Below are 288,358 nucleotides of genomic sequence, written 5' to 3'. Positions count from 1 at the left end.
TTCTATGCATTCCTCTGTCTTCCCTTGCAAACACATGCATTTTAACAATGTACCTGCTTGTGCTGTGAGTCTTGTGTATGGGAGAGAGGGGTCACTGGGGACATCTGTGGTTTAGATGTATTGCAGCAATTGCTAGAAACTGATTACAGCAATAATTAACAGATCTTTTTTTGACAGAATCATCCATCTTTGTTAATATAATATCTTAGGCTATTTGTATCTGTACATGGTTAAGCCACATGGTCATAAATTTTTTAAAACCTGGGCTCTTTAGGAAATATTTTTTCCTCTACCCTGTTATATTCTGTGGGTTTTCCTCTACCCTGTTATATTCTGTGGCTGATGCCTGTGAATTAAACTGACAAAAGACAAAAAAAAAAAAAAAAAAGCACTGGGTGAGACAGAGTAGAAGTATTTGCTAAGAACTTTTAGGTTCCTGTAGGAACAATATTTAGCCCAAACTCTAACTGGATCTCCACCTCAGTTCTTCACTTAAAAGTTAAGAAACATGGAACACATTTTATATACCAGTTCATGGTGCAGTCTTTGAATTAACTAAGTATAGCCTGCCTTCCATGGGAGTTTATGTGCCAAAATTGTCTGCTGTGTTTCTCTTTCATATATTGTTGCCCCTTTCTTTGTGGCAATCCCAGCCACTGCCCAGACTCAAGGGTACTCTCTTATATTCTCAGTTTATTATATATAGCACAACTGCTCCATCCCAGGCAGCTTGACTTGAGATTCTGGTAGTTGAAAGAAGGTATGTGGGGCCATAGGGAGATAGGACATGGCTTTATTTAATGGGTGGGCAATTGGCAAAGTGGAAAGTCCCAGTCAGTTTTGTATGTGATGTTGAAAAAAAAAAAAAACTGGCAGCATGCCAAGCATGACATAACAGGTTACATAAGAGTATGCAGATACCTTTGTTCCTCACTTGCAGAGAACATGTTACTCATTGCTTTCCAGACAGCCAGGTGAGACAGCATGATATAAAATTCCATTTTCCTTATATCCCACCACTTTGTTTCCTCATCATAGATACAATCTACATGACATATGTCTTCTTTGAACATTCCTTGGTAAGGGCGGTATTGGTCTATACCCCATAATCCACAACAACAATATAAAGCATAATAGCAAGTTACTAATATATGATCTGACCCCTCAATATAAGTAAGGCCCATCTCCATGGGGCATTCAAGGTAGCCACCATTCTTAAAGAGGGTCTCCTGATAAATAATATACTTGCTGAGTTTCAAGGGCTAGGATTTGCAGTGGCTGGCTTACATTGTAGTTTCATTGAGGGTCAGCCATGTTTCATGTTTGCAACCAAGTCCAGTTAAATATCATTGCTGGACCAATTCACCATGGCTGACCATTTGCAACACTCAGGGTCATTTCAATGCAGACCCAACATGAAGATTGATGGACAGTGGTGGTGTATGTGTGTGCCCAGTTGACCAGCACATTGGCCTACACACACCTTGGGATAAAAAGACAAGGCAGTTACAGGCACTAACAAAGGTAAATCCCAATTATCCAGGAGAATGCATGTCAGCTTTGAGTCTCAGGAAAGCACACTTACCACCTGCAGAGGCTTCCCTGGGCAATGATACCACACTCATACTGCTTGGGCCTATATCTCAGCAGGTTTTGTGTGTACCAGCATCAAGAAGCTCATAATTGGCTAAAAGGAAATGGCAAAAGTGCCTTTTAAGATTTGTGTCTCATCTGCAGAACTTGGCCAGTTAACACCTACCCTGAGGGGTGGGGGACATTCTTTGTTTACTCATGATGTCATGAGGAGATCATATTCCAAATCTCTCCCCCAAGGACCTAACCAAGCCACCTAATGCATATGGGGAGCATTTATTGTCTAGGGTCATGTCCAATCTACTCTTTGCCCCTGATTTAATTCAGTGTAGGTGGACAAGAGAACATTCTTTTACTGCCCAAACATGGGCTTAAGAACAATGTCCTTTATTATCACCAGGACCTATATTGTCCACTGTTGTAAAGCCTCCACAAGGCTGGCCCCCCTTTTTGGGGATGCTATTTTAGAGCTCACACATCTGTCTACAAATGTTGTGCCCATCCCTTCAAAGAAGGTGCATGGTCTGTAGTTTTAAGTCCTTGCTTAAGTAAGTAATTATAATAATTCTATCATGCCTGTAGCCTATGGATGATATGGGACATGCCACTTCCATTGAATCTGTAACTGAGTTGCCCATCACTGGATAACATTACCTGAAAATTGGGTACCTTCATCACTCTCTACTATGATGGGCCCACTGTGAAGGCCATTAACATTGTCAGGGCACAAATTGAAGTTAACTAATTCACTTGGCCACTGGGCCAGGCAAGCTATAGCCCTGTAGCCATATCAACTGCTATCAAGGTGAACATGGCCCTCTCCAACTTAAGCAAAAGGTAGATGGAGTCAACCTGCCATCTTGTCAAGGGAATAGAATCCATCCATGCATTACCTGGACACCCATGGCTCCAAGGCAGCAAGGGCGAGGACAGTCCTCAGTTCAAATCACACATACCTGGCAGGCTTCTACCAGGATGCTCCATGTTAAAGCAGTCCTCACGGTTTCACTACATCTTACATGGTTTTCACCTCTCCAAACTGTAGATTTCAGTACTGCCAAACCACCAGGTTGATGAGAGGTGATCATTCCAAACACTGCACCCTAGCCAAAGTATCTCTTTCATCACCTCCTGGGCTATTCAGAGAGTTATGGCCAGTAACATGTACTATGATAATATTTTTTTCATGGTCTATGTCCCAATGGTCTTTCCACATGACTTAATCTCACAGAAGCTGATGTCCTATCATCTAATTTCATGTGATAATCACAAGGTTAACCCCTTAAAGTCTGCCCAACTCTCTGGGCAGATAGGAGTGCTGGATCATGCAATGCCACCATCCATATGGCACACTACTCAGCTCATTGACTGCTCTGCCTCATCTCAGCATCATACCGCAAGATGTAAGTGGAGGGCTGTATGGCAATGATGATCCAATGGGCTGAGGGCCCTCTGCTGTAACTGTTGATACAGCAAGCACTGTCACCCAGCTGAGCCATTCCTTCCTTGAAGGGTGATGGCTCCATTAATTCACATATTTCAGCACTGTCTAGCACATTCACAGCTGCATATTGCACTGGACCTAGGATATGTAGATGAAACACTTCTTTGTTCCAAACATACCCCCAACTCTGCTAGGGTAGGCATCTGGGCTATACCCATTCTTAGGTTGATTGTGCAATACTGTACTCATCCTACCACAGGATATGTGGTGCTCACCAAGATGTCAATAACACATGTGATAGCCTCCAAAGCCACCAGAGCTGCATACACATCTGCAAGCTGTTTCTGTATCAGGGTAAAGCAAGCTTCTGCACCTTTCCACATTTGGAACCCAAATCCGATATGATATCTTAGCCATTAGGCTTTCTGCCATAGTCCCCATCTAAACCCTTCTTGGCTTACATGCACATATAATTCACAAGATTTTGAAGGAACAATAACGTGTAGCACATGAAATCTCCTGACCAATGCTGGCTTCCAGAACACCTGAGGTCCCTGGGACCCTCTGAACACCTCCGTGGTATCAATCGTTTTGAAACCTTTGCTTTAAGGAGAAGTGCTAACCTCTTCATTTTGGGGGAACTACACATAGTGCTAAATCTCACAGCCATAACAACAAATTGTCCAGGGGATCTCTGGGACTCTCTGTAAATTGTTTTCCCAAGTCCATCAACACCACTGGACAACAGATAGAACTTGGCTATCTTGGTTCGTGGGGCTCACCATGCTGGCTGTCCACCTGGAGCCAATGGCTGCAGTTATTTCATTTTCTAGCATTACCACTGTCTGGGTTTGCATGTGTTGATACCCTCCTCCTCCTCTTCTGACTCCATCATAACTAGGGAGTGGCGAAGGTTACTTTCAAGGTATGAAGATCCTCCTCCAAAGACCATACACTGGTTTCCAAGGCCTCTTTCTTATCTTGTAACTCCTTCATTTTTGTAGTCTCTTGTAAAGATGCATCAGTTTCTTCTCTCAGAGCTATAAGAACCACCCATCTCATGGACCTAGTGGCTGAACATGAACTGTGCTTTCCCAGGCTCTTTTCCATTTGGCTTAATATTCAACCCCATGGGGGGTACCATTAATATTTGTCTATTCCTGGGGAGGGGCACAGGGAACCAGGAGGTGTACATTTGACCAATATGGTACACTTGACCAGGCAAGCCTACTCTGTAGGCTTCTTTACCAACACAAGATTATATAGTAACTTGTAAACTGCCTCATGAAACTGATTTGACATCATTAGTGCTTATTAAACGTTTGTCATATTCTTATAGTCTAGCAACAAGGAATATATTACTGGACTATTAATGGATTAGGTAAGAGAAATTGCACATTATGTCATCCAGACTGATTTCTGGATCTGCTCAGAACTCTCTGTGACTGCAGAACAAGGACTTCCTTGGGAAGTCCATTGAGATAGAAGGGAATTAGATAAAACAGAACTGAACTAAAAACACAATAGTTCTCATGCTTTAACCCAAGTGTCCAAACAAATTAATGCTATCTTAATTAGCATGATTGCTGATAGGTTCTTTAAACTGTTGTTGTAAAATGTGAATGCAATGTGCCTCTGGAGCCTTGTCCCAAGGAATTTGTGGAAGATGTGGGGTAGTATAAGATTGTGAGAGACATGAAGGGATTTCCAAGGCAATGAAGGGATGGGGTGTTGGGCTAAACACTAATCAGTGTCTAGGAAAGCTTGCAGTGAGATAATAAGAACTCTAAATTATGTGACAACGAAGGAAATGGAGATGAAAACTAACCACTTCCCTCATCTCTGATGTCTAGGTGAATATCAAAGCAGAGTGACCCTGGTTGTAAAGTAAAATAATGTATTCATAAAATATCTGAAGGAATCTGTGTAGTAGGCCTGCAGCTTATCCCATTTAGTCCAACTGCTTATAGGTGCACTGTGGTACTCCACTGAATCCCTGCCAGCTGCCACCAAAGAGTGAGTGAAGACTAAAATGTGCAAAACTTCTTTGTTGAGACTGCAATTTTTTTCTTTGAGATCAGAAAACAGTATGCTTTATGGTATTTGCATTCTAGGGTTTAACAACAAATTTCTTAGAACCTGTCCTCATGATTATATGATAAGAGACTGCATATGGGATACAAAGAATAAACAGTATTTCTAAATTAAGATGTCAAAAATTCCTGGGGATATGGTATTTCAACTGACTTCCAAAAAATGGGAAATAATTGAGTACAGAATATGTTAAGTCAAAGATACACATTTATTACAGAATTCCCTTAGGATCTCTGGAAGGAAGGAAAAATGCAGAATTGAACAGAGGAGGAAACTGAACCATTCTTTAGGATTAATAACCACCTTACTGCAACCCTATGGGAAGACACCACATTAAAATTCTCTGTAATATTTGTCTCTTGTTGGGAAGACATGTCTGTCCTTTTATACCCTTTATTGGTTAGTCATTGGGTCTGGATTGTCTATAGAAGGGCATACTTTGAGTGGGGTTGATGATCTCTGTGTTTGAGGCAGATCCTGGATGCATCCAGCAACTGAGAAGCAAGACCTTCCTTGGAGGGGTCTAAGCAATTCATCTCCATGTCCATTTCACCTAGGTGGGCTGGATCAAGTGTGAAAGCCTCCAGAAACCTCAGTTTCCTTTTTTATAAGCTGGGGAAATAATACTTATCTCAATTTTTTTTAGAAAAACAACTCAATGAGAGCACAGTAGGAAATAATTTACTAGGTTAGTGCATCTTCCCTGTTCATGTTGCCTCTCCAAGTCTTTCCTTAAAATGCATCTTATTAATCTCACTTTCCTCTCAATAGCTATTATCCTTTCCCACTTCCTGGGTTATCCACTGGTCAAACTGAACTGGATGGCAGAGGAGATGGAACTTCTTAATGTAATCCTAATAGGTCAGTCTCATGAAGGAGGGAATAAAATGAACAAAGGTGGAAGTTCCAGGAGAGGGGAAAGAACAGTTGTCTGACACTTTTTCTAGATATACAGCATGTAAGAGCCATTATAACTTGAACTTGTGAAGAAATAATAGCATGACAATTAGCTCAGAAATGGATGGGAATCAATGATAAATTAAATATGGAGATGAATGCCAATTTTTAAATAAAAATAAATTAACATTTCAAGCCCTTCCTCTTGCCCTTTGTCTAACTTTCCCATTCACAGAGAACACAAGGTACTGACATTTTTTCCTGACTTGGAAATTCCTGTGGATAAATATGATAAACAAAGCCCATTTAAAAGCATTTAAATACTGGAAAGAATAAAAAAGAATCAAAATGATTTGTGCAAGTTGGTAACACATGACTTCTTACTGAAATGACAAAGACTACTTATTAGCTAGAACTGAAGGAGAGACCAGAGGAAAGTACATTAGGGAAGAGAATGGGATGACATCAGATCATGGTTAAGGTAAATATTTGTGTTTCTCTCTTGGAAAGTTTTATATAATGTTATATAAAAATTCATAGAGCTCATAACTTATTTGAATAGGTTGATTAGTTTTTTATCATCTAATTGGTTTACTTGATCTCCACTGGGCTCTTGGAGTCTATGTTCAGATGATGGGTTGCCACATTAGTAGGTGTTCTAGAATAGCATTGCTTTCTGCCACCTGTCAGGCTGTCAGGTTGCTTAGGAACCTCTCTTCTCCTTTACTTTCCCCTCATGCAGGTCTGGTTTGGGCTGAATTACATGGTAGGCTCAGGGTTTCAAGTGCCAAAAGAGAGGAAGCCATAATTTGCAAAAACAGTTTAACCCTGCTCAGTCATGTGTACTAAAGTTCTGTTGGACAAAACAAGTCATATGGCCAACCCAGGTTCTAGTGGTAATGACAATATTTCATGTCTAGAAGGGAGAATGTTGGTATTTTTAATAATGAAACAAATTGACCTGGTGATAAGGATACTGAATAAATAACAAACTATAATCAAACTTTATTGGTTTGTATACCTTACCATTAAAAATATTCCCCACTTCCAAACACTGCTTTAATTGAAACACAGAAATGAATTTGTCATATTTTCATCTGAAGTAAAATGATCACAAATGTTTTGTATTAAAAGAAATGGTCGCATAGATATTATAGAAGAATTGTGTCATATGAAATCCATGATTGTGTTTTTACACTGGTCCCAGGGATTCCCTAACCTTTTAGCTCCATAGCAACTCAGGTTTCTTATCTCATACTAATATCACCAAAAAACTGAAAAACATATCACCTCACAAATTTCTCATATCATTTTAAGACATTTAGTAGGTAATAAATAATAGTGCCTCTTACAGCTTTCAGGCAATAATAATGAAATGCTTTTCAAAGCCCAACACCAAAAGTCTGATGAAACTGGAACCAAATTCCACTAATAAAATCTGGGCTAGCTTCCATTTGGTTATTTGGCTATATGTGCCCTGTTGCAGATTATGAATTTGGCATTCCTGAGCATTCCCTCAATAGTATGTTGAAAAGTTAATCTACTCTTTCCATTTTCTATTTTACATAGTCTTAGAAGACAGAAAAAATTACATAGTTTTTTTTTTAACATTCTGGAAACTCCTTATAGGAGTGAGGTATTAATGAATCAAATCAATTAAAATGTGGTGTTGGAATTTGATTACTTGCATCTTTCTTACTTCTTCTCTGTCCTCTTTGTGAAAAAGAAATACTGTTTGTTTCTTAATTCCCTGAGCAATTGCCTGATTTGCCTTTGTGGTAGCTATGCCCTGCAGACAGATAGGATGACAGTAAGACTATGGTTTGATTTGCTAATAATGGTCCTTACTATTTTCTGAGGAATTAAAAACCTGTTGCACTTGCTCATGCAATATTTACAGACTGAATGAAGAACGTGGTTGTCATTTAATGTTAGAAAAATTGGGAGATTTTCAAAGTACACAATTCTTTCTAACTATGAAGCTGATATCTTGGGATCTCATTATTGAGCTTGTTATGTACAGTGACTTATAGTAATGAGCTTGTTTTCTCCAAACTCTTGGGATTCTGTCAAACTTGGAAGAGTACTACTGAAATATGTTTTCTTCCCATGCCCAAGGCAGACATTTAAAAGTTTCTAATATTTCATCCTGGTTCACATAGGAAAATAATCTCTAGGGTGAAGAGAAAAAGATAATTACAAACTGTTTATTGTCAAAGGCTAAAGTGAGTTAGATATTTTCTTCCATGATCTCTTTAGAGATACCACTCAGAACTACAATAAAGCACTGGTGTATCACCCTGATATTGTTATCATGTACAATCCCCAAACTTTTTCAGCACAATCAGTATCTTCATTTCACCACTTGGGAATGGAAAATAAGTGGAAGATTTAGTAGGAACATCTGAGAGAAACAGACCTGTACAATGGCATTTGTTTTAATATATTCCAGAAATAATGAGCACAGTGATATTTAAAGTGTTATTATTCTACTTATTAGGGACTTGAAAAGACAAGCTGCTGAAGAATACATATAACATAATTCCATTTACTTTTCAAAATACTTTTTATATCATGAAGGCATGAATTCATTAGTAATAAAATATGAAGATATTAAAGAGGAAACAAAACTCACAATAGTGATCATCTAGTGGATGAGGGGATTTCATTGGGTAGAAGTAAACATGACAATTTAACTCTGTTGATAAAATAACATTTTCTTTTCTTTTTAAAATTTTTTTTAAAGAGAGAGTGAGAGTGAGAGAGAGTTTGAGAGAGAATTTTTTAATATTTATTTTTAGTTTTCAGCAGACACAACATCTTTTTTTGTATGTGGTGGTGAAGATTGAACCCGGGCCGCAGGCATGCCAGGCGAGCACGCTACCACTTGAGCCACATCCCCAGCCACAATAACATTTTATTTCCTAAGCTGAGTAGCAGGGTGGTGATTCTTATTTTATTATGCTTAATAATAAATACTTGAATATTAAATATTTAATAATGTGTTTTTACAAAGAGAAAAATGGTGGCAAGATTGAAACTCAGAACCAATGTCACCAGCATCATACTGGGCTCGGGCCTGGGAACCAAGGTTTAAGGATTAGGCTATTGTAAAAACATATGAGGCATGGTGGAAATATTGGTCTTCCTTAATTCAGAGGTGTCCAAAGCCCTTAGCCAGCTCCACAAGACATTTTCATGTACAATCCAAAGAAAGCACAGTGCCAACAAGTTACATAAGGGGGCACAGGCTTACAAGTTAATGTTTATGCACTTGAGTATTCAGAGTTTTTCTGTCCTTGACTACACACTGACCATAATATGTCTGGTTCCCAGGCCTGGCTACCCATTAAAAACATAACATAAAACATAACACAGCCTGCCAGAAGTCTTGGCTAGAGAGGCTAATTATAGCCATTTTGGGTCTGCCCCAACAACCAGTACCAGTTCATTTCTGTAGAAGCTCAACTAGAGCCTCATTTGAACTTTTTTCTCCTATGATAGTTTGTCATAGATAAATTTTCAGAAGTTATATATGGATTAAATGAAAGTTAATAAGTCTTGGGCATAGATACCACAGAAACCTGAGTTACTGCCACATTAATAGGTCAATAACTGCAGACCAGGTGCCAGGAAATATAGTTGATTGACTCCCTAGTGAAGAAGTAGCATGCAGGGGGAGTAGTCATGATTTGAGTTATGCTGAATAAATAAAAAAAAATTCATGGTCATTTTTCAAAAACAAGTATTGTTTGTAAAGGTGAGCCACTGGAATGTGATATAAATCAATACATAAGCTTCTTAACTGAGAGATATCATTATCTCAGCGTGAATACCCCAGGGTACTTTTACTTCTTTTGATTTACTATTTTTTTGTGAAGAAATTCCAGGAGCTTCAATTTGACCATACCACAATAGCCACCACTATAAATGAGAGAACACATGTGGAAATTCTATAGCCAATGTACTTACTCTGCCTGTGTAGTGCAAATAGAAGAAAAAAAGAGAAATCTTACAGTTTGTATTCCTAACCCTATATTAACTAATAAATAAAAGCAGGTCATAATTATTTTACTGGAAAACCACATACACTTTTCTCATTAATGAGATCACAATGGTATTTTAGTTTTCATATTTTAGCATCAAATCTGAGTAGTATCTAAAGTCTCTGAAGTTCTGGGCATTTCTCTTTCCCAATGTCTAATCTTTAATGTAAGCAGCTTCAGGCCTCCCTGGGGAAAAAGGTGGAAGTAATTTTCCAACGTATCATAGAACTCATTGCTAGGTTAAAAAATACTCAATATTAATAAAATATCTTGGTTGGGAATTGAGAGAAAGAGGAACAAATGGGGAGAAAGAACAACAATGTACATAGTTTTCATGCAGGTCAGGATTCTGCTGGAAATGTTCTACTTTTATATGGCTATTAAACCCCAAATCAATTAGTTATCACCAATTTGTTAGCACTTTGTCAGTAAACATATGAACATAATTTTATCAATATGGCTGATTCTGGTAATCAGGCACATTTTATTTATTTATCTATTTCTTTCTTTATTTTAATTCTTTCAATTTATTTTTACATGATAGTAGAATGCACTTTGTCACATTGCACACAAATGGAACACATTCTCATTTTTCTGGCTTTCTATGGTATAGAGTCACACAGGTCATGTAATCATATATATATATATATTAATAATATATATATATTAATAATAATATATATATATATATATATTAATAATGTCTGTCTCATTCCACCATCCTTCTTACCCTCACACTCTCTCCTCTCCCCTCACTCCCTTCTGCCCAATCCAAAGTTCCTCTATTCTTCCCTGCCCACCCCCAATTATGGATCAGCCTCTGTTATCAGAGAAAACATTCAACCTTTGGTTTGGGGGGTTTGGTTTATTTCAATTAACATGATATTATCTAGCTCCATCCATGTACCTGCAAATGCCATGATTTCATTCTTCTTAATGGCTGAGTTTTATAATATATATATATATATATATATATATATATATATATATATAAAGAAAATGAGAAATATATATATATATATATATATATATATATTTATATTTCACATTCTTTATCCATTCATCTGTTGAAGGGCATGTATGTTGGTTTCATAGTTTAGCTATTGTGAGTTAAGCTGATATAAACATTGATGTGGCTGTGTTACTACAGTATGCTGGTATTAAATCCTTTGAGTATAAATCTTGGAGTGGGATAGCTGGGTCATGGTTGTACTTAAAGTTTTTTCCATACTGCTTTCAAGAGTGATGGCACCAATTTGAAGTCTCATCAGTAATGTTTGAATGTACTTAACCCCCTCCCACATCATCACTAACACTTATTATTGCTTGTATTATTTTTTTCTGGTTGTATACAAAGTATATTCACACCAATTCGTGTCTTTATACATGTACTTTGGATAATAAGTATCATCACATTCCACCATCATTTATAATCCCATGCCCGTTCCTTCCCCTCCAACCCCTCTGCCCTATCTAGAGTTTGTCTATTCCTCCCATGCTCTTGCTCCCTATTCCACTATGAATCAGCCTCCTTATATCAAAGAAAATATTTGTCATTCAGTTATTTGAGATTGGCTAACTTCACTTAGTATTATCCTCTCCAACTCCATCCATTTACCTGCAAATGCCATGATTTTATTCTCTTTTATTGCTGAGTAAAATTACATTGTGTATATATTCCACTTTTTTTTATCCATTCATCTATTGAAGGGCATCTAGGTTGGTTCTGAAGTTTAGCTATTGTGAATTGTATTGTTATAAACATTGTGTGGCTGAGTTACTGTAGTATGCTGTTTTTAAGTCCTTTGGATATAGACTGAGGACAGGGATAGCTGGAACAAATAGTGGTTCTATTCCCGATTTTCCAAGAAATCTCCATACTGCTTTCCATGTTGGCTGCACCAATTTGCAGTCCCACCAGCAATGTATGTGTGTACCTTTTCCCCCACATTCTCACCAACACTTATGTTGTTTGTCTTCATAATAGCTGCCATTCTGACTGGAGTGAGATGAAATCTTAGAGTGGTTTTTATTTGCATTTCTCTAATTGCTAGTGATGATGAACATTTTTTATGTATTTGTTGATTGACTGTTTATCATCTTCTGAGAAATGTCTGTTCAGGTCCTTGGTCCATTCGTTAATTGGGTTATTTTTTTGTGTGTGTGCTTAGCTTTTTGAATTGTTTATATACCTTAGTGATTAATGTTCTATCTGATGTGTGAGGGGTAAACATTTGCTCAAAAAATGTAGACTCTCCATTCACCTCACAGACTGTTTCATTTGCTGAGAAGAATCTTTTTAGTTTGATTCCATCCCATTTATTGATTCTTGATTTTAATTCTTGTGCCACAGGGGTCTTATTAAGGAAGTTAGGGCCTAATCCCACATGATGAAATTAGGGATTTATTTTATTAGACACAGCATCTTTGGTTGTATTCCTAAGACCTGGATCCATTTTGAATTAAGTTTTGTGCATGGTGAGAGATAGGGGTTTAATTTCATTTTGTTGCATATGGATTTCCAGTTTCCCCAGCACCATTTGCTGAAGAGGTTATCTTTTCTCTAGTAGTGCATGTTTTTGGTACTTTTGTCTAATATAAGATAATTTTAGTTTTGTAGGTTAGTCTCTGTGTCCTCTATTTTGTACCATTGGTTAACCAGTCTGTTTGGGTGCCAATAGCATGTTGATTTTGTTACTATTTCTCTTAATATAGTTTACAGTCTGGTATAGTGATGCCACCTGCTTCACTCTTCCTGATAAGGAATGTTTAACTATTTTGGTTCTCTTATTTTTTCCAGATAAATTTCATGATTACCTTTTCTATTTCTATGAGGAATGTCATTGGAATTTTGATTGGGGTTGCATTAAACCTGTATAGTGCTTTTGGAAGTATGGTCATTTTGATAAAATTAATTCTGCCTATCCAATAGCTAGGTAGATCTTTCCATCTTCTAAGGTATTCTTTCATTTCTTTCTTTAAGGATTTGTAATTTTCATTATATAGATCTTTCACCTCTTTTGTTGATTTGATTCCCAAGTATTTTTTTTTTGAGGCTATTGTAAATGGGGTAGTTTTCCTCATTTCCCTTTCTAAGGATTTATCACTGATATACAAAAAAGCCTTTGATTTATGGATGTTGATTTTGTATCCTGCTACTTTGATGAATTAATTTACTAGTTCTAGAAGTTTTCTGGTGGTACTTTTAGGGTCTTCTAGGTATAGAATCATATCATCAGCAAATAGTGCTAATTTGAGTTCTTTTCCTTTTCATATCCATTTAAATTCTTTTGTCTGTTTAATTGCTCTGGCCAGTGTTTCAAGAACTATGTTAAATAGAAGTGCTGAAAGAGGGCATCCCTGTTTAGTTCCCATTTTAAGAGAGAATGCCTTCATTTTTTTTCCCATTTAGAATGATATTTGCCTGGGACTTAGCATAGATAGCCTTTGTGATGTTGAGATATGTCCTTATTATCCTTATTTTTTCTAGTGTTTTGAACATAAAGGAGTGCTGTATTTTATCAGACGCTTTTTTGCATCTATTGAGATGATTATATGATTTTTATCTTTAAGTCTATTGATGTGATAAATTATATTTATTGATTTCCATATTTTGAACTAACCTTGCATCCCTGGAATAAATCCCACTTGATCATGGTGCATGATTTTTTTTTGATATGCAGATTTTCTGTACCTCACTTTGATGTTGGGCTTCCAGACCTGCTGGTGTCCCTCAATGTATGCTACTGCATCCTGCAACTGGGTCCTGCACAAGTCAGTGTGGGTGGATCTGGGCTCCTGGTTTGGCCTCGAGTTGAAGTATGCTGGCTGTCCTGCACCAGAGGCTTTTTTGGATGTCTGCCCCACCAGTGGAGGCATGGACTGGGCCTGCTGTGAGCCTGGGTCCCACATGGGCTGGTGTCTATTGCTTGTATTCTTGATAATTGCTATTTTGACTGGAGTGAGATTAAATCTTAGAGTAGTTTTGATTGGCATTTCTTTAATTGCTATGTTTATTGATTGATTGTATTTCTTCTTCTGTGAAGTGTCTGTGCAGTTCCTTGGCCCATTTACTGATTGGGTTATTTGTTTTGTTGTTGTTAAGTTTTTTGTGTTCTTTATATATCTATATCCTGGAGATTAGTGCTCTGAGGTGTTTCTGATAAAGATTTTCTCCCAAAGCATTTGTCAAAATACAACACCTCTTCATGTTCAAAACATTAGAATAACTAGGAATGCTACAAACAAATAAAAACAGTAAAAATTATCTATGCTAAGGTCAAAGCCAACATCAGTCTAAATGGTGAACAATTGAAAGCATTCCCTCTAAAACCTGGAATAAGACAGGAATGTCCTCTTTCACTACTTCTATTCAACATAGTCCTTGAAATTCTAGACACAACAATTAGACAAAAGAAATGAAAGAGATATGAATAGGAAAAGAACAGCTCAACTCTCACTACTTGCCAATTCTATATTTAGAGGATCTGAAAAATTTCACCAGAAAACTTGTAGAATTAATAAATGTTTGCAGCATAGTAGCAGTGCATAAAATCAATAACCATAAATCAAATGCATTTCTCTATATCAGTGATTAATCCATTCAAAGAGAAATTAGGATATCTCTCCCATTCACAACAGTCTCAAAAAAAAAGATGCATGAGAATAAATATAACAAAAGAGGTGAAAACCCCTCTACAATGGAAATTATAAAACACCAAAGAGAGAAATTGAAGACCTTTTAAGACAGAAAGATCTTCCATGCTCTTGGATAGGCAGAATTAATACTGTCAAAATGGCCATACTACCAAAAGTGTTATACATATTTAATGCATTTTTTAGTAAAATCCCAATGATATTCTTCATAGAACCAGAAAATTCTTCATAGAACCATGAAATTCATTTGGAAAAACTTGGAAAAGTAGAGACCAAGAATAGCCAAAACACTCTTTAGCAAGAAGAGAGAAGCAGAAGGAATCACAACATCAGACCTCAAACTATACTATAGACCTATAGTAACAAAATGACATCATATTGTCACTAAAACAGACACATAGGCTGATGTCACAGAATAGAAGATTTTTTTCTTTTTTTTTTTTTAAGAAAAAGACTTCATCATAGACAGAGCCCAGCCTATTCCCCTACCTAGGCATGAAATCAAGGCAGAAATCCTGCATTTCTGAGGAACATAGCCTCTGGTTGTGCTTAACAAGGGATTCAGTGAACTGTAAAAATAAAGATAGACAACTAAATGAATTTAGAAAAACAATAACCCAATAAAGCATGAATAATTACTGAAAATTTACCAAATTTTGGGAGCAGACACCCAACTTATAATGATCAAATGAATTCAAGTACGACAAACTAAGAAGTCTTACTTCAAAAACATTACAATGATATGATCAAATTTAACTATGAAGATGACACATGATTCATCTCAGTATTACTATTTCCCTAAATCTTTGGATTATTTCTCATATAGTATTCTAGAAAGTTTTGACATTTCTGCTTTACTTTTTGCAGACTGCAATGGAGTACAGGTTCAGTCAACCAAACAAGCAAATCATTATTATCTGTGCACGTGCCCTGAGAAAATTTACAGAGTATGAAATGTCTTATTTGGAACATAATATTTTAGATATTCATGCCAGAATTTGCACTCATTTCCCAGAAGTATGCCAGGGTGTAAGTCTAGATATTATCAAGAAGCAAAAGAGGTTCTGTTTCCAAATTTTAAGGAGAATCAGCATCTTCTCAGGTGAACTAACATGTTCTTTAGCCAAAGAAAACTAGTTTCCTTTAGTAGGGAATGAAGAGGTTTTTTAACAAGCAAATATTTGTCAATCCCATGATGAAAATTCCCCCAAACTAGGTTAGATCAGTAAACAATTTTAGATCCCTATTGTTATGACTTTGTTCACCTAGACCAATTTCCATTACCAGAACCAGAGTCAGGATGGGTTTGATCAGAAAAATAAAAACCACTCTCTATAATCCATGTGTGAAAGTCTTAATATATGAACAAAAGTCTTGAACTTGTTGAAAAATTTGGGATAACAAAGGTTAGGAAAGTTGCCACTGAAGTCAGGAAATACTTTAGCCAAAAGCTTCAAAGCATGTGATTTATAATAACTTGTTGGGAAGCTGCTACATTTCAAAGAGGATCTCAGGAATATTCTCAAACTATTTTAGTTGCAACAAGACAAATAAATTATTTTCAGGAGTTGGTGACAATCCTCTCTGATTTTTTTAAATGTACATCCTCAGCTCTCTTAATCAGCATAGACTACTGTAACAAAATACCATTCATTGGATGGCATAAACCACAGACATATCTCAATTCTGGAGATTGGGAAGTCTAAAGTTAAGGTGCTGGTAGATTTAGTTCCTAAGGAAGACTGTCTCTCTAGCTTGCATATACTCACCTTGTCACCAAGTCCTCACATAGAAGTAGTAGTTTATATTTTTTATTGTTTTTAAAAATTTGTTCTTTGTATTAATATATGACTGTAGAATGTATTGTGACATAGTAGGCATACATAGAGTATAACTCATTCAAATTTGGATCCCATTCTTGTGGTTGTACATGATGTGGAGATTCACTGGTTATGTACTCATAAATGAACATAGAAAATGTATGTTTGATTCATTCTATTCTCTTTCCTATTCCTATGCCCTATCCTTTCCTTCATTTGCCTTGGTATAATCCACTGAACTTCTCTTCCTTCTTGTACTTTTATTGTGTGCCAGACCATGTATATGAAAATTGGTTTAGCTAATCTGAAGTGAACCATTTCAAGGGTCCTGATATTTAGAATTTTGAAAAACAAAAAATGTACCATTGATTGATTTTGTGTCTTATCATTACTAATAATTTTAATATAGATATATACAGAAATGTACACATGTATTGTGCATATAGCCTAAAGGAAGTATTTGATTGAGAGAAAGCATTTCTCAGATATTTTGTAAAATACCATATATAAGTTTTTTTCAAACTAATAAAAAGAACATTTTTGCAGCATGCATATTCCCTCAAATTGAAATCATTAACACCTAATACTTAAGGGATGCTTACAGTGTATGCTAACCAGTATTATGATATCTTATGTAAATTAAATATATTTAATCCTCATCCTAACCCTCTATTGTGTATTATAATTTCCCTATTTTGATAAGAAATCTGAGCTACCAGAAGGTTGAATAATTTTCCTAAATTGGCCCATTTGATAACTGGAACTACCAAGATTCATCCCAGAAAGTTTAGCTCCAAAGTCTATCCACTCAATTATCTTACATTATCCAAGTATAATAAGTTGGTTACTATAATAAAAAATATAGCTAAATTTGTTTTATTAGTCAGTGATGACAAATTCCATGTCTTCAAACATGTATCACTAATTTTATTGTAGTACTTATTGGTGATATGTAATTTTAATCCAAGAGAAGTATTACAACTCATTATCATAAACTACCTCATAAAAGTCCTAAGTGTTCATATTCCAGGATCACCTGCTTAAATAATGACTTCTGAGACAATAGAGAAATTGTCAAGGACATTGAACTATTATAACCACACCTCACGGTATCCAAGACAACTGAAGAAAAACATAAATATTATGATCCTGAATTTAACACTTAAGGATTTGGAAATCAATCACCTTCTTTTTCAAAGACAACTGTATCTGCTTAGAATAAACTTACCTTCTAAATCAGTACATGCTATAAACAAACAAAAAAATTATTTTAGAGTTAACATATGCTATAATTCTAGTGTTGGACATTTGCATTATTTGAGAAAAAGTTTTATTTATAGAAAAAAAGATTAGATACATTTTCTTATTTCCCTGTCTAATATCTTCTTTTTTAAAAAAAAAATTACATTGGTGACTAAAAATACATATATATCATGTATTAATGATATTTTAGATTATGTATACATTATGGAGTGGTTAAATATAGCTAACTATTAAAGGCATGACCTTACATAGTTATTTTTGTGGTGATAATATTTAAAATTCAGTCCTTTGCATTTTTCAAGAATATGGGATTTTAAGGGATGGGGGTGTAGCTCAGTGGTACAGCACTTGCCTAGCATGCATGAGACCCTGAGTTTAATGTCCATCATCCCTCCAAAAATGTCCTTTAACTCTACAACCTGTTGTCATTAGTTATAGTTACCATTCTGTACAATAGATCTCTTGAACCTATTCCTCCACGGTACTACAGGAAAAACATGTGAGATTGGCAACCCTGGAGAACAAATGCTTTTTTGTTTTCCAGGACCTTTTTCCATACTGTGGACTCTACATTGGTAGAGAAGTAGGACATTAAGGGAACTCTCTTTGGACTATAATGTCATTCTTTTTTTTTTTTTTCAGTGTGGCAGGGTGATACTGGGGAGTGAACTCAGGGGAATTCAACCAGCTGCATCTTCAGCCCTTTTTAAAATTTTATTTAAATAACAGGTCTCACTGAGCTGCTTAGTGTCTTGCTGTGGTTGAATCAGGATTTGAACTTCTGTTTCTCCTGCCAAAGCCTCCTGAGTCACTGGAATTCCAGGCGTACACCACTGTGCCCAATTTAATGTTAATTGTTAATAATCCTTAATAGCTCTTGGAAATAGTATGCCTGTGTTTGTAAAACAATTTTTGGAAAAAATGAAAGAAATTAGAACTATACAGACTGATAATTCTTCTTATTTATTCTTTTAGAAATCTGATAATTAATAAATTTTGTAAATCTCTGCAGAGAAAACTCCCTTTTTATCTATACTATGAAGGAAATACTAAATTTAATGTCTAAGAGGACATGAAATTATTTTATTCTTAAATTTACTTTAATTAGTTAAACATGATAGTAGAGTGCATTTTGACCATTGTACACAAATGGAGCACAAATTCTTCTCCCTGTGTCTGAACATGGTGAAGAGTCACACCAATAGTGTAATCATACATGTACATAGGGTAATAATGTCCTTCTCATTCCACTGTCCTTCCCATCCACACACTCCCTCTCCTTACCTCATTCCTCTCTGCCAAATCCAAAATTTTTTCATCCCTCCACCCCTTTGTGGATTAGCATCCACTTATCAGAGAAAAATTCAGTCTTTGCTTTTTTGGGATTTGGCTTATTTTACTTTGCATGATATTCTCCATCCCTATCCATTTACCTGCAAGTGCCATGATTTCATCTTCTTCAAGGCAGAGTAATATGTACAACATTTTCTTTATCCAATGATCTGTTAAAGAGCCTCTAGGTTGGTTTCATAGTTTATCTATTGTGAATTAAGCTGCTATAAACATTGTTGTTGCTCTGTCACTGTAGTATGCTAATTTTAAGTCTGTTTTTGTATAAACCTAGGAGTGGGATATTTGGGTTAAATGGTGGTTCTATTCCAAAATTTCTGGAATCTCCATACTGCTTTCTAGACTGGTTAAACCAATTTGCATTCCCTCTGGCAGTATCTTTTCCCTCACATCCCCACCAACACTTACTGTTGCTTATGCTCTTGATAATTGCCATTCTGATCGAAATGAGATGAAAACTTAGAGTGGTTTGATTTGCATTTCCCTAACTGCTAGAAATGATGAACATTTATCCATATTTTTGATGATTGATTGTATATCTTCTTCTGTGAAGTGACCCTTTGGTTCCTTAGTACATTTATTGATTGGGTTATTTTTTTTTTCCTGTGTGTGTGCTAAGTTTGTTGAGTTCTTTATATATCCTGGATATTAGTGCTCTATCTGACATGCATATGATATTTCCCCAATTCTGTAGGCTTTCTCTTCACATTATTAATTATATCCTTTGCTGTGAAGAAGCCTGTTAGTTTAAATCCATCCGATTTATTGAGTCTTGATTTTACTTCTTATGCTTTTGGAGTCTGTTTAAGGAAGTCAATCCCTAAGCCAACATAGTGGGGATTTGGTCCTACATTTTCTTCTATTAGGTGCAGGGTCTCTGTTCTAGTGCCTAAGTCTTTGATCTATTTTGAGTTGATTTTTGTGCAGGGTGGGAGATAGAGGTTTAATTTCATTTTGCTACATATGGATTTCCAATTTCCCCAGCACCATTTGTTAAATAGGTTATCTTTTTTTCCGAAGTGTGTTTTTGGTGCCTTTGTGTAGTATGAGATAACTGTATTTAGATGGGTTTGCCTTTGTTTCTTCTATTCTGTACCATTGAGCTACATGTCTATTTTGGTGCCAATACATGCCATTTTTGTTACTATTACTCTCTAGTATAGTTTAAGGTCTGGTATTGTAATGCTACCTGCTTTATTCTTCTTGTTAAATATTGATTTTGCTACTCTGGGTCTCTTATTTTTTCAAATGTATTTCATGATTGCTTTTTCTACTTCTGTGAAAAATTTCAATGGGATTTTAATAGGAATTGCATTAAATATGTATACTACTTTTGGTAGTATGGCCATTTTTACAATATTAATTCTGCCTGTGTAACAACATGGGAGATTTTTCCATCTTCTAAGGTCTTCTTTAATTTTTTTCTATAATCTTCTGTAGTTTTCATTGTAGAGGTCTTTCACCTCACCTCATTTGTTAGATTGATTCCCAAGTATATTTTTAAGATTATTGTGAATGGGATAGTTTTCCTAATGTCTCTTTCAGAGGACTCATCACTGATGTATATAAATGCATTTGATTTATGGGTATTAATTTTATATTTGGCTACTTTGCTGAACTCAATTATTAGCTCTAGGAGTTTTCTGGTAGAACTTTTTGGATATTATACATCAGCAAGTAGTGATAGTTTGATTTCTTCTTTTCCTATTTGTGTCCTTTAACTACTTTCATCTGTTTAAGTGCTCTGGCGAGAGTTTGAAGAACTATGATGAATAGAAGTGTTAAAAGAGGGTATCCGTGTCTTGGAATGCTTTCAATTTTTCCCCACTTAAAATGATTATGGCTTTAGGTTTAGCATGGATAACTTTTAAAATGTTGGGGTATGTTTCTACTATCCCTAGTTTCCCTAGTGTTTTGAACATAAAGAGATGCTATACTTTGTAAAATGCTTTTTATGCTTCGATTGAGAGGACCATGATTCTTGTTTCTAAGTACATTGATGTGATGAATTACATTTATTTCTGTATGTTGAAATAAACTTGCATTCCTATAATGGAACCTACTTGATCATGGTGCACTACCTTTTTAAGAGATTTGCCAGAATTTTACCGAGACTTTTTGCATCTATATTCTCATGGTTATTGGTCTGAAGCTTTTTTTTTTTATGTCTCTGTCTGGTTTTGTATCAGGTTAATTTTAGCCTCATAGAATAAATTTGGAAGGGTTTCCCCCTTTTCTGTCTCATGAAATACTTTGAAGAGTATTGGTGTTAATTTTTCTTTGATGGTTTTATAGAACTCAGCTTAAAATCTGGTCCTGGGATTTTTGTTTGTTGCTAGTCTTATGATGATGTTTTCTATTTTATTGCTTGAAATTAATCTGTTTAAATTATGTATGTTTTCTTGATTCAGTTTGGGTCATTCATATGTCTCTAGAAATTTGTTGATGCCTTTGAGATTTTCTATTTTATTGGAGTACACATTTTCAAAATAGTTTCTAATTATCTTCTGTATTTCAGTAGAGTCATGATATTTCCTTTTCATCATGACTTTATTAATTTTGGTTTTACCTCTCTTTCTGTTAGTTTAGCCAATTGTTTTTCAATTTTATTTATTTTTTCAAAGAACCAACTTTTCAATTTTTTCAAATTTTAAAATTGTTTCTTTTGTTTCAGTTTCATTGATTTCAGCTCTGATTTTAATTATTTCCTGTTTTCTTCTGCTTTTGGTGATTTTATGTTTTTTTCTAGGGCTTTGAGATATTATTCTAGGTTATTTATTTGTTGGCTTTTTTATTGTTTTAATAAATATGCTCAATGCAAGGAACTTTCCTCTTAGCACTGCCTTTACAGTGTCCCAAAATTTTTGATATGTTGTATAAGTGTTCTTATTTAATCTCTAAGTATTTTAAAATTTTCTCCCTGATTTCTACAGCTATCCATTTATCATTCAATAGATATAATTTAGTCTTTAGGTGTTGAAGTGTCTTATATTTTTATTTTATCATTGATTTCTAGTTTTGTTCTATTATGATGTGATAGAATGCAAGATAGTATCTCCACTTTTTTGTATGTGCTAAGAGTTGCTTTGTGGCACAACATATGATTTATTTTAGAGAAGGATCCATGTGCTGCTGAGAAGAAAGAGTATTTGTTCTATGACAGATAAAATATTTTATATGGTGTGTTACATCTAAATTATTGATTGCATTATTTAGTTTTATAGTTTTTTTATTTAGTTTTTGTTTGGATGATCTATCCAGTGGTAAGAGGTGTGTATTAAAGTAACCCAGTGTTATTGTGTTGTTGTCTACTTGGTTATTAAAATCCAGAATGGTTTGTTTGATATACATAGATGTTCCATTGTTTGGGGCATATATATATTTATGATTGTTATGTCTTGGTGATGTATGATTCTCTTAATAAATATGAAATGTTCTTATTTATCCCTTCTGTCTTTGGTTTGAAGTCCTCTTTATCTGATATGAGAATGGAATCCTCCATTTCTTTACACAGTCTATGTGAGTGATATGTTTTCTTCCAATCTTTCACCTTCAGTCTGTAGATATCTTTTCCTAGGATGTGAGTTCCTTAAAGACAGTATGTTGTTGAATCTTTTTATTTAATTCAATTGGACCATCCATGTCTTTCAATTACTAAGTTTAAACCATTAAAATTCAGGTTTATTTTTGAGATATGATTTGTATTTCTAGACATTTTAGTTTATTTTTATTTTGAACTTGACTTAGTTTCACCTTTGTTTGACTTTTACTTTAAGGTAGTTCCCCCCTTTGCTGATTTTCATTTAAAAAAAAAATTCCTCCTCATGGAATATTTTGTATTGTCCCTTATATGTAGGTCAACTTATGGGGACCCAAGAAGGCAATAAGCTATGTGGGTTGTATCACTCAACTCTATGTTTACATGTGGTTGGGCTCCATTGAGTGCCTTCTCCTGGCTATCATGTCCTATGACCACTTTACAGCTATTTGTAAGCCTTTGCATTATTTGGTAATCATGAACCCTTGTCTATGTTTCAAGATGATTTTCATGGTCTGGAGTATTAGTTTCACCATTCTGTAGTGTTATGTACATTTATCCTAAATTTGTCTAAGAGTGAAAACAATGTTTTGGATCATTTCTTGTGTGAGTTTCCAGCTATGGCCAAGATAGCTGTGTAGACACCACAGCAGTAGAAATGTCTGTGTTTGCTTTAGGCATTGACATAGTCCTCACACCCCTCACCTTTATCTTTATATCCTATGGCTGCATTGCTGAAGCTGTGCTAAAAATGAAATCTAAAGCTAGCCAACACAAAGCAATGAATACCTGTGGATCTCATCTCACTGTTGTGTCCATGTTCTATGGAGCTATTATTTACTTGTACCTGCAACCAGGTAACATTGCCTCCAAGGACCAAGGAAAGTTATTCACCCTCTTTTACACCATCATTAATCCATGTCTCAACCCCCTCATTTACACCTTAAAGAATAAGGACATAAAGGATGCACTGAAGAAGCTAATGAGCGTTCAACACGAATCTGTGAAAGTGAAGAGTTATTTGAAGAGATAGATATTAGAATAAATTAAGTAATAAAATGTGTTTACTAATTGTCTTTAATTTTTAACAAACATTTTATGAAACATAATGCTTCTTATTTGCCAAAATTTTGTTAATGTAAGCAATGTCAGAACAATACTATTTAGCTCTTGTGCCTTTAATCATGGGCATGTGTCTGGGAAAAAGGTCATTAATAATTTTTATTTTCACTTGACATAAAAGAAAAAGAGCAAATAAATAAATTTTCTTCTCAAGTCACATAGAAACAGTTTTGTTTATCTACTTTTGTATTTTAAATGCAATGTATAATCATCATAAAGATCTGTATACATGGTGTCATATAAATTTTTGGATTGCATGTTAAATAGTGAATTACAGCTACAAGCCAGTAATTATCATAAGCAGTATATGATAAAATTTTCTGTTTATTCAATGGAAGTTGATGAATATCTTCAGGAAATTATCTTTGTAATTTAATTCTTTTTTTCTGTATCATGACAGAGAAAAATAGAAGCTATTTATCAAAGTCTTTTTAAAGGTGACCATCCAGACTAATTCTTTTCTAATTCATTAGCAAAACTTTATTATATGATTATGCTAATGTTTTTAGAAAGAGAATCTTAATAGTTGAGGCCAGTTAGGCTTTCAATATACATCTCTGGAATAAGAGAATTAATGTGAATTTTCAGAAATGCAGTATTGCAAACGGCCCCCGCCCGTGTGGCTCAGCGAACGGCCTCTGAGGCGAGGCCCAGCAGGCGCCGCAAAGGTACTCTAACCAAGCCTTTATGAAAAAGCGAACCGGGAATTAAAACCAGAGATTGGGTCAGAACACAGACAAGCCAGTCCCACCCCTCCCTTTGAACACTCAGGCAAGGAGCCTGGGGCCCACCATAGCAGAGAGGTGACATCACCAGAGTTCAGCTGATGAGATTCCTTCCCATCGGAATCCACTTTAGCAAGTGTGTGACTCCCACCCCCACCAGATACAAACAACTGGAAAACTTCAAAAATCTCTCTGAGGGCGTGATTGTAAGGGCCAAGGGACTCCCGACCCCCAACTCCCCTTACTGCCAGTGATGTGGGCATGACTGTAGGGGCGTAGGGAAGCAGAGAAGGCTCCCCACCCCCAACTCTCCCAACTGCCAATGGAGAGGGCTTGATGGTATGGGCAGAGGGAAACAGAGGGCACTCCTGATCCCCAACTCCTCCTACCGCCAGCAGAGTGGTCGTGACTATAGGGGCCGAGGGAAGCAGAGGGGATTCTCTATCCCCAACTCCCCTTACCACCAGTGGCGACACCCAAGGTCTTAGCCACCAGTTTCCGAGGGCGTGCCCACTAAAGAGGTCGGGAAAATTTAAACTGTTGGCCCCCAGATCACAGCTCCACAGCACTAGGGCTTAGATAAATGACAGATAGAGTGCTCAGTCATTCGGGAAATAGGGTCCACGGTGGGACTGAAAGTGTAACCAGATCCTTGGGGTACCGCCTCCGGTGAGCAGGACCTGGCTGGCTGGCAGGAGGAAGGAGGGGAGGGGCCAGAGAATGGAAAGGGCTCTGGACTAACAAGATTGAGAGACTCCCAGGAGCTGCCTTACAGGGATTGCTGTTGACACATAGAGGGCAGAAGCTTGGCTCAGAGGGCACAGGTCCGCCTACCAGAAGAGAAGAAAATGGATCTCTAAGACCTAATTTTATTTTTTATTTTATTTTATTTTTTCCTCTCCCCTTTTCCTTCCTTCTTTCTTTCTTTCTTTCTTTCTTTCTTCCTTCCTTTCTTTCTTTCTTTCTTTCTTTCTTTCTTTCTTTCTTTCCCTTTTCAAGTTTTATTGTTGTTTCCATTCTCCTCTATTCTATCTCTCTCTCCTTCTTTCTTTTTAAGAGCACCTTCCTTCCCCTACCCCCCCCAACTTTCATCCCAAGCATTACATCTTCCATTATGTATAATTGTCTAAATGCGAATAGGTGAATGTTTTGAGGCTGTCTATAGGGCTCCTAAATACCTAGCTACTACCAACACCCTGATCCAATTGCCTGTTAGTGTCCCCCTTCAGTAGAGCAATCTTCTAAAGTAGCCAAGACATACTAACCCTTATACCATCATAGCACCTAACCTAAATATAAAGTCCTAAGTACAAACAACAAATCACTATATGCATACAGAATCAGGAAGCCTTTTATGAATTGAATGCTTTAAAGTACAATAAAGTCCAACATTTCTAGGCATAGTCTCCCACCACAAAGGAGAGACAACAGAGGTATACAAAACCAAAACAAATTTATAGGAGAAAGCAAAAACACAGCAGTCAAACAGATCTGAAAAGTAACGTGAACAACATGAAAAACAAGGGAAAAAAGGATTACAAACAATGCAGGACAACTTAAATTTACAGGAGGACCTAGAGGCATCAGAAAAATGGACATAGAAAGAACTCAAGGCATACCTAACTCAGATGGAACGGAATATTAGAGAAGACATGAGACAGCAAGTCCAAGCATTGAAAGTATATTTTGAAAACAAAATAATTTCACAGGTTTGTCCTACAAATAAAACTTGTTCAACTTCTTGGCTGAATTCAATCCACCTTAACTCATAAACTTAGCTGTGTCACCTTGAGCATGTTATTTACCATCTCTGAATCTTTAGTTCCTCATCTGACATTGATGCAAAACTTGCTTAGAAAATGTAAAGAGCAAATAAGAAAAAATGTAAAATACATAGGGGTGTTTTTCATGGGAGGTTAGTTAATTTTCTTCTCTTTTTCTACATTCACACATGTACACACTGGTAAGAAAAAAATGATTTCTATTCTGTAAATGAGAGAAATTAATTATCATAAAAATGAGAGAATATGCACTAATTTCATGTCTTCAACAGGGAAACATTTTCATATTTTTAGAAAAAATATAGTTTAAAATGGGTTATCCTATTTAAGCTGTCTTTATATGTCAATTAATTATATTTTTATTGCCAACATTAGTATTTAACTTTTCCTTTACTAAAGTTCCTACCACTCTTGTTGTTTTGGTGAGCCCTTCATAATATTTGTGACTTCTGTCTCTGGAAATCAAATGTACTAGATATTTACTGTCTTTCCACCATGGATGTCTGAGCACTAAGGATTAGGTAAGATTCAACTGTAAGATTAAAAATAAATAATGGAAATAATGAATACAAAGTAGATCATAATGATTATATGTTCTTAAACAAAATTTTCAAAAAATGGGAGAAGTGATTTAGATAACAGGCCAGCACAGCCTCTACATGATGGGACCAGGTCTCCTAAACAGACTCAGGGTCCAGGCCCATCCAAATAGATTCCTGAACAAGGCCAGCCTCCACAGAATCAGGAATGGAAACAACTGCTACAGAATCAGTTTCCAGATCTGTCCTAGTGCCAGGAAGAACCCAGTCAGCAAGACAGACTCCATAGTCCCAATATTATCTGGATCCAGGATCCAAAAAACTCAGTTTAGTTGACCTGGAAGTAGAATCACTCCAGTAGGCCCTGGGACAGACTTGTCCCCATGGACCAAGACTTGAGGTCCATTCCTGAGAATTAAGCTTTCAAGTTCATCCCAGAAACTGGCCAAATTTTTAGATTCATATTTATTGTCTATCTAGTAGACTCTGTTGACCCAGACCTTAGGTCATCCCCTGTGGAAACAGAATTTATACCTGCCCTCATAAACATGAGCTCTCAGCCCATTCCTACAACCCAGACAATGATTATACCCCAGAATAATCTCATACCAGACTAGCCCCAATGGACAAAATATCCACACACACTCAATAAGTCATAACTCTGCCTATAGGCTCAATTCCATAGACCTAGTTATCAGGCTCATGCACCAACCTATCCAGTTTTTAATATACTAATTGGGTATTTTTATGTTTTCTTTAAGAAGTTATCTAGATAGGTCAATTGACAGTATTTAAATCACATTATTTTTCTTGGTATTGAGTTGTAAATTCTTTATATATTCTAAATGTTAACCCTTTCTCATATGCATAGTTTTCAAATATTTTCTCCCTTTTTGTAGGCTGTATTTTCACAATGATAATTGTTTCCTTTGCTATTCAGAAATATTTTTGTTTTTATTTACTCCCATTTTCTATTTTTTGTTTTTGTTTCCTGTGCTTTTGCCATCTTGTCCAAAGAATAATTGCCCATATAAAAATTCTTAAGGATTTGTTTTCGTACTTTTAAAATTTAAGGTTATATGTTTATTTTACTTTTATTTAATTTTATTATTTTTTGGGAGGGTACCAGGGATTGAACTCAGGGGCACTTTAATACTGAGCCACCACATCCCCAGCCCTATTTTGTATCTTATTTAGAGACAGAGTCTCACTGAGTTGCTTATCACCTTGCTTTTGCTGAGGACGGCTTTGAACTTGCAATCCTTCTGCCTCTCAAGCCTCTGGGATTACAGGTGTATGCCACAGTGCTTGGCACTTTGTGTCATTTTAAATTGAGTGTTAAGGAAATGTATTATTTTAGTTGTAGCTCTGCCAATATGTATATCCAGAGGACTGTTGCCATTTATGTCTTCAATAATTTTTTTTCATGAAAGTCAGAATTACAATTTTTTTTTCTAACAGATCAAATTGGCTGGGTTTTCTTGGTTATCAAAAATGCTCATGTAGATTTGTGATTTTGAACTGATTAATATTCATGATATGTGGAAAAATATTATATGCTATCAATTGCTCAAAATGGAATTTTATGTATATACACACATGTATGTATACACTATGCTATCAATTGCACAAAATGGGATTTTATATATGTATACACATAACCTGGAAGGACATATCCAACTAAGCTGCCTGTGACTGGATGACAGTTGTTTTCTCATGCTGTTCTGTTTGCTGTATTACACTTATTAATTTAAAAAAATAAATAATAGTTAGTTTAAAAACCTGAAAAAAAAATTAACAGAACTGAAGGTGGAAATTGACAGTAACAAAAAATAGAAAGGGACTTTAATGATTTCCAATAATTGATGGAAACATACAGAGAGAATATTGATATAGACACAGTGGACTTCAACAATGATATAAGTAGGTATAACTGACATATACAGAACATTGCATCCATGGGAAACAGAATACACATTCTTTTAACTGTTAGAGAGCTTTTTTTTAAAAAAAATCAGGGGTGATGCCCTGGGTTTGATGCTCAGTACTACAGAAAAAAAAAAAAACCCTGAAGTTCATAGGAAATCTCAAAAACCACCAAATGGTCAAAGCAATCCTGAGAAAAGGAACAAAGGAACAAAGCAGGAAATATTACACTAACCTGGCTTCAAAATCTATTAGAAAGCTACAGTTATCAAAGTAGATATAGAGAATAGAATATATAGCCTAAAAGTAAGCCATACTTCTAAAACAAACTGATTTTTCAGAAAGGTGCTAAACATGCAAGGACAGCCTGTCATCCAGTACTGGAAAAAGATGGGTATCCATAGAGAAGAGAATGAAACTAAACCCTTATCTCTCATCATATGCATAAAGTAATCTATCACAATGAATGTCTGAAACTACTAGAAGAAAACATAGAGAAAAACTTTAGGATATTAGAACAGATAAGGATGTTCGGATAAGATCTCAAAAGCAGAATTGACAAAAGTAGAAATAAACAATGAGATTATAATAAACCAAATAGTTTCTGAATAATAAGAAAAAATAAGCAGAGTGAAGAAACAGCCTACAGAATTGGCCAGAATATTTGCCAAATATACATCTGAAAAGAGGTTAACATTCTAATATGTAAGAAACTCAAACAACTCCATGACAAATAATCCAATTAAAAATGGTCAATAATGTCTGAGTGTACCTTTTCCCCCACATCCTTGCCAACACTTATTGTTTGCCTTCATAATAGCTGCCATTCTGACTGGAGTGAGATGATATCTTAGCATGGTTTTGATTTTCATTTCTCTAATTGCTAGAGATGATGAACATTTTTTAATATATTTGTTGATTGACTATATATCCTCTTCTGATAAGTGTCTGTTCAGGTCCTTGGCCCATTTATTGATTGGGTTATTTGTTTTCTTGGTGCTTAGCTTTTTGGGTTCTTTATTTACCATAGAGTTTAGTGTTCTATCTGATGTGTGAGGGGTAAAAGTTTGCTCCCAGGATGTAGGCTCTCTATTCACCTCAGATTGTTTCTTTTGTTGAGAAGAAACTTTTCAGTTTGATTCCATCCCATTTATTGATTCTTGGTTTTAATTCTTGCTCTATAGGAGTCTTATTAAGGAAGTTGTGGCTTAATCTCACATGATGAAGATTATGACCTACTTTTTCTTCTATTAGATGCAGAGTCTCTCATTTAATACCTAGGTCCAGTATGGAGATTCCTTGAAAATCTGGGAATAAAACCAACATTTAACTTAGCTATCCTTCTCTTTGGTCTATACTCAAAAGACTTAAAAACAGCATACTACAGGGACACAGCCACATCAATGTTTATAGCAGCACAATTCACGACAGCTAAACTGTGGAACCAACCTATATGCCCTTCAGTGGATGAATGGATTAAAAAAATGTGGCATATATAAACAATGGAATTTTATGCAGCAATAAAAGATTACAAAATCATGACATTTGTAGGTAAATGGATGGGGTTGGAGAAGATAATGCAGAGTGAAGTTAACCAATCTCCAAAAAACCAAATGTCTAATATTTTCTCTGATATAAAGAGGCTGATTCATAGTGGGATATAGAGTGGGAGCATGGGAGGAATAGATGAATTCTAGATAGGACAGAGGGATGGGAGGGAAAGGGATAGGGTGGGGGATTAGCAAGGATGGTGGAATGTGATAGATATTGTCAACCAGTGCTGAGTAGCAGTTAAAGGTTTGTCAACAAGTGCCGAGTAGCAGTTACATAGGAGCAATAAGTTCTAGTGTACTTTGGCACAGTAGGCTGACTACAGAATGTGATAGACATTATTATCCAAAGTACATGCATGAAGACACAAATTGTTGTCAACATACTTTATATACAATCAGATATATAAAAAAATGTGCTGTATATGTGTAATAAGAATTGTAATGCATTCTGCTGTCCTTTTTAAAATCAATAAAATAAAGAAAAGTTTAAAAATATGCTCAATAAACCTAAATAGATATTTTTCTAAAGAAAATATATAAATGGCCAATATGATATGAAAAATACACAGTATCACTAATGATCAAGGAAATGAAATTAAAAAGCACAATGAGATATATACCTCATTATTGTTAGAATGGCTATTACCAAAATGACAAAAAGTAACAAGTTCCTGAGAGGATGTGGAGGAACTGGAACCCTCCCACTCTTTGGTGGAAATGTAATTTAGTACAGCCATTATAAAATATAAGATTTCTTTAAAAATTAAAGGCATAATCACAATATGATTCTGCAATCAAACTACTGAGTTTATATTCAAATGAATTGAAATCTGTATGCCTAAAAGACATCTGCACTCATATGATTACCACAGTGCTATTCATAATAGCCTAGAAATAGAATCAATCTAAGTGTCATCCACTGATGAATCAATAAAGAAATGTACATACACACAATGGAACACTATTCAGCCACAAGAAATGGATAAAATTTTGTCACTTCCAATAACATATATGGAACTTGAAGTCATTATATTAAATTAAATAAGAAAGACCAGAACAATTAGTAATGTATGATCTCACTGGCATGTGGATTCCCACATAAATTGAGAGAACAGTCATAACCAATGGCTAGAGAGTAAGCAGAAGTGAAAAACAAGAAGAGGTTTGTCAACAAGTGCTGAATAGCAGTTAAAGGTTTGTCAACAAGTGCTGAGTAGCAGTTAAAGGTTTGTCAACAAGTGCTAAGTAGCAGTTGCATAGGAGTAATAAGTTCTAGTGTATTTTGGCACAGTAGGCTGACTACAGGTGGTATATTGTGTATTTCATAAAAGATAACCTTACCACAGGAAATGAAAAAGGTTTAAAAAATTGACACATTTACTCTTATTTGGATATATAAAACACATACATGTATCAAAATATCACATGATGCCACATAAATGTGTACAATTTTTATGTATTAGTTTACAAAATAAAATAAAATGAAAAAATAGCTATTGGGAACATTTCCCTGCACTTGTTATCTGACAGGTCATGATCATAGAGTTCAGTGCATAATGTGTAAAATGGTTCATACTGGGAACTAAGGTTTATAAAACTCACTGTATTTTGTTTTTTAAAACAATTTTGGCACTTATTGACAAGTTCTTGTAAAGAAAGGAATAAAACATCATGCAAGGAAAATAAATATGTAAGATTTTTATCAAAACAGTAGAACTACCATAAGGTTCAGCAATCTTGCCATTGAGTTTATATCCATTGGAAATTAAATCAACATAATGATATTCATTACAGCATCATTGACCATAGACAAAATAAGAATCGACCTAAGATTCCATCTTTGGATTAATGGATCTAAAAAAATTGCATATATAATTACTTATAAAAAATAAAGAAATCCTGTCATTTATGAATGTTAATGGAATTGAAGGTCTTGGTATTAACTTGAACAAGCTATGCACAGATAGATAAATACATGTTAACACTTACATGTGGAATAAAACAATTGATTTTGTAAAAGTAGAGAGTATAATGGTGATTTCCAGAGGCTAGCTATTTGAGGATCATGGGTGGGAAGATGTTGGTAAAAGGATACTAAATCCTAGTTATTGAATGAATATATCCAAATGATATGTTGTTCAACTTGGTGAATTGTTAAAAATATACATTGTATTCTTGTAAAATGCTAAGATAGTGTATATAGCCTGTATTCTCTACAAAACCTCAACTGTGTTAAGTAGCTATCATATATTAGCTAAGTTTAGTCATAGTATAATGTGCATATTGTACATGGTAGATAGACATTCTCTGTCAATTTAAAAAATACATAAAATACAAGGAAAAAAACAGAAGTAAAACAGAATCCTGAAGCAGGAAATTATCTCAATCTGCTTGTAATGTCTCCAAGAGAAGAGATGACACACTCCAACTATGACATTAAGAGTAGCTTCACAAAGGAAGTATTTACACAGGTATGGGACAGACTGAGAAATACCTACAAGGGTATTCTAAGTGTGTATTTTATAAGCACTACCCTGTTAATAGAAAGAGTGGGGAGCAAACAAGTTTTGCTTGCAAAAAAGATTTGGTTGCAAACCAAAGCATGAAGTAGCAAAAAGAAGAGATAGTATTGGAAATCAGAGAGAGAATGTCTGAACATACATGGCCACCTCCAGCATCTGTGTCCTTTGTTTGAGAAACAAAGCCAGTCTCACAGGTTTATCTGAGAAGGAACTAAGATAATATACCCCCAACTAGATGTTCTTTCACTCTTGAATGCTCACATGGTGACTCCCATCAGTTAAACCTGACCAGAAGCCAGATACAAAAATCTTCTGGATGTAACCTTTAGGGTACCCACACAGTAGAAAGTACTAAATGAAATATATGGGAGAGCATTATTTAGGACTAACTTCCTGCACATGGACCCAGAAGACCAAACTAAGACAAAAATGGAATCATTTATGCTGAATACCACACAGTCAAACAGAACCTTTAAGAAAGTAGATAGATCAAAAAAAGAATTGTTCTTTCTAAAATGGGAGATTATGTCCTACTCAAGTCAGTGTAATAAGGAGGATCCCTCTGTTTATACAAGAATAAATAATAATGAAGGAAAAGGAGGAGAGGAGGAGGAGGAGGAGAGGAGGAGGAGGAGGAGAGGAGGAGGAGGAGGAGGAGGAGGAGGAGGAGGAGTAAAGGAAAAGAAACCTGAAGAATAAGGTGATATCTACCAATCAGCTTATGCTAGTGTTAATTCTTTGTTCCCTATCTTGCTAAATTCTGTTCTGCCATTGCTCAATGGGAGCTCACATTCTGCTTTGGAGAAAGGAAGCTGCCCATATTCGTAAATCATGAATAAAGTCAATTCAATATATGATAAAGTTGTTAGAACTTTATGTTTTGAAACTTTATATATATAGAAGGTCCAACATGGCGGCGGGCGCTGAGAGATCATGTCTCTGACCTCTTCAGCTGTGCGGGCATAGGGAGTAATAAACAGTCTAAATGCTGTTTGCTCAGGATCACTAGGCAATGCTGAGCTGACATGGATCTGGGGCGAACAGTCTGGGCCTCTCAGAACACACACTGAGCCCAGATCAGCTGAATTCAAGCTCCCATTCGCCTGCTTCCTGCAGACAAACAGCTGTGACTCAGCACTAATCCATCCCGCTGAAACAACTGGCCGGCCCTTCTGATCCTACGGAGGTAAATGCCAACCGAGCCTTCATAGGCAGTGGCCACAGGATTGAAACGGGGCTTGGGACAGACAGTCAGGACCCACCCATTGCATTGGTCACCCTGCAAAGGGAAATGAACTGTTGCCATTTGCAAGAGATAACACCATGGCAGAGAACTGACATCACCAGACTGCTGTGGAGGAGATAACTTCATTGAAACCAGCGGCTACAGGTGTGTAATCCCTTAGCCTTCCCTCTCCACACATCGGGAAACCTTAAGGGCCCCCTCCCAGCTCTCCCGTAAGGGCCCCTCCCAGCTCTCACGTGAGCGCCATAGCCAGACCTAGGGAATCAGCAGTGGTGAGGGACCCGAGGCACGGACCTCCCGGCTACCACTCCCACCAATGCTGACAACTGAGGTCTTTTGCACCAGCTACCAGGGGCGTGGCTACCGGAGGGCAAGTAAAATTTGCTGAGGATTCTCAGCCCCAAGCTCTACAAACTTAGGGTCTGAGGGAATGGCAAACAGGGAGAGTGCGCCCAGTCGTTCATGAAAACAGGGCTCCCGGGAGCAGCAGACCTGGTGTGTAGCCTGTATTGTGGTGAGTGTCACCGGTGAGAGGGGCCTCGCTAGAGGAAAAGTGGGGAAGTGACTAGACACAAGAGGAGGCCCTCAGCACTCAGGATTGTAGACTCACCCAGTCTGGGAGGAGGAGCTGCTGCACAGTGATTGGTTCCCATGTATTGACAGGAGAAGCTTGGCCTGGTGGGCACAACTCCACCTACTGGAAGAGAAGTTAATTAAACTCTAAGACTGCATTTATTAGTTTTTTTTTTCATTTTCATTTTTCTTTTTTGTTGTTTTTTAAATTTTTTAAATCTTTTTTTTGTTTTTTAAATTTTTTAAATCTTTTTTTAAATTTTTTTCTTCTAATTTTAATTTTTATTATTATTTAAAAAAAATTTTGTCTTTTTTTATTTCCTATTTTTTTCTTCTTTTGTCTTTTCATTTCTTTTCAATTTTCTTTTTCCCCCTTCCTTGAATTCTACCTGCTTACTCTCATTCTCGTTAGTGACTTCTTCCCTTCCCTTCTAATACCTTTCCTCCCAAGCATCAAATAAATTTAAAGAGTAAACAGTAACTCAGCAGTCAAACAGAACAAGAAGTAACATGAGCAACATGAAAAAGCAAGGAAGAAAAGGAGTACAAACAATGCAGGACAGCCTAAATATTCAGGAGGACCTAGAGTCATCAGAAAAATGGTCATATAAAGAACTCAAGGAACACCTTAGACAGATGGAATGGAACCTTAAAGAGGATATGAGACAGCAAATTCAAACTGTGAAAGAACACATTGAAAACGAATTACATAAACAGATAAAAGAAGAAGTTAAGCACCTTTATCAGGAGATAGAGATTATAAAAAAATCAAACAATAATTCTAGAAATGAAGGAAACAATAAACCAAATTAAAAACTCAAATGAGAGTATCACTAACAGAGTGGAGCAAGTAGAAGACAGAACGTCAGATAATGAAGACAAAATATATCATCTTGAAAAGAGTCTAGCCAACTCAGAAAGGCAGGTAAAAAATCAAGAGAAAAACATCCAAGAGATATGGGATAGCATAAAAAAAACAAACTTAAGCGTCAATGGGATAGAGGAAGATATAGAGATGCAAACCAAGGGAATGAGTAACCTGCTGAATGAAATAATTACAGAAAACTTTCCAGAAATAAAAAAGGAAATGGATATACAAATTGTAGATGCATACAGGACACCGAGCATACAATATCACAGTAGACCAATGCCAAGAAACATTGTTATGAAGATATCCAATATACAGAACAAAGAGAAAATATTAAAAGCTACAAGAGAAAGGAGGCAGATTACATTCAGGGGTAAACCAACAAGGTTAACAACGGATTTTTCATCACAGACGCTGAAAGCAAGAAGGTCCTGGAAATGTATTTCAAACACTGAAAGACAATGGATGCCAACCAAGAATTCTGTATCCAGCAAAATTAAGCTTCAGGTATGACAACAAAATACAAATCTTTGATGATAAAAAAAAGTTAAAAGAATTTTTAGCCAGAAAACCAGCATTGCAAAGCATCTTGAGCAAAACACTACACGAGGAAGAAATGAAAAACAATAACCAAAATCATCAGTGGGAAGTGCCTGGGTGAAGACAGAGGATGGGGGGAAAGATAATCATGGATTAAAATTTAAAAAAAGGATAAATAATCAAACATGGCTGGAAGTACAAACCATATATCAATAGTAACTCTAAACGTTAATGGCTTATACTCTCCAATAAAGCAACATAGGCTGGTAACATGGATTAAAAAAACAAATCCAACAATATGCTGCATCCAGGAGACACATCTGATTGGAAAAGACATACACAGGCTGAAGTTGAAAGGATAGGAAAAAATATACCACGCACACGGTCCTCGTAAGCAATCAGGGGTGGCAATCCTCCTATCGAATAAAATAGACTTCAAGACTAAATTAATCAAAAGGGATAAGGAAGGACATTATATACTGTTAAAAGGAACCATTCACCAACAAGACATAACAATTATCAATATTTATGCACCAAATAATGGTGCTGCAACATTCATAAAACAAATTCTCCTCAAGGTCAAGAATCAAATAGACCACAACACAATAATTATGGGTGACTTCAACACACCTCTCTCACCATTGGACAGATCCTCCAAACAAAAGTTGAATAAAGAAACTATAGAACTCAATACCACAATCAATAACCTAGACTTAACTGACATATATAGAATATATCAACAATCATCAAGTGGATATACTTTTTTCTCAGCAGCACATGGATCCTTCTCAAAAATAGACCATATATTATGCCATAGGGCAACACTCAGTAAATATAAAAGGGTGGAGATAATACCATGCATTTTATCTGATCATAATGGAATGAAACTGGAAATCAATGATAAAAGAAGGAAGGAAAAATCCTACATCACATGGAAAATCAACAATATGTTACTGAATGATCAATGGGTTACAGAAGACATAAAGGAGGAAATCAAAAAATTCTTAGAGATAAATGAAAATACAGACACAACATATCAGAATCTATGGGACACAATGAAAGCAGTTTTAAGAGGGAAATTCATCGCCTGGAGGTCATTCCTCAAAAAAAGAAAAACCCAACAAATAAATGAGCTCACACTTCATCTCAAAGCCCTAGAAAAGGAAGAGCAAAACAACAGCAAATGTAGCAGAAGGCAAGAAATAATTAAAATCAGAGCAGAAATCAATGAAATTGAAACAAAAGAAACTATTGAAAAAATTAACAAAACTAAAAGTTGGTTCTTCGAAAAAATAAATAAGATCAACAGACCTTTAGCCATGCTAACGAAGAGAAGAAGAGAGAGAACTCAAATTACAAACATACGGGATGAAAAAGGCAATATCACAACAGATGCTACAGATATACAGAAGACAATTAGAAATTATTTTGAAGACCTATATTAAAATAAAATAAAAGATAGTGAAGACATTGATAAATTTCTTAAGTCATATGATTTGCCCAGACTGAGTCAGGAGGATACAAACAAGTTGAACAGACCAATATCAATGGATGAAATTGAAGAAGCAATCAAAAGACTACCAACCAAGAAAATCCCAGGACCGGATGGGTATACAGTGGAGTTTTACAAAACCTTTAAAGAAGAATTAATACCAATACTTTTCAAGTTATTTCAGGAAATAGAAAAAGACGGAGCTCTTCCAAATTCATTCTATGAGGCCAACATCACCCTGATTCCTAAACCAGACAAAGACACTTCAAAGAAAGAAAACTACAGACCATTATCTCTAATGAACCTAGATGCAAAAATCCTCAATAAAAATCTGGCTAATCGGATACAAAAACATATCAAAAAAATTGTGCACCATGATCAAGTAGGATTCATCCCTGCCATGCAAGGCTGGTTCAATATATGGAAATCAATAAATGTTATTCACCACATCGATAGACTTAAAGATAAGAATCATATGATCATCTCGATAGATGCAGAAAAAGCATTCCACAAAGTACAGCATCCCTTTATGTTCAAAACATTAGAAAAACTAGGGATAACAGGAACTTACCTTGACATTGTAAAAGCTATCTATGCTAAGCCTCAGGCTAGCATCATTCTGAATGAAGAAAAATTGAAGACATTCCCTCTAAAATCTGGAACAAGACAGGGATGCCCTCTATCACCACTTCTATTCAATATAGTTCTCGAAACACTGGCCAGAACAATTAGATGAAAGAAATTAAAGGAATAAAAATAGGAAAAGAAGAACTTAAATTATCACTATTTGCAGATGACATTATTCTATACCTAGAAGACCCTAAAGGGTCTACAAAGAAACTACTAGAACTAATAAATGAATTCAGCAAAGTGGCAGGATATAAAATCGACATGCATAAATCAAAGGCATTTCTGTATATCAGCGACAAAACTTCTGAAACGGAAATGAGGAAAAACACTCCATTCACAATATCCTCAAAAAAAAAAAAAAAAAAAAACTTTGGAATCAACCTAACAAAAGAGGTGAAAGATTTATACAATGAAAACTACAGAACCCTAAAGAGAGAAGTAGATGAAGATCTTAGAAGATGGAAAAATATACCTTGTTCATGGATAGGAAGAACTAACATTATCAAAATGGCGATATTACCAAAAGTCCTCTATAGGTTTAATGCAATGCCAATCAAAATCCCAATGGCATTTCTTGTAGAAATAGATAAAGCAATCATGAAATTCATATGGAAAAATAAAAGACCCAGAATAGCAAAAGCAATTCTAAGCAGGAAGTGTGAATCAGGTGGTATAGCGATACCAGATTTCAAACTATATTACAGAGCAATAGTGACAAAAACAGCATGGTATTGGTACCAAAACAGGTGGGTGGACCAATGGTATAGAATAGAGGACACAGAGACTAATCCACAAAGTTACAACTATCTTATATTTGATAAAGGGGCTAAGAGCATGCAATGGAGGAAGGATAGCATCTTCAACAAATGGTGTAGGGAAAACTGGAAATCCATATGCAACAAAATGAAACTGAATCCCTTTCTCTCGCCATGCACAAAAGTTAACTCAAAATGGATCAAGGATCTTGATATCAAATCAGAGACTCTGCATCTGATAGAAGAAAAAGTTGGCGCTGATCTACATACTGTGGGGTCGGGCTCCAAATTCCTTAATAGGACACCCATAGCACAAGAGTTAATAACAAGAATCAACAAATGGGACTTACTTAAACTAAAAAGTTTTTTCTCAGCAAGAGAAACAATAAGAGAGGTAAATAGGGAGCCTACATCCTGGGAACAAATTTTTACTCCTCACACTTCAGATACAGCCCTAATATCCAGAGTATACAAAGAACTCAAAAAATTAGACAATAAGATAACAAATAACCCTATCAGCAAATGCGCTAAGGATCTGAACAGACACTTCTCAGAGGAGGACATACAATCAATCAACAAGTACATGAAAAAATGTTCACCATCTCTAGCAGTCAGAGAAATGCAAATCAAAACCACCCTAAGATACCATCTCACTACAGTAAGATTGGCAGCCACTATGAAGTCAAACAACAACAAGTGCTGACGAGGATGTGGAGAAAAGGGTACACTTGTACATTGCTGGTGGGACTGCAAATTGGTGCGTCCAATTTGGAAAGCAGTATGGAGATTCCTGGGAAAGCTGGGAATGGAACCACTATTTGACCCAGCTATTGCCCTTCTCGGACTATTCCCTGAAGACCTTAAAAGAGCATACTACAAGGATACTGCCACATCGATGTTCATCGCAGCACAATTCACAATAGCTAGGCTGTGGAACCAACCCAGATGCCCTTCAATAGATGAACGGATTAAAAAAATGTGGCATTCTTACACCATGGAGTATTACGCAGCACTAAAAAATGACAAAATCCTGGAATTTTCAGGGAAATGGATGGCACTAGAACAGACAATGCTTAGTGAAGCTAGCCAATCCCTAAAAAACAAATACCAAATGTCTTCTTTGATATAATGAGAGCAACTATGAACAGAGCAGGGAGGAAGAGCAAGAAGAAAAGATTAACATTAAACAGAGACATGAGACAAGAGGGAAAGGGAGAGAAAAGGGAAATTGTATGGAAATGAAGGGAGACCCTCATTGCTGTACAAAATTACATATAAGAGGTTATGAGTGGAATGGGAAAATAAACAAGGAGAGAAATGAATTACAGTAGATTGGGTAGAGAGAGAAGATATGAGGGAAGGGGAGGGGGGATAGTAGGGGATAGGAAAGGTATCAGAATACAACAGTTACTAATATGGCATTATATAAAACTGTGGATGTGTAACCGACGTGATTCTGTAATCTGCATTTGGGGTAAAAATTGGGAGTTCATAACCCACTTGAATCTAATGTATGAAATATGATATATCAAGAGCTTTGTAATGTTGTAAACAACCAATAAAAAAAGAAACTTTATATATATATATATATATATATATATATATATATATATGGATAAAAGATGAATCTAGGAAAAGGAATGTGGACTGAGAAATATTCATTGCATTTATAATGCATAAAACACACATCCATATAACATTAGTGGATACCTTTAGAGAAAGAAGATGAATTTCAAACCATTGGCTACAGTAGTCAAAGGAGAAGATTATTACTTGTCTATTCTATTCAATGTCTTTGATTTTGTTTTTCTAAATAATGTAGTTTCATATAATACATGTGATTTAAAAATATTAACTCTGTCTACATATGTGAAGAGATTTTTCTCTCTTCAGGCAATATAAATTTATTAAATCATAATTATATACTTTAATTAGAGAAACAAATATTGTGAAGTTTTTATTTAAATTTTTTTTGAATGCTTCTCATGGGAAAGATCACTTTTTTCTTGCCTTTCAAACTCATTTTGTGCTCCTTTACTATTACTACTAGAAATAATTAAATCTAGGTGAGCTATTGTAACAATTAGTGAGGTAAGATATTCAATGAATTTATTTTTTCATATAAATTCCCCTGAATCATTTATTCAAACTATCTCTACTCTAATTGTATTCTTGTTCTTTTTATTTATTTTTAATTTTATTCCATTTGAAATTGGCATTCAGTTTGTTGGGTAATTGAATAAGTTCATTGTAAACAAATCTAACATCCAAGAGTCTGACACTCAACCTTAGTTCAGTAGATAACTAATTGTACAAAAAAAATTTCTATAGAGATCTCTGTCCCCCAAATTTTTCTCTGATTACTCACCTGGGAGCAGGATAAATGAATGATCTACGTGAAAAGAATGCCCAAGAGTTTTCATGAATAGCATTTAATAGTATGCTCAGAAAGCACTCTGCATATTTCCTACTTTGCCTTCCTAATCTAGTCTTTTTTCCTGTGGCACCTGCAACAGAAAAATTAACTGCTTTGAAGCTAATAGTTAAATATGCATCTGTGAACTAAAGTTTCCTCTGTCCTCTCAAAATTTAAAAATTCAAGTATACTTCCTCACCTTTCCTTTATATTGAAGAATATCAGAAAACAGTAAGTAAAAGTTACTTATTTTCAGAGGAGGTTGGAATGTATGTACATCATAATAAACAACACACATACGAAAGGCAGAGTGTATTTCATTTCAGAAAGCCTTTTCTAACTTTTGGAAATACCTAGTTCAGTGGCTCTGCAAAAAACTAGTGTAGACTTGCAATTAATGTCTCTCCTAGACTCTCACTTAAAGCATTAAAAGCAAAGATATTTTTGACTTACATTAACTACAAGAATGAGGTATGAAGCTTTCAATTACATGACCATCTCATATCAATCAATTTTAATATATGTTCAAAATTTCATGGGTTGATTTCTCCATATTTTTCAATCGGAGTTTGTGTCAGTTGAAAATAACCTGCATTTCTTCTGGGTTATCTTCCACTCTGTATAAAGCTAAACAGTACTTGCAAGTATAAATTAAATAATATAGGATGAAAATGAAGTGAAAACAAGATATACTAGAAAGAAAATATGGAGTATATGTGAAGATAATGTCAATAAGAATACAGCATAAATAGATTTCCATATAGTGAAATAGGGATGGCAAATCACTGGAAGTAGAAGATCCAAAAGTCATAGAATCTAATAGTTAAAAGTAATGAAATATGAGAATGATTTGAAAAAGATGAGACTTCTATGGATATAATAAATGACCTTAAATATATTTTAGAGTGACTTGCATGGATTAGGCATACCTACTGTTCTGTCTCTAGGCAAATATACAGAAAAAAAGAACAGGGAGAGCACAATTAACAGTCAAAAACCATACTTACTAAAGAGAACAAAATCCAAATTAATACAAATTTAAAAACTGCAGCAAGCATACTGGAAGGGTGATTGTCATCACACTTAGGTATAATAAATTATAGAAAAATTTCTGGAGGACAAAATTAAAAATCCATCTTTAAAAAATTGAAGATTGGAGCATATTTCAAGAAAGCATTTTTTCACATAAAAAGGACTAAGGAAAATAATTGAAGAATGGTCTATCACAGTAAAAGATATTATGTGAATATAATAATGTTTTAAAAATAGAAAACATGTATCTTCTATTGCAATTATTTAATAATGTAGGTTCACTGTAATTTTTAGAAAGTTCAATATATCAATAGGATAATTCTGACTGGGATTATTTATTAACCTTTCCACATAATGGAATTTTTATGTGAATGTAAACTTAGGCCCAGAGATGTTCCTAAATTCTCTGTGCTTCTATAACATCTTGAGTAACAGAGCTAAATAAAGATTAGGGGTCACACTATTTCAGAAAACAATCTTGCAGTACAGATGTTCTGTTTTGTTTTGTATGAAATCTTCAAACTCCAAATTTATAGTCTTGATATGTCACTACCTCTTTTAAGGCATTGATTACATTTTGATCTTTACCTTTACCTTTCCAGTTATTAGGAGACTCTAAAATTAATGATTAACAATATCCTAAATTATAGATAATAATATTTCCTTTGTCATAAGGTCTAGGGTAGGGTGAGTACTATTAATTTAGTAGATGTAAAACCTTATTACAGTTTTGTCAAATGTGGTTCATTAAGAACTACATTGCTTGGATTTATTATTGTTTTGCCATTGTTGTTTCTTCTGGACTAGGACAGTATATAATCAAAAGGCAACATTCACATCTTAACTCTGAGTAGCTTTCTATGATTCCTTACAAGTGGCACTGCAGATGAAATAGAGAATTTGAAAACTGTGCTTTGTAACTCTGAGAATGGTACCTTGAAGTTGCTAATTTACTAGCAGAGTGATTCCAAATTTTATTGCTGGGCCACTGTCCTAACTTCCCCTCTGAATATTGCCCTTCTTACAGGATGCTGTGGTGAAGTGTGTTTTATAAATCCACAATATTAAACAAAATCTTCTTTACCTAATTCATCTCTCTCTCAACATGTGGTTTTACTCAGCTCATTAATTTTGTGGTTTTCAATATAACTTTCAGCCAAAAAAATAAAGAAATGTGTCCTGGAAACATAAAATTCCTTGTGTATTTTAAGAAGTCTCTGGGCCTGAATGAAGATATTAACTTTTCTCCTGACAGCAATTGATGTGGAATTCAAAAATATATTTGTATTTACCCATGATTAGTGGATCACTAGGACCTGTTCAAATTATCTTATTAAGAAAAAATGACAAAGTATCTTGATAAATGATAAATCCCTACAAGATAGACAGATTACCTAAAACACAATATGAAAGAACAAATATTGAGAATCTGAAGTAATAGTCATGCAAGGAAGAGGGTACAAACAAATTCATTTGTTTTGTGTGTGTATGTGTGTTTTTAATTTGTTATTTTTAGATATACATAACAGTACAGTGCCTTTCTCATATTTTACATACATGGAGTATAACTTATTCTAAGTAGGATCCAATTTTTATGGTTGTAATTATGTGATTTCACTGATGATGTATTTACATATGAACATAGGAAAGTTATACCTGATTCATCCTACTGTCTTTCTTATTCTCCTCCCCACTCCATTTCCTTCATTCCCCTTTGTCTAATCCACTGAATTTCTATTCTCCCCTTCTCCAATCTTTGTGTGTTAGTATCCATATATCAGAAAACACATTAGGCTGTTTTTTTTTTGTGTGTGGGTGGAGGTGGGGATTGGCTTATTTCACTCAGCATAGTATTCTTCAGATCCACCAATTTACCAGCAAAAGTCATAAGACATTCATTTTTAGGGCTGAGTAATATTAAATGGTGAATATATACTGCATTTTCTTTATCCATTCATCTGTTGAAGAGCACCAATTTTAGTTGCATAGCTTAGCTATTATAGATTGAGCTGCTATAAATATTGATGTGGCTGTATCACTGTAGTATGCTGATTTTAAGTCTTTTGGGTACATAATGAGGAGTGGTATAACTTGGTAAAATGCTCATCCATTCCAAGTTTTCTTAGGAATCTCCATACTGCTTTCCATAGTGGTTGCATAAATTTGCAGACCCAACAATGTAGGACTGTGTATTTTTCCCCCATATCCATGCCAACATTTTATTATTACACAAATTCTTGAGCATGGTGAAACTTATGTCATTGTACCTTCAAACACTCAATTTATACCTGAAGAAACTGATGTTGGAAGTGCTTGATTTCTTACTCAATTCCAAGTAATTAGTATAATTGATTAAATCCAAACACTTCTTACTCCCCATGGAGATGGTCTAACTATACCACCAACTTGTTGGAGGAGGATATGCTTATAATAATGATTCTCAGAGTTCTAAATTTCTTGTTAATTCTTCTACTATAACTATTTTGATATTCTACTCTTCCTAACATTTCTGAAATGTTGCAACCCTGCCTGTGAAAAGGATTCCTGCGATTCCAAGACTCCATGCTATAGCTGCTCTAGCAGAGACCTGGAGATAAAAACCAGTAAACAGTCTCCCTAGCTGATTTTTATGGCAGCCAAAGATTGAAAACCACTGACTGGTGGTTTTCCCAGCATAGTTGCCTCTATTTGCAATTGAATTTTCACTATAAGGAGATCATTACTGTATGCATTTATTATTCAAAGGAAGTAATTCAGATGCAGAATATTTAGCTATTTTTATGTGGTTGTCATGTTTACATTTTTAATTAAATGAAGTGTGAACATATTCTTGAAATTTCTACAGAAAAGTAGTTATCTTTACTTGGATGCTAATTCTCCTTCTCACCTCATTACCTGCTTCAACTCTGGCTATACACTTGTGAAATTTTTCTTTTCTTTTTTTTTTCCTGATAGAATATAGCTATAGAATAGCCTTATAATGAGATGACTTCAAACAATAAGTTCCTTTTAAATATGTTATATTTCCCAATTTTTGCTCTAGAAATGTCATATTTTTTTATTTTAAGTACCATTTCTTGTAGTATCATGAATAGAAATTTGGTCACCTTGCTACAGACCTTTGCCTTTTTTCCTCCAAGAGTTATTGCACACTATCCTCTATAATAGTATGGCCGATATGTAGTTATACTTTTTAACTAATTATAACTATTTCTAATTTTTTGCCACTTCCTTATTACAGGTGAGACAACTTTAAGAGAATGACAATAGTTAATGAAAGTCATCATGAAGAGTTCATCCTACTAGGCTTTGCAGACCTACCTTGGCTAGAGCTTCCTCTATTCATTATTCTTCTCATAACATATCCCCTGGCCTTGATGGGAAACATTGCTATCATTCTGGTTTCCAAATTAGATCCTCGTCTCCACAGCCCCATGTATTTCTTCCTCACCAACCTCTCCTTTCTAGACATGTGTTATACCACAAGCATTGTGCCTCAGATGCTATTTAATCTGGGAAGCTCTACGAAGACCATTAGCTATATTGGGTGTATAATTCAGCTTTATATCTTCCATATAATGGGGGGCACAGAATGTCTGCTCTTGGCTATTATGTCCTTTGACCGCTATGTGGCCATCTGCAGACCTCTGCACTACACCCTCATCATGAATCAACGCACTTGCATCTTGCTAGTATCCATTATGTGGATGACTGGAGTGATCTTTGCTTTCTCAGAAGCCACTCTTACATTACAATTGCCATTGTGTGGTGTCAATAAACTGGATCACTTGTTGTGTGAAATTCCAGTTCTGATAAAGACCGCCTGTGGTGAAAAGGAGGCTAATGAGCTTGCACTGTCTGTGGTGTGTATTTTTATATTAGCTGTTCCTCTATGTTTAATCCTTGCCTCCTATGCTAGTATTGGACGTGCTGTATTTAAGATTAAATCTTCTGAGGGAAGGAAGAAGGCCTTTGGTACATGTTCCTCTCATCTCATTGTAGTTTCCTTATTTTATGGTCCAGCCATTAGCATGTATCTTCAGCCTTCCTCCTCTATCACAAGGGAGCAGCCCAAGTTCATGGCTCTCTTCTATGCAGTAATGACACCAACACTAAACCCCTTCATCTATACCCTAAGGAATAAGGATGTAAAAGGGGCCTTAGGGAACCTAGTGAGGAACATTTGCAAATGCAAATAAAATTACTTGTAAAATGCAGTTTTTCTAATAACTCACTTAAAAATATTTTTAGTTGTAAACAGACACATTACCTTTATTTTATTTATTCATTTTTATGTGGTGCTAAGTATAAAATCCATTGCCTCACACAGAGTATGCAAGTGTCTACCACTGAGCCACAATCCCAACCCCCAAATAATTCATTTTTGACTAATAATATAATCTCATGCTATATGTTCTTTTTGTTAAATATATTTTGTTTCTGACACTTTTAGTCACATTGAGTATGAGTGATATCAGATTATTTGTACTAGTAGGGAAAGTTGATTTGTAAAAAATGCAGTAAATAGAATTTTTTGTTTGAATATTGAACTAGTAACTGTACTGAGTAGTAAAAGGAGAATTTTAAATTTTAATTGCAATATAAATCCATTAGTTCAAGCTCACCATCATAAATACACACCACATAAAACAACACCATTATGCTTCCTATCAGGGTTACCTATTAAACATTACATGACTCTTTTATTTTGACAAATTTCTGTAGGCAGAATGGCTGAAATTTATATTTAGGCTGAAACATTTTATGCTTTAAAAGAATCATTAGTTTATCAAGCTCAGCTCATGTAGATCTTATCAGTTCTTCAAAAATACATTGTAAATCTTGTTTACATATTAATATGCAATGTTTTACATGATTAATTAAACAACTTATCATTAAATGTTACAATGAATAGAATTATGAGAACAAATATTAGTAGGTGTTTTAATGTTCATTTTAAATATCATAAGCATGACTCTTTTGAATTAATGGGTAAATAAGTTAATAATAGGCCACTACCTGGAAATATTTCTATGCATAAATTGAAACAGCCAGAAATGTCTTTTGAACCAGAGAAAAAAATCAGTGTGAGAATGAAGTGTATATTTGGGAGGCTAGCAAATAGATTACATCAACAAATAATGCAAATATCTCTTTATTGATACAAATTTTGGATGCAAATGATGTTCAAAAATCTGTGACATCCTAAAAGTAAATCTTATTTATAAAACTTACACTTCTATCTTAAAATATTTTCATAATTATTTCTATTTTGTGAAAGCAAATTCATGATTTTTGTGGTTAAGTAGTGTTGAGTTCCTATGTTAAGAAGTCAATATGATGTTGCATAGTGAAGGCATATATACTTATACAAAAAACCCTCATTTGGACTTTTCAAATGTGTCTTCTAGTATAATCACGATCTAACAAAAATCACAAAAAAGGAAAATCACATGGTACAATGAACCACACAACCAGAATCAACTTCAACCAGATCTATTCTTTGAAAATAACAGAACATCTGGTACTAGACCAGGTCTTGAGATCTTTGGAGCTTGGCAACTATTTTAAGTAATATAAATATTGATTTCTGGGTACTTACTAAGGGATTGTCACCAAAAGTTTTTAAATTTCCATTAATTAATATTTATAAATATTTGCATATTCATGAGGTAGGCTGAGGATGAGATCCATTTTAAATATGGCAGAATTCATTTGTATTTATATGCAATCTATACATAGATGAAGGTAATCTTGAGAAATATTGTTTGTGCATTTTGATTATAATCCATCACATCAGATAAGTGTAGAATTTTCCACTTGTAGCATCACATTAGTATTAAAAAATTTCAGATTTCAGAGCTTTTTGGATTAAGTATGCTCAACCTGTAAGGATATTTTGAGCTTTGGGAGGAAAGACTTCAATTCTGAGTTAAAAGCATAACTATAAAGGTTGCCTATAATTGTTCATAGTGCTTTCTTATATTTTCCTGAGTCCTGATGCATTTGACGTGTATGCTATTTTCTTGGTCTGTAAAGATTATTCATTTTGGAAATGTAAATGTAATCCAGACTTGGTGAAGTATCAGAACTAAGAATTAACACAAAATTCTCACAAAATGTAAATGTAATCCAGACTTGGTGAAGTACCAGAACTAAGAATTAACACAAAATTATAACAGTGGTGGGAAAACCCACAGAAACATTTTATTTGTACTAGTGAACTTCACATTTCTAAGGTATGTATGTTCAGTATATTTCAAAATTTAGTTAACTTTTAAGAAGCTCTGAAGAAAAGGCATATCATTATATCAAAGTGAAATTGTATTCTATGTTCAATGGAAAGCATAAGCAATATTGAAAGTGCCTTTTTCAAGAAAGTTAATTAGAAACTTATCATTTCCCAAAGAAATCAGACTTATTCTGAAGAACAAATAGAAAACATTAAAGCATTTTAATTGTAATCATAAAAGACAGTTAAGTCTTTAAGAAATCAAAATGGTTTAACCATGGTTTTCTCTAAAGATATACTCATCTATGCTTTGCATACTAATGGCTAGACAAGAAGTGCATCCCCTTTTAAGAGGGATAATTAAAGTAGATGTAAATTAGAATTATGCTTTAACAAATGGCTTTAGGTCTTAATATAAATCCAATATCTTTTCAAACTGTCATATTTAGAATTCCCAAGCCTTAGAGGAGACACAGAGGCCACTGGTAAAAACAGGTAGACTGAAGAAGCATTATATATGGTGGGATTGGAAAATCTGTCAGATTTGCTTGAAGAAAAACAGTAGACTTAAATTTAGATAACTAATGTCCTAGTCTAATATGAGAAGTAAACACTTCAGTATTGTGATTAAAAGAAGTGTATTTTGAAAAAATGCTTAAATTTTTACCTGAGCAAAAGTATGTATATAACACGCATAAATACAAAATAACCTTCAATATGTACTGAGTATTCAAATAATCATTTAAGAATTTATTTCACAGAAAAATAACCTCTGAACATGTTTTTTTTTTATTAAAATTTACATCATGCAAATTGTTTCAAAAGCTTTCTGGATGTAGCCATTTTAACTATTGATCTCAAGATCTTATTATTGTCATATGAATTGAACTTTGGTTACTACATTCAGAGAATTAGGAGGCTGACCTAAATAATGACTGGTGCTTTCTGTTATTTTATACAGACAGAAACCAAGTTCAATATCTCATTAATATTCTTTCAACCATTAGATTGTATTGTATATGTAACACTAACACCACCCTCCCTTCCCATACAAATTGTAATATATAATAATTTCATTTTCTATACTTTTCTGCATTTTCTGCTTTGTTCATTCATTTATTTTTGAATTTATAAATGCTCCTTCTTATTACCTACATCTTAAGACCTTCTTTAAAATGAACTATTATAAGTGAGAAAATACATTCTGTAAAATATGGTTTTGTCTATTGCTAAATAAAAATGCCCAATACCAAAGGAAACATAAAAAAAATAAAATAACAAAGATCCTGCCTCAAAATTTTAAAAAATAAAGAAGACTGGGGATGTATCTCAGTAATAAAGTGCTCCTGGGTTCAATATCTAGTACTAAAAGCAAAACAAAACAAAAAAAAACAAACAAATATACAAAGACAAAAAAAAATAAAAAATTAAGTTCTTACCAATCATTAATTACCTGTGATGAAAATGAATTAAGTATGCAATTGAAAGAAATAGATGACTGACAGATAAGAAAACAAGCTACAACTAAATGCTGACTACAAAGATTCATTTAATCTTTAAAGACTTTAGAGACAGAAAGGGAAGGAATGGAAAAAGACTGTCCAAAGAGAATGGAAACCAAAGGAGAGCAGGATTAAAAAAACTTACACCAGTTACAATAAACTTTAAGTCAAAAACCATAAAATTGAATTAAAAATAATTATATAATGATGATGTCAACTTCACCAAGGATATAATAATTGTAAATTAGATAAAAGAAATATTAAAAATCCTGAAGAGAGAGAATACAATAAAAGTAAGGGACTTCTAAACTCCATTTCACCAATAGTCTGATTGTCCAAACAGAATTCTCTATAAGGAAACATTGTTGTTAAGTTACACTTAAGACCAAGCAGACCTAAGAGAAGGTCATAAAACACTATCTCAAAGCATTGGCATACACATTCTTCTTACGCACACAGAAGACATTCTCTAAGAAATATCATGTGTTAGCCCATAAAACTATTTCTAAATATTTTAAGGAGTTTGAAGTCATATCATGTAAACTTTTCTGAATAAAGTGGTATGAACTCAATAATGACAGGATAAATTTACAAATATTCCAAGTGCATGGAAATTAAGCAACATGCTGTTGTTTGAACAACCAATGAATCAAATACAAATAATACTAAAATATATATTGAGACCAAAAAAAAAAAAGATGAACATGCAACATTCCAAAGCTTGTGCCAAAGCAAATTAAGCTGAGACTGGAAATGAAATAAAAAATTAAAATTTTAGCTATTTTAAAAGATAGTCAAAAATCATTAGATAGATTAAGAAAAAGGTAAAACTTCAAATAAACATAATCATATGTAAAAGAGGAGATACCACAGCAATACAAAGGACAATAAGGTTACTATGCATAATTCATGCTTGTAATTAGATAATCTAGAAGAAATATATAATTTCTTAGAGCCTTACAACCTATCAAGACAGAACCATGAAGAAATAGAAAATCAGAACAAACCAATAAGAAGTAATGAGATAATAATCAATAACAACCCAAAGGACTTTAAATCACATACTACAGTGACACAGTCATATCATTGTATATAGCAGCTCAATTAGCAATAGCCAAGCTATGCAACCAACCTGGATGCCCTTTAACAAATGAATGAATTTTAAAAATGTGGTATATATGTACAATTGAATATTACTCAACTGTAATGAAATTATGAAATTTACCATTAAGTGGATGGAACTTGTCAATATCATGCTAAGTGAAATAAGTCAGTCTCAAAAAAGCAAAGGTTGAATATTCTCTCTGAGATATGGATGCTAACTCATTACAAGAAAGAGTAAGGAGGAGAAGTATAGAATTTTATTTGATTAGACAAAGGGGAATAAAGAAAATGGAGGGAGATTGAAATAAGAAAGTAGAATGAATCATACATAACTTTCCTATGTTCACATATGAATACATGACTAGGGTAACTGCACATTGTTTAACAACAAGAATGGGATCAAAATTTTAATGACTTGCACTCCATCTATATCTAATATATCAAAACACACCCTAATGTCATATAGATCTTAAAACAAAAAAATATTTTTTAAAGGCCTTATATGAAAAGCCTTCAATGAACCTCATACCCAATGGTGAAAAGTTGAAAGCTGGATGGGCATTCATTTTCACCACATTTTTTTTTCAACAGAGTACTGCAGTCTTAGTCATAATAATTATGTGAAGAAGTGAAATTGTCACTATTTGTTCCATTAAAAAAACTACTGGAACTAATTAGAGAATTTTATAAAGTTGTAAAATACAAAATCAACACCAAAAATCAATGTTTCTATGTACTAATAATGAACTATATGATAAAATCTCAAGAACAAAATCTCTTATAAAACTAGAAAATTTTAAATACCTCTGAATACTTTCAACCAATGAAGTGAAAGATCTGCCACTGAAAACTGCAAAACACTGATGAAAGTAGCTGAGAAAAACAAATAAGTGGAAAGATATGTTTATGGATTGGAAAAATTACTGTTGTTAAAAGGTTCAAAGAGAGCTACAGATTCACTGCAATTCCTTATCAAATTTCTAATGTTATTTTTCATGGAAATATTATAACAATTCTGAAATTCCCATAGAATTATTTTTAAAACTCCAATCTTACCAAAATGGTCATTACCAAAAAGAAACTGAAAACATTGTTCTGCTTGATTCAAAATATACTTTGAAGCTATAGTAATGAAAACATGGTGCTGATAAAAAAAAATGTACACATCAGCTTATGAGACAGAATAGAGAGTCCAAATATGAACTCACAGATATACATTGAATAGACTTTCAACAAAAATGCCAGGAATACACAAGGGGAAATATAGTATCATCAATAAATAGTATGGGAAAAACTGTATATCCACATACATAAGAATGGAATTGGTTTCTTATATAACCAACTCAAAATGGATTAAACACTTAATGTAATACCAAAAACTGTAAAACTACTAGAAAAAATAGGGGAATTCTAAACAATATTGGTCTGGGTATTTTTTCAAGATGTGACCTGAAATACATAAGCAACAAGATAGTGGAATAGGGAGGGGAAGCATGGGAGGAATAGACAAACTCTAGATAGGGAGAGGGGTTGGAGGAGAAGGGAAAGGGCACAGGTTATTAATGATGGTGGAATGTGATGGCCATTATTATCCAAAGTACAGGTATAAAGACATGAATTGGTGTGAATATACTGTGTATATAACCAGAGATATGAAAAATTGTGCTCTATATGTGTAATAAGAATTGTAATGCATTCTGCTGTCAAATAGAAATAAATAAATATATAAATAAATAAAAGGAATATTGCTGGGATAAAAAAGAGTCAAATTAGTGAAAACTGAAAAGTTTCTGCACAACCAAGAATAAACACAAAGACTCAATATATGGAATGAGAGAAAATATTTGCAAACCATCATCTGATAAAAGGCTAATAATCAGAGTAAATAAGGAACTCAATTGTAAGAAAATAAATGACTCCATTAAAAAAATAGGCAAAAGACATGAATACACTCTACTGAAAAGATGACCTTCAAATATCCAACAGGTATATGAAAAATTCCTTGACAATGTGAATTATCAGAAAAATGCAAATTTAAACAGCTCACTGTAGAACATAATTATCAAAAAGAACAATGAAATCAAGTGTCTGCAAGGATGTGGAGAAAATAACACTTGCACACTGTTGGTGGGAGCATAAGTCAGTTTATGCATTGGAAAAATCAATGTTAAAATACCTAAAGACAGCTACTGAGTCACTGCAATTCCTTATCAAATTTCTAATGTTATTTTCATTAAAATATATTAAACTATTCTGAAATTCTCATAGAATTATTAAGAAAGAAAACTAAAAGTCCAATATAACCAAGGTGGTTCAAAAGGAGCTACAGAGTTACCAAAAGAAACTGGAAACATTTCTCTACCTGATTAAAACTATACTTTGAACATATAGTAATAAAATCATGGTACTGATAAAAGAAAACAGTCACAACAGCACATGGGACAGAATGGAGAGTCCAAATATGAACCCACAGATATATGTTGAATTATGTTTCAACAAAAAAATGCCAAGAATACACAAAGGGATAGTATAGGCTTTTCAATAAATAGTATGGGAAAACTGGATGTTCATATAGAGGAGAATGGAATTGTGCTATTACCTCATTATTTTCTTTGAGATTTTATCTAGGCTAATGCTTAAACTAACTACAACTTATTTATTTTATTAAAACCTTAGGTAAGCACCTATCACATTTTAAGTTGCATATGTCCATTTATATTAAAAAACTAATCCTGTTGCAATTTCTAATGTTATTTTCATGAAATGACATTTCCACTTGTTCTGTCTCAGTGAATGAACACTAATTTCAACTTCAGTATGTTAATTTCTATTTTGAGTGATATATGACATATTTTCTTACCTACAGATCCAGGAGAGGTTTACTTCAGAATTACTCATTAAAGAAACCACTGAAGAATTGAAATGTTTTTCTCATATAAACGATCACTATTTTGCCCTGAGACCATTTAAAGAAAATTTTAAGGATGTAAGCTCATTTACTTTTGTACTTTCCTAATTAAACCCTCCAAATTCATTTTCATAGTTTATGCTGTGTGGCTCTAATGTTCACCTAGTTGTAGGAATTATGAAGCATTTTTGTGCCAGTTTTGTGCTACCATTACAATTGGGTCCTGGCTTTTTCTCTACTTCTTGTCTCTCTGGACACAATGACCAATTAAACCCAAGGAACTCTTGAATCTCTAAGGCCTAGAGGACAGCACTGTGTGCAAAATGGGTCCTTAAGAAATATTGGTTGGTTTTATTTAAAGGTACAGACACTTCTCATTAAGGTTGTTGATATCTGTAAAATGAGCATTGTGCTATGGAAGTCTACTAGGCATCTGGTGAGAGCCTAGGTCAGTTTAAAATGCCTCAGTGATTGAAGACAATATGTATAATTTACTTTCATTTTATCAAAGACTTTTTTGTGTTTTGGTACGCAGCCCAGGTTGTACCTAATTTCATTCTTGATTGAAAGGTCACATGGTTGAAACTTAAAAAGTCATTGAGCTTATCAACCCATTGTCAGGTGCAACCACATTCCAGATCTGGCACAAAGAAAGATGTAGACATCTCTCTGTTTAAAAAAAAGTGTGAGTAGTATCCGATACAGAAAATTATGAGTGGAAAGTGTCTCTCAATATCATTTCATTCATATATCGCAACAGATTAAATAATTAGAGTATCCGATTTGTGTTGGGAGCAGTGAATGAATTTTGGTCTTTGAATTGCCCAAAGATGGAGGCAATACCTCTCTTGGGAGTTTCTCAGTGCTAAAGCACTGATGAAGATTGTCCAGTTGCTATGGTGATGCCCTGTTCAAAGGGGAATCCTGTGCCAAACACAGGTTCCCTGGAGGAAGAGAATTATGGGCCCAAGCTTATAGTTCTAATTGGTCTACTTGTACTACTAACTTGGTTCTGTTTATCTTAAAGAAACTTTCTCACAATAAATCATTTTGATGTTTAAACCTGTATAATAAATATGCTGAGTTTGCCTGTGGTCAGTCTTCCTCCTTCAGGGGTTGACTGATCCACTGGGTCCCAGTTTTTCTCTACTTCTCTGTTTTCTTTTCTCAATCCCCTTGCCCGACAGTACAGGAATCTGAATAAATTGATGTGCAGGACTTGGCAGATTTATTTTCTAGAAACCAATCCTTTTTATATTTTTATTATTTTTGAATGAACCCTCGCTCATTATATCTCCATAGTTAGAAAGAGTCAGTGGGATGTCTAAATCTATATGCAAACTCAGGAAAGTCTAATCTATTATTTTTCAAATGAAGCTTTTTTGCTGTTATTTACTAGAAGTAATGTATATAGCTAATAAAGCCAATGTTCAAATGAAAATATTATAAATATTTAAAATTGTGAGGACTTACAAGTCCTATTTTTAGCTTTAAAATAATTATACTGTTTTAGAGTCATATATATTTCATTCTCATGTATCATTTCATCGCCAATTTATATTTCATATCACTCTGGAAAATATTTTTCATTCAGTGGTAAAGTTGCTAACAGCTTACCTTTTTTTCCCTATCATTTTACATAAAGCCTGTGAATGCCTTTGCTTTTGAGATGTGTCTCTTTCAAACAACATATTATTTTAATCCATTCTGCCAATCTATGTCTTTTAATGGGGGAGATGAAACTATTTACATTCAATGTTATTATGGATACATATTTGATATTTCTTGCACTTTTGGTCTGTTTGCTGTATTTTAGGTAGTCTTAATTTTCTTTTAATTAGTTGCTCTTCTATAGAACTATATCCATTCATGAGCTTTGTTGTTGTTGTTGTTTTTATTTCTACTCTATGTACTGTATCTGTTGTAGATCTGGCTTAGTTGTTATGATTATTATTTTTTTTAGTTTATCCTTACCATGTTAAGGTTTTATTTATCTTTTGATTATGAAAGATACCTGTGCTTGGCATAATCAATCTTGACTGGTAATTGTTTTCTTTCAAGACTGGAATATTTTATTCTGAGCCCTCATTGATTTCAGTGTCTGAGGACAGAAATTTGAAATGAGCCTTACAAGTTTACTTCTAAATATGATCAGACATTTTGCTCCTACTGCTTTTAGTCTTTTTTCCCTATTTTCTGTTGTAAGCATTTTGATCATAAACTGTCTTGGAAAGTTTTTTTTTTTAATCTTGTCTATTTGTGGTTCAATTTGCTTTCTCTGTGTGGATATCCATCTCATTTCTAATGTGAGGAAAATTTTCTGTATTATTTCACCATAAAAATTCTTAAATGATGTATTCTCTGTGTCCATGTTGGTTATTTTCCTTATTTATATATGACAGCGGAATGCACTACAATTCTTATTACACATATAGAGCACAATTTTTCATATCTCTGGTTGTACACATAGTATATTCACACCAATCCATGTCTTCATACCTGTACTTTAGATAATAATGATAATCACATTCCATCATCATTAATAACCCCATGCCCCCTCCTTTCCCCTCCAACACCTTTGCCCTATCTAGAGTTATTCTATTCCTCCCATGCTTCTGCTCCCTATCACACTATGAATCAATGTACTTATATCAAATTTACATGCAAATGCCATAATTTTATTCTCTTTTATTGCTGAATAATATTCCATTGTGATACATATGCCACATTTATTTTTTATCAATTCATCTATTGAAGGGCATCTAGGTTGGTTCCACAATTTAGCTATTGTGAATTGTGCTGCTATAAACATTGATGTCCCTGTAGTATGCTGTTTTTAAGTCCTTTGGATATAAACTGAGGAGAGGGATAGCTGGGACAAATGGTGATTTTATTCCCAATTTGCCAAGAAATCTCCATACTGCTTTCCATATTTGCTGCACCAATTTTCAGTCCCACCAGCAATGTATGACCTTTTTCCCCACATCCTCGACAACACTTATTGTTGTTTGTATGCATAATAGTTTCCATTCTAACTGGAGTGAGATGAAATCTTAGAGTGGTTTTGATTTGCATTTCTCTAATTGCTAGTGATGATGAACATTTTTTCATGTGTTTGTTGATTGATTACACATTATCTTCTAAGAAGTGTCTCTTCAGGTCCTTGGCCCATTTATTGATTGGGTTATTTGTTTTTTTTTTTTTTGGTGTCTAGCTTTTTGAGTTATTTATATACCCTAGTGATTAGTGCTCTATCTGATGTGTGAGGGGTAAAGATTGGCTCCCAAGATGTAGGCTCTCTATTCACTTCCCAGATGTTTCTTTTGCTGAGAGGAAACTTTTTATTTTGACTCCATCCCATTTGTTGATTCTTGATTTTAATTCTTATGCCACAGGAGTCTTATTAAGGAAGTTGGGGCCTAATCCCACATGATTAAGATTAGAACCTCCTTTTTCTTCTATTAGATGCAGGGTCTTTGGTTTTATTCCTAAGTCCTTGATCCATTTTGAGTTGCATTTTGTGCATGGTGAGAGATAGGAGTTTAATTTTATTTTGTTGCATATGGATTTCCAGATTTCCCAGAACCATTTGTTGAAGAGGTTATCTTCTCTCCAATGCATGTTCTTGGCACCTTTGTCTAATATAAAATAATTGTAGTTTTGTGGGTTAGTCTCTGTGTCCTCTATTCTGTACCATGGGTCTACCAGTCTGTTTTGTGCTAATACAATTCTGTTTTTGTTACTATTGCTCTGTAATATAGTTTAAGTTCTGGTATAGCAATGGCAGACTTCACTCTTCTTGCTAAAGATTGCTTTAGCTATTCTGGGTCTCTTATTTTTCCAGAAGAATTTCATGATTTCTTTTTCTATTTCTATGAGGAATGTCTTTGGAATTTTGATTGGAATTACATTAAATCTGTATAGTTCTTTTGGAAGTATGGTCATTTTGATAATATTAATTCTGCCCATCTAAGACCAAGGTAGATCTTTCCATCTTCTAAGATCTTCTTTGTTTTCTTTCTTTAGGGTTCTGGAATTTTCATCATATAGAATTTTCACCTCTTTTGTTAAGTTGATTCCCAATTATTTTATTAATTTTTTTGAGGTTACTGTAAATGGGGTAGTTTTTCTTGTTTCCCTTTCTGAGGATTTGTCACTGATATACAGAAACATCTTTGATTTATGGGTGTTGATGTTATATCCAGCTAATTTGCTGAATTCATTTACTACTTCTAGAAGTTTTCTGGTGGAACCTTTAAGGTCTTCCAGGTATAGAATCATATCATCAGCAAATGTTGAGAGCCACAGCCATAGCGGCCCCAGAAAACTTCCAGCTGATTGGCTCACTGTGGCCCCAGCAAACTTCCAGCTGCCAGCTGATTGGCTCCTCTGCAGAGCTGCTCATTGGGGGACTCTTTTTGTTCCGCCCATGTGACCCAGCCAATCGGCCTCAAGAGTAGGAGGAGTGGGGGTTGAGAGGCTCCCCTGAAGCTGGTGGTGGCAGTTGGGCTCTGAGGAAATTCCTGAAGAGCTCATGTGGTGCGGCATGTGTGTTCTAAAAATAAAGTTCGTTTCTGCTTGACAAGTGGCTCATGAATTGTGCCCAGCCAGACTGCGGCAAGCAAATAGTGCCAGTTTGAGTTCTTCTTTTCCTATGTGTATTCCTTTAATTTCTTTCATCTGTCTAATTGCTCTGGCCAGTGTTTCAAGAACTATGTTAAGTAGAAGTGATGAAAGAGGGCATCCCTGACTTGTTCCAATTTTAGAGGGAATGCCTTCAATTTTTCTCCATTTAGAATGATGTTGGCCTGGGGCTTAGCATAGATAGCTTTTATGATTGTTAGACCATGACGCAAGAAAAGATCATGACTCCAATTAAAATCAAATTAAAGCAAGCTTATTTTTTGGATCGGCTGGGCTGCCTTGCCAATCAAAATCGTGGGAGCCAAGGACAGTGGTGAGGCTTCCTTTCAGCCCAGTTTTATAGCCCAAAAAGTTACACAAAGGGGGGTTACAGATAACAACACTCTGAGGAGCATAACACAAGTTTACATTTTTGCTGGCCCTGGCATCAGAATTTATGGAGATCTTAGAGACTCGGGGAGGGTCGTTATCCTGCCAGTGAAGGCCAGAATTTATGAGGTTTAGGAAAGGGTGGTTATCTGGTCAGGGAAAACTGGACATGGGTGAGTTCAGGGCATGGGCAGGCATTCCAATCAGCTTTACAACATCAACTAATGGCCAGGCCATACAGACATCCCAATATTTTTACAGAAAAGAGAAATGAATCCTTTATAACTTGTGACAAGCTGGCTTCTGATCTAAAGAGAGAAATAGGCTAGGTATATCAATGATGTTGAAATATGTTCCTGTTATCCCTATTTTTTCTAGTGTTTTGAACATAAAGAGTTGCTATATTTTGTCAAATGCTTTTTCTGTATCTATTGAGATGATCATATGATTCTTATCTTTAAATCTATTGATGTGATGAATTACATTTATTGATTTCCATATGTTCAACTAACCTTGCATCCCTGGAATGAATCCCACTTGATCATGGTGCATGATCTTTTGATATGTTTTTGCATTCTATTTGCCAGAATTTTATTGAGAATTTTTACATCTATGTTCATCAGAGATATTGTTCTGAAATTTTCTTTCTTTGATGTGTCTTTGCCTGGTTTTGGAATCTGAGTGAAATTGGCTTCATAGAATGAGTTTGGAAGTGCTGCCTCTTTTTTCATTTACTGTTAAAAGTTGGAGAGTATTTTTATTAATTCTTCTTTAAAGGTCTTGTAGAACTCAGCTGTCTTGTAGAACTCAGCTTGTAGAACTCTGTCTGTTCCTGGGCTTTTCTTTGTTGGTAGACTTTTGATGGCATTTGCTATCTTGTCACTTGAAATTGATCTATTTAAATTGTGTATATCATCCTGATTCAATTTAGGCATATTATATGACTCTAGAAATTTATCAATGCCTTCAATACTTTTTTTATGTTGTACAAAGCTTATTTATTACATACATGACAATAGTGAAATGCATTACATTCATAATTATCCATTCACAGCACAATTTTTTGTAACTCTGTATATAGAGTGTGTTCATGCCAAATTATGCCATTATACATGAGCTCTCGTTTTTTTGCATTACAATTCTTAATACACCTTTATAACACAATATTTTCTATTTTATTGGAATACAGGTTTTAAAAATAATTTCTAATTATCTTCTGTATTTCTGTAGTGTCTGTTGTGATATTTCCTTTTTCATCACATATGTTAGTGATTTGTGTTTTCTCTCTCCTTCTCTTCATTAGCATGGCTAAAGGTCTGTCAATTTTATTTATTTTTTTCAAATAACCCAACTTTTAGTTTTGTCAATTTTTCAATTGTTTCTTTTGTTTCAATTTCATTGATTTCATCTCTGATTTTAATTATTTTCTCTCTTCTGCTTCTCTTGGTGTTGACTTGTTCTTCTTTTTCTATGGCTCTGAGATGTAGTATTAATCACTTATTTGTTGACTTTTTCTTCTTTTAAGAAATGAACTCCATGCAATGAACTTTCCTCTTAGAACTGCTTTCATAGTGTCCCAGAGATTTTGATATGTTTTATCTGTGTTCTCTAAAACCTTTTTAATCTTCTCCTTGATGTCTTCTGTAACCCATTGTTCATTTAGTAGCATATTATTTTGTCTTCAGGTGTTGGAGTGAATTTTATTTTTTTAATTTCTTATTAATTTCTCATTTCATTCTATTATAATCTGATAGAATGCAGGGCAGTATGTCTACTTTTTAATATTTGCTTTGTGGCATAGTATATGTTCTATTTTAGAGAATGATCCATGTGCTGCTGAGAAAAAAAGTATATTCTTGCATTGAAGTTTGGAATATTCTATATATGTCAGTTAAGTCTAAGTTATTGATTGTATTATTTAGTTCTATAGTTTCTTTGTTCAACTTTTGTTTGGAAGATCTATCTAGGGGTGAAAGAGGTGTGTTAAAGTCACCCTAAAATATTGTGTTGTGGTCTACTTGACTCTTGAACTTGAGAAGAGTTTGTTTGATGAACATAGATGCTCTGGTTTTTTTTGGGGGGGTGCATATATATTTATAATTGTTAAGTCTTGTTGGTGCATGGTTCCCTTGAGCAGTATGTAGTGTCCTTCTTTATCTTTTTTGATTGACTTTAGTTTGAAGTCTATTTTATTTGATATGAGAATGGAAACCCCTGCTTGTTTTCACAGTCCATGTGAATGGTATGATTTCCCCCAACCATTCACCTGCAGACTGTGAATGTCTTTTTCTATGAGAAGAGTCTCTTGGAGGCAGCATATTATTGGTTATTTTTTCTTTTAATCCAATCTGCTAGTCTATGTCTTTTGACAGTGAGTTTAAGCCATTAACATTCAGGGTTATTATTGAGACATAATTTGTATTCCCAGACATTTTTGATTATTTTTGGTATTTCCTGTGACTTGGTTTCTCCTCTGATTCAATTTTTCCTTTAGTATAATCCCTCCATCTGCTGATTTTCGTTATTGCTTTTGTTTCTTCTTCTTCTTCTTCTTCTTCTTCTTCTTCTTCTTCTTCTTCTTCTTTTTGCATATTTGGCTCAGGATGTTCTGTAGGGTAGGCTTTCTAATTGTAAATTCTTTTAACTTTTGATCTCATGGAGGGTTTTTATTTCATCATCAAATATAAAATTTAGTTTTGCTGGATATAAGATTCTTGGTTGGCATCCATTTTCTTTCAGAGCTTGGTATATGTTGTTCCATGATCTGCTGGCTTTGAAGTTCTGGGTTGAAAAATCTGCTGAGATACAAATTGATTTTCCCCTATATGTGATCTGATTCCTGTCTCTTGTAGATTTTGAGATTCTGTCCTTATTCTGTATGCTAGGCATTTTCATTATAGTGTGACTTGGTGTATATCTCTTGTAATTTTATACATTTAGTGTCCTGTAAGCCTCTTTAATTTGGTTCTCCACTTTGTGCTTCATGCTTGGGAAATTTTCTGATATTATATCATTGAAGTGATTGTGCATTTCTTTGGTTTGAAACTCTGTGACTTCCTCTATTCCAATAACTCTTAGATTTGGTCTTTTGATGCTGTCCCATAATTTTTGGATGTTCTGTTCAAGGTTTCTAACTTTCTTCACAATTTTCCAGATAATAAAGACAAAATGCTTTGTCTTTATTATCTAACAAATGCTTTGTCTTTATTATCTAACATTCTTTCTTCCAAGTGATCCAGTCTGTTGGTTATGCTTTTTATTGATTTTTTTATGTGATTTATTTTATCCTTCATTGCAAGGATTTCTGACTTTTTTTTTCAGAGTCTCTATATTTCTCTTAAAGCAATCTTTTGCTATCTGTATTTGTTCTCTTATCTCATTGCTGGAGTGATCAACTTTTGCTTTTATTTGATCATTTAAGTCATTCTTTAATTCACAGATTATTTTAATTATAAATCTTCTGAACTCCTTCTCTGACATTTCATCAACTTTGCTCTCAATGGTTTCTGTTATTATAACATCCTGGTTTGTGAGGGGCACTTTCCTCCCTTGTTTTTTCAAGTTGCCTATGTGTCTTCCTTTCTTTTAGTGTGGATCACAGATATTACAGTTTCTTCCATATATTCTCCTAGTACCTGTGCAGATTGTCTGTACCTCACCTTGATGTTGGGCTTCCAGACCCTGCTGGTGTCCCTTAATGTTATTGCATCCTGGATCTGGCTCCTACATATGTTGGAGTGGATAGATCTGGGCCACTGGGCTTGACCTCCTGTGGTAGTCTACTGGTCAGAATTGGTGGTCCTGTGCCAAAGGCTAGGCTCTGGTTGTGTCTGACTTTTTGAGGGAGGGGTGACCTGGGTCTACTGAGAGCCTGGATCCTGCATGGGCTGGTGTGGGTGGTCTGGGTTGGATTTAGGCTCCTGGTCAGAAGCAGCAGTGCCGCACCAGAGTCTAGGCTCTGTTGAGTGTCTTGGGAAAGGGGTAAACCAGGCCTTCTGTGTGCCTGGGACCTGCAGAGGCCAGTGTGGGTGGATCGTTCATGGTGTTTTCTATCTCAATGAGTCACAAACTTTGTTTTATGATGTTTTACAGAGTTTCTGAATATTCTGTTGAAGGTCTTTTTTTCATTGTTTCATATGCATTAAAGTTCATATTTGTGAAACCCATCAGTGCAGTGAGAATACACATACACAGAGAGTGGAAAAAGTAAAATATTTAATAAATACATAAGGAGGCAAATGGGGAAATGTTCTTAATGAAAAATATTGTTCAAAATGGCTGGAAACTGTTGGTGTACATTATTTATGTTATTGCAGCACTCTATACATATTGGCAGAGATCTGTATTTCTTAGATTAAGAGTGGGGGATTGTTAAATCTGTCTTTGCTTTTAATCACCAAGTGTCAACTATTGTGGCTCAGAATCAAAACTTGTTGTAGAAACTTTCAGCTTTCATCTCACATTATAGGGAAGAATAGACAAGTGAGTACTAACAAATGATATACAAGAGTAGGGCTGAAGCAAAGTTCTGTGTGGGGAATTCCAGCAGTTGGGGTTTAGTTTGGGCTGTCTTTTGCAATTTAGTCAGAAGACATTTGAGATTAAATCCACACCCCATGTTTCTGGGCAGATAACAATCTCTACTGGATGTTTAGGTATCAGAGACCTCCTGAAAATTTTAATCTTATGGTTGGAGATCTAGATCTCTGCAGGTTCACATATTACATAGCCATAAAAGTTAATTTCTTAGGACCAGAGCTAGACTACCTCTCTGACCAGTTTCTGGACTCTTTTCAGCTAGCATGGGTTTTCAAAAACAAAGAAAGAAAATTCAAGCCTCTCTCCCCCTGACATCCTCAGCCTATATCATCCTGGGCACAATTCTCTGCACCTATTGGAATTGTATTGGTCCAGGAATACTCTATGTCCCACAAAAGGAAGTGCTGATTTAGGTTGGCAAAGCCTTTATGAGCTCTCAAACTCTCCACTCATCAGCCAGAGATGCTGATCACTTTTCAATCATGCACTGGCCTTACCTTCTCTGGATCAGTTAAATTTAGCCTCCATATCTATTCCACAGTTTTCATCAAGACAATTTTGTTCACTCTTCTCTCCTTTCTTTCTGCCTACCCCTACCCTCTTCTGTGGACTAGTAGTTCTGAGGATGATGACACCAGCCAAGTTGATGTGTCTCTAATACATTGTTTCATTTTTGTTGTTGTTCAAAAGTTCTGAAGTTGTTCATCTCTGTGATTATTATAATATCTAATATTGCATATTGTTGAATTTCCTAAGTCACTTACTTTGCTGAGGACAATATTCCTGTTGAATCTTGAGCTGAACAGCAATTAGAGAGTGTAACCTTCCTCTAGTCTGCCATTTTTCATCATTTTCACCTTGTGTATTTTAACGAGTATTGGCCAAGTGTTTTGTAGAATTGTTCTTATCTGTGGTTTGTGTGACATTTCCTAAGGATTAGACTTGGGAATAAGGATGTGGTGATGAACAATAACAGATTCTAAACTATACTACAAATTAATACTAACAAAAATTGGCATAAAAATCAACATGTAGGCCAATGGTACAGAATATAAGACATAGAGACAAGCCAACATAAAAAATACAGTTATCTCATACTAGACAAAGGTGCCAAAAATATACTTTGAAGAAAGATAGCCTCTTCAACAAATGATGCTGGAAATATATAAATCCATATGCAGCAAAATGAAAATAAACTCTTATCTCTCACCCTGAAAAAATAAACTCAAAGTGGATCAAAGACCTAGGTTATAGACCAGAGACCCTGTGTCTATTGAAGAAAAGGCAGGCCCAAATCTTCATAATGTCAGCTTAGCGCATGACTTCCTTAAAAAGACTCCTGAAGTTCAAGAAAAAATAATCAAGAATGAATAAAAGGGTTGGATTAAGAAGCTTCTTTTCAGTAAAGGAAACAATCAATAATGTGAATTAAGAGCCTAGAGAATTGGAGTAAATCTTTACCAGATGCACATCAGACAGAGCATTAATCTCCAGGATATGTAAAGAGCTATATTTACTTATATAAAATTAATAAACCTGTATCTATATACATATATATTTTGTATGTATATATGTATGTGTATATATGTATATGTATATTTATATTTGTGTATAGTGAAACTATATATTCAAGTCAAATAATATATAAATTGCTTCATAGTCTTACAAATTTTTTGTGGTAAGAACATTTAAACTTATTCTCAGAGACTATCATGCTAAATAAAATAAGTCAGACTCAGAAAGCCAAAGGTCAAATGTTTTTTTTTTTTTTCAGATTTGTGGAAGTTTGTCTAAAATAAGGGAGAAAATAGTGAGAAAGAAAAGAAGAAAAGGGAAAAGGGGTCAAGATTCCATAAAAATAAAACACAGTTTGGTGGCTAAGATAAAGGAGACTGAGGGGGAGTAAAAAGGAACAGGAGAGGGGAAGGATAGCAGAATGAATCTGACTTAATTTTCCTAAGTACATATATGGGCATACCATTCACTAATCTTGTCACCCTGTTATAAACACATCTCAATAGTTCTTTTTATCTGAAACTCAATAGTTCTTTTTCCTGAACTTTGTATTTTTTGCTCAAAATTGCCACATTCCACATGTTTTCTAAATCTCCAGACCCTTTGGCAACTAGCTGTGTAGTCAACTGAGTTTTCATGAGTTCAACGTTTTAAAATACACATATAAATTAAACAGAACATATTTGTCATTGTGTGCATGACTATTTTACCCAGCATAATATTTTTCAGTGTGTCTGTGTTATTGAAAATATGCTATTTTCTTTATGTAATTATCTGTTAATAGACATGTTTTTTCCCCATACCTTGGCTATAACAATGCTGCAATGAAATTTGGTGTGCAAATATATTTTCAACATGGTGATTTCAGTATATATAAATGTGTGTGTATATATACACATATATATTATATATATGTGTGTGTGTGTGTGTATATATATATATATATATATATATATATATATAGAGAGAGAGAGAGAGAGAGAGAGAGAAAGAGAGATTGATAGATAAATCTTCAGAAATTGGATTATTGAATCATGTGGTAGATATTTTTAATTTTTTAGAAAATCCCAGAGTGTTTTCCATAATAACTAATAATTTGCCTTTTCTATAACTGCATACAAAATTTACTATTCTCCACATTCTTGCTAATACAAGTTACCTTTTATTATTCATAATAGATGCTCAAGCAGGTGTGAAGCATAAGGTGATGACTACTAGGAATCAACCTAGACTCTGCATACACTGAACACTGGGACCACATTGATAAACCTGGAGAATGGATCCAGCTAGTGCTGAGGCAGGGCTGGAGTCTAGTTCCTCTGGGGTTGGTCTGAAGCCTGAAGTCAGGGTCTGCCTGTGCTGAACTGGAGCAATTGAATTTGAAGATTATTCTGGATCTTGAGGTCAAAGGGATCGGCCTTGTCTTGAGATTTTCTTGAAACGGAGTGATGCACACCAATGATCCCTAGCTCACTACCTTTGATGCACACCAATGAAACTATCTCAATTCACTTCTCCATCTCCCATTCTTTAAACTTGACTTAAATATTGCCCAATATATACATATATCAAAACATTACCTATTACCTATCGATTTGTATAATGTTAATATTTTTTGTGGGCCTACTAAAAAAGTTAATTTTAAAAAGATAAAATTAAAGGAGAATTTAAATTATAAAAGATAAATATTAAAGGTTTTTTTTTAAAGTTTATTGTTTTGGTGACATTAAAAAAAATACAATCAGAGCTGGGGATGTGGCTAAAGCAGTAGCACACTCGAATGGCATGCACGGGGTGCTGGGTTAAATCCTCAGCACCACATAAAAATAAAATAAAGATGTTGTGTCCACTGAAAACTAAAAAATAAATATTAAAAAATTCTCTCTCTCTCTCTCTCTCTCTCTCTCTCTCTCTCTCTCTCTCTCTCTCAAAAATACAATCAAATACCATAGCACTATTCTATCTTAGTATGAATGATGTATTCATATAATACTTTTTTAATGTTATGTAACATGAATTTTAGAAGAATTTGTACTGGTAACTAAAAAGTTGGTCAAGAGTTGTTTGTTTGTTTGTTTCTTTGTTTACTTTTTAAAAAAAAAAACTTGTAATTGAACCCAGTAACTTTATCTTATTTATTTGTTTTTTGTGGTGCTGAGGATCAAACCCAGTGTCCCACACATGCTAGGCAAGACTCTACCATTGAGCACCACCACAATGTTGTTACTGCAGAAACCTCTAAGCCTTAGAATTCGCAATTCTCTTTTCCTAGAGGAACTCTCCACAGTAAATTAATAGTACCTAGGAAAAACACCTGCAAGTTTAAGGTTCTTTGTATATATAAAAATATGGTGTTCTAATAAATAGTGCTGGGGAAATTTGATGTTGACTGGAAAACAAAACTAAAACCCTTATCTTTCACCATACAATAATCTACAAAAGATGGATTAAGATTTAATTGTAAACACTGCAATTATGAATCTACTAGAAGAAAACATAGCATAACTACTTTAGGACATTGGAATGGGCAGGGATTTTTTGGATAAGATTGCAAAAACACAAAACAGAAGCAAAAATAGAAAATGAAAATCATTCAAAATAAAATGTTTCTGAAAAGTAAAGGAAAAAGTCAAGTGAAGAGCTAACCTACAGAATGGGAGAAAATATTTGTGAATTATACATCTGACAAGAGGTTAATATCCAGAATATGTTTAACACATACATACATACACACACACACATACACACACACACACTCACACACACACAAACACACACACATACAAATAGCCCTTAGAAATGGCATATTACAGAAGGTAATTTTCCTGGCCACTTGGTGGCATCAAGCCAAGGATCCAGATTTCTCAGCAATGTGAGAGGGGGAACGTTTTTGGGAATTAACTTTGAACATTCAAAACAGTTTGGGAAAACAGGGCCACTAGATAAAGAAATAAAGAAACATCAACACTACTGGAGCCACCAGTGGTGGTGGCATGGGCCATCTTTCCTGTGCTAAAATAGTGGTAGATACATCAATTAAATGAACTCCCAAATTTAAGATGTCTGAGGTGTGTATGAATACAGAAACATCAGAGACTAAAGACACTGAACGACTAATCCTCCGAGAGGTACCTTGCACAACATTATTGTGTGGTAGGATAGAAAATAAGAAACCAGCTCTCTCCAGGCTGCCAGGTGAATAGGAGGAAGAATCTATTTTGCAGCACAGGAGAATGACATCAGAGGCATCTGAATAATGGCAAATGTGTCTAACACCAAAATCAGATTTGACAAACTTACTACACACAGCAGAGTGTATATCTATGAAACCAGAAGAAAATCAAAAGTGGAGCCAAATTATAGTGGAAAACCAGTCAGGAAAACACACCTGGATTTCCTCTTCCAGAAAAACTGCTTGTAATATGACTCTTTGAAATCATCTGGGAAAGTCAGGCCAGGCAGAAAATGTAAAAAGGCAGGGAGGCATAGAGTGAGTTCAGAGACTAAACCCAAGAGTCCTGAGAACACATGTGCTTGAGGGGATCAAGAATTGGCCCCTCCATTGCACAAGTAAAACCCATGGGTTTTTCCTGGGGGACAGTCTCCTAGTGTGGCCAAGCAACTGCCTGACCCAGGAGGTGCCTTGATTTAAAATCTTCAAATCAATCCAAGGCAGAGGTTAGAGACTAACTAAACTCAAACCCTTCTCCCAGAAGTCCTGCATATGGCATCTCCTATCACTTCAGGAATGCCACCTGACACACTGAAGAATATTACTTAGAAATATAATGGAAACAATCCCTTAACCTTTTGCTTTATTTTAGTTTCTTTTTTTTCAACTCACTATTTAATAATAACCTGAATGGTTCATAGACACTTATACATTCTCATACCTGTCTTTGTTTGTTTTGTTTTTTGTTTATCATTCCTAGCATTTTTTGTGTACCATTATATTTAATTTTTATTACTTATACATGATAGTAGAATGCATTTTGACATATTACACATATATGGAGTGTAACTTCTTATTTATCTAGTTGTACATGATGTAGAATTATATTGGTCATGTAATCATATATGCACATAGGGTAGTAATAGTTGATTTCTTCTATTATTTTTTTCGTTCCCATTCCTACTCCCTTCCCTCCATTCCCCTTTGTCTAATCAAAAGGAAATTTTAAGACAGTTATTTCTCACTAATCAATAATTTGAGAACTACGATGTTTGATTAGAAAATATCATTTGTGTAATTATACCCTTTTACTCTTATTTTTATTTTTACTATTAATTTTTAATTTTAAACTATACACTTTTTTCTCTCACTTATCTGTGTCCCTTGATTCTCCTTCTCTCTTTTCCAGTGCTAACAGCTAACCTTTATTGGTCTCTGTTTTACTCATCCTTTATTTTCTATTTCTCTTTTTCTCTCCTCTCCCCAAACAACACATCCTACACTTCTTTTCTATCTCTGTTTACAACTTGAAATTATAAATCCATTTGTAAACTTATTTTCTTGACTGTGGGCAATAACTGATTGTATCATTACTGTTTATTGTGACAATTAGCCTATTAGATGCCAAAGCAGGAATTATTTGTTTTGATACTGCAAACATTTGCATTGGTTCTTGTTAATATCGGAGTCCCTCTAAACTATAAGGTACTAGAAACCTTCTGAGTCCCTATAACTTCACAGGATAGAAACTCTATTATCTCAAAATCATGCTGACAAATGAGCAGACACAAAACACATGAAATATCAAGGGAACAAATCACCTCAAAAAAAGCCAATATAATTTAACAACAGATTCCATCAATACCACAATGGAAGAAATGACCAAGGAGTTTTGAATATTCAGGGTTAAATTGATCTGTGAGGTTAAAAAATGATGTAAGACAGAAAATATAGGAAGCAAATGATTACTTCAAAAAAGAGAGAGATTCTGAAAAAAACAGAAATTCTTAAAAGTGAAGTAATTAATAAACAAAAATTTAAAACTCATTGGAAGCCATCACCAGCAGACTAGACCCATTGGAATACAGAGTTTCAGGCAATGAAGACAAAATATATACTCTAGAAAATGAAGCTGACCATGGAGAAAAGATGTTAAGACACCATGAACAAAACATTTAATAAATATGGGATAGCATGAAAAAAACAAACTTAAGATTAGTTGGGATAGATGAATAATTTGACATATAAGCCAAAGGAATGCATAATCTTTTCAATAAAATAATACATGAAATTCCAAATCTTAAGAAGAAAATTAAAAATCAAATAGAAGAGGCATACAATAACCAAATATTCAAAATTATAACAGTCCCACAAATAGGCATATTATTATGAAAATGCCCAACATAAAAAATAAGGACAGAATTTTAAAGGCAGACAGAGAAAGATAAAAATTATTTCTCAATAATAACTTTTAGAGATAAAACAATCTGGATCTCAGCTGATCTCTCAACTCAGACCTTCAAAATAAGAGGTATTGAAATGATATGTACCAAGCTCCTAATGAAAATGGATGCCAATCAAGAATACTATACCTTGAAAGAAATTAAGATTCAGATGAAATAAAACCCTTCCATAATAAACAAAAGTTAAAAGAATTCACAACTAGAAATACTTTACTACAAAACATTCTCAGCAACATGTTTCATGAAGAAAAATAAAAAGAAAAAAGAAAACCATCAAGGGCAGCAACAATGCTAAAGGGATAATCAAACAACAGAGAAAATAATTCAAATTTAAAACCAGCAGCAAGCCAAAATGATATGGAATAAAAATTATTTCTCAATAGTAACATTAAAAGTAAATGGTCTGAATTTATGAATCAAAATATATAGACTGGCAGATTGGATTAAAAACAACACCCAAAGATATGCTTTTTTCAAAAAGATGCACCTCTTAGGCAAAGACATTTATAGACTGAAGGTCAAAGGAAGGGGGAAAAAAAAAACACTTTTTTATTCCTGTGGATCTCTTAAGCAGAGGTTTTTATATCAGATAAAGTGAATTTCAAGTCAAGATTAATTAGAAGGGACAAAGAAGAATATTTTATACTGCTGAACAAGTTTTAACAAAAGCAGAATTTATACACCAATAAATCATAACAATCTTGAATATTTATGCCCCAAACAATGGACATCTACAAACAACAAACTGAATACACTTTCTTCTCAGTAGCACACAGATCCTTTTCTAAAATAGACCACATCTTAGGCCACAAATAACTCTTAGCAAACACAAATATTAGAGATAATAGCTTGTATTGTATTAGACCATAATGAAATGAAGTTAGAAATCAATGATAAATAAAAAAAATAGAATGTACTCAAACACCTGGAAACTAAATACACTACTGAATGACCAATGAATAGCAGAAGAAATCAAGTATAAAATAAAATATATTTAGAGATAAATGAGAATAATTACATTACTTGTCAAAATCTCTGGAATACTATAAAGATAGTTTTAAGAGGAAAGTTCATTGCATTGAGCTCATTCATTATAAGAACAGAAAATCATCAATTAAATAACTTAATATTAAATCTCAAAGTCCTAGAAAAAGAAGAACAAATCAACACCGAAAGCAGTAGAATACAAGAAATAGTTAAAATCAGAGGTAAAATTCAGAAAATTGAAAAAAAAAATCAAAAAATCAAAGGAAAAAAAGTTGGTTCTTTGAAAAAATAAATAAAATTGACAAAATCAATAAATGGGCAAAGGTACTAAACAGGCACTTCACAGAAAAAGAAACAAGAATGGTCAAAAATATATAGGAAAATAATGTTCTACATATCTAGCAATTAGAGAAATACAAATCAAAACTACACTGAAATTCCATCTCACCTCAGTCAGAATGGCAATTATCAAGAATATAAGTAACAATTAATGTTGGGGAGGATGTGAGGGGAAATGGCCACTTATATACTGGTAGTGGGACTGCAAATTGGTGCAACCACTCTGGAAAGCAATGCAGAGAATTCTTAGACATCTTGAAATGTAATCACCATTTGGCCTAGTTTTCTCATGCCTCACATATCCCCCAAAGACTTAAAATCAGCATACTACAGTGACACAGTCACATTGATGTTTCTAGCAGCTCAGTTTACAATAGCCAACCTATGGAACCAACCTATGTGCCATACAACAGATGAATGGATAAAAAAAATGGTATATATACACAATAGAATATTACTCAGCCATAGAGAAATTATGGCATTTGAATATAAATAGATGGAGTTGGGGAATATCACATTAAATGAAATAAGCCAGTCCCCCCCCAAATAAAGGCAGAATATTCTCTGCTAGGATCCACAGCAAAGTATTTATGATGCATGGCACCTTTGGTTAAGGTGACTGCCAGCTAGCCATTGAGATGATATGATTATGTTAAGATTTACATTCATATGGAAATTGGACTCCTGCTGTTCACCTCGGCCTGCTATGGGACTCATGTTATGGGACTCCTGGAGAGTTCCCATTGGTTGGGGAAGGATAGTAGGAGGGAATTTCCGGGGGAGGTCCGGGCCCTCGGTTCCGGTAGACGCCCCCACGTGTGTGGACCAGCTTGCTAGCCGGACGTGCATGGGTTATTGGCAGCTTTTTTAAAAATAAAGTTTTGTTCCTGCTTGAGTGGCTTGTGATTCTGTGCCCAGCCGGGTTGCGGCAATTCTCTCTCTCTCTCTCTCTCTGATATGTGGATGCTAACCCACAAAAAAGGAGGGAAAGACTTGAAGTTTTTTAGACTAGACAAAGTAGATTGAAGGGAAAGGATTGGGAACAGAAATAGAAATGATAGTAGAATAAATCTGACATAACTTTTCTATCCTTATCATTGTAACTCTACATCATATACACAGACATCAATTGGATCCTAATTGGAACAAATTATGCTTACTCTATGTATGCATAATATGTCAAAATACACCCTGTTTTCATCTATATGTAGAAAGAACAAGTAAAAAATATTTTAAAAATCCTCAAGCAACTCAGGGGAAAATAAAAAATTAAAATCTACTTTATAAATGGGTAATAGACATAAATAAATTTTTTTTCAAGAAAACATACAAATGACCAATATTATGAAAAGGAAAAAAAAATCTTCAAGGAAATGGAAATCAAATCCTAATGTTAAGCATCATCTCACTTCACTTTGATTGGTTATTATCAAAACACAAAAGACGAAAAATGCTTGAGAGAATGTGAAGGAAAAAAGGATCCTCCCATACTGTTTTTTTTTTTTTTTTTTTGAGGAGAGGAAATTAATAGAGTTATCATTGAAAATTTATATAGGTCTCCAAAATCTTAAAAATTGATATATATGATCTATCAATAAAAATACTTAATGTATATACAAAAGAAATAAATTCAGTATGTCTAAAACATATTTGCACTCCTATGTTTGATGCAGTTCTATTCATAATAGCCTAGAAATAGTAATAGTCTAAGTGTTCATCAACTGAGGAATCAATTAAGAATTGTCATACATATGCAAAATAGAATAATATAAAGCCACATGAAATGGATTAAATCTTGTCATTTGTTACAACATGACTGGAACTGGATGGAGATCAATATGCTAAGTAACACAATCTAGACACAGAAAAAGAAGTGTGAAGTATGAAATTCTACTCATGTAAAATCTCACATAAATTGATTAAGATCATGGGTATAGAAAGCTCTTAAAGAGTGTAAAAGGGAGGAAGAGAAATGAGGGGTTAGTCAATAAGTACTGAGTTGCTCTTTGATAAGGTTAATAAATTCTGGTGTTTCATTGCATAGTAGGAGATTATCATTAATTTTGCACTACATACTTCAAAAAAGCTAGTAGAAATTATTTCAATTGTTTTTATAATAAGAAAACTATAAGTGTTTAAGAAGATAGATATATTTACTCTTATTTGACCATATACTATATATATGTGTGTGTATATATCAAAATATCATGATACCACACAAATGTTTAAAATTCTATGTATTAATTTAAAAGTGAAATGAAATCAGAAAACAATGTGAATGGAAACATTTTTCAATAGTTTTAACCTGACAAGTCCTGATCATATATACTTTGTACTCCGAAGAGTACAAAGCTTACAATAATAAATACTGGAAAATAGTACATGTAAATTACTATATTTTGTTTGTTCAATCCAAAGTATGATTTCATGGACAAACCCTTATAACAAAAAGAATACAGTCTCATGCAGGGAAAATAAATACATAAATTTCCTATCTTAATCTAAGTGCCCATCTGTGGATGAGGGAAAGGCTTTATATATACAAATATAATACTATTCAACTATAAAAAGAAATAAATGTTGCCATTGATAACAACATGAATGAAATTGGAAGTCATGATATTAACACAATTTGCTAGGTACAGAAAGAGAAATACTCCATGATATTACACTCATACATGAAGAATAAAAATGGTTTTATAAAAGTAGAAAGTAAAAATGTGGCTACCAGAAGTTGGGATGTTGGGAACATGGATGGGTTAGGTACATGTTGGTGAACAATATTTCAAGTTATTGAAAGGATAATTCAAGACATCTATTGTATAACTTGGTCACTTTGTTCAAAATATATAGTAGCCTTGAAAAATTCTAGGACAGTGTATATAATATGTTCTCATCACAAAACATAATTGATATATAACCACATATTAATTAAGTAGACTTAGTTATGGTACTATTTGCATATATTTTGAACCATCATGTTGTACATGATAAATACAAGTTTACTCTATGAACCGAAAAAATAAAGAAATATGAGGAAAATACAAGCTGAAAATAAACAAACAAAAAAACAGTAAATAAACAATAAAACAGAAAATTATCTTAGATTGTTTGTAATGGTAAATGAATGCCCTCAATGTTCCCAACATAACACAGAGAGTGCACTTTATCTGGAGTATTAAGGGTAGTTTTGAAAAAAAAAAGCACTTATAAGGTTGTGGGGTGGATTGAGATAAACCAGAAAGATGTTCTGTATGAGTATTATATATGAAATACCCTGAAGCTAGCAACAGTGGTTTAAAAAAAAGGCCTTATTGTAGCAAAGGGAAGAAGTGGTATTTGCCATTGGAAAGAGTGTCTGAATGTACAAGGCCTTCTCCAAGAGCTGTGTCCTTTGATTGAGTAACAAAGTCACTGTCATTTGTTCTAGCTGAGTTGGAAGTAGGAGAAAATGGCCCAAACCAGCTATCCTCTCATTCTTTAATCCTAAGATGGGTTTCCTATCAGCTAAACTTGACAAGGAGCCACATATCATGGAATCCTTTTGATCCAGCCACTAGAGAAACAACACAGTAAAAGTATTAAACATGAAGAATGGAAGGCTATTGCTTAGGAGTGAGCACCTGTACTTGATCCCAAAAGCCCAGAACAAGCCAAAAGGCGTCACTCAGGTCAGATGTCATAGTTAAAATGGAAACTTTAAGTAACTAGATCCTCCAGAAGAACATTTATTCCTGAAAATGAGAAATTCCAGTTTACCCAAGTCAGTGTGATAAAGATGTTCCCTGTACTTTACACATTACAAAAAAAAGACAGAAAATAAATTTCAAGTAATCTGAAAAACAATTAAAATTTGAACACTATCTCCTCATCTTCATCTTCCAAAATTCTCTGTTTTGACATTGTTCAGCAGGAATTGTATCCTATTTTTAAAAATGGAAGCTACTAGGTATCATGAATTTTCAAAGTTGATATGTAAATAAATTTGTTGTAATTTTATCTTTTGACCAGAAATATATATTGAGATACAGAATGGATTTGGGGAAGGGATGAGAGTAGAGACTATCCTTCAGATATATAATGTGTAAATACATTGTCATTTAATACTAGTGGCTACCTATAGAGAAAGGAGAGCACTAATGGTCAGAGGAAAACTATTTCCATTTGTCTCTCTACTCAACCTACTTGTTTTTGTTTTCAGAAAAATGTAGCTAACATATGTAATTGAAAAATCTTAATGGTATCTCTGTGTGTAATGTACACAAAGTGGAGGGAGACAAAGAAACAGTACACAGAACTCAATTATAATTTCATATTTTTCTTATAAATAAATTCAATATTTTGAAGGTTGTTTTAAAATATCATTTCTATTTTTCTAATTGGAAAGGTCACTTTCTTCTTCTCTTCCAAAATTCTGCTTCATTATCAAAAATCTATGTGAGCTGTTTTAAGAATTTGTCAAATAAGAGAATTCAAGATATTCATAAGTAAATTCTCCAGAATCATTTATTCAAATTAACTATACTCTAATTATTTTCTATTTATTTATACTTTTTAATTGTATTATCTTTGAAATTATTGTCCAGCATCTTGGGAAATGGAGTGAGTTTATTTTAAACAAATCTAACATAGACTAACTCCCAAACCAGCCTGGAGGTAACCAAATATACATAAGAAGCATTCCATGGAGAGTTATATTTAATGGAACTTGCTCTGTTAAGTCATCTTGGAGAAAGATATATGAATGGACTATGCAGTAATAATGCCCAAGAAGTCTCAGGAATAGCATACAAATAGTACTCCCATAACACATATACTTGATATTTTCTACTATTGCCTTCCTAACCTAGGTTTTTTTTTTTTTCTCTTTGGTACCCCATATCACCTGATAAATTAAGTTCTGAATGGAATACTTAAATAATCATCTGCATATTATGGTTTATTTATTCTTTTCTGAATGCTTGAACAATTCAAGTGTATTCCCTCATAATTCCTTTTTATTGAATGATATTTACCCAGATAAGATAAGTAAAGTAATACACATGTTTTGAGGCCATGAATTTTAGGGAAGGTGGAATGTGTACTAGAAAGAAGATCATAGTGCCTAATACACATAAAGAGAGAGAGAGAGAGAGATTCATTTCAAAGAGCATTTTCAAAATTTAAAAAATGCTACTTTGCTGGCCCTAGGAACAATTAGACTTCTCTCTGTAATTAATATATTTCTGAGTCTCACAGATCATAATTAGAGTAATTTAAATTACAATAAACACTATATTCCACATATTAAATACTCAGATGAGGTATGAGGTCTTCTATCAATCATGTAAATTATGTAAATTCCAATAATATATATGCTGGAATTTGGTAGACTGACTTGATTATATGTTTCAACCAGATGCTATGGACTTGAATGTAATTACTTTTATTTTTTCTAATGATATGTTACTAAATATAAAGATAAAAGTACTATAATTATAATTAAAATACTACTTATGATGAAGTTATATATGTATAAATAAACTAGAAAAAATGTGAATAGAAATAAAAAGATATCAGAAAGAATATAGCTTGTCAACTTTTAACATGACTTTAAATATTCATGGATATAGTGTAATGTGTAGTAAAATAGGGATGGAAAGATTACTAGAAGTAGAGGTTCAAAAAAAGAGTTAAAAGTAATAAAATATGATGAGAATTATAGGGTAGACCTGAGAAATATAAGGATAGGATTATAAAGCTTATGATAGTACAAGAGTAGATCTATTGATCTCTGGGGAAGTAAAATGGCTTTAAGGGGATCAGTGCTCACAAACAAAACTACACTTGATGAGGTGAAAAATAACAAAGTCCCTGATAGTATAAATGTCTTAATGTTAATATATACATATACTAGAACTAAATAAGATCAATTTTGGAAGAATTAATGGAGGATCAAATCTACAATTACTCTTTAAAAAATGAATGGATGATTAAAGGTAGAAAATTATGAAATGTGAATATAATAATGTTAAAAGTATATTTAGTAAGTATCTTATATTGCAATTATTCAATAATGTTTTTAGATTGCAAATTTTAAATTCAATCCAATTTATGAATGCCATCCATTTTGTTATTAAATTTTCATTTGATTATTAATTATTAAATTAGTTCTTATTAAATAATTATGGCATAACACATATATAGCTAAAATAATGGATACATTATTTTAATTGGCAACATTAATATTTTAACTCTGAGTAGCTCTATTTGTCACCTGAGCAGGTGGCCTTCAAGATTTAATGAAATAGAGATTATTGAAAACATGCTTTGTAGCTCAAAGAATATAATCTGTTTATATGAAACCATTTGGCTGGTAGAATAACTTACAATTTTTCCAAAGGATGCAATGTTAATTTCACATCTGAGTATTCATCATTGTACAGATTGTAATTTTTATGTAGTATACATTATAAATAAGTGAAAGGTACATAAATTTAAAAAATAATTTTTTTCTGAAAATATTACTTCATTTATATCATTACTTTTTTATAAGACTTTTAACTAAAAGAGAAAAAATATGTCCTGAAAAATATAAAGTAACTTCAGGATTTTAATGTCTCTCCACCAGAATTGGGATATCTCCTGAAAGAAATTACCCAAAGTTAAAAAAAATGTATTTGTAATTATATGTCAAACATCTTATGATAAAAGAGTATAATAAAACAGGTGCAGTGGTGTATGTCTGTAATCACAGTTCCTCAGGAGGCTGAGGCAAGAGGATCATTAGTTTAACAACATTGATGTGCTAAGTAACTCAGTGAGACCCTATCTCTGAATAAAAATTAAGTCTGGTAGTCTTATTAAGGAAGTTGGGGCCTAATCCCACATGATGAAGATTAGGGCCTACTCTTTCTTCTATTAGATGGAGAGTCTCTGGTTTAATTCCTAGGTCCTTGATCCATTTTGAATTAGGTTTTGTGCATGGTGAGACATAGGGGTTTAATTTCATTTTGTTGCATATGGATTTCAAGTTTTCCCTGCATCATTTATTGAAGATGCTATGTTTTCTCCAGTGCATGTTTTTGGCACCTTTGTCTAATATAAGGTAGTTGTATTTTTGTGGGTTAATCTCTGTGTCTTATAGCACAAGAATTAAGACCAAGAATCAATACATGGGATGAAATGAAACTAAAAAGTTTCTTCTCAGCAAAAGAAACAATCTGTGAAGTGAACAGAGAGCCTATATCCTGGGAGCAAACTTTTACCCATCACACATCAGAGAGAGCACTAATCTCTAGGGTATATAAAGAACTAAAAAAGCTAAACACTGAAAAAACAAACAACCCAATCAACAAATATGCTAAGGACCTAAACAGACACTTCTTAGAAGCAGATATACCATCAATGAACAAATATATGAAAAAATGCTCATTACCTCTAGCAATTAGAGGAATGCAAATCAAAACTACTCTAAGATATCATCTCACTCCAGTTAGAATGGCAAATATTATGAAGACAAACAGCAATAAGTGTTGGCAAGGATGTGGGGAAAAAGGTTCACTCATACATTGCTGGTGGGACTGCAAATTGATGCAGACAATATGGAAAGCAGTATGGAGACTTCTTGGAAATCTGGTAGGGAACCACCATTTGACCCAGCTATCCCTCTCCTCAGACAATACCCAAAGCACTTAAAAACAGCATACTACAGGGACACAGCCCCTCCAAGTTTATAGAAGCACAATTCACAATAGCTAAACTGTGGAGCCAACTTAGATGACTTTTAGTGGATTAGTGGATAAAAAAAATGTGACATATATACACAATGGAATTTTACTCAGCAATAAAAAAGAATAAAATTATGGCATTTAAGGTAAATGGATGGCATTGGAGAAGATAATGTTAAATGAAGATAGCCAATCCCCAAAAAACAAATGCCGAATGTTTTCTCTGATATAAGGAGATTGACTCATAGTGGGGTAGGAAGTGAGAGCATGGGAGGAATAGATGAATTCTATATAGGGCAGTCAGGTGGAAGGGAAAGAAAGGGGGCAGGGGATTAGCAAAAATGGTGGAATGTGATAGACATCATTATCCAAAGTACATGTATGAAGGCACAAATTGGGTGTCAACATATTTTATATACAAACAGAGATATGAAAAATTGTGGTAAAAAATGTGTAATAAGAATTGTAATGCAAAAAATATAAAACAAATAAGGCTGGGGATGTGGCTCAGTGGTGGAGTGCACCTGAGTTCAATCCCCATTAGCCCCCTTTCCCCAAATAGAGTGTAATGAGATAATTTGACAAATAAAAATCCCTAAAAAGTGGATGAATTATCTAAAATTGAACAGGGAAGATTAAATGCCAAAAGCTTGAACTAATCTTTTTGCAAAGAAACATAAATGTATAAACAAATTCTAGGGTATGAAGAGACCTCAATCATTATAGCTTATCTCTTTCAATTTATAAAACCAGTGGGTCATTGCAAACTGTGTAAATGTGAGGAAATTGATGTTAAAAAGTCTTTATATCTCTTGATTAACTTCAAATACTTAAGATATACTTTTTTAAATCAAAACTTCTCTTTATAGAGAAGACTTGATGAGTTAACTGACTAGATGGAGCTGGGGGGTATTTATTTACTTATTTATTTATTTTAGGCTGCTGAGATTTTAACTCTGGATCTTGTGCAATCTAGGTAATTGTCCTACCATGGAGCTATACCCTCAAACCTAGACTAATTTATCTCGATGATACTCAAAATTTCAGATTTTCTCTTTCTTGGTGTTCTGTTATTGTAATGTGATCACTTTCATGATTCTTTTTTCTTTAACTCCCCCCACCTTTTTTATACTGAAGATTGAGTGCAGAGGCACTTTACCTCAGAGCTACTTATTTTTTATTTCAAGGCAAAGTCTAAGTAAATTGCTTAGGGCCATGCTAATTTGCTCAGGCTGGCCTCAAACATGTCATCCTCCTGATTCAGCCTCCTGATACACTGGAATTACAGGCATGACCCACCATGCCAGACTACCTTTATGATTCTTATTATTTCTATAATACCTTGAAGCAGTTTTTCTTAAAATGAGCCATCCAATTACTTAAACTCATCTCACATCTACTCTATCAAATCTACTCTATCACATAGGAAGCAAAGAAATTAATATTAACGTCTCAATTGATTTTTAAAGTTCAAACCCATTAATTTGGAGTTTCCAAATTAATAAATTTGGAGTTTCCAAAACACTGCTGCTTCTGTTTTTCAATTAATCCTCACAAAGGCAAAAGGAGATAGTTATTGTCCACCTTATTATACAGGAGAGAAAAATTCTTTCAGAATGGTACAGTAAATTGTTGTCAAATGCCTATAATTTTTAGTGTATAAATTTTCCTACATCACCTCTTGCTTTATGTTACTTCAACCCCAAATTACTGTATTGTATATTCTATGAGTGCAAGCAAATGTATTGTCACATTTTTGTCCCCATCTTGCTAACTCCCTTGGCACTTTCTTTTATAGGTGAAACACATTAAAGAAAATGGCACTAAGTAATGAAAGCCACCCTGAGGAGTTTGTTCTATTAGGATTTTCTGACCAATGTTGACTAGAACTTCCTCTGTTCATTATTCTTCTCTTAATGTATTCCATGGTCATGATTTGGAACATTGCCATTATTCTGGTGTTTAAGTTAAAGCTTCATCTCCAGAGCCCCATGTATTTCTTCCTCATCAACCTCTCCTTTTTGGACACGGTTTATACCCCAAGCATTGTACTTCAGATGCTGTTTAACCTGGGAAGCTCTAAGAAGAATCTCAGCTATATGAGGAAGTTCAAATTTATGTCTTCCGTGTAATGGGAGCAGGGCACAGAATGTCTTCTCTTGGCTATCATGTCCTTTGGCCACTATAATGGCCATTTGCAGACCTCTACACTACACCCTTATCATGAATCAGTCAATATGTGTTCTGTTAGTGTCCACTGTATGGCTGGGTGGAATAACTGCTGTCTCAGAAGCCACTGTTACACTATTATTACCACTGTGTGGCATCAATAAACTGGATCACTTGCTGTGTGTGATACCAGTTCTTATAAAGACTGGCTGTGATGAAAAGGGTGGATAATGAGCTCACATTGTCTGTGGTGTGCATTTTTGTGTTGCTATTCCTCTGTGCTTCATTCTTGCCTCCTATACTAGTATTGGACATGCTGTATTTAATATTAAATCTTCTGAAGGAAAAAAAAACCTCCTTTGGGACTTGTTCCTCTCATCTCCTTATAGTTTTATTATTTTATGGCCCATCCATTAGCATTTAACTTCAGCCCCTCCTCTTCCATTACAAGAAACTAGCCCAAGTGCATGGTTCTCTTCTATGGAGTGGTGACTCCTACAGTCAGCCCCTTTATCTAACCTTAAGGAATAAGGATATAAAAAGGGAATTAAGCAACCTAGTGAGGATAATTTTTATTTCTAAATAAAAATTTCAAAATATTTAGCAATTATAATTTTCAAGTTTATAAAAGTTTTTCTTATAAACTCATTCATGTCCTAATTCTTATGTTATAAGCTCTTCTTGCAAAATCTGTTGCATTTGTTATAACAATTATCATCACATTAGGCAAGAATTATACTTGGCTAATATGCACCAGAATGGTACTCTGTTCTTGGAAATACATTAAAGTAATTCTATTTGAGTTGGTACATAATGAAATAATAACTTTGTTAAGTTGCAAAAACTTAAAATAATATAAATTTTTATATATTTGCATTAGTTACATATACTCATAATAAAATAGCATGACAATATTTTATCTAAGAACATCTTATCAATGTCACTTGAGAAACATTTAATCACTCTGCAAGTAGTCCCAAATCTATGTAGACAGCCTTGCAACTCTGTGCATTCTGTGTAAAGCATTTTATATTTTCAAAGAATGATGTATCTTTTTTTCCACATTTTTAATTGTTGCATTATAGATAATGATGAAATTTGTTGTTCATATTTAAATGTACATAAAATAGAACAATATAGTTTGGCCCATATCATTTCTCACCCTTTCCCTCTCCCTGCCCTCCTTCCAGACTCCTAATCCGAAGGAGTCTGGAAGGAGGGCAGGGAGAGGGAAAGGGTGAGAAATGATACTAAATTTCTTTTTTTTCCTTCTCTATCTTCCATATATGAGAGAAAATAATATGGCCTTTGACTTTCTGAATTTGGCTTATTTTGTTCAACATAATGGTCTCTATTTCCATCCATTTTCCTGAAAATAACATAATTTCATTTTTATTTATGTCTGAATAAAACTCCACTGTGTATATATAACACATTTTCTTCATCCATTCATCTATTTAAGAATAACTAGCCTGGTAGCATAATTTGGCTATTGTGAATTGTGCTTCTATAAACATAGCTCTGCTTGTATCATTATAGTATGATAACTTTATTTCATTAGGATAAATATTGAGGGCTGTAACTTGGTCATATTGTCTTTCAATGTCTACTCTTTTGAGTAACTCCCACACTGATTTCCATAGTTGTACTAATTTATAATCCCACCAAGAGTGTAAAAGTGTTCCCTTTTCTTCACATCATGTTCATAGGAAGGTAATTTGAACTTACACAGAGACAGTACAGCAAATTAGTGTTTGAAATTGTTCCATGTTTCTCAACTTGTGAGTGGAATGCTTGATGCAGAGATTCTTCTTGTAGAGGCTACATTTGAGTTTGCCACTATACGAAACTGGGAGATATTGCAAATATTGCCACAGTGTCCCATACGGTGCCTTCCATGTTTACTAGGGTGCACCTTGAGGAATGTAATTGAAAGACACAGAGAAAATTGTATCCTGGGAATTCAGGAGTACTACTCACTTTTCATTTTTCATTCATGAGACCAGATGTCTTCAGGAATCCAAACAGTTAGGCAAGCTTACACTAACGGACTGAGTCTTTGAAGACCATATCTTTTTAGATATGGAGTGCATGATATGTAATCTGCCCTCTCCACCTAGGATGCTAAGTTATTCTACTCTATAATAGAATTCTCAGGAGGCACCTGAGATTCAGATGCCCCATTGAGATTGACATCTGAATGATCCTCAGGACCATTCTTGGAAATATATTAAGCTAATCTCTTCAGACTAGATACAACCTGACAAAGTTTCCAATGTTCAGATTCAACCTAGACTCCAGCCACCAGAACTTCCTATGTTCACCCTGGAAATACACCAATATAAACACACTGCAATCTGGATCACCATGGAAGTGCATCAGTTGGGAAAAAAAAACTGCAGTAGTTGATATATTTTTTTTTATTTTATCTTACCTTGAACTGGTGAAGAGGAAAGCTGAGAGCTATTTCAATCAGTTTCAGTTTTAGGCAACTCCAGCTGGAAGCTTGGTGAGCCACATAAATAAGAGAAAGGCCTTAAAAACATCCATTCCTTGCTCATTTAAGGGACAAATATCCCAAGAAGAAATGAAAAGGACATTCTGGCTTATATAATGTACATTCAGCCTTATTCATAATTTTGACTACTTGCACATACATTTGTTTCTTCTATTTTCATTTTATTATTCTTGTTATTTTTGTTTTTAAGGGATAGTGTTTTTCTTTTATTTTTTTAAAAATTTTATTTATTCTAATTAGTTATATATGGCAGCAAAATGTGATGCAATTTATATTACACAAATAGAGCACACTTTTTCATGTCTCTGGTTGGACATAAAGTAGAGTACACCATTCATGTTTTCATACATGTACTTAGGTTAAGGATGTCCTTCTCATTCCACCATCTTTCCTTCCCCAATATCCTGCCTTCCCCTTCCTTCCTTTTGCCCTATTTAATGTTCATCTGTTCCTCCCATGCTCCAGCTTTCCATCCCCATTATGAATTAGCATCCTTATATCAGAGAAGACATTCAACATTTGGCCTTTTGGGATTGGATAACTTCACTTAGAATTATATTTTGCAACTCCATCCATTTACCTGCAAATGCCATGGTTTTATTCTCTTTTATTTCTGAGCAATATTCCATTGTGTATATATATCACAGTTTCTTTAACCATTCATCTACTAAAGGGTATCAAGGTTCGATCCACAATTTAGCTATTGTGAATTGAGCTGCTATAAATATCAATAAGGCTGTGTCCCTGTAGTATGCAGTTTTAAATTCCTTTGGGTATAAACTGAGGAGTGGGATAGCTGGGTCAAATGGTAGTTCCATTCCCAGTTAGTGGTTGTTTTTTGTTTTGGTTTTGTGGGGGTCATTTATTTTCTTTTTGTTTGATTTTTTATTTCTTTTTTCTTATTTTGCCTCTCCTTCCTTCTCACTCTAATATTCAAATTCTTAAGCTCTCTTCTCTTTGTTTCCCTTCATTTTTCTTTCTCCTTCATTATGGCTTTCTTGTGTTACCTCTCTTCTACTTTTTTTCCAAATTTGAAATTTTTAAGCTCTGTTTTATTCTTTTACCACATTTTATTTTCTCTTAATGAGCTGTATTTTTAATATCTTTTGTAGTGAATGAAAGAGTATGGATCAGAATAACTCAAAATACCATAGGATATCTCCAAGATAAGATCAAAGGAACAGCTTGGTGGCACGGCAGGAAATTGAGCCTACAAATCTAAGAAGAACAAAGGACACTTTCATTTGCAACTAACTATCTGAGCTCTGGGATAAGGAGCCTGACTTTTGTGCTGGGGGTGACTATGTTTGATTAGAGTCAGATGAAATGTAGTGACCCAAGAACCACTTCTCCCAAGATTAGAAAGGACTGGAGGATAGACTGACAAGTTCCATGCAACTTGCAACCAAGCACACAGACTGAGACCCTTGGAAGGAGAAGTGCCACAGATATGGTCAAACAAGAAATGTGGGTGGAATTCTTCACACAGACCTCCTGAATAAGTTTGGCTGGTTTGGGTCAGAACTAGAAATAATCAGAATAAATCATATCTAAAACCTCACCAAGAAAAAGGAAATAACCTGAATTTCATCAAATGCTTGATACAAACTCATTCCTAGGCTTCCCTCACATTTTGAGTTTGAAAAAATTATATTTAATTTTAGGTATTTTATCAATTAATTGGATCTTCTCTTGATACATCTTATCTGCTTCCCCATTTCTATTATCTTCCTCTCTTCTGTATCTTATATACTCATCCAATTTAATTTTGTCAACCTTCCCTCTCCCACCATTTTTATTTGTTTTACTTTTCTTTTTAACACACTATTTTAAAATTTTTTATTTGTCCATTTGTATTCCTGCATCTAATCCATTTTAGCATAATACCATGGATGTTTAATTTCTCAGTATATTCTAAATCAATTCTCTCCCATGTTTCTCAATAAAGTTGTAAAGATAAGGAACAATAACTTGTTTATCATATGTTGATGTAGAGTTTGAACTTAAATTACTATCAATATTGGTGATAATTCTCCAATTTCATAGTGGTTATACTGGTTGAATTTATCGCCTTGAATAGACTAATCATATATGTGGAAGCTAAGATGAAAGGCTTGTTAGTGAGAGACAACTACTCCCTAAAGGACCTGTATAAAAGAGGATAAAGAAACCATCTCAACAGATGTGCAAAAATAAGATGTTAGAAAACATTAGGAAGCAGATTAACATGCTTCAAAATGTATACTCCCCCATGAATGAATTTACAAAAGATGATGTAAATAAAATATCAAAGAATTCAAAAAGTTGATCATTCGTTGTGCAAAGAACTAAAATACCTAAGACCTAAAAATCAGAAAGTGAAAGCACAATTTAATTAAGAGAGCTGTACTGAAAAATAAATGGAAGACTCAGTAAATAAAATTCGGTTGAACATCTCACCAATTGATTAGAACATGCAGAAGATGAGATTTTATTCTTTGAAGATAAGGTCTATGTTTTCTGAAAACACAGACATAAGTATAGAAAACACAATGAGAGGTCATGATCCCAATATTCAGAAAACTGGGGGCCACATTAAGACATCAAACTTCTGAATCCTTGGAATAAAAGAGGGATTGAGATGTAAGAAAAAACTATGGAAACACTTTTAATGAATTGATATCAGAAAATGTTCTGAATCTTGGTATGAGATACATAGATACAAGACACTTTTTTAATCCAAAAATACACAAGATAAAAAGAGAAACTGTCCACAACATATTATAACTAAAATTCTTAACATTCAGAACAAGGATATAACCCTAAAAGCCTCAAGAGAACTTGTGGCTGATATACATATAAATAAATAGGAATAACCTGTGATTTCCTAGGAAAAAAAGAAAGAAAAATCTCTACAAGCCAGGAGGGCATAGAACAATGTACACCAAACCCTGAGAAAAAATAATAACCAGCCAAGATTGCTATATCAAGCAAAGCTATTCTTCAGAATTGAAGAGATAAAACTCTTCAAAGATAAACCTAAATTAAGAGCATTGATAACCACTAAGCAAGCACTATAGAAAATGTCAAGGAATCACAGATAATAACAAACATCTCTGTATAAATACACAGAGTGTAAATGGTCTCCATTCACCAATTAAAAACTCAAATCAGTAGGCTAGATTTAAAAACAAGACAAAAAAAAATGTCATTTGCTAGAGATTCATCTTACAGGCAAAAACATCCATGAGGTTAAAGTGAAAGGATGGGAAAAGATAATTCAAGCAAATGTAGATTGAAAACAAGTGTAGACACACTCATATTCAACAAAGCAGACATCAAGGCAAAATTAATCAGAGGAGAAAAAGAAGGCCACTTTGTATTGGTAAAATGAGAACAATAAAATGTGAAGATATAATAATAATAAATATGAATGACTCAAACATGTCATAAGTATAGAAAACACAATGAGAGGTCATGATAAAATATTCAGAAAATGGGAGCCACACACACAAACACATAAAATCTCAGACTACCAATTCAGTAATAACAGGTAGATTTTGGCACCTCTCTCTCATCCACAGGTAGGTCATCAAAAACACATAGTCAGCAAAGACAATTTAGACATTAAAATAACAATATAAATCAGGTGGACTAAGCTGATATTTATAGAATAACCCCCAAGAACAGAATTCATTTTTCTCAGCTCCAAAACAGACTATATTTTCGAATAAAAACCACACAATATTAAATACACAAAAAAAATTCACATAATACTTTGCATCTTATCAGATCATAACAGAACAAAAGAGAAATAAACTACAATAAAACCACAGGAATAACATCAATGGAGATTGAACAGCACACTTTTGAATGATGAATGGAAAATAAAGGAAATTAATGGATAGATTTGAAAATTCTTAGAATTAATTGACAATAGAGACAGAGCATAACAGAGTCTTTGGGAAACTATGAACACAATTTTTAAAAGCTTAGGTTTGAGTGATGAGTACTTATGTAACAATCACAAAAATCTCAAATAAACAATCCAATGGTGTAAGTCAATTTAGAAAAACAATAACAAACTATTTCCAATATCAGTACAGGGAGGTAAATGAGATAAGAGCTAAAATTAATAAAATAGAGAATAAAGAAAAATATAAAGAAACAATGAGGGGCTTGGGATATGGCTTAAGTGGTAGCATGCTTCCTGGCATGTGTAAAGCACTGGGTTCAATCCTCAGCAGCACATAAAAATAAAGATATTGTGTTCACCAAAAATTAACTAACTAAATAAATATTGAAAAAGAATCAATGAAACAAAAAAGTTGGTTTTATAAAAAGACAAAAAATATGTCTTCAGTCAAACTAACCAAAAGAAAAACAAAGTGGAATAAAATCAATAAAGTGAGAACAGGATCATTAGGGACATTTTGAAAGTTTATATGATAAAATGATAATTCAAAAAGTAATGGATATCAAGCTCCTTGATCCATTTTGAGTTAACTTTTGTGCATGGCGAGAGAAAGGGATTCAGTTTCATTTTGTTGCATATGGATTTCCAGTTTTCCCAGCACCATTTGTTGAAGATGCTATCATTCCTCCATTTCATGCTTTTAGCTCCTTTATCAAATATAAGATAGTTGTAGTTTTGTGGATTAGTTTCTGTGTCCTCTATTCTGTACCATTGGTCCACCCTCCTGTTTTGGTACCAGTACCATGCTGTTTTTGTTACTATTGCTCTGTACTATAGTTTGAGGTCTGGTATCCCTATACCGCCTGATTCACACTTCCTGCTTAGAGTTGTTTTTCCTATTCTGGGTCTTTTGTTTTTCCTTATGAATTTTATGATTGCTTTATATATTTCTACAAGAAATGCCATTGGGATTTTGATTGGCATTGCATTAAACCTATAGAGAACTTTTGGTAATATCGCTATTTTGATGTTGTTAGTTCTGCCTATCCATGAACAGGGTATATTTTTCCATATTCTAAGATCTTCTTCTATTTCTCTCTTTAGGGTTCTGTAGTTTTCATTGTATAAGTCTTTCACCTCTTTTGTTAGGTTGATTCCAAAGTTTTTTTTGTTTTTTTTTTTGTTTGTTTGTTTGTTTTTTTGAGGATATTGTGAATGGAGTGGTTGTCCTCATTTCCATTTCAGAGGATTTGTCGCTGACATACAGGAATGCCTTTGATTTATGCGTGTTGATTTTATATCCTGCCACTTTGCTGAATTCATTTATTAGCTCTAATAGTTTCTTTGTAGACACTTTTGGGTCTGCTAGGTATAGAATCATGTCATCTGCAAATAGTGATAATTTAAGTTCTTCTTTTCTTATTTTTATGCCTTTAATTTCTTTCAGCTGTCTAATTGCTCTGGCCAGTGTTTCGAGAACTATGTTGAACAGAAGTGGTGAGAGAGGGCATCCCTGTCTTGTTCCAGATTTTAGAGGGAATGCCTTCAATTTTTCTCCATTCAGAATGATGCTAGCCTGAGGCTTAGCATAGATTGCTTTTACAATATTGAGGTATGTTTTTGTTATCCCTAGTTTTTCTAGAGTTTTGAACATAAAGGAGTGCTGTACTTTGTCAAATGCTTTTTCTGCATCTATGGAAATGATCATATGGTTCTTATCTTTAAGTCTATTGACGTGGTGAATAACATTTATTGATTTCCATATATTGAACCAGCCTTGCATTGCAGGGATGAATCCTACTTGATCATGGTGCACAATTTTTTTGATATGTTTTTGTATTCGATTCGCCAGAATTTTATTGAGGATTTTTGCATCTAGGTTCATTAGAGATAATGGTCTGTAGTTTTCTTTCATTGAAGTGTCTTTGTTAGGTTTAGGAATCAGGGTGATGTTGGCCTCGAAGAATGAATTTGTAAGTTCTCCCTCTTTTTCTATTTCCTGAAATAGCTTGAAAAGTATTGGTATTAGTTCTTCTTTAAAGGTTTTGTAAAACTCTGCTGTATACCCATCCGGTCCTGGGCTTTTCTTAGTTGTTAGTCTTTTGATGGTTTCTTCTATTTCCTCAATTGATATTGGTCTGTTTAGGTTGTCTATATCCTCCTGACTCAATCTGGGCAGATCATATGACTTAAGAAATTTCTCAATGCCTTCACTATCTTTTATTTTATTGGAGTATAAGGATTCAAAATAATTTCTGATTATCTTCCGTATTTCTGAAGTGTCTGTTGTGATATTGCCTTTTTCATCCCGTATGCTAGTAATTTGAATTCTCTCTCTTCTTCTCTTTGTTAGCATGGCTAAGAGACACAGCGTCTGATAGAAGAAAAAGTTGGCTATGATCTACATACTGTGGGGTCAGCCTCCAAATTACTCAATAGGACACCCATAGCACAAGAGTTAATAACTAGAATCAACAAATGGGACTTACTCAAACTAAAAAGTTTTTCTCAGCAAAAGAAACAATAAGAGAGGTAAATAGGGAGCCTACATCCTGGGAACAAATCTTTACTCCTCACACTTCAGATAGAGCCTTAATATCCAGAGTATACAAAGAACTCAAAAAATTAAACAATAAGAAAACAAATAACCCAATCAACAAATGGGCCAAGGACCTGAACAGACACTTCTCAGAGGAGGACATACAATCAATCAACAAGTACATGAAAAAATGCTCACCATCTGTAGCAGTCAGAGAAATGTAAATCAAAACCACCCTAAGATACCATCTCACTACAGTAAGATTGGCAGCCATTTTGAAGTCAAACAACAACAAGTGCTGGCGAGGATGTGGGGAAATGGTACACTTGTACATTGCTGGTGGGACTGCAAATTGGTGCGGCCAATTTGTAAAGCAGTATGAAGATTTCTTGGAAAGCTGGGAATGGAACCACCATTTGATCCAGCTATTCCCCTTCTTGGTCTATTCCCTAAAGACCTAAAAAGAGCTTGCTACAGGGACACTGCTACATCAATGTTCATAGCAGCACAATTCACAATAGCAAGACTGTGGAACCAAGCTAGATACCCTTCAATAGACGAATGGATAAAAAAAATGTGGCATTTATACACAATTGAGTATTACTCTGCATTAAAAAAATGACAAAATCATAGAATTTGCAGGGAAATGGATGACATTAGAGCAGATTATGCTAAGTGAAGCTAGCCAATCCCTAAAAAAACAAATGCCAAGTGTTTTCTTTGATATAAGGAGAGTAACTAAGAACAGAGTTGAGAGGAAGAGCATGAGAAGAAGATTAACATTAAATAGGGACGAGATGTGGGAGGAAAAAGAAAAGAGAAGGGAAATTGCATGGAAATGGAAGGAGACCCTCATGGATATACAAAATTACATACAAGAGGAAGTGAGGGGAAAGGGGAAAAAAACAAGGGGGAGAAATGAATTACAGTAGATGGGGTAAAGAGAGAAGATGGGAGGGGAGGGGAGGGTATGAGGCATAGTAGAGGATAGAAAAGGCGGCAGAATACAACAGACACTAGCATAGCAATATGTAAAACAGTGGATGTGTAACCGATGTGATGCTGCAATCTGTATACGGGGTAAAAATGGGAGTTCATAATCCACTTGAATCAAAGTGTGAAATATGATATGTCAAGAACTATGTAATGTTTTGAACAACCAACAATAAAAATTAAAGAAAAAAAAAGTAATGGATATATTTCTAGACATATACAACCTACCAAAATTGAAACAATAAAATAAAGGAAGCATAAATGATGCTGGGATAACTGGATAGCCATTTAAAACAGATCAAAGGCCCAAGAATTGGGCCAGAAACTCTGAAAATGGTAGAAGAAAATATAGACTGAAAACTCCAATGTATTGGTACAGGCATTTACTTTCTTAAAAAGACTCTTAAGGACAAAGATATCAACCCAAATTCACTAAGTGGAATGATATCAAATTAAGAAGCTTCTGCACAGGAAAGGAAACCTAGCCCTCAGGGGATTAATACCCAGAGTATATAAAGAACTCAAAAAACTTACCACTAAAAAAACCAATTAACCTAATTAATAAATGTTCAGAAGAAATAACAAGACCCTTCTCAAAAGGAGAAATACAAATAGATAAGATATATATGAAAAAGTTCAACATGTCTCTAGCAATCAGAGATTATAAGCCAACATGAATACTTCAACAAACAACATATATTTCCAGCAATGGGTATTTTGCAAGTAAAAATTTTCAAAGTCTCTATAATTAAAAATTAAAGGTGCTAAAACCTAACTCTAAGACCCCCCAACTAAAGCTTAACACTTTACCATGAAATTAGTTACAACTTTTGAGAATAAAGTAGTCGGTTGCATAATTATGTGTATAATTATGTGCATATATAAATATGTTCAGAGTTTAATATGAGGTGTATGGAAAAAGCAATCACTTTTAAGAAAACAAAATATCATTCAGACTTTTAACATGTCTTCTGACAAGATCAAGATCTAAACACAAAATTGGAAGATAAGTCTCATGTTAGAAAAATAACATCACACAGTGTTTGATCTAGTTCTTTTACTATTTTTATATTTCTATTAATGCATTATAGTTATACATAATATTGGGGTTCTTTTTCACATCATCATACAGACATGGAATATATTTGCTGAACCTCAGTCTTCATGACTCTCCTTTCCCTCCCCTCCCTGTCCTAGTTACCTTTTCTCTACTCTATTGGTCTTTCTTCTTTTTATTTGTACCTTTTTAAATTATATATATATATATAAAACATATATACACATATATAAGTGTAAAATGTAAAAATATATACACATATATGTAAATATATATGTGTGTTTTAAATTAGTTTTATTATATATATATATATATATATATATATATTTCATTTTATTAGATACATAAGATGAAATTCACTGGGGTATATTCATATAGATATATAGCTATCATTCAAGTGTTCTTCTTTTCCTATCTCTCTTTCTTCCCCATTAATCCTGTTTCCCTGCTTCCTTGATCTCCCTTCTATTTTCTTGAGGCACCCTTCATCTTTTTTTTTTCTTCATTTGGATTAACTTTATTTTATAAGAGAAAAATTATGACGTTTAGCTTGAAAATTGTCTGTGTAACTTAAAATTGTCACAAAGTATTATTTTATGCAGACTCACATACACATGCACAAATTAAATATTTAAAAAGATCTATAATGCTAAATAATAGCTTTAAACTCAATTGATTAATTAAGGTATTCTTTATTTTTTTACATGCTAAGAAATGAGATATTTTCTCTTTTGAAACAAAAACCTTGTAATATTTGTGTCTGAAGTATAGCACAAACTGTTTATATTTCTTCTGAGAAGTTTCTTCAATACCCTTATTTCTGGGAAACTTAATGTGTATATGAACTTTTAGGTCTATGGATATTATTCCTTCTAGAATTGTGAGTGACATCCAGACTCTGTGAAAAATCAGGACTACCAAAAATTTTATACAAAATAAATAAATAATAAATAATATTGAGAGAAGCAAAAAGGAAACACACAGAAATATTTTATTTGTACTAGATTGCTTAACATTTCTGGGGTATATGTGCACTATTTTCTAACATAGAGAATATGTGAGCTAACTTTTGAGAAACACTTTCAAAGAAAAGAAAGGAGTGCACTACCCTTAATATAAAGCACGAGCAATCATGAGATTTTCTAGGCAAGCAAGACAATCTAAATCTTTTCTCATTTTCTCAAGCAAGACATCCTGAAGAACAAGCAGAAAGCAACAGAACATTTTAACCTTGGTTGTAAAGACAATGAAGATGCTTTTAGAAAAATCTTTAAGGGAGAATTCAAGATGTTTTAAAAATGGTTTTTCCACAGTACAGAGGTCCTCAGGTCTGCATAGCATAACACCAGTTAGCCAAGAAGTGCATCTTGTTGCCATGGGAGCCTTTCAATGCAGCTGTTTCTTCTCAGTTCACATAGTGTAATAATCTCTAGTGTAATAATCCAGTGTAATAATCTCTAGTGTAATGATTCCAGTGTTCTTCTCAGTTCACATAGTGTAATAATCTCATAGTGTAATGATTCCAGTGTTCTTCTCAGTTCACATAGTGTAATAATCTCATAGTGTAATAATTCCAGTGTTTCTTCTCAGTTCACATAGTGTAATAATATCTATAGTTCTATCTTTGAGAAGAGAAAAATTAGGAATAGTCTATTTTTGAAAGCTAATATACAAATGGATCTATTAAGTGTCAATGTAACAATTTAAAAATAATCATTGACTTATAAACTCCTAGAATCCTTTTTTACACCTATAACATGATTAATGGATGTACAATAAACAATCACAGAAAAATTCTGTTTTTCTATATTTGTCAACACATTCAGAGAAATTATAGAAATAAATTTACACATTTGCTGTCACATTTGGGATCCTATAAGCCTCTTGTATTTGAGGTTCCATTTTATTCTTTACATTCACAAAATTTTCTGATATTATTTTATTGAAAAGATTGTGCATTCCTTTGGTTTGTATCTCCACAACTTCATCTATCACTATAAATTTGGTCTTTTCATTTTATCCCATAATTGTTGGAAGTTCTGTTCATGGTTTCTTACCATCATCTCTTTGTGGTCGACTCCATTTTCAAGCTTATATATTTTGTCTTTATTGCCTGAAGTTCTGTCTTCCAAGTGGTCTAGTCTATTGGTGATGCTTTCTACTAAAGTTTTAATTTGGTTTATGATTTTCTTCATTTCAAGAATTTCTGGTTTTTATTTTTTTTTTAGAATCTTTCTTTATTGAAGTCATCTTTTGCTACCTGTGTTGGTGCTCTTATAACATCCTTTATTTCACAGATCAGTTTAATCATTTACATTCTACACTCATTCTATGACATTTCTTCAATGGATTCTGTTATTGGAGTATCTTAATTTGCTTGGGGTGATTTGTTCCCTTTATTTTTCTTTTCTTTTCTTTCTTTTTTTGTATACTCACCTAAATCTATGGATCTGAGGCAGTAGGGCTTCTACACTGTGAATTTGTAGTGTCTCTGAAGGTTTTCAGTACCTCACTATTAGAAGAAGACAAATAATAACAACTATGAATGCACATGTTTTACAGCATTATACCAAAGAGTTTCTACTATGATGTCTATAATGTTAATTATCACAATAAACAGAAATGCTATGATTAGTTATTGCCTATAATAAGAACATCAAGTTTTCAAAAGGGTTTACATATTTAGATGGTAGACTGGGAGAGAACAGAAGTGATATAGGATGTGATGATTATGAGGAAAGAGAAAACAGAAGTATAAAAGATTAAAGAAAGAAATAGAAAAATAGAGATTGTCTGTTAGCAGAAGAAAAGAGAGAATCAAAGGAAACAGGTAGGAGAAAAAATATAAAGCAAAATTTTAAATGATTAAAAATAAAAATAAAATAAAAAACACAACTAAAATATATGAATTCTTTGAGAAAAAAATACAACCTATATCTGGTTTGAGAAACATCCTATATTTGGTTTGAGAAAAAAATATAAAAGCTGAGAAAAAGTGTTTCCAGGAAAAGGAAAGGAGAAAATGGTATTTGCTAAGAAATAATAGGCCAAGACTGTTCTTCCTGCTAGTGCTGGAGGAGGGGCCTCCTCCCCTCAGGATCACTGTAGATAAAGGAAGATTCCACTAGGGGTTGAGATCTTAAGGTGTGTCCCCCAAAATAATGCTGACAATAAAATCAATATTGTTTTCTATTGGAATTCAAAATAATCTCAATTTCTCTTCTCAGCAGTTTTAGGTGGGGCCATCTGAAGCATGATGCTCCACCCTGTAGGTTGTTGGAGAGACAGAGGTAATCCTATAGGTAGAGTTCCTGGAGGCAGGGTTTAGGCTTAGACAAGTTTGAGGCTCTTTTCTGAATGCTAGTTGGTCTGGAGATTTTAAATCAGGGCACCTCTGATACCCAGTACTTGCTGATCCACGCTGGAAGACTTTGCCCCAGGGATCTTCTTATAAGACCCTGTCTCAGAAATTTAAAAAAAAAAAAAAGATTATACAAATGACTGATTGAATGATGATGTAGCTCAAAGGTAAAATGTTTCTGGGTTCAATGCCCAATATGGAAAAAGAGAAAGTTTTGCAAGGAGAGGAAGAGAAAAGTGGGGAGGAGGGAAGGTGGGAGGAAGGGAAGAAAGGAAGAAGGAAAATATCTTTAAAATGTTGAAGAGGGAATTGCCAAACTAGAATTATCCAGTGAGAAAAAATTCTTTCTTAAATGATGATAAAATAAAGAATTTTGAAATTAAATAAAAAGCAGATGAGAAAATTTGTTGCCAGAAGATATTCACTAAAAAAATAAAATAAAATGCTAAGGAATTCATTCAGGGTCTAGATAAATCATAATAGACAGACATTCAAATTTGTTACAGCAAGGAATGAAAAGTACCAAAAATAGTAAATATATGAGTGTTTTTCTTTCTTAAGTTCATTAAAAGTCAAAAATAACGACAACATTTTGCAATATGTGTAATGTATTTAAAGCAAAATATGGCAACAGTTACACACAGGTTGAAAAGAACTACAAATGGAATTATAGTAGAATTTTTACATTCAATATTAAGGATATTATTGTCAGAATAGACAAGAATACATACTAAAGCCTAAGAACCTTGTACTTTAGATGTAGACACATGTTTTAAATACAAATACATTAATAAGTCAAAACTAAACAGATGGATGGTACTTCCAGATATGTTAGAAGTGAGAAAACAGAAAATTCTTTCTCCCTCCAAAAGAGGAGACAATCAGGCAAGATTTTCAAGATTGTTGAGATTGTCAGAAAAACATTGGGCAGCTCTAGAAAGTAATTGAAGCAAAAAATAAATTGAGAAGCATTATTCAGGAAACTCAACTAGAATATCAGGAATCATGGAAATCTGTAACTCTCTAACCAGGATGGCTCCCATACCATTCTGGTTCAGTTGGAACACAAATCCATCAGCAGAGGATGGAGGCCTTCTGAACTCAAAAGTATTTGAGAAAAACCTTTGCCAATCCTTAACTGACTATGAAATTATGCAAGTACAAAGGAAACTCTGGACTCAAAGGTTAAAACTTAAGAAGTTTCTAAAACTGAGTAGTAACAAAGCTTCAAATGATGATAAAACAAGTTTATTAACTTAAACTAACAGATTAAGTTAATAAAACAATAATTTTTAGGGAGTCAAATAAGAATTGAACATAATCTAAAATAATATGAGACAAGTAAAGAAACAGGAAAGTGTGATACAGTCACAGAAACAAAAAGGGTGGCTAAAGGAAACTGACTCTAAACAAGGTGAGAGAACCAAAGAGACAAACAGGAACCTGTTAATTATGAGCAAATGTCTTGAACAAATATTCCACAAAGACGATAAGTATGTCTAATGAAGAGGAATCCTATTATATGCAAAAATAAGCCATGTGAGTTGATATGTGTTTTGAATATAATCATGTGATTACATCTATATGAATATAATCATATATTATAATCATATATATTTGAATGTAATATGCTTATATGACTATAATCATATATACATATATGTATATATACATACATATACGCACACACATATATATATATATATATATATATGTATATGTATATACATATATATGTATCAGGATATACAACTTAAATTCAAACAATAAAGTTTTTTACATGAAAAAAAGTTTTAAATAATGAAGCATCACTTTGTTATAGTTAAAGCTTTATTCCAGGGTTTCATAAACTGACTTTCCTCTGATCATCCCCGAACAATTGCAAGGACACTCCTTATAAGCCTGAAAACTACAAAAGGGATGTTCGGAGGGTCTAGCCAATGCAAGCAAGCCAGGTTAGAGAAGCGGGAGAGTGCAGTCAAGTGGGGGAAATCCTAACCAATCACAGCTAGCCCAATCACCCCAGTTCCAGAAACAGCCACATTACCCTAGTCAATGCCCCCATTAGGTAGTTTCCATCTTCTTAAAGGTTTCTATAGCAAAAGGAAAAGAACATCTTGCCCCAGTCATGACCCTTTTACTTCGCCTGGTTGTTTTACAGAATGGAGTCACAAAACAAAATGGAGTCACATTTGCTTTTACTATCACAACTTCACACTCACCAGAATGGCTAACGCATGACCCAGATAGTCTACTTTTACCAAAAAGAAATGAGGATATATGTTCACAAATTACTTGTACATGAAAATTCATAGCAAATTTATTTATAACAGCATACATTGGAATCCATTCAACCATCTACTGCTACATAACAAATTCCCTCCGAAATTCAGTGGCTTCAAATGATATATATTTGTTTTCTCACAATGTCAGTCAGTGGGTTTCTAGGGAGATGACCTCACAGTTTCTGTGCAAGTCACAATGGTACTTATGATCTAGTCTTACATATCATGCTCCATCACTTCTGCCACATTCTGTTTGTTATAGTGAGTCACTAGGTACAGCTCACACTCAAAGGGAAGGGAAGGAGAAATACCAGAAAATTGAGGAACATAACTTAAAACTATAGACTCATATATTCATTAACAGGAGAACAAATGAACAAATTGTGATATGATTAACTACCAGAATACTTCTCAGAAATAAAAAAAAAGAAGAAGAAGAAAGAAGTGGACTTTTGATTCATGAAGCATCATGGATGAATGTTGACAATGTTGTTCAGAGTGTAAGAAACCAAACACAGTCGAGCATGTACGTATTGAATGGAACTGTGAAGTTCTAGAAGGATAAAAACAGCCTAAAGTGACCAGAAATCAAATCTGTGATTGCCAAGAGCAACCAGATGGACAGAATTATTGTAAATTGGCATTGAAAATTTTCTGAAGTAATGCAAATGTTCTACATTTTTGCTAGGGTGGTGGTTGCTTGTATATACACATTTGTGAAATCTCAGTAAACTGAACATTAAAATATGCAAATTTTATTATGTAAATTATATCTGTGTAAGATATATGTAAGAAGAGAAAAGAAATAAACCAAGTCAGGAGGTATTGAATGAGTACATTAGAACCATGAGAGAAAAAACTGGAAACACAGGAGGGACACTCAGAAGGTAGGTAAGGAGACAATGGTGCCCTTGTACTACCCAATGGTAGAGCAGCAGAGAGTAACCTTTCAACTAGCCGCTGGCATCATCTCACTAGCACATTTCCTCTAAATCTTCTCCTCCCTTCTTAGTCATCATTAGTATCAGGGACTTACTAATTGTCTGTGGGCTGTGGAGGCCCCTTGTCTTAGCAGAATTACCTAGCTGTTTATCCCCAGGGTGTGGGAGTCCTGAAATCCCTCCCTTCACAAGCTCACTGTGCCTCCCTTTCCACCTCCAGTCCCAGTGGAAGAGAACTTAGCTAGTGGATTGAGGGAAAGGGCTTGTCAATAAAAAGCTCCACAGTAAAGAGATGCCTCTGACTGGCACATGGGCTGAGGGGTGGGGGGCACATGGTTAGTGCACAGCCTCTTCAGCCACACAGGGACTCAGCCCAGCTCTGGTGATTCCTAGCTACATTTTCCAGAAAAAACTATTTCTCCTCCATGTGCCTTCACTCCTTTATCTGAAATGGAAGATAATAACAGTACCCACCTCTTGAAGTTATTATAAGAAGCAGTAAATAGAAAGTGCCCAAGGAAATAAACACTAGCAATCATCACTCTTCCCCAAAATCTAAGCTCTAATCAATTTCAAGGGTGTGATATTACTGCATAGTTCTATTTCTCATTGTGAGAATAAAGTGGAGGCTCCAACCAGTCCAGAAACTGCTTGCTTGTCACCAGGAAGCTCTGGCAGCAAGGCAAAGAAGAGATCCCGTCCTTAATCACAAGTAACTTATAAGTTTATTCTTACAGCTCATCAATTTCCACATGTACTCAACAGTGTTGGATTCCTACCTAATGTTTTTTTTTTTTTTTTTTGATGGGAAGTTATTAGGGGTTGAACCCAAACATACTTTAACACTGAGCTACATTTCTTGGGTTTTTTTATTATTATTTTGAGACAAGTTCTTACTAAATTGCTGAGGCTGGCATCGAACTGGAAATCCTCCTGCCTCAGTCTCACAAATCACTGGGATATCAGCATGCGTCACCACATCCAGCTCTCTTGACCTTGTGACTTCAGTGCCAGTGACTGGGTAACTTTCAGCAAGTTACTTAATACTTATGAGACTATCTTCTTTATTAGTTAAATTGCAGATTCAAGAGATGCCAGGAAATCACCCAGTGTCTGGTATATAAGGAAAAACTGCTAAAAAAAGGAGATTCTCATTATTGGATTGTATATCAGAATTTATACCTCATTACCTTGCTGCAGATATTTTACGGCTGGGGTGGTGGTAAAATAAGGGAATAAATGTATGCACGTGTATGTGAAATTAACAGGAAAAGTAGTGTGTGCTTTATGTTAGTGCTATAGGGAAGAATCATGTAGAAATAAGAAAGAATAAAGTCAAAGGAAGATACAAGATGAAGAGATTCAGAAAAAGTAAAAAGTGAGACAAGTTGTCAAGAAAGCAAGATTGTGAAAAATGCTTAAGTTCAAGGATGTGTAAAATGGGTAGGAAGTTGCTGAGATAGAAAAGGTAAGGCACTGTGGTTGAAAAGGAATAACTAAATAAAACTAATGACTAAAAGGCATGAGAGCAGTGTTTCCATCTCCAGAGGGAAAAAAAAAAAGAGATGTTATCAGGGAGGGGTTCCCAGAAGACAGCTGAGGTGCTGGTATAATTTTTTTTTGTGTTCTAAAATTGTGTGGGGAGGGGCATGCTGAGACACGATGTGTTTATTTTATTATTCCACATAATTCATAGTTATGTTTTAGGTGCACATTTGTTTATATAATTTTTTTCCTTGGTACTGAGGATTGAACGTAAGGGGACTTAACCACTGAGCCACATCCCCAACCCTTTTAATATTTTATCTTTAGATGTGCTCTCCCTAGTTCCTTAAGGCCTCTGTAAGTTGCTGAGGCTGGCTTTGAACTCGTGATCCTCCTAACTAAACTGCCCAAGCTGCTGGGATTACAGGGGTGCACCACCATACCAACTGGATAATTACTTTTTTAAAAAGGGAACAAAACTTATCTGCAAAGGGAAGAGCAATGATGAAGGAAGGAAAATAGAAGACTAGAAAGAGGAGATATGCACAAAAAGGGAAATGAAAGGTGTCTTTTAACACAGGATGGATATCCCAGGATGGGGAGGTGAGCATGCCATGCCACAAACTCCCAGGACACTTTCTGCCCACCAGACCACCAACTAGCTTGCCACCTCTCAACTCATTGATCTTCCTAAGATCATCTGTTCTCAGAAGACCCTTAGTTCCTGCCTCTTAATTACAGGGAGGCTGCCATCCCACCCCTGTCTGTGAGCTCGCCATCTGTGTCCCCCACTGTTTTCACAGCAAAAATTCATGTCCCTTCCTCCAAAAAGCTTTCCTTGATGCCTCCTTTACTGTGTAGACTTTCTCAATCCCCCAGTGTTTATTGAGTGCAAGAGGCCACACCGCTGCAGACCCTCAGCTTCTCCTGGTGAACCTGAACCCATTAGCCTATACTTTCAGGCTAAGTGTCTCTGTGATGAGTAAAAGGCTACTACAGAAGCCAAAGTTAAACATACATGATCTGGACTGGATATTTCTTGATGAAAAACACTTATAAAGGACATGATTGGCAAAATTTTGGGTATTGTCAACTAAGTATTTTATCAACATCTGTTGTCCTTAAAAAAAATAACCTTTGTTTTCCTAAGATCATGAGTCAATGAAGAGGCATTATATATGCTATCCACTCTTCAATGACACAGAATAAATATAATTACAAATGCAAAGAGAAAAATGCAATGATAAAAAGTGGCACATTCTAATAACATTGAAACAAAAGATGTGTTAAAGTTCTCCACGCTACCCTTAAATTTTTTCTGAAGGTTTGAATTTTTATATAACGCATGTTTTAGGTCACAAATAGTTAATATAATGAAGACAGTTTAAAACAAACTCAAATTTCTTCTTAAAATGTCCAGTCTCAATGCAGTGTTTTCTCTGTTTGCTTGTTTGTTTTCGTACCTGGGATTGAACCAAAGTGCTTAACCACTGAACCACATTCCCATATATTTCATTGGGTTTTTTTTTTTGTTGTTGTTGTCAAGACAGTGACTAAGTTGCCTGGGGCCCCACCAAATTGCTGAGGATAGCTAGCTTCAACTTGAGATCCTCCTGCCTCATCCTCTCCAGTTGCTGTGATCACAGGCATGTCCACCATGACCAGCAAATCAATGTATTATTTTTCTAGTGATGTAGTCTTATCTGAAGGGGAAAAGAGGTCCTTTTTTGTTTGTAGTAGTTGTAGTTGGATACAATACCTTTATTTTATTTTTATGTGATGCTGAGGATTGGACTCAGCGCCCCGCATGTGCTAGGGGAGCACTCCACCACTGAGCCACAACCCCAAAACCGAAAAGGGGTCTTTTTCTCCCACTATGCCCCAGAACAAAATAATTGGCAGCATTTTTTTCTGCTTTATTTTGCCTATATTGCATAGAATGTTGTGGTTAGAGTTGTTAGTTTGTAGAGAAAGCTCTTAGGTTAACAAATTTTAATTAACTTTTATTTTTTTAAACAGGGAAGAGACAAAACCACCTAGCTGATCTGTCTGTGTATGGAGTCCCATTATACAGAGTGTAAAAAGTCTCTTTCTTAATAAATACATTCTGCCTCTGGTTGGATCCACTGAAAACAAAAGCAGGTACTAATGTGCATTATGGTGCAAGCCAGGGGCATGGGTGATGCTGACTTGCAGATTTGTCAGCAACAAGGAAATTCTTGTATAAGAAACATGGTGGTTTTTGTCATGAACCCTCTACATTGAGTCACTGCACAATGAAACCTCCAGCCTTTTCCATAGTCCTGTTTAATTCTTTCAAGGTAGGTCTCACTGAGTGTGAAGCCCCAACAGAGGTGCACTCATTTCTTTCATACTGCCTCATACTGAGCCTGCAGCCATACTAACTCTTAAAACCAAGAGTATCATCCTGAAGTATTCAAGGACTGCTACAGAGTGGGGACACTCCATGTTTGTACATGTGTGTGGATGTGCGAGACCATGTGTGCATGTGCCCAGGGATTGAGCCCAGACATGCTTAACCACTGAGCTACATTCCCAGTCCTTTTTATTTTATTTTGAGACAGGGTCTCACTAGGTTGCCTAGACTGGCCTCCAACTTGTGATCCTCCTCCCTCAGCCTTCCAAAGAGCTGAAATTACATGCCATTTACCACCGCACCAGCCGCACTTGTTCTTGGATGACCAACCACAAGCACAGTCAGAGCTGTAGTCCCTTGCCTTAAACAATTTGCAAAACTTATGGCTGTATCATTTCCTTGAGAAGATGGTTTTGCCTTAGGGAAAGGAACATAAAACTTAAATATTCTGTAGTCTGGAATTTGTTGACCTTGAAGTTTTGTTGAAAATTGCCAAGCACCGTAGGACACACCTGTAATTTCAGTTACTTGAGAGACTGAGAAAGGAAGATTTCAAGTTCAAGGCCATTCTTAGAAATATAGCATTAACAAGATGAAGGGAAGGGAGTGGGGATTGGAATAGGAAACAAGTAGAATAAATAGAACATGATTTTTCTATGTTCGTATATGAACACATGCCCAGTGAAACTCCACAACATATACAACCACAAGAATGGGAAGTTATACTCCATGTATGTAGAATATGTCAAAACACATCAAAACACATTATACTCTTATGTATAATTAAAAAGAAAAAATAAAATTAAAAAAAGAAGAATGGGACCTAAATTAGAATAAGTTATACTCCATGTGTATATAATATGTCAAAAGATACTCGACTGTCTAATAAATTATCTAATAAAAACAAATAAAATTTAAAAATTAAAGAAATATATATATATATATATATATATATATATATATATATATATATATTGAGAGCTTCAGAAATGTAGTGAGAGACCCTGTCTCATAATGAAAAATAAAAGGGCTCAGGATTTAGTTCAGTGATGAAGTGTCCCTGGGTTAAATCTCCAGTACCAAAAATAAATAAATAAAATTCCGTTGTTAAATCTGTTCCACAAGCATTTCAGTTTACATCAAGCTGGAGTCCTAAATGGGAAAAGAATTGTTTTTATCTCCCATGCAAACTATCTTAAGCTCAGGCTGAAGACAAAAAGGATGATGAAGGGAATATTAATTTCAGAATAAAAATTCTTTAGGAAGAATTGGATTCAGTATGAAGCACTATCCTGTAGCTCCCAGACTGTGTCTTCATCAGAGCCTCTTAACATGGATTTGAATTTGTCTCAACATTACTCTTTTTTTTTTCAACATTATTCTTTTGAAGAAAAGTATGAAATACATTAATAGCAATCTCCAACTCAAGGGAAATTTGTCTATATATAAATGTATTTTGAATATCAATTATATGTTTGTCATCCCTGAAAATAAAATGATCCTAGGATACTTATGCCTCAGAATAGAAAACAACCCTGCATACATACATATAATAGTGAAATTCTAACAAGATTTCTTTGGGGTATGGATGCTCTTCAGTGGTAGATCATTTAGCCAGCATGCCTGTGGCCCTGAGTTTCACCCCCAGGATCATATACAAACAAACAAACAAATTTTCACTAATTATTTCTGGATGCACAGAATGACCAAAGTATTCAGAAGAAAATAGATGCCTAATAAGTTTTTCCAGAATTAATGAAGAGTAATTAATTATTCAGAACAGGGTTCCAAGGTTCCTACCATTGCTACCATATTGCTGCTTTCTGTCCTCCAACAAGATAAGGTCTGACCAGGAAGAACAAGGGAACAGAGATGCTGGATGGTGATGTGCCTGGGAATGGAAGCCTGGGAGAGAAGGAGGGGAGAAATGTCCACTTAATATGACATGACAAGTTTCTGAGTTGACTTTTTACAAAACAGGTTGGAGCTCACTCATCTGATAATCTTATCCTTCTAATTCTGAATAGGAATTGCCCATGGTCAACCAAAGCTCCCCAGTGGGATTCCTCCTTCTGGGCTTCTCTGTACACCCAGGGCTGGAAAGGATTCTCTTTGTGGTTGTCTAAACTTCCTACCTCCTCACCTTGGTGGGCAACATACTCATCATCCTTCTGTCAGTGCTGGACCCCAGGCTCCAGTCTCCAATGTACTTCTTCCTCTCCAACCTCTCCTTCTTGGACCTCTGCTTCACCAAAAGTTTTTTTCCCCCAGATGCTGGTCAACCTCTGGGGCCCCAAGAAGACCATCAGCTTCCTGGGCTGCTTCATTCAGCTCTTCATCTTTCTGTCCCTGGGAACAACTGAGTGCATCCTCCTGACAGTGATGGCCTTTGACCACTATGTGCCTGTCTGCCAGCCCCTTCACTATGCCACCATCATCCACCACTGACTATGCATACAACTAGCAGCTCTGGCTTGGGTTATGGGTCTGGCCCAATCCATAGTCCAGACGCCACCCACTCTTTGCCTGCCCTTCTGTCCCCACCGGCAGATAGATGACTTTTTGTGTGAAGTTCCTTCTCTAATTAGACTCTCCTGTGGAGACACCACCTACAATGAAATCCAGTTAGCTGTGTACAGTGTCATCTTTGTGGTGGTTCCTCTCAGCCTCATCCTTGTCTCTTACACTGCTATTGCACCAGCAGTGCTGAGGATTAACTCTGCCCAAGCATGGAAAAGAGCTTTAGGGACCTGCTCCTCCCATCTTATGGTTGTCACTATCTTCTACAGCTCCGTCATTGCTGTCTACCTCCAGCCCAAAAATCCATATGCCCAAAAGAGGGGCAAGTTCTTTGGCCTCTTCTATGCAGTGCGCACTCCCTCACTTAACCTGTTCATATACACCCTGAGGAACAAGGAGGTAAAGAGGGCATTCAGGAGGTTGCTGGGGAAAGAAGGTGATTCGAGGGAGAGCTGAGGTTGAGCTGCTTAACGTACATTTCTAAGTCAAGAGACCTTCTTCATGATTTGTAAGAATGTTGAGTTCCCCAAGCCACATGACTGAGCCAGTGTAGAGGCTAAGCATAACCATGTGGTATGTGAGAGAGAGACAGAGGTCCAGTGAAGAGAAGACAAATATCTCCATAAAACATCTTAAATTCAGTGATCTTTACCATCAGTGTTTAATATTTCCTCTCTACTCCATCCTCTCTCTACTGCCTTCCCTTCTACAGATTCCCTAAATGTATCATGCCCATTTTTCACTCTGTAATCTCTCTGCACTTATCACATCACTGTAGGAGAAACAGTTCATCATGGCATTCTAGAACCTTACACATATTTACGTGGGCCATGCAAGCAAATGTTTGAGCCACAGCTAATCTGAGACTTAGAAGGATTCTTTTAATTCCCACAGAGTATGAGAAGATATGCAGATTGCTAGGACTTGCCTCAAGACTATCTCTCACTCTCTTCCTAACTCCCCTGGGATGCTGTCATGAGACATTTCCTAGTGCTTTCCAGGCTGTAATGGAGCTTGAGGCATCCTGCCCTGTACATTTGAGATATATAATTTCATGAGACCTGGCTCCATTCCAGAATTGTTTCCTCAGCAACAGAGTATCTCACAACACTGCTGCAGTCACCTGGTCCACTTTTGTTCCATTGATATTCTTTTTAATTTTGATCCTGAAGATTGAATCTTTGATGCTCTACCACTGAGCTACATCCCCAGAATTTTTCTATTTGAGACAGGGTCTTATTAAGTTGCCTTAGGCCTTGCTAAATTGCTCAGGCCAGCTTTGAACTTGCAATTCTCCTGCCTCAGCCTCCCAAATTGCTGGCATTAAAGCATGCAGCAGCACACCTAGGCTCAACTTATTAATTTTGAGGGGACATGAGCATTCAATTCATTATATGTCTTCTTTTCTCCTTCTTCAAGATCATTTGACTCCACTCTCCTTCTTTTGTTGATCCTCTTCTGCCTTCCTTTTCTTCTTTTATCCTTCAAGTAATAACCACGGGAAAGAGGAATTAAAACTCAACCAAATCCATCACATCATACAAATATACATGCAATTGTTTTTGTTAAAACCAATATAGAAGCTGAGCAAGGTGGTGCACACCAGTAATCCCAGGTGATTAGGAGGCTGAGGGCAGGAAGATTGTTAATTCAAAGCCAGCCTCAGCAACAGAGAGGCTCTAAGCAACTCAGTGACACCCTGTCTTTAAATAAAATACAGAATAGGGCTGGGGATGTGGCTCAGGAGTTGAGTCCCCCTGAGTTCAATCCCCAGTACCAAAAAAAAAATTTGATAGAATTGGTATCCTGTCAATCTGATGAAAACAGTTATTGTCATACTATAATCACCAATAGAAATTTTCATTACATTATAATAAAAGAGGAATATTAGGAGGAAAGCTTGCCACAGTTATATGCTGCATAATGATTTTGGGGTCAACAATGAACCATGTATATAATAGTGATCCCACAGATTTTATCTGCTAGATATGTGGTAGTCATCTTACTTTGTATAAATAAACTCTATGATGTTCACATAATGATGAAAATATCTAATGATTAATTTTTCCAAACATCTTCCCATGGTTTAACAACATATTACTATATTTTAATTATAATATTTCCTCTCTTCTCTACCAAGAAGCCCAGAATGATAAGGAAATCATCATGTTGGCTACATGATGCTTAATAGGATGCTTCAGTGAAGATGTTGTTCCTATTAGATAAGCAGATGTTTTCCATAGTAAAAATGTATATATATATATATATATATATATATATATATATATATATATATATATTCCATTCACAGCTTGTTTATATGATTTTCTGAATATTATATATATATAATATATAGTGATCATATATTATATATTGCATATATAATATACCATATGTATATAATTATGTATACCATATATATCATGTTATACACTTGAGATTTACAAATTTTATTAAAGTAAAATTAAAAATGAGATATCACTTCTCACTCACAAAAATGGCTACCATGTGACACACACAAAGTCTACTCATAGGTACTTACCAAAAGGAAATGAGAATATATGATCACAAAATAATTGTACATGAAAATTCATAGCAGATTTACTTAGAACAATAAAAGCAGGAAATCATCTAACCATCCATCTATTGCTACATAAAAAAATCCCCCCAAAACTTAATGGCTTTAAACAACACATATTGTCTCCCAATTTCTGTGGGTTTCTTGGGAGATGACCTCCCATTTTCTGTGAGACTCACACTCAGAAGCAGATGAACAGTTAGTGATTCCAGTTTAGGGTCTCTCTGGAGTCTATAGTCAAGATGTCAGCCAATTGCCCTCCACACATGATTTGGATGAGACTAAATGTTCATCTTACATATGTCCCAGTCACTTGTTCGCTTATTTCCTTTGGAGAACCTTAATTTCCACCACCCCCCTACAATGAACCTCTGTAGCCACTGCTTGGATAGTTTCCCCTGACTGAAGATCCAAGAGAGAGGACAGGTACAAGTCACAATGGTACTTATGAGCTAGGCTTAGATGTCACACACCATCATTTCTGACACATTCTGTTTGTTAAAAGTGAGTCATTAGATGCAATGCACACTTAAAAGGAAGAGAAGCAGGCTCTATCTTGTCCATGGAGTAATGCCAGAAAATTGAGGGAGGCATACTTTAAGATCTTGGAATCAATTATTCATCAATAGAATACAATTAAACAACTTGTGCATACTTAACCAGCATAACAGTTCTCAGGAGTAAGAGAAATGAATGAACAATTGATTCACAGAGCAACATGGATGAATGAATATAGACAATATAGTACAGGGTGCAAGAAACCAAACACAGAAGCAATGTATGTATTTAGTGGATCTATCTATAAAGTTCTAGAATGAGAGCAATCACTTAAAATGATATAAATAAAATCTTTGAGTGACTAGAGCATAGATGGACAGAATTATAGTAAATAATGCAGTAATGAGTGCCTGCAATCCCAGGTACTCAGAAGGCTGAGACTGGACGATTATGAGTTTGAACCCAGCCTGGGCAACAAAGCAAAACTCTTGCATTAAATACAAAGTCTAAATAGAAAATATCAGCAAAGATATATAATCTGTAGAAAGAACCAAGTAGAAATGCAAGAGCTGAAAATATTAAAACTGAGTAAAAAGAAAATTAAATATCTCAAAAACAGAGTTGAGGTGACAAGAAAGAATTCATGAACTTGAAGATTGATAAATAGAAATTATACAGTATGAAGAGGGGGAAAAAAAGACTGGAGAAAAATGAACAGAGGCACAGAGGCATATGGCGCAATATCAAATATCTGAAGATATGTTGCCGAAAGCTCAATACTTGTTCCTGATGCCAATCCAATAACAAGCACACAGTTTTGAGAAAAAAGGAAAAAAAAAAAAGTTTATTGCTTTTTTATCAAAGGAGAAACACAGGGGTCTCCTGTCCCAAATGCTGTGATTCTGGCCATCAGAAGGAACAAGAGGTATTTATACAGGCAATTCAAAGGCCACATTCCACGTGTTCTCTGTTGGGGTTATAATTCACTTGACAATTCAGGAGACAGTTATTTCAGTCATTTATTTTTTCTTTATATTTTTTTAAAAATTAAAAATCATGCAGACTGTGGTTCCTGCATGATTTATTGCACTAGAAATCAATCACCTTAGGATATATAAAATGCCACCCCCACATCAACTATTTCAAAATTAAATGGCACACTGATAAATGTCTCTGAAGTCAAGGAAGAAAACACAAGAAGAATAAATAAAAAGTGCTGTCATCTAAGTGATAATAAAAGCTTAAAATATTAGGATTTCTGGGATGAAACAGTACTCTGATGAACATTTATAACTTAAAGTACTTGTATCAGAAAGAAGCTAGAACAATAATCAACTTATTTTCAAATTAAGTAGTAGGAAGAAAAAATACATAAATCAATATCAATGTAAAAGGAGCTATCAAAATAACCCTACAGATGTTAAAATATATTAAGGTAATATTACAATTGTATGCCAACATATGTGATAGCTGACATAGCATGGTACTTATTAGAGAAGGATCCATATGCTATTGAGCAAAAAGTGTATTATGTCATTGATGGATAAAATATTCTCTATATATCTGTTAAGTCTGAATTATTGATTGTACTATTTAGTTCTATATCTTCTTTGTTAGTTTTTGTTCAGAAGATCTATCCAGTAGTGAGAGAGGTGTGTTAAAGCCACCCAGTATTATTGTGTTGTGGTCTATTTGATTCTTGAAGTTGAGGAGGGTTTATTTCATGTATGTAGATGCTCCATTGTTTGGGGCATAAATATTTATGATTGTCATGTCTTGCTGATGTATAATTTCCTTAAGCAGTATGAAAAGCTCCTTCTTGGTCCCTTCTGATTAACTTTGGCTTGAATATCACTTTATGTGATATGAAGATAGACACTGTTGCTTGTTTACACAATTCTTGTGAATTATATATTTTTTTCTATTCTTTCACCTTTAGTCTCTGGATATCTTTGCCTAAAAGGTGAGACTTTTGGAAACAGCATATTGTTGGGTCTTATTTTTTTAATCCATTCTGCCAGTCTATGTCTTTTGATTGATGAGTTTAGGTTATAAATGTTTAGGGTTATTATTGAGATATGATTTGTGTTCCCAGTCATTTGAGTTTATTTCTAGTTTATAAATTTGAATTAGTTTCTTCTTTGATTGATTGTTCCTTTAGTGTAATTTCTCCATTTGTTGATTTTCACTTTTTTAAAAATTTCATCTTCATGGAAGAGTTTGTTGAGAATATTCTGAAGTGCAGGCTTTCTACTTGCAAATTCTTTTGATTTTTTGTTTATCATGGAAAGTTTTTATTTCATCTTCAGATCTGAAGCTTAATTTTACTGGATATAGGATTATTGGTTGGCATCCATTTTCTTTCAAAGCTTGGTATATGTTTTCCAGGACCATCCAGCTTCAAAGCTGGATCTGGGTTGAGAAATCACCTGAGATCCAAATTGTTTTCCCCCTCTAGGTAATCTGATATTTTCACTCACAACTCTTAAATTCTATTCTTATTCTGTATGTTAGGTATTTTCATTATAATGTATCTTGATGTGTACCTGTTGTAATTTTACACATTTTGGGTCCTATAATTTTCTTGTATTTGAGTTTCCATTTCGTTCTTTAGATTTTCAAAATTTTCTGATATTATTTTATTAAAAATATTGTGCATTCCTTTAGTTTGTATCTCCACACCTTCAACTATCCGTATAAATATTAAATTTGGTCTTTTCATGTTATTTCATAATTCTTGGAAGTTGTGTTCATGGTCTCTTAACAACTTTTCCTCATGGTCTACTCTGTTTTCAAAATTATATATTTTGTCTTCATTGGCTGAGGTTCTATCTTCAAAGTGGTCTAGCATATTGGTGATGCTTTCTATTCAATTTTTTATTTGGTTTTTCATCTCCTTCATTTCAAGGATTTCTATTTGTTTGTTTGTTTCAGAATCTCTTTTTATTGAAGTGATAGAGATTTGCTACCTGTATTAGCTCTCTTACATTATCCTTTATTTCACAGATCAGTTTAAACATGTACATTCTAAATTCATTCTCTGACATTTCTTCCATTGTGGTGTTAATAGATTCTGTTATTAGAGTATCTTACTTTGCTTGGTGTGATTTGTTCCCTTTCTTTTTTATGTTGTTGTTTTTATTTTATGTCTACTCATCTAAAAGTATGGATCTAAGTCAGTAGAGTTCCTACAATGTGAACTTGTAGTGTCCTTGAAGGTTTCCAGTATCTCACTGTTTAGGGAGAGACAAATAATAACAACAACAATGAATGCACACAATTTATAGCATTAAACCAAATAGTTTCTACCACAATGTCTACAATGTTAATTATCACAATAAATAGAAATGCTATGATCAGTTATTGCCTGTAATACGAACAGCAAGTTTGCAAAAGGATTTACATTTTCAGATGGTGGACAGAGAGAACAGAAATGATATAATATGTGATGATTATAAGGGAGGAGGAGAGAAGAACAGCAGATTAATGGAAGAGTAAAAGAGAGAAAAATAGACATTGGCTGTTAGCAGAAGAAAAGAAAATTAAGGGAAACAAGTAGGAGAAAACTATATATATATATATATATATATATATAAAGCAAAATTTTAAAAAAATAAAAACAAAAGAATACAAAATGGAACTAAAATATACTAATCAAATATCCTAGTTTATAAAAAAACTAATTCATGTAAAATAATTGGCTTCAATAATGCTAGAGGTGAGACAAAAAAAATAGGAAACTGCATAAATGTCCATGTACCATTAAGGTCACAATTAAACAGTAAAAACAAAATAAACAGAAAAATAAAAGAATAAAAATCTTCATGAAAAGTTTAAAGAATTCTTTCCATTGGAGTTCAAAATATTCTCAGCTTCTCTTCTCAGCAGTTTTAGGTGTAGTCTTCTCAAGTGATTCTACACTCTTAGCATTGCTGAAGTGAGAGATGTAATTCTGTCGATGGAGTTCCTGGAGGCAGGATTTAGGCTTAGGAAGGTTCTGGACTCTTTCCCAAATACTAATTGGTCTGGAGATTTTAAATCAGCTCACCTCCCATGCCCAGTAGTTGCTGGTACATGCTGTAAGTCTTTACCCCAGGGACCTCCCCTGAGTTCCATTCATGTATTGGAGGAACCAATTCTTAGTTACTTACATCACCTTCAGACCCCATGTTTCCTGGTCCCAGGTTTAGTCTCCAAAAAATTTCTTCAGCCCCTGCCCTTCTGAGTTCCCAGCCAGATGCATATTTCCTAGTTGGTCCTGCAAATAGTCAGATTTGAAGGGGAAGAATAGAACTAGGTGAGTTTCTGCAACTAGATGTCCCATATGTAAAACTCTCTCCATGTTTGATTTCTTCTTGTCACTTAAGCATACCCTGTAATGTGCAGTGTATATTTACTGGGCCTGCATTTCTGACCAAACTTGGGCTTTCCAAGAGGAAGTTTCCTTAGTTGTCAACCCCTTCACTGCAGCTGCAAAATGGTTCCTTCTTTGTCCTCTGCTGCCTAGAGAGATGGCGGCTTCTTTCCCTCTACCACGCGGCCTGTGCAGTGGTTTCATTAATGAGGTTCTAGGCATAAAGTTAGTTAGAAGAGATTGAAATAAAAACACAAGACTCAATTACCTTATTTCTATTGCTAGGTCCGAGGCAGCTCCCCTCTCTGGTTCGCTCCTCTAAACTGCCCAGCAGGACAGCAGGGATTACTCAGGGCTAGCAGGAGAGAGAGAGAGCACGCCGGGGACTAGCCTTTTATTAGGGAACAAGAGATTCAGGGGAGAATTCCATCCAATGAAGGTTGAGGGGGGGTTGCACTCCAAGGTCAGGGTCAGTGATTGGGTCCCCGGGGTCAGTGGTCAGGCACACCCCCACACGGATGGGCTCTCTCATCAGGAAAGGGTTGGGAAAAACTTCCACTTTGCCAAAGTGCCTCAGGCCCTTAACGGGAGTCGCCCAATCATGTGTTAGAATGGCTTCCCACATATTCCCCCTTTTTTGTCTTAACAATGAGGCGGCTGTTCATTCTCTGGAGTTCCTGGATTCTTGATTGGAAGACTCGCCATCCTATAGTTACAATACAAAAGAGAATTAACAGCAAAGAGAATAATCCCATAATGTACCAAGCGGAGTGTTTAAGAATATTTCCAGGGTTGAATCCATTTAACTCCTTCAATATTTGGTTAGCCAAAGAAGAAGGATCTGAAAAATCAGCTCTATTATTTTGAATTACTTGGATATGGTGATGAAGTTCCAGAATATCCAAGCTATTATTACTATTTTGCCAAATACCCAATAAATGGTTTTTAACCTTCTCCCAATCCCAGAGAGAAGCATTGTACTTGGCAGCTGTAACACATACATACTTATAATTAGCATGGCATTTAAGCCTTTCCTTAAATTTTAAGGCTGAAAGTTCATTACCTATGTCTATAACAGTCGCCTCTAAGGCATTTAATTTAGTCTCAATCCTTTCATCAATATTTACTTGATTATGCAGAGCCTTGGAGGTATTTTCAGCTAAATGATTAAGAAATTTTGCATGCTGAATATTTTAAGACAATGTCAGAGACGCAGAGACAGTTGAGGCAATAAATGAGATCAGTGCTAAGACACCAACAATTATGACTCCAATAGCACGTTTAGGTCTTGTTAGCTGAGCATGAATTTGCTGCAAGACTTGTAAACCAGCATCAGCATACCATGGCTCTGAAATATTAGCAGGTAATAAAACAAAAGAGGGCTGATGAAGTATCAGCACTCCTTTTCCTCCATTATACCTAGTAATACAGTTGGTTAGGTTGCACTTATTACAAGTAACTATATATCTGTCATCTATCCATTTAACTTTTACATTTCCAATAATTAAAACATAAGGAGATTGGACACAAGCTCTTAAGCCATAGCAAGATCCCTCTTTACAGTTCTTGCCAGCAAATTTTGGTAAAGGTTTATCTGTAAAATGTAAATACTCTGAGGCAGCAATTCAATGCCAAATATCTTTTTGAATACCTCCTTCACTATAAGTCAAAATATTACTAACAAATCCTGCAGGTGTCATAGCAGAATTTCTTCGTAATTGTCTCTTATCAATTTTTGGAGACCAGTCTAAAATATACCCACTATCTTTAGACACCTTATGTTGTACAGGAAAGGCATTTACGCAGTCCATCCATTTAGGAAAGGTGCCAATCTCAATTATAGAACTATTTGGACAGTGGGGTATCTGTGGAGGTTTTGCAGAAATGACTGGCTTGTTATGGGAAAGTCCCATCTTAATTACTGATCTAGTGTTAGGTTTTAAGTCCCCATAAATAGAATCATTTGTCAGTCTAGGTTTACCAATCGCTATCTTTTCTTCGAATGATACTTTCAGACAGCCAGCATGTTTATCATGTGACCAACACAAAGGTAATTGGGCACTGTAGCCAGAATAATTAAATCTAGTCACATGATTGGGAGTAATATGAGTATCTGTAAATCCTCCCATCATGAATGAGTCATTAGTAAATACTGGAATAGATTTTCCAGTCCACACAGCTGGGTGTACCAGGGGTGGATCTGGGAAATATGTCCAATAAGTGTCTACTTGATTCCCTTTTACCTGACAGCCCAGTAGGGCAATTACTGTCGCTACCATCAAGACTGGGGTCCTGTTCTTTCCTAGGCGTCAAAGTATTCAGGAAGCCTGGGTTGTTAACTTCTTCACATCTTTCCACGAAATCAGCTTTTCGACTGGTTCAATCTGGTCTTTCTTCATCTTTTTCCGAAATCTCCTCCTTCTGGGTAGTGGCTCCTCTGGGTCGATCCTCAGTCACTTGAATCTGGGTTCTATCTCCTCCATGTCTGATAGAACATTCAGGCACCCAAATAGGATGGAAGGCACCTTCTGGGAAGATACAAGCATGGCCTTTTCCCCACATTATTACCGGATCTGGTCCCTTCCACTGACCAGTCTGTAAGTCTTTCCACAGAACTCTGCCTAAGGGGCCTGTTACTGAAGGAGACATTTGTCTCTCAGCAGCAGTGTGACCTTCTGCATCACAGTTTAAAAAATTTAAAACAAAAAAGGCATGACTAAGACTATTTTGGGGAGTGACAATCCTATTCCCCCTTTTTAATTTTTGTAATTGAAGCTTAATAGATAAATGAGCTCGTTCCACAATGGCTTGACCTTGGGGGTTATAAGGAATCCCTGTTTTATGATTAATTTTAAACTCTTGGCAAAATTTTTGAAAAGAAGAGCTTACATAAGCTGGAGCATTATCTGTTTTAATCTGCAAAAGGCACCCTAAAACGGAAAAAGCTGCTAAGCAATGAGAAATTACATGTTGAGCATTTTCCTTAGTACGTGCTGTGGCAAAAAAAAATCTAGAATAAGTGTCCACTATGACATGCATATAACATTGCTTACCAAATTGAGGAATATGAGTTACATCCATCTGCCATATCTGATTTGGTTTTAATCCACAGGGATTTACCCCTGATGGCAGAGATGGAGTGTGAATAACACACTTAGGGCATTGGCTTACAATCTGACGAGCTTGTTCTCTGGTAATATTATTTTTTTTACGTAAGCTACAAGCATTTTGATGATGCAAGGAATGGGAAGCTAGTGCACAGTCATATGAAGATATCTGTTGACAAAAAGCTACTAACTTATCAATTTTGTCATTACCTGAAACTAGAGATCCAGGAAGATTAGTATGGGCTCGAATGTGTCCTATGAAACATGGATACTTTCGCATTAGCACTATCTTTTGTAAATTATGAAATAATTCAAATAACTCCTGTGATGAAGTAAACCCAATCATTGAGGTTTCAATATTTTTGGTAACTCCGACTGCATATAAGCTGTCAGAATAAATATTAATAGGCTCATTTGAAAAGTAATCTAAGGCACAGATCCGAGCTTGAAGCTCTGCTCTTTGGGCAGAAGTATAAGAAGTTTGTGTCACCTCTGTGTGAACACGACTGAAAAATCCTGCGTTACCGGAGTTGGAACCATCTGTGAACACCGATAAAGCTCCCTCTATTGGATAAGCTGGTACAATTTTTGGAAAAATGAGTGATGTTAATGATGCAAATTGTACAATCTTATCACAAGGATAATGGCTATCTATCTGTCCAGGGAAATCAGCAAAAGCTATCTGCCATGAATTAGAACTTTGAAAAAGCCAGTTAGTCTGTTGAACAGAAAATGGAATAATTATGATATCAGGCTCAGATCCAATTAATTGCAAAATCCTAGTTCTACCTTTAATTACTAATTGAGCTATAGAATCATGAAAAGGAATTAATGCTTTTTGAGGAGAGTGGGATAAATAAATCCACTCAATAACTCCTAATCTTTGCCATATGGCTCCTGTTGGGGTATGCTCAGTTGGAAATATTAATAAATACACTATTTCTTTAGGATCCATTCTAGTAAGCTGTGCATTTTTAATTGCAACTTCAACTTTTCTTAAGGCTGCCTTAGCTTCCAAATTTAGCTGACGTGGAGAGGTTGGAGAAGGATTTCCTTGTAATATCTGAAATAAAGGACTTAACTCAGAAGTAGTTAGTTTTAAGGATGGCCTTAGCCAATTAATATCTCCCAATAATTTTTGAAAATCATTAAGGGTATGTAACTCCTTAACTCTTATCTGAAGATTTTGAGGATGGATTGTACGTCCTTGAATTATTTGACCTAAATATTGAAAAGGAGACACCTTTTGAATTTTTTGAGGAGCTATACATAAACCCATTGCTGTAAGCGAAGCCTCTGAGTAAAAATTTCTGAAAGTATCTCTGGATTAGCATGAGCCAATAATATATCATCTATAAAATGAATAATATATGCATCAGGAAAGCTATTTCTTATGGGATCTATTGCCTGATCAACGTATTTTTGACACAGTGTAGGACTATTACGCATTCCCTGAGGGAGTACCTTCCAGCAATATCTTTTAACAGGTTCCTTAAAATTAATTGCTGGGACAGTGAAAGCAAATCTTTCACAATCTTCAGGATGCAACCTTATAGAGAAAAAACAGTCTTTTAAATCTATTACCATCAAGCTATAATCTAAGGGAATGGCTGTGGGGGAGGGAAGTCCTGGCTGTAATGATCCCAAAGGCTGAATTGCATGATTTATTGCCCTTAAATCCTGTAGTAATCTCCAATTTCCTGACTTTCTCCTAATAACAAAAATAGGTGTGTTCCAAGGACTAAGCGTTGGTTCAATATGACCAGCATGAAATTGTTCCTCAACTAATCTATGAATTATTTTAAGCTTTTCCCCTGAGATGGGCCACTGAGAAATCCATATAGGCTCCTCTGTGAGCCATTTTATTTTTTCAGCTGTCTTAGGGATCGGGGAAGTACTCAGGGCCCCTAGTAAAAATTTTGGTTTGGAGCATTTACTAATCTTCGTCGTGGAGACTGGCTTGTAAACAGATACTCTTCCTGAAAGGTCTCCTTATCATCTCCAGGAAAATACCTCTGATTAACTTCTTCAACTGACCTTATAGAATTTGGAGTAACTAATAATAATCCCATTTTGGCTAAAATATCTCTTCCCCATAGGTTAGCTGGTAAAGACTCTAACACATAAGGCTTAAATACTCCACTGTTCCCATCGGAATCTTCCCAATGGAGATAGTTGGCCCTTTGAGCAGGCTGTGAAACCTGTCCTATTCCCTCTAGGTTAGCTGGTGCTACATGCAAAGGCCAGTTTCTAGGCCAAAACCGACTAGACAATACCGAAATGTCAGCTCCTGTGTCGATTATTCCTAGAAAATTTTTATTATTAATTCTAAGTTTTAATAAAGGACGTTCTTGTCTTACTAACTGTGACCAGTATACTCTGTCCGGCTGTTTAGAAACTGAATCTGCCGGCAGGTGCCTTTCTGAGACACAAGGAAATAATATTAATTGGGCAAAAGTATCATTTGGGGTGAGTCTTAGGGGATAACTGGCTTTTACAGTAACATATAACTGTTCTTTAAATCCTGAATCTATCACACCAGGTATTACCTCAATGGCTCCCTTCAAATTATTTCATCCCAAAATTAAACCTACAGTATTATCAGGAAGCAGCCTGAAAATCCCAGTAGAAATTTGTTCTGGCCCTGTTTCAGGATTTAACTCAACTGTCTTTGAAGGTCCTAAGAAAACTGTCTGTGATCTCTGTCCCTGTCCTGGTAAAAATCGCAGACTGTTCTGGTCGGCACCAGTGAAGTCACACCCTGTGACCTTCCCTGGAATTCCCCATATTGTTGCTCGGCCCGGGGAGAGGCCGAACGGAAGTTTTTTGTCCTCCTGCTAGGAGGAAACGCTGGCGGCGAGAAGGCGGGCTCATCCGCAACATCTGAGTCCACCGCGTGGCGCTGAGTCCTGCAATATCTATTATCACCAATAGATGGAGCTCTGAACTTAAAATTGCGCATGCGACACTCGCGGGCAAAGTGATTGTTTCTACCACAAACGTAACATTTTCCACGGGACTTTTGACCTAAATTTTGCGGCCCTAAGGTTTCCCTTAACGTAGCCGCTAAAGCCATTGTTTGTAATTGGGCGGGATCTAAGTCAGAACACAGGCAAATAAACTCAGAAACTGTTCCTTTTTTACGATGCGGCTGGAGAACATCTTGACAAATTTTATTCGTGTTCTCAAAAGCCAACTGCCTGACAATAAATTCGCTTGCTCCTGGGTCCCCTATGGATCTGTTTGCAGCCTGATAAAGTTGGGCTACGAAATCTGAATAAGTTTCATTGGCACCTTGTCTGATTTTGGTAAGGACTAAATTAGACTGGTCCTTGAGGACGATCTGCTTCCAAGGACGCTTTGCACAGTCAGTTATTTGATTGTATACTACAAAATCATAATTTAATTGCCTTTCTAAAGCTGCGAAATCTTCAGTCCCTAAAAACATCGTTACTGGTGTTTCTATGCCCTGTCTTCTGTTTCTCTCTGCTTGCTCATTACAAAAATCACTCCAATAGGTTTTCCAGATTAAGTAATCCCCTCCACTCAGACAAGATCTGGCTAAAAAAATCCAATCGCTAGGAGGAAGGGGTTGTGAGCAAATATTCTCTATCAGACTTTGTATGAAAGGGGAATTTGGACCATACATCTCACATGCACTTTTTAATTCTTTAATAGTTTTAAATGGGATTACAGTATGAACTCTTACTCTCTGATCTTGTTCATCAATTTGCTCAAAAACTGGAAAGAGGTGAAAACCACTAGTATCCTCCCCATTTCTTGAGCCTTCTTAATACCTCGCTGGACTGGGGTAAGAAGAGTCATTTTTAATTCAGCATACCTGTTAAATTTGGTCCTTCTAGCAGGTACCTGCCGAATTTGAATAGCTGGGGCAGGCGGTGTTAAATGCAGCCTATTAAAATTTCTCTCTAAGTCCTGAATTTCAACATCTGATTCTTTTTTCTCAGACTCTGAGTCACCGTCCAAATCTGAACTATCACCATTTTGAATTTGGGTTTCTACACCACGTGGTTGAGAAGAACCCTGAGCCCCTCTAGGAGTCTCTTCTGTATTTTCCTCTCTAGCAAGATCATCTATCTTTTCCGGAGGGCCTTCTAGGATCTGGGAGGTTTCTCCTCTATGATGTTGCTCTGTACAATCGGCCTGCGGGTTAGCCTGATCCTGCGAGCTAAAGTCCACATTTTTAACCTTTGGCCTGGCCCCTAGTGCCTTTGTTTTTAAAAGGCTTAAGGGAAAGGGAATTAACTTAGCCTCAGGCTGATTCTCCATTTGAATAGACCTAACAGCTCATTGAATGGTTGAATGCCTTTTAAAAGGTCCTCAGGGGGCCATGAACTCTGGCCCATATATTCAAAAAGACAAACTTCTAGAGCTGTCCACGTTTTCTGTATATTTTCTATGCCTCCAGGTAATTCAGTAGAAATACAAACTCTCTGTAACTTCCTTCCTAATTTCTCCCAAGTAAGTAAATTTGGAGATTCCTGTTCGCAAAACCAAGGACAATATTCACCTACAATCTTTAAAAATTGTAATAACTGAGTTTTCTTTATCTGTTTCCCTTTCTGATTAATTATACTGTCTAAAATAGTCAGGTACATTTCCTTATCAGTAGAAGTTGAATTTCCCATTTTAATTAATTTAACGTCTCTTTCCTTCAATAACTCCAGGTACTTTTGTGACCCAATGTCACTTCTTCCTTTATCTTTATATTTTCCTTATCTTTATCTCTTTTTTCCTTATCTTTATAGCGCGCTCCCACTCAATCTAACTAATCAAGAATGCCCCCCTCATGGGCGCCAAATCTACCACGCGGCCTGCGCAGTGGTTTCATTAATGAGGTTCTAGGCATAAAGTTAATTAGAAGAGATTGAAATAAAAACACAAGACTCAATTACCTTATTTCTATTGCTAGGTCCGAGACGGCTCCCCTCTCTGGTTTGCTCCTCTAAACTGCCTAGCAGGACAGCAGGGATTACTCAGGGCTAGCAGGAGAGAGAGAGAGAGAGAGCACACCGGGGACTAGCCTTTTATTAGGGAACAAGAGATTCAGGGGAGAATTCCATCCAATGAAGGTTGAGGGGGGGTTGCACTCCAAGGTCAGGGTCAGTGATTGGGTCCCCGGGGTCAGTGGTCAGGCACACCCCCACACGGATGGGCTCTCTCATCAGGAAAGGGTTGGGAAAAACTTCCACTTTGCCAAAGTGCCTCAGGCCCTTAACAGGAGTCGCCCAATCACATGTTAGAATGGCTTCCCACATTTCCCCATGTATGGATTTTGTGCAGTGCATCTTTTGAGTTTGCTTGACAATGTGCTTGGTCTCTAAATGCTCCTTATCCAGACATACCTTGGGCCTCCCAAAAATGCAGGTTCCTTTAATTCCCTTATCTCTCTACTATGCTTACAGAGGGACAACACTGGCTGGAGCTTCTGGCCTGGCTATGGCAGCTGTGCGGCTGGGGATTTTTTTCTCATTTTATTATGTCCAATGTCCTGTGTCCCTGGTTTGCTTTGGATGTCCAGTTTTAGGTTCCAGTAATGTGTCCCTCCCCATTTTTATTTGTTCACCCACATTGCAGAGGAGCTGCCTATCTGCTTTCTTGTTTTCATACCACAGAAGAGCCAGGAATGTGACCCCTATTCTGCCACCTTGGATCTCTCTCTCTCATTCTTTATATTTTACTATTTCATGCCTTCTTCCATCCTCAAATGTGATAGTTGACAAATTATCCCTCCAATTTTAGCCATTAGCAGGTTGAGAATTTGCAGAAGAAATTTAAGGTAACTCTAGAAATCTGCTTCTCAGAAGACACTGCTCAGCATTTTTCTCAGTGATGGTCAGACTAAAAATTCATTGTAATTTTCCTATAATAATGAGGTATCATGGTAGTCACATTCCTGTGAAAGTTTGATAACTAAGACAAGTCTCAAAAAGCATTAAATGACACTTGGGATTTGCCATCCCTATGACCCAGTCAAGGAAATTATGTCACATTCTTCTTCTGTTTCCACAAAGGCCCAAAGGTTCTAAGAATCAATCCCCTATACACTGATGGTTCTGAGTTTTTCCTTCTGGCTTCAAATACTTTGAGTAAACACAGGATTTTATCTTCTGAAGCAATGATAATCACAGTTAGTAAAGTGGAGTAATTTTAAGATTTTGCTTTACTGACTTGATTTTGTAGATTATAATCTATGGTGTAGGCAAGAATTCATGTTCGGGATTTCAAGAAAACCAAAAAAATCAAGTCTTCTACACATGAAGGATACATAAGGAAGATTACATACAGGGAACGTGGACAGACATGGGATGATAGAATTGAAAGAAGTTGTTTCTGTACCATTTGAGTACTAGGTAAGAATATGAAAGAAGTAATGTAATCAAGATCAAAAAAGGTTTTGTCTGGAAAAAAAAAAGAAATAGGAATAGCAACCCTTTTCCTTCCACATTGCTAACTTTTAAACCTATAGTGGAGAAGCCATCCACAGCCAATAGGAACATCCTTGGAGCAGATCTCTATTTCTCTCCCTTCCACTAATAAGAAAGTTAAAACATAAGATTTCTACTTTTAAGTTTTTTCATCTGAAAAAATGAAATTTCCCCATCTCAAGTTCTTCTTTATGTTCTCTGTGTACAAATAGTCAAGAAAGTTCATGCATTGTATAAAGATATTTCACAATTGCCACTTTGTTTTAGTTAATGAACTAAGTCATGGAAGCACTATAAAAGACAAAAAAAAATACCTCTCTATGAGAAAATAACTACAACATTTTGGCCCAAACTTTTTATATGTATTATTTCCCATTCTAAAGAAATTTTAACACTCTTTTAGAAAATTACCATTATCCCTCAAATGGCAGTAGTCTATGGTGAAGAAATATTTGTGATTTACTCTTTGATTATTGCTATTTTTGAATTCAGTTGTGACTTTTAAGAAAGTTTTTTTTAAAGTGTAGTCACTGATTAAACTGAAGAGTTTCTGAGTTGAAGCTATTATTCTAGGCTAGTGTAACAACTGGAGTATATTCTGTTCATGACCAATACCATTAGGAATTACAAAATCTGAGCAGTCTTAAAGACATGGAGCCAAATTGAATGCTTCAAATTTTGCTGCTGAAACCCACTTATTTAGCTACACCCAACATTATTTTTTTATTATTAGAGGTGCATTTATAGAACATAAACAACCAAGAAAAACAAAAAGAGGAAACCACAGGTGGTTCTGAGGTAACCTTTTTCTTTTTTTGTCATGGCTTATGAGAAATCATGAAAGAATGCATTGGCCAAGAAAGGAAAGGAGAAAAGGATATGGCAAAGTGGGAGGAGACCATGTATTCAGAGGAAAATAGAAAACTTAAATGGTGTGGTATACATTGCTAAAATGACTATATAACAAAAGGAAATATTAATATTTAATATGCAGATTGAAAAACTGCAGGAAAAAAGATATTACTTAAGACTCACAAATATGTGTTTCTTTTTAAAACCAAAATGTGAGTTTCATTACCTACAATATATTAAATGACCAAATCTGTTTTATGTTTTCATTAGATATTCACAGTTCTGCTGTAAATTGAAAATTTCTAAATATGTGGTAATTAGAACTTGTGCTTAGAATTTAAGTGCCATAATATTTATTATCCTAGAGAAAAAAGATATCATGTAATTACCTCAGGACCAAGGGTTTCAATTTCTCATCCCCATGATGCACTCTTCCAACTGTAAGTATTATCACCAGGTTCCTCTCCATACCCTTTCTTTGTCTGTGCTGTCAATGAATTTTGTTCTTTTCCCTACAAATTTTTCTTTCCAAATTTAGACTCACACAACCTTTACAGATAATTTGAACATTCATTTATCAAGATTTCTACCTTGTTCACATATTAATACTCTTAAATTATTGTAAGATGTGTCTGTCTCTTTTTGTTATCTCTATTTTTGTTTAGAAAATAGTTACAAAGTAACTTTGAGTCCAAATCAAAAATAAGATGATAAAGTTCTTTCTATAAGCACATCTAATTGAATCTAAATATCTTATATCCTATATAAATAATTCGATATCTTTACAAAATTAAAAATTTGTCCTCCCGTATTTTCAACCATATGTATGATTAATAGGATTGTAATATTATGGTTTTTATTGTCACATAAATGATATTAACCTAAAAATGCCAAAAAGAAAACTGAAGTCACTCATTTAGTAACAAAAATTCTGTTTGGTAATAAATATTGTTTCATGAAAGTTATCTTTCTCAACTAAATTAGGTATTTCTTCAATTACTATTTACATATCAATTAAAATTTACCTGAGAATGATTTTTAACTTAAATTGTTGGTGTTACTTTTTTCTATAAAAAGACGAATATCTGGATGTGGTAAATGGAATTATTTTGTATGTTCTTGTAGTAAAATTTCAAACTTAAAGAGCAATTAGAAAAAGTGGTACAATATACCACCATGTACCATTTACCTAGATTGTGCCTTAGTAAACTGTTTCCCTAAAAATCTTTGTTTTTTCATCTCTTTTTCTATCATATACCTATGTATCTTTTAAAAACTGGTGTATCTATTGGTCTGTGTCACCAGCTATCCATCAATCTATCGATCCATCACTTTTTTTCAGCACTTGAGAATGAAATGGAGAGGCTATGTTCCACCAACATGGTGCCTTTTTGTGTTAAATTTTAAAGAAAAGAACAGCATTTTATGAAAAATTTGTACACTTAAAAATCAGCTAATTTAATGGGGAGATAATATTATCTAATCAATAGTCTATATTCACATTTTTCCAATGGTCTCAATAATTTTTAGCAGATCTTTTTTGTAGAATCAAAAATTTAGCTATTGTGCCTTATTGGTCTCCTTTATCATAAACCAGTTTCTCAATTGTCACTGATTTTATTGACTTTGACATTTTTGAGGTGTACAAGAAAAGTGTTTTGTTTCTTTTAAGATGGGTCTAGTTTGTTCATTATTAGAATTAGACTTTGCATTCTTTTGAGTTGGGTCAAATTTGTTCAATATTAGAATTAGATTTTGCATTCTTGGCAGAAATATGACTGAAGCAGTATTGTGTTCTGTTGAGAGCATCACATTAGCATCCCGATAATGTTGGTTTTTCTCAACATTGTTGATGCTGACACTCATCACCTGGTTATGGGGATGTCCACCAGATTCTGCAACTAAAAAATATAAAATTACTATCTTTTACTTTGTATTACCAATTAAATGGTGAACAGATATTTTAGACTATGTAAATAACCTGTTCCTTGTCAAATTATCATCTACCAATTTTGTATCCATTTTTGTCTTCCTAAAGTCAACATTTCTTTTATATTTATTAAATAATATTCTGGTATATGCAATACTTTAGTTTTCACCAATATATTTTACAATTCATTGATATCAAATATAAACTTGAAGGTTCTATTATTGTTCAGACAATTACTGAGATAATTTCACTTAGTGCCCTACTTATCATAGAATTCAACTGTGGCAGGCTTTAAAAAATTGGTTTATCTTCATTTTTCACATGTACCTATGATTCTTGAATCATTTTCTTATATTTTTTCAGATAATTTGATTTTGTTCCCTCAGGTAACAGAAAACAACGATGGAAAAAATCAATGGAACTTCTGAAGGATACTTCAAATTCTACTGGGCTTTTCTCATTGGCCTAACCTGGAAACAGCTCTTTTTGTTGTAATCTCTATATTCTACTTGATGACACTGATAGGTAATTTGTTCATCATCATACTGTCATACCTGGATTCCCGTCTCCACACTCCCATGTACTTCTTCCTCTCAAACCTCTCTTTTCTGGATCTCTGCTACACCACCAGCTCCATCCCCCAATTGCTGGTTAACCTCTGAGACCCAGAGAAGACCATTTCTTATGCTGCTTGTATGATTCAACTCTTCTTTGCTCTTGCTTTGGGAACCACAGAGTTTGTCCTGCTGGTGGTGATGTCCTATGATCGTTATGCAGCTGTGTGTAAAGCCCTGCATTATGCTGTCCTCATGCACCCTCGACTCTGCCAATCCTTAGCTGTGGCTTCCTGGGCAAGTGGCTTTATTAACTCAGCACTCCATTCCCTCATTACCTTCTGGGTACCCCTGTGTGGACATCACCAAGTGGATCACTTCTTCTGTGAAGTTCCAGCACTCCTGAAATTGTCTTGTGTTGATACTCATGCTAATGAGCTGACTCTCATGGTCACAAGCTCTATTTTTATTCTCATGCCTCTTGTCCTCATTCTAACATCCTATGGTGCCATTACTCAGGCTGTACTGAGGATGCAGTCAACTACTGGAGGTAAGAAAGTCTTTGGGACGTGTGGAGCCCATCTTATGGTTGTTTCTCTCTTTTTCATTCCAGTTCTCTGCATTTATCTTCAACCACCAACAGAAAATTCTCAAGATCAAGGGAAGTTTATTTCCCTGTTTTATACTGTTGTCACACCTAGCCTCAACCCACTCATCTATACCCTCAGAAACAGAGATGTAAGAGAGGCAGTTAGAAGACTAATAAGAAGAAAATGACCTGTGTACTTGTGACATTAACAGTGTAATGATATATTGAACTCAGTTTATAATTCCTATCTGCAAATGATACTATCAATTCTTAAATTTGCAAAATCGGTCTTTTAATTTATTTCTTTCTAGGCAGGATAATTTTGTCTCCTATCTTGGTTTATTTAGAGACTAATGGCACACCTCCAATACTTTTCTCCAACACTGTTGTTCTTTGATGAACAATAAGTATTGAAGGGAATTTGGTACATGTTCTTTCATATAATTTATGTGTTATAATAAGTTCACTAATTGTAGTACAACAGTGAGTTATGTACCACAAATAATTATCTTATATTTCTTTTTTTCCTGGAATGCCAGTAAAAAAAAAAAAAAAAATATATATATATATATATATATATATATATATATCTCCTCTATACTATATAGTATATTTTCTATAATATATAGTATAGAAAATGGGTATAACTTGAAAGTTCTGATGAGTAGTTTGCGGAATATTAGTCATCAAGTTGCATATAATTTGGTGAAGTATATGTTTCAAGCACCTGTGCTACCTAGAAATCCATAAAGAATATTTGTGGTAGTTCAAGACATAGACTTCAAAAATTACTTGGAAGTCAATGGTATTTTAAAAATAATTACTTGAAAATGTATTGGAAAAAATTGTAATAAATACTGTTATGTGGGAGTTGTTATCCTCAGTTTTAAGCTTGATCTAATATATTTTTATTAATAAGTATATATTAAACATCAATTATATTTTTCCAAATTAAGGAATATATTTTTATGAAAGGAATGATTTATTGTTTACATAATTATTAAACACTTCTATATGAAATATGAGAACTATATATTCACCCACTTAATTATCAGTCATATCAATTGTAGTACAAGAAACTACAAGAAAATAATATAAAGTAACATTTGGCAATTTTATCTATGAGTCAATTGTCAGCTGTAGTCTTTGAAGGCTTTGCAAAGTCTAATTTAAACACAATTTCCTTCATTATAAAATAAAACTACAGAAAAAATTCCCCTTAATTTCCTGTGTGGCTTGCAATTATACTAACTGTGCTCACTTTTAACTCTTTAGGTGTCTGTAACACTAAGTAAGAAGCATGTATATAACAGAACTTTTAGTCTACATACAGTGAAATAGAACATGAATACAAACTTTTTAAAGCATAAAAATGTCCGTTAGTATTTTGGACCATATTTCACTGTGAAAAGCTTATGATTTTGCACAACTTGTGTTACATTTCCATCTTTACCATACTTTTTTTTCTTTCAGATTTTTATAAGTATAATTGAGAAAAAATTGTGTGTATTTATGGCTAAAATGTGATGTTTTATATGTGCGTATTAGGAAATTATTTTTTTCGATTTAATTAACATGTCTATCATGTTAATTATAATATTTTTGTGTGGTGAGAACATTTGAAATCTACACTTTTAGGTATTATCTGGTAAACAATACAGTAGCATGACTTACAGTCACCATGTTTTATAATGCAGCTCAATTGTACTCATTTCTTAAACTTTTTGTCTTTATCTAACTTCTACCCAGTTTTCATTTCCCTCTGAATCTCCAGACCCAGCAGTCTAGTTGTCTGTGCCTTATGAGTCCAAATTTTTAGATTCATATATAAAAATGAACATGCAATATTTGTCATTTTCTACATGGCTTATTTCATTCAATATAATATCCTCGAGTTTTGCCATGTTTGCAAGTGTCAGGACATCCCAGTTACATTGCTTTAGGCCTTAATTTCTCTGAATTTATGTTTCTTCTTATTAAAAAGTATATAGTCATACAGCTTGCCTCAGAGGGTCATTTTTAGGATGAGTGAATTAGGTAAAGTGTTCTGGATATTGCTTGGGATGTAGTAAATAATATATACTCTGAGGCAATGGTGGTAATGGTGATTGTCATAATTTATGAAATTTCTGTATAATAAAAATGATAACAGGGGCTGGGATTGTGGCTCAGTGGTAGAGCACTTGCCTAGCATTTGTAAGGCACTGGGTTCAATCCTCAGCACAATATAAAAATAAATAAATAAAATAAAGGTATTGTGCCCATCTACAAGTTAAAAATAAATAAATAAATAAATAAATAAATAAATAAATAAATAAAATGATAACAGGGTTTTATTGGTTACTTAAAGACCACAGGTCACTTTTTGGCCATGTCTTGGATTTCTTGTTACCCAGTTATATGCAAGTGTTATTAAGAGCTTTTTCTGGCTTAGAATTTTATGGTTAGCTCAGACTGTTTCATTTATCAGTCTGTTTAGGCTGATCACATGGTCCAATTCTGTCTAGTCAACTGCTGAGTTGCCAGGGGGAATAGAGGAGAAAACATCACTGGGAAGTTGACAGGAGAAACAAGGAGTAAGTTGGAGATAGTGTTACTACAGGACATGGGTGTCCAGACTTCCAACAACAAACAGTGGGCCATTGAATGGGACAGGGGTCATGCCTGAATGGCAGGGATCCTCAGGGTTCTCAGCGTCTGCCTGAGACCCTGAGAAATCCAATATAGTTCATTGCAAGGTTCATTCCAGGGTCTGCTCATCCCCAGAGAACATCAAAAGGACAGATTGTGGAGTCCTGTACCCACCAATTTGGTCACCAGAAACTAAGATGAGATCCCCTTTGTGTGGAGGAACCATTGTCTCTTGGAAGCTTCAAATTTCTGCTTCATAAATTACCATGCTTGTACCACGTATTATATATCTACATCAATATATTTCATATAGAAATAAATACAAATATATTTCATAAATACATGTGTATAATATATATATATATATATATATATATATATATATATATATATATAATTGCAATTTCTTTCTTTCTTCGTTCATTTGTTGGTAGACAAGGGATTTTTCCCAATGTCTTGGCTATAAGGAATAAGGCTATAATGAACATGGATGTGCAAGTATCACTTGAACCTAGTTATTTTATGATGGAAGTTGGATATATATGCAGGAGTAGGATTGCTAAATTTCATGGTAAATTTATTTTTAATTTTTTGAGTAAAGTCCACAGTATTTCTCATAATGGCTATAAAGGTTTGCATTCCATTCAATAGTGAAAAGATAAGCTTTTCTTCATGTCCTTATCCTATCCACCTGGTTTTACATTAAGTGAAATATTAAACTCACAATATTATCATCCCTTATCCACCATCCTCCTGGCTATCATTTTATAGGATTTTTTAAAGTGGTTACATTAGACTTTGCTACTGTTAACCTGAAAGGCAGAATAGAAGACTTTATCTTTTAGTGGTCTCATGATCTCATAAATAAAATCCAGTACAGTTCATTGCAAGTATTGATCTTAATATGGCATGGAGTGTGTTAATCTAATCAAGAAACTAAAGTACCCATTAACCCAAACCATATTTCCCTTTCTATTTTCTATTTGGTTCTGCCTGATGGTGGTCATTTTTTCTGTTTCATTCCCCATTGCTAACATGTTTTGCAAATGACAGAATAAAAACTCCGAGACAGCATTATATTCTCCCACATCCTCTATGAAGTGTTTCTGTATATAATGTTTATGGTTGCCAGGGGCAGTGTTATAGAACATTTATTACACTATACACTTTCCAAAGTATTGGTAGATGTAGTTAGATAAAATTTGACTTGAATTCATGACTTATTTGGATTTCTCTATGTTTTAACTTAATGTTGGGTATTTTTTTCCCCAGGATCAAATCCAGGATGCCATATTGTATTAAGTTGTCATGCCTTACAGTCTTCTTGGAATCCCTTGAGCTTTTTGATGAGTGCTGGTGATGTTTTCTAAAATGTACTTCAGTTGTAGTTTGTGTGTCATTTTGTCTTGTTTAGACTGGGGTTATGAGTTTGGGGGGAGAAATGCATTTTTCCATTCCTACATGGCATTACTAATGATATTGAACATTAACCATTTAGTGAAGATAGAGTTTCAATTATACAAACTTAAGTTTACAGTTTTATCTTTCCATATTCTAGCCCTTCAAAGACAGTCACTTTGCCTGGCCTGCACTTAAGGCAGAAGAAAGATTATGTTCCACCTCCCAGATGGGTGTATTTATTTATCTGTAATGAAGATTGCACTCTTTCCATTCATTTTTTATTGATCCAATCATATATATATATATATATATATATATATATATATATATATATATATATAAACTAAGGGACATTTATCTTGTAATTTAGGATATATTTCAATGTGTGTTATTTTTTTCATTACTCAAATTGTTCCAGTTTTGTCCTTTGAAGTTTTTCAGATTGGCTACTTGATCCCTTGGAAATTTTTTCATCTTTTTGTTATCTCTCTCTCTTTTATCTCCTTCATTTCTGTAACATGTGGTATTACTACTAGAAGCTAACTTTGTATAGTCATTCCCTCAGACTTTTTTCGAGGATCTTTGGTTATTTTCACTGGTATTAAAAAGCAATAGTTCAGTGGCTTTTTTTTTTCAATTTAGACTGGTTGATATTTGCCACAGTCTATTTCAACATACCAACCTATGAATACTCAGGTATCTCTAATTTCTATTTGTATCCATCTCCGTGTTTCTGTGTGTATATGTGTGAACCTGAGGTCATACTAGTATCTCTGACTCTAACACAGTAATTCATGTCTCACTCTAGTCTTCCTTTCTTACTTATTTGTAACTGTTCTCACCAGTAGTGAAAAACTTTGATTGTACTATGCATCTTCAACTTTTTGGTATAGTACTAATAAATGGGAAAAATAATTTCAGAATTAGTTGTAGCATAATAAAAAACACATATACTGTAAAAAGTACAGTGTTTATGCCCAGTAGTTTTTTTTCCTCCTATAGACATAAATTTTTCAGTCAAAACACCATTTTGTAAAATTACTTAGGTAAGTACTTATTTATGTACCACTTCTTTCAGTATAGTTATGTCATGCTTTTTGTAAATAAAGAATTAGATTAACTTGTCACCCTATGCCTTCAACACTAGAATTTACACATTCTCATTTATATTTCTGTTTGTTTCCTTACAATAAAATTCATTGTTTTGTGGGCGTTTGATGGGTGTTTTTTGTGGATTTTAACAAAGGCATAGCTAAGTTTCCCCTATGCATCTTTTTTGTCATTAACCAATTTCCTTCAATCAATGCCTGGCAACTGCAGGTGTGTTTTTCTTTCCTACAGTTTTGCGTTTTCCAGCTATTTCACCAACGGACTCACAGCTTTTAAGTCAGGCTCCATTCATTTAGTAAAATTCATTTAGGTCCCCATGTTATTACTCATGTATTCCCTGTGTGGATATAACCTAGTTTTATCTTTCTCCTATTGAAGGACATGTGCTGTTTCTAGTTTTGAGTGATTGTGAATGAAGCTACTAGGAACATTCGAGTATAGATTTTTGTGTGGATGTAAGTTTCAGTTGGCTGGGGTAAATTGTTTGAAAGATTATTTTTGGATCATATAAGAGTCTATTCTAAGCTTTATATGAAGTCACCAATCAGTCATTCAAAGTGTTTGTAGTATCTGCAGCCTCATTAGCAGTAAATGATAGTCCCTTTGCTTTGCATTATTCCTAGCATTTAAAATTGTTAGTGATTTTGTTTAGCCAGTAAAGTAATTGTGGAAATTTATTTTCACTCTTGTAATATAAGTTTGTTTATTATTTTACCCTGTTTACTTCTTGGCTTACAAAGCATAAAATAATGACCACATGGATATTTATAGAAACATTTTGCAGATCTCTCTCTTTCATATGGATGTTTGATCTAGTGTCATTCAAGTGAAACTTTACAGGAATAGGTGGATCCTCCAAAATACCAGAGTTACATCAGGTGACCAGGACTTTCCTATTCTATACCTGAAAGCAAAGAACACTAGGTACATTTGGCTTGGAACCTATATCAGCATAATAACTGGAAGATACCATCAGTGGGTGTTAGAGGCAGGGACTGAATGGTGCTTCCCAAACATCTTCATACTAAAGCCCTCAAAAACAAGAAATGTACCAGGATGCCCTTGATCAAAAGAGACTGGCCTCCTAGGCCCCAGCCGGGAATACAAGGCTTACTAATAGAAACGTCTTTTCTTAAATATGCACTTCAAGGAATTCTAAGAAGCATGGCACTTAAGAATTTGTCATGACATGGGACTGAATCAGGTTCACTCCATGTGAATTGGCCTGGCAACTAAAAGTGACACAAACACAGAAAATACCATTTTGGGGGTGCAGTGATGGGCCCTTAGCCTCATCTCCCAAAAGGGAGGCAAGAGAGGCAGGCAAGAGAGAGGAAGTGTGCCCCAACCTTGATATTTATTGGGGAAAGCTGTTCCATAGAACATTCCATCCAAATAAAGCAAAGGGGTAATATTACAAGAGCACAAGTGGTCGGGTTTCAGAGGTGGAGTCTTGCTTGTGATGTCTTTGTCAGCAATTTGACATCTTGGAGAGTCACACCCATCTCAGGTGCTGTGTGGAATCATAGGAAGAGCTAGAGAAAAGGCGCACATACATCTCACAGCCCAATCAGGCAGCGACATCAGTCCGGTTCTCTCATGTGCTGAAATGCTCATAGCTCACACACACAGCCCATGGCTGGCTCTCAACAAGGACTTACACATCAGTACTCAAAGTCAATATGTAAACATGGTATTCTGAGGCCCTGGTAAGTATAATCATCAAAAAGTATTCAAACAAAGATTTTCCCCTGGCATTCCCAAACTTCTTTGTTTGGGATTAGTTCAGGAGAGTAGGCAGAGGAAAATCAAATTCTCATCATTGTTAATTAGTCAGCTTGAACTTCAAATGTAACCGCCGTCCCTGCCAAAGATTCAGACAAACTGAAAAGGCTTCATATATCAAATATTTACAATCAAATAAATCCCAGACTTATAGCCAGTTGCTGTTCATATCAGAAGGAGATATGAGCCAGTTGGAAGACGTTCTCACTAGACAATCAGTGCCTACTTCAGCATCAAAATAATGATATAATAACATACAAACTCATAAATCCATATTAAAATAGGAGTACAGACAAATAGATGAGGGAGGGGGGATAGTAAGGGATAGGAAAGGTAGGAGAATACAACTGTCACTAATATGGCATTATGTAAAAATGTGGATGTATAACCGATGTGATTCTGCAATTTGTATTTGGGGTAAAAATGGGAGTTCATAACCCACTTGAATCAAATGTATGAAAGATGATATGTCATGAGCTTTGTAATGTTTTGAACAACCAATAAAAAAATGAAACTTTGAAGGACATTTTTGATCCTCTTGCCTCAAAAGTCTCATGCCTGCTATCTCCTGAGACACAAGACCTAATGATTACTCTGCTGGATTTCAGTCTTACTGTGTTCCCATTCCTTCTCTGTATACTCCTATTCCTCTTTTGTGGAATAAGAGTGTTTATTCTGTGCTATTGTATGTTGAAAGCATATAAGTTGTTTTCAACACTTACAGGGTCTCTCGCTCAAGAATTTGCCTTGTGTCTTAGGAGATAGCAGGCATGAGACTTTTGAGGCAAGAGGCAGAATGTAGTGATTTGGATCAAAAATGTCCTTCAAAGTTTCATGTGTTCCTAATGTGGCTTTGTTTAGAGATGGGTTATTGGGAAATAATTGAATCATGAGGTACTTAAATTTATCAATGAATTAATTCATTGATAGCTGAATGGACTAACTGGAGGTAGGACCTAGATGAAGGACATATGTCAGTAAATGCATGCTCAGAATAGATTCATTTTCTTTATGACTTTTTCTTTTCCCTTCTCCCTGCTTCCCTGATGCCAAGAGATGAACAGTTTTCTTCTTCCATGCCCTTCTGCCATTATGGTTTGCCTTACCTCAGGCCCAAACAATATAGACACCAACCATGGAGTAAAACCTCGGAAGCCACAAGACAAGATAAACTTTTCCTCATCCGAACTTTCTTCTAAGTTGTAGCAAGTAGTTTTGTCACAGAAATGAAAAGCTGACTATCACATCCCTTGAATCCATTTCTGAGTTAGTAAAAATTTAAATATTTGAGTAAATTCATGCAATTTTTTAAAAGTTTATTTTTGATATATGTCTCAGGTTATTAATAACTTCAATGAGCTTATTACATAATAATTATAACCCCTAAAGAGAATCAACATTGGTAAAATATCCATACTACTAAAAATGATCCACAAATTTAATGTTATCCCTAACAAAATGTCAATGCCATTCTTCACAGAACTTAAAAAAAAATCCTGAAGGCTGGGGCTGAGGCTCAGGGGTATCACTCATACCTGGCATGTGTAAGGTTCGATTCTTAGCAATGCATATAAAAACAAGTCTATCAACTAAAAAAATTTTTTTAAAAATTCCTAAAGGTTTGGAGATATAGATCAATGGTAGAGTGTTTGCCTCTCTCATGCATGTGGCCTGGTGTTTGATGCCAATGACTGAAAAAATATTCTATGCTTTGTACAGAACCTAAAATATACAATATTGACAAACATTTCTGAGAAACATAATGAAACAAGAGGCACTATTCTACCAGACCCCAAATCTATTAAAAGATAAAGTAAATCAAAGGCATAAAAACAGAGACATAACAATGGAAAATAACAGCATCTAGAAGGAATCCATGCATCTATAAGCACTGATCTTTGACAAATGTGCTAAAAAAATACTTTGGAGAAAGAGTGCTCTTCAATAAATGGTGCTGAAAAAAACTGGATATCCACAGAAAGAATAATGAAACTCAACACCTATCTCTCACCACATGTAGCAAGTAATCTACTAAAATTAATTAAAGAAATAAATGTAAGACTTGTGACTCTCAAATTATAAGAAGAATGTATAGACGAAATACTTTTGGACATTGGAATTTACACATATTTTTAGGATAAGATCCAAAAAGCACAGTAAACAAAAGCAAAAATAGAAAATAGGATTATATCAAGCAGAAAAGCTTCTTTATGACAAAGGAAAAAAAGAGTGAAGACACAGCCTACAGAAATGGGAAAAAACTGCAAAGTATATATCTGATAAGAAATTATATCTAAAATATGTAAAAACTCAACAACTCAGTAGTAATAAAAAATCCAATTAAAATATGGGCAACAGACCTAAATAGATATTTTGTACAGAACACATACAAATGGCCAACAGCTACATGAGGAAGCACTCACAATCACAATAAGATATTACCTCACTCCAATTAGAACAACTATTATCAAAATGACAAAAGATAAACATATCTGAGAACATGTGGAGAAAAAGGATTCCTCCTACAACTCTGGAGGAAATGGAAACTATTATAGCAATTATGCAAAATAGTGTGGAGTTTCCTCAAAAAATAAAACATGTAATTACCATATAAACCAGAAATCAAATTTCTGTGTGTATATCCAAGTGGATTTGGTGTACTAAAGATTTCTGCACTCCAATTCATAGTAGCCTAGAAATAGAAAAAATCTTAAGTGTTCATCAACTGATGAGTTAGTAAAGAGTTGTTGTAGGGCTGGCGATGTGGCTCAAGTGGTAGCGTGCTCGCCTGGCATGTGTGTGGCCCGGGTTCGATCCTCAGCACCACATACCAACAGGGATGTTGTGTCCGCCGAGAACTAAAAAATAAATATTAAAAATTCTCTCTCTCTCTCTCCTCTCTCACTCTCAGAAAAAAAAAGAGTTGTTGTAAGTATACACAATGGAATATTATTCAGCTAAGAGAAATAGTTAAAATCTTTCCATTTTCACAAATATGGATGAAATTGGAGGTCAATATGATCAATGACATAAACCTGATACAAGTAGACTAGTAACATGAGATCTTCCTTGTATGTGGGAACTCATATAAGTTGGGAGTAGAATGAGTAGAATAGTGATTACAGAAAGCTAGAGAGTATAAGGGGAAGAAAAACATGATAGTTTATTTAAAAAATAGCGATTTGCAGTTAGGGGTTATAATTTCTGGTCTTACATTGCACGATAAGATGGCTACAGATTGTAATGTATTGCATATTTCAAAAGAGCTAGTAGGAAGTATTTAAATGTTTTTCCTAAAATGAAATGGTAAATTTTTAAAGAGATAGACATGTTTTTTCTTATTTGAGCATTAAAATATACACATACACCAAAATATCACTTGATACTACATATGTATTAATTATATGTGTTTATTTTAAAGTTAAATTAATTTTTTTAAAAAAATGAGCTTTGAGTTATATTTCTCACTTGTTACCTTACAAATCTTCATCATATAATCCAATGCATAAAGCTTAAAATAATGCATGCTTGTTTCTTGAATGCCCAAACTGATATGTTCTGTTAATATCTTCACTGGTTATCTCTCAGTGTGTAACTTATGTAAACACAGACCTCTCCTGTAATCGGGGGCATTTTCTACCCAGAAAGTGAGCGCTCCAATGCCTGACTCTGCTGCTGAATAAAGGCTTTGCTGAATTTGTGAGGTCTGTACCTGTCTCAGTCACTTTTGTACTTACACTTGGAATTTGCAAAGACTGTGTGTATATATATATAACCATATATTATATATATATATAACCATATATTATATATATAAAACCATATATTAAATATATAAAACCATATATTACTGAACTAGATTTAGCCAAGGTAAAATGTGCATGTAGTTCAAACCATCATAGTGTACATGACAAATACATAAAATTTTCTCTGTAAATTGAAAAATAAATACATACAAGGAGAAACTTCCAAATAAGTGAAAGTTTAAAACACAAAATTATTTTAGTCTGTTTGTAATGAAGACTTAATGTCTCCATTGGTACCAACATAGTTCAGACTACACATTCTAACTGGGATATTGAGGGTACTTTCAAAAACTATAGCATTTGCAAAGGTCCGGGAGGGATTGATAAATACCTACAAGGGTATTCTATGTATGCAAAATATGTGCACCATCCTGGAACTAGAAACAGTGTTGAGCCTGGTTCCAAATCAAGGCCTGAAGTAGCAAAGGGAAGTTGTATTGAAAAAGAGAGAGAGAGAGAGAGAGAGAGAGAGAGAGAGAGAGAGAGAGAGAGAGATCTGAATGTAGCATGGCCAGCTCTAAGAGTTGTGGCCTTTGGTTGAGGAACAGTCAGTGCCATGTGTTCCAGCTGAAAAGGAGTTAGAGAACATATACCAAACTATTCTTTCACTTTTTAATCCTCAGATGGTGGCTTTCATCAACTATATCTGACTAAAAGCCACATATCAAGGAATCTCCTTGATATAGCCTCTAGGGAAATAACACAGTAAAAATATTAAACGAGAAATTTGGGAGACTATTCTTTAGCACTGAATACCTGCACTTAGCAGCCAAAGTCCAGAGCAAGCCAAAATAAAATCACTCATGTCAGATGCCATGTAGTCAAATGGAAAGTTTAAGGAACCAGATAGATCCCCCAAAAGAACAGGGTTTTTTTTATGAAAATGGGAGATTCCAGTCTACCAAAGTCAGTGAGAATTTCTATTTTAACTCCTTTAAAATATAAATATTATATAATATAAATATTATAAAAAGAAAAATTTAAGAAAGAAAAGAAACTTCAACTGCTTGACACCAACTGACCATTTTTATCTACTTTAGTTTCCTTGAACATATCTTAAAAAGCTCTTTGTTCTATCACTGTCCTGTGGGAGCTCTCTAATGTTTTGGAGAATAGAAGCTGCCTAATTTCATGAATCATGAATAAAAGTCAGGTATAAAAATAAATTTCTGGTAATTTTTTTCTTCTCACAAGACAAATATATTGGGATATAGAGTAGATTCAGGAAGAGGATGGGAAATAAAAATATCCATTACATGTGTAATATATGTAAATACATAGTCATATGATATTAGAGGTCACCTTTAGAGAAAAGAGAGAGATTATACCATAGAGACAGTTGTCAAAAGGAAACATGTCCACTTGTTGCTCTTATTCAGCATTTTGGAAACATCTTAATGCTATCTACATGTGTGACAAGTATTATGGGGAAACAATTACAGAAAATACAGACAAAAGAAAGAAATATTTTCATCCTGTTCTTATAAAATAATTTAATATTTTATAGCATTTTGAGAAATATCACTTGATTGCTTCTCATTGAAAATATCACATTTTAAATTTGTTGTTTATTTTTTTTAGGTTGTCAATGGACCTTTATTTTATTTATTTATATGTAGTGCTGAGAATGGAACCCAGTGCCTCACACATGCTAGGCAAGTATGTGTACCACTGAGCTATAACCCCAGCCCCAAAAGATCACATATTTGCTTCTCTTTAAAACTAATTTTGTGCCCCTTTATTTTTATGAATAGAGATAATTAAGTCTATGTGAACTGCTCTAAGAATTAGTGAAATAAGAGAATCTGAGATATTTTCTACAAAATCCCCGAATCATTTATTCAACTAATTCTGTTTTAATTATATTCTGCTTATTTACTATTATTTATTTTTAATTGTATTCTCTCAGTGTGTTGGGAAATGGGATGAGTTCATTTTTAACAAATTTAGCCAGAGAGAGATTGACTCCCAGCCTCAATTCAGGAGGCAACAAACTGTAAATTAGATGCATTTCCATAGAGAGATCTGTTCCAAGGAACTTGCTCTGATAATTCACCTGGTAGAAGAGTAAATGAAAGATCTGCATGCTCACAATTCCCAAGGGGTCTCAGGAATATCATACAAACAACACTCTCACAATGCATGTTTGATATTTTCTACTATTGCTTTCCTAATACAGATTTTTCTATTCAGAACCTGTATCAACTTGAAAATGAGAATACCAAAACTAATACTTAAAAAAGTCTGTGTGATCTGTAGTTTCTATGTCTCTAAAAGTTCAAAATATTGAAGTAAATTCCTTCCAATTTCCTTTTTACTGAAGAATAACAAAATAAGGTAAGTAGAAAGGAAATTGCTTTTAATAATAATAAATATTATTTTGGAAGGTTGGAGTATGTGTAGATAATACTACTATACACATAAATCTGGATAGTACTTCACATCAGGGAGCTTATTCTCATTTCCCTATATTTTATTGGTGCATTATAATTATACACAATGACAATATTTATTCGTGTGTATTTGTATGTGCATACAATATAATAATATAATTGGCAATATCATTCCCTAGTATTTTCCTGTTCTCTCCTCTCATCTCTTCTCTTCTTTTCCCCTTGTCCCTTCCTTTACTTTACTGATTCCTCAGGTGTAAAATAAAGGTCATATGTGATAAAAATGAAGTATGAGGAATCTCCATATTCTTTCTGAGTGCTTGCATTCATTTGCAGTCCCACCAAAATGGATGAGTGTACCTTCTTCCCCACATCCTCCCCAGCATTTATTATTACTTGTATTCTTGATAGCAATTCTAACTGGAATGAGATGAAACCTCAGTGAGTTTTGATTTGCATTTCCCTATTTGCTAGGGATGTTAAACATTTTTCATTCACCTTTTGGTCATTTGTGTTTATTCTTTTGAGAAATGTCTTGAAACTGGAGAATATCATACTAAGGGAAATAAGCCAGAAAATCAAGGGTCATGTATTCTCTCTCATATGCAAAAGTCAGAGCAAATTGAGGTGAAATAAAATGAGCAGAGGTTTGATATTGTAAAGACAGAATGAAAATCAATGGAGTAGAAGGAGATTGAGAAAGAGGTAGGAGAGAGGAGAAAGAGGTAGGAGAGACGAGAAAGAGGAGGAAATACAGAATAAATTTGACAAAATTATGCTGTATGTATGTATAAATATACCACAGTGAATTTTAGCTTCATGTGTATATATAAAGTACCAATTAAAAAGATATAAATGAATAGAAAAGAGATCAATAAAATAGAAGAAGAGTAACAGAGGGAGAGAGGAGGAGAGGACATTGGGGGACACTCAGGACTGAAATGGAGTAAATCTCCTGACTGTATTTATGTCAAAATTAACCCAACTTCCATGTACAAATATAATGCACAAATAAAAGCAAAAAAAAGAGTAGCCTTCAAAAAATGAAGTATGAATAAGATACCTTAAAACGAAAAGGTAAGTGGTGATAAAAAGAGGACATCAAAGGGATTGCAGTGTGGCAGTTTATTAAAATGACTTTAAACATGTATGTGTAAATTGATCCTTATGTAGTTAAATAGTAGTGAAATAGTTATGGAAAATTATTGAAAGTAGAAGTTACAAAAGTAATGGAATCCAAGACCTAAAATCAATGAAATATGTATGAGAACTACGTGAAAAAGTTGAAGGACTGACGTATAAACCTTAAATATACTTCAGAATAATTTCTATCTTTCTCACCATACTACTTTACTTTTAGCTAGTTAATTTAGATTTCAATATGCCTTACAATTGAAAAGTAAAGAAATGTTTACTAGAAATGTAAATTAACTTGTGGATTTGAATAAGTCTCTGGCATGAATCAGGATACTGACTTTTCTCCTGACAGCAGTTTTCTCGTATAAAATTTTAAATAAGTATTTGTAGTTATCTATTATCTCTGAGTCACTGATAAATGGCAAAATTCTTTCATTAAGATGATAAAATTACTTGATAAATGAATAATTGCAATGTAGATAAGTCAATTAACTAAAGCAAAAGACTAAACTTTAAATGCTTAGAATATTAAGTAAATAGTTGTGCAAAAAAAAAAAAAAGGTACAAACAAGCACAAAATTCTCATGCATGGGGAAACCAATGTGATTATTGAACATTGACCCAGTGGATGTATGTGTAGGAAATTAATGTTGAAAGTGTTTGAATTTCTTTCTCAGTTCCACATAATTTAAAAGAGATTTGTTGAAATACAGTGTCCTCACTCCGTGTGGAGATAGTAAGAATATTCACTTAACTAGTAGGCTATGGGTGGGCCTTTCTTGATGATTCTCATAACTCCAGATTTTCTCCTTCTTATTCTGTTACTATTGCTACCTTGATCTTTCTACTCTTCTTAAAGTGAATCATGTGATTCCAGGTCTCCATGCTATATCTATTCTATGGACACCTGGAGGTAGAAACCAGAAGCTTCATTTTAACTGCCTCCACAGCTAATTTTTATGTCAGATAATGTTTGAAAACCACTATTTTGGAATATCCTCAACACAGTCACTTCTGATTTTTATTGAATCCTCACCATAACTCAAGGAGATAATTATTGACAGCTTTCTTATACAGAGGAAAAAATTTGGTTTCACAATATTTAGCTTATTTACTCAAAGCAACTGCCTTTATTTGTAATGCTGTGAACTGAAATTCGGTCAGCTGGTGTCAGGGTTTTGCATATTGCCCTGCAAAGATTTACTACATCCTAACTTCTATAATTATATGGCCAACTTGTAAGAATGTTTTGTCTTTTAACTCTTATGATCTATTTGTTGAAAGTGTTTGAATTTCCCTATTACAGGTGAAACAAATTGAAGATAATGGCACTCATTAATGAAAGTCAACCTGAAGAATTCATTCTACTAGGCTTTAATGAGCTACCTTGGCTAGAGCTTCCTCTATTCATTATTCTTCTGATAACATACCCCATGACCCTGATGGGAAACTGCCATCATTCTGGTGTCCAAGTTAGAGCCCAGTCTCCACAGTCCCATGTATTTCTTCCTCACCAACCTCTCCTTTTTGGACATCTGCTACACCACAAGCATTGTGCCTCAGATGCTCTTTAACCTGGAAGCTCTAAGAAGACCATCAGCTATGTGTGGTGTATACTTCAGCTTTATTTCTCCACATTATGGGAACCACAGAATGTCTTCTCTTGGCTCTCATGTCTTTTGATCGCTATGTGGCCATATGCAGACCTCTGCACTACACCCTCATAATGAATCAGCGCGTCTGTATCCAGTTAATATCCATTGTATGGCTGAGCGGAATTACTTATGCTATCTCAGAGGGCACTGTTACACTCCAGTTGCCACTGTGTGGCATCAACAAACTGGATCACTTGGTGTGTGAGATTCCAGTTCTTACAAAGACTGCCTGTGGTGAAAAGGAAGCTAATGAGCTTGCACTCTCTGTGGCATGCATTTTTATAGTAGCTGTTCCTCTATGCCCAATTCTTGCCTCCTATGCTAGCACTGGACATGCTGTACTTGGTCTTCAATAATTTAGTTTGGAAAAAAATCTACATTTAAAAACTGGAAGATTTCTGACAGAATTTTTGAAAATTTCACACAAACACACAATTTAAAAATTAAAATTCTATCATGGTAAATAATAGTTTTGACCACATTTATTAAGATATTCTTATCTATTTTAGTTGTTTATGCTGGAAGATTAAGCATTTACAGTTTTGCAGCAAAACCCAGAAAGGTTAGTGTCTGAAGTACAGCTATGAAACTGGTTGTAGTTGTTCTGAGTTCTTTCTTTAATTATTTACCTTTTGGGACTAGTTCATGTTCTTATGAAACTTTAGGCCTACAGAATTACTATTTTTAGAAGCTTGAGTCATGTCTAGACTCTGAGAAATCAGGGCTTCTGAGAACTATATACAAATCTCAGGAAAAAATATACTGAGCAAATGAAAGGAGACAGGCGCAGACATGTTTTGTTTGTACTAGACGGCTGCACAATTCTGGGGTACATATGTTCAGTATATTTGAAAATTAAAGATATATTAATTAATTTTTGAGAAGTTAATTAATATTTGAAGCTCTGAAAGTTTGCCCTACCCTTAATGTACAGCATGCACAATACTCATATTACCCTTTGGTATAAGGCATGTTCTCAGTGAACATGTTCTAAACTTTTCTCATTTTCCCAAGCAAGTTTATCTAGAAGAACAGAAGACAACAAAACATTTTAACCTCAGTTGTAAAGACTCTAAAGGTTATAGGTTATTTCATGTCTTGCTCAGGGGCCTTATTTATATCATTCCGTGCCTACCTTTATGATTTTTGTCAATCATATAATGCTCACTTTCCTATGGGAAGCTTAGAATATTTCTTGGTGGCCCAAGACCTGCTTTTTCAGTCTGACCAAAGGTCAGTGATGAATTGGAAACTGTTATTCAAGTAAAGAATGGTTGTAAGTATGAGCTGTAATTATCCCATTAGAGATTGGTGGAGATTGCACATGACACTCTGGTCATTCACAGATAGATCATGTGCCTTGGATCTTTTAGGGCACAATGTGGTTGACCATGTACTTTATCAACTAAAATACAGAAGTTTTACAAGTGAAAAGGAATGTCATTAAAATTTATACTTAAAATTGGATACTCCAAAGCATATTAGATTATGCTCAAAGATCTTTTAAGATCTGCTCCAAATTTGTTTTTCATGATATTAATAAACTCCTTTACAAAATCTCCATCTTCTTATCAGTGTTCTAGACTAAAAATATCACTATTATGTTTGATTTATTTCTTTCCCAGAAGATTCAAATATAGTTAAATTTCCATGTCAATCTCCTATATCAATATCTCATGCTTTTTCCATTTTTTACATTTTAAGTACACTTATTCTATTTGAAGCCTTCGTTATTGCATAGAAGTTTGCAAAAACTTGAGTTAACTAAGTTCCTATGTTTTCATATTTAAAACTAATTTTTACTTTTCTAAATATGATATAATTTCAGAGTTTAAAATCCAATAAGGTCTCATCCATGTTTTCTTCACCTTCCAAGAAGGTATAAATATGATGAAAATTTAAAATTAAGAGTGAAGTAAGATCCTACAAAATGGAAGAAAATCCTTGCCAGCTATCCTTCTGACAAGGGATTTTATCCAGGAAAGAACTGAAAAAACACCAAAATAACAAAATAACCAAAATAACAAAAAAAGGTTAATGACAAGTAAACAGATATTTCCCAAAAGAAGACATAAAAAAGAACAACAAATATATGAAAAAAATATTCAACATTCTTAGCAATCATGGAAATGCAATACAAAACTACATTGACATATCATCTCATTCTAGGTAGAATGTCAATCATCAAGAATACAAATAATTATAAATTCTTGTAAGAATATGTGGGAAGATGTACACATACACATTGTTGGTGGGACTCTAAATTATTATAAACAATATGGAAATCAGTATAGAGATTCCTAAAAAATCTAGGAATGGAATCACTGATATTTAATCACTGACTATAATCATAATACTCCATGGTATTTATCCAAAAGGACGAAAATTAGTGCATACCATAGTGATACATGTATATGTACACTAATGTGTATAGCAGTACAATTTATAATATCCAAGTTAGGGAACTATGCTGGGTATCTACCAAGAGATGAGTAGACGAACACAATATACAATGGAGTCTTAATACTCAATCATGATAAAGAATAAAACTGGGCATAGTGGTTACTCAGGAAACAGAGGCAGGAAGATTGACAGTTACAGGCCAATCTGGGCAACTGAGGGAATCACTGTTTCAAAATTTTAAAAAAAAATGAAAGGGTTGCATATGAAGCTCAGTGGTAGAGTACTCTGAGATCAGTCTCCAGTACCACAAAAATAAAATAAATGAAATGGTAAATGGATGAAACTCCACATAGTTGAAATAAATCAGACTCAGAATGTGAAGAGTTGAATGTTTTATTTTATCCAAAAGCTAGAGATAAAGAGGAAGTAAAAACAGATCTCACAAAAATAGAAGAGAGATTAATAGAGGAAAGGGATGATGGAAGCGGGAGAAGGGCAAGAAAGAGGAGGTATTGGAGAATGAACTCAACCAAATTATGCTATGTGAATGCGCAAATATATCACAAGAAATCTAACTTTTATAGATAATTATACTGCTCTAATTTTATAAAAAAGAATTAAGATCCATACAATAGATTTAGGCAATCAGGGGGAGAGAGAAGGAGAGGAAAAGGAAGGTATTGGGGAATGAAATTAACCAAATTACGTGCATGTGTTATGTCACAATAAATCCCACTATTATGCATAATTATAATACACCTATGATAGCAATGTAAATAAAATTATGCATCAAAATAAAATTATTAAATATATCTCAAGATGCAGATTCCCTGGGGCAGTACATAAGAACAAAATGGGGATATATGTTGAACCAGAACCAGGCACCAGAAACAAAGATAGTATTAAAAAAAAGTTTATGTCCTTAGGTGATAAGAGTTTCACAATGAGTTTTAACAGTATTTCATTTTATTCTTAAAATGTTTTAAGTATACACACCAATGGGATTCATTTTCATATTTTAATACATGCAAATAGCAAGCACTAATAAAACATAGCCTCCCATGCTGGGGTTGTGACTCCGTGGTAGAATACTTGCACCTGTGAAGCACTGGGTTTGATCTTCAGTACCAAATTAAAAACAAACAAACAAACAAAAAAAAACCCCTAGCCTTCCTTTATCAACTCATATCATTCAGAACCTCTAACAAGTACTAGTCTACATTCAGAGAAGCACTTCATATATGAAAGATAAATAAAGTTTATATAGTAATTTCTTTTTAGTAGTGAATATGAATTATATAGAATAATGAGTTTCATTTGGGCATATTTGTATATGCATATCACATGCTATGATCATATCCAATCTCTGTAACCCCCCTTTACCTACCCTTACCCTCCCTTGATCCATCTTCTCTTCACTAGCAGTCTCATTTCTATGTTCATGTGGTCTGTTGGTTTTTCTAGATGCCAAATCTGCAATAAAATCTGATACTTATCTTTCTGTGTCTTTGGGGGAGAAAGGGTACAGTTATCAGGAATTAAACTCATGGGCACTAGACCACTGAGCCACACCCCATCCTTATTTTTTATTTTTATTTAGAGACAGGATCTCACTGAGTTGCTTATCACCTCACTTATGCTCAGACTGGCTTTGAATTTGTGATCTTCCTGCTTCAGCTTCTGGAGCACTGGGATTATAGGTATGGGCTACCGCACCTGGCTCTGTGTCTTTTTATTGAACTAAATTGATGATTTCTAGTTCCATTTAATTTCCTATAAAAAACACAATTCTATTCATCTTTATGACTGAATTAGACTCCATTGTGTATGTATATACCACATTTACTTTATTCATCCATTCATTGGTATTCACAGAGACAGATTCCATTGTGAATAATGCCTTGGTAAACATGCATATGCAAGTATCACCATAGTATTGTGCCTTTAATTCCTTTGGATATACATTAAGGAGTGGTATAAATAGACCATTTAGAGCTTCTATTTTTAGTATTTTGAGAAACCTCCATATTGACTGGTTTCTATACTGCTTGTGCTAAATAACATTTCTACCACCAGTGTATAAGAGCTTCTTTTTCTTCTCATCCTCTTCAATATTTATTGTTTTCATGTTTTTGGATGATTGCCATTCTGACTAGGTGAAATGAGATCTCAATTTAGTTTTGATTTTCATTTTCCTAATGGTTAAACTTGATGAACATTTTTTCATAGAATTCATAGACTTATTGGTCATCATTTGTACTTCTTGCTTTGATCAGTGTCTCTTTAATTCATTTCTCCAATTATCAATTGGGGTTTTTTTTTTGCTGTTAAATTTCTTGAGTTTTCAATATATTCTGGATAATAATCATCTGCTTTAAGAGAAGCTGGCAAAAATTTCTCTCTTATTTTTTAGGCTGACTCTTCACTCTTTATTAGTTTCCTTTGTTGTGCAGAATCTTTAATGTCATTAGTCATCTTTTGCTATTATTTCCTGAGTCATGGCCTATGTCTGTATCATTAAGTGTTTCCCCTATGTTTTTTTTTTTTTTTTTTTTTTTTTTCTAGCAAAGTTTTAGGTCTTGCTTTTGGGTCTTTATCTATTCTGAGTTTATTTTTATATGGGATGAAAGATAGGAATCTAATTATCATCTTCTACAAATAAATATTCAATTTTTTCCAGCACCATTTGTTAAAGGGATATGTTTTCTCCAGTATATGTTTTTGGTTCCTTAGTCAAGAATCAGGTGACTGATGTTGTAAGGGGTTATTGTGTCTTCTATTATATTCCACTGGTCCATATATGTGTTTTTATGCCAGTACCATGCTATTTTTAACATTATGGTTTTGTTGTGTGTTTTGAAATTAGGTATCGTGATACTTCAGCATTATTCTTTTTACTTTTTATTCAGAATCATTTTGGCTACTAAAGGTCTTTTGTGAATCCCTATGCATTTTAGGATTAATTTTTTTTTCTTTTTCTTTTTTTCAGTTCTGTGAAGAATCATTGGTATTTTGAAGGGGATTACATTGAATGTGTAGATTATTATCAGTAATATTGTCATTTTAATAATATTAATTTTGCAGATCTGTGATTGCATTCTGGTGTCTGCTTTCATTTCTGCAATGCTCTATAATTTCACTGTAGAAGTATTTTACCCTCTTGCCTAGATTTACTCCTAGGTTTTATTTTATTTTATTGAAGTAATTGTGAATGGGATTGGTTTCCTGATTTCTTTCCCAGTGGTTTTGTTATTAGTGTGCAGAAGATCTATGGATTATGTATCCTATTATTTTGCTGTATTTGCTTGTCATGATGGTCTCAATAGGTGCAGGAGAAACTTCAACATAATTCAGCATCACTTCATGAGAAAATCCCTAAAGAAACTGTTTTTAATCAGTTTTTTTTTTTTTTTCTGTGACTAAAGGACCAAACCAGAACAATTGTAGAGGGAAAAAGTTTCTTTGGGGACTCAGGTTTCAAAGGTCATAGTACAAGCATAGCAGTCTCCATTCAGAGCTCAAGTTGAGGCTGAACATCATGGTGGAACAGTGTGGAAGAGGGAAGCAGCTCACATGATGATCAGAAGACCCAGAGATAGATCTCCACTTACTAAATACAAATATACATGCCAAAGCCTTGCTCCCAGTGACCCACCTCCTCCAGCCACACCCCAATGGCCTCCAGTTGCCACTCAGATAATCCAATGAGGGGATTGATTCATTGACTGGGTCTCTCACAATCCAATCATTTCCCCACTGAACCCTCTCACATTGTCTCATGTGAACTTTGGTGGACACCTCATATGCAAAACATAACAAAAACCAAGTATGGGAGGATATAAACCATAGCCAACATCATAAAAAAAGTTTTTTTTTTTTAAAGCATCTCCTCTAAGATCAGGAAAGAGACAAGATGTTTACTTTCACAATTCTTATTTAATAAATATGACACTGGAAATTTTAGCCAGAGCAATTAGGTAAGAGAAATAAATAAAAGAGAAATAAATAGAAAAAAATAGGAAAGGAAGAACTCAAATTGTCCCTTTTTACATTTCTTATGCTGGTTGTATCATTCAACTCTAGTTTGTTCTTACAATGGGCACCACAAAGTATGTCCTATTGGTGGTGATGACCTATGAATATTATGTAACTGCTTTTCAACCCTTGCATTACACTGTCCTTTATGCACACTTGTTTCTGTCCCTAGTTGGCTCTGGTTTCTTGGATAAGTGATTTTACCACTTAGCATTTTCTTCCCTCTTTCCTTACTCCTTCTGGGTATCTATTTCTTTCTGAATCATCAGGTCCTTTGGCACTAAGCATTCTAGTACTGGGTGCTTTTATGAGATCAGCTTTTTGTTGTTGTTGCTGTTCTAATTAGTTATACAGGTCAGATTTTTAGATTCACATGTAAGTGAGAATTTGCAGTGTTGTCTTTGGCTTATTTCACTCAACATGATATTCTCCAGTATTGTGCTATTACAAAAATCAGGATTTTCTTATTTTTTTTCTTTCTTTTTTTTTAAACTTATTTCTTACACACATGGCAATAGTGGAGTGCATTACATTCATAAGTATCCATTCACAGCACAATTTTTTGTAACTCTGTATATAAAGTATGTTCACACCAAATTATGCCATTATGCATGAGCTCTCTTTTTTTGCATACAATTCTTAATACACCTTTATACCACCATTTATCATATCTCTGTTTGTATATAAGGTATGTTAGTCGGACCTGGTTAGTACTTGGATGGGATTTTCTTATTTTTAGAGATATTCCAGTGTGTGTGTGTGTGTGTGTGTGTGTGTGTGTGTATTTATTTTTTTCATCTGTCAATAGTCACTTAAATTTTTTATTTATCTTGGTTATTGTGAATTATACTGAAATGAACATGGATATGAAGATATCTCTTCAAAACAGTGATTTCTGTTTGGATACGTGCTCGAGAATGAGATTGTTGGATCATATAATAAATATATTTTTAATTTTTAAGGAATATTCATAGTTTTTTCCATAATGCTTATAAAAATTTACATTATAACCTATGTACAACTTTGGCAACATTATTAACTTTTATTTACATACTTTGCCAACATAATTAACTTTTTTCTTGTCCATGATTGAAACCTTACCAGATGTGAAGGGCAAGATAATAAGTACTAAGAAAGAACTAGACTCTGAAATCTGAGCCACAGGAAAGCCTAGAATCCGGACAGGCGTGGTGATGAATCAAAACTGGAATCTAGTTCTTTGGGGACTGATTTGGAACCTGTAGGCAGGGTGTGACTGTGCTAGTGTGAAGAATAGGCTAGTAGGGGAAGATTCTGGGTGCTAGGTCCACCATTACTGGTTTGGTCCTGGGTTTATCTTGAACAGGTACAAGATAAACTTATTCAAGTTGTGATATTCAGCAAAGTCAAATGCTTATTCATTCTTCATCTCACATTACTGTAATCTGATTTAAACATTATACAATGTATAAAAAAATAAATCACAGACATCACACATGACTTCACTATTATGTATAGTTTAATGTTTTTATATATAATTTAAATTTAACTTAAAAATAAAATATAAATAAAATAGTTAAAATTGCAAAGGAAGGATATACATTTTTTTATTTCTAGTTAAGAATACATTAAAGAAATCCAATCACTTGCCTTGATATTATAATATTGTAGGATTAATCATTTATGTATGCAATGATTTCATGTCATATTATAAGAATGTGTACTGAGAAGTAAAAAGCTGGAGAAGAGTAGTTTCTACAGAAACTTCTTAGTCTTAGAGATTGAATCTTCATTCCCCATAACTCCTCACTTATAAGAAGCACCTATAAACTTCAGATTTAAGGTCTTTGTATAATGTTATATGCTGTTTGTGTAAGGACAATGAGGATCTGGAGGCTAAGTGGGCAGGAAGGATTGAAATGTTTTGCAGAGGAACTGATTTACAATTTTCTGCTAGAATTATTTCTTTTAAAATTATTCTGATTTCTTCCCACTGAGTGAACAGTAGAGTTCACAGAACCACTGAGACTTCACTTCCTTCTACTCTGTTTTGGGATTCATTATCTCATATTATAAGTGTTTAAGTGCAACAAATCCTTTAGTTGTCTTTCTCTACCTCCATAGAATCACACTATTTTGAAAAAGAAATACTGAATAATGACTGAATCTCAATTTGCTAAGTGACTCTTTGGTAAACAGGCACATCTAATAGGTCACTTTAATAAACATTAATTAATTTTGACTACTGCTCTGTGCACATCAATAGTTAAATAAAGTTATTTGGGGTATTTGTATATAAATTAATGAATATGTAAATTTTGTTATTTATTCACTATCTTGTACCTTTCATTTGCAAAAGATTATTCTTAGAATAAACATTATATATAATAAGGATTATACCTTAAAATTCATAACTGGAATAAATGACTCTGTAATTCCAGTAAAGAGTCATTAAATTTCTAAATAACTGAAGTTTTTAACTTGCCCTTTGGTTTTGCATTAATTGAAAATATTAAACTTAAAATATTATCATCTTTTTTCCACTGTCCTCTATGCTATCGTTTTATGTGATAATTTTAAATGGTCACATATACTTTGCTACTATTAAACTGAAAGGTGGAAGAGAGAGTTAATCTTCTAATAGCATAATGAGCTCAGGAATAAAATATGGTATATATCATTGGCAAGGGATGATTTGAACAAGTAGTGAGATATGTTTAACCTATTGGAGAAACTGAAGTACCCATTGGTCCTAAATCAAGTCTTCATTGACCCTGAGTTTTATATTTAATTCTGCCTAGTAGTTGGTTACTTTTCCTGCCTTGATGCTCGTTTCTAACGTGGTGAAGCTGAGAGAGAGATTCTGAAAAGGATTCAACTTCTCCTCCATCCCTTCTGAAGAGTTTCTGTCTATCCTTTTTGTAACTCTGATCGGGGATGGCACGTAGGGGCAGAATGGACATACATTTCTGATCAAATACACTTTCTAAAGTATTGGTGGCAACAGAAAAAAATATACTTTTCATTTTATTTTGTAGCTATTTTAGTTTTATAGAAAAGTTTCAAGGACAATATGGACAGTACCCCTCAATTTCAGTTTCCATTAATGTTACATTTTTGGGTACATTTGTCAAATCTAAGAAACTAACACCAATATGTTACTATTAACTAAATTCCAGACTTTATTTGGATTTCACTGTGTTTTCTTTTTCTCATTTTTGTTCCTGGACCCAATCCAGGATGCCATGCTGTATTTACTTGTCATGCCTAGCAATCTCCTCAGTCTCCTTTTCTTTGTTTTTTATGACCTTGACATGCTGAGACACCCAGGGTGGATGTTTTACAGAAGACACCTTGGTCATGGTTTCTGCGGTATTTTCTCATAGTTTAAACTAGGACTATGAATTTTTGGAGAGAAGACCACAGAGGGGGAAGTGTCCTTCTACCTCTTCACAGTTGTGGATGCAGGGTGTCCTCATAGCATCACTGATGGTGCTGAGCCTTAATCACATAGTGAACAAAATAAAACTTGCATAGAATAAACATTAAATTTACAATTTTTATCTTTCTGTACTCTATTACTTCAAATACATTCGCTGAGGCTAACCAACACTGAATGGAGAAGAGACAACATTAAATTATGCTTTCCAGAGGGGATATTTATATATCTATAAAGAAGAATTCTCTCTTTCCCTTCACTTATCTCTTAATTCCATCATTTGTTTTTATCAGTATGGACTCATAAATTTTTTGATAATTTAAGTTAAAATTAAATGTATGCCATTTATTTTGTTGCTCAAATTGTTCCAACTTTAATAATTGGGAGCCATTTCAGGTTGGCTGCTGGGTCCCTTGGATATGTCTTCAGCTTTTTCTATCTCTTGTAGGGAAGGTAGAACCCTGTTTCTTGTACTCCTCTATCATCTCATCTTGTATATTTTTTCCCACAATCTTAGAAGCAGAGAAGTATTCCTGCTTGTTTATCCTGCAGAAAGATATTAGAAACCAGTAGTTGAGTATTTTTTATACATATTGTGCAGGGTGATGTGGCTGCTAAGCCATTTCAGCAGGGAGATTTAGGGAATGTATGTATACATACTCTGTGAACACAAATATCTGTAGTTGTTATTGTATTTAACCATCTCTCTATGTAAGTGTGTACATATATACATATATTCATACATGTAAGTGTAATTATATCTGTGACTCTAACACAGCAACACATGGCTTACTCCTGACTTCCTTTCTTGCTTATCTTTAACTTTTGCTACCCACAATGAGAAACTTGAATTTCACTATCCATAATCCTTAACTTTTTTATTCAATCCTTGTAGATAGGTAAAATCATTTCAGAATTAATTGTACTACCCTAAGAAATAAGTTTATGTCAAGAATAGTGTTTATGCAGTTAGTTTTGTCTGAAATTGAAAGTACTTGACCTTATTCAAAAGTTTATTCATAATTAAAGCATTCTAAACCTTCTCATTTCATTTCTCTTCATTCTTTTTAAAATTTAAAAAATTTTTCTAATTAGTTAGACATGACAGCACAATGCATTTTAACTCATTGGACACAAATGGAGTACAATTTCTCATTTCTCTGCCTGTACACAATGCAGAGGTTCACTGTACATGCAATCATACATGTCTACAATGTAATAATATCCATATCATTCCACCTATACACCTCCTCTCTTCCCCTCACTTTCCCAATCCAAAGTTCCTCCATTCTTTCCTAGCACTCCCCCCACCCCATTATGGATCAACATCTGCATATCAGAGAAAACATTTGGCCTTTGGTTTCTTGGGATTGGTTTATTTCACTGAGCATGATATTCTACAACTCCATCCATTTACCTGCAAATGTCATAATGTCATTCTTCTTTAAGAAGTCAATAAATAGGATGGATGCAAACCAAAAAGCTTCTTCTCAGCAAAGGAAAAAATAAATAATGTAGAGAGAGAGGCTATAGAGTGGGAGAAAACTTTACTACACACACATCAGGTAGAGCACTAATCTCCAAGATATATAAAGAACTCATAAAACTTAACACCAAAATAATAATAATAATAATAACCCAATCAATTAATAGGCTAAAGAACTAAACAAACACTTCACAGAAGAAGATATATAGTTGATCAATACATATATGAAAAAACAGTCAGTATCTCCAGCAATTAGAGAAATGAAAATCAAAACTACTCATCTCACTTTAGTCACAATAGCAATTATCAAGAATACAAGCAACAATAACTGTTGGTGAAGATGTGGGGGAAAAGGTATACTCATACATTGTTGGTGGGACAGCAAATTGGTACAACCATTCTGGAAAACAGTATGGAGATTCCTTTGAAAACTTGGAATGGAACTACTATTTGATCCAGCTATCCCACTCTTCAGTTTATACCCAAAGGACTTAAAATCAACATACTACAGTGACCCAGCCACATCAATATTTTCAGCAGCTCAATTCACAAGAGCTAAACTATGGAACTAACCTAGATGTCTTTCAATAAATGACTGGATAATGAAAATGTGGTGTATATATACACAATGGAATATTACTCAGACTTAAAGAAAAATGACATTTCTATCTTTTTAAAAATTGAATCAAATTAAATTCAAATTTCCTATGCACTTAGAGAATTGAGTCCATGAAAGATAATTTAGATCCTCATATCCTCTTAAATCAGCCTAATTTGTGAAAATTATACTTTTTTGTGGATTGGTACAGAAATTTTATAGTAAATTCATTTTTTTCCTGGTCACCTAAACTCAATTTTCAAGTGTTAAGAAACAAACATACATGCCCTTACAGCCATCTCTCACATTATACCATAGAAATCTGGAATGAATCTTTTACCTCCTAACAGGTCCCCATTCAGATTCTACAGGACTCACATAAGGCAAAACGTCACTACAGCAGGTAAATACTCTAAAGCATCAGAGTTGCTTCAGATGACCAGGAACTTCCTATTGAAACTGGAGTTTGAGATGAAACTAGATTCTCTGCTTCATCAATTTCTTTCTTGGTTATTGTCTCACATATCTGAATAATAAAATTCATAGACAATAACAGAAAGCAAAAATGATCACCTAGGCCTGCCCCCCCCCCCCCAACGTTCCTTCACTTCCCCTTCTAGGCCCTATGCTGCCACTGCATAGCTGGAAGCAGCCAGATCTGACCAACAATGCCCCAGTTCCTAAGAAAACAAAAAGGGAGGAATGTTGGGAAAACATAATGGCAGCAGCACCCCAGAGAAAAACCCCAGCATGGCATCTAAGGACCCTCTTTCTCCTCTTTGTTTCTTTCACTGGCGGGAACATTTCCCGCCAGTGCCAATATTCAAACCCTGCTGGTGGGAAGCCTTAGCCCCAATTAGAATTAACTTCTTGGGCTTCCGGAACTGAAATATGGAAGAGCTTGCCAATAAACGGGCGACCTGTTATCTACCTCAGCCCTGCGACCTCTCCTCAGACCTATATAAACACACAGCCTTTTCTAATAAAGTGGAAACCTCTTTGGTAATCTGTGTCATGTCGTGTGGCGTCTTCCAGTCTTACAACTATTATATACCAAACTGGAAAGAATACTGGGAATGTTTTGCTTGGAACCTAAATCACATCCTATAACCATAAGAGACTATCAGTGGGGTGAAAAGGGGAGAAAAGACAGTACATTAAAAATTTTCACATCATAGCACACAAAAGGAACAAATGTGCAAGGCTGTTCCTGATCAAAGGAAACAGGGAGTATGCCCCTTTCAGGCCCTTTCTGGCAAAACCTGTGGAGTGTATTACAAAGAGAAGGGATAAATAGGCATGCACATAATGAATATACTGCACAGGAATAAGTATAAAACGAGTGGACAAAGTTTGGGGGGAATATCTGTCTGAATGAGGAGGAGAAACACACATGCAAAAATGGAGCTGGAATTCCATGCAGTGAAGTTTCCTTGTCTAGGAAAATGCTGACTTAACTCTTGCATCTTCATGCCTTGCTTATTGGCACAAATTCATGTATGTTATCAAAATGAAAGTTTATAAATTTTGGTTTTAAGGTTAGGATTGGCAATGGAAAGATTTCAGAATGTCTAGTTTGCTTTGAGTGTTTTTGATTTTAATAATAGGTCTCTAAAATTAAATATCCAATTTCTTTTTTTTCAGAGTGAACATAAATGTGTTTAATCATAACTGTAATATATATTTTATAATTTTAAACACAGAGGAACAGTTTGAAAGGAAACCCTCAATTGAAATAGTAAGTTCACAAAATCTAAATATTAAAGGCACAGACCAGACCTAACTTGAACTCAGGTGAAGTAACAAAATCTTTTAAAATTTATAGATCTAGCTTTTATTAAAATGAAGACTCCAATCTAACATAATTATTTGACATAATTTAATAGAAAATATTGAATTATTAAGCATGTTATAATACAATTACTAAGGAAACATATATTTCTCATTTTCTTTGTAAATATGGTATTTATGTTACTTTTGTTTTATAGTTAGTCAAGAGAATATGTAATACCTAGTTTATCAATGGTTTCAGTGATTTGGAGCTATAAAATCACAAAATCTTAGAGCTGAAAGGAATTTACTATCTTGACAATTATAGTTGAAAAAAGAGATATAATTATTGGCCCCAAAGCAAGATCTTTGAGTTACTCCAAGTTGTAATTGTAATAATCTTTTTTTTTTAATTCCAAAAGATTTTATTAGTTTCTTTTTTTTTTTATTGGTTGTTCAAAACCTTACAAAGCTCTTGACATATCATATTTCAAACATTAGTTTCAAGTGAGTTATGAACTCCCATTTTTACCCCAAATACAGATTGCAGAATCACATCGGTTACACATTCACCTTTTTACATAAAGCCATACTAGTAACTGTTGTATTCTGCTACCTTTCCTATCCTCTACTATCCCCCTCCCCCACCCCATCTTCTCTTTCTATCCCATCTACTGTAATTCATTTCTTTCCTAGATATTGTCTTGGACAATTTGTTTAAGCTTAGGCAAACCAATTGTAATATATATATTTTTTAATTTTCCCACTTACAAAGTGAGAAACCTTATACATATTCAAACCTGTGATACAAACCTTCTGTCAGGTTCATGTAACTGGTTGAAAACATACAAAACAAAGAAAGCAATAATGTAGGTATTAATCTTCAACTGAAATTTTGCTATCTGATTTCTGTTTTAGGTTACAAAAAATAGATTAGGTAAATGTTGCTAGGATTCAATATCACATATAATATAATTAAATCAGCCCAAAAGAAAGAAAAATGGGTATGCATGGGGACAAAAAGAATGTACACATTTTACAAACATAAAAGGGAGGAAAGAAGAGAAGTTGTTAAAATTTGGAAACATTTACAGAGTAAGAGTATATTGGCAGAATAGGATTTGCCGAGCTGGTTCCATGCTGTCTCAGGGCAGTAGGCAGGGGATTACAGGGATGGGGATCAACTTGAACAATAAGAGCTAAGAAGTCTAGGTGAGAGATCACAGTATCTGGTGGCTCAGAAATTAAAAAAAAAAAAAAAAAAGACAGAGAGAGAGAGAGAGACATTAAAAGAAAACAGGGAAGAGAGTTTCCCATAGTACCTGCATCATTCTTCCTCTATGTCTCTGTCTCATGTCACAGAAAGATACCCTGACATAGGCTATGGGGAGTGAAGTCAGCACCTGACTTTGCTACAGACCTCAGAACTAGGCCTCTCCCCAAGTGATACCTACCCCCAGGCAGCCTCTGTGGCCCCAGAGTCAGGCCTCTTGCTAAGGACCCAGACTCCAGACCAACACAGCAGGCCCAGCTCCAGATTTATGCCTGTGTCCTCTGTGTCCAGTAGGTCAGGAACCAGGTCTACCCTAGTAGGTGTCACCTCATACCGCATATTTCATCCTGTTAGAATGTCTAGCATGAAAAAGACAAAAGACAGAGGATGTAAAGGAAAAAATACATACTGCTGTTGAGAATGTAAATTAGTATGGCAATAATGGAAAACATTATGGAAGCTCCTCAAAAAATCAAAAATGAAATTACCATCATCACATTTCTAGGTTTATATCTAATGGAATTTAAATCAATATATAGTAGAGATGTCTCAAATCCCATGTTTATTGTAGAATTATTCAAAATAGCCAAAAGATTGAATCAAACTGGCCCTATGTGATGGATAAAGGAATTCAATATTTGAAAATAAGACAACCCTGACATTTGTAACAAATGGAAGATATTATACTGAGTGAAATAAGGCAGGTGCAGAAAGACAAGTGTTCTGTAATCTATTGTAACAGTGGTCCATTTCACCTTTTGAATATAGCCCCCACTGATCTAAGGATTATTTTAAAATTGACATTTTTTTCTTTCTTTCTTCTCCCTCTCTCCCTCCCTAACAGGATTATGGAGATAGGATTTTGTTTTCTTCTCCATTTTAGGCATACTTATCTGTCCCAGAGCATACACCTGCAATAAGAAGAGGATGGCTGCCAGATGTAGGAAGTGATTATCTCCCAAATTAACAAATGAATCACAATCCCCCTACTGGGAACACCTGGAAGGGAGTCTTTAATTAGTTTCTTTTAAAACCCCCCTGTTATCCAGGATCAATTGAACAGCCTTTGGGACTGGAGTCCCCTTTGCTAGCAAAAAATAAATCTTTTTCTTTTTCCTTCTCAAATCCATGTTCTCCTTATCAAATTGTCATCAGGGACAAAGAACAAGTTTTTGGTAATAGAATGAGCAAAAATAGGAAGTATGGAAGGAGAATAGGAGAATGTTAGTTTTCAGGGGCTGGGTATAGGGAAGGAAAGGCAAAAGAGGGAAATTTTTAGCTAAAGTTTTAGCTGGACAAGAAAAGTAAGTTCAAGATATCTGTTATACAGCATGGCTAAAATACACAAAAATACTAAAGCTATATATTTTAAAAAACTCAAACAAAATAAATCCTAAATATTTTTCACCACAAAAATATGATATACAAATTAATTGGTTTAGTAAATAATTTCATAATACATGCACATGTGAAATCATCACATTGTTTACCATAAATGTACAAATATTTTGTCAATTGTACCCCTTTCTTTCATTCTTATAAGATGTCAGAAAAACTACAGGCTTCAAGATTGAGAGGTCACATCAGTGATATAAAATATAATGACACCACTGTGGTTGTTGTAGGGCAGGGCATAGCATTATTAATGCTAGAAATAACTACTCATTCTTATTCACCAAGATAAATGTGAGATATAATTCTAAAACAAATGAATTTAGTTAGAAGGATATATAAAAAAGTAATCCCATTCTCTTGTTTCTAAGGCATTGCTTAGTCACTTATAAGCTATTGGAGTCTCCTAGGGACTATGTTGAATAAAGTGAGATTTACAAAAATCATTTATTTACTTAAACTGATTATTAATGTGATCTTGGTTCTTTTGTGAAGATATAAAGATTAGAATGTCAATGATCTAAGGGAGAAAACTTTTGAGTTGCATATCAATAAAACACAAAGAATTCCAAACTATTCTGATTGAAAGAAGAAAAGATGGTAGATATTGAAATTTATTCCCATTGTAGGTATTCATATTTTGAAAGTGCATTTCATATGCCTGACAAGATGAAAGACACAAAAATTTAAAAATTATTCAGTTAAAACCAATAACAACCTCCTCTATCACAGATGTCATACTTATTTAATGTCTATTTACTGAAATACTTATTCAAAGGTTTACTTATCTCCCATGGCCATTCATTGTAGAGTCATTAACTGTGTTCCTCTCATAGATACACATCTTTTCCCCAAGAGATAACAGAATAATATAAGGAATAAAATAAGAAGAGTAGCATAGTTTTGGAGAGCTGCATTCTGACAGGTTTCTCTTACTATCTCCTAGAAAGTTGATTCTCTTTGTGTTTTTTCTCACATTTTATTTGTTCAGTCTTCTGTGAAACAAAAATATTTTCATGCTTTCAGCTTAAATCCCCAGGCCCTCCTACAGATGTTTTTTCATAGAGTCACATTTTCATGACCAGATGTGTGCTTCACTACAGGCTCCCTGCAAGCTGTGTTGTATAATCTTACCTAGGGCCACAGAAGATCATAACCAAGCTCTCTCTAGGTGGCCCATCAGCACTGTCCTGGCATTGGGAAGGGTAAAGTGTATTCCTCTGTCAAGATACTTGGCAAATGCCCTGCAGTCTGCAAAGCCATGACCTAGCTGGCATCCTATAACTACACAATTGCAATGTTTTCACATTGGCATTATAGATACAGATGCTGCCCCCTTCTATGTGGATACCAGGACACTGAGGCTTTCATCTTCACAACCATCATTATCCTCATACCACACCTTCTCATGCTCTTACAGGTGGATTGCATGTAGTGATTTGATATTTCATGATATCACATACAGGTACAAAGAAAACCATCATCATTTATATTCTCCTATCATGTGTCTCCTCTATGCAATGAGAGTTGAGAGCTAGATGATATAGATCAATAGATATAAGAATAGATATAGCTATAAATTATAAATACAAATATCTGTCTCCAAAATAATTGCCAATCCCAGGGTAAGTTCCTTAATCTTTTCAATATAATTTTCGCCCTCAGTGTAAATATTCTCAATAAAATATGAGAAAAATTGAAGGCATAAAGTGTTTACTTCCATGCTATGTGTCTATTCTGAGAACTATCCTTTAACCTGTGCACTACATATGTTTATCAGGCTTAGTGTTATATAGCTAGGTTCTGGAACTGACGATCACATTCTGTTGCAGTAATTCACTTGCAGGTCAGCATGGGAAAACAAAGAAGAAGAAGCAGAGCAAGCAAAGCAGCAGCAGAAAAAAAGTCCTTTATTGTGTACAAGCAATCTTTTTATAGTATTGTGAACAAAAAAGGCAGCCTTCCAATATCAATAAATCAGGTCTTTCAGCTAATTAAACATAGCATACAGAAGTTTTACTTTCTAATCAGAAGTGACCCGCTTCTCATGGCTAATCTATTCTCGGCTCGGAGTATGTTGAGCTCTGCTCTTTGTTGATAACAGATAATAAAATTTTTCTCAGAGCCCTCCTAGCCCACTTGGCAGAACATCCCGTTTACAGGCAAGTCCTCCCAAGGACAGCAGACACCTCGTTTTCAAGCATGTCCACTGTTAACTTATCTAAACCTTGAAGGAGCCTCTTGTTTGCAAGCAGGCCCTCCCAAGGGCAGCAGACACCTCGTTTGCAAGCATGTCCGCTGTTACTTATCTATACCTTGACAGAATATCCCGTTTGCAGGCAGACTCCATCAAGAACAGTAATAGTAACGCAGTTACATTTGATTCTCTACAACATTCAGTATCTTTCTCATGAGGGAATGGTATTTTAACATGAAAATCAATAATTTAAATTCATAGTATTAATAGAGTAAGGAAGAAATTTTTAAAAAATAGTCCATGCATAAAAAGCTTTGATGTCCATCACATTCCACCTTCCTTGCTAATCCCCTGCCCCCTGTCTTTCCTTACCACCCCTCTAGGGGATTAGCAAGGATGGTGGAATGTGATGGACATCACTATACAAATTAGATGTATGAAGACTTGAATTGGGTGTCTACATACTTTATATACAAACAGAGATACAAAAATTGTGGTATAATCACATTGGTTACACATCCATGTTTTTACATATCTGTATATGGGGAAAAAATGGGAGTTCATAACCCACTTGAATCAAATGTATGAAATATGATATGTCAAGAGCTATGTAATGTTTTGAACAACTAATAATAAAAAATGCAAAAAAAATGTGGCATCTATATGTGTAATAAGATTTGTAATGCAAAAAAAAACAATAACAACAACAACAAAGATTTGTAATGCAGAAAAAAACAATAACAACAACAACAACAATAAAAGAATATAATTCCCTTAGATTAGGTAGAAGGAAGTGAAAGGAGGGGAAGGCAGGGGATGTGGGGATAAGAAGATAGTAGAATGAAACAGACATTATTACTTTATGTATACATGTGACTGTATGACCAATATGATTCTCCACAATGTATACTCAGAAAAATAAGAAATTTTATCCCATCTATATATGATATATCAAAGTATATATGTACATTCTACTGTCATATATAACTAATTAAAACAAACACAAATTAATTTTAAAAATGAAAATAAAAAGCTTTGAACAAAATATCATAACCTTTCATGATAAACACTCTCAGTAAGCCAAGAATAATTTTTTAAAAAATCGCAAACTTGAAAAGAAAACCTAAAAAAAAAGAAGCCAATATCATACTTACTGGTAAAAGACTGAATACTTTCCCCTTAAGATTGAGGCTAAGGAAAAGATTGTTGCTTCTAGTTCTTCCATTCAAAATTATCCTAGCTATTCTAGCCCGTACAATAACACATAAAAGCTGCAGGTTTATAAATAAAAGTCTATATTTCTGGATGACATGATCATGTACTTAGAAGACCAAAAGAATTTATAAAAACACTACCAATAGGTGCATTCGCAGCATACAGGGTCAATATTTAAAAATTACACTGTATTCCTATAGTGGTATTACAAAAATTAAACACTTAGGGATGGATTCAACTAAATGTTTAATATCTACACAGAAAAAGCTTGAAATTGCTCCAAGAGAAAATAAGATAAATAAATGCACATAAAAGCTATATTGCTGAATCAGAAAAGCCAAAGTCAAGTTGTTAGTTCCTAACAGAGTGATATAATTCAATGCAAATATATAGAAATTCTAGTAGACATTTTTTGTGTGTACATGGAAATAACATATAGTATTTTTAAAAATGTAAAAATATAAAAATGTTTAAAAATCTTTCAAAAAATTTAAAAATATAAAAAATATAAAAATCTTTCAAAATTATTATTTTAGAAATGAAAGGTAATCTACAATCTAGAAGAAAACATGAGCAAAACATTAGGTACACAAAGGGCTTATGTCTAGAACAAATTACCCTGAAAAATAAATATAAGCAAAAAATGACCCAATAAACAGTACCAGCTTTGTATAACTTTCTGACAGTCACTTATAAAGGTGTATATGCACTAAGCATCCATCACCCCACACTTATGTATTAACTAAAGTTTCTTTTATAATGACCATCAACAAAAATACTTCTATATAAATTTTCAAGGCCACCTGATTCATGGAAGCTAGAAATTATAAGATACCTCAAAGTCCATCACAGATAAGTGAATACATTTTTACCTATTCATAATGTGGAATTATAACCAGCAATACAAAGAAGTAACTGATAATTCAATGACATAATAAATTTCAAAAAACATCTAGCTGAATAAAAGAAGCCACATTATGTTCCATATAATTGCATTTATATATTATACCAATGGAAAAACTGGAATGAAAGCAGATCAGAGGTCAACTAATTATGGGTGAAGTTATGGGTGGAAGGAATAAATCAACTACAAAAGGACACCAAGTTCTTTTGATATTAATGGACATGTTCAATGTCTTGACTGTGGTCGTGTTTACAGTTTCACAGTCAGTAAAATGCACTGCATTGTGTACCTCAAAATGTGTAGATTTTATTATGTTTAAATTTTACTTCAATAAACCTAAAAAAATTGATCCATTTATACAGAAGCTGGAGTGCCACATGAGGTATTCTAAATGTAAGATTAAAGTGGAGGCAAAGAAATCTCTTTTCATTTGTTAAGCTTGTGTGATATGTGAAATGATCTCATTACATGACCTCAGATATTTATAGGAATTATGTTACATATATAAGCCTGGGTTGGGGAATAGGTCCAAGCACATGGAACTCTACCCTATATTACCATTCATGTTGGGTGAGAATTTTAAAAATTATATGTATAGGGCTGGGGATGTGGCTCAAGCGGTAGCGTGCTCGCCTGGCATGCGTGCGGCCCGGGTTCGATCCTCAGCACCACATACCAACAAAGATGTTGTGTCCGCCGAGAACTAAAAAATAGATATTAAAAAATTCTCTCTCTCTCTCTCTCTCCTCTCTCACTCTCTCTTTAAAAAAAATTATATGTATAAAGAGCAATGAAAACAAATTTTGCAGGCAGAGAATCCAGGCAGAGTTGATCATGTAATGATGACATATTCAGCAACTGAGAGAATTTCTATAATATTTTTTAATCTTAGTTTTAAAATAATTCACACAGGATTTGAATCACTCACATCTAGATCATAAAAGGAATGTAAAATTACAACGAATGTCTGGCTAATACCTACAAAACTACAATTAATATCTAGATGCAGATACGAAAGCAAAATAAAAATAGAACATTCAAATACTCATTCTTTAAACCACTATTTCTATAAGTTGACCAACTTCAACTGAATCTATCTGTTTAAAGCAAGATGGTAAAGTAGCACTATTCTAGTTTGTGATGCCAGGAGTGATATGTACAACATATTCAAGAATTACAAAAATGCAATTCGGTAAGTGGACAATACATACATATTTTCTGGTTCCCAGTTTATGAAGACGCATTATTTAGAGTATAATTCACAATTTGGAGACTTATTCACACCATATATGTACTTCTAAATCCCCTGAAATACCACAGGACAGTGAGAAATCTATCTCTGGCTTGAGAGTATTTCTCAGTTATGATCATCAATATAATTAAATATCACTAAGAGTAAAAAAATTAAAGCTTATGGGTGATATTACTTCTAACATTAAAAATGAATAATATTTCAAAATGGTTGGTAAGTTTCTCAAAAACTAAAAATATTTGGGCAGAAATTCTAAAGAAATGAAATCAGTACCTCAAAGAGATATCTGCACTCCCATTGTCATTGCAGCACAAGAGCCAAGGTTAGAAAACAACCTAAGTGTTCATAGATGGATAAATAGATAAAGAAAACATCACACACACACACAAACACACACACACAGGAATATATAACATATTAAATAATGAAATGTAATTCAGCCATAAAAAGAAAATCCTGCTCTTTATGACAACATGGAAGAAACTAAAGGACATTGTGATAAATGAAGTAAATATACACAAATAAATATGATTCACATAAATGTATAATGTAGGGAGCTTGAACTCTTACAAGCATGGTGGTTTCTAGGGATTGAGGAGTGAAAAAAAAATTGGTCAAATGGTACAAAACTGAGTTATTAAATGAATAAGTTCTGATGATGTAATATAGATCATGGGAATATATTTAGTAATATCATACTACATACTTGAAACTTTCTTAAAATCAGATTTTACATGTTCCTAAGTGCACATACATTCATACACATGACATGGTAACCATATGAAATGATGGAAGTGTTACTATGACTGGGGTACTCATTTCAACCTGCATGAATAATAGGCTCATAATTTTGCTTTGTACACTTTGAAAATATACAATTTTATTTGTGAATCATATCTCCATCAATCTGGAAAAATAAAAAGTAAAGACTTATTTAGAGTAATACAATTTAGCAAAGAACACTGATGTTAAGATATCTTTTAAGTACACAGTAATAATAAGGAGATGGAAACATTAATTTCCTGGATTTGATCAGTTCACACTGTGCACATGCATTGAACAATTACACTGTTCTGTATAACTATGTGGAGATTCTCTGTTTTAATGTAAAATCTTTAAAAAGAAAAGTTTTAAGGTAGTTTCAATATGTCAATAACTAAACCAACTAAAGCAAACTAAATGTATAATATTTTTTCCTCCTCTTTCATTTAACAGCACCAACTTCCTACCAGAATTACTAACTGGTACTTAGAATCAAAATTTATTGCCATATTACTTGTTGTTTTAAATTTGAAAAGAAAATAACAATTTAAGTCATATATTCATAGATCAACTTTTATCTTATATTTCCATTTTCTCCATAAAAAAGTTCTGTTTAGATATAAGGTGTGATATATTGTGTTACCATGAATCCCACAATCAGGAGAGAGAAAATGCTCTAAGAGAAATTGTTAATGAAGTGAATGAAGAATAAACAAAGGCTAGGTGTGGGTGGAAGAACAAATGAATTATTTTGAACAGATGTTTTCCTATACTGTCTCATGTTACAAGTTATAGAGACCCACTAAATAAATTATTCATGTAATTTAGTGTCTTTAAAAAAGTGTACTTCAGCCAGAGTTCACCATATAATAAACCATGTTATTTGTCATATTTACCATTAACCTTTACCGTGACACATTTTAGCTAATTTTGAAGTCTGTTCCATGACCAAAAACACCATTAACTCTGTTATTCTTCTCTCCCTCTCTCAGTCTCTGTGTGCCTCTCCTCTCTTGATTATATATATATATATATATATATATATATATATATATATACATATATATATATGCATATATACACATATATATGTATATATAAAATATGTAGAGATACATAATTACATGTAAACAAATTATATGCATAAATGGCAATTTTATAAATTAGCATACTAATGTCTGTTAGAAATATGTCGAATATGTTTGAAATAATCTCTTCATAATGGTACAAATGTGTGTGCATACACATAGACATAGACATTTTTATATGTTGATACTCCAGCAAGTGAAATGAAATACAGAATTTTTAAAGCCTAATTTGGTACAAATCAAAAACATTTATTTCTTAATAATATTTCAAAATTAACCACTAAAAATTACAATAAATTTAGATCTGAACAGTCCAATATATAGTGAATTGTTGACAACTTAAAATAAATCTCAAAGAAGCAAAGAAATCATACTTCAAGATTGGCTAGACACAATGAAGAAAAATTGGAGGACATATGGCTACCTTGTCACATCTCTCACTATCACCCCATCAGTCTTCTAAGTGCCCCTCTTACATCTTTGTTTCTGAGGGTGTAGATAAGAGGGTTGAGGCTAGGGGTGACAACAGTATAAAACAAGGCAATGAACTTTCCTTGGTCTTGAGAAGTTTCTGTTGGTGGCTGGAGATATATACACATGACTGGAATGAAAAAAAGGAAAACAACCATAAGATGGGCTCCACACGTCCCAAAGACTTGCTGAAGTCCAGTAGTTGTCTGCATCCTCAGTACAGCCTTGTCAATGGCACCATAAGAGTTGAGAATGAGAATAAGTGGTATGACAGCAAAAATGGAGCTCATCACCATGTCAGCTCATTAGCATGGATATCAATGCAGGATAATTGGAGCAATGCTGGAACTTCACAGAAGAAGTGATCCACCTGGTGATGTCCACAAAGGGGTACCCAGAATGTAAAGTAGGAATGAAGTGCTGAGGTAGTAAAGCCACTTACCCAACAAGCTAAAGCCAACATGTGGCAGAATCGAGGGTGCATGATGACAGTGTAATGCAATGGTCTGCATACAGCTACATAACGATCATAGGACATCAACACCAAAAGCACACACTCTGCGGTTTCCAGAGCAAGGACAAAGTAGAGTTGAACCAAGCAATCAGCATAAGAAATGGTCTTCTCTGGGCCCCAGAGATTCACCAACAGCTGGGGGATGGAGCTTGTGGTATAGCAGAGATCCAGAAAGGAGAGGTTTGATAAGAAGCAGTACATGGGAGTGTGGAGATGGGAGTCTAGGTGTGACAGGATGATGATGAACAAGTTGCCTATCAATGTTATCAAGTAGAATATCAAGATAAGCACAAAGAGAGTTACTTCCAGGTGAGGCCACTTAGAAAACCCCAGTAAAATAAAATAGCCTTCAGAACTTGCATTTTTTTGCCATCATCATTCAATTTTTTTTTCCTATTTTTAGGAAGGAATCACTTAAACTTCAAAAGCTATATATACATTGTCAAATACTTGCAAAGAGATTAAAGAAAAAATGTGTCACTTCCAATTGTAACACTATGTGCATTAATGGCAGTAAATTTTTTTTCTCATTTTCACTGTATGTTTCATTCAGACATTTGTGCTGTTGCAGAAATGATAAGAACTTCTCAAGTGAGTGACTTCATACAATTCCTAAATTAGTACTAGTTATAGAAAAAGGAATAACTTCAGTCTTAATGGTTTTCTATACAGATAAGTGTTTATCAGGTGAAGAAATACAATTTGGGAATGACATTAGAATATCAATAATATTAGCTTATAATTAACTGAATATGATTATAGAGATAATAAAATATTATTAATAAATTATTTAGGCTAGCAGTTTATTTCTAGACTAAAAATAACATGAACACACACACATGCATATACACCAATTCACAAGAATTCACAGTCTGAGTAAAGCTGAGTGGAGAAATCAGTGATGGAATGCTTTCAATTTGCAATGCAAATAAAATTAACAAATATGATTTTTGAACACAAAAGATAAGTATATTAAAAATGTGGGAGCAAGAGAAATGGAGAGTTTGGGGATGCAGGAAAGAGGAGAGGAGCTCTAATTGTAGTACTTGGACTTTAAAGTGTGTATACCACATGGCTGTGAGGCCACTACAACAGGATTTAAAGAGAGTTCCTAAGAAGTTTCATATACTTCAGAACAATAATGAGGTGTTATGTAAGCCTGAGTCAAAATTTAGGTTTTCCCTTATTTGTAACAAAGTTTCTGACTAGACATTAACTAATAGTAAAATATAATTGAAGATATGTGAACACTGTATAAAAATCCAGTAACAAATTTATTAATATTTATTGCAGTTATTCCTTTATAAAAAATGATGCACTGATACTTCAATTTTTATTTGCTTATTTTCTCTGTGCACTATCAATCACTCATAGAAAAGATAAACACTATTTTATTATATAGTATTTCTACACAATACACTAACCCACCACTTAAATATTCCTGAATAGTTTTGTCATGCCACTTCTTCCATTTCTTCCCATTTCTCAACCAGTTCTCCTTTTCATAATCTTAGAAAATATTACAAAGACAAATTCAGCTAAATGGACTCAGCTTCAGTCTTTGGGAAACTCTTCATGCTTCATATTGTGCAATTTTGTGTCTTAAAAATGATGTAATGGTTCTCTAAGGTATAAGAGGTGTCTGCAAGGTGATTGAACTCAAAAACCATGAAAACTTTTTGTGATGCAGCATAATTTTCTTCCCTTATGCAGCTGCTTGGATTCTTACTACATTAATTTTAAAGTATCACCTGTGATATCACTTCATCTGTTGCATAACATATATTCCAGCATTCTTCCAGAAATTAAAAAAAGGCATAAGATATGAAAGACTAAATAGAAAATAGATGATTCATGTAGAGAAAATATCAGAGCTTTAATTTTCTTCTTGCTCGAAGAAAGAAGAAAACGAAGATCTTATCAAACATAATTTTAATGATCTATGAATTAAGTTATCCTCTTTTCTTTTAAAGCAAATACTATCAGGCAAAAACATGGCTTAGAACTCATTATTATAAACAGACATTTTTCTAATTCTGTCATATTCATTCCTACATGGTTTATTCTTTTAATTTTAATTTATTTAAAATACTTATTTTTTTAGGCAGCTATTTGTAGCTGTGACCAAAACAACTTAAAGTAGAAAATGTTTATTTTGGGCTCACAGTTTCAGAGTTTCAGTCCAAGTTTTGCTGACTCCATTGCTCTGGGCTTGAACTTAGGCAGAACATCCTGGCAGAAGGATGGTGAGGAAAGCTGTCAGCTCATGGCAGCTGGGAAGCAAAGAGAAAGAAAGGGGCCAGGGGTAGATAAACCCCTTCCAGGGCATGTCCCTAGTGACCTCCTTTTTCCAACTATGGCCATCTTCCTGTAGTCCATTCAACTACTAATGGATTAATTATTTGATGAAGTCAAAGCACTAGTCATTGCCTAAAAGCCCCATTTCTGAAATTTTTCTTATGCAGGACCATGCTTCTAGGACATAACTTTTGGGGACATTGTAGTTTCAAACCATAGCACTTCTATACATTTATAGGACACAATGTGGTATCTTGAAATATGTAGACATTGTGAAATGATTACATCAAACTGGTTAACATATATATCACCTCACATATTTATCACTTTTTGTAGTGAGAGCATTCTAAATCTACTATTTTGGTAATGTGAAAATGTAACAGCTACATCAACTTCTGTCAATACTGACCTTACTGTGTGTGTCCACGTTTCCTGTCATTCTCCTCTTGGTCTGTAACCTCACCATGTATAAACTGATGGAGGGGTTCTCTGCTTGTCATGCAATTGACAACATGAACCTGATTGTTTTCTTATGCCATTTTTGCTAAGGTTCTCCATTCTCTTCTATAGCAGAGTGTGAAAATGATGAAAATGATTGTGATCATCATTGCCACAGAAGGTAGAGCTTCAGTTTGTCCAAAAGATTTGCTTTAGAAGAATTTGGAAACACATTAGGGTATTTAAGGTATCAGAGGATATGCTCCCTATTCCAGACCAAATGGGACCTTTACGGAAATAAGATGGATAATGGAATTTTCTTTCTTTGACTGGGGCCTTTGGGAGGATAAATCCCAAAGTTACAATTAATGCCCTTCAAACAGCTGTCCTGGTTAGAATTGTGTGATGTTTGCAGAATAAAACTCTTCACAGAAATACCTTCATTATATTGTTGTGGTCTTCCTGAGAGGACAGTAAATTTATCACTAAGCAGCATGGAAAAAGATGCTGTGAGTTATATCAACAATAAAGGAAACATGTTGTCCTGAATCATCTGACTTATTCCCTCAGTTGTCCATGAGGCAAATACTCAAGTTGATGACAACCTGTTAGAAGTAGTGAAGGATTAGGTGCAATGAAACTGAAAAACTGGAAAATGCAAAGATTAAACTTCATATAGAAGTAGAAACATGTAGAGCTCTCCTACAATACGTGTACTTTCCTGATTTTCTTTGACATTGACTTCCAAACTGGCTTCAAATACAGCTCAGTAATAGAGTGCTTGCCTAGCATATGCAGGTCCCTGGATTCCATTCCCAGAACTGCAAGGAGAAAAAACTCAATTCCATGTTTATCTTTGCAGAGGTTTACTAAGAAATCCAAATATAATTTAAACCTTTTATATATTGTATTCTGTTTCAATTGATAAAAAGTGCTGATATATTTATAGGGTCAAATGTGATGCTGTGATGTATGTTATTATGGTTTAGATGTGGTATCCCCCAAAGGCTCATGTGTGAGACAATTATGCAGGTACAGGGCAGAAATGATTGGGTTATAAAAGTCTTAACCCAATCAGTGAATTGATCCCCTGATAGGAATTAACTGAGTGGTAATTGAAGTGGAAGAGTGTGGCTAGAGGAATTGGGAACTGGGGCATAAATTTGGGGTATATATTTTGTATGTGGAAAGTGGTGACTCTGTCTCTGCTTCCTGATGATGTGAGCTACTTCCCTCTGCCATACTCTTCTGCTCTGATGTTCTGCCCCACCTCGAGCCCCAAGGAATGGAGTCAACCTTCTATGGACTAAGACCTCTGAAAGTCTGAGCCCTCAAATAAATTCTTCCTCCTCTACAGTTGTGCTAGTCAGGTCATTTAGTCACAGCAGCAAAATGCTGACTAAAGCACATACACATGATGTGGAATGATTAAACCAAATTAATTAACATATTCATTTCCTCACATAATATTTCTTGTGGTGAAATTTTTTTAAAAAAATCTCATTAGCTGGCTGGGGCTGTAGCTAAGTGGCATAGAGCTTGCTTAGCAAATGTGAGGCACTGGACTGGATCCGTAACACCATATACAAATAAAATAAAGGCATTCTGTCCATCTACAACTACAAAAAAAATTTTAAAAATCATCTCATAAGCAATTTTTAAATATAAATATTCTGAAATGTAGTCACCATGCAATGCATTAGATCTCTTGAATTTATTATCCATAACTTAACTTTGCTTCTTTTGGCAAAACATATTTATTTTTGATTACGCTTCCTCCAACCCCAGATTGTGTTAATAATCATTTCACTTTCAAATGCTATGAATCTGATTCTTTTAGATTTTACATATCATACAGAGATATCATACAGCATTTGTCTTTCTGTGTCTGGCTAATTTCCTTGAGCATAATGTCCTCCAGGTCCATTAATGTCATAAAAAATATAAGAATTTTCTTCTTTCCTTCAACCTGAACAGTGCTCCATTGTATAAATACACCTTATCTTTTATCCATTCATATGTTAACAGATATTTGTGTTCCTTCCATACCTCCATTATTCTGAAATAATGTAATGAACATGAAAGTACATATATCTGCAGTGAATTCTTATATTTTGGTGTTATCTAGATACTCATTTTCAATATAAATTGGACTTTCTCATATTAGAAGTAGGACTGAGTCACCTTTAACAGTTTTTAGTTTCTGCCTTCTCCATGTTCCCTAAAGTAGTTGATGGAGATACCTGCCTATACAGCTGCCTCCTGAGAACAACTTTTTTATGGGAGAACTAGATACAATCTATTTGACTTACCCTACTGCTTGGCATGGACAATATAGATATGTTGCAGAGAGCACCTCAAATCCACAGAATGGACCTCCTAGACTCATGCCAGCTTGCCCTAAACCCACCAAGTAAAATTCTCTGCTTGGGTAATGTCCTGAACTCCAATACTCTAAGACTTTAATCCTCAGTTATGTTGCATTCTCTCCATTCTCTCTCTCCCTTTCTCTCAACCTTCCTCCTTCTTGTCACCCAACCCCAACTACTGGTTGAACATTCATGTATATGAGGGCTCTTTTACTTTATATTAGATCTGGCTGGGAGGTATGTCAGCCTCCTTTCTGTTGGATCTTTAAAACCTTTGTTAATCATGTATTTTGTTTTGCTATCCTCGGTGTCTGTCTCACTTGACTAGCACACTGAAACCTAACCTCTTTTTTGGTCAACATTCCACTTAAGTGGCCATGTTGACAGAGACAAACTGGACACAGATTAGAGAAGAACTACAAGGTGTTTGTAAGCATAAAAAGGCTTCCAGGGAGAGGGAACACTTGACCAACCATAAGATAATTAGACATCAGACTGATTCAAGGATAAAGAAATATCTTATGGAAGCCACATTATCAACATTCACAACCACATCAACTGGAGCCCATTAAGGGAGTGCTAGTGTTTATAACCACTGTCTAGAGATTCATGAAGACTGGAGGAAAACCTGACAGTATCTTTTTGACATACTCATTTTCATTTCTTTAGATAGAGAAGAGAAATTTCTGGATCACAACTGTAGAGGAGAGAGAGCTCATTTGAGGGTTCACTATTTCAGATGTCTCAATCCATAGACAAATGGCTCCATTCCTCAGGACTCCAGGTGAGACAGGAACAACATGGCAGAAGAATGTGGTAAAGGGAAGTGGCTTATGTAGTGATTAGGACACACAGAAAGAGATCTCCACTTGCCAGATGCAAATATATACCCCAAAGCCATGACCCAATTCCCTCCTCCAGCCACACCCTACCACTTCAGATACCACTCAGTTAATCCTTATCAAGGGATTAATTCATTGATTGAATTAAGACTCTCAGAACCCAATCATTTCTGCTCTGTACCTTGTATTATCTCACACATGAGTTTTGGGGGACATCTCACATCCAAACCATAACATATAGCAATTCTATTTTTATCTTGTGAGGAAATTTCATTATATTTTCAATAATACTTATATGTATTACACTCAGAGTAAGTGTATATAGGATTCCTTTCTCCACATTCTTTTGTTTGTTTTGTTTTGGTACCAGGGATTGAACCCAGGTGTGCTTAATCATTGAACCAAATCCCCAAATATATATATATATATATATATATATATATATATATATATATATATATATATATATAGAGAGAGAGAGAGAGAGAGAGAGAGAGAGAGAGACAGGGTCTAGATTTTATATATATATATAAAATCTAGAGACAGGGTCTCACTAAGTGCTGAGGGCTTCTCTAAGTAGCAGAGGCTGGCTTTGTACTTGTGATGCTCCTGCCTCAGCCTTCAGAGCTGTTAGGATTACAGGCGTGTGTCCCCATGCCCAGGCTTCCTTCACATTCTTAACAACACTTGTTGTCTATTGTTCTCTTTTGTTTGTGATAATAGGCATTCTGAGATGTGAGGTGATATCTCCTTGTGTTTTTAATTTATAATTCCTGAAAGATCAATGATGTTGAATATTTTCTAATGTCCTCTTTTGAGAAATGTTTATTTAAGGAATTTATGTTTATTTAATATTAAATATTAATAAATGTTTATTTAAATCCTTTGCCTGATTTTAATCAGATTATTTTCTTGCTAATTGAATAATTGGTATTCCTCATATGTTTTGATTAACAGTATCAGATATTTTCAAATGTTTTCTGCTAATCCACGGGTAGTCTCTTCATTCTGTGGTATCTTTTGTCCCATTGAATCTCTTGAATTCAGTAGTCCTGATAGAAGCCTTAGCATTCCTGACTGGAGTAGGTCTTTGAGTCAGCTCTTCAGAAAAAAACTAACCAAGAGATTTTTTTTTCTCCTGATCTTCCACTTTTGTAGTTAATTTTCTATATTACATGCATTTTTTTGTTTAAAAGGTCTTTTAATTTATGCACTAAACCCTGACTAAAACTTATATTTTTATTGGAAATGGTTAAAAGGAATATATTCCCAAGAATAGAAATCCAAGATGATTTATCTGCACCAACTGAAACTTGAGAATTACATTATTGTACAAATATAGAAAACAAAATAAAAACTCTCGTGAACCTCATTTTTCTCCTATTATTTTATTTTTGTTCCATTTATAGCAAAATTATTATTCTCTATTATTATTAGTTATCTCTATTTTTACAGTAATAATTCTCTTTATGAAAGTGTTCTCTATACCTGGTAAACTAATACCATTATTAATTTATCTCCACCATCCATTTAAACAACTCTTATCAAGTTCATTAATAATGTCCATGTTTGTAAATGCAGTGGACAATTTGCAATCCTTTGAATTGCTCCTTTCCCTTCTAACTGAATAGTTCCTCCTTCAGAAATGTCAGAGATTTTGTAACTGGATGTTGTTTTTTTTCACCTGGAATTGTCTTCCCCTGACATTTCCATGATACAAAAATAAGAGAGAGATTATATTTAAGTGTATCCAATCTCCAACTTGTTATAAAGTTTTGTGGATTTCTCCATAGTGTTTTCAAACAATTTCTGGTAGTGTTAGTGCTAATTGTTTTTTATAGAATTTGTAAATGATATTTTAAAAATATTTTATAGGTGTTTGCTTATAGTGTAAAGAAATAAACTTGATTTTTATGTTATTGTTTTGACATCTAGTAAACTTTCCAAAAATCTCAATTCTATATAGAGTGTATATAAAAATCATTTGGAGATTTTTAAACATAGAAAATCATTGTATATGAATAAAGTGTGTTGCGTGTTTTCAATCTTTATAGATTGTTATTCCTTAATTTACTATTTAAGTATCAAAGACTTTTAAGGTATTATTGAATAGAAGTATTAAAGGCAGGTATATTTGACCATTTTCTGATCTTTTAAATCATTGTTCTAGATTTCACCATGGGGCTGGGATTGTGGCTCAGTGGTAGAGTGCTTGCCTAGCATGGGAGGGACCCAGGTTCGATCCTCATCACCACATAAAAATAAAGGCATTGTGTTGTGTCCATCTACACCTAAAAAAATTTTTTTTTAAAAAGATTTCACCATTAAATATAATGTTTATCTTCATTCCTTCTACTCAGCATAAGGTCCAAAAACTAAGAAGTAGGAGTATAGATACTGGTAGTTTTTTTTTGTTTGTTTTTGTTTTTTTTTTGTTTTTTGGTGTATGTATGTGTATGTAATGGTGGGGGGTATGGATGCCAAGTGCTACTGAAACTGCACTTTTAAGATGAAACTAAATTCCTACAGCTACTGGCAGGCAGCTGTTGACAGGGCAAGCAAGACAGAAGTTTGTCCATTTCTGCTGAATGGTGTAGTCTGCATAAGGTGGTAGGCTTCTGCAGCCAAAAAGTGTTGTAGCTCTTAATGTCAAGCTATGCTCTCCAGGGCTGCAACAAACCCCAGCAACTCACTATCCATTTCTTCTTCTTTTCAGGTTATGGTCTTGTGGAATCAAGGAATGAAATCCACATACCAGGATATGTAACTATAACAGTAGGATTTTTCTAAGAACAGGATCAAAACATTTAGAGTGCAAGAAAGGACCTGATAGCAGGTTTTCACTCTCCAAGTGTGCTAGTCCAGCGGTTTATTTAGCACTTGAGTCACTGATGTTGGACCAAACTTATATTAATTAGGGATTGAAAAAGTACCCATGTTATTGGTTCAAACATATGATAAATAGCGTTTTGAAAAGTACTAATGTTATTGGTCAATCTTGAGTCCCAACTTATGTGGGGACAAGTGCATGAGTTACTGCATACATGGCATACATTAAGGGTGTCTGAATGGCAAATCACTCCCCTCATGCTGGGTGCATGAGTGGCAAACCACTTACCCCATATGCACAGCCCTGGACATGAGGACAGTCCCTGTGCTTGTTCCACAGCCTGCTCCTTGATTGGTTGCTGCAAGGACAGTAGCAAGAAACTCAGGCTTAGCTACTGCCTGAGTATATATACATGGCAACTGAGCAATAAAGTAAGACAAGCTTCCTGCTTGGTCTCAGGAGGTCTTGATTAGCAACTCCACAGCCACACTCTCCTCTACTCTTCTGCAGGCCTCCTCGATGAATGAGATAGAGCCCATGCAAACTTCCATTCAGGTCTGCTCCATTTCCTTTTTTTATTCTAGGTTAGGAAGAAGGAAATTGAGCTTCGCTGATGGGGCAACAGTACTGTGTAGAGCACAGTACTGTTAAGGGTAACTGATGTGATACAGCAATCTGTATACGGGGTAATATTGGGAGTTCATAACCCACTTGAATCAAACTGTGAAATATGATGTATTAAGAACTATGTAATGTTTTGAACGACCAACAATAAAAAAAAAAAAAAAGAAGAAGCAGGAGGCTTCAGAAGCAGGCTTCCATATCATGCCCAAGTATGGTGGTGGAAGGATGACAAGTCAGTGGCCCTTGGCTTGCCTGTGTGCTGGCTTTCAGAACCTGGGGCCTACTTGCTTGTATGGTGGGCTCCATATGACCAGGCTCATGCTTGTGACCCACACTCCAACCCAGCCAGCTGCTACTCCTGCTCCATGGCTCCACTGCTGCTTCTCATCAAGAACCAGTGGGCTCACTGCATAGCCATGTCACTATCTAGATATAATATTAATAATATTAGAGTGTGCATTGTAACAAGATTTTTGACTAACATGAAAATTAGAGTATGAAGAGGAATTGTTAAATGGGTTTTGGAACTATAGTTTACCCTGTAATCTATCCTTATGTATGCCTTTTGTTAAATTCTTACTTACTCCTTTCATTTATTTTGCCATAAATGCATGTAAAGTGTATTCAACAATTTTTATAACAAATAAAGAGAAGTTTTTTTTTGTTTGTTCTACATATATGTAGGTGGTGAATATCATTGACTTGTGTTGTTTAACTAATAATAAATTATTGGAATAAACTCAAAATTGTCATAATGTATTATCATTTTGTGTATTTAGCTAATGTTTTAGTTAGATTTTTCATTGCTATGCCCCAAATGCTTGACAAAAATAACAGTAAAGAAGGAATAGTTTAGTCTGGCTCATGGTTTCAGAGGTTCAGTCTGTGGTAGGCCAATTCCAGTTGAAGGGAATGGAGAGGAAGACAGCTCAGAGCATGGCCACCAGGAAGTAGAGAGAGCTCTGCTTACCAGGGGCAAAATATAATCCTCAAAGTCTCACTCCCCTTGACCTGCATCCTCCAACAACTCCCTACCTGTCCATAGTTACAACACACTTAATCCATCAGTACATTGATTCACTGATTAGGTGAATCAATCTCTTTAATCATTTCACTTCTAGAAATTCTTGAATTGTTTCATATATGAGCTTTGGGAGGACACCTCATATCTAAACCATAAAAGCTAGATTCAATAATTACTTCTTAATGATACAGTATTCTTCCTTCTATTATCATTAGATCCCCCTTTTATTTCTTATTTCTAACTTCTACATATGTGAGAAAATATTTGACACTTGATTTTCTTCATCACTACAGAAAGAGGATTGAGGGGACAAAATGTAGGGTGGGTAAAGAGAGGAACAGTGAATTGAAATTGACCAAGTTATATGCATTTTTAAATATATTTTTATTAGTTGTTGATGGACCTTTATTTTATTTATTTATATGTGGTTCTGAGAATAGAACTCAGTGCCTCCATAAATGCTAGGCATGTTGTCTACTCTGAGCCACAACCGCAGCCCAGTTATGTGTATAATCCATCACAATTAATCCCACATTTATGTATGATTATAATGCATAATAAAAAATAAATAAATAAAAGACCAGGAAAATAGAGGAAGAGGATCAAGGAGGAAGAGAAATAGAGAGAAAAGGAAAATATTGGAGAATAAAATGAAGCAAATTATGTTATATTCACTTCAGTGAATCCCACTGTTATGTACACTTATAATGCACCAATAAAATAATTTTTAATAAACAATTTTAGGGAGTATAAGAGGAAAGGAAAGTTTTAAAATTATAAAAACTTAAGTGTATAGTTTTATTTCATTGAAACAGAATATACATTTATAGTATAGGACATGATACTTAAGAATTTGTGTACATTATGGAATGCCTATGTCAAATGAATTAATATACACATTATCTTATCATTTTTGAAAGTGTTTTGAGAACACAAAATCTCCTCTTTTATATAAGTTCAGGCAAAACCTTCCTGATTAGGACATCTAAAACTCAGTATGTAATACCAAGAATTAATAAGTAAAATAACACCAAATTCAAAAGTTTCTGCTCAGCAAAGGAAGAAATAGCATGAGAAGCAAGCCTATATACTGGGAGAAAATCTTTACCAGTTAATTTTCCAGGAGAGGATTAATATCCAGAATTATAAAAAAAACAAAATGTAAACACCAAAAAGACACACAGACAGCTTTATATCAGAGTATTATGATATGAAAATCCTGGAAATTTCAAGAGAAGAGTTAGAGTGATTCCTAAAGGATGTGTGAGTGTCATTAAACTCTAAAAAGAAAATTTTAGGGAAAGGAAGAAAAAATATTCAGAGAGAGAACATGGAAGAAAAGGTGTGAGGGGCAGGTAATGACGAGAAATTTGGTAGTAAAACTTAGAAGTGAAAGTGTGGGCATCACAGGGCTGAGAAATCTGAACCATTAAGGAATATCACTACAACATTGATTTTTCTCTAGGAAAATAACTGATATAATATTAAATTATAAGCATAAGTTGTAATCACTATATATTTTTATTTTTAATTCTCCCATTTAGAAAATAATTATGAATATTTAATAAAAGCTCAGTTGGTAGAGTATAATGGAGGCTTAGTTAGAGTTGAGTTCCAGAAATTGGTATTATTTTGTTGCTTCTTGTGATTTCTTTTTCCCATTCCTTTCATTTTCATGAGTTGTCATGAAAACTAAGCATTCCAATGGTGAAAACACACATCAGTGGTGTGAAATACAATAATCACAGAGAGGTTGTGATATATGTAATATATATTTCTAAGATGCTAGAATAACTTATTAATTCTTATGAAGATTAGTGGTAGACATAATGCTAAAAAGAATTCAGGCAATTAGATGGACAAATACAAAATAATCACATCTTTTGCTTAGGTATTTCATGGTCATTTATAAACTTATTGGTTAAACATATGAATTAGTTTAAGTAGGTCAATTTTAAGCAACATTTATTTATTATTTAAACTTATCATCAAAGTGATCTTGGTTCTGTTTTCTAGATATAAAATGAAGAATGACACTTGCTCATGGAGAGACATTATTGAGGTTATAGGTGAAGAAAAATTAGAAACATTTGAATTATTTCCAGTTACAAAAAATAATACAAAATATTAAACTTTATTCCCTTAGTAAATATTCAAATTTTGAAAGCACAGTATTGCCCAATGAAATCAACAAAGGATCATTGGAGAAATTGTTGTTGTGTGAACTGATTAATGTAATCAATAAGTCATAGACATAGATTATAGATTATAGGAATAATCAAAGATAACACATATAAGCAACAGTAAGAAATAAGTTCATAGATAAGTTCATCAGGAGTAAGCCTAAGTAATAGTAATAAAATAATATAACTGTAAGACATAGGATTTAAAAAGATATGGAACAGTGAAAGGTGATAAGTCAATAGCCAGTATGGTTGTAGATAGATATAGGCTGACAGGTTAATATAGATATAGACAAGATTAAATCAATTTAGTTGTGAACAATTGTATTAGCTTGATCATGTAGGTATAAGGTTTATATATATCAGTAGTAAAATGATGAGTAAATGAGATAACTGCAAGCATCAAATAAGTTACTAGTACTGGGATAGCAGGAATGGAGTCACTGTGGTTATAAAAACAGAAAGTGTGGCCATAGGGACGCCATCTTAGCTGTTCTAGCTGTTCTAGACTCCATCTTAATTTTTCTGTTACTGCTCCTGCAAAGAGGGAACTGCATGACCCATTTCTGAGAAACAGAAATGAAAGCTGTCTTTTTTAAAATAATGTTTTTCTGTACTTTGTACCCCACAGAATATACCCAACTCAGGATATGGTCACAATCATGATGAGCGACATTCTAGGTTTGAGTACATTTATGGGTCTACATGACTTTCAAATAGATTATCACCCCAGCTCACCTGAAACTCAGGATATGACACTTGTTCTGACAGAGATGTGGTTAAGCTAACTGCTTTTGTTAGCTTTCTTAACTTGCTTGCTTGCTAACTGGAAAATTCCAGTCCTGTTTAGGTCTCACTAGTTACTGTTTTAACTTCTGTGATTGGCTTGTTTACATGATACTAAACAACCCACTGAGTTTTGGGTTTTGACCTTATATTCCCAAGACACAGGCCAAGAAGCTGCTGTTCTCCCATAGAGCATCAGTCTCTATGGATGGGTGACAGTGCCTGGCCAGGTAAATAAAGCTCTCTTTTGTTTGAATTCAGTGTTTTCTGAAGTTGGCCCCGCCTGACAAAATACATAATGCTATGTGTCCTAAGAAGGCAAATTTCTATGTATGCAGTTGAGGGGGAGAAATAAAGAATGTCATGCACTTCTGCTCTTTTCAATGCTTTATTCACTTAAAATACTCAATACAATTTTACTCTATAGGTTTTTGATCAAGAAAACAAACATCCTTAATGCTAGGCACTGCAAAAGACATAATCAATTCACAACAAATAATTCTAGATTAATTAATTCACAGCAAACAATTCTAGATTAATTCTAAGCACTAAGAACACACTTAATCATGACAGGCTAATGACAGACACTCCCTCTGCATGCTGAATTCAAAAGTCTTAAGCCTTAGACTTTAGGTCCAGAAGACACACACTCACTCACACCTGGTGATCAGTTCTGGAACCAAGACAGGCTTCCCCTGGTGTGGAGTGATGATCAGTTGAGGAGTGGGTGATAGGGAGAATTTGCAGCTCTCACCAAGGGTCAAATGAGGCAGTAGAGTTTGAGAGCAGTGAGGATTACGTAGAGGATCAGGAAAATGATGATAATTGATGGGATGTCAGCCCAGGTCCTCACCAGGCCTTCCAGCTCAAGTCCATCCTTGTTTTGGCTGGCTAAATCCCTGTTTATTAGCTCTATTATTTATACTAAATTTGGGGGCTTTTGACTCCCCTTTCAATCCTTATAAGCTACCAGGGATTTCTCCATGACATCATTTACCCTGGGGTCAGAAACATCTGGTCTGGTGGTCTCTACCCTGACATTCTGGCCTTCCCTCTTATCAGGCCAGGACAGCTTGCCAGAGGCTTCACTTGGTTTATGAGGATGAGGGGAAGTGACTTGTCTGAGGCCATACTGGAGGGCTCTGTGGGTGTGCCTACTGAGACTGCAGGTTTCAAACTGGAGTTTTTAAAATAGAGTTGCTTAAGGCCATCCTCATACTATGTCTGGGGTAAACAATATACAAAAGAAGACTATTTTAGTTGTTAGGACAAAGGACGATCACATGATGAAGACAGGAGATGGGGAAGCAAAGCTCTGATCAGCAAGCTTTTCTTTTTTCAGTATTTAGTGGTGAAGTCAAATGATGGAACCTGGTGGGGCTCATTTTACAGGCAGAAATGGTGGCAGGCTGAAGCCAGTGTCTGGGTTACATAGGCTTCCTTTATGGTGGAACAAGAATGTGAATAGGGAATTCACTGGGGCTTATTTTATTGAGGTCAGGTGATCCATTAGGGCAGATGGTCAGGGGCCAATTAGGTGGAGTTCCTTTTGTGTTCCTTAGGTCTGGCTGAGGCCTGGGATTTTAAATGTCAAAAGCTTAAGGGAAATGTCCTTGAACTTAATTTCCATATCCTTCTGTAGTTGTACCAGATATGCCAGAAAAACAAATGGATGAGAGCATGTCCAAGGGACAAAGCAGCTGGAACATTTGGGCATCAAAATAAATGGCATGTATTGAATTATAACCTGAATTATAAAACAAATATTCCTGAATCTATATTCATATGAATAAATAATCAAATCAATAAGCAAATTAAGGGAAAGTGAAATTTTCCTTGTAGATAAATAAATGCTCCCCTTCTGAGAGGAAAAACTTAATCTCTCTTCTTCTACAGTGTCTTTGAAGGAATACAGTACTGAGACATAAAAATTGTAAATGTAAGTATATATACTGAGAACAGTACCTTCATCAAATAATTAATTTTTGCACAACTATCAATGAAGCCATCTAGGTACTGTGCACCCACTACAGTGAAGGGATGAGAAGGGCACTTACCCTCTGCTTTCTTCTCCCCCACATCCTTATTCCCTACTCTCATCATTAGGAAGGACACTCAAATAACAACTAAGAACCATTCTACAAAATACCTGGCCAATATTCTCAAATACTCAAGGTGAAACTGATGAAAAATAGAAAATTAGAGGAAGGGGATGTTAGGTCAGCAGGCTTTCCTTCCCCCTCTTCTCTCATGGGGGCTGGCTGTGGGCAAGGACTTTCCAAGTGGCTGAGGATACCCGAAATGGCCAATCAGAAGCTGATATGGCAACTGGACCCCAACCACCATGACTGCCATGGTTCCTGCTGGGGGGAGCAATTGCCCTGTCAATTCAATCAGCCTTGACCAACTCATGGTAGACATGATCTGCCTAAACTCAGCTGGGCCAACTTACCATCAGTAGCTGCAACTTAAATGGCCTTGGCCCTCCTACCTTCAGTTTCCCTTATTAGCATTATTCTTGCCTCCCTCACCCTTTCACGGAGGACTGGTGAACCTCAACTGAGAGCACCCCCTCAATAAACCTTTTGATGCCTCATTCTAGTTCCATGGCTCCTGATCTCACATGCCCCTTTATGCTTTACAGGGTGCACTCTCTAATTGCTGCTCAGCTCAAGATTCAGCAGAAGTATTGCTTCTCAGCAAGGTGGGTACCTAGGGATTTCACTAAAATGCAATATTAGTAAAATAATCACAGAGATACAGAACTTCAAAACTTTAATCATAAGAAATAATACATTAGAGACACATCAGCTTGATTGGTGTTATCATCCTCAGAATCATCAGCCCACAACAGAGGTTAGGGGTAGATAGAAAGAGATGAGTGAATAAAATGGCTTGGAATAAGATGAGGAATAGAGTGGGAGGTTGATCATAACTGACAAAGAGAAGGTGGGATAAGTTGATCATTAAAAATTCATTAGGCCTAGCATGGTGGGGCACGCCTGTAATCCCAGTGGTGTGAGGGGCTGAGGCAGGAGCATCATGAGTTCAAAGCCAGCCTCAGCAATGGTGAGGCACTAAGCAACTCAGTGAGATCCTGTCTCTAAATAAAATATGAAATAGGGCTGTGAATGTGCCTCATAAGTTGAATGTCCCTCAGATCAATCCCCAGAACTAATAATAATAATAATAATAATAATAATATGGTCAGATTGGTGGCAGTGACTTAGGAACAAAGCACCAAGCAGTCTGAATACAGGAAAGAAACACCAGTCAGGCACCCATGGAAATGCCTGTCAATCAGCAGGATCTCCTGGCCACCACCTGTCAATCAAAACAGGGTCTCCTGGCCAATCCTGGAGTTCAGCCAGCTCCCCTGACCAACTCCAGCAGGACAAGGAACTCTTAAAAACACCTTTTCCTGTCCCAAGCCTTTCCTTTCCTGCTGTGAGCCCCATAAATCCAAGTAAGGTCAAGCTCTTCCTCCCCCCCCATCCCCTGGCCCCCGCTGTTTCTCCTCAGACCCTCTTCCTGTCCACTCTGTCAGTCTGATAGAGTTCCACCCAGGAGTAAGTCTCTTGTTCCAAGGTCCTTTTTAAATCTGCCTTTGGTCGCTGCCCACTGCCTGATCTCACAAATAATTGATCAGAATCTCTGGCTGATGAGTGGAGAGTTGCTGTGGCTATCATCTGCAAGTAGCCCCATAGCGGTTTGCAGAGGCAAGAGTTTTGGAGCTCATAAAGGGCATTGCCAGCCTGACCCAGCACTTGTCTTATTTGGGGCCCAGTGTATGCCTGGACCAGTACAACTAAAACAGGTGCAGAGGATTGTGCCCAGGTGTAAGGATGGCCTTAGCCTAAGCAACTCCATTTTAAAATAAAACTGCAGTCCCCACCAGGCAAGCCTACAGAGCCCTTCAATATTGTTATCAGGCATATCCTGATAAATTAAGTCACCTTCCACAACCCTTATAAAACTTAGAGTAAAGTCACTGTCATTTGCCTTCACCATGATAGGAGTCAAAGATGAGAGATTAGGGTGGAAACCACCAAACCATGTTTTTGTTGGGAGCTGCCACTTAGGAGCTGAGTACCCTTAGCCTTGAGCAATGGAATTGTGGATACTGGCTTCTACTGCACCTGTAAGCAGGTGGATCCGATCTCTGCTGAGCATAGGAATGAAGCTATGGAAGTGGGTGTCACCCAATGAGACTGGGATACACCCCCATAAAACCCAATCCCTTGGCTCTTTTGGGTTGAACTTTCTTGAATGTCTTTCTCCCCAATAAATAAAGAATTTTCAAGTGTCTCACTCTTTCTCCAATGGACCCTTAAGGTCAAGAGCCTTCCCTGATTTCTACAAGCAAAGGGTATTTCTGTGTGTCATATACTTCTTTCGCCGTTTTCTTAAGTTATAGGTGCAGCCAGCTCTTGTGAACCCAGCTGAGGTTGCCAGCCTGGCAAGAGCATCTTTTTACTCTAAAGGTATTTTTGTGACAAACTTGTCCATTGTGTTGTGTTACCCTGATTTCTGCAATGTGGCTGTCATTTGGTAGGCTCTGATCAACCTTTTCTTATCTTTTATTTGAAACATCAAAATCTCTGAGTCTTTCAGAGTCACTGACTGTCCAGTATTAAATTACAATGAATTCCCTCAGTCATCCAATTTTTTGAAAAAGAGAATTTCCTCCCATTCAATTCAGATACATGGAGCACCTGGAATGTACTGTCTTCTGTGTTTCACCATCTTATCCCTTCCAGCAGTTATAAATTATTTAATTAATAATACAAAATCACTGAGTACATATTTGCTAAACAAATATAACAATGCTTTTTTTTTCAAGAAGCAAAATCATTCACATAATTGAAGTTGATGAAATTTTAAGATTCAACCATCTCTGACAGAATAGAGTTGATTATGTAAAATACATAGTTTAGCTGGGTTGTCCACATAGGTTTGGAACAACTCACAGAGTGATGAAATGTTTATCAAGTGACATTTCTGGAAAGTCTATGGATGAATGATTATCATTCCATTTTTATGAGGTCTAGATAGAGCTAATGCAATTATATTGAAATTTATAGTTTAGCTTTTTTCTTTTTGCTACTTTACAAAGTCACTATTTCAGTATGAACTAGCCAAATGGAATTATTTTAATGTATTTTCAAGAACGGTGTGACCATACTGGTGCATATTAGCCAAGTATCATTCTTGCCTAATGTGATAATAAATAACATAATGAATATGATATATTTTGCAAAAGGAACCTATAACCTGAAATTTAGGATATGAATGAGATATAAGAGAAACCTTTATAATCCTCCCATTATTATAACTTCATTTTATATCTAAATATGTTTATTTTGAACTGAAAATGCTCCTCACCAGGTTGTTTAATATCTGCTTTACTTCCTTATTCCTCAGGGTGTAGATGAACTGATTGGCTATAGGAGTCATCACTCCAGAGAAGAGGGCCATGAACTTGGGCTGGTACTTTGTAATGGATGAGGGGGGGCTGAAGGTACATGCTGATGGATGGACCATAAAATAAGAGAACCACAACGAGATGAGAGGAACATGTCCTGACGGCCTTTTTCTTTCCTTCAGAAGACTTAATGTTAAGTACAGCATGTGCAATACTAGCATAGGAGGCAAGAATTAAGGAGAGAGGAACAGCTAACATAAAAATGCACACCACATAGAGTGTGAATTCATTAACTTCTTTTTCACCACAGGCAGTCTTTAACAGAACTGGGATCTCACACACCAAGTGATCCAGTTTATTCATGCAGCACAGTGGCAACTGCAGTGTAGTTGTGACCTCTGATATAGCATAGGTGATACCACCCAACCACACAATGGATGCTAATAGAAGGCAAACACGCTGGTTCATGATCAGAGTGTAGTGCAGAGGTCTGCAGATGGCCACATAGCGATCAAAAGACATGAGAGCCAAGAGAAGACATTCTGTACTCCCCATTATGCTGAAGAAATAGAGCTGAACTACACACCCCATATAGCTAATGGTCTTAGAGCTTCTCAGGTTTACCAGCATCTGAGGCACAATGCTTGTGGTTAAACATATGTCTAAAAAGGAGAGGTTGGTGAGGAAGAAATACCTGGGACTGTTGAGACTGGGATCTAACTTGGACACCAGAATGATGGAGATGTTTCCCATGAGGGCCATGGGATATGTTATCAGAAGAATAACAAATAGAGGAAGCTCTATCCAAGGACGGTCAGCAAAGCCTAGTAGAATGAACTCGTCAGGGTGGCTTTCATTAATTAGCCCCATACTCTTCAACTTATTTCACCTATGGTAGAGATGTACCAAAGAATTTAGAATTATGGGAAGAGAAAAACCACAACAATCCATTTGTTTGTACTCATAGATTATAGAACACAGTAATTTAGTTTTGAAATAACACAAAGAATCCAGACCAGGTCATCTAATTTTCCTTCATTAATAAAAAAATTAAAAGTATTTGTCAACAAGTAACCCAAGCATTCTGAAACTAAATTTCCTCTCCTGTGTTACAAGGTTGATAATAGCTACCTTCTTTTTCTCTGGTGAGGTGTGCGTGAAACATAGAAGTGACTGTATTTTAGAAACTTCAAAGTAATGGTTTCAGATTTTACAGAATAAAAATCAATTGAGTAGTTTAATATAAAATTTGTTGTTTCCTATCTTTAGGTGTCTGACAAAAGTAGATAAGTTCAAGTAATTTTATGATTTCATGTTAAGGATCACTGTTGCAGAGCATTAGAAAAATAATAAGAATCACAAAATTATTCAGGTAGCCTGAGTAGAAGATTAAGGAAGAGGAAACCTGGAGATATGTGTATCATCAAGATAGATTAGTCCAGGGTTAGGGACATAGATCTATATTTAGCACTTACCTACTTCTTGCTAGACCTTGGAATAAACCCCTGACTCTCCCTAAAGGGGAAGGAAAGTTTTCCTAATTAGTTGAATAATTATGTCTTCTCTATGGGGAGTGAGAAAAGATTGGATTTAAACAAATGATTCTTAGATATTTGAAATTGAACAGGACATTTAAAAACATTTAACATCAATTTTCTCGTATTTGAAAAACTATCAATGACTGCTTTTATAAATTCAACAAGTTAAGCTAAAAAGACAGGTTTCTTCATACTTTGGGATTTGTTTTTGTACTTACGTGTTTCTTTACAAAACTCATCCAAGTTCTGGGCATTTCATATATCATATTAAATTTTAGTTAATTTATCCATTTTAGTGGGGTTTCTTTATGAATTGAAATTATTATCCTCTTTTAGGAAAAGGATTTTGATAGTTATCAGTGACCCCTTTACTATATATAAATATAGGTACATTTTTTAAGACCAGGTAACTTCTGTAGGAGATATGCCAACTCAGGCCCAGAGACATTCAAATCCTGGAATCATTTTTTTTTTTTCACTTTTAGGACATATTTCTTTGGTTTCCAGCTAAAAGGATCATAGAAACAAAATTAATGCCCTAAGGAAAACATTATTTTGAGATATAAAAATTATTTTTTATACATTTGTTCTTTATTAGTGAAGTATGTTTCATAGAAACCACATCTCATGTAACTTGAGGAACATTCAGATGTCAGCAACTTCACTAGATTTATATGATTGGGGACTTTTTTCATATTAAGTGTATTTTTTTTTGATGACCTCAAAGCTCTTTGATTTTTGCATTTCCCTGGAGATCACTATGACTTAATCTTGCATTATATATAAACTTTATATATAATTATATTTCTCATGCTCACCATATTATTCTCATTACATTTTATTACTGTAAACTCTTAGATTCCATGATATTTGGATTCACCTATTTTCAGTGATTTTGTCATCCTTATTTTACTACATAGTAATATATAGCCATGAATGTTTAAAGTCATGTTAAAAGTTGCCAGGCTGTATTCCTGTTGAAGTCTTTGTATTTTCACTCATACGTTCTTTCTAGCCTATTGAATACATACTTTCTTTTCACACCATATGGTATTTTATTTATAATTTGATCAGGTACAGCTTTGTAGATAGTAAAATATCACTAGAAGAAATAGAAGCAATTTTATATAAGACTTGGCCTCTGGATGAAATAAACAGACAAGTCAATCCATAAAATTGTGACCATATATGTAAAAAATTCACATTACTGCTAAGTCACTTAATACTTTCATCCAGGTATTTAATATTTGTGGAGTGTGTTTTTATTGTAATTTTAATGTCTCTAAGTATGATCCAAGTGAGAAATTAAAAAAGAGATTCCAGAGAGAAGAGTAATTGTTCCTAGAGCCAACAAACTAGGCATTTCTGAAATTTAGAAAACACTCCTTGAAATGAAATGGTCTCTGACTCTTGTATGTATATTTGGTGCTACCACCTATCTACTACTCATTCCAAACTTCCCTAAAATGAATGGCCTCTAAATACATGCATTTTTTACTTACCTTATTTTGTTAAATATTCTTCAATAAAAAGAAATTATTAAGGAATACACTTGAATTTTTCAAGCTTTCAGGAAAGAATGGAGAAATCATAGTATATTAATGAGTATTTAAATATTCTGTTCAGAAGTTAGTTTTTCAGATGATATGGGGTACCAAAGAGAAAAAAGGGTAGGTTAGGAAGGCAATAATAGAAAATATCAAGCATGCATTTTGGGAGTGCTATTTGTATGTTATTCCTGAGACCTCTTGGGCATTATTATCACATAGGCCATTCATTTACCTTTCTCCCAGGTGAGTTAATGAGCAAGTTCCTTGGAGCAAAGTTCTCCATGAAAATGCTTCTGATGTACAATTAGTTACCTCCTGGCTAAGGCTGCTATGCAAACACCAGATCTTATTAATGTTGTCTAAATGCAACTCAATACTTGTTGAGCTCCAGTTCGCTTCATGCTGTTTCAATGACAAGATTTCATTTATTTCTTGTGCCTCAAAAATATTCTATTTTGTGTATGTATGACAATTCTTAATTGACTAATCAGTTGATGACACCTAGACTATTGCTACTTCTAGGCTTTTATGAATGGAACTACATAAAATGTAAGAGTGCAGATATCTTTTACTCATACTGAATTCATTTCTTAAGGATATATATCTATGTCTATCACATTTTTAAACTGCTTTTCTCATGGGATGAACACAGATGCATTCAATACCTGCTTATTATAAACAATGCTGCAATAAATATAAAAATTTTAGGCATTTCTACCATATATTGTCCTAATTCCTATTGATACCAACCTGGAAATAGTGTTGCTAGATCATGTGGTATTTCTTATTATTTATTTTTTGAGGAACCTCCATAATGCTTTACATAACCACCATAGTAAGTTACATAGCCAACAGTAGTGCTAGAGATGTATTAGCAAGTTTTGCATTACTATGACCAAAGTATTTCACAAGAACAATTTAGAAATGCACAAATTTATTTTGGGTTCACTGTTTCAGATGTTCTGTCCATGCACTGTTTCCATTGCCCTAGGCCCTAGGTGAAGCAAAACATCAGGGCTAAAGGGCAGAGCAAAAAAAAAAAAAAAGAAAAGAAAAGAAAAGAAAAACAAAGAAAGAAAAGAAAAGAAAAATAAAGAAAGGCTATTTAGCTCTTGGAAGTCAGAAGTCAGGAAAAAAAGAGTGTGTGGGGAAAGAAAAAAAAATATTAGCCCTCAGGCACACCCTCAGTAACAAATTTCCTCCACTTAATCCTGACCTGCCTAAAAATACCACTCACTTATCCTTTTGAATTATTAATCCATCAAATGGATTAACTAACAGCTCAAGCTATGGCTTTAATAATCTAATCACTTCACTTCCTGCATTAACCAGGAGGTTTTAGAGAACCCCTTATATCCAAAACATAACACCTTTTATTCCTGTCCTTACAGACATTTGTCTTTTGTCTTATTCATTATGGAGATTCTAATGAGGCAAAGAGTGAGGAGTGAGATGACATCTACCAGGCTGGGCCCAGTCCCTGGTACACAGGAAACAGGGACCATGGGCACTGCCAAGCCAGGATGCTGGACCTGCTTGTGCTGGTCTGGAGTCTGGGTCTTTATCAAGAAGCCTGAATATGGGGCCACAGAAGCTGCCTGGTGCTAGGTTTCACTGGAGAGAGGCCAGGCTTAACAAGTCAAGTGCTGACTTTACTCTCCATGCCTTGTGTCAGTGTATCTCTGTGATATGAGGCAGAGGTGTGGAGGGAAGGTGATACAGATGCTGGGAAATTGTCTTCTTACTCTCTTCTAATGTGCCTTTTCTTCTTCATGTGCTCCTCCAGGTACTGTGATCTTTCACACTGATTTTTTTTTTAGCTCTTGTTCAAATTGGTTCATATCCCACCACCACCTTGGAGCTTGCCCGCTTCTCTGGAAAGTCTTTTCTGTCAAGTTGGTCACATCACTCCTCAGTACCTTTTTTGTTTTCAACTTTTTAACATCCTCTTCTCTTGTTTCCCCTTTTTTTGCTTGCAAAACGTATAAATGTTATTTTGAATGTTTACACATGTATCTTCTCTTGGGATCTTTAATCATAGCACATGTGATATTCAATCTTAGCCATATTTGCATAAGCTTTTTAATATGTAAACTAAAGTGAAGAACAGCTTCCAAAACTAGTTGTTTAATTTTTTTTTTGCTTTCTCCAAATACTTTATTTTCGTTTTTTTTTAATTTGTTCTAATTAGTTATATATGACATGAGAAAGCATTTCAATTCATTTTACACAAATGGAGCACAACTTTCATTTCTCTGGTTGTACACAATGTAGAGTCCCTCCATATGTGCAGTCATACATGTACCTAGGGTAATGATGTTTATCTCATTCCACCAGCGGCACACCATCTTTCCTGCCTCCATACCTCATCCTCTTTCCTCCGTCTCCTTTGCCCAATCAAAGTTTCTCCATTCTTCCTAGGCTTCCTCCCCCCAACATGCATCAGCATCCAATTATCAGAGAGAACATTCGGCCTTTGGGTTTTTGGAGTTGGCTTGCTTTTCATAGCACGATATTCTCCAGTCCATCCATTTACCTACAAATGCCATCCATTTATTAAATATTAGCCTCGATAATTTTTTTTCTATTTTTTTTTATAATTTCATACCAGTTACATGAAGATTTTCCAAATTTTATTACAGCTTAGATGTAAGTTTTCTCATATTCTAAATGAGAAAATTGCAAGTAATAGTATGTGGCTTTGCAAAATTTCAACAATTTGTCAATGACAAAATCAGGGTGTGATTATGGATTTTTTGTTCTGGTGACCCATTCTTATAAACAACACCCAAAGCAAAACAAATGCTCTGAAATCCTACAAATGTCAACCTTAACCATGAATATAGATTTCCATTTCACACATGAATTTGTGTCACCAGCAACTTTAATAAAGAACCAATAATAAAATCAACATTTTCCAAGATATGAAGGGAGCCATACTTTGTGGAAGTACAAGCTTCTCCAGCCTGTAAATTTCTCCTCTCATCCAGACAGATGATTCCCAATTTTTGTCTGCTTCATCTTATTCTTAGAGCTGTGCAGTACATTTCTTATGTGCATGCTCAAATATCTTTACCTTTCATAACTCTGCAGGACAGAAATATTGACACAAATGTGCCACCCAGGAAATAACCGAAATCAGTTCTGGCTTCTGGCTCAGGTACACTCAGTTTTATTCCTCATGCAGCCATCTGTACATGTTTTCTAACTCTCTTTTACAAATGTGAATTTGGAAAGGGAACTAGCTATTATGTATTACAATATCAAGTGATTTCAAGAGTATTAAACTTTCAAATACAAATCATCATATACCAATTATAATTCAATAATCACTAACACCTTACAAATGAGTAGTGAAAATTGTATGGTCTTTCCAAAGACATCACCAGGTTGAGCAAATTAACATTTTAGCATGAGTGCTTTACCATTCCCTTTGTACAGTTATACAATATTAAACTCCATTTTTATAGTTATACAATATTAAAATGCATGTTAATTTTTCTAAAATGTATAATGCACTCCTAAAAAATTCTAAGGCTTCTTTAATTTGTAACCTTCCTCAGTATGGCTCTGCTTTTAATGAACTTAATAAAATGGACAATTACAGGCCAGTTATTTTATATAATATGCTTCTCTTTAGATTTCTTTGGTCTTCATGTATGATAAGGTTGAAGTTACTAATTTTTGGTGGGAATACCTCATAGGTGCTATTGTGTCCTCCTCTGCATTCCATTATAGGTATATGGTATTCATTTATTCCACTGGTTATACTAACTCCAATTCTCTCATTAACATGGTGTCTGCTAGGCTTCCGTGCTATAAAGTTATCTTGTCTGCCTTGGTATCTCATGAGTATCATGAGGCAAAATACATTGAGTTGAGATGGAATTCTTTTTTGGACTAATTTCCAGCCACTAGTCTATTTTCAGGAATCCTTTATAATCCTTCTCAGAGATAATTTTTACTGTGGTGTTTTCCAAATGGAAATGTATAGAATCTTATTATTCCTTCTACATATATTATTTGTTGTGGTAAGGTGAAAAATACCTTCTGATCTCTAGAACATCGATTACATGGTCAAAGGGTTTTACAAATGTAATTAAATTGAGGTACTTGGGATAAGAATACTACTCTGAATTTTCTGATTGAGGTATTATAATCAGTAGAATCATTATGAGAGGAAGCTGGAGTATATTAAAGACATGAGATACTATGCTGGTGACTTTAAAAATAGAGGGAGAGGCTATAAGAGAGGAGTGAGATATCTTCTCAAAACAGAAAAATGAAAAGACAGATTTTCTCCTGATAGTGGAAGAAGAAATGTAACATTGTAACTTAATTTAGGTTTCTGATCTCTATAAATATAAGACAAATTTTTATTGTTGGGCACAGTGGCACTTCCTGCAATCCTAGCAAATTGGGAGGCTGAGGCAGGAGGATTGCAAGTTCAAGGCCAGCCTCAGCAACTTAACAAGACCCTGTCTCAAAATAAAAAATAAAAAGGGATGTGGACATAGCTTCAACCTCTGGTTAAAAAAAAAAAAAAAAACATTATATTTTTATTTTAAGATTAAATTTTAGATAATTTGCTATAGAAAACATAGAAAGCTTATATCATTGGCATTCTGTTCAAAGGAATAGTTTTCCTTCTGTATGTCATTATTTTTGAGTTTGCATGTATGTGTGTGTTGTGTTCGTATGCATTTCTCTTTCTATACCTAACTTTGCACTTAACATCATGACCTTCACTCCCACTCATGTTATTATAAATGATGCAATTTCTTTTTCTCTTTTATGGCTGAATAGTATTCCATTTTGGTGTATATATAGCCTTTTCTCTATCCAATCATCCATAGATGGACATTTAGGTTGAATCCATATTTTAACTATGGTGAATAATGCTATAATGAATGTGGGAATGCATACAGAAATTCATTATGCTAATTTAATTTGCTTTGCACATATGTGCTTTGGTGTGATTGCTGAATCTTTTAGTAATTCTATCTTTTTTTTATGGTGCTGGGGATTGAACCCAGTGCCTTGTGCACGTGGGGCAAGCACTCTACTAACTGAGCTATATCCCCAGTGCCTAGTTCCATCATTTTTGATAAGCAATTTATGTATTTATTTTTCCTTGCATGAAATTTCATTCCTTTTGTTATAAGGGCTTATCAATAAAAGCATTCATTGGATTGGACAAAAAAATATATTTGTGATACTGGTTTTCAGTATGCATTATTTTAAGCCTTGATTCAGTAAACTGTAAGAAAAGGATTTGTTGGGTAACAAGTGTTGGGAAATGTTCCTGTCCAGCCTTGGGGAAAGCATACTCTTTTTCCTTTCCAAAGAAAGAATTTAGAACTCAGTGGGGGATGTTGGACATTTTATTATTCAAGCACTTCTTAGAGGTAGAGGTTGAGATACATTGGAGGATATAATGTATTTTAGTCCAGTTCTATTTTATTCAAGTCCACTCCATCTCATTAGTGGGTCAGACTACCCAAAAAGTTCCCTGTGTTGCAATCACAGGGAGTTCTGAGCAGATACAACAGTCAGTCTGGTTGTCATAACATGTAACATCCATTTCCCAGTCCAGAGTTAGGATACTTATTGATAACCTATGGAGAATATGACAAATGTTTAGTCAACACTAATAATACCAAATCAACTCCATTAAGCATAGACTACTGAAAAATCTTGTTTTAATAAAGTAGCCCAAACAGTAAACTTAGATGGGCAAGTGTACCATACCAATCTGTCTCTTTGTATTTCAGAGCATAGAAAGAATAAGACACTTGTGGAATAAGTGCCACAAACTGATAAAATCTGTCTTCTGATTTTAGTCTTTCTCATTGCTGAAGAGGGACCTCAACTCATTTGACAGACCTTCAGGTTGCATCTGTTATTGATGATAGCAACATGGCTTCCAGCCACCAAGCTGTGCAGCCAGCCCACTGTTCCCTGTTAGAAGCAGCAGGGGAGCATTAGAGCCCCAGAGTGGTGGCCTGGGTAGGTTAAAGCACAGGCAACAGGCACAGGCTACTATGCAGAGCTTTCCATGGTGGCACAGGCTGAGGTATGGTGGCGCCAGCATAAAGCCAGGCTAAGCCTACTGCATGCGTACAATCTAGTCCTCAGGTCCAGATGCCCTACAGAGCATTCATAATTCAGTTACTTCAATCTTTAGTTTCCTGACCTGCCATAAGTAAATGGAAGTAAGTCACTATACAAAACCTTAAACTATACTACAGAGCAATAGTAATAAGAAAAGCATGGTATTGGCACCAAAACAGACTGGTAGAACAATTGTACAGAATAGAGGACACAGAAACTAACCCACAAAATTATAATTATCTTATATCAGACAAACGTGCCAAGAACATGCACTAGAGAAAAGATAGCCACTTCAACAAATGGTGCTGGGAAAACTGGAAATCCATATGTGACAAAATGAAATTAAACCCATATCACTTACTATATACAAAATTTAACCCAAACTGAATCAAGGACCTACGAATTACACCAGAGAATCTGTGTCTAATAGAAGAAAAGGTAGGCCCTGATCGTCATCATGTGGGATTAGGCCCCAATTTCCTTAATAAGACTCCTATAGCACAAGACTTAAAACCAAGAATCAATAAATGGGATGGACTCAAACTAAAAAGTTTCTTCTCAGCAAAAGAAATAATCTGTGAGGTGAATAGAGAGCCTACATCCTGGGAGCAAATTTTTATCTCCCTCACACATCAGATAAAGCACTCATCTCTAGAGTATATAAAGAACTCAAAAAGCTAAACACCAAAAAAAAAAAACCCAATCAATAAATGGGCCAAGGACCTGAACACACACTTCTCAGAAGGATATTCAATCAATCAACAAATATATGAAAAAAGTGTTCATCATCGCTAGCAATTAGAGAAATGCAAATCAAAACTACTCTAAGATTTCATTTCACTCCAGTCAGAATGGAAGCTGTTATGAAAATAAACAATAATAAGTGTTGGTGAGGATGTGGGGGGAAAGGCACACTCATCCATTGCTGGTGGGACTGCAAATTGGTGCAGCCAATATGGAAAGCAGTATAAAGATTCCTTGGAAGTATGAAGATCCAGGTATCCCTCTCCTTGGTCTATACCCAAAGAACTTAAAATGAGTATAGTACAGGGACACAGCCACATCAATGTTTATAGCAGCAAAATTCACAATATCTAAACTGTGGAACCAGCCTAGGTGCCCTTCAGTAGATGAATGGATTAAAAACTATGGCATATATACACAATGGAATATTACTCAGCAATAAAAGAGAATAAAATCATAGCATTTGCAAGTAAATGGATGCAGTTGGAGAAGTGCTAACTAAGTGAAGTTAGCCAACTCCCAAAAAATAAATGGTGAATGTTTTCTCTGATATAAGGTGACTGACTCATAGTGAGTTAGGGAGAGGGAACATGGGAGGAATAGACGAACTCCAGATAGGGAGGAGGGGTGGGAGGGAAAGGGAGAGGACGGGGTTATCAATGATGATGGAATGTGATGGACATAATTATCCAAAATACATGTATGAAGACATGAATTGGTGTAAACATACTTTATATACAAATAGAGATGTGAAAAATTGTGTTCCAAGTGTGTAAAAAGAATTGTGATGCATTCTGCTATCATGTATTTTTAAAATAAAAGCAATTTAAAAAATGAAAATGGAAGTAAGGCAGATCTGAATGAGATTGGGGCTAACTAATAGCTTTCCAAACCCTAATTAGCATAAATTTGGAACAATAGCAGTGACTCAAGTGCTAAATAAACTTCTAGACTAGCAGACTCCACAGGAGAAGATCGGAGGTGCCCTCTTGCACTTCAAGAGTGCAGTTCCTATTTCTACTCTTCAATATATCTCACTCTTACACTCATTCATTCTGGTTTATGGATTTCATTATTCAAATTTATGAGACAAGAACTCTGAAAGAAGAACTTGACAGTAAGCTGCTGCCATCTGCTGCAACCTTCTCAGCTGAGAATGGGAATGCCCATTAGGAGCTGCAACACCTCTCAGCTGATGAGACCTGTAGCTTATACAGACCCCTACCTTCCTGCAGAAGCAGTGAGTCAGGTACCATCTCAAAATTCCAGTTTCAGAAGTGCTGACAACAGGCAAAACAGTTCTAGAATGCATTTTATCAGGCATTTTTATGGGCAGTCCCTTGTGTCACCCTGTCTACATAGTCTTTTACCTCCATGCTTTAATGTGTGATGTAGTCAAATGGCAATTTCCTTTGCTGAGAATTTTTTCCATCATCTTGTTTTCATTAGTTGTACAATCTTGAATGGTGCTTCTCTGGTGATGGGCTCCATAGAAAGTATAGCATAAGTGGTGCACGTACATTATATGAGCTATAACATTATTCTTCTCCATTCTATAACTGTGACAAATGTCCAATAGAATTCTTTTAATCTTCTGCCATAAGCCTCATCCCAGAATCTCTGGAATAACATGGATGGTAAGCTCAGTAGGTTTCAATGTGTCTAGTAACCCCAAAACTTGTGCCTGTTTTGCTGTCCATTTGGCCTGATCAAAACCCTCAGAGAAGATGTCAGAGCAGAACTAGGCAGTGACTCCTAACCCTTCCACACAATAGTAAAGAGGTGGTGAAGAAACAGCTAACCAGGGAAATGGGTGACAGAATCAATGCTCTAAGACCCAATACTTGACAGTTTGAGACTTGCAGAAACTTGAATTTTGGTTACTGGAGAAGAAAATAAAAATGAATTTTCTTAACCCCAAACATGGATGAGGGAGAAATGGGGAGGGACAACAAAAAGAAAAGTAGGGAGAAGAAAAGCACATACCCTTACTTCTTAACAAAATCTGTAAATAAAAGCAGAACCGCCCCCCACCACCACCACCACCTCCTCAGACAAGTAGAGATGTGGAGCTGACCCCAAAGATGATCACTCCCAGGAAGTGCAGGCCTAACCCATTGCTCTACACAGTCAGAGATGGGGGTGATACCACAATTCACAGCATGGGAAGTAAGAGCCCAGGCATGGAAAGTCAGTGAAATAAATCTGACAGAGAGCTGTCTCTGTCCTGGCAGTAGAGGAACATATTACCCACAGCTACAGCTAGTGGAATCTTAGAAATAGGCAGAATGGCTGCCTCTGCCCTAGATAGTGGAAAAGAATGACACTCATGGTTCACAGCCTTGGACAATGGGAATTTGAAACCAGATGGACTATCTCTTTTCTAGTTTCAGGGATGGTGCCCTGGCAATCTATATCAGTTGGGCAAGGGGGTGGTGCTTTTGCACCACAGACCACCCACAGAAGACCCACAACCATAGGTCCTGTGCTTAAAGAAAGTCACCAGGCTCTATGCCACTTTGAAGAGATCCCTGTGGAGGGGAGTGTGTGCACAGTGACCCACTACATTTGGAGTCATGATCTTGAGCCTTGTATCCTATGCTTCGGTGTGCAATTGAAACAACCAGCAGACACAGCATAGCACCCTTTCAGCATCCAATTTCTGACCCCTGGGCTGATAAATAGAATTGGCTGATGAGAAGTCCATAACAACAAACTTTTTCTCCTCAGTACCTCAGGGGTGGTCCAAAGTGGAACACTGGCAGAAAACTTCAAATGCTTCCAAATCCTGATGAAATTTGAACAAAGAAAACTCAATAAGAATATTCTTCATCTTGGTATGATTTGCACCAAATTGTTTAATGTCAACTTTCATTATATATATATATATATATACACACACACACACACACACACACATGTATATATGTGTGTGTATATATATATATATCTTCATTTTGATTTGATAGTCGTTACAGTATTATTTGACATTGTTCCCTCAACCCATTTTATTGAATTTCTTCTTCTTTTTTTTTTAAATTTTATTGATTCTTTTCAGTTGTACATGACAGTAGCATCCATTTTGACAGAATTATAAAAGCATGGAATGCATTTTGTTCTAATTCAGGCCCAAGCACCTCTCCTTCCACTTCCCTCCCCACAACCCCAGTTCCCTTCCATTTACTGATCTTTCCACTATTTAACCATAGTTATATTTTTTAAATTAATTTATTATAGAGGTACATGATGGGGAGATTCACTGTAGTATATTAATAAGTGTAATAGAAAAGTTATGTCAGATTCATTTCACTGGCTTTCCTTTTCCAATCCCCCCTCCCTTCCTTTCATTTCCCTTTGTCTAGTCCCCTGAACTTTTCTATGCTCTCATTTATTTTTCCTCCTTTATTGTGGGTTAGCTTTCACATATCAGAGAAAACATCTCACATTTGTTTTTGAAGATTTTTTTGTGGAGTGGGGATTGGCTTATTTCACTTAGCATGATAGTGTCCAGATCCATACATTTACCAGAAAATGGCATTATTCTTTATGGCTGTATATGTATTATGATACATATACTCCATTGTGTATATGTATATCATTTTCTTTATTCATTCATCTTTTGAAGGGTACCTAGGTTGGCTCCAAAGCTTTGATATTGTGAATTGTGCTTCTATAAACATTAATATGGCTTTGTCACTGTAGTATGCTGATTTTAAGTCCTTTGGGCATAAACTGAAGAGTGATATACTGAAGTCAAATGATGGTTCCATTTTTGTTATTTTGAGTAATCTCCATACTGCTTTCTAGAATGGTTGCATTAATTTGCAATCCCACCAAGAATATATGAGTATACCTTTTCCCTCACATCCTCGCCAAAATTTATTGTTACTTTCTGATTAGAGTGAGGTGAAATCTCAGTGTATTTTTAATTTCCATTTCTCTAATCACTAGAGATATTGAATATTTTTCATATATATGTTGACCATTTGTATTTCTTCATTAGAGAAGTGTCTGTTTAGTTCTTTTGTTCATTTATTGATTGGGTTATTTGTTTTTTGGTTGTTGAGTTTTTTGAGTGTTTTGTCTATTCCTGATATTAACACCCTCTCTGAGGTGCAGGTGGCAAAGATTTTGTCCCATTCTGAAGTCTCTGTCTTTATGTTCTTGATTGTTTCCTTTGCTGTGAAGAAGGTTTCTAATTTCATGCCTTTCTACTTATTAATTTTTTTATTTTGCTTCTTGTGCTTTAGATGTCTTGCTAAGAAAGTTAGGCCCTGAGCCAATATGTTGGAGTGTTGGGCCTACATTTTTTTCTAGTAGGTTCAGGGTTTCTGGTCCAATTCCTAGGTCTTTGATCTATTTTGAGTTGAGTTTTGTACAGGTTGAGAGATAGGGGTTAAATTTCACTTTGCTACATGTGGATTTCTAGTTTTCCAGCACCATTTGTTGAAGAGGGTGTCTTTTCTCCACTCTGTGTTTTTTGCACCATTGTCAAATATACAATAACTGTATATGTGTGTTTGTCTCTGTCTTCTAGTCTAGTATACCTTCTAATGTTTTGCAATATTAACAGGAATCATTTTATCTTTGTTTCCCTAGCTCAGATTTACAGTTCTTCTTTTATCCATTTTCCCCCTCTTACACGACCTACTATTGCTTCAAATGTTCCCCATACATCTTTTTACAATTTTTAAATTTCTTTGCTATTTTCCCCACCTTTTATTTTCTTTCTTTTTTTCCAAATTTTTCTTTTCACCTCTTTTTAATCACTATATAATATTATAGCAGTTTTATAATCTTTAATAACTAATTTTCACCCTATTTCAGAACATTACTACAAGTTCAAACGTGAATTAGCAGGACTATGAAGAACACTATGAACATGTTTGGAGTTTCCTAAGGTTGATTGTATGTGGCTTTGTTCTGAAGTGATTGTAGTAAATGAAGCTTTATATTTTCTCTCAAAGCTTTATATTTTCTTCTATTCTATTGGGAATAGAAGAGGTACACATTGAGTGAAAGTATCAATACCTGAGTATTCTCCCAGCCTGGGGCCCTTAAAAAAGAGAAGCACATTAAATAGCTCACTAAATAGTTCTTATAAAATAAGAAAGATCAAGTGATTTCTCTCATAAGAAGAAGCTAGGATAAGAGAAGGATAGGATAACACAAAGCACCAGTCAAATTAATGGATGAGCAAAAAGAAGTCAAGGATAGTAGAGGAAGGAAAATGCATGAGGGAAGGGAAGACAAGAGGGAAAAGGGTAATGAGAAAGGGGAAATCATGAACTAAAATTGATTTTTATGCATAGATATGAGTTTGTTGAGATGAACTCAACTAGTATGAACAAGTGTACATCTCTAAAAAAGAAAAGAAGAAGCATTATTAGTCCCATTATTTATTCATGCACTATAAAATAGCAAGGGAAAAATTTAACCTAAACAGTACATAACACTTCAACAATCAATCCCATTGACTCCATAAAAGAGAAAACATCAGGGCTGGGGATGTGGCTCAAGCGGTAGCGTGCTCACCTGGCCCGGGTTTGATCCTTAGCACCACATTCAAACAAAGATGTTGTGTCCGCCAAAAACTGAAAAATAAATATTGAAATTCTCTCTCTCTCTCTCTCTCTCTCTCTCTCTCTTAAAAAAGAAAATGCCTTAATTTTTAAAAAAGAGAGAAAATATCAGAGAAAGAATTCAGAAATTTCATAGTTCAATGAGAAGAAATGAACTTAGAAAATATAGGAAACAAAATATAATTTAAATAAAGAGGTAAAGACTCTGAAAAAGAACCAAATAGAAATCCTGTGAATTAAATACTTGATAAATCAAAATAAAAATTCAATGGAAAGCATCACAATAGATTAGACCACTTTGAAGATAGATTCTCAGGCCTTAATGACAAACTGTACAATCTTGAAAATAAACCAAAAAAATAAAGAAAACATGTTGAGAAACCATGAACAGAATGTTTTTAAAATCTGGGATAACATCATATACCAAATTTAAGAATAATTGGGGTAGAAGAAAAATATAAAATACAAACTAAAGAAATAACAATTTTTTAAATGAAATAATATCAGAAAGTTTTCCAGATCTTAGGAAAAAGACAGAAATACCAATACAAGAGTTACTTAAAGCCTCAATAGGCAAGATCAAAAAAACCTTAGCCAAGTCACATTATAATGAAAATAATAAATATACAGAAAAATGATAGAATTTTATATGTCATAAGAGAAAAATGACAGGTGACATATAGAGGTAAGCCAATTCTAGTTTTGACTGGTTTCTCTACTCAGGCCTCAAAAACCAAGAGGGTTTGGAACAAGATATACCGAACCCTGAAAGGACATAGGAGAAACCAAGATACAGCAAAACTATCCTTCAGAATTGTCCAACATTTTACTTCCCATTATAAGTTCGTCTAAAGATTATATTATATGACATAGAAAAGTATTACTTGTATATATTCTTTTTCAAGATAAATGAATTATTGGATTTTTTAAAATAGCCACCAAAACAAGAAATAAGAAATAATAGTAAAGGTTCACATTTATCATTTAAAAGGTAAAACTCTCATTTTATTTTTATTTTATTTTTAAATTAAGCTTATTTTTAATTGTTACATAAAGTCCCAAATGGATAATATGTGAGGTTTTGACACATGTACCCATTGTGTAATGTTTAAATCAAGTTAAAAGAATGGGGGATGGAGAATGAGGTGAGCACTTGATTTTGTTGGGCATCACAGTACCCATCTGTCCTCAAGATAAACCCAGAATAAGGCCTGTCCTGGTGTCCCTAAGACTTAGCTGATTCTTCAAAGACCCTGCCTTCTAGTTCATCATACACAGACCCAGGCTCCAAGCTCCAAATGACTCCCTAAAGAATGAGATTCCAGCCCTGCTCCAACACAAGGCTGGGTTTAGGCCCCAGACTATTCATTGTATCCCCAGTTTCCAGTGCATGCAGAGTCCAGGCTTATACCCATCAGTTATTACCTCATACCCAATATAGTATCTATTATGAAAAAAGACAAAAAGAAAGTTTTGGCATGGATGTGGAGAAAAGAGAACATTATACATTAGGGTAGGGAATACAATTATTAGAGCCAATATGGAAAACACCATGAAACTTCCTCAAAAATTTAAAAATAAATCTACCAAATTATTCTACAATCACATATGATTGCACACACACACACACACACACACACACACACACACATTTTTTAAAGAAGGAAATCCTTATACCTGCAACAACATGGGTGAACTGTAGAACACTACAGTTTCAGTAAGTGAAATAGACTATGCAGACAATGACAATATTCTTTATTAATACATATATGAATCTAAATTATTTTAACTTACAAAAGTGCAGACAAGTAAAATACTGGTTGTCAAAGGGTCTGGAGGGTCAGAGGAAAACAGGGAAAGAGAAAATGGAACTTTTTTCAAAAGATACAAAGTTTCAGAGAGGAGACCTATTGAGATGTATTACATAATAAGATGTCTAGAATTAATGCTACTATATTCTTTTTTTATTGATTTTGTAAACTAAAATAAAATAAATGACAGCAAAATGCATTACAATTCTTATTACACATATATACCCCAATTTTTCATATCTCTGTATATAAAGTATTTTGACAGCCAATTTGTCTCTTCATACATGTACTTTGGATAATGATGTCTATCATATTCCACTGTCCTTGCTAATCCCCTGCCCCCTCCCTTTCCCTCCCACCCCTCTTCCCTATCTAGACTTCATCTATAACGCTAAGTGAAGTTAGCAAATCCCCCCCAAAAAATGCCAAATGTTTTATCTGATATAAGGAGGCTAACTCATAGAAGGGTAGGGAAGGGGAGCATAGGAGAAATAGATGAATGGTACTGTATTCTATACCTGAAATTTTCTAAGAGTGTAGATTTTCTTCTTTCATTTCTTTTTCCTTTCTTCTCCTCCTCCTCCTCCTCCTCCTCCTCCTCCTCCTCCTCCTCCTCCTCCTCTTCCTCCTCCTCCTCTCCTCCTTCTTTTTTTGTACAGGAATTAAAGCCAGGGGCACTGAGTCATATTCCTAGCCCTTTAATTTTTTTAAATTTTATTTTGAGACAGGCTTGTTAAGTTGATTCAGGCCACAGTAAATTGCTGAGGCTGGCTTTGAACTTGTGATTCTCCTACCTCAGTATCCAGAGCCACTTGGATTACAGGAATGTGCTACTGTGCCAGGCAGGAGAGTAGATCTTAAACATTTTCACCATACACAATAATATTAACCTACTTGGTGTGATATGTATGTTAATGGATATAAATACATAACTTAATAATATTTGAATACATCAAAACATCACATTGTAAAAATATACACAGCAATTTTTCTTAATTTATACCTTTAAAAAGCTGAAGGAGAAAATTTAGATTGTGGACGATGAGAATGCCACATGTTATCCTGAACTATAAGATTTCCACAATGCAAGATTGTACAAATATTTCACATTTCATATATTTCCAAATAATCTGTATTCATATGCATTTTCACTGTATGTAGAGTTTATTATTACAGAAGTTTTTTTTATTTATACAATTTTTGCTTCCTTATTTTATAGGTGGTAGGTTTAAAGACAAAGAAACTTAACCTATACTATTATTCTTGTTAGGGTGATAAAAACATCACAGACAGAACAAGGACAGAATGAACAGAGTCAATGTAATTGCAAACCACACAGGAAATAGACTGGAAGTTTTGGGTGTAGTTTTATTTTACAATGTAAGACAAAGTTTCTGAAATACTTGCAGCAAAGTCTTTATAAAGCCTTCAAAGTTTGTATCTAACAATCAACATACAGACAAAATTCAAGCATTGCTAAGTGGTCACTTTAGATTATTTTATTTCAGTTAGCATTCCATTCTTATTGATGATTGACAGTTAAGTGGGCGATTATGTAGTTCACTTATTTCAGATAAGGCTGGTTGATAATAGTACAAAAAATATTCCATAAAAATCTATTTATTTGGAAAATAAATACATTGACCTTCCTAATGTACTTACTAACCACAAATGCTAACATTAAATCAAGATTAAAAACAAACAAAAAAACATTTTCCATTGAACAACCTTTATCAGAAACGGTTTTCCAATATATTTTAAAGTAATGATTTCAAAAACTCATTAGCTTCAAGCCATTTTTGTATCCTATATTTCTAATTTCCTTGAATATTCTTTATATAGCATTTTAGGCAACACAGGTGCTTCACCCATATACTTTATCAAATTATATTCAGCCATGATGGCTAGTATGGACAGGACATTTAACAGAAAATCTGTTATATCCACTTAGAAGTATATGATATACTTCTAACTGCCATGCAAACAGTTATGTAAGACGCTTACTTCTGCTACATAATTACACATGTGTTTGCTACAATTCATACATTTATTTTCTTATGACATGGAAAGGCATATGAAAAAATGTTCAACAAATAATAGAAGTTCAAGTATTTCACTTTGTCTGTAAAATAATGTGTATGTGTGTGTGTGTGTGTGTGTGTGTGTGTTTACCCAAATATATATAGTTCTGCCTAGAGGAAAGAAATTTAAAAGACACATTATAGAAATTTTAAAATGTAATGTCATCTTTCCACAGGAATTAAAAACTACTATTATTAATATTTATGACAAATCTCACACCTCATTCTCAGATAAGGAAAGACTTTGGATTCATTAGAATTGTGATGCAGGAAATTATCACTGCATTGGTCTTAATTTACATGGCTGTGTTCTCTACAAGAGAATGTTATTTAGGTAGGCTTCATTTTACTTATACCTGTTAGTAAGAATTCTGTGAACTTGTAAAATTATTTGGTCATTATTTCAGGTATAATGAGTAAAAACGTAATGCATGGATGGATGGATGGACCTATGAACCACTGGTGAAAAGTTGTATGCACCATTACACTGTTAATGCCGCACACAAGTTTTATTCTCTCTCCATTAGTCTCCTAACTGCCCCTCTCACATCTTTGTTTCTGAGGGTGTAGATGAGAGGGTTGAGGCTAGGGGTGACAACAGTATAAAACAGGGCAATGAACTTCCCTTGCTCTTGAGAATTTTCTGTTGATGGTTGGAGATATATGAAAAGGGCTGGAATAAAAAACAGAGAAACTACCATAAGATGGGATCCACATGTACCAAAGACTTTCTGAAGCCTGGTAATTGACTGCATCTTCAGTGCAGCCCGAGCAATCGCACCATAAGATGTTAGAATGAGGAAGAGAGGTATGAGAGCAAAAATAGAGCTTGTGAACATGAGAGTCAGCTCATTAATATGAGTATCAACACAAGACAATTTCAGGAGTGCTGGAACTTCACAGAAAAAGTGATCAACTTGGTAATGTCCACACAGGGGCACCCATAAGATAAAGAGGGAATGGAGTGCTGAGTTGGTAAAACCACTTACCCAAGAAACCAAAGCTAAGGATTGACAGAGTCCAGGGTGCATGAGGACAGTGTAATGCAAGGGTTTACACACAGCTGCATAACGGTCATAGGACATCACCATCAATAGGACACACTCTGTAGTTCCCAGTGCAAGAACAAAGTAGAGTTGAACAATGCAACCAGCATAAGAAATGGTCTTCTCTGGGCCCCAGAGGTTTACCAGCAATTGGGGAATGGAGCTGGTGGTGTAGCAGAGATCCAGAAAAGAGAGGTTTGAGAGGAAGAAGTACATGGGAGTGTGGAGACAGGAATCCAGGCATGATAGCATGATGATGAACAAATTACCTATCAGTGTCATCAAGTAGAATATCAAGATAACCACAAAGAGAATGACTTCCAGCTGAGGCCATTTAGAAAACCCCAGTAGAATGAAGTAGCCTTCAGAACTAGCATTGAGTTTTTCCATCATTTTTGCTTTCTGTTACCTGAAAGGGGGAAAAAATTACATAAGCTCAAAAAACAATATGGAAATGTGATAAATTTTTAAAAGCCTGCCACTGTGAGATTCTAGGACAATTAGGACAATTGAGGGAATATTACAATTAACCACATAAAAATTCTCAAGTTCATACTGATATAAATATAGCAAAATACATCAATGATGTACACTGAGCTAGAATCAGAATTAATAAATACAAAAGTGTGATCCTTTTAGGAATACATAAGTGGATACAAAATTGGTAAATAATAATTTGATGAGAAGCATGTTATTTACATAACCTGAAACATCTCTCTACCAATTACTTGATAATTACAAAGTGAAAGACAATAAATTTTGCCATTGCAGAACATCGTGGACACCTCCATAACCATGTGATAAAAGTCAACATCAACAGTGTTGAGACAAATCAACATTATGTGGCTGCTGATGTGATACTCTCAAATGGACACAATATCACTTCAATCATGTTCCCAACAAGAATACATAGCCTAATATGAATAATGAAGGAACTTGGCACAACTCAAAGTGAAACAAAATAGCTTACTTGTAATACTCAAAATGTCAACATCAATTAAGGCAATGAAGATTGAGGGAGTGGACCATGATAAAGGAGACTGATGAATTAAAGTATCTAAATTTATGATTCTGTACTTGAAAATAATTGCTATTAACAAAATTAGTGAAACAACTGAAGAAATCTAAATGCAAACTATAGATTTAACAATATCATCTCCCTTTTAAATTTGCTATTTTTTTTTTGCTAAGTATAGAGATGTAAGCTACTGTTCTTGTTCTTAGAATATAAATACCAAAAGAGATAGTGCTTATGAAAAATAGTATCACCAATTAAATCTCAAATTCTCCAAAGAAGCAATGGAGGATAGAAAGTATCAATTTATGGATAGATAGATGATAGACAGTAGGGGAATGTTAGTTCTTTGCACTACTTTTTGTAATTATTTTGTAAATTTGAAGTTTTACCATAATAAAATTTGGGGTAACTTTTATTTACCAAAATAAATTACAAAATGATTTTATATTCCATGCATATATTTGCCTTCTTATATAAAAAAGTAACATCATAATTGTCATGTTCTTCTCACTCATCCTACAGGGGATGGTAATTTGTAAGTAAATGGTAGTGAAGGAAATTTCTAATTTATCTAAGGAAGACAATTTCATAAAAACCAACAATCTTTGTTACCATATGAATTCAGTTTTCTTTTCAACATTTTTTGTTTACTTCCATTTATGTGATGATAGATACCATAATAAATGCAATTCCAATAATTATATATATGGGTGAGAAGAGAGAAAGAAAAATATCTACTTCTGTAGTGAGTTTGAATTGTTTATATTGGGTGAAGGATATTTAGACTAAATTAGATATTCTTTTAAAAAATTTTTTAGTTGCAGTTGGACAAAATACCTTTATTTTATTCATTTATTTTTATGTATTGCTGAGGATTGAACCCAGTTCCTTGCGAGTGCTTGGCGAGACACAACCCCAGCCCCATCAACTAGATATTCTTATAGAAATAATTTTATTGTCTGATTTGGTTTATTGAACTCAAAGCTTGTTTTTAACTTGGAAAATAAAACATAAATAAATATACTAACAAAGACACATAGGCACATGCACATTAATTTAGGAGTACTAATAATGTAAAAAATGTGGAAATATCAAGAAAAGGATATTAAAGTTACCTTAAAGAATCAGTGAAGCTAAATTTGAAGGAGAACTTTTTAAGGAAAAGAAGATCAAAATTCAGTGGGCAGGGGAAGGACAGGTACTGGGGTCTGAATTAGAATAAGATATATTCCATGCTTGTATATCAAATTGGCTCTACTGTCATGTATAACTAAAAGGAACAAATAAAATTAAATTTTAAAAACATTCAGTGACTCAGCACTGAAATATTAAATATCTGAGGGGCAGACAATGGAGAGGAACCTCACAATAACACCTAGAGTTGGAAGTGTGCATATCAGAGGGCTGAGAATTCTGAACCACAGGGCCTGAGGCAGGTTTCCATGTGTTGTCCTTTTCTCTAGGTTAATAACTGATAAAATATTTAAATTGTAACCATAAGTTCTAATTACTACATGTTTTTATTTTTAATTCTCTAGTCTACAGAACAATGAATTATTTTAAATTTATTATGCAATATAATGAAAACATTAAACCAATTTGGTCATTTAATATATTTCTGCTAGTGAGAAATTTTGTTAAGAAAAACTATAACTATATGATTCTTAGGCTATTCTTTTCCTCCTGCAGTATTTTGATCTTTCTTCAGAAACATTAACACTTCCATTTAACATATACTTACTGGGACAATGCACAATCGACCATTTAAATGTCCACTTTTCCTCTGAATTCTTGGTCTCCTCCAACTTTGCCAAATCCTTCTCCTCTTCCACTGCTTTCATGGTCAACACATTCTTTCATATTTTCTAATAAGCTACAATAGGAAAAGAAAGAAGTCACAGTAGAGCACCTGTGCTCTCCTTCTTCGGAGTTCTCTTAGTGGCTCATGTTTTACAAATTCAAGTCTTGTAAAAGATTGGTTGGTTTTCATCAGGAAAATTAGTATCAGTTTGGTCCCAAGGCTTTATGATGGATTTGTAACTTTTTGGTATTGGTGAATTAGATAATTATTTATCAGCTGTTACACAATGCAGACTAGTTTCTACAACTCAGAAAGCCTGTGAGATAATCAGCCAGTATAATTTTTTAAAATTTTCTTTAAAGCTATAGCTGAAGCAAAAAACAGCAATAGTAAAATAGAAATTATGAATGTTCCTTTACAATATCACACTATTTGAGAGATGATGGAAATTTTCCAAGACATTGTTTTAAATTTCCTTAGAAGTGAAAATGATATATAGAAGAAGGACTCACATGTCGTAGTTATTTCCTCTCATAAAGATGTAATTTTCCTCTTTCTTATACAGTTACCTCCATGACTTAGTACATTAGCTAAAACAAAGTGACTGATATGCAATCTTGATTTATTCTACAAACCATCAGTATTCTTACAAAGAAAGATTGGAAAGGGATTAGAGATGGTAAATATATGCATATGCCAGACACAAAAAAGTAAAGGTAGGAATTTTATGGTTTAGTTTTTTTCTTATTGGAGGGGAAGAAAACAAAGTTCTTCTCCAAAGTTGCTTTTTAAGAGCTAAGGATAGATTTTCCACTCGAGGTTTGAAAGTCAGCACTGTACAAGGAAAAGTGGTCAGTTTTCCCCATCTGTTTATTATTGGCCAACATTTTTTTTATTCTAGTCTTTTTCTTCTTTCATATTCTTACCTAGTGCTTACGTTTTACTTGAATAATTATTTTTACTTCTGTCCTTTCTGTGTCTGTCCATATTCCCTGTATATCATCTTCCCTATCTGCTTATATGTGGATGACCTCATCCCAGGTGTTGGTCTCCTTACAATCACCAGCATAAATTTATGCCTACATGTTAGGTTATATTCTACTAAATCAAGTCAGCAAATAAGTCTTAAAGTATCTCTGTTTTACCAATTAACTCTGTTTTGCTAAATCTGATTGTCATTGATATAGAAAAGTAAATCCTGTTCCTAAAAAATATTTTTAGTCTAAAGAAAAATTCATTAGGGCAATCAGTGTGTCAGGGGATTGACCCTTATCTTAGACCCTCTGGGTACAAACAAAGACTGTGACTTGGTTTCTTTGACTGGACCATTGGGATGGTAAATCCCAGTGTGTATATTAAAGGCTTTCAAGGACTTGTCCTGGTTAGAAACTAACAACAACAAAAAAAAAGCCATAAACATGAGAGGATTAATATGATCATAATGAATCCATAGTTTGATCATCACTGAGGAAAAATGCATTGATCTGTGTTTTCCAGAAAAGGAACTGTTTGTCTTGAATTACTTAAATTTTTTCCGCAGATTTTCATCCTGCTTTAGACTAAAATTTGAGAAATAATTTGTCAAGTAATCTAATTGGGGGATTAAAGAAGGGATTAAATAGTCAAACAAACAATGTGTCTTTGCCTGAATAATTTGCTTCTTTTTACCTTTTGGAAAAAATTGGTTCTTTTTAGTTATACATGACATAGAATCCATTTTGATATAAAAGCATTGAACATATCCTATTCTAATTCAGTTACCAGTACTTTCTTTTCCCTCTCCTTGCCCTACTTTCTGCTCCCTTCCTTCTACTCTATGGATCTTTCTACAATTTACTCATATTTATTTAATTTAATTAATTTCTTTTATTGACCTACACAATGGTGAGATTCATATATACCCATAGAAATGTTACTTCATATTCATTCCACTGTGTTTTTTTATTCCTTCCCTCCTCCCTTCCTTTATCTACTTCACTGAACTTTTATTCTTTCACTCTCTGCTCCCTTATTGTGGATTATCTTCCACACATCAGAGAAACCATTTGACCTTTGGTCTTTGTGGAGTGGTTTAGAATGATAGTCTCCAGATCCATTCATATACTGTCAAATGTCATAAAGTCATTTTTCTTTATGGCTAATACTCCATTGTGCATATATATCACATTTTCTTTATCCATTCATCTGTTGAAGGACACCAAGTTTGGCTCCACAGCTTAGCTATCATGAATTGTGCTTATATATACATTGTATCACTATAGTATGCTGATTTTAAAATCTTTGCAAATATACTAAGGAATTGAATTGCTAATTTGAGTTCTTTATTTGTTTCTACCTGGTATGCCTAAAATCCAAGGGCTCAGCCCTGCAAAAACATTGAAACTTGTCCATGAACCAATTCACACTTTTTCAGAATGTTACTACCACATACAAACAAGTTTATAGAAAACTACAACACATTTTAGAGCATTTTAACTATATATATATATATATATATATATATATATATATATATATATATATATTTTTTTTTTTTTTTTCTGTCTAACTTGTCAAAATATATAAACAACTGAAAAAAATAATTGATTGTTAATCCAATAATTCAATAATCCTTTGGTTGACATAGAAATTGGAATCCAGGAGTTTATAAATTTATTATCATTATTTTGTTGTAGTGCTGGCGATCAAGCATAGGTCTTCTTGCATGGTAGGCAAATGCTCTACAATAGAGCAAACCTACCCCCCAGTTGATAAATTTATAAATTAGTAAAAGTTTTAATTGTTATAACACAATACAAAAAAGTTATATTTAAAAAAAAATTTTTTCTAAGAAAATGTTCTGGTATGCTATTTTTTATTTAATAAAACTAATAAAAATGGTCTTTAGTTTTAGTAGTATGGATTAGAGTAATACCTCAATATGTCAATATTTTTTAGCTTTCAAATATGAAAAAGAATGTGTGTTGTTTCCCTGATTACCAGAGATTGAGAAGAGTGGAAATATAGGTGGGTAAAAGGAGATCAGTGCATACTATACACAAATATGAATGTGTGAAAATATCACTTTGTACCCCATTAACATGTACAGTTAACACAGATCAATAAAAAAAATAATATTTTTAAAAGCTAGGAAAATGTGAAAACTTTCTTCATAATAAATAAGACAAAATCATTTAAGGCATATAAGCTGCTATTAGCATTATAATGAATTTTAATTATAACTGATATATTTAAAAGTTCTGCCTCATTTCTTTGATATTCTTTTAGATACTAAAATATTAAAAACAAACATCTTAGTTCCAATGATTCAAAATCTTCAACTGTAACTATTATCATGTTTTATCCAGCATTTTAGAACACAAAATGTCACAAAGTCCTTCAAGTACCTCTCGTTGGTTAAATACATTATCCTGAGAGAATCACTCTCATGACCTTGATATGCATCATTCCTGTTTATTTTAATATGTATTTTTTAAATAAGAAAAGTTCAAATTAAATATTAATATGATTAAAGAGTTATCTATTTATATGCTTATATTTCTCCATTTTATTGGAAAGAAATTTAACCAGTTACACTAGAATCTATGAAAACCAGTAGAATTCACTTAGTTATCAAAATCTGGAAGATGTCTGTCATTCTGGGTAATAGCAGATAGTAGCAACAGCCATTATCCTCCATGATATTCTTGCTAAACTTGTGTTATGCTCGAATTTGGGATCCCCAAAATAAACACCAGTGACCAAGATCGATGTAAGCAGCAAAGAGGTGTTTATTTCAAGCTAGCTAAGTCTTCCTCGAGCACAGAGCAACTGGTGACGCTGAGAGGCCCTGAGCCCAGGGTTTGCAGTAGTTTTATACACTCTTTGGGGAAGGCAGGAACTTCACATACATCATATCATCTCTTAGCAAATCATCACACACCAAGGGAAAATTATAAAACAACTCTAAAACATGATTAGCACATTCACATGTGGGAACAAGTTGGGTAAGGGTGATTGGTTAGTACAAGAGGGGGATTCATTTGAACTGATTGGTTTAAGCCAAGAGGGGAGTACATGCTGAACTGCATGGTTTCCCAACATATTATCAACCACCATAAACTACTGGGAGGGTCATCTGGCATCTAAGGTATTTTCCCTGTCTCATGCTGATTGATGGTTGCTAGGGGGTTGCTATGGGTCCTCATCTAGCCTGACAGAGTCAGGGACACCTGGTGCCTCAGATCTCTACTGTTATTTGTAGATAAATAACTCAGCAGGGTGGGTATGTGCCTAGGAGTGCTCTGTGGGTCTTTCCAAGGAGAAGGGTCACGCACCCTTCCTTGGGCAGCCTTTGCTCTGAGGTAGAGGCTGGTTTCTCACTTGGAAACCAATTTTTAGCCATTGTCAAATCAAACATTTTAAAATACATGTGAAGATATCAAATCAACTAGAATCCTATTATTTTGACATCTGGTTTTTATCACTATTTTGAGATAGTACCCATCATTCTCTCTTTAGTCTATGAGTAATTCACAAAGCAGATTTTAAAAATTCAATATTAGAAGCATAAAGCTAATATGTAAAGTGTCAAACTCAAAAAGAAATAGAAAATCCAAATACTGTGCTAATTTTGTAGGAGAAACATTTTATTTTATTATGTTGTTATAGAAACAGTTTTTTTTAACTTAATACCCAAATGCCTACCTGTGGGGAAAAAAACCCATATATTTAGTATACATAAATACAAAATAAAACTAATTTTAAAAGATTCCAATTTGTTATTTAAGAATTTATTCTACATAAAACTAAAGTTTAAAAATCTCTATTTTTATTAAAGTAGACATCATTCAACAATGTTTGTACCCCTTCTGGATATATCAGTTTTTCCCTATTGATCTTGATGTCTTGGTATCTTGAAACAGACTGAAATTTAATTGTTTTACATACACTAAATAGCTACTAATATTTCACACAGAAGGAAATTAAATCCTTTGTATGAAAGGATCTCTAAATCTGCTTCCCATAACTGTTCTTTCTCAAACATCACATGGTACATCAACTCTCCTACCAACCACAGTATGGACTGAAATACTTCTAAACATTTAACTAATACTTTTTAAACTTTCTAACCTTTTCTGTATACACTTTTTAATTTCAATATTTAATAATGCCACCTTAATAAAGTATAATGAGAATATGCTTCTGTAACAGAAAAAAGTCCAATCAAATACTCAGAAATGAGGAATTAAAGACATTTACCAGGAAAAGAATAAAAAAGTTGTAATGCTTTGTAGGGATATAGATGAATATAGCCCTGGTTGAGGGAAGAGCCATAATCAAAACTTATAAAAAGAAAACTCACAAGTATTCAAAATCTGCCATGAGTTAGTGAATGTTTAAAACACCTTTTATTTCCAATCTTATTATTTGAGGAACCTTTCAAGGCAGGTCTTCTTCATATTCAGTAGATAAAGACACAAAACATTTGGTCTTTTGGCCTGTGAGGTTCTATTGTATTTCCAACCTGGAATTTGAATATCTTTAATTTAAAAAGAAATCCATATTTTTCTGCCTTATGAGAAGCTGATTTCAAATATGTTGAAAAAGATTATACATTCAAAGTGTTTCAAGCTGATGATTGCAGGGGTTTTATGTAAGATTTAAAGGAGGAATATATTGGACCATAACTGAGGACCAAAAGTATTAGTAATATTATAGAATATGCATCTGTAGAAGTCATATAAGTTTAAAAGATTTTAAAATCTGAAATTATATAAGCTTTCTATCTTATGATTATATTTTGAACAGTATAATATAGTTTGGAAGTATAAAATCACTGGAAATTAGTTAATTAAGGTTATGGAATTCCTCTGTGCAGATGAAAATGAAGTTCTCAGGATAAGAATGATAAAGATTTAAAAGATAGGAAAAGAGTAAGAGATTGATACTGGAGTTAGATATGGAAGTTTTGTTAACTTTGGGTCCTCTAGGGAAGAGATGAGTCAAATATAAAGATGTTTCTAAAGTAAAGAATACTGAACAAAAGGTAGAGATTTTTATCAAGAATTTAATAACATGAGAAGCAGTTTGGAAGAACACCATACGACTGAAGAACACCATACAACTTGAAGAATCATTCCAAGGAAGATTCCACTAATTATCTATAGAAAAAAAAAAATGGACTTCAATTGTTAAAAGGGAGAATAGATTTTCATCAAAGAGGATCTGACTTATAAAGAATGAATATAAAAAACATTGTTTTGTTTCTCATTTTGGAAATATCAAAGAAATTTAAAAGTACTTTCATTTGTAAAAGAATGACTCATAATTTTCAATAATATTTCTTTTTACTTTCAAAAATGTCCTAGTTTAGTTGCTAATTTATATGGTCACCCAGATTATTCCTTAAAGATCCAAGACACACAAAGTAGAAATGGGGAAAAAAATTGAAAGTTATATGAAGCCTCTGGAAATCATTTGAGGTAGAATTACAGCTAATACTAACATCCATTCTCTACTTGAAACGGAGCATCTATCTTTCTATTAACCTCTGGTCAAACTGGAAACCTAATCATAGGCCACTAAGTACAATCTGAGTTGCCTATTGTGAAATGAGTGTTATCTGATTAACCAAATCATAAAGTAGGGCATATAATGCAACATTATGTTATTAAATATAAATGTCATACATAGATAAGAGTAAGTAGGACATAAGGTAACATATGACACATTGTAGTGTGATGTTCCTACTTGTTCATTAGACACAAGTAAATAATATGTGCTAGTAACTCAGGATGCTGTGTATCTACTTTCAGTATTAATCACCACTCATTAAAGTCACACATATAACTCATAGGAAGTTTTCTGTGACAACTTAGCACAGGAATAAAAAGTCCAAATTTTGCTAAAGTTAAGTCTGCACAGAAGTGGGCTGTTACTAAGTCTGAGGTTTGATTTTGCCACTATGTTTCTTTTTGAAAAACTATTATTTAATACTTGATATTCAAATATGTTTATTAAGTGAAATAAAATAAACACCTACCATCTATTCAGCTTAGGAAATAAGAATGATATGGGCTGGGGATGTGGCTCAAGCGGTAGCGCGCTCGCCTGGCATGCGTGCGGCCCGGGTTCGATCCTCAGCACCACATACCAACAAAGATGTTGTGTCCGCTGAGAACTAGAAAATAAATATTAAAATCTCTCTCTCTCTCTCTCTCTCTCTCTCTCTCTCTCTCTCTCTCCTCTCTCACTCTCTCTTTAAAAAAAAAAAAAGAATGATATTATCAATACAGTAAAATAACCATGTTCACTTCTGACTACTGGCATCTCCTTTTCCCCAAGGTGACTGCTATGATGAATTTTGCATCTTTAAAATCTTTATATTTGATATTTATTAGTGCATGTCTACATGACATAAAATAATCTTTTAAAAGTATTTAAACTTAAAATAAAAGGCATTATGTTAAATGGTTTGTCTTTTCATGCCCCTGTTAAATGTAATTATATGATATGATAGATAATAGAATAATGATAAATATCACCATTTTTATTAATAATTTCTGGGGGTTGGGGTTGTGGCCCAGTGGTAGAGTACTTGCCTAGCACATGTGAGACATTGGGTTCAATTCTCAGCACCATATTAAATAAATAAAAAATAAATATATTATATCCATGTACAACTAAAATAATAATAATAATAATAATAATAATAATAATAATAATAATAATGTTATTATGTGCCACAACAAAATGCTCCTTTAAATCCTCTTTCTCACAGAGGCTCCTACCAAATATGTCATGTGCTTACCATTCTGAAAGGGTGAAATGATCATATTGGTTATATTGAAAAAGTTTGAAGACTGAAGATGAAAACAAGATTCAGTGTTGGCCTAGTACTGCATTGTAACTCTGAGTAGTGTCTACAAAGAAAGAGTTCATGGATTAAAATATCTGACTTGCACAATAAACTTAGCTTCCTCAATAAACTGTTCCTAATTTTCTCTTTCTCTCCACAAAGATATAACTCTAGAGATTAATACACTATGAGAACTAAGATGAAACATTGGAAATTTTTAAATAGATGCATTGAAATATCCCCATTGCAGCAGGATTTACTTCTTATCTTGCAGGTGATATGCTATGCAGACCCGAGGACTCTAAAGTTTGAAGCAAACCACTATTAATCCTTCTGAAATTCTCCCTAAATTATTCATAAATGTGTCATAGTATCTTCACAACTAATATTAAAACGTTTTGCCATTTGTTCTTCAGGAAGATTTTCTCAGGAAAATGAGAAAAGTATTTGATCATATTCCATGATAAGGCAAACTCAATATTGCTTAAAATTCAGTGGATTAGAAAAGGGGAATGAAGGGAAGGGTGGGTAGGAAGACAGTAGAATGAATTGGACATAACTTTCCTATGTTCATATATGAATACTCCACCTGCGAATCTCAACATTATGTACAACCACAAGAATGGGATTGTAATTAGAATAGGTCATATTCCATGTGTGTATAATATATCAAAATACATTCTACTACCATGTATATCTAAATAAAAAGTAAAGCATATTTTCAACTTCAAATATAAAAAGTGCCTTTTCTTCAACAGAACTTCAAAAAAGTTTATGTATTCTTTATGTGTGGGAGGCCATCCTCCCACGTGATTTGAGTAACCTCCCTGGCTGGGTGAGAGGCGCTTAGATACAGCTATGTTAGAGTTTTCCCCACCCTTCTCCAGGTCCCAGGGCTTGTCCATGCAGAGGCATGTCTGGCCACTGCCCTGAAGACCCAATCGTTGCCCCTCACCTTGGGATGCTGCCCCCCTTAACTTTCATTGGATGAGATTTTCCCTGGAATTTTTTGTTCCCCAATAAAAGCCCACTCCCTGGCATGTTCTCCCTCTCTCGCTAGTCTCTTCTGTAAACCTTGCCACTGCATTAGGTGGCTGGAGGCGGGAGCTAGGAGAAGCCCTCTGGGAGCTGGTATTAAGGTAATAAGAGTCTTGTCTCTTTAATTTAAAACTCCCTAGCATTTACTCATGAGTCGAACCTTCTTTCATGAAGCCAGCGCTGGTTGCATGGCAGATTTATGCTAGAATACACTGAACACACATACCCATGAAATGCTGAATCAGTCTAGTACAAATAAAACATATTTGCATATTTTCCCTTCACTTCTCCCAATATTCTTTATCCTTATCTGAATCTTTATTTAGATTTTGTGTAGAATTCTTACTAGTCCTCATTTTTCACAGAGTTCAGACATCACTTATATTTCTGGAAAGAGTTCTATGGTCCTTAAAAGTTCATATGCACAATAACAAGCCCATGAAGAAGGATAACTGAAGAAGTGTATTAGTTATACAACAGGTATAACTAATCTCTATAGCTAAATTTCAGACACATGTATCTCAGAGTTTTACTTTAGAACTAAAAAATATATTTTTTTCTACACATAAGAACAAGTTAAACAATGAATACTTTAAGTAGTTAATATGCTCAAAACTATTATTTGACATTGTTGAAATTTTAATTTTTTTTAAAGAGAGAGTGAGAGAGGGAGAGAGAGAAAGAGAGAGAGAGAATTTTAATATTTATTTTTTAGTTATCGGCGGACAACGACATCTTTGTATGCGGTGCTGAGGATCGAACCGGGCGGTACTCATGCCAGGCAAGCGCGCTACCGCTTGAGCCACATCCCCAGCCCCTTAATTTTTAATTTATGTGTACACATTTGTGTAAAATTTGAAAATATTTTCTCAGTCAGATATCTGCCAATTTTTAAAGTAACTTAGATTTTTTTTCAAACCAAATATGTTAAACACCATTAATCTCAAAATCTGGATCAGCATCAGCTGAATTAGATGATCTGTTACTTTCAGAATATATCTTGTTTACATATTTTGTGGGGGTACTACTTGGGATTGAGCCTGGGGACACTTTATCACTGGCTATATCCCCAGTATTTTATTTATTTTATTTTGAGAAAGGGTCCCTCTAAGTTTCCCAGGCTGGCTTCAAACTTGTGATCCTCCTACCTTGGAGTCCTGAGTCCCTGAGATAATTATTAAGTGTATGTACCATACCTGACTGAAACTGATTCTTGCGTGAAATAACATGACACTTTCTTTTCAATTATTTGCTTAGGTATTTATCATACCAGAAGACGTGACAGAAAAGTTTGAATGATCTTTTTTTTTTCTTATAATTGTTTATTTCTTTATTACACATCATGTTGAATTCTCATCATATTCATTCAACAGCACATAAATGTAAAATACATTAATTTGTTCTCACAAACTGTAATAATAAGTTTTATGGAAAAAATTTAATCTTCAGGTTTGAATCCTAGAACTGTTTTAGCACTTTCATTTTCCAGTTATACAGATTTGAACACTTTTACATTCACAATATACATCAATACAAAAATATTCATATTATTTGCTGATGTTATCAAACTGCATTACTGTTTAGAACACAAATTAGTATTTTTTCATACTGATTTTTTTCACACATTTAAATGGAATTCCTTCCTGTTACCTGAGTTAGATAAAATTGCAGTGTAGTTTTGATTATCATTTTCCTGATTGCTAAAAGATGTTAAAATTTTTTTTCATATATTTCTTGGCCATTTGTATTTATTTTGAAAAATGTCTGTTCAGTTCATTCGCCTATTTATTGATTGTTTACTTGGTTTTTTGATGTCTTACAGTCTAGATAGTAATCCTTTGTTGGGAGAATCGCTAAAAGGTTTTCTTTCATTCAGTAGGTTTTCTCTTCAAATGCCAAATTGTTTCCTTTGCTGTGCAGAAGCATTTTAAGTTGATCCCATTCCATTTATAAATCCTCAAACTTATTTTCTGATCTTTAAGGGTCCTATTGATAGGGAATAGACATGAGTGATTGGAATATGAGGTTAAAGAAATCATTATATTAAATGGGCCTACTGTGCTACCTCAATGTGATTTTATTTTTAAAAAGGAATTTACCTGCAGTACTTTTTGGCTGATGTTCACAGAATATGTTATATTCCTCAGCAAACTACCTGTTATCTGCAGGAGAAATGGAAGCCTCAAAATTTTAATAAGAAAAACACAGGTTACACTGAAGGGGGATGACTTTTGTGACCCTTCACAGACCAGATCCCTGAACTCTGGGAGATAAGCATAATTTCACCTAATAATAAAATCTGTAAAAATTGATTTAAATTAGAACTGATTAGCTTAGGCCAAAGTGACCTAGAGTTGTCATGACAGCAGAGACTTGAGAGTCTGATGCCATCTGTTGTCAGTCAAAAGTCAAGAGGCAGACCTGAGTATGACTTTTTAAAAACTTCCCTGGGACCCCCAATAAAACTGGTAAAAAATCATGCCATCCCTCTCCTCTCTGAAAGGATCCTCTTTTGAGGATTCCTTTGTTTCCACTTTTCCGTTTTTCTAAAAAGCTCATGTTGTTACTTTGAACAACATGGCTGAAATCTTTCTGACTTAATTGCAAGAAATGAAATGAAGGGGGATCTCTGTGTTGCTTCAGTTTCCCAGCAGACCACAGACATTGTAACAGTATTGATGAAGTCATTGCCTGTCCCTATATTGTTACTGAGTACTCTAGTACTGCCAAGGAGGAAGAGGCTAGGCTTCAATGCTCACTGCTTTTGAAATACTCAGGTCAAATTAATAGTAAGATAGGCTTTATTCAAAGCTAGCTTTGAAAGTAAGATATAAGAAACTTAATTGCTTGAAAAATTCCATCTTCAAAATCTATGAAGGTGCTGAGTGTGGTAGCACACAACTCTAATCCTAGTGACTTGGGAGGCTGAGGCAGGATCACAAGTTCAAAGCCAGACTCAGCAACTTAGGCCCTAACCAACTTAGAGAGGCCCTGTCTCAAAATAAAATATAAAAAGAGTTGGGCTATGGATCAGTGATAAAGCAGCCATGGGTTCAATCCCCAGTATAATAAAAACAGAACAAACAACAACAACAAAACAAACAAGCAAACCAAAAAAACAAACTGAAGGTGAGCAAAAATTTTAAAGAAGAGACAATGACAAGGAAGTGAGACAAAAGGCAGTAAATGTAAATGTACATATATGCCAATTTAATTAGTGGGACAGGCAGTGGTAGTCTGTGCTATCTGCCACTTTGGCACCTCTCAGGGTAAGGTGTTGCAGCTCTTCTGCTTTCACTCTCAGTAGGAGGAAGTTGTTTCCAATTTAGAGATGATACCTCCAAATTTGATTTGTTTCAATTTGTTGGAATCTTCCCCCCCCTTTTTTTTTGCTATCCATTTCAAAATTTCCCAGTTCTTTGATTCACTTTGTGTTGACTTTTTGCAGGATGAGAGAAAAGAATCTTTTTTCATTCTTCTACATATGAATATCCAGTTTTCCAAGCCCCATTTATTTAGCAAGTTGTCTCTTTCCCAGTGTATGTTTTTAGTGTCTTTGTCAAAGATGAAATGACTGGGGCTGGGGCTGTAGCTAGGTGACAGAGCGATTGCCTAGCATGAGTGAGGCACTGGGTTCAATCCTCAGCACAATATAAAAATAAACAAATTAAAAAAAAAGGCATTCTGCCCATCTACAACTAAAACAAAATTTACACACACACACACAAAAGGATGAATTGACTGTATCTGTGTGTTTGTCTCTGTATCTTCTATTGTATTTCATTGGTCCCCATGTGGGTTTTTATGCCAGAGCCATGTACTGCAGCTTTGTAAATTACTTACAATTCAGTATTAGAATGTTAATATAAATTATATGTAATTATATCAGTTCAGGCTTATCATCAGAAAAATAGCATGGTAACCACTTATCAATGGGCTTCCTATCTGTGTCACTTGAGAAACATTTCATCTTTCTCTAGGAGTTGTCTCAAGTCTGTGTGGGAAGACTATCTACACTGTGCATTCTCAAGAAGCACCCTATGCTTTCAAACATCTCATCAACTTCAATTTATGTTTAATCTTTGTAATGCTTATCCTTTCATTTTTTATGTTTTTCCCTGTTTATCTCATTATATTTCATTACTTTTCCCTCTTGCACTGCTGGCTTTTAGATCCTCTCTTCCAGTGATTTTTCTATCCTAATTTCACAGTCTAATTGAAAAGTTGACAGATTATAATCCTGTTTTTTTTTTTTTTTGGTACATGCACTCACATTTTTTCTTTCTAGTATATCTTATTCATATTTCATTTTCCACACATGCAGTATTTTATGCATTTATTTATTTATTTTGGGAGGTACCAGGGATTGAACTCAGGGGTATTTCACCACTGAGCCACATCCCTAGCCCTATTTTGTATTTTTTTCAGAGTCAGGGTCTCACTGAGTTGCTTAGTACCTTGCTTTTGCTGAGGATGGCTTTGAACTTGCGATCCTCCTGCCTCAGAAGTCCCGCTCCAGCCACTAGGATTACAGGTGTGGGCTACTGTGGCTGGTGGTAGTATTTTATTTATAATCATAGAACTTACACCTTTTCAAATAGTAAAAGTTTATGAGAAGAAATAAAAGTGATATTATCCAAAAATATAACATCAACATGAAATACACAAGTCAAACCATTAAATTGTGACCATATATATAAATCTTTTACTTGACTGATAGAAGTGTTCATACTTTATTCAAGTATTTAATATCTCTGAAATATAGTGTTTATTGAAATTTAATTGCCTTTAGGTTTGATCTAAGAGAGACTAAGAAAGAGATTAATCACAAAGAGAATTCTAATTGTTCCTCTAGGCAGGCATTTCCAAATTTAGAAGTTTCTTTGAAGTGAAATGCACTCTTATTTATATTAGGCACTATATTCTATATACACACAATCCAGTCTTCTCTAAAACTCATGGCCTTTAAATACATGAAATATTTTACTAACCTTATTTTGATAACTATATATCAATAAAAAGAAAGTATGAAGAAATACACTTGAATTTTTCAAGCTATCAGAGAAGGATGGAGAAACCATAGTACACAGATAAGTATTAATAATTAGGTTCAGAAGTTAGTTTTTTTAGATGATATGGATACCAGACAGAAAAAGCCTAGATTAGGAAAGCAATAATAGGAAATATCAAGCATGCATTGTAGGAGTGCTGTTTATATGCTATTCTTGAGGTCTCCTGGGCATTTTTACCATATCAGCCATTCATTTATCCTTCTCCCAAGTGAGTTAGCAGAGCAAGTTTCTCAGAACAGAGTTCTTTATGGAAATATTTCTTGTGTACAGTTAGTTACCAATTAGTTGGGAGTCAATCTCTGTTATTAGATTTGTTTAATAAGAAGTCATTCCATTTCCCAATAATGAAAACTAATTTTAAATAGAATACAACTAACAATAATGTGATCATAAATAAATCTGATTATGGTAGAACTAGTTTGAATGAATGATTCTGAAGAATTTATATAAGAATACCTTGAATTCTCTGATTTCACTAATTATTAGTTAGAACTGTTTGTCTAGATCTAATAATCTCCAGTCATAACAATAAAGGGGCACAAATAAGTTTGAAAGAAAAAGAAAAAAAATGATTTTTCCAAAAAGAAAAACTCAAGTGGTATTTTTAAAAGGAAACTTTTTTTAAAATGAGAGAGAAAATTTTTTTAATATTTATTTTTTAGTTATCAGCAGATGCAACAACTTTGTTTTTGTGTGGTGCTGAGGCTTGAACCTGGCCCCACACATGCCAGACGAGCATGCTACCACTTGAGCCACATCCCCAGACCCAGGAAACTTTATTTTAAAAAGAAAATCCATATTTAATGCTTGTATAAGAAAAATATTAGATGATGATCTACCTCTCTGACTCTCCACTGTCTCTATTTTTGTCCACATAATATTAAAACACAGACAGTATTAAATTTTTTTCAAATTACATATATTATCTTAAACTACATTATTTTGTAAACCAAAATCAAATACATTGAATAGGAGGCACACACAAAAAGGTTTCTCTTTGACAAGTCTTTCCCATGGCATGTACTTTCTGTTCTTTCACTAACGGTAACAACTAGCATTTATATAAGTATGTATAGTTTTACACATTATGCATATGATGGATGGTATTTGTTCTTCCCTTGGTTAACTCCACTCTTTATCTCAATGTATATATGTCACATCAGAAAAAAAAAAGTTTACTTAAATATATAATTGACTTTTATTCATGATTCATGAACCTGGGCAGCTTCCATTCTCCAAAATGGGAAAGAGCTCCTCCTCCTGGAAAATGGAACAACAGAGAGCTTTGTAAGATGGGGACAAGAAAATAACACTAGAAAAAATTGATGGGAAAGTGTACCATATACACCCAAAAGAACTGAACAATTTGCTAATCTGAAGAGTATGCATAGAAATGGGCAATGAGAATGCTGAACCAGGGAAGAAGGAATATAATGTTGGGTGAATTGGTTTTCTCTCTGGCAAGTCAGAGATTTCTCAGGAAACTCAAATGATACTTAATATTTGCTTATTAAGTTGCCTGAACCTGGACTCAGTTGTGGCCTACGCTAAGTGAATCAGAAATGTCAGCATAAAATTGAGGATGGAGTTTAAAGACTTAGTGAGGTACTAATTCTAAGTTTATTATATGTCACCTACTCACCCAATCTTTATATTCCTTAGGAGGGATCAGGTGACAGTCCTTTCAGTAAGTCTTAGAGAAATATATTGATGAGCAGGAACATTCAAATGATCAAAAGCTCTATAGTAAATGTATTCTGTATGCTAGAATTGACAGAAAAATTTACATTGTAATGGGCTCCTTAAATTGAATGGGAGTAATCTGATCTCAGAATGTTCATAGGCCAAATTATGTAATTTGATTTTGGTTTACAAAATAATGTAGTTTAAGATAATATATGCAATTTTTAAAAAAATTAATACTGTGTTTATAACTAATATTATGTGGACAAAGATAGACAGTAGAGAAACATAATTGCCAGAAAGAAAAAAAAAAGCATGGGTGATTACTATTTTGGGTTGAAGGACAATAGTAATCAGTACACAGAAATCTTTGGTGATGATTACAAGATTTTTACATTTCTAGAATGAAAAAAATCTGCTCATAAGTAAATTTATATAAGAAAAGAATGTTTGATAAAGGCATCTAACCAAAATTTGTTATTTCCATTCTATTTTATAAGCTTTTGGTAATAATACTGTGGTATATTAAGCCTTCATATGTGGTAGGAAATTTTTACCTTATTTTTTAAAAGATTATCCCATTTTGCAGAATGACCTTCCATGTTCATCTATGCTATTGAAAAAGGCAGAATTTTCTCTTTTTTTGAAGGCTACTAGTATCTCACTGTGATGTACATCCACATGTGCAATGTTTTTCTCCACATCATTGCCAGACACCTGGATTGTTATTATACTGCAATGAACTTGAGAGTGCAGATAACTTTTCAAGATTTTCAGTTTCACTCTCACAGCTTTATGTATCATCCTGTCAGAGGCTGCCTGCAGGGATTCTGATCCTGCCATACATTGCCTGTTTGTCTGGCTTCCCAGGCATTCTTTTGAAATTTCAGTTGAAGCCTCCATGACCCCACAACTCTTATATTCTTTGTGTCTGCAAAACAAGCACCACATGGCCCTCTTCTCAAAACAAAAATTTTTAAATTTTTTACACCCTCAATCCTGAAATTGATAGGCTCTACAATTCTTGAAATGCCCTGAAGACATCTTTTCTATTTTTCCAGAACAAAATATTTGGTGTCTTTTCAGGATCATCATTATCTTAAGCAACCATACCCTGCTTTGTCCCAATTGTGAAGTGGTTTCTTTTATGGCCAAACTGAGAGCTTTAAAAATATTTCTGCTCTTCTTCTGGCTCTAAATTTGGTTGAAGCCACCAAGAAATCCCCATGCCACTGCCTAAATGCTTGCAGCCTTGAAATTTCCTCTGCAAGACTAATTATTCCATCACTTTTAAACTCAACTCTGACACAAAATCTCAGGGTGTAAACAAAATGTAGAGAAGTTCTTTGCCAGAATGTAATCCAAATGTCCTCAATTTCAATTCCCAATAGAGTACTCATTACCATGTGAACATAATCATGAAATCCACAAATAGACTTTTATTTGCATCTCTATAGCCATTATGATTTTAAGTACTTTTTCTGCTTTATTGTACTGATGGGTATAACCAGGATAATTCTTAGTGGAAGAACTGGAAGTAGAAATCCTTGTCTTACTCTCCATTTTAGGAGAAAGTGTTCAGTCTTTTAATAATTAATATGAATTTGGCATTTTAAAAAGATATGTTCTTTTTCAGGTATTACAATATTGACTGTATTCTTGTTCTACTAGGAGTGTTTATCTTGAAAGGGAGTACAATTTTGTCCGATATTTTCATGCCTGTCATGAAAGCATCTTATGCCCCCCCTTTTAACATAGTAAATTTCACTGACTCATTTCTACACATTAAAACATTATTTCATGGGGGAGGGGAAACTTAATTCCACAATGATATAGTATTTTAAAAATTTTGTTGTATTTACTTGTTAACATTTTGTCAAGAATTTATGAATATGTATGAATAAGTATGTATGTACATACATATATATACATTATATTATATATGTATATGTGTATATATATATATATATATATATATATTTTTTTTTCCCCTTAGTTTGGAATAGTTTCCACATACCAGAGCACACATTCCACATTTGACTTTCTAGGTATGGCTTATTTCACTTACATGATAGTGTTCAGTTGTATCCATTTACCACTAAATGCCATCATTTCATTCTTCTTTATAACTGTGTAAAGAAAAGAAAAGGAGAAGAAAGAAAGAAAAGAAAAAAAAGAAAAGAAAGGAATGGGGGATTCCATAAAAATACAAAAAAGATCAGTGAAGTACAGGAAAAGAATTGAGGGGAGTGTAGGAGGAAAGGAATAAGGAAAGAACAGCAAAGTGAATCTTACCTAACTTTCCTATGCTCATATATGAATTTACCACAGTGAATCTCACCAACATGTATAGCCACAAGGCACTGATAAAAAATAAAAACTATATATAAATAGCAGAAAGATCAGTAGAGTGGAGGTAAGGGAACATGAGAAGGTGGAATGTAGGGAAAAGGAAGTAATGGGAATTGAATTAGAGCAAATTATATTCCATGTTTCTACAATTATGTCAAAATGAATCCTAATGTTATGTATAACTAACAAGAACCAATACAAATAAAATAAAATTTAAAAAGAATTTGAGTGTAAAATTGTAGATGCTGCTATGCAGCATTTTTATTTTCTTGTGGTCCCTTTTAATAGTATGTGTACCAATCTAATGCAAGTATCATTGCATGATTCAGGAAATGTTCTCTCTCGTCTATGTATAAATAATTACTTTAGGATTGATATTATTTATTCTTAAGTGAGAAAAAAAATTAATAAGTGTAGGCAATTAGGAATATTTTAAATTAAATATTCCATTATTTTTTATTAGTGTGCAATTTTATATTTTATTTCTTTTCATATCTATTTTGATTATTTATATCTTTCAAATAATTTGTTGTTTTCATCGAAGTTGTCAAATTTGGTTTGCATAATATACTTTTATTATCTCTTTAATAATTGTAGGAAATATAGCAATTATTTTTCTTATTTCTGGTTTGGTAATTTTCATTTCTTCCTGTTTTCAGCTAAATATTTTCAATTTTACTCATTTTTCCAAGGGAACAAATTTTGGATTCATATATTGTTTTTAATTATTTTGTCCTGTGTTTCAAATTTTTTGCTTTTATATATATTCTTTATTTCTTCTCCTGAGGCTTTAATTTATCTTTATTTCTAGCCTCTTATGGAACAAACTGAAATCATTTATATTAGATATTTCCAGGTTTTTCCAAATATTTAAACCCACAAATTTTTCTGTCAGCACTAATTTAGCTACATCTTTTTTTTTTTTTTATTGGTTGTTCAAAACATTACAAAGCTCTTGACATATCGTATTTCATACATTAGATTCAAGTTGGTTATGAACTCCCAATTTTACCCCAAATACAGATTGCAGAATCACATTGGTTACACATCCACATTTTTACATAATGCCATATTAGTAACTGTTGTATTCTGCTACCTTTCCTATCCTCTACTATCACCCCTCCCCTCCCCTCCCATCTTCTCTCTCTACCCCATCTACTGTAATTCATTTCTCTCCTTGTTTATTTTCCCGTTCCCCTCACAACCTCTTATGTGTAATTTTGTATAACAATGAGGGTCTCCCTCCATTACCATGCAATTTCCCTTTTCTCTCCCTTTCCCTCCCACCTAATGTATCTGTTTAATATTTACAGATTTGGATAATTGGCATTTTCATTTTAATTGGCTAGTATTTGAAAGTTTTATAATTTCCTGTGCAATTTCCTCACTCATGAAAGAGAGCACAGTGGGTGCTACCATACATGAAAATATAATAAAAAAAAAAACAGAGTTGAAAGAATAAAGTTCCAACTGAGCTGATAACTTCACTAGATCTAGAAATAGTTGATTATTACAATCACATCACTACTATCTCCTTTGTAGTTTTCTATACAATTCACATAAATGTAAAAAACATGGCTTGAAGCAGAGCAAAAACAAAAATCTAGTATCCACAGGAAAAATTAGTCCTTCACAAGGGAGGTCATCCCAGTCAAACAAACTAGAATCTCCTTTTCATCCATGACTGATGCAGAATTACTGGAGATAAGTATGAGTAACAATCAACTTAGGAATACTTCATTATCCTTTAATAGATAAACATCACATTACTCAACTCATTAAGCACTTCTTTCATCTGCAAGTCCCAAGAGCTTATATTTATAATGCCAAATCTAGCAGCATATATAGTGCATAGGCTAAAAGACGGCTAACAAAACAGACATTTACCACTTAATATTTGTCTTCATAGACACCTTTACATCCTTTTACATCCTTGATCTTCCATGTATTTATTCATGAGAATACTAACACAGAATACGAATTACATGGAAAAAAAGTAGTTATCCTAGTTTTGCCAATAAAGTTTTTTTTAAAGAGAGAGAAAGCTATAGTTATGGTTTACAGCTATGTCTATTTTTCTATCTGCTTATCATCTCTCTTGTGGTAGCATAGAAAAAACTCATGGAAGGGAAATACAAATATTGAAGTTTGTCTTTCCTCCAGACATGAAAGCATTGCCAAATATGTGGGCATGTGATGCCAGCCAAGGCAGTGTTTGCAGATTGCAGCACATTTGCCATGTATCTTGTCAGCTAGGAGGATACATTTGACACTTCCCAGTGCCAGGGAAGTGTTGCTGGCAAATCTAGATAGAGATCAGTTATGGTCTTCTCTACCGCAAGTAAGACAGTATAACATTGGAAGCACATATTTAGTAATGAAAACATGATGACAGCCTGAAAAGAAAAAAAAAGTGGTATGAAAATCTGGAAATCTAAGCTGAAAGTAAAGAAAATGTTCATCTCTCTCTGGAGAGAGAGCAAATATAATGAAAGGGAAATCACAAAGAGAATCAGATCTAGATAGGCACAGTCAGAGCAACCTGCCAGAATGCAACTTTGCAAAGATGTTACTGTTCTATTCTGTTTGCCATAGTTTTGTTTTATCTGTTGAGAAAATATGCCTCTGTGAAAAGGACACAATTAATAACAACTCCAAATTGCAAAGACCATGGGGAGAAAAGTTCATTTGATAAGAAGGCTGAACAAAGAGGACATTAAACAATTATGACATTGCAAATGAATAGCTTTTGGGGGATTGTTTTGGTTATTAATAATTATTAATATTTTATGTCTTTAAATGTCCTTCAAAATATGAATACCTGGGCCTGGGGCTGGGGCTCAGTGGTATAGCACTTGTCTCACATTTGTGAGGCCCTGGGTTTGATCCTCAGCACCACATAAATAAAATAAAAAGGAAGTGTGTCCACCTACAACTAAAAAAATATTTTTTAAAAAAATATGAATACTTACCAGGGGAAAAAAATTAAAAATTCTCCATATTCACTTTTGTAATTAACATAATATAGAGACACCAGCATAACCATGTTTATTATAGCATAATTCTCAAAACCAAATTATGAAATCAGTCTAAGTGCCATTGACAGATAAATGGATAAAGAAAATATGACATAGAAGCATAACATAATAAGAACAGATTTAAATTTCTCATTTTTTCACTCAGATGTAACACAAATGTTGTCTCCCTACTGACCATTTTTAATCTGGCCAAGACAGAACTTTAATGTTAATGGTAAATTGAATATATAGTTATTGTAAACCTGACCTTATTGAATCTAGTCTGTATGTGCACCCAATAAGGTTACTTCAGGCAATAACTTAGAAGGCAGAAGATGGGATTCATTTTTATATATCCTTATGATTTTCTCTTTTCTTTTTAGTAGTATGTCTAACATTTATCTTGAAAACATGAGAATGAACACTTCTTCCAGCATTTCAGTAATGCTCTCCCCTGTCCTACCACAACCTCAGTCATAACCTTGTATTTTGCATGACTGGTGTGAGTTCTCACTCATGGAGTGTGCAGTTTTTCTGAAAGCTAATGAAAAGGGAAGGAATGGGTAAAGGAAAACATATCAAGCAACAAATAAACACCAATATCTAGTATTTAACTCCAACTGAGTCTCCATCCATAAATAGCTTCTCATTTTCTCTAATTCATAGACAAAACACTCAATTTACCAGAAGCCTATATATGGGGAAGCTGCTAGCACCTCACCTGGGGGTCCTTTTTCCTGCCCAGGAGGGTACAAGCCACTGGAGAAAATAAGTCAGAAATAATTAGTGAAGAATAAAAGAGTCAGAATTATAGTTTTGAAGCGGAGTGCCTAATAGGTCCAGCCCACACAGAAGCTGGGGCTGAACTAGTTAGAAAAGAGCTCCTGTGGTTTATTTAAGAGGTACATCAAAGGCAGGGATAAGGTTTCAGGGATACAGTCTTATTCATGATGTCTTGCAGTCAGCATGTTAATTGGCATCTTGGCAGGTCACCCAACCTCCATTGCTGTGTTGGACCAGGCAGAGCTGAATAGGGCTCAAAATGTGTTTGGGCGGTCTTGGCCAGAGGAAATTTCCACTGGAGGTTCCCAGACACCAGATTCTCCTGTTAATGGCTGAGATGGTGGTGTAGTCCACACAAAGCCCACAGATGGCTCTCGACACCTACAGAGATCATTTTATGCCATTCATTCTTTATGTTTCTTTAAAAGTGATTTTCTACCTACTGTTTATTATCTTACACTTAAAATATATTGCACTGGTTTTATATCTTGAGGCTGAATGTTGATTATGAAATTTACCAAAGTCAGAGTCCTTAAAAGTCACATACTTATAATGTATCATACTCCCCAAGTATGTTGGTGAAAAATAATGTATGTCTACTGCTTTAGAAATATCTTACTATAAGTAAATTATGTTATAAGCTCATGTTTTACCAACAAGTTTATAATGTTGCACATAAAAACTTTAACATTATCTGACATCCAATAGAGTGGCAAAGAATAACAATTTCCAATACTAGTGAGCACAACATAAAGAATGTTGGAGATGAGTACATTCTGCTATGGCCTAAGTGTTTTAGACTACTCTCAGACTTTAATAACTGAATGAGTTCTGCTAGTATTTGCAGGTTCTAGTATGTGGTTAAATTTAACCTAAATAAAATAGAGGGACTTAATGATATGAATACATAATTAGTTAGTCATATTAATAATTAAATTTTTGCATCTTTCAGTTATAACGTATGTTAAAGTGAACTGGAATGATGCATAGCAAGATCATGGTAGTGGTCTCTCTGACTTAGGTATCAGGTTAGAAAGTGATGGCTGAAGATAACATGACATTTTTCTGTGACATTTTGTATGCAAAACATTGTGGAAAGAAATGTGACAAAAAAGTTAGGCTGATGTTTTGAATAGTGGGAACAATGGTGTTTATTTTTAATATTTCTTATTTAAATAAAGAAGAAATAATGTATCTGTTCCTATTAAAATTTTTATAATGACCAAGTAACATGTTTTGAATGATTATGCCTTAGGCACTTTGAACAGTGCTTACATATTTTTTTATAATCAGTTTTAAAATACTCTATTTTATTTTTGTTCAACATGTATTCATTGTAAATATTAATGTGATTCATTGTGATGCTATAACACATGCATATAATTTGCACTAATTAAAAATGTAACCTCTCTTTATCCACTCACTCTCCTACCCTTCCCAACCACTACTCTGTATTTAGGGAAATATCACATGTTCTTCACATGTGTGCAAACTAAAAATCATTGACCTTAAGAGTTCACAAAAACCAAGAATTTTTAACCAAAAACCATTTTCCATTTCTTCCATTAAATATGAAGAAAAATAACATATCACTTAAAATTAATTGTAAATGCAATCATATAATGTGATATGATTTTCATACCAATATTTTCTTTGGCAAAATTGGAGCTATTAATTGAAACAATGTAATAATTTTAAAATATTCATGCAATTATATACTCATGGTATCATTTAAAAAAATAATGAAACAATTATTGATGTGGACTAATAAATACAACTAATATACTTTATATATTTTGACAAGATCAAGAAAAATTGTATATACAAATATTTTGGAAATATGAAATAGTTTTATTCATTTTTTGAGTTTTGGCAGTGACACCCTGTTTAATGCTATAAATGACTTTTTAAAGATTTTTTTCAACACATTTGTAGTGCTGTACCTGGACTTGGATTTTAGACATATCAAGTAGACCCAAAGAACTCAAAATTAATCAGACAAAGATAAATCAGTTAGTTTTAATTATATTACTTCAGAAATTATAACTCACATTTTATTTCATAGAGGAAGAAGATTGGGTAAAAAAAAATGAGCTTACTTAACACAACACATTCTCTTTCTGGTGAGTGTACCTCAAAGGATTTTTCCCCCGTTATGGTCAGAGTATACATTTATTATCATCTTAGGACACAGTGTGGCATCATGCTAATGGATTTCCTGGGAAAGTTTTCTGACCAGGACAATTCCTGCAAGGGCCTTAATTGACACTTTAGGATTTATCATCCAATGGCCCATGGAAATCAAGTCACATTGTCTTTTATTTCTACAAAGACTCCATTTGCTCTTAGAATAAAGGTCCATCCTTATTCTAATGAGTTTCTCCTTTTGATAACATATACATTTTTTTATTATAACATATACATATTTTCTGTTCTGTAGCAATAATAATCACAGTTATTTTAGAACTCTGCCTTTCTAAATTGAAATACTAGGTGAAAATCTGTACAGGCACCCACTTATGCTGGTGACTTCAAGAAGACCAGCATCAGCAATCAGATCATCCACATGTGTTGAGGGATAGTAGGAAAGACAACATACAGGGAATATGGATAGACACAGGAAGAATGGAAGTGAAACAAATTGTTCAAGTACTCCTTAAGTACTAGGTGAAAGTATGAGAGAAATAAAATGATCAGGATGCACCAATGTTGGTCAATAATAAAGGGATGAGAAAAATGACCAAGTTTACCTCTAAAATGCTGACTTCCAAACCTAGTGGATAATTTATACCCAGGCCATTAAAGTAAGTTTTGGTAAGTTCTTTATTTCTTCCCCTCCAACTAAAAGAAAATGAAACCGGACTTACTACCCTTTCTTCCTTGTATTTTTTTGTTCCTTGTTTCATATTTCTTTCTAAGCACTCTTTATAAGAATGCTAAAGAAAGTCTATGCAATAATAGACAAAGATACCTGCAACTTTGTTTTAGTTAATTAACTAAGGCATGGAGGCAACTATATAAGAGGAAGAAAATTACATCTTTATGAGGGGAATTAACTACAACATTTGGGTACACACTTTTCATGATATAGTGTTTCCTCTTTTGAGGAAATTAAAAAAAAATCTCTAGGAAAATTATTATATTACCTGAAATAACAATGACCTTTAAGTGAAGGACTATTCATGATATGCTATTTGAATATTGCTGTCTTTTGAATCAACTATAGTATTTTCAAAGCATTATTTTTAATGTTCTGACTAACTATTCTAGATATTTACTGAGTTATAGAAAGAATTAATGTAACAACTGGTTAGTGATTCATCTGTATGATCAACTCACTATGGATTATAAGGTCTGAATCAGTCTTAAAGCCTTGGGGTAAAGCTGAATAGTTCTCATTTTCCTGTTGGAATTGAACCAATTCTCTACTCCTGATGTCTTTTATCAGAGCTTCACTTATAAAAACATGAACTCTAGGAGAGGAAAACACAAGTGGCTCTACATGATTTCTTTTCCTTTTTAATATTTTTTTATTAATTGTTGATAAAATTATTTATTTATTTATTTATTTGTATGTGATGCTGAGAAGCGAACCCAGTACCTCATACATGCTAGTCAAATGCTTTACCACTAGCCACAGTCCTAGCCCCACTACTGTGATTTATTTATTTGTGTATAGCTTATTAGACAGCAGTGACCATGAAGGAGTAACAATGGACTTGGGAATGTTGAAGGAGACAAAGAATTCCAAGGAAAGGTAAATATTTACTAAGTATTGTAACAATAACTATGAAACAAAAGAGACTATTTATCTTTCCAACAAATGCTTAAGAACACACAAAAGGAAAAAATCATCTAAGAGTCATAACTATTTATGAAAATAATTTTTTATTCAACAAAAGCATAATACTTCCAAGGTCCAATATTTTGAATGAAAAAATCCATTTAATATGTTTACAATTCTTATATTCACAATTATTCCTTAAATTGGAAAATTCAAACTAAAGTTTTAATTATTAAGTTTAATTGTGATTAGCAATTTGTTATTAATGCTGTTTTAATGAAAAAGTTTTCTCCTTAAGCTTGGTCTATTTTGAATATATGTAATTAATATTATAAAATCCCACTTCTATGTTTTACCAGTAATGAAATGTGTTTTACATAAGAAATATTTTTGTTTATATTATCATTCACCTCCATCTAAAATAACTGAAGTATGAATGTCAGCCTTTTAATTTTTAGTCATATAAATTGGAATGGACAATTGAGTAAAAAAGAATTAAAGATAAAGTAGCATCTTGGCAATCCTTGAATTTTTTTTCTGTAAGTCAGTTATTAGCTATAATATTTAAGGCCATTAAAATTTAGCAATAATTAATTCAAATACTATTTCCTACATTATGCAATGAAACTACACTTGACAATTCCCCTCAGTTTCCTATGTGGCTTGTAATTACACTGATTCTGTTCAGTGGCTCTTTTATTGTTTATGTGACTCTACCTTTATTACCAGGTTGACATGAACAATAGCAGGAATGTATGCTCCTTTGTCTTAAACTACTACCCATAAAATTAAGAAGCAGTAATTGTGTATTTAAAGGGATCCCCAGAAATAATAAAGAGTATATACAGTGAAATAGCACATGAGTAAAATTTGCTTCAATGTACATATAGAGTATTCTTGTCTTTTTTTCTTTTATTAGTGCTTTATTATGTTATACATAACAGGTTCATTTTAGCAAAGTTATACATGCATGGAATTTAATTTACTCCATTTCATTTCCTGGTTATCCCCTTTCCCCTCAGCTTCTCCCCAAATTCCTCTTCATCTACTCTATTGGTCTGTCTTCCACTTATCTATTTATTTATTTTTAACTGATACTTTGTATATTCACATAAAGGCATAATTCACGGTGGTATATTAATACATGCACATACTGTAATTTTGTCAAATTCGTTCTACATTTTCTCTCCTTCTCTCTCACCTTCAATCTCCTTGTTCTAGTCGACTGATCTTCCCTATATCTTTATGATATCCAGTCCTCATGCTCCACCTCCAAGGACTTTGATGTAGCTTCTGCATATAAGAGAAAACACTTAACCTTTGATTTTTTTTTTTTTGAGTCTGGCTTATTTCACTTAGTATTATATTCTCCATTAACTGCTGACAAACACCATAATTTCATTCATCTTTATGGCTGAGTAGAACTCATATACATATACAAATACATATTGTTACATATATATCATATTGGTGTATATATCACATTTTCTTACTCCATCCATTTACTGATGGGCATCTCGTCTGATTCCATATCTCAGCTATTGTGAGTTGTGCCACTGGAAACATTGATGTAGCTGAATCTGTATAGTATGCTGATTTTAATTCTTTTGGATAAATACTGGAGTGGGGGTGGGATAATTGAGTCACCTTTTGGCTTTGTTTCTAGTTTTTTGAGAAATCTCTATTCTCTTTCCCAGTGTAGTTGCAATAATTTGTTCTTCCACCAACAATGAATGAGTGTACTCCCCCCCCATATCTTTCCCAATACTTAATATATATATTTGTATTCTTGATAATTGCCATTACAACTGGAGTGAGATGAAATCTCAATGTAATTTTCATTTGTATTTCCCTGATTGTTACAAATGTTGAACATTTTTCTTTCATGTATTTGATGGTCATTTGAAATTTTTGTTTTGAGAAATATCTCTTTTAGATCTTTTGCCCATTTTTTCTTGATTAGATTCTTTATTTATTTCCTTCTTTCTTTATTTTGTTTTTTATATATTCTGGATAATAGTCCCCTGTCAGAGGAGTAGCTGGCAAAGATTTTCTTCAATTCTTGGTTCTCTCTTCATGTTCTTCATTGTTTCCTTTGATGTGTAATAGCTTTCTAATTTGATGACATCCCACCTATCAATTCTTGATTTTATTTCTTGTACTTTTGGGGGTCTCGTTCAGGCAGTCAGAGCCTGTGCCAATATGTTGAAGTGTTGGCCCTTATTTTCTTCTAGAAGTTGCAAGGTTTCTGTGTTTGATTCACTTTGACTTGACTTTTGTGTAGGATTTTATGCATATCCAGTTTCCCCAATACCATTTGTGGAAAAGCCTATCTTTTCTCCAGCACATAATTTGGGGACATTTTCAAGGCTCACATGACTGTAACTATATGCATTTGTTTCTGTCTTTTGTTCTACTCCATTGGTCTTCATGTCTGCTTTTATGACAATACCATACTGTTTTTGTTACTAGAGCTTTGTGTCCAGCTTCACTCTTCTTTCTCAAAATGGCTTTGGTTATTTTAGCTTTGTGTTCTTCCAAATAAATTTTAGTACTTATTTTTCTAGTTCTGTGAAGAATACCACTGAGATTTTGAAGGGGATTACATGAAATCTGTATGATATTTTTGGTAATATGACCATTTTCATAATATTAATTCTGTGTACCCAAGAACATGGGAGGTCTTTCCATCTTCTAAGTTCCTTTTAAATTTCTGTCTTTGTTTTTTTGTAGTTTTCAATTTAGCAGTCTTTTATCTCCTTGGTAATATTATTTTATAAATATTTTATTTTAGTTTAGCTATTGTGAATGGGATACTTTCCCTGATTTATTTCTTAGCAGAATTACTATTGAAGTACATGAAAGAATTTGACTTATGAATGTTTATCTTGTGTCTGGCTAACTTGCTGAATTTATTTAAATTTTTAAATAAAATTTTTCTGGTGGAGTTTATTTTTGAGGTGGGGAGTCTACATATAGGATCATGTCATCAGCAAACAAATAATTTGACTTATTTTTCTATTTGTATTCCTTTAATTTCTTTCTCTTGCCTGAGTACTCTAGATGGAGTTTCAAAGGTTATACTGATTAGAAGTGGTAAGAGTGGACTTCTTTGTCTTGTTCTTTAGAGGAAATCATTAAGAGTTTTTCTCTGTTCAGTATGATAATGCCTTGGGTTTGTCACATATAGCCTTTTACATGCTTAGGTAAATATATTTTCCCCTAGTTTATCCAGTGTTTTAAAAATGAATGGGCGCTGGATTTTTTTCAAAAGAATTTTCTGCATCTATTGAGATGAACATATGATTATTCCTTCATTCTACATATGTGCTGAATTATTTTTTATGAATTTTTACATGTTGAACCAACCTTTTTCTCTGGAATGAAGCCCACGTGATCATGGAGTACTATATTCCTGATGTAAGTTTGAATGTGGTTTACTAGTATTTTATTAAAGATTTTTGTATCTATGTTCATCAGGGATATTGGTGGACAGTTTTATTTTCTCAGTGTATCTTTGGTTTTTGTGTTAGTGTCATACTGACTTCATATGTTCCCCTCCTTTCAATTTCATGGAATTATTTTTTAGAAAGACTAGTTTTAAATCTTCTTTAAAGGTTTGGTAGAACTCAGATAAGAATCTATCTGGTCCTGGACTTTTCTTTGTTGGGAGGTTTTAAATTGCTGTTTCAATTTCATTACTTGATATTGGTCTGTTTAGATTTTCTGTCTTTCTGGTTCAATCTGGGCAGGTCTTATGTGTCTAGAAATTTGTCAATGTCTTTTAGATTTCCCAGTTTATTGGAATATAAATTTTTAAAATAGTCTCTAATGATCCTCTGGATTTCAGGAGTGTCTTTAGTGATATATATTTTTTTTCATCTTGAATTTTGTAATTTTGGTCTTTTCTCTCTTTCATTTGGTGAGTTTAGCTGTGGATTTATCAATCTTGTTTATCTTTCAAAGAATCAATTCTTTGTTGTATTGATCCAGTGAATTCATTTTTTTTATTCTCAATTTCATTAATTTTGGCTTTTATCTAATAGTTTCCTGTATTCTACTGCTATTTGAATTGGTTTATTATTTCTTTTCTAATGCCTTGAGGGGTAGCATGAATGTATTTATTTGCTATCTGGATATTCTTTTCTTTTTTAATATAGGCACTCAGTGCTATAAACTTTCCTCTTGGAACTGCCTTTGTATTGTCCCAGAGACTTTGTAATGTTTTATCTCTGTTCTTTTTTGTTTCTTAAGAATTTCTTTTTTAACTTCTCTAATTTCTTCTATGATCTATTCTTCATTTTTAAGAGGAATATGGTTCAATTGCTATGTTTTATGTGGTTTTTATAATTTTCCTTATTCCATTTTCTGATTTTTTCCATTATTATCTGATAGGCTGCATGGGATTATTTCAGTGTTTCAGTATTTGCTAAGACATTGTGGCCTGGAATATTGTGTGTTTTGGAAAACATTTCATAAACTGCTGAAAAGAAATTGAATTTGGCTCTTTGGGATAAAATAGTCTGTAAAATATGTATTAGGTCTATTTTATTTATAGTGTTATTTAAGTCAGAAATACCTTTTTTATTTTATGTTTGGTGACCTGTCTATTGATGATAGGGGTTTCTTGAAATCCCCCGGCATTATTGTATTGAGGTCTATCAGGATTAGTGTCACTAGTGGGATTTTTAAAATGTAATTAGGTGCATTGACATTTGGGGCATAAGTAATTATTATAGTTATATTTCTTGTTGTATTTTTCCCTTTACAAGTATATAGTCATCTTCTTGAAATCAAAATTTCAGGTGAACAATGTAGTGGCATTAATTATAGTCACCATGTTGTAGACATCAACTCAATATATTTCCTGTCAAACTGAAACTTTTCTCCTTTGATCAAGATTTTCTCATTTCTCATTTTCTTCTGAATCTCCAGACCAATTGATAAGTAGCATTCTACTTGTCAGTTCTTTTATGAATTCAACATTTTAGATTCAAATATAAGTGAGAACTTGCAGTATATTTTATTGTGATTCATTAATCATTATGAAATCAGGATTTCTTTCTTTTTTAAGGTATTCTAATGTGTATGATTACACACACACATCCATATATACATTAATTTATTCATTCATTTTTCAGTGGATGATAGGATTTTTCCATATTTTGGCTTTTATGAATAATGTTGTAATTGACATGGATATAGAGAAGACATCTCTTTGACATGGGGATTTCAGTTGTTTTAGAGACATACTCAAAAGTGACATTTTAAAAATCATATTGCAGATAAGACACTTCTTGAGGAATTTTCATAGTGTTTTCCATATGGAATGATTTATATTCCCTTCAACAGTGAGGAAATTTCCCTTTTCTTTACATCCTTGCCAACATTTGTTATTTTTGATCATTTTCATAATAAATACTCTATCAGGTGTGAAGCATGAGATAATAACAACCAGCAACAGTTGAAGTCATAAGAATGAGCCTGAAGCCTGGACCTGATCTGGTGTTGGAGTCTGATTTGTACATATAGATCCTTGGTTTCCAACCTACAGATTGGTCTGCAGGTGCTGGTCTATGGCCAACGGTTTTTTAGGACTAGAGTGCATCCTAGAATCAAAGGATCTGCCCTGGTACTAGGTTTTTCTTGAGAAATGATGGGTTAAATATAACTGCTCACTTCATTATTCATCCCCCATTTTGAGTGGTATTCTCTTTTTGATACTTTGCCTCTCAGGTCTTGGGAAATAAATGATGCTGATAATGTGATACTCTCCATCTTCTCAATGTCTTTTCTTATTTCTCTGGTACACTAGGTACTATAATTTCTTATTTCAACTACTTAACTGTTGTAAAAGCTCTTTTTTGTAGGTGTGTATGAATATGCATTGTAAATAATGATTCTTGGTGGGGGAGAAGAGAATAAAAAGTCATATTTTGGCACCTGTCATTCATTTCTCTCTACTTGATTTTTTTTCCAATTTTAAAATTCCCTGTCCTCTATTCTCCCTTTTTGGCTTATAAAACATTGAATTCTCTTTTATACATTTAAACATCTTTTCCATTAGAATGTTGTGATTATAACACATGTAGTATTAAATCCTAACCATATTTGCATGATAGTCTGCTTAATTTATAGTCTAAAACAGAAATCAGCTAACAAAACTTCCTCAAAAGATTTATACAGATTTTTTAAATATTTTGCATATTTCAATTTATTTATATGTAATGTATGCAATTTTAATTTAAGCAAGATTATACAAATCTACTCATTTTTCAAAAGGGAAACTGATGGGAGGAGAAGCAGTAACCTAACCTTACACAACCATCTGTGACAAAATCAGAATATCACAATAAATTTTTAGCTCTCCTGAGCATTCTCATGGTCAACAACACACAAAATAAGCTAGAAGATCTTAAATCCTCCCATTGCCTACCCTTACCATTAAGTCATAGTTTGTGAAATGATATCTACATAGAACTCATGAATTTGTTATACAACTTCATGAAAAATCAAGAGTAAAGTCAATCTAGTCTTATATAGTAATGGAGCCTATGTGGAAGTACCAGCTTCTTTAGCCTGTGAAATTCTCCTCTCTATACATACCGATGACTCCAAATTTTTGTCTACTTCTTCTTATGCTTATCCTTGTGCAGTAAATTCTTAATGTAGATGCTCAGTTATCTCTTCCTTTTGTAACTCTGAAGGAAATGATTACTAGCACAAATGTATCTTCCAGGAAGTCAAAGACGATAGCTCTGTGTTATTCTTCTGTGTGACCTCATTTTTATGTCAAGGTCATGAAAAAAGGAAACCAAGATTGAGGAGGCTGAAAAACATGACAGCTAAAGGCAACACAGAATCCTGGATTAGGTCCTGGAAAAAATTCTGGCGGTTGGGGGATATGGGGGACTGAAAACAGACTTCAGTTAAGTCATGGGATCCAAAAGCATATTTGGGCAAAATCATCAAATCATCAGCATGTTCTGTTTTCAGATCTTTTTATTGCTTATTACATGAATAACAATGAATAATTTAGTATAAACTTCATATTGAATGCACAGATATTTACATCTAATATGTTATAGGGAGTTTCTTAGATAATAAACGATATATCATCCTTTTATTGTAGTTATTTTAAAAGAATGTATCTCATTATTTTTATATAGTCATACAATTTTTAGTGGTTTTAAATGAGATATTTGTGAAAGTATTTTGTTTTCCCTCAGTTATTTGAAAATTAAGTGAATTTCTCTGATACTTCTCTCAAATCAAAAATACCTGGTCACACCACATCAATTACCAATTTGAAGACGTAATCCTACATGCTTATCATATTACATTATGTTTATAACAAGAATCATGCTTATACAAGTGGAATATATTAATCAGAATATAGTTAACAAAACGAATGTATTTGTTATCTTTTTAAAAGACATGAAAAGTACATACTAACAGAGCTATTAATATGCATAGATAAGCAGAAACATATAATTATTAATCATTCCATTATGGTCACCCATCAGATATGTCCTTTTGCCTAAAAGTTAGTAAATTCAGTTAGATTCAGTCATTAGTTATACAGTCTTTGAGAATAATTTGTATAGTCTAGGGAGAGATACTTAAAGGATTTTTTGCATTTAAGAAGTTGCGATCTGAGAAAATCAGTCTCCTGAGAATAGAAGAACGGAAGGGTTCCATGATGTGATGACTCTATTGCTTGCACCATGGAAAGAATTTTGTTTATAGCAAGAAATAAATTTCATCATAATATTTTAAAACAGTTTCACTACTAAAACATTTCAATATCCACCTATTCTCCATTTAACCCTTCATTGAGCTTCACTGTTTCACATTATATAAATACAAAGATCCTGAAATCTGAAACTTAGTAGTGTATAAGTACTATATATTCACTGTCAAGAATTATTCTGAGGGAAAGAATTACAAACTTTCAAGATGTAGAATGATCCAAAGAAACTACTGATGTTCAACTTTCCATTTCCCAGTATTTTTTTCGTGAAAATATTTATTACATAACACATCACACTATTGTCTGCATAAATAGTTTACCAAATATATTTCATTCATGATAAAGATAGAATTTCTTTAATGTTTCCAAAAGGAGAAACAACAAATTTTTCATTATTCCTCAGTTATAAGTCAGATCCTCTTTAACAAAATCTGTTCTCCCTTTTTATAATTGAAGTACATTCCTTCTTACAGATAATTAATAACATCTTCCTTGAAATTTGACATCAGTTTTTAAAGTCATTTTAAACTTCTGCTCCTAAAAATGCTTTCATGATATTAAAGTTCACAACAAAACTACCGCCATCTATTCAGTTCTCTAGGCTTTAAAATGTCACCATTACCATTGACTCATCTCATTCCCAAATAAAATTTTAATGAAATTTCTACATCAATATCCAATATTGATCTCTTGCATTTTTCCTATATTTTACATTTTTAGACATCTTATCCTGATCAAGAATCCATTTATTTGGGCTAGGGCTGTGGCTCAGTGGCAGAGTACTTGCCTAGCTTGTGTGAGGCACTGGGTTTCATCCTTAGCACCACATAAAAATGAAACAACTACAATTCCATCTTCAACTACAAAACTTTTTTTTTAAAGAATTCAATTATATATTGCAAAGAAGGTTGCAGTAACATTGACATATTTATTCCAAGTGTTCTCATACTCCAGAATACCTTTCACTATCCCTAATGTAATCACAGGGATTACATTATTACTCTAATATTGCTCTTGTGTCTACTCGTCAGTTCTAGTTCAATACATATCCCCCTTCTAATCTTACATATTGCTCCAAGTAACATATTGAATGATTCAACATTTAAATACATATTCTTACATTTTCATCCTCTTTGGAAATATCTTCTCTTAAGGCAGAAACTGTATGGATTTTTCATAACAGAAACACAGTCAAATTCCAGTCTGACATGTTGTACAACCTCAAGCATCAATAAAACACATGTCTTTTATCTATCAAATTTGGGTATTGAATATTTCTTGAACTATTAAATAAGATTACAAATACAAGGTGTACTAAACATTCATTACTCCTGTCTTTAAATACTTGTGAGTTTTCCATTTATATATCTTCTTCACTGTGGTATTCCTGCATAAATATTTTACCAAATTGTTGTATTTACTTGATTGTGGTATTTCCAGTGTTGATTCATATGTATTTCTACTAAAGATTAAAATGTTTCCATATGTTCCTAAAATATCTTTTTATTGGTGCATATGAGTTGTACAGAATGGGTGGTTTACTTGTGGCATAGTTGTGTGTACATAAAAATATTTCACCCTCAATTCAACACAAACTGCCCTCCTCCCTCCCTTGACTCACTTCCTCTAATCTCCTGGTATCCCTTCTGATTTCATGAAGTCTCTTTTTTTCCTGTATTCTTTATTCCTATTTTGGGGGGTGGGGGTACCAGAGATTGAACTTGGGGACACTAGACCGCTGTGCCACATCCCCATCCCTATTTTGTATTTCATTTAGATACAGGGTCTCACTGAGTTGCTTAGCACCTCTCTTTTTGCTGAGGCTGGCTTTGAACCCATGGTCCTCTTGCCTCAGCCTCTCGAGCCCCTGGAATTATGGGTGTACACCACCATGCCCAGCTTCTTTTTTCTTTTAGCCTCCATATATGAGAAAAAATGAAGCTTTGTCTATGAATCTCATTTATTTTACTCAAAATGATGGTCCAGAGTATCATCTGTTTTCCTGCAAAAGACATACTATCTTTATTATGATTGAATGAAACTTCTTTCTTTGTATGTACCATATTTAGTATACCACATATTGCATAACATATGCTATTTTTTTCTTTTCAATAAATATTAGGAAGTGGCATAGCTGGGTTTCACTGAAAATCTATTTTTTGTTTTTGAAACTCAATGCTCATATTCACTGTGATTATACTAGTTGCACTAATTTACATTCCCACCAAAAATGTATAAGAGTTCCTTCCCTACATCCTCACAAGCTTCTATTGTCATTGCATTCATTTAAAAAAATCTTTTAATTTGTTCTTTTTAGATATACATGACAGTAGAGTGTATTTTGTCATATTATATATATACATGGAGAATAACTTTATTAGAATCACATTCTTGTGATTGTACAAAATGTGGAGTTACACTGATTGTGTACTAATATATGAACATAGGAAAGTTATACCCAACTCACTTTACTGTCTTTCCTATTCCCATTCCCTCTCCCTTCCCTTCATTTCCCTTTGTCTAATATGCTGAACTTCTATTCTCTCCCCTCCTCCCCCCAATGGCCTCAGAAAGAAGACTACAAGTGGATCACTTCTTCTGTGAAGTACCAGCACTCCTGCAATTATCCTGTTTTGATACTCATGCTAATGAGATGAACATCATGGTCACAACCTCTATTGTTGTTATCATACTTCTTGTCCTCATTCTGACATCCTGTGGTGTCATTGCTCGGGCAGTACTGAGGATGCAGTCAACTCCTGGACTTCAGAAAGTCTTCAGGACATGTGGAGCCCATCTTATGGTGGTTTCCCTCTTTTTCATTCCAGTCATGTGCATGTATCTCCAGCCACCAACAGAAAATTCTCAAAACCGAGGCAAGTTCATTGCTCTGTTTTATACTGTTGTCACACCTAGCCTCAACCCACTCATCTATACCCTCCGAAACAAAGATGTAAGAGGGGCAGTTAAGAGACTAATGGGATGAAAATAACCTGTATGACTCTGATATTCATAGTGTAATGGTGCATCTCTTCATCAATGGTTCATCCACCCATCCATTCATCCACCTTAGTCACTTAACACTTACTCTTAGCAGGCCACAGAGTTCTTCTAAATGTACATGAATAAAGCATAATCTACCTAAATAGCATTCAATTCTAGGGAACCCAGCCATGTAAAATCAAGATCAAATATAAACAGTGATTTTTTCCATATTGCAATCCAAATGAATTCAAAGCCTTTTTAAATTGAAAATGATTCAGAAATTTCTTGTAACTATTGGTATAATAGCAGTTTATAATTTTATTGCAAAGTCAATGTGCTCAATTGAAATCATCTTTATAATATGTCTTCTTGCTTTTTAGGCAGAATGCTTTGTCTTTTGTATTTAGTTTAGGTATACACATAGCAAAATACCTTAACTATTTATCTCCATTACTGTTCTTTATTGCATATAGCTATGATTTGAATATGATTTCAGTGTATCACTATAGGATCATGTGCTGGATATGCAGTTTTCTTAGCATAGTAGTGTGGACTGGTGATGGTACTTTTAAGGAGTGGCAACTACTGGAGGGTTATGAGATTATCATGGTTTCTGCCTTTGGAAGGGATTACCATACTTCTTATAGAACTCTGATTATCCACTCCCATGAAAATGGTTAGAAAAAAATGAAGCCTTCCCCCAAATTTTTATGCCTTTCTGTCTTATCATGTAATATTTCCCCATCTCATATGCTGGGCTATTGCAGAGCCCCTATCAATGAGGCCTCATATAAACTGATCTATGCATTGCCAGGTTTGTGAGCCTCCAAAACTTTAAAATAAGTTTCTTTTTGTTTATAAGTCACCAACCTCAGATATTTTGTTAGAGCAATAAGACATCATAAAAATGTAACTATTATGAAGATATTTGGTCCAGATTCTTTCATATGTTTTATGAATAATAAGATAATAAGTTTCATGAGTTGTAACAATATGAATCTGAGGTAATATAGCCAAAGGAATTATCTATTATTCTTTTTTTTCTGCAAGAAGTTGGGCTTGAGTGATAGATGGATACAATTTAGGTACTCTGATATATAACTGGTCAAGTAATGGTCACTACAGACTAGGTTGAGTTAGGCAAAGGAATTTCTCGGAGCACCTGCCTGTCCTAAGGTTTTATAGAGAATATGTGGGACAGTTGGAGAACTGGACTCAGGAATTTACTTGAAGCCAATGGATATTTCAAAGAATTGCATGAAAATCTGAAGATAAAGCCATTGCATAGAAAGTTTATTTTTTTTAAGCTTGATCTAATTTGAATATTTGTGTCTAAGAAGCACAGTATGAAAGTTACCTTTGTATTTTCCAAATAAAGAAATGTATTTTAATAACAGAAATTCTTTTTTTTAAAGAGAGGGAGAGAGAGAATTCTTTTTTAATGAGAGAGAGAGAGATCTTTTTTTTTTTTTGAGAGAGAGAGAGAGAGAGAGAGAATTTTAATATTTTATTTTATTTTTTTTTTAGTTCTCGGCGGACACAACATCTTTGTTGGTATGTGGTGCTGAGGATCCAACCCCGGCCGCACACATGCCAGGCAAGCGTTCTACTGCTTGAGCCACATCCCCAGCCCTAACAGAAATTCTTGAAATATGTATTATTATCAACCATATCTAACTTAAAATATGGTGTATCTAACTTAAAATAAATGTCACCTTTTCAGATGTCATATTAACTGGAGTGGAAAAATAAGTAAATGACAATTTGATATAAAGTAACATCTTGACAATGGTTAGATTCTATCTGAAATCAATGTCAGCTTTAGTTTTAAGTGCTGTTAAGGTTTAACTGTTATTGATTTAGGGATTGTCTCCTAAATAACAAAATGAAAGCATATCTTAAACTGTCCCCTCAATTCCTGTGTGTGGCTGTACTACATTCTGCTTTGTCTTTTTCTGAATTGGTGACTCTTTAACCCCAGATATAAATGAATGGTATTATGGCCTCTGTGTTAAAACAGTTACCCAAGAAATACACAATCAATAATTGCATATATAAAGTACAAAATAATTTAATCAATAATTGAGAACCCATGGAGGGAAACATTATATAACAATAAACACTTAAAAATTTAAACACATCATTTCTTACCATTCTTTTCTGTTTAAATCTTATGGTTTGCAATATCCCATGTATCCTCCTGATTGCTCACCATCTTAATTCTCCCTTTTAATAAAAATTAAAGCACAATAGCCAAATATTATTTTTATTTCTAGTGTAAAATGTGATGCTTTGATATATTCATATATAATAAAAATATGTGTTCAGGCCAATTAACATTTCATATTGAATTTAGAAAAAATTCTTAAGTATTTTTATTTCATATAAAAGAATGAAATAAAAAGAAGTGACAGGAATCCAAACAATTCAACATAGGAAACAATACCAGTGAAATATAAAACACATAAGAAAAAGGCTAAAAGTTCTTCATATTGAGGTCTTTAATATGTAGATAACCTTTTCAGGTACTTTTAGGCTTTTTCAGGCCTGGAGGTAGTGTATCAGTATTGTGTACTGCTTTGGGAGGAGGGATGTATGTATGTGTGTGTATACACACAAACATGTGTGTGTTATATTCTTTAAGGTTATGTGGAGCTCTATTATTGTAGTCTATACATCTAGTCTCCATACCATCCTCCTATTTATTTCAAGCACAAACCTGGACTGATGTGGGTAGTTGGCTGTTTGCCTTTAAGCCAGCAGGCCACCTGGATACTGTGAGCCATTCCCATCTTTGTAGCCTAATCCTTACCTGGCATCAGTCAGGTTTTTTGTTTTCTTGGTTCATGGGGAGAAGCACCATGCTGCAGTCCAGCTGGGCACAAATCACAAGCCACTGAAGCAGGAACAAACTTTATTTCTGAACTCCACCAGCACACTCCAAACAAGGTCCACGGGAATTCTCCCGAATGCCACCTGGCTCCTCCAGGAACCAACAACCAGAAATCCCTCCTCCGGCACTTCCCCAACCAATGCGAACTCTTCAGGAATCCCTGTGAGAGCTCAACCAGAACTTAATGGGAACTCTTCGAGAACTCAAAAGTAGCGCAGCTGAGGCGGACAGTAATGGCTCGCCTCTCAACCAATACTGTTGGCAAAATGCCAGGGGACATTCCGACTTGGCTGTGGCTCTCAGCAGCACCAGGGGTTGCCTTCCTCCTGTGCAGAACTAGGTGGCTCCAAAGATTCCACAACTCACCTGAAAACCTGTAGTTCTTGTCATATTGCAGAGGGTCTGGCACCTATGTATCCCTGTCCAGCAAACTGAACCCTTGTCAGATATGAACAGGATACTTTGTGTAAACCTTGGAATCTTCAGTGTTGGGGGAGAAACACTGTGCATCTGAGCAGTGCAGGTAACCCTGCTCTTTTCCTTCTGTTAGACAGTGAGTTTCACTGGCTTTAGGAGCATAGCACTCTAACTGTATAAATCATTCAGTCAGCTTGCAACCAGGTCATTTCTCCATGATACTATTTATTGTCATATATAGGGGAGATTGAGATGTAGGGGATTATGTTTCCCTAAAATGCAGGCTTAGAGGCCAAGATAAGGGAGCCTCAACATGACTGTCTGCCATAATTACTGCTTATAAATTGAGAAATGCAGAAAACATCTAAATGTGGCTGCCCATTGTGCATGTCCCGATTCAGCTAACTTTAGATTGATTTTCCTCTCTGACACTGTTTCTATTATAATTTTGTCAGGTATGTTTTTCTTTCTCCCACTTTGTGTAACTCCATCTCATTACCAATCTGCACTGGTATTGACATTAGATATAAATTTAGAATTGAGTAAATCCCTTCAATCATCCAAGTAGCTAGAGTTTCTGACTATTCAGTATTTTACCTCAATAATACTCTCAGTCACCCACTTCACTGAGTAGGTGTTCTCTAATTCTTTTGATTCCGAACTGCAAAGGAGCTGGAACATGAAGCCTGATTCTCTGTTTACATTTTTCCAGACCAAATATCTTTAATTCTTATCATTCTTTGTGTTCTGAATAAGTATTTAGGCAGTCCATTTCTTGTCCCAGAAGAATATTATTGAATATTGGTTGGTATTCTTTTTACAGCATTGCTTTTTCATGTTTTTAACTAATGTCCTCTCTTCCAACACAGTTGTGCATAGGTATCCTCACTCCCAAATATATAACTCTTTTCCATCCTAACTTGTTTCCCACTGGCTTATGGTACTCTCCAAAGTATTGTAATTCTGAATTTCTCAGTTTGAAAAGACAATGGACTTATATTATTTACAAAAGTATTTGTTGAACTGGAACCCTGACACATATTTATTTTAATCATCCTCCTAAGAGCAGCATGCATTCCTTGCTTTATTTATTATGCTGTGCAGATCTGAGGATATCTTAAGTGTGGAACAAAATCATTACTAAATTATCTTGAATTGCTTCTTAAAGATTTCATCACAGACATCTTTATTATCTTTACAGCCAGCGTTAAAATATGTGGCTTTCCCCAGTTCTTCAGGAAAGAATTTCTTGCATGGGAAAATAAAAGTTTAGATCACTCTCTTTAAAAGGGTAATTTTAGGATGCTCACTCTTTACATGTAAGGTAGAGCACACCTTCACTTTCAAATTTAATACATACATTCCCTTGAATGGAGGTTTTTAAAAAAATTAACTAAACTAAACTCCCTATGAGAATATATTGAATATATACACTCAGGGAATATCAAGAATTCTAGCAGAAATAAACATTGTTATGGCTTTTCTACTTCACTACTTTCAGCATTTTTTCCTGAGATTTTTATATAAAAAATTAGTAAATCCCAATTTTTCACAGAATCTGGATATTACATACACTTCTGAAAATAACTAATCTTTCCAGGCCTAAAAATGGTATACTTGCATCTTGGTATCCACTAGGAATTGGTTCTAGGACCACCAGAGATGTTATACTCCTGGGTGCTCCTGTCCCCTATATGAAGTGGTATAATATTTGTAGAGAAACTATGTACATTCTCCTGGGTTTTTAAAACCATCTCTTTAATATCTAGTGCAACGTAAGTACATCTTAGACTGTATTGTATGGGAAAGATGACAAGAAGAAAATGTCTGTTCATGTTCAGTAGAGACACATTTTTCCCCAAATTTTGACCCTGGTTGGTTGAATCCATAGAAAAGTAAATTACAGATACAGTGGGTAGACTGGACAATCATTAAAAACCCAGAATAGAGGATAATTTCAGAAAGAACTTAGAAAACTGAAATCAATTTCTATCACAGTGCTTTTGACACAAATCTTTCTGAGTTTCTTCTCCCAAAAGTAAAAATTTCTACATTGCTCTGTATGTAAGACTAAGTTACATAATGAATGTCTTAACTGATAAAAATGATCGAAGATATTATTTAATATCAGGGAATGTATAGGTGTGTGTGTGTGTGTGTGTGTGTGTGTGTATGTGTCTGTGTGTGTGTGTGTTTATAGAAATATAATATTATGTCTGGCGATCAGTCTAAAATTTGCCAATTCTTAAAGTTATTTATATTTTTACAAACCAAATGTGCAAAATATCCAGTGATTTTAAGAACCACAACAGATTCCAATGATATGTTGTTTTTTAGAATAAATATGGATTAATGTTTATTAACTTATCTATTTTTGTAATAGATTGAAAAATTTCCTTTCAAATATTTTTTTAAGCTTTTGACCATTCAATAAATTAAGCCAGAAAAGTCTCAAAGGCCTTTCCTTTGTCTTCAAAGTTTATTTTTTAGTATTTATCGTCTTGGATTCTCAAAATATTTATTCAACAAGTCCCATGAAGTCCACTAATTTATTTTCATAAATTGTAATTAATTTCATAATATGTTTTTAACTTTTTAGGTGTGATTACCACAAGTAAACTTTAGAAGATTCATTTTTTTCTTTAGCTATAAACCACACCATGATCCACCCAGATGTATTCACAAAAGCATGAAACAAAACCCATTCCAATTTAGTCCCTGCCATTACCACCACACCACCCCACTAACCTCCCTGTTCATTCCATTGAGAATTTATTTATTTATTTAATGGATGGGGAAGTTCTGGAGTTTTAACCCAGAGGCTCTTTACCACTGAGCTACATCCTAAGCCCCTTTTATTTTATTTTATTTTGAGGAGGCTAGCAGTGCCTCACCAAGGTGTTCTTCTTCCTGCCCAGGAGGCTGGAAGCCTCCAGAGAAAATCAGTCAGAAATAATGAGTGAAGAACAAAAGACACAGTCAGAAAAATAGTTTTAAAAGTAGAGCATTTGATAGGTCCAGTTTATTTAAGGGAGTACATCAAAGGCAGAGATAAGGTTTCAAGGGTGGAGTCTTACTGCATGTTGTCTTGAAGTCAGTAGATTGACAGCATCTTGGCAGGTCACTTTGTCTCTGGGAGGCTGTGTAGCTACAGCAGGTAACCCAATCTCCCATGGTATATGGAACAGGCAGAGCTGAATAGGGTTCACAATGTGTTTGGATGGTCTTGGCCAGATGAAATTACACAGGAAGTTCCCAGACTCCATATTCTCCACTTCACTGGCTGCAATACCAGTGTAGTCCACAAATAGCCCACAATGCTTCTGGACATTTAATTTAATTTTATTTTTTCATTTTGAGACAGGTTCTCACTAAGTTGCTTAGGGCTTTGCTAAGTTGCTGATGTTGATTTGAACTTATCATTCTTCTGTCTTAACTTCCCCAGTGGCTATGATTACAGGTGTGTACCACCATGCCACACAGTTTCTTTTTAATTTGTATCCTATGGGTACACACAATGCCCTACCCACTGTGCTACATCCATGTATGCATATACAAAAGTTCAATCTCTGATTCATTCCACTGTTTTTCCCATTCACATCTCTTTCCTCCTCCTTAACTTCTACTTTACTCATCTTTCCTTTATTTTGATGAAATTCCCTTTTTTCCTTCTCTTTTTTTCTTCCTTTTTTTTAACCACTCCCGTTTCACTCCTTATTTTTTTTTTAGCTTCCACAAATAAAAAAGAACATTTAGCCTTTGACTTTGGGGTACTGGATTATTTAATTTAGCATGATAATGTCCACTTCCACCCATTTACTATCAAATACCATTATTTTATTCTTCTTTATAGCTGAATAATAGTTTATAGTGTATATGTATCACATTTTCTTTATCCACTCATCTGTGGACACACTTAGACTGGTTCCATAGATTGGCTGTTATGAATTGTACTGCTATACACATTGATGTGGTTGCATCCTGATGGTGCACTGATTTGGAGTCTTTGGATGTACTTAGTTTTTTGAGGAATCTCCATACTGCTTTCCAGAGAAATTGCACTCATTTCCATTCTCCCCAACAAGGTATGAGTGTATCTTTTTCCACATTCTTACCAAGATTTATTGTTACTTGTATTCCTGATAATTGCCAATCTGGTTGAAGTGAAATAAAATCTCAGAGTTGTTTTAATTTGCATTTTTAAAATTATTTGTATGTCTTGAAAATTAATGCCCTCTCTGAGGTTCACATGGCAAAGATTTTCTCCAATTCTGTAGGCTCTCTTTTCATATTCTTGATTGCTTTATTTGCTGTAAAGAAGCTTGTTAGTTTGATGCCATCCCATTTAATGATTTTTTTTTATATTACTTGCACTTTAGGAGTCATTAGGGAAGTCAGTTCCTGAATCAAAATATTTGTGTAGGGCCTACATTTTCTTCTAAGAAAGCTATTTGTTAAAAAGGGTCTTTACTCCAGTGTATGTTTTTGGCACCTTTGTCTATCATCAGAAAACTGAATGTATGTGGTTTTGTCTCTGTGTCTTTTTTCTAATGCATTGATCTTCGTGTCTATTTTGGTGCCAATACTGTGCTGATTTTGTTACTCTACCTCTGTAGTATAATTTGAAGTCTGATATTGTGATGTCTTCTGCTTTCCATTTATCACCAAGGATTACTTTGACTATCCTGGGTCTCTTACTTCTCCAAATAAATTTTATAACTTCTTTTCCTAATTCTGTGAATAATGTTATTGGAATTGGTGGTTGTGTTGGATCTGCATTATGCTTTTAATACTGTGGCCATTTTGACAATATTATTTCTGCCTATCTAAGAACATGGGGGGGGGTCTTTTCTTATTTTAAGTTCTTTCTAAATTTCTTTATTTAGTTTCCTATAGTTTTCATTGTAAAGGTCTCTTACCTCTTTTGTTCGGTTGGTTCCCATGTATTATTTTGAGGCTATTGTGAATGGCATACTTATCATAATTATTATTTTTTTTGCCAGATTTGTTATTAGAGTTTAGGTAAGTGATTGATTTACTGCTTTTGATCTTGTATCATGCTACTTTGCAGAATTAATTTATGAGCTCTAGAAGTCTTCTGGTGTAGTTTTTGGGTCTTCGAATTATATGATCATGTCATCAGCAAACAGATAATTCACTCTCATTTCTATTTGTATCATTTTAATTTTCTTCTCTTGCCTGATTATTCTGGCTAGAGTTTCAAGAACTATGTTAAAAGGATTTGAAAACTGACATCCTTATCTTGTTCCTGTATTTAGAGGAAATGCTTTCAGTTTTTCTTCATTCAGTAAAAATATTGGCCTTGGGTTTGTCATATATAGCCTTCACAATGTTAAGTTCCTTCTACCTCTAGTTTTTCCAGTGTTTTAAACATGAATCTGTCCATATTTGTCAATTGCTTCTTCTGTATCTATTGAGATAATTATGTTATTGTTGACCTTGACTATATTTATGTGGTGAATTACATTTACTGATTTCTGTACCCACTTGATCATGGTGTACTGTCTTTTTAATGTGTTGTGTGCAGTGTGTCAATATTTTATTTAAAAAATTATGCAGGGCTTGGGTTGTAGCTCAGTGGTAGATTGTTTTCCTAGCATGTTTGGGGCAATGGTTTGATTTTCAGCACCACATATAAATAAAATAAATAAAATAAAGGTCTATTGACTATATATATAATTTATGCACATGTTTATCAAGAATTTAGTCTGAAGTTTTCTTTGTTTATGAGTCTTTGTTTTCAGTATCAAGGTGTGAGCTTCAGGAGGTCCCTCCTTTTCTATTTCATGGAATAATTTGAAGAGTGTTGTTATTGTTTCTTCTTTTAAGGTCTGGTGGAATTCAACTGATAATCCAGTTCTATGCTTTTCTTTGTTGGAAAGCTTTTGGTTACTGCTTCAATTTCATTACTTGATATTGATCTGTTTAAGTTTTCTATATCCTATGGTTCCATTTAAGTAAGGAATTTGTCAATATTTTCAAGCTTTTCTAGCTTATTGGAATATAAATTTTCAAAATGGTCTCTGATAATCCACTGTATTTTAGTAGTGTCTGTGGTGATATTTCCTTTTTCAGTTTGGATTTTATTAATTTGGGTTTTTCTCTTTATTTTGGTGAGTTTAGCCAACAGTTTAACAATTTTTCTTTCTCCTCTCAAAAAACCAACACTTCATTTTGTTTTTTACATCTCAATTTAATTGATTTTGTCTGATTTATATTATTTTCTTTCTTCTACTGATTTTGGTGTGGTATTTTTTTTTCAGCTTTTTCTAGAGCCTTTAGATGTAATGAGATTATTTGTTTGGTATCTTTCTATTCTTTTGGTATATAAATTCAATGGTATAAGCTTTCCTCTTAGAACTACATTCATATTGTCCGAAAGATTTTGATATTTTGTATCACTATTCCCATATACTTCTAAGATTATTTCTCCCCTTATTTCTTATACTATCCATTTGTTATGGTTTGCATGTGAGGTATCCTCTAAAAGCTCATACGTGAGACAATGCAAGAAAGTGTAGTGGTGAAAGGATTGATGGAGCCCTGAAAGCCTTGATCCAATCAGTAACTTTATTCTGCAATAGGATTAACTGGATGGGGCTGCAGGTGGGTAGGGTGTGGCTGGAAGAGGTGAGTCATTGGATGGCATGGCTTTGGGGTATATATTTTGTATCTAGTGAAGTCTCTGCTTACTGATCATCATGTGAGCTGCTTACCTCTGCCATGCTCTTCTACTGCCGCAGTCTGGCTGCAGCAAAATAACGGGGTGGGGGGGACGACCAACTTGTGTACGTTGATACAGCAGGAGTAGGAGCCGTTTATTGTAGGACAACAGAAGTATTTATACATTTCACACAGCTTATCTTAATTAGCATAAACTAGATACATCAGTCAACCAATAAGGAATCTCCACACTTAATGGCTCGCTTTTGTTATTTCTCAAACCACTCCCTCTGGCATTTTGCCAGGCACCATGCAGACTTGTTTACGAATTCTAACATTCCCCTGGCAAAATGCCAGGTGTTATTTTGACTTGTTTACAGACTCTAACATTCTACTATGATGTTCTGCCTCCCTTTCAGCCCCAAGGAATGGAGCCACTATCTATGGATTGAGGCCTCTGAAACCCTGAATAGCCAAATAAAATTTTCCTTCCTTAAAATCGTTCTTGTTGGGTCTTTAAGTCACAGCAGTGAAAAAGCTAACTAAAACTCCATTCATCATTCAAAAGGTTATTATTTAAGTTTCAGGTTTTAGAATGGACTCTGTTTTTTATCTTATTGTTGACTTCTAACTTTGTTCCCGTATCTGTTAGAATGCAATGTATTATCTCTATTGTTTTGTATTTGCTATAATTAATTTTGTGACATAAATTATGGTCTATCTAGAAAATTTTCTATATGCTGCTGAGCAAAAACTGAATTTAGACATTGATGGATGAAATATTCTATAGATGTCTGGTAGGTGAATATTATTAATTGTATTTTTTTGTTTTGTAGAATCTTTAGTTAGTTTGAGTCTCAGTGATCTATCCAGTGGTAAGAGAGATGTGTTAAAGCCACCCAGTATTATTTTTTGTGGTCTATTTGATTCTTAATGTTGAGAAGGATTTGATTGATATGCATAGGTAATCTTTTATTTGGGGCATAAATATTTATGGTTATTATATCTTGTTGACTTATTATTTCCTTAAGTAGTATGAATTGACCATCTTTGTCTCTTCTGATTAATTTTGGATCAAGGTCAAATTTATCTGAAATATGAATAGCTACCTCTGCTTGGTTATGAGTACCATTTGCATGATACGTCTTTTTCTATTTGTTCACCTTCAGTTTACCAATGAGGTAAATTTCTTGCAGACAGCATATTGCTAGGTCTTGTTTTTTAATCCAATCTTCCAGCCTATGTCTTTTGATTGAAGAGTTTAGACCATTTATAGTCAGTGTTATTATTGAGAGATGATTTTTATTTCCTACCATTTTGATTTATTTGTAATGTTTAAATTGGACTTGATTCTACATTAATTATCTATTATATTAGTGTAATTCCTCTCTATTCTGGTTTTCATTTTTATTTCTTATTTTTTCTTCATAAAATATTTTATTGGGTATGACTTGTAGTGCAGGTTTCTTGTTATGAATGTTTTTAACTTATGGTTATCATGAAAGACTTAATATCATCTACAATTCTGCAGCTTAATGTTGCTGAATGTAGTATTCTTTGCTGGCATCCATTTTCTTTCAAGCTTGGTATATATTATTTCAAGCCCTTTGGGCTTTTAGGGTCTTTGGAGAAATCAGTTGAGATCTGGAATGGTTTACCTCTAAATGTGACCAGCCATTTTTTTCCTTGCAGCCTTTAAAATTGTATCAAAACTATCCTTATTCTGTATGTTAAGCATTTTCATTATAATGTGTCCTAGAGTGAATCTATTATGATTAGTTGGAGGACCATATGCTTCTAGTATTTAGATTTTCATCTCATTCTTAAGGTTTGGTAACTTTGCTGATATTTCATTGAAAAAATTGTGCATCCCTTTAGCTTGTACTTCAGAGCCTTCACCTAGCTCAGTGATTTTTAAATTTGGCTTCTTGATGTAATCCCAGAATTCTTGAAGTTTCTTATAATGGTCTCTTAACATATTTTCTTTATGGTCAACTTTCTTTTCAGAATTATGTACTTTGTCTTCAAGGCCTTGAAAAATCTATGTTTAAAGTAGTCTAAAATATTAGAGGTGATTTCCACAGGATTTTTTTTTTTTTTTTAGTAATTAGGCTTTGAACCCAGGGGTGCTTAACAACATCCTCAGGCCTTTGTATCTTTTTATTTTAAGACAGGATCTTGTTAGTTACCTAGGGCTTCACTATGTTGTACAAGGTGTCTTTGAACTGCAAATTCTTCTGCCTCAGTCTTTCATGCCACTGGAATTAGAGGCATGTGTCACTGTGTCCAGCTGGATTTTTAGTTTGGTTTATTCAGTTTTTAATTTCCAGGATTTCATTTTGGTTCTTTTACAGAATTTCTCTCCCTTTTTTGTGACTTTTGTATTTTTTTTTTTTGTATTTTCTTTCTAATTTTACTCCTTGCATTTTTTTTTTTTATTTAGCTCATGGTACATTTTAAATATGCACTTTCTAAATTCTTTCTCCAATGTTTCATCCACTTTGGTGTTAAGGTAGTTGGCTGTAGAAGCATTACAGATTTGGGGGAAATTTTTCCCCTTGTTTTTTCATATTGTTTATATTTCTACCGATATAATGGGGTAGTTATCACTTTTTATTTTAAGCAAAGTCTACTTTGTGAGCTTCTTTCTCTTAAGAGCTCTGGGTTGGGTGAATATCCAGATATCAATACTTTAAGTCAATATGTGACCTCTGCTGATTCCAATATCAGTATCTATTTAAGACATGTCACTGAACCCTATTTACTGTAATCGTTTCAGAGCCAAGTGTCATACTATTCAACCCTATGAGTATCAAAAATCTTGGTATTGTTCTCCACAGTTTCTCAAATCCAGGTTTAAGCTTGTAGTAAATGTCTGTAATACATCAAAAATTAATTTATTAAATTTAGTGAACCTGCTAGAACATTAAAAAAGGGATGATGGGGGGAAGAAGAAGAATAGTGCAAAAAGGAGTGAGAAAGAGAGAGAATAAAAAGAATAATTCACAATAAGATAGGAGACATGGATGGTGGTTATTTGAGGCAATAGCAGATAGTGCTAGAGGATGAATAGTGGCAAGAGGAGTTAGTATAAACTAGTTCTAGGAAAGTAAACATAGAAAGATTGATTCCAATTAATGTTATAAACTATTAGATTAAATACATGTACATTTGTTGAAAGTACAATGTTGACTATTGAGGTAAGAGCTATAGTTTATATTTATTTATTTTTTTTGAGTTATCAGACATATATTTTTAAATAACTATGATTGATACTTTTTTTTTATTTATTGTTGGTCGTTCAAAACATTACATAGTTCTTAATACATCATATTTCACAGTTTGATTCAGGTGGGTTATGAACTCCCAATTTTACCCCGTATACAGATTGCTGTATCACATCAGTTACCCTTCCATTGATTGACATATTGCCTTTCTCGTGTCTGATGTATTCTGCTGTCTGTCCTATTCTCTACTATCCTCCCTCCCCTCCCCTCCCCTCCGCTTTTCTCTCTCTACCCCTTCTACTGTAAATCATTTCTTCCCTTTGTATTATCTTGTCTTACCCCTCCTTTCCTCTTATATGTCATTTTGTATAACCCTGAGGATCGCCTTCCATTTCCATGCGATTTCCCTTCTCACTCCCTTTCCCACCCACCTCTCATCCCTGTTTAATGTACATCTTCTTCTCAAGCTCTTTGTCCCTACCCTGTCCTTGTTTACTCCCCTTATATCAAAGGAGTCATTTGGTATTTGTTTTTTAAAGATTGACTGGCTTCACTTAGCATAATCTGCTCTAATGCCATCCATTTCCCTCCAAATTCTATGATTTTGTCATTTTTTACTGCAGAATAATACTCCATTGTGTATAAATGCCACATTTTTTTATCCACTCATCTATTGAAGGGCATCTAGGCTGATTCCACAATCTTGCTATGGTGAATTGTGCTGCTATGAACATCGATGTAGCAGTGTCCCTGTAGCATGCTCTTTTTAGGTCTTTTGGGAATAGACCGAGAAGGGGAATAGCTGGGTCAAATGGTGGTTCCATTCCCAGCTTTCCAAGAAATCTCCATACTGCTTTCCAAATTGGCTGCACAAATTTGCAGTCCCACCAGCAATGAACAAGAGTGCCCTTTTCCCCGCATCCTCTCCAGCACTTATTGTTGTCTGACTTCCTAATGGCTGCCAATCTTACTGGAGTGAGATGGTATCTTAGGGTAGTTTTGATTTGCATTTCTCTGACTGCTAGTGATGGTGAGCATTTTTTCATGTACTTATTGATTGATTGTATGTCCACCTCTGAGAAGTGTCTGTTCAGTTCCTTGGCCCATTTATTGATTGGGTTATTTGTTATCTTATTGTCTAATTTTTTGAGTTCTTTGTATATTCTGGTTATTAGGGCTCTATCTGAAGTGTGTGGAGTAAAGATTTGTTCCCAGGATGTAGGCTCCCTGTTTATCTCTCTTATTGTTTCTTTTGCTGAGAAAAAACTTTTTAGTTTGAGTAAGTCCCATTTGTTGATTCTAGTTGTTAACTCTTGCGCTATGGGTGTCCTATTGAGGAATTTGGAGCCTGATCCCACAGTATGTAGATCATAACCAACTTTTTCTTCTATCAGATGCCGTGTCTCTGATTTAATATCAAGCTCCTTGATCCATTTTGAGTTAACTTTTGTGGATGGCGAGAGATAGGGATTCAGATTCATTTTGATGCAAATGGATTTCCAGTTTTCCCAGCACCATTTGTTGAAGATGCTATCCTTCCTCCATTGCATGCTTTTAGCCCCTTTATCAAATATAAGATAGTTGTAGTTTTGTGGATTGGTTACTGTATCCTCTATTCTGTACCATTGGTCCACCCACCTGTTTTGGTACCAGTACCATGCTGTTTTTGTTACTATTGCTCTGTAGTATAGTTTGAAGTCTGGTATCGCTATACCGCCTGATTCACACTTCCTGCTTAGCATTGTTTTTGCTATTCTGGGTCTTTTATTATTCCATATGAATTTCATGATTCTCTTTTCTATTTCTGCAAGAAATGCTGTTGGGATTTTGATTGGCATTGCATTGAACTTATAGAGAACTTTTGGTAATATTGCCATTTTGATGATGTTAGTTCTGCCTATCCATGAGCAGGGTATATTTTTCCATCTTCTAAGGTCTTCTTCTATATCTTTCTTTAGGGTTCTGTAATTTTCATTGTTTAAATCTTTCACCTCTTTTGTTAGGTTGATTCCCAAGTATTTTATTTTTGGGGGGGATATTGTGAATGGAGTAGTTGTCCTCATTTCCGTTTCAGAGGATTTGTCGCTGATATACAGGAATGCCTTTGATTTATGCGTGTTGATCTTATATCCTGCCACTTTGCTGAATTCATTTATTAGCTCTAATAGCTTCTTTGTAGACCCTTTTGGGTCTGCTAGGTATAGAATCATATCATCTGCAAACAGTGATAATTTAAGTTCTTCTTTTCCTATTTTTATGCCTTTAATTTCTTTCGTCTGTCTAATTGCTCTGGCCAGTGTTTCGAGGACTATGTTGAACAGAAGTGGTGAGAGAGGGCATCCCTGTCTTGTACCCGATCTTAGTGGGAATGCCTTCAATTTTTCTCCATTCAGAGTGATGCTGGCCTGTGGCTTATCATAGATGGCTTTTACAATGTTGAGGTATGATCCAGTTATCCCTAATTTTTCTAGAGTTTTGAACATAAAGGGATGCTGTACTTTGTCGAATGCTTTTTCTGCATCTATTGAGATGATCATATGGTTCTTATTTTTAAGTCTATTGATGTGGTGAATAACATTTATTGATTTCCGTATATTGAACCAGCCTTGCCTCCCAGGGATGAATCCTACTTGATCATGGTGTATAATTTTTTTGATATGTATTTGAATCCGATTCACCAGAATTTTGTTGAGGATTATTGTGTCAAGGTTCATTAGAGATATTGGTCTGTAGTTTTCTTTCTTTGAAGTGTCTTTGTCTGGTTTCGGAATTAGGGTGATGTTGGCCTCGTAGAACGAATTTGGAAGTTCTCCCTCTTTTTCTATTTCCTGAAATAGCTTGAAAAGTATTGGTGTTAGTTCCTCTTTAAAGGTTTTGTAAATCTCTGCTGTATACCCATCCAGTCCTGGGCTTTTCTTAGTTGGTAATCTTTTGATGGTTTCTTCTATTTCCTCTATTGTTATTGGTCTGTTTAGGTTGTCTATATCCTCCTGACTCAATCTGGGCAGATCATAAGACTTAAGGAATTTATCTATGCCTTCACTATCTTCTATTTTATTGGAGTATAAGGATTCAAAATAATTTCTGATTATCATCTGTATTTCTGAAGTGTCTGTTGTGATATTGCCTTTTTCATCCCGTATGCTAGTAATTTGGGTTCTCTCTCTTCTTCTCTTCGTTAGCATGGCTAAGGGTCTGTCAATTTTATTTATTTTTTCAAAAAACCAACTTTTAGTTTTGTCGATTTTTTCAATTGTTTCTTTTGTTTCAATTTCATTAATTTCAGCTCTGATTTTAATTATTTCTTGCCTTCTACTTCTTTTGCTGTTGTTTTGCTCTTCTTTTTCTAGGATTTTGAGATGAAGTATGAGATCATTTATTTGTTGGTTTTTTCTTTTTTTGAGGAATGAACTCCAAGCAATGAATTTTCCTCTTAGAACTGCTTTCAATGTGTCCCATAGATTCCGATATGTTGTGTCTGTGTTTTCATTTGACTCTAGGAAGTTTTTAATTTCCTCCTTAATGTCTTCTAGAACCCATTGATTATTAAGCAACCTATTGTTCATTCTCCAGGTGATGCTTGATTTTTCCTTCCTTCTTTTATCATTGATTTTCAGTTTCATTCCATTATGATCAGATAAGATGCATGGTATTATCTCTACCCCTTTATATTCTCTAAGAGATGCCCTGTGACATAATATATGGTCTATTTTTGAGAAGGTTCCATGTGCTGCTGAGAAAAAAGTGTAATTACTTGATGTTGGGTGGTATAGTCTATATATGTCAATTAAGTCTAGGTTATTAATTATGTTATTGAGTTCTATAGTTTCCTTATTTAACTTTTGTTTGGAAGATCTGTCCAGTGGTGAGAGAGGTGTGTTGAAGTCTCCCATGATTATTGTATGGTGGTCTATTAGACTCTTGAACTTGAGAAGAGTTTGCTTGATGAACACAGCTGCACCATTATTTGGGGCATATATATTTATGATTGTTATGTCTTGTTGGTGTATGGTTCCCTTGAGCAGTATGAAGTGTCCTTCTTTATCCCTTTTGATTAACTTTGGCTTGAAATCTATTTTATTAGATATGAGTATGGACACTCCTGCTTGTTTCCGCAGTCCATATGAGTGGTATGATTTTTCCCACCCTTTCACCTTCAGTCTATGAATATCTTTTCCTATCAGATGCGTCTCCTGTAGGCAGCATATTGTTGGGTCTTGTTTTGTGATCCATTCTACTAGCCTGTGTCTCTTAATTGGTGAGTTTAAGCCATTAACATTTAAGGTTATTATTGAGATATGATTTGTTCTTCCACCCATATTTGTTTATTGATGTTACTAAACCTGATTTGTTATCCTCTTTGACTACTTTCCCCCCTTTACTGTCCTACCACCCATTGTTGGTTTTCAATGTTATTTTCCATTTCCTCTTCCTGTAATGTTTTGCCAAGGATTTTTTGAAGAGATGGTTTTCTAGCTGCAAATTCTTTTAACTTTTGTTTATCATGGAAGGTTTTAATTTCATCTTCTATCCTGAAGCTTAATTTCGCTGGATACACGATTCTTGGTTGGAACCCATTTTCTTTCAGTGTTTGAAATATGTTATTCCAGGATCTTCTAGCTTTTAGAGTCTGTGTTGAGAGATCAGCTGTTATCCTGATTGGTTTACCCCTAAATGTAATCTGCTTTCTTTCTCTTGCAGCTTTTAAAATTCTCTCCTTATTCTGTATGTTGGACATCTTCATTATAATGTGTCTAGGTGTGGATCTCTTATGATTTTGCACAATCGGCGTCCTGTAGGCTTCTAGGATTTGGGATTCTGTCTCATTCTTCAAGTCTGGGAAGTTTTCTTGTATTATTTCACTGAATAGATTGCTTAATCCTTTGGTTTGGAGCTCTGTGCCTTCCTGTATCCCAATGACTCTTAAGTTTGGTCTTTTGCTATTATCCCATAGCTCTTGAATGTTCTGCTCATGGTTTCTTAGTAGACTTGCTGAGCTATCTATGTTCTTTTCAAGTTGAAATACTCTGTCTTCATTGTCTGATGTTCTATCTTCTAAGTGATCCACTCTTCTGGTAGTATTCTCAATTGAGTTTTTAAGTTGGTTTATTGTTTCCTGAATTTCTAGTATTTCTATTTGTTTGTTTTTTATTACCTCTATCTCCCTGTGAAATTGATCTTTTACTTCCTGGATTTGTTTGTCAATGTGATCTTTCATTGTCTGATTTTGCTGTCTCATGTCTTCCTTGAGACTCCAGATCATCTGAAGCATATATATCCTGAACTCTTTATCTGATATTCCATCTGTTGCAGCTATTACCTCTTCTAAAGTTGAGTTGACCTGCATTGCTTGTGGTCCTTTCTTTCCTTGTCTTTTCATACTGCAGGCGCTTCTTTCTGCTTGGAGCAACTGTTGTGTTTTTGAAATTTACCAGCCTGAAATCACCTGTTAAGTAGCTGAATGAGCTGAGATCAGTAGAAGAAGGGGATGGTTACATCATCTCTCCGAAATGGCGGCTGCTGTCCTCCTCTGTGGTCCGACCAGTGTCTGGAACCAAACTGGACCGCTTCTGTCCTCTGTCTCAAAGCTGAAACTCAGCCCTAAGTGCTGCCAAAGTCCTAGCGCCAAACCGCTAGAGGCAGTTCACAGACTCAGGCCTGCGGGGCCCAGTCCAGCTGCCTCCGTGGCTGGCGGGATTGTGTCCCTGCTCCGCGTTGCTCCAGACCGGCTGGAGGGGGGTGGGGTGGTAGGAGTGTGGATCCTAGCGCTGAACAGCCAGAGGCAGTTCGCAGACTCAGCCCTGCAGGGCCCAGATCAGCCGCCGCCGTGACCGGCGGGATTGTGTCCCTGCTCCGCGTTGCTCCGAACTGGCTGGAGGGAGGTGGAGTGGTAGGAGTGTGGATCCTAGCGCTGAACCGCACGAGGCAGTTCGCAGACTCAGCCCTGCAGGGCCCAGATCAGCCGCCGCCGTGACCGGCGGGATTGTGTCCCTGCTCCGCGTTGCTCCGAACCGGCTGGAGGGGGGTGGGGTGGTAGGAGTGTGGATCCTAGTGCTGAACCGCCAGAGGCCGTTCTATAGTTTATATTTAAAAAGAGTTACTTTTAGAATCAAAGTTGACATTAGAGTTATTTATAGTAAACCATGCCAATTTTTTTTTTAAAATTCTTGTTGAATCTTGGTTTGTATTTCATTAGGGTCTGGACATTTAGCTGATGTCCATCATTCTTTGGCTGTCGCTCTCTCCAGAGTTTCTGGGACACATGAGCCAATTCTTTAGTTGTTATGAACCTCCCACCAATGGATTCAGATCAGATTGTTAAGCAGTCACAGTGAAAGGGGCTTCTGTTACTGACACTGTTGTTCTTGTCACACTTTAAATTTTTGTCTGCCTTTTCAAATGGTTTTAAATGGATGAACTGAGGAGATTTTCCCTGCTGGCCCTTCCTCCATTTCCCATCGTGTTTCAATTTTGGGGTAAGGAACCACTGTGCTTATTTTCTACTCTGATAACTGAACTTCAAGTCTCTCCAGGTCTCAGACTTTTCCATGTCAAGACTTGGAGCATTTATTTTGTCACCTACTTCTCAACTCTGTTTTTCCTTCATTGCCTCCTTTCTCTGTTCTGAGGAGTTTCTGGAATCACTGCCTAGCTCATTTCCTCCATCATCATTCCTCAGAACATTAAATTTTTTTAATGATAAATAATTAGAATACCATTTGGATCTAGAGTTATATCAACAAAAGATATTTATATTTATATTGCTGTCCCTTAGCCTGATGAGGAAGTGGGAAAGAAATTTCTGGTGATTCAAGACAATGCATTTGCTTCCTGGTAAAAACAGATTAAATCATTGTTCTGAGTAATGTTTGGGTTACAGGTTCATGATTGGTGATCATAATTATACCCTGGTGGATAAAAGATTGCAGTAATCACACCAAAATCATTCCTGAGAAATGGGCCTAGCAAGTATAATCCCTTCAAGAGCATTAATTGACACTTTGGGACTTAAAATCCCAATGGCCCCAATGGAGGAAAACATGTCACTTTTCTCATTTGTTTGTAAGGCCCCTATTGCTCTAAGGTAAGTGTCCATCCCCTGATACACTGATGATTCTAATGAATTTCTCCTTATGGACACAAAAAATATGTTTAGTAAAGTCAGGCCTCCCCTCTGTAGCAGTAATAATCACAATTGTTATAAGATTCTGCTTTATTAAATTGGTATATCAGATTAGAACTTAAGGTCTAGGTACTCATTTATGCTGCTGATTTCAAGAACAATCCTAGTACCCAGGTCCTTCACACTTGATGAGGGATAGATAGGGAAGACAACATCAGGGAATGTGGACAGACACAAGGAGGATGGAATTAAAAGGTGTTGCTCAGGTATCACTTAAGTACTAGGTAAGACTATGAAAGAATAATATGATCATGATTAAAATGTCAGCCAATGATAAAGGGATTGGGAAAAGCAAACAATTTCCCTTTGACAGTGCTGACTCCTATACATAGAATTTATCCTCAGCTCACAAAACTAACTTTTGATAAGGTCTTCATTTCATATTTTCTACCAAGGAGAAAATGAAATCATAAAATTTGTGCCTTTTCACTGCTTGCAGCTGTTTTACTTCATATCCCTTTCTTTAACATGCTATAAAGTTAACTCATAGCTCCCACTTAGTTCTTGTTAATCCATTAGGTCATGGAAACAACTGCAGAAAAAAAACAGGAGAAAATTACAACTCCATCACAGGAAGTATAAGGTTTGAGAAAATATCTCTTTTAAATATCTTCAAAAATTTTTATCATTCCTCAACTGGCAGTGACCTCCAAGTGAAGGAATCTTCACGGTTTACTCTTTGGTGTTGTTGTTTTTTATTAAGCTATAGGTTTTAAGAAAAGTTATTTTTAAAATGGCATGACTGGCTATCCTGATAGGGTGAAAGGTTTAGAATAACAACCTGTTAGTGATTCTTTACCTTAACAATATCATTAAGAACTATGAGGTCTGAATTGGTCTTGCAGTTTTGGTACCAAATAGTTCCTGATTTTACTATTTATATTCAATCCAGTAGGTGGTCCTGACATCTTTTATAAGAGTTGAATTTTAAAATATGAGCATCTAAGAGAACCCCAAACCAGGAAATCAGGAGTGGCTCTACTGTGATTTCTTTCTTTTCCTGTCATAGTTACTTGGGAAGTGTGAGAGAAAAAAAATTGTCCATGTGAGGAGAACTGAAGAATGTGGCAAAATTGGATAAGGGGAAGGATTCAGGGAGCAAAAGGGATATTTAAACTCTGGGTTAGTATGAATTGTCACAGTAACTATATAACAAAAAACTGTACTAATCTTTCTGATAAAAAATTAAAAACTAACAGATTAAAAAGATTCACTTAAGATTCATAACTTTGTGGGGCTGAAGTTGTGGCACAGTGGTAGAGCATATGCCTGGCATGTGTGAGGTCCAGGGTTTGATCCTTAGCACCGCATATAAACAATAAATAAAGTAAAAGATGCATTTACAACTAAAAAATTTTAAAAAGAGTCATAACTTTGTGAAATACAGTTTATTTATTTATTTTTTCGAAAGAGAGAGAGAATTTTTTAATATTTACTTTTTTTTTTTAGTTTTCAGTGGACACAACATATTTATTTTATTTTTAATCTTTTTTATGTGGTGCTGAGGATCGAACCCAGTACTCTGTGCATGTCAGGCGAGCGCACTACAGCTTGAGCTACATCCCCAGCCCCTGTAGTTTATTTTTAACAAAAACAAGATTCACTAGGTGCAGCATATTATGAAAAAAAAACCTATTTACCAGTTTCATTAAATATAAACAATCTTCTTTAAATGAGAGATAAAAATATATAAGAGTTAAAGCCTATGGTGAAGATTTAAATACTGTATAAGTTTTTGTCCTAGAGAAAACAGTGATTCAGGTAGAAAATCTCCTGAAGCCCAGTGCTTTCATACTTCTCAGCTTTCATATTCCCATCTCTGCTATCATCAGGTTCCTCTTCAGTGTTCTGCTCCTCACACCTTTATTTCATTCTAGATTTTTTCACTGAATTTTTATCTTTCTAAAATTTTCTCTTTTTAAATTTTTTTTAGAGTAACACATTCTTCAGGAATCATTCTAACACTTTTTTTTTTTTTTGGCATGAGGAGGTACTAGGGATTGAATCCAGTGCACTTAGCCACTGAGCTACATCCCCAGCCCACCCACCTCCCACCCCTTTTATATTTTATTTAGAGACAGGGTCTCGCTGAGTTGTTTAAGGCCTCACTAAGTTGCTGAAGCTGGCTTTGAACTTGTGATCCTCCTGCCTCAGCCTCCTGAATCACTGAGATTTAGAGGCCTGCTAATGTGCCTTCTTATTCTAATACTCTTGTCTCTAGCTTTTGTAAATGCTTAACACTCATGAGTTGATGTGGATGTGACTATGTGCCATTTTGCTGCTATCTCAATTCAAAATGTATTTTCATTTAGTGCTTTGAGTGGAAGTAATTGAATCAGAAGTAAGGCTCTCCTCGAAGTTCTATAAGCATATCTAATTGAATCTAAATATAATTTACTCTATGTAAGCATACTTAAATCACCATCAAATTTGATATTCTTCATCATGTATTTCATCCATATGTATGATTACCTGAATAGGAATTCAGTGATATAACCAGATAAATGGCAGTAAACTACAAATGCTGAAAACTAAAGTCACTTATTAATAAAGATGATTTGTTCCATGAAAATTGTCCTCCCTCAGTAGATCAGGCATTCTAATCTTCAATTACCATTACTCAGATATCTCTCTAAAATATATGAAAAGTCAATAGTTTAAAAGTTATGACATATGAAATTTTAAAACTGAGTGTTATTTCCTTATATAACTCTTTATTCAGTAATATTTCAAGCTGACATAAATAGTACAAAGCACTACATTTTTCTTTTAACCAGACTACATTTTCATAAGAACATTTTGTTTTACCTCTAGCTTTCTATCTTATTTTCTATTATCTATTGATCATATGTCTATACATTTATCTGCCTATCAGTCTATGATATATAATATCCACTGGTGTATTTGGAAGATGTGGCATTTACTGCTAAATACTTCACTGTTTATTATCTAAGAAAAAGGGCAGTGTTTTACATAATTTTTGTATGGATATCAAATTCAGTAAATTAATTAAGGGGATAATATTATCTAATTGCTAGTGCATATTCAGATTTTCCCAGTTGTGTTAATAATATTGTTAGTAGCTATTTTTTCTAGTATATGGCCACCTATTGAGATATCCTGCCTTGTTTGTCTTTTTTAATTTGGACGACTTCCTCATTCTCATTGCCATCATTGACCTTTACAATTTAAAGGTTACACACTATATGCTTAATTTCAATTTGAGTTTGGGTTATGTGTCTTCATTATTAGAAATAAGCTCTGTATTTGTGGAAGTAAGATCTCTGAAATTACACTGCATCATGTTCAGAGAATCACATCAGCAGCCACATATTGTTAGCTTGTCTTAAAACTGGTGAAGTTGACAAGTGTCATGTTATAAGGGTGTCCACCATGTCCTTCCACTTTTTACTTTGTAATTAGCAAGTTTTTTTTGTGTGTGTGTGTGTGAGGAAATAATTTAGACCTTCTAAATACCTTCTTCGTGTATCCTTCTGGTTCTTGAACCACGTCTTTATGGTGTGTGTGTGTGTGTGTGTGTGTGTGTGTGTGTGTGTGTGTTTATGCAACTGTTTCCTGCAGGTAACAGAAAACAAATGATGATGGAAAAATTCAATGGTACCTCTGAAGACTACTTAATTCTGTTGGGTTTTTCTAATTGGCCTCACCTGGAAGTAGTTCTTTTTGTGTTGATCTTGATATTCTACCTGATGACACTGATAGGCAACATGTTCATCATCGTCTTGTCTTACCTGGATTCCCATCTTCATACTCCCATGTACTTCTTCCTCTCAAATCTCTCTTTCCTGGATCTCTGCTACACTACAAGCTCTCTCCCACAACTGCTGGTGAACTTGTGGGGCCCAGAGAAGACCATTTCTTATACTGGTTGTATGGTTCAACTTTATTTTGTCCTTGCCTTAGGAGCCACAGAGTGTATCCTGTTGATGGTGATGTCCTATGACCGTTATGCAGCTGTGTGTAGACCCTTGCATTACACTGTCCTCATGCACCCTCGATTCTGCCACTTGCTTGCTGTGGCTTCTTGGGTATGTGGTTTTACCAACTCAGCAGTTCATTCTCTCTTTATCCTCTGGGTACCCCTCTGTGGAAATCGTCAAGTGGATCACTTCTTCTGTGAAGTACCAGCACTCCTGCAATTATCCTGTTTTGACACTCGTGCTAATGAGCTGACTCTTATGGTCACCAGCTCTATTTTTGTTCTTGTACCCCTTATTCTCATTTTTACCTCTTATGGTGCCATTGCTCAGGCAGTACTGAGGATGCAGTCAACTACTGGACTTCAGAAAGTCTTCAGGACATGTGGAGCCCATCTTATGGTGGTCTCCCTCTTTTTCATTCCAGTTATGTGCATATATCTTCAACCATCAACTGAAAATTCTCAAGACCGAGGCAAGTTCATTGCTCTGTTTTATACTGTTGTCACACCTAGCCTCAACCCACTCATCTATACCCTCCGAAACAAAGATGTAAGAGGGGCAGTTAAGAGATTAATGGGGCGAGAATAACCTGTATGACTCTGACATTCATAGTATAATGGTGTATCTCTTCACCAATGGTTCATCCATCTATCCATTCAGCCACTTACTCACTCAACGCTTATTGAACAACTACTCTTACCAGGCCACAGAGTTCTTCCTAACATACATTAATAAAACACAATCTACCTAAATAGCATTCAATTATGGAGAACACAGCCATGTAAATCAAGACCAAATATCAACAGTTGTTTTTCCATATTGCAATCCAAAAGAACTCAAAGTCTTTTAAAATTGAAAATGATTCAGAAATTTTTTGTAACTATTGATGTAATAGCAGTTCAGAATTTTCAATGCAAAGTCAATGTGCTCAGTTTAACTCATCTTTACAATAAGTCTTTTAATTTCTTGCTTTTTAGGCAGAATACTTTGTCTTGTGTATTTAGTTTAGGTATACACATAGCAAAATACCTTAACTATTTCTCTCCATTACTATCCTTTGTTGCATATAGCTATGATTTGAATATGATTTCAGTGTGTCACTACAAATTCATGTACTGGAATGCAGTTCTTAGCATGGCAGTGTGAAGTGGTGATGAAGAGTTGTCACCCACTGGAAGGTTATAAAATTATCATGGTTTCTGAAGTTGGAAGAGATTACTATACTTCTTATGGGACTCTGATTGCCCATTCCTGTGAAAGTTGTCAGACAAAAGGAAGCCTGCCCCTAAATTTCTATGCTTGTCATGTCACATTATCTTTCCCATTCTCATATAATGGACTATCACAATGGCACCTATTTTGAAGCCCTCACCAAAACTGATCTATGACATTTCCATGCTCTTGAGCCTTCAAAACTTTAAAATAAATAAACCTCTTTTTGTTTATAAGTCCCTAACTTCAGGAATATTGTTATAGAAACAGAACATGGACTAATACACATGGCAAATATAAGGAAGAAATCAGGTCCAAATTCTTTCATATCTTTATTAATAATAAGAAAATAAATTTTACAAGTTATAACAAGATGAATCTGAAATAATATAGCCAAATGGATCATCTAACATTCCTTTTTTTTTCAAGAAGTGAGACTTGATTTGGAGGTGGATACATTTAGAAACTGTGACATATAGCTGGTCAAGTAATATCATCACAGGCTAGGAAGAGTTAGGTAGAGGAAATTCTTGGAGCACCTGCATATCCTGTTATAGAGAATATGTGAGACAATTGAGAACAGGACTCTTAAATTTACTTGACACCAATGGATATTTCAAATAATTGTTGGAAAACACTGGAATATTTTTAAGATTAAAAGCCATTGCATGGAAAGTTATTTTTTAAATCTTGGTCTAATTTGAGTATTAATGTCTAAGAAGAACATTATGAAAGTTACCTTTATATTTTCCAAATAAAGAAATGTATTTTAAAAACAGAAAATTTTGCAAACTTTATTAACAAATTCCATTTAAGATTATTTACTATATGTCACTCTTTCAGTTTAAGTTATATTAACTGGAGTAGAATAATGAGTAAATGACAATTTGATATGCATAATAGCTTGGAGATGCTTGGATTTTATCTCAAAGTCAAATGCGAGCTGTAGTTTTGAGGGCTTTTAAAATTCATCTAATATTTATAAAGTTCTTCAAAATTATCATTCTAATTTACATTCCCAACAGCACTTACACTATTCCCCTTTCTTCACATGCTCACTGATACTTTCTTTTGTCTTTTTCATGATAAACATAATAACAGAGTGAATTGTGAGATGTGAGGTGACACCTACCATGGTGGCCTGGTTCTTGGCCCACTGGAAATAGGGCCACAGGCACAAGCCAGCTTGTTCTGGTCTGAACTATGGTGCCACAGAGGATGACTGGTGCAGGGTTTCAACACTGGGGAGGATGCTAGTGCTGAGGTCTGCAGCAAAGTCAGGTGCTGACTTCACTCTCTATTTTCCATATCAGGGAATCTTTCTGTGATAAGAGGCAGAGGTGTAGAGGAAAGGTGATGCAGATGCTGGGAAACTGCCCTTCCTACTATTTTCTAAAGTTTCCTTTTTTCTTTATGTGCTACTCCAGGCACTGTGGTTCCTCACTGGTCTTCTTTAGCTATGTTCAAATTGTTCCACATTGAACTGGGGTTGGGGCAGGAACAGTTATGGAAAGACCTCTTTTCTCAAGTTTCATACATCATTCCATCTATATTTTCAACTTTTTAACATAATGTTCTTCTTTCTCACTTTTCTGCTTAAAAAATTGCATTTTATTTTCAATATATACACTTTTTAAAAAATTTTTGGATGCTTTAATTATAGCACATATGAAACTAAGTCCTGATCACTGACAATGTAGATCATATGCCAAAAATTTCCTTAAAGAATAACACCAATATTATTGTTTCTGTTGTTTTGTTTATTTCAAACTAGCTACAAGAGTCTTATGAAACCTTAACACAGGTGAGAGTAATAGCTATCTATTTTCTTACTTAGAAAATGAGAAAATTCAAGGGAATAGAATAGTTGGCACGACTGAGTTTAAATCACTTTTCACTGATGCGATCAGGGTGCAATAATGGATTTTTCGTTTTCTTGGTGATCCTCTCTTATGATCAATTACACCCCAAACAAACTAGAAGCTCTGAAACCACCCCCACCACCGCCACCCATTGCCAACACTAAATGTTAAGCCAGAGTTAATCAGTTGCCACTGGGACAGTACATGAGAATCTGTGCCACAAGGAACTTAAGAAGCAAAATTGAAGTCATTGTTGTCCTAGATAAGAATGGAGCGTCACAGTGCACAATGCCTATACTCTACAAACTCCTTCTCCCATCTACACAGATTTCTTCAAATATTTTTCCACTTCACCTAATGCATAGTGCTGTGAAATATATTTCTTCTACTCAATTATTTCTTTTGTTACTCTGCAGGACAGGATTATTGGCACAAATGTGTCACCACATAATTATAGATAATATCTGTTTTTTTTTCTCTTACATGACCTTATATTCATGATTTCTAATTGTGTTTTATAACATGGAGCTGAAAAAGTACTGGTCATTGTATCATTGCATCATCTAGAGCCCAATTGTGCCAGGGCAATGTGGTAGGTTGCAGGCAGGCCACAGCAAATGTCCAGAGATAGCTTGGGTGACATGATTGTTGGGGAAAGCTTGGAAGACATGAGTTAATGGTCCAGTCAATGGTTACATACTAACAGATAGCACCTCCATTCCCTATGATGCTTGCCAAGTAATGCCTCTTCTCCTTCACAGTATTTTGTTCCTTGATGGCCATATTCTTTTCACAGTACCTTCATTTCCAGGCCTGTTCCTGTTAAGAAAGGGTTTTTAATGTTAGGCCACAGAAGCAATGACCTCCTCAGCATTAGCTTGCTTGTATGATCATCATCCCAGGGAGAAAATGACCTGGGGTACCTGCAAGAAAGTAGCTTTTTACAGATAACACTAACTTGACCTAATTCTCCATATGCAAAAGAGAAACCCATTGTTCTTTAAGATAATATACATCTGAATTTTGTGGTCAAGCTTGCTCTTATTTTCCCCTTATCTTGGCTAAGTTTTGGAGAACTGAAAGGGAACATTCAGAGACATGAAATTTTACTGTCCCATTTTGCTTTAGGGATGATACAGTCATCATGTATTATGACAACATCAAGTAATTTGAAAGATTATACACTGACAATTACAAATCACCAAGGACAAATTGTAATTCCATAACCACAAACAGCTTATAGAAAAGTTGTGAAAGTTGCACAAAATCTTACCATAGACTTTAACCAGATTTCATCAATGTAAATATTTTAGAGAGTATTTTTCCATGCTATCTGTATAATAATATAACATTAACATACACTTAAATTATTCTCTATATATGACAATAAAATGTTAATATAAATTTGAGAATATTTTCTATATTATAGCACATTTTCTTCAGATGATCACAAGAGTATTTTGCTACAGAAAATACCTGAGCCAGTATCAGAAATGAGAGATTTGTCTCAGTCTCTAATTTGGAACATTCCTCGCTATTTCTCTGTTTATTATGATCTTAAAGGTTTTGAAGATTACAGGCCAATTATTTCACATAATATCCTTCTATATAAATTTATTAGCTATTCATGCATGATAACATTGAAGTTACTCATTTTGGGTGGGAATACCACAGAGATGCTATTGTGTCTTCCTATGCCTTCTATTAGACGTATATGGTATTCATCTATTCCACTAGTGATACTAATTCCAATTCTTTCTTTAAAACGTGTCCACATTTTTACTAAAAAGTTAACTTGTCTACCTTGGTATTTCATGAGTATCATGTGGCAAAATATGTTGATATGAGGTGTAGTTTTTGTTTTTGGAGTAAACTCCAGCCACAAGTCTATTAACAAACATTCTTTATAATCCTTCCCGGAAACAATGATTTCTGTGGTGGTTGCCAGATGGAAATTTATAAAATTATATCCATATTTATTTCTTGATGTGGTCAAATGAATAATGTCTCCTGCTTTCTCAAAATATTCACATTCTGATCACTGAAACATTTAATTACATATAGACTTACATTACAAAGGGGTTAAATAAAGGATCTTGAAATGGAAATAATATCCTAGATTCTTATCAGGGGAAGATGGAGAATGTAGAAAGAACAGGAGATACTATGTTGCTGACAAATAGAGGCAGAGGCCAGGAGGCAGGAACAAAGTGTCTTCTAGAAGCAGAAAAGTGAAGAAATAGATTCTGTCCTGAAGATGGCAGAAATAATTCAGTGCTGCAGTCTTAATTTAGTCTCTTCTAGAAATATAATAAACTTTTATGTTTTAAATAATAAATTTTTGGCAATTTGGGAAAGCTGCAATAGAATACTAATATAGTTGGCATTATATTACTTTTTAAAAACTTTCCCCTTTTTCCTGTGTGTATATGTGTGTGTAGGTTTATTTGTGTTCGTGTGTGCATACGTTGATGTGTGTGTATATTGTATCATCTATTATCTAGCTATCTATGTTACATCATATTTTAATATAAACTTTGGATTTGTATTGTATGCTAAATTTGATGCTAGAATAGTCACTGATTAGTCAATGAGGAAATTTTCTAGCTGGCATATATATATATATATATATATATATATATATATATATATATATATATATATATTTTGATATGTCCCTAGGTTTCTTAGAACATTTCCTTACCTTATATTAAAGTCAAATGATCTTGACCAAGTTGACTATCCTTTATGAGATAGAATTGCTTTCTGTCTTAGGTCATGTGATCTTTCCTCTGAGCTGAGAAGTGGGGCTTCTTTAATGAACAATTCACCAGAAATATCTAGGTAGACAAAACCAAAAGATGGTAATATTGTTGATAAATATTTATTAGTTACAATATTACACTCCTTGTCTCTTCCAGCAAATAATTTTTTTTTTGTATTGTGCTTGAAAATGGTACAGAATTGAAGAACAACTACTGGCTATTGGTTTGGGAGCTACCACTTGAGCCACATCCCCAGCCCAGAAAGTGTTGTTTTAATAGGAAAATTTAAGACTACAGAAAAAAAGTAATTGTGAATAAACACTGCACTCTAGCAAACTGCCTTTTCTTTTCTCATAATAAAATATGAGACATATGGAAACATATGAAATTGTTTCCCCCAAGTACTATAACCAAACAAAAAAAGCTGAGGATCATGGGTAGTAGGATATAGGTTTCTCACTGTTGATAAGAAAAAGTACAGATAAGCAAGAAAGGACAGCTGAAGTAATCTGTGATTTACAGAGTTAGAGTCAGAGATAATAGTGTGACCTCAGGTTTACACATACACACACACACACACACACACACACAGAAATAGAAATAATCACTTACATATGTGTATACATGAGTTGGTGCATATAAATATATTATATCGCTCTGCCTGCTGAAATAGCAAGGAATCAATGTTACTCCATACAATATGAATATAAAAATTGACCATCAATTTCTTTCTTTTTTATTTTTTATTTTTTTTTTTGCCTGGCCACAGTTTTTATTGGTTCTTTTTAGTTGTAAATAACAATAGATTATAGTATTGGCATAATATAGGAACATGAAATAGGATTTAGTCTAATTTTATATTTATTACAAATTTAAAGTGTGACATAACTAAACTGAAAGGAATGGAATATAAATAATACTGACCTAAAATAATTTTAAAAAGTGTTTTTTTGATGGGAAAATTTAAGACTACAGACAAAAGTAATTGTGTGCGTAGTATTTCTCCTTCCTGTCCCCACATTCTACCCCCTCTTACTTTCCCCTTATTCTATTAATCTTCTGCTATTTACTTGCAATTCTTAAAAAGTAATGTCTTGTGAATGCCCATGATGGTGAGATTCACTGTGGTATATTCATATATGTATATAGGAAAGATAGGTCAGATTCATTTCACTGATTTCCCTAACCCATTCCTTTTCCTTCCTTTCATTTCCCTTTGTTTAATCTTACAGTCTTACTTCTTTTATTTTTAAAAAATCCCTTGCTGTTTATTTGGCATTAGTTATGCATACTGAAGAAAATATTCAACCTTATATTTTTGGGGACTGGCTTATTCATTCAGCATTATTTACCAGCAAATACCACAAAGTAATAGTTATTTATAGCTTACTAATACTCCATTGTGTATATATACCACATTTTCTATATCCATTCATCTGTTGAGGGACATCTAGTTTATCTCCTTAGCTTAGCCTTTGTGAATTGAGCTGCTATATACATTGATATGACTGTGTCAACGTAATATGCTCATTTTAGATCTTTTGGATGCATATCAAGGACTGGGCTGCTGGGTCAAATGGTGGTTTCATTCCTAGTTTTTTGAGGAATCTCCATACTTCTTTCCAGAGTGGTTGCACTAATTTGCAGTTCTACCAGCAATGTATGAGTGTACACTTTCCCCTACATTCTCACTAACATTTATTGTTATTTGTATTCTTTATAATTGCCATTCTGAATAGAGTGAGATGGAATCTCAATGTAGTTTTAATTTGCATTTCTTTAATGGCAAAGGAGTTGAACATTTTTTCATATATTTGTATTTCTTCTTCTGTGAATTGCCTGTTCAGTTCCTTTGCCCATTTATAGATTGCAATGTTGGGTTTATTTATTTATTTTAAATTTTACTTTTTACATGTTAAGAATCTTATTGAGGAAGGCAATTCATGAGCTCATAGTTTTATACCATTCCATTCCTTTGTTCTTGATTTTTGCTTTTGTGCTTTAAGAGTCTTGTTGAGGAAGATGGTTCCTAAGCTGACATGATGGAGAGTTAAGCCTACATTTTCTTGTACTAGGTACACATAGTTTTTGGTCCAATGCCTTGGTCCTTTATCCACTTCTAGTGTGAGTTTTGTGCAGGGTGAGATAAGGAACCAATTTCATTCTCCTACATATGGACTTCCAGTTTTCCCAGAACCATTTGTTGAAGAGGCTCTTTTCTCCACTTTATGGTGACTTTAGTATGTGATACCTGTATTTATGTGGGTTTGTCTCTGTGTCTTTTATTCTTTTCAATTGATCTTCATATCTGTTTTGGGGCCAATACCATTCCATTTTCATGGATATCTAGATGATGATATTTTAATTCAGCATGAAACCTCTGCTGATCCCAATATCAGCTCCACTTTAAGAGATACAACTGAGCCCTATTTACTATAATCACTTCTGTGCCAAGTCTCATGCTATTCAACCTTGTAAGGATAAAAATTCATTGCAATTGTTTTTTGCAGTTCCTCAAATTCAGGTATAAACAATAAAATTCTGAAATACTTCAAAAATTAGTGGTTAAATTTAGTAAAGTTACTATAATCTTAAGGAGTGTTAAAAGAAGGGAGGAAGAACGTTTGTGCAAATTGGGGAGAGGAACAAGGGAAAGAAAGAAAGCTATAAACAGGTAAAGTACACCAAGGTGGAAAGGCAGAATAGATGAATTGGAGTTGTTTGAGATAGTAGCAGGCAGTGCAAAAGAATGAGTTGGGTTTAAGAGAAGCTGGCATAAACTAGAGCCAGGAAAATAAATATAGGAAGATAGATTTCAATTAATGCTATTATTGGATTAGCAATTATTAGTCAAGCTGAGAAGTTATTTATATTTTCAAAATTGACATCAGAGTTGTTTATAGTCTTGGAGGGTGCTGTGTTGTGAGTTGGCTGATTATAATGTGGCAGAAGTTCAGGATACAGGCTCTGATATGCCCCCGTGTTTGCTGTGGGTCACTGGTGTACCTGTTCCCCTGTGCTAAGATTCCTTTTGTGGTAGTGAAGTTTCTGGTAGCTGTCTGTGTGAGATAGCACACTGGTTGTGGGTTTACTGAAGTTGTTCTGTGATGAAGTAGTTTTCCTCTTGGTGTGTGCACTGTCTGAGGTGCTATACTGAAGGATGTTTCCACTGTTCCAGGTTATGAATAATGGGCATTGATTCTGCCTGCTTAAAAAGTCTGGCACATTCCTCCCCCTTGTATTATTTTTCCCTTTCCCCTCACTTCCTCTTGTATTACAGTAGTGGGGGTAGAGAGAGAAGAGGGGAGGGGAGGGGAGGGGAGGGGGGATAGTGGAGGATAGGAAAGGCAGCAGAATACAACAGACATGAGTATATCAATATGTAAATCAATGGAAGTGTAACTGATGGGATTCTGCAAGCTGTATACGGGGTAAAATGGGAGTTCATAACCCGCTTGAATCAAAGTGTGAAATATGATATATCAAGAACTATGTAATGTTTTGAACAACCAACAATTAAAAAAAAAAAAAGTCTGGCACAAGGTTCTGCAAGTATGGAAACATTGCCCTGTCACTTATAGGTTGCTATTGTAGTCAGGCTGTGGAACACCTAGGCTGGTATCCAGCCCTTTTTGCTTCTTAGACTCTGGCAATTTCCTGCTAGGTCTACTTGTCACTGGATTCAGGCAGCTTCCCTCTCCTGGTGCTGCCACCCTAGACTTCCCATAGTGTAAGAGGTCAGAGTCTGGTAAATCAAATTTCCTTTGGAACTAAAGCTGTTTTATTGTAGCCTCTGGGTCAAGTAAGCTTGCACAGAGGTTTTCACCCTTGCCTGGGTTGTAGAGGCTGCACAGGGTTAGACCTATACTTCGCTTGGCCCAGGTCCCCTCCTGCCTGCTATGGTCTCCTTGTTAGCAGTGAGGGTGGAGGGTTTCCAAGATGTGTGTTAGTAATGGTCCTTCTAGAATTTCTTCCTTGGCAGATTCTTAAGAGGGGCCATGGAAAGGAGGCTTAACTCTGGTTTAATTTGCAGCTGTCCTGCATGGGAAGTCACTGTACTGATTTAGGAGGGTGACTGATGGGCTGCAAACTCCACAAGATGGCTGCATGGGCCTCCCTACTGAGCTTCCTTTTCATGATTTGGTTTTCAGCAGTCTGTGCTATTGTAAGAAAAATTTTCTGTTTTATATTTTGTCTGTTTTTTAAAAATAATTTTCAAGCAGTTTTTAATTTGGTGAGTTTAAAGAATGTCCACAACCACCCTCACTTTCTTTCTCTGATGCCTCTTCCACCTCATCCACGGGTATTCTGTTAGGGCACTGAGTTTTGTTTTTTACTCTGGTAACCTATCTTCCAGTTTTTCTGAGTCTTAGACTAGGTAATGTCAAGTCATAAAGCATATATTTTGTCACCCACTTCTCAATTCTGCTTTTGTTTGCTGCTTCCTTACTGTGGTTTAAGGAGATAGGGACCCCTTGCTTATTTAGCTTCTGCCATCTTCCCCTTCTGCCTCCACAGCTATCACTTCATAACATTATTATACAGTTTAACAACAAAGGATCCTTGGAGAAATGCCTGACGCTGAGCCTGGGAAAAGAATATATAAATAAACCTAGAGAAGCAGTATCAGATGAACCAGATATTAAGGAGATGCCAAAAATTAACAAAGAATAATAACAACAACAACAAAAATGAAGACATGTCCTAGGGACATGGCAGCCAACCCGAAATAGCTCCAGAGGACAAAGCTGGGACAACTGAGCAACAAAATCAGTAGCACAAATTTAATCATAACCCAAATTATAACATAAATATCCCTGAGTTCATTCTTATATAAATAAATGATTGAATCAATAAGTAAATGAAGTGAAGATCTTACAGATAAAGTCTCTCGTTCTGGGATTTAGAAGTGAATATCTCTTATTCTGCCTTAAGTGGAGCCCAGGGTAAAAAATCTTTGTTTCAAGTGAGATATATGTGAAAGTACAAAGGTATACACTACACAAAAATGTAGTGTCAGTTATTTAAAAATTTAATCATTCTTTTCTGATACTTCTATCAAATAAATATATTACCAAATTTACTGCAAATGATGAATTTTAACATATAATCCTTTTAATAGTAAATGTGTATTTCAAAAATTATCCTTATGCAAATGTAATATATGATCCAGAAAATAAGTAACATCTTCCTATTTATTGATTTACAAACAAAATACACAAAAGGTACATACTAAGAAAACTAATTATATACAGACCCAAAGTCAAAATTATTTATTGGTACCCTATTAAATTGATCTTTCAGATGTGCCTTTTTACCTAAGAATCATTTAGCATACTAAGATTCACTCATTAATTGGTACTGTCTCCTCCAAAACATGCATCTTCAGTGCAGTCCACTTACTTTTTGAGTTTATATGATTTTTGTCCCTAAGATAACAGAAAACCAAAAATGGTGGAAAAATTCAATGGTACTTCACAAAACTAACTTCATTCTACTGGGGTTTTCTAAGTAGCCTTCTCACCTGGAAGCAGCTCTTTTTTATAGAAATATGAGAAAACTAAACAGAAGTCAGTTATAAGGTCCTGACACATCTTAAGACAATTTGAGCTTATGTAAATCTATTGCAGTAAATGACTAAACAACAAAAGAAATATTGAACACACATGATGTTGCTTCAGTGATATCCATGCCCAAAAGGCTCATTAAAAAAAAAAAAAAAAAAAAAAAAAAAAAAAAAAAAACAAACATGACATGAAGTAAATTGAGAAAAAAAAAGGTGCTTGTAATCTTTAATGATGTCAACAAGGACTAGGGAACTGGTCAAGGTGGAAAGAGGTCAATGAGGCATGATATCCAAATGTGTGATCCTGTGCTTGGAAAAAAAAAATATTTGTTAACAAAATTTAATTTCTCCAAGGCAATTGAAAAAATCTGTATATACAATATCGATTAGACTATCATATTCCATCCTTACTGTGTTTGCTGATTGCTTTTTGTAATTGAATAGAGATTATACAAAATACTGTCATTTTTTTTCTTAGAAAATAAAGAGCCAGTGGGAAAGAAACACTGCATCTGCAACCTACTCTCAAATCCACCATAAAAGTGATGGATAGCAGAAAGATATTGAGAGGGAGGGAGAAAGGAGGGAGGGAAGAAGAGAGGAAGAAAACACAAGAAAGCATAGGAGGTAGATAGATAACTTTCAGAGCAAAGTTTTTCAGGGAAAAATATCTACTAATACTCAATCTGGATAAAGGGAAAAGGGTGGGTTTTGCTTTGTTTTGTTTCTTTTTTTTTTTTTTTTTGACCAGGGATTGAACTCAGGGACACTAAACACTGAACCACATCCCCAGCCTTTTTTCGTATTATATTTAGAGACAGGGTTGCATTGATTTGCTTAGCACCTTACTAAATTGTTGAAGCTGGCTTTGAATTCATGATTCTCCTGTGTCAGCCTCCTGAGTAAATGGGATAATAGTGGGAATTAAAGGTGTACACCACTATGCCTGGCTAAATGTTAAATTTTTATTAATCCAAGGGTGAATAGTACTTGGTAAAGAAATGGTAATTGAAGAAATGCTTAATGTACCTAAGGTAGACAATTTCCACAAAGATCCATCTTTGTTATCATGAGTGACTTCAGATTTTTTTCCTAGACTTTTGGGTTATTTCCATTAATGTGATCATAGAAACCTTAATAATTGCAATCCCAATAATCATTCATATAGATGAAAATCCAGGAGGAAGAATATAAAATTTACCAGTGATTTCAAATTGTTTATGCAGGGTGAAGGGTATTTGTATTCAATTAGATGTGCTTATCAACTGATTTATTTGAACTGAATGTTTTTTTCTACTATAAAATAAAATAGTGACAATAGCAAAAAGATATACAAAAATATTCCCATGACTTTATGGATATTGATGATATAAAAAGCTACAAAATTCAAGAAAAGACTGCTACAATGATTCCTAAAGGATGTATAAATCTAAATTTGGAAAGAAAGGGGACTGAGGGAACGGGAGGAAGGATGAGATAAGGAAAGAACGATGGAATGAAAAGGGAAATTTTTAAAGCAAAAAAAAAATCAAACTTTAGTGAATCTACACAAAAAAAGGGAAGACTTTGAAGAGCAGGACAGTGGGGAGGAACATGTTGAGAGCAGTTAGAGCACTGCTAAATTCATAGTTCTTACCTAGACTAGAAACTTAGAAATAAAAATATGCAGTAATCAGTACTTATGCTTTTCTATATGTACAGTTAATATATGCCAATCAAAATGAAATAAAATAAAACGTCTTAAATCATGGTATGGAAATACATAAACATTCTTAGTAGTAACTAAGGTAAAAATCATTCAATGTATATATGTTGTTATTACCATGATAGTGATATTAGAATCTGTCAGTGCTAGTAAAATTCACTCAGTTACTAAAAACTAAATTAAGTATGACCACTTGGGACATAGCTGATTGTACCAAGTTCTAAAATCCTTCATACTATGTTCACTAAACTTGGGAAACAATTTTTGAGCTTTGTAAATCTATTGGAGGACAGCAAAGTTAAAATTTTATGTGCAATATTGTGATTTAATGTTGATGAAACATCTTTATAAAACATGCTTTAGTTATTGCTAAAGTTTGTATTTTTTTTCTTGAGAACACACTTGAGATATAAGATATAAAGAAAATATGTTCAACATATAGAAATCAATAAATATGATTCATCACATTAGTGGACTTGAAGACAAGAATTACATGATTGTCTTAATAGATGCAGAAAATGGATTTGAAAAAATTCAGCTACATTCATATACAAAACACTAGAAAAAGTAGGGATAGTAGAAATATACCTCAACATTGTAAAAACCCCAAGGCCAACAGCATCCTAAATGGGGAAAAATTGAAGCATTCACCAATTTTATTCAACCTAATTCTTAAAACTAGCCAGAGAAATTAGACAATAGAAAGAAATTAAAAGAATATGATTAGGAAAAGAATGAACAGTGAAACTTTACATCATGTAAAACTACAACAATGGGATCCTAATTAGAATAAATTATACTTTATGTACATGTAGTATGTCAAAATACACTCTACTGTCAAGTATATCTAAAATGAACTGTGATAGTCAAGCCAAAGTGAGTCCATTTTATTTAATAACTCACCTTTGTAAAACAGCCATGCCAAATTGCAAGATCATGACTGGGGCAAGTTGTTCTTTTCCTTTTGCCATAGAAACCCTTAAGAACATGGAACTACCTAATGGGACATTGTTTCTACAACTCTGGTAATGGGTTTCTCTTTCTGTAATTGGAATGTCTGGGCTAATTTTTAAACTTCTTGTCACCTGACTGCACTCTCCCGCTTCTGTATGTTGGCTTGCTTGCATTGGCTAAACACCCAAATGTCCCTTTTGTGGTTTCCAGGCTTAAAAGGGGAGCCCTTATAATTGTTCAGGGCTGATCAGGGGAAAAGCTTTATGTTCTGGTCAGTAGCCACCAGTGTGCTTCAATAAAGGCTTGATTAGATTATACATAAGTGGTCTGGAAGTTAATTTATGAAACCCTGGGATGTTGCTTTAACTATAATAGAACAAATAAAAAATGCAAAAACAAACAAACAAAAAAAAAAGGAAAGAAAGGAAAATATGTGTGTGGGAGACCAACCTGCATGTGGTGACTGAGTCACTCCCTGGCTGGGTGATTGAGGCATCTGGCAGCATCCATGCCAGACTGCCATGCCCTTCCTGGGTTCCAGGGATGGTGTCTTCATACATAGGGCATGTGCCTTCCTACAGCCCCATGGGTGGAGCTGTGCTCACCTGTTCCTTTGTAATATTACCCCTTGCCCTGTTTGGGATAGAATGTTCCATGGAAACACTTTTTGTGTGTCCCCTCTCTTACTGTGCCCTTGGATGTGGCCTACCTACATGTCAGTCAACCTGCTGACAGTGGACATCATGAAGCTAGACTCAACCCCCTGAAACCTGACCCCTTGCCTCATTTGAATAGCTTCGCTTCAATAAAAGGGGTCAGCATTTGTGGGCTCTCTCTCTCTCTCTCTCTCTCTCTCTCTCTCTCTCTCTCTCTCCCTCTCTCTGAGGACCCCTTAAGGTCAGAGGAGCTGTCACAATACCCTCAAAGAAAAAGGGATTTCTGTCTCTTGTGTGTCTATTTCACGTGGCCCAGTCAGCCCAGTTCCCCTGGAGTGACCCCTGAGTGTTTTAGTCATGAGCAAACCCTGGCAATTGGTGTCCTGGGTTTGAAGAAAGGTCTAAGTGCTTAAGACCCTGGGACAAAAGCTTCATTTGTGACTTTGAACAAATCTGACTTTTGGCAATTCTTACAGTCCATAGCCTCAAAGATATGAAGCCAATACAAAGTATTTAAATTTAAGATCACAAAATGTAAGAAACTAGGCACATCTGACAAATACAATGAATAAATGACATCAATTGATTCCTTCAGACTTCTAGTAAAATGAGCGCTTGAGATGAATGTGAATTAGAGTAGAGCATATACAAATACAAAGTATAATGGAAGGAGGCTCAATTGGTGTTCATCAGAGCAGTGATTTGAATTATGGTCCTTGAAATGTCCAGTGATAGAAGTGATGCCTCTTCTGGGAACTCTTGGGGCAAAGGCACCAGTTGAGATTGACCAGTTGTTCTGGTGATGCCCTATTCAAAAGGAGGTTCCCTTCAATCCATGGAACTATCAGTTCTTGACCTGAAGTTCAGATGCCAGCTGCCCAGGGTTACAGAATTATGGGTGCAAGCTGTTAATTATAATTAGGCCATAAGTCTCCATCCTTGGTTTTATGTAATTTTAAGAAATTTTCTCACACAAAATATGTTTGATGTTAAAACCTACATAATAAACATGCTGAGCTGACTCTTGGTCATTATATCTCCATGAGAGTGAAATACCCACCAGGGCTGAGCTACCCACTGGGCATCAGTTACCCAGTTTTGTGAATCTGTTTGCCTTTTATAATCCCCCATCACCCCTTGTCCAGTTTCTGTATTAACCACTGTGAAGATCATGGCAGGTGTTGACTTCTAGAAATTGGTGTATAGTTTTGCTTGATATGATTTCATTTCCCATTATTTTTATTCTCATAAGCTTTCAAAAAATTTTACATTTCAAGGGTAAAAACACAACCTAATGATGCAAACTGCAATGTTACCACTGAGGTATTGATGGGACAGAGTACATGATTAAAATGCTACAAGCTGTTCATTCTCATTTTGTAAATATAAATGTCAGATATAATGCTAAAAATAACAGAGAGAACTGACAGGATATATCAAAAATTTCCATCTTATGCCTAGGTATTGCCTGTTGGTTCACATCTGGACTAGATCCAGTAGATCAGGATATCAAATTATTTATTTAAATTGATCATTAACATGAACTTGGTTCTTTTATCTACATATAAAATACAGAATGTTAATGACACATAAGGAGGCATCATTTGGGTTTCATACATATGAAAAAATAAAAATTCCAATTTTCCAATTATAAAAAGAAAATATATAAAATATTGTCTTTTATTTTCCTAGAAGGTATTCAGATATTGAAAGCTTATTTTATATAACTAACAAAAAGAAAGGAAGGCAAGTCTAATTTCTCATATGTCACAATCATTTAACATCATATGATGAAACTCCAAGTTGAAGTTTTACTATCCTCATGGTTATCACAGTTTGAAGTTTTTAATTTTATTTTTTTCACAGACACATATCTTCTTTCCAAAAGTTAAATAAAGACTACAGGTATGTAAAAGAACAGGAACATAGCTTTAAAAAACTTCACTCTGGCAATTTCTCTGAATATCCCCTGCTAGAAATGATTATTTTTGTGATTGTACTCACATTTTACTTGTTCACTCTCCTTGGAAACATGAATAATTTCCTGCTTTCAGCTTCAATTTCCAGTTTCTCTGCCAATGTTTCTTAGGGAGTGATTGATTTCATTATTAGATATATGATTCACCACAGGCTCTCTCTCTCTTCAGTATTGTAGGATTTAATCTGGTACCCAGCTATGTTTGCCATCAGCACTATCCTGGCATGGAAAATGGTAATATGTATCCTCCTAGAAGTCAAGATATATTGTGTGGGCTCTCTCTCCTCCAGTGAGGAGGTCCACAGAACAGGGTAGAGAAGAGTGTGGCTGCAGAGTTGCAAATCAAAACCTCTGGAGAACAAGCAGCAAGCAGGTCTGATTTTATTGTGCAGCTACCATGTATAAATACTCAGACAGTAGCTAAGCAGATTACAGGCAGCCACCAAATACAATTTCTGGCCAACTGTTTTGCAGTGTCCATTCTAGGAATGGTCCACAGAGCAAGTACAGGGACTGCAACACGTGGCCTCAAGCCCAGGGTTGTGCCTACAAGATAAGTGGTTTGCTGCTAGATGCCTAGCATGGGGGAGTGGTTTGCCCTTAACATATGCCATGTATTTAGTACTCCATGCACTTGTCCCTACAATATATGGCAAATATGTTGTGTACTCTGTAAAGAGCTGCCCTGGCTGGCATCAGTTACCAGTTATATTTATCAATGCTCCCATGTTGGTACTCTAGATATAAATGCTGCTGAACTACGTGGGTACTAAACCCATTAAGGCCTTTGTCTTCATCATCTTTGTTATTCCTGTAAACTTTAGTCCCATGCTATCTCTTACACATTCATTGGAAGTAGTGACTTGATCTTCTTCTACACAATCACCTGCTGGAGGAAAAAAATGTTCAATATTTGTATGTTTCTGTCATGAGTTTCTACTATGCTATCACAAGATTGATGATGGATAGCTAATGGAGATAGATAGAAATAAAAATGGAACAAAAATAGAAAGTAAAAGAAATAAATGTAAATGTTTACAGACACAGATATCAATTACAGATACAATTAAGGATACATATCTCTATCAGAAAAACAAAACATTTTGCCCTAATTAAGGTAAGTTGCTTATTCTCTTCTATATAAGTTATCAGACTTAGTATGATAAAGACATGTTTAGGATGTGACAGATTAAAGATGCTCTTAATGGGACAGTTAATGAGGTGCTTTTCCATTACAAGAAAGTGAAATTTTACTTAGTTGGTTTTCCCACATACCCATCTCAAGTGATTCTACATCACTCATGGATCCAAGGAGACTCCAATTGAGGAGACTAGAATGACCTACATTTGTGAAACACTTGCATTTATTGTAGACGCTAGATTTATGCATCAATTCTGGTCTAAATCCACATTTTTAAAACTTGTGTGAGTTATATAGAGGAGATAGAAGTGATATGATTATAACAATCAAAT

At 34.5% G+C, this 288,358-nt stretch overlaps 3 protein-coding genes and 6 pseudogenes across 3 annotated transcripts; 6 read left to right on the top strand and 3 right to left on the bottom strand.

Moving 5' to 3' along the window:
* The first annotated feature begins 23,001 nt into the window (after positions 1-23,001).
* LOC113200096 (olfactory receptor 2W1-like) lies at positions 23,002-23,734 on the top strand (annotated as a pseudogene).
* A 21,947-nt stretch (positions 23,735-45,681) lies between these two features.
* On the top strand, positions 45,682-46,620 carry LOC113200102 (olfactory receptor 2B11-like). Its single transcript, XM_026413386.2, has one exon. The coding sequence runs from the start codon at positions 45,682-45,684 to the stop codon at positions 46,618-46,620; it is 939 nt and encodes a 312-aa protein (XP_026269171.1).
* A 58,720-nt stretch (positions 46,621-105,340) lies between these two features.
* Positions 105,341-106,280, top strand: LOC113200104 (olfactory receptor 2H1-like; annotated as a pseudogene).
* A 19,714-nt stretch (positions 106,281-125,994) lies between these two features.
* On the top strand, positions 125,995-126,923 carry LOC113200107 (olfactory receptor 2J3-like; annotated as a pseudogene).
* Positions 126,924-142,323: 15,400 nt separating this feature from the next.
* LOC113200094 (olfactory receptor 2J1-like) lies at positions 142,324-245,843 on the top strand (annotated as a pseudogene).
* On the bottom strand, positions 166,890-183,180 carry LOC144256635 (olfactory receptor 2J3-like; annotated as a pseudogene).
* On the bottom strand, positions 186,184-187,120 carry LOC113200098 (olfactory receptor 2B6-like; annotated as a pseudogene).
* Positions 206,180-207,109, bottom strand: LOC113200100 (olfactory receptor 2J3-like). Its single transcript, XM_026413384.2, has one exon. It carries the CDS (start codon positions 207,107-207,109, stop codon positions 206,180-206,182), a length of 930 nt encoding a protein of 309 aa, XP_026269169.2.
* A 24,002-nt stretch (positions 245,844-269,845) lies between the features above and the next one.
* Positions 269,846-270,775, top strand: LOC113200101 (olfactory receptor 2J3). The gene has a single exon (XM_026413385.2). The coding sequence runs from the start codon at positions 269,846-269,848 to the stop codon at positions 270,773-270,775; it is 930 nt and encodes a 309-aa protein (XP_026269170.2).
* Positions 270,776-288,358: the final 17,583 nt, after the last annotated feature.

Source organism: Urocitellus parryii, chromosome 8 (assembly GCF_045843805.1).
Source record: "Urocitellus parryii isolate mUroPar1 chromosome 8, mUroPar1.hap1, whole genome shotgun sequence".
Taxonomy (NCBI): domain Eukaryota; kingdom Metazoa; phylum Chordata; class Mammalia; order Rodentia; family Sciuridae; genus Urocitellus; species Urocitellus parryii.
The sequence above is the reverse complement of the archived record's forward strand: the minus strand, read 5'-3'. Positions and strand labels throughout refer to the sequence as shown.

Coding starts and splice junctions, on each gene's coding strand:
- LOC113200102 (XM_026413386.2), top strand. CDS start 45,682: ATGACAATAGTTAATGAAAGTCATCATGAAGAGTTCATCCTACTAGGC.
- LOC113200100 (XM_026413384.2), bottom strand. CDS start 207,109: ATGATGGAAAAACTCAATGCTAGTTCTGAAGGCTACTTCATTCTACTG.
- LOC113200101 (XM_026413385.2), top strand. CDS start 269,846: ATGATGGAAAAATTCAATGGTACCTCTGAAGACTACTTAATTCTGTTG.